Source organism: Cheilinus undulatus, linkage group 13 (assembly GCF_018320785.1).
Source record: "Cheilinus undulatus linkage group 13, ASM1832078v1, whole genome shotgun sequence".
NCBI lineage: Eukaryota > Metazoa > Chordata > Actinopteri > Labriformes > Labridae > Cheilinus > Cheilinus undulatus.
The window spans coordinates 18,994,425-19,244,783 of NC_054877.1; the positions used below are offsets into that span (position 1 = coordinate 18,994,425).

A 250,359-nucleotide genomic window follows, 5' to 3' on the forward strand; every position below is an offset into this window, starting at 1 on the left:
TATGTGAGCTTAACCCTCGACAGCCCACATACCACTTTATTTCCTTTAATTACTTTGGAAAACTGTCGTACTATGGTCTTCCTACGAGATGCTAAAAGCTTAGCCACCGCCGGCCTTCTTGTTGTTTATAGGGGTGAGTAAAAATATCAATTAATCGATGCATCGCAATATTTCCCCCCTCAATTCAATATCGATTCAGCAAATCCTCTGAATCGATTCACCTCCTGGCCAGTAGGGGTCACTTTGCGTGTGATTTAAGTTGTATGGACGGAGGCCGCACTCGACCAAACAACAACCAACCATAACCATGTTACATGAGGTTTATCACAATTTCCAAGAGGAAAGACATATTATTAAAGTTTACATGCACTTTACTTTTTCAGTGTTTATAGAGAACTGACATGTTTTTTACTTTTGTACTCCTTATGCACAAATAAGTTATTATTGTGCAAATTTTTATTTTCAGATGTTTTATTGCTAAAAATGTAAGTTGACTTACCACATATGTTCACATGGGCATGAAAATAATTATTAAAAATTGTCAATAGGTCATTTGTGTATTTCTACTTCTTACTGAATCAACATCAAACCATTTAAATCAATATTGAATCGATATCGAATTGAATCGCAACCTAAAGAACCTTAATCAAATTGAATCATGAGGTTCTTAACAATACCCAGCCCTAATTGTTTATATCCGGTGAAGGGTCAGAGAGAAAGGCTGCAGCCATTAACTGAAGCTACAGCGGTCTCTAGTGGCGGGAGGTTCATTACAGTTTAAAAGAGCATTATAGACAGGGATTTCAAGACCGTGTTCATAAAAAATGACAGATAATTAGTTTAACTGACTGTTAAAGTAGTAGTTTAACCTACTTGAGTTATGCTATTTAGGGTAAGAATTGTTGTTTATAACTTATACTTGTTGTTGTTGTTGTTTTATGGATAACATTTATATTTATTTTTTAGTAGTAGGTCAAATGAATTTGTTTTGAATACATTTAAATTCAATTCATCTTTGTATTTTTTTTTTTTTTTTGGCTTTTTAATAAGAGGTGCTGGGTAGTTTACTTCAGCCTCATGTAACCTCACACATTATCCCAACAACAATATTAATTGTTAAAAATAAATATATAATATATATATATATATATATATATCAGAATCAGTATCTGTATTAGCACATATTTATCGGAATCGGATCGGAACCAAAATAACGTTGATAGGTGCATCCCTAGTAATTATACTTCTACTTCAGCTGATTTTAATCATGGTAACTGTTCTTTTACTTGAGTACAAGGTTCTTGTTCTCTTTAAGCCTTGTATGTCTACAACTGTATTGCAGGATGAAACAGTCTATCAAGTAACTACAGACTGATTAGAGGTGCAAAATAAGAGTGCTTTGGGGAGGCTGTTTATAGAACCAAAACAAAATAAAGCTGCTTGGAAATTCTCTGCTTTTACACTGCTGAAGTATTAATAGCAAATTATGCTTGCACAGATAATAAAACTTCACAAATCAGGAATTTAAAAGATTGTGTCTATAAAGCATTGTTTTGTTTCCATTTAGACATGCGTCATGCTTGAGTCTCAGACACGTCTTACTCCAGTGTTTCCAGTTCAGATATGCAAACTAGTCTATTAAGTAACCTTCAGCATGAGTAATGTGAACTAAGAGGACAATTCCAGCTCCAGAGGAAACCCTCTAAATATGACCTAGTTCTTGTGCCAGTTTTGCAATCAGCAGCGAGGTACTGTAATTGCAGCTCTTCAACAGCACTGATTATATCACAGACTGTAAGACGTTTCCCATAAAGCCCCTGCTACACTGATGTCTATGAAGCTCAGACAGCCCTGACACTGTGACAAATGATTCATCCATCAAAATCCCGGTGAGAGAGTGGCTTAAAGTTGTTCAAGCTGATTTCAAACAATTTTCTGCAATTTCCTAACATCAGGACTGAGCATCAGTTTAGTTCTCTGCACCAGTGGGACTGTGTAACACTGAAGAGACGCAAACAGATCAGAAGGTAGGCATCTGTGTTTTGTTCTTCAGCAGGAAGAAGATGTGAACAGTCAGCTGGGAGACAGGGAGGAGACTCCTCAACACACATCTGCTTCACTGGGGACCAGGGAGGAAACTCAATGGGAGTCTACACTGCCATTCGGTCATGGAAACGCCACAGTGCATACGGTATTTTAGGAGTCAACCAGGGATGAGTGTATTCCTTTAGGACAGACAAGCAGGGAGTTGGAAATAGAGGTGGCAGCTGTGGTGAAGGTTTGACATAAACACGGCTAACTGGCTGAAACACTGACTAACACATATTTAAGGAATAATGATAAAGTCAACCATATATTGTCAATAAAATAAGATTGTTAAAGATACTTTATAAAATTAGCCTTCAAAAGTAAAAATCTACTGTAAGTCTGATATTGAAGCAGAGTGAGCAGTCTGTTTAAATGTACCATAACCAAAACAAGCACTGGTCACTGGTGTATATTATTGCAACTCAAACTGATTAAATAATGTAAAAAAACAGGAGAGATATAGGCAATACTGCAGATTCATATTTGTGAATCTGTGTGGAAATTAATAAGCCTGCAATTTGTGTGGATGACAGCTCAAACATCAAAGAGATGTTTTGGGAGTGGAGATATGTTGCATTGAGGCTGGTCTTCAAAGAGCTCTGCATTCATTAGGTGAATACCTTTTTTCCAGTAGGATATTCACAGTAATCCTCTGAAGTGACCATTTGCTCTCATCTATAGATAGATCTGGGAACTGAACCACAGAGATGTGCAGTTTCAAAGTGACACACCAGCTGTGTTTGAGGCCCAGATGCTCCCAAAAACAAAGAAAAGTCTGTGCCATTCAAGCAGAGAGGATCATTTCTGGGCTAATTTGCTTAATTGAGCTGAGTGGCCATCTATCAACATGGAACTGTCTTTTATAGACATGTCAACTATGTCGAAAGAGTGTTGCATCACCAAGAAAACAAAATCGAGAAACCAAGCATGGGAAATAAATTAGTAATGATGTGAAGTTTTAAGACTTCAACTCAAACTGAATTTCTAGATGGTAATAATAATAATATAAGACCATTACCACTGTCAGTGCAAAGTTAATGGTTTGATATTTATCTTGCATGAAGGATTTCTTACTATAATTGTAGTTTTTATCCTGAAACCATAAAGGTTTTACAGGGACACTGCATGGGTTGTATCCATTAGCCTGTTCAAGTTATTTGCGCCACTTGTTAAACAACTAGTGTCATTCTGTCATTTTCTTTCACTCCCTTCCTTTCAAACTAACTGGAGCACATGTCATGGCTCCCTCTGCTCCTCACTTAAATTAAAGAGAGAGCTGTTTCAGTGGGATAGACAGAGCAAGTGGGAAATGTGCGTAAAGCCAAATGTCAAAACTTACTGACCAAAACAGCACAAGCAAAGATTATAAATGATATTGAAACTTGATAAATTGCACAGCTCTTCAAGATTGCAATTTGCAACGCCTGTGTAATATAAGGCTACTACTGTTAAGTAAAGGGCAACTATGTATAATAAACAGTATATTATTTGAGATTGCATAGTTCTGTGTTATCTGCCTGTTTAAGAATTAAACTTAAACTTATTTCATGATATGTAGTTTCATGTAAAATGTAGCTTGTATTTTAAAGATCCAGAAAATAAAAGTAGCCAAAATACATAAATATCCGTTATTGTGCATGCTAACTTTACTTTGCTTTATATGTTAGCCTACTTCACATCACTTTTTATCTTTTGATCGATGCTTGTAAGGAATTTTTTTGTAACAAATGCCATTAACCTCAAAAGGCGACCAACTTCCTCCTCATTTCATACTGACTTAACGGTTCAACTCACCTGTCTGTGAATCTTCAGGCGTCTTTTTCTTCAAATAGTGTCTGGCTCCGTCTGAGTCCTGCCTGCTCAGAACCTCGGACAGCGACTGGCGGGAACTCTGCCGTCCGGTCTGGCTCGCCACGTTGAACCGCGCGCCCTTCTTCTTGACTCGGTCCGATTCCGGGGCGGACTGGCTCCTCTCCGGGTCATGGTTCTCCGGCTCTGAACCCACTTTCACCAACGCATTTCTAGTCCTTGTTAGGGCAGAAGTCACAGAGCCCATCACCAAACAGGATAAAGGCGTCAGTCGGAATCAGGCACTCCGAGTTTCATTTTTCATTCAAAACCTGTTGAAACTTGACTTCATTTTTTTCCGGTCGTCAAATTTAACTAACAAGGCGCTTGGAAGGGAAAAAAAAAACTACTTTCAACCTGCCAACTGCTATCTGTTAGCTTGGAAGTTCATTTTGAGTGAAAAAACCGAACGTAAGGTACCAAAATTATTAAAGACCCGACAAACTGAATTTAAACGGATCATTTCGGCATCTCCCTCGACTAGTTTCCTCCGCCACTAACGTCACATGGAGAAAGTTGCTCCGTCGACAAACACACTGATCTCCCGGGGCAGCCCGGCGAAAACAAGCGACATTAATTAACCAGCAAGTGTCCCGGAATATTAAAATTACCAGAAATCCACTAACACTGACTTTTCCAGCTCTATAACTGTTATAAATAATCAAAAATACCCGGAGCTTCCCTCTATTAAACCCGTTTTCTTAACGTTTCTGAGATACGTTATCGCGAGATTTGACTAACGCCGAATAAACGGCTAAATTTAATGTGATTTATTAGAGGTTCTACCGACCCCTCTCCAGACGTAGCCTGCTGTTGCTGGGATTGACCGAGTGACCTGCCGCTGGAGATACTGCAGTTAAAATTATGCACCGACAGATGGCGGTCGAATATAACTGGTGTTCAGTGAGTTTAGAGCATGTTCAAGAAAGTACTCGTGTAGCAGAATGGCGCTTATGAAAATTGATAAAAAAGTATATATTGTGCAGTAAAATGTCCCATTAGATTTTATACTTTTTTATAGCTTTATACATTATTATTATTTTACATTATTGTTGATTTTGAATAAGTGGAAGCAAACTTGCTAATCTGAAATTTGGCAAACCTATCAAAACACATTATTTATGAATCAGTCATTTGGCTAAATCCCAAGGAAAAGTCTCTGAAGCTAAGCTTAATAAGAAGCTTAACTTGCCATGAAATGCAGTATAGTAAAAGTACAAAGTAAAAAAATATAGGAAGTTTTCCTTTTTTTAAAAAGAAATGAGAAGAAACCAGATGAGTAGCTTAACACCAATTGCTATAAATCTGTCTGTTCATTTACTTGGTATATTAATAGTAACACGCTGCGAATGCACTACTATTCTTTCTGTCCTTTATAAATGGAGTGAAGGCTGTTATAAGATGATAATGATGCTGGTGAATCAGGATGAAGTTATTATCAATAAGTGTTTCTAATATCTGTATCTGTAAATTAGGGATGAAGGATATACAGTGCGTTCAGAAAGTATTCAGACCCCAACTTCACTTTTCAGTTTTTTTATGTTGCAGCCTGATGCTACAGTTGAAAAAAAAAATCAAATCCTTTTTATTCTCATGAATCTACACTTAGCACCTCATCGTATCAATTAAAAATTTAAATACTAAAACATTTTGCAAGTTCATTAAACATGAAAAACTGAAATATCAGATTTAAATAAGTAACCAGACCCTTTGCAAAAAACACTTGAAATTCAGCTCAGGTACTTCCCATTTCTCTGGATCTTTGGTGAGAAGTTTTTTACACCTTGATTGGAGTCTACCTGTGGTAAATTACATTGGATTGGACATGATTTGGAAAGGCACAACCTCTCTATAGAATGCCTCACAGCTGACAATGCATATCAGAGCAAAAACCAAGTTATGAGGTCAAAAAAACTGACTGCGTCAGCTCAGAGACAGGATTGTTACAAGGCACAGATCTGGGGAAGGCTACGCAAAAAATTCTGTTTTCGCTTTGGGGTACTGAGTGTAGGTTAATGAGAACCAAACTGTAAGCCTAAATCAGACTACACCTCCATTGTAATCAGCATGATATCAGTACTGGCATGTATTAGCTAATTTGTGGTATATCAGCAGATGCGAACATTTCTGCTTATTATTTGCAACAACTATATTAGCTGTAAATATCTGCCATTTGTTCGGTTAATTTGAGGAGTTTTAAGCAGGACCAACAGACCTGCGTCAGCTGAAGTCTGTTGCTTCGTTCATCCTCATTCCTTTAACTTGTGTGTTTTTTAGGGACATATGTTTTAGGTCTGAGCTACATTTGTATATCGATGTCAGTTAAAATGAATTGGTGAACATCTGCACATGGAATATAGGCGAAATTATAACATCATACATTTCCAGCTGACCCTCATAATACGTTTGCCTGATGTAAGAAACAGCAATACAAAGGCTAACTGTCTTCCAACCACAAACCCCCTTTCATATTTTCTGGATTATGTGACCCTGCATCACTTTATTGATAAAATATGAGCTGTAGAACACCTAGCACACAGTGTTGAGTTACAGTCTTAATGGTTTATTGCTGCATACAGGCAATTGTGACATCTTTAGCATACAGAATTCCTGGAGAGTGCATGCTGTATTGATCAAAAATACTACTTTGGTTACAAAGAAAGGTATTTGTAGACCTCAAGGATTTCTACATTGTGCTGATTTCATTACTGTGTCTAAACAAGTGACAAAAGAGGATACTTTCAGCATAGTAGAGAAAGCAAAATACAGTCTGTGTGTCAGCTAACAGGCTTACTGGATCATCACATACAAAGGCACTTTTAGAAGCTGTTTTTGTGTTTGTGAGTTGTTGGTTTGCTCGCTTGCTTGAAGCCACAGTGAATTGTGTTTCTTCTTATTGCTTTAGTTGATTGTTTGGCGAAGATAGAGAATTTTTTTACTCCATGTCGTCGTGGTTGTGGGTCGACTCATTGATCACCTGAATTAGGAAGTAGAGGACAGAGAAAAGTTGTTGAGCAAGTGTTGTTAAGAGGGAAGCATCACTAACTTGGAACTGATTGGAAATAATTCTAAGTGATTCTACCTGGCCATCCCGGGTCTCAATGGTCTTGATGAGAACCTTCTTGGTTGTTGTTGTTTCGACATGAGGTTTGGAATCAATCATTGTTTCTAAGAAAGTAAAGCAGTGTTAGGCTCTGTTTGGTGGCGATACAATAATCCAAACTAACCTTAATGCTTCAAAATAAACATTATTGTCTGACAGTACCTCTCAAGTTTAGAGATGAGAAGTTTGGCAGAGGGGTAGAGATTCTGAAAAGAACATTAAACAAATTACTATCTTCCGTTCTGTTTCATCCATTGGCAAATGCTCTGATGGAACACACCTCTATTAACAAGACAAATGCATTTTTCACAACTGTGACTTTTTTGAGCCATACTTTTTTTTTCTTCATTTACCTGCTCTCTTCTCCTTCCAGCAGCTTTCTGTAGGTGGCAATCTCAATGTCCAGGGCCATCTTCACATTGAGCAGGTCCTGGTACTCTCTCAGGTGGCGGGCCATCTCGTCCTTCATGTTGTGAATGTCGTCCTCCAGACGCCCGATGGTGTCCTGGTAACCACCTGTCTCCAGGGAGAAGTTCTCCTCCATCTCTCTCATCTGCCGCTCCAAGGACTCATTCTGGGAGAGCAGCCAAAAGACAACAAAATGACACTTGAGAGAGGGAAATAACTTGTTTCATAAAAAGGTGTTCAGCAGACAGTCAGAATAAACTCCAGAATATTTCTTTTCCTTCTGTTTTACCGTGAACTTTTTATCTTTTTTTACTCCAGCATATGCATGAAAAGTTTTGATTTTTTTTTTATAGTCATGTTTTATACAACACTTTAAAGCTCATGTTGCATACTTACAGTTCCCTTAAGGGCATCCACCTCACAAGTAAGTGCCTGAACTTGGCGTCTGTAGTCATTGGCCTCTTGTTTGGCCACTCTCAAAGCTTCACTGTTCCTGGCTGCAGCATCAGTGAGGTCAGCAAACTGGCAACCACCAGGGACGAACAAAGAGAGGGGGAAGGAAGATTTAAAAAATCAACTGTTCAATAAATGATGAGTCAGAGGCGAGCGACAGGAGATAGAGCAGATAGAGTGAATTATGAAAGATGTAGCCACAAAACAGAATTGCAGATGTTACACAGCAGTTTGGTGTTAGAAACAGTTTTCAGAAAAAATGTTCATTACAATTAAGTCTTCAAGGCCAATCTTATTTTCTTAAACTGTTTTTCAGCAGCTGGATGGATGGTATAATACATTTTCAACAGAAAGCCCTTGTCTTCAGTTGTAATCTGCATTATGTTTTTTTTTTGTTTTTGTTTTTTTTGTTTTTTTTGTTTTTTTGCAACTGCATCGCAGATCTTTGGTCCGGACTGTGCTTAAAAGGCCAATAGAAAACAGGGTTTTTTTTACATAAGTTGAGGAAGACATGCACCAAACATGTGCCGAGACTGGCAACTGATCCTTAACCAGTGCACTGAGGACTATAGCCTCTATTTATAGGTGGCTATTCTACCCATCGAGCCCCACTGGCGCCCACTGGGATGGAATTTTGGGCAAATTTGGGTAGCTTTTTATGCATGTTAAGGCCAAAAAATAAGCGATTCACCTGCTGGCAAAATATTAACACTTCCTTTAGTTTTAATAGGGCCCTCGCACCGAGATCAGTGCTATCTAGTTTACTTGGAGCAACATTGTTGTTCCTTCATTGAATTTTTCTTGAATGTCAGTGCAATTTTTACTCTGCTTTTACATTACATCATTCAGGAAACGCTGTTTCCCTCAGCTGCTTTATGATACCAAGTTTGCAGAAGTTATATACTAACTCTGTAAGATATTTGGAGCTGGATGAATAGTTTATTTATATCTATATTTTCTAATTCAAGCAGCTGAGAGACACTAAAATCCACCAAAAAGGTCAGGGATAGTGACCAGTCTGCGGCTATGTTACCATGTGTTTATTTATATAAGTAATTTTTTTCTCATATAAGAAGCCGTGTGATCATGGACCCAAAATACTGTTTTTAAGCCATATACTATGGAGATCTGGTATGTGCATAATTCTATTCAAGATGTCATATGTTTCTTGATTTTAAGCCACCAGTTAATTAAGTCCTACTTTGCTGAAAATCATTACCTTGGATTTGTACCATTCCTCAGACTCCTGGATGTTTTTGGAGGCCAGGTTTTCATACTGCAGACGGACGTCTCTCAGTGCAGCCGTCAGGTCAGGTTTAGCCATCTCCATGTCCACCTGCACATGCTGCTGCTGCATCTGGTTCTGCAGTTCCAGCATTTCCTGCAACAGAATTCATAAAACTGACATGAACAAACACTTTATTTTTTCTTAATCGAACGGTATAAATATATACTCTATTTGATTAGATGTCCTTAAGTATTCTGTTCATTTCCTTAGAAGGAAATCTCGTTATTCCCCCAATACACTGCACTCATTTTGCACTCAACAGATCAGCAAATGCCTGAAATTATTTTGGGCCCTTTAGCCTATTAGGCAGCTCAAGCTCAGTGTTTCCACAGCAGACTGGGGCAGCTGTAGCCACAACAAGAAGGAAGCTTACCTCATCATGCAGCTTCTTGAGGAAGTTGATTTCATCCTGCAGTGACTCCACCTTCCTTTCCAAGTCCAGCCGGGCGAGAGCAGCATTGTCCACATCCTGTGAAGTGACACTGACTCTTAATGAGGTGACTTGTGAAGGTGACATGAATAATACATTACGTGTGTGTTGACATAGGAAGAAAAGACCTCTGGCACACAAGACACACAAATACAGAATGGCTCATTGTGTAGCTCAGCAAGGTTACACATACAGAAGCATCCAGTAGAGTCAACTGTAGTCATGTGACAAGTGTCATTGTAGATGACGGTTTCTGTGTGACATACATGCACTATTCCCCTTACTGCATCCATGGTGAACTGGCAGTGGTATAAGCACATATTTGTATTTACTAAAAACATGAATTTGAGCCAATTTTATGAGGTGACTTAACCTAACTAGAATTAATTTCTTGTATACTTAACTCAAATACAATAACATCCTGTGTTAACGAACAATCTATCCTTGGATGATGGATGATGTTTAGCCATCAGCTATTTCAGGATACTTTGATTTGTTGCTGATATGTTGACTTATGTTCACTATCCTGATCCAATAGATTAGGGGTTCCCCAACTTTTTAGCCCACTACCCCTAAAATAACAATGCCAGGGATTTGGGACCCCCACTGGACCTTAAGGTGGTTGAAGCATAGGTGAACACAGCCATGCACAATCAAGAATAGTTGTGTGCAAACTTACATCTTAAGGGTTTTTTTTTTTTAAACATTAGTTTGAATTCAGAATAAATCTCACCAAATTGCCATGGTTTATTTATCATTTAACAAATTATGTATATATTTATTTTAAAAAATGGGTAAACATACAATCTGAAATCATTTTAAAATATTCGGTTTATGAGAAGGCATATGGTGGCCCCCTCCCAGTGCCTCAACACCCCGGGGGGGTCCCGTCCCCTACTTTGGGAGCCACTGCAATGGATTAATATAAAAATACATGAACCAATACCATTTTTTCTTGTATTATGTACTCTATTTTACAGTATTTCTTTGATATTTTTAGTCTGTGGTTGCAAGTGTTCTGTTTTATGCTACAGTCTGCTGGGGAGGCAGTGTAAAACACAAGGATGCAAGGCGTCTGAACAAACTCGTGAAAAAAGCTGGCTCTGTGGATGAGGTGGAGAGATGCACAGTGAGGAAGGTGGAGGCCATTCTGAGGAACATGGATCATCCACTTCATATCTCCCTAAATGACCAAAGAAACAACGGTGGTGGACGGCTCCTATCCCTGCGCTGCAGGACAGAAAGATTTAGAAAATCTTTCATTCTATCAGCAATTAGACTTTATAATTCTACCGTAAACAGATGAGAGAGACTCCAGACAATTGAATTTCCCTGTGGGCATAAATAAAGTTATTGTATAATCAAATTGACTCTTTGAGATTTTACTCTAGAAAAATGTGTTTAGCTGACATAAAATTAGCAGTTCTCTGATAATAAACCACCCAGTAATGCATGAAAACTCTGGACTAAAAAATATTTGAAAAATTGAACCATCTCCTCAATCTCTTAATCAAATATTGTTATTAGCAATACATTTAGGTTTAATGTAATGAGCAATATGACACACTGTGAGTACATTTGTTGTAATTTAAATGTTAAATTATTTGAGCAGAGCTTAAGGCCTTTTTTATAGAATAAAACTTTAAATTTTGACTCTATTGTTACATGCTCCCTGTCCTGACCTCTGAGAAAGTCTGACAAAAATCCAGTGAGATTGTTGGCATCCCAAAAACAAAAAAGGAATGTGAGTTAACAAAGGGAGCCACTGCCAGAACAGCCAGAACCACAAAGCGTTATTCAGGAGGTCGTTAATCCCATTTGTTATTTCTTAACTGCATGTTTATCCTGAAAATCTCCACTGTTTCTTTTGGAAGAAATGTAGTCATTCCAATAGAAGCTCTGTTACTGTGTAGACAAAGAACTCTGTGCATCTCACCATTTTCCTAATAAATGTTGCAAGGTTTTGATTCATTTTGATGAATCCCTAATATTTTTATTTCTAATGTCCTGGCTTCTTGTTAGAGTACACTCGGTATGGGACCACATCGCTGAGCTTTGTCAGGGCGTTGGCAGGCTGTTTAGTGAGGTATCAGCAAATGAAGCAGCTTTGCCCCTGCTCTAATGCCACAAACAAAGTGAGCTATTCAGCAGGGTTTCCCAAACCGGCCCGCGGCTAGAAGAGTGACTGTCTGCCTGACTGAGCGAGAACCGGCTGTAGGCCTGGCATTGTTGTCTGAGTGCCACCATGGCATGCCACAGGGACTTCCTTCCTGCCATTCATATGTACAGGGTCATGCTTGTGAAATGTATTGATGACTTGAAGAATTCATTAAAAAGCACAAAATCACCAGAGAATTAGTTGTACATTTAAATACACATCCATAGTTTGCTTGTAGCTCAATAAATATCCCCTAATTTCTAATTTATGCCCATTTTTGTCTTGTGACACCCATTTGGAACCATCTGCCCTGCTCATCATCACTTCATTATCCAACATGAAACCCAGTGATAGGGAACAATCTCTCTGACAGTCCCTCTCTGAGACTGCGATGTGCTAATGCCCTCCTGGAACGAGACAGTCGGATCACATGGTGGCTTGTCTTCTCGCTCTGATAACCACATTGGGTCGGCACCGTTGTTGTGTTTGTGCCCGTCTCATTCAGCGTGACCGGTCAGACTAAAAAAGATCTCCTCTCTCTGCAGGCCTCATTTAACTCTACAGCCACAACTTGGCCTTTTGTACCAGGCCAGGGTCAGTTCTGCTCTGCGGCTGTTTGAGCTGATGTCTAGGATCTGCTGTTGAGCCATCAGTAGAGAGCATTCCTGTCTCTGCAGCTCTCATGAGCAATAATTACATTGAGATGGAGGAGAATGGGACAGTTACAACACTAACCTGATAGAAGTGAGACTCATTGAGACAAACAGGTTTATCTAATCTTTTTGTAACCTGACATCTATTTACAGTGTCAAAGCCTCATGAACAGCAGTGAGGGTGGGGCAGTGGATGGCTTAAGGGCCATCTTAGGGTCACTGATCTATGCAGAAAACATCATTAATGCAGAAAATCTGCCCAATGCAAAAAGATGACCTGAGTCATACTGTACCTGTCTGAAGCTCTGCATGTTGTTCTCTGCATCCTCCCGCTGGGACATCTCATCCTGCAACCTACAAGTAAAGTCAAAGCAGGCGAGCATTTTATCTTAAGATCCTTGACAAAATTCCACCCCAAACCCATTTCTTTCGGTTTAAATTCTTGGTCATGCACGCAAACCTTCAATAGATTTAATTAATTCACAAAAGGTGCTGCAGCAAGTTTCATGCTCAGATTTTGCGCAGTGCCTGGCACACATCCGTGATAGAAATCGTGGTTAGCTAAGGCTGATTTGAAGTCAAATCATTGGAACTAGACTGTCGTCAATGTATAACTACAAACAGTGATAATGCACCGTTTAGTTGAAAGTAATGGAATAAAATGAGCATGAGTTTTAAAAGAGGACAGATAACTGCCAAGCCTCCTACTTTTCTCTCAGCCGATCAATGTCGTCCGCCAGGTTATCCCGGTGAACCTCTACCCGGGCCTTCTCATTGGTAAGCTGGTCCACCTGGCGCCGCAGCTCCCGCATCTCATCCTCGTACAGATCTCCGACCCTGGACGTGCCTTTGCCCCGCAGCTGCTCCAGCTCTGCCAACAAGATCTTGTTCTGCTGCTCCAAGAAGCGGACCTTCTCGATGTAGCTAGCGAAGCGGTCATTGAGAGACTGCATCTGCGCCTTCTCGTTGGTGCGGTTGGTGATGAACTCGCTGTTGATAGCGTCGGACAGGGAGAAGTCCAGGTTCTCAGAGGCCAGTCGGGGCATGGCTACGCTGCTCCGGAGCCTCTGGGTCTTCGTGGCGTAGATGCCGGGAGTGGAAGAGACACCGAAGGACAGCCGGGAGGAGCGTACCGGGATGGAGTACTGGCGGCTGGAGTAGGTGGTCCTGGAGGTGACTCTGTCCCCTCCAAACATCTTCTTGTAAGAAGAATGTGGTCCTGATTTGTAAGCCATCCTGCTTGTTTCTTTTCAGTCGATAATTTAGTATTGGTCCTGTCCTGGCTGCATCAGAGAAGCGAGCCTAGAGAGGCGTTTCCTCTAACATTACTTATTTATAGCCTCCTCCTTATGCAAATCCTTTTACAGTGACGTGAGTGACAGCACGCTCATCCAGTCAGAAAGCGGATAAATGCAGCATTGGGGAGCAGTTGAGTCTAAAGATTTTCACCTTTACAATATTTATGTTCTGTAAAAGTAAGTCATAGGAGACATTTAGTTGTATTCCTGTCTTAGTATTTCCCAAAAGTATTTACAATGAGTGATAAGTTTGACTGGTAAAAGGTAGTGTTAATTTTGTCACTACATCTATGACTAAACATGTCAGTTAGCAGCTTTTTTCCATGAGAACGAATACTAGCTAAAAGTGGATGGTGATAAAACTCTGACCAAAAGTGAGTTTAGTTGTCATCACAAAGACTAAATCTAGACTAAATTATTGGTGTTGGACTGTTGGAAACTAAAAATCAGTGATATTTGGGGGTATTTCATTTTTTTAGTATATTTTAGTTGTATATTTTATTAACAGTTTTTGTTACTTGTTTTGAGTTTTTGTCTACTACAACTGTAAATATTAAAAAATAAATAAAATATGATTAAAACATAAAAACATTTAATTAAAAAAAAAAAACACTAAACTTTTTATAAAGGCTTCCAAAATTTCCAGAAAATTTTAGGCAAGCTACCTTACTAATCTCCCTTAATTGCTTGGTCAGAATCAGAATCGGATTTTATCGCCAGGTACATTTTCACATACAAGGAATTTGACCTGGTGTTTGGTGCAAAACAGGAAACGTAGAGGAGGAGTAAAAATAAAATAAAAATATTGAATATTAAGGGGTTAGACTTGAATAGACTGTAATAGAAAAAAATGTAAACTTAAATTATAAAATACAATATAAACATCACAAAGAGTATGTACAAAGACCTTTTGCACCTGTGCAAAAAGGAGACACTGTACAGATGTGCAGGTTTACTTGTAAACAGGTTATAGTGCACTTTTTTCTTAATGAGTGTAGCACACACAGTGTGTAGTTATAAACAGTAGGCAGTGGCTCAAAAAGTGTGTATGTACTATAGAGGGGTCACCAAAGCGATGGGGGGAAATTATTACGAGTCGGCATTTTCTGTATTTAACAGCTGATTGTGTATGTGTAAATGATACCATCAATAACAGAGGCACATCACTGATTAGGCAACCCTCCCCTCCTCTCGCAACAGGCAACAGGTTGGTCTAATATTAGGTGGAAGTGTAGGAACAGCCACTTGATACTATGTGATTAATTTCTAAATATTATTTATGTTAAAAAAAATTGCATTAGCAAGATGTGTAATTTGTTCAAAGCTATTAAATAATGCTTGTTTGACCAGCGGAGAAGAACACAGGCAAGGGGTGAAGGAGACAGACATGAGGTCGGTGATGGCATCTGCTATAGAGGAGACCAGTGATGACATCAGGTAGGAATAATTAAACTAGTGAGGCCACAAAAACCTAGATGCCCAGTATGGTTTAAATTTCTGCTGACCAACCTATTCACTGTGTCCTTTCGGGAAAATTAGTGCAGGCAGACATGGCAAGTCAATCACCACAGAGGAGAATGTGGAACAGAGAGGTGCAGATGAGGGAGAGGAACAGAGAGGTGCAGAGCACTGGGTGCCGCTGCTGTTACATGTTATTACATTATTATACATTATTTTTTGTTCTGATTGAGCTGATCATCTGCTGTAATATGTAACTTAAAATAAAAGCCTGTAATAAAGTCTTATATTTTATAAGTCCATGAATAAATAAGATTTATACACGTAAACATTAAAAAAAAAGAAAAAAATCAGGCTGGGGGAGCTGTAATGTGTCTGCATACCCCTCAGAAAGTAGGTAGTTGCACCCCTGACAGTAGGGATCAAGTCCACTGAGTGTTACACATAAGTCTGTATAAAGTCTGTATAAACGTGAATTATTCTTTCTGCTGGTTCTGGGGTTCAGTGAGACTCTGTAAGGGGAGGGCTGGTGTACTGCTCAATAGACTGGCAGCAGAGGGGAAGAAACTATTCCTGTGGCTGGAGGTTTTGGTCCTGATGGACCTCAGCCTCCTGCCAGAGGAAAGGGCCACAAAAAGTCCATGTCTGGGGTGAGAGGGGCTGGCTGCAAATTTACCTTCATGCCTCAGAGCCCTTTCAGCAAAGTGGATGAAGCGCAGCAGCAAGTTCCTGTTCTTTGCCATGGCAGCAGCGTACCAGACGCTGTCCGTTACCTTCTGTACACCACAGCAGGAGACTTTTCCCGTCAGACAGGAGGGCCAACGCTCTGAGGAGACAGGTACATCTTAAAAAATTAGAATATCATGAAAAAGTTCAATACTTTTTGTCTCCAAAATAACTTTTTATTGAGCAATCAGTATCAAATAGTTATTTTACATATTTATGTCTCATTTTGTTTTCTTATAGAAATTATAAGTACACCTACATTATATGTACAATAATGTAGTATATAAAGCCAGGGATTCCAAAACAATAACATATAGGACAGCAGAGAAGAAAAGAAATCAAATAGTTATCAAGAGAGCTGCCCGCCCATCCCACTCAATACTTTTTGTCACTCATTTTAGAAAGTGAAACCCATATATTGTATAGACTCATTACACATAGACTGAAATATTTCAAGCCTTTGTTTCTTGAAATGTTGATGATCATGGCTTACAGACAATGAAAATCCCAAATTCAGTGTCTCAAAAAATTAGATTACACAAGATCGATAAAAAAAAAAGGATATTTTAAACAGAAATGTAAGGCTTCTGAAAAGTATGTTCATTTCTATGCACTCAGTACTTGGTTCTGCCTCCTTTTGCATGGATTACTGCATCAATGTGGCGTGGCATGGAAGTGATCAGCCTGTGGCACTGCCCAGGTGTAATGGAAGCCCAGGTTGCTTTGATAGTGGCCTTCAGGTCATCTGCATTGTTAGGTCTGGTGTCTCTTATCTTCCTCTTGACAATACCCCATAGATTCTCTATGGGGTTCAGGTGAGGCCAGTTTGCTGGCCAATCAAGCACAGTAACACCATGGTCATTGAACCAGCTTTTGGTACCTTTGGCAGTGTGGGCAGGTGCCAAGTCCTGCTGGAAAATGAAATCAGCATCTCCATAAAGCTTGTCAGCAGAAGGAAGCATGAAGGTCTCTAAAATGTCCTGGTAGATGGCTGCGTTGACTGTGAACTTTAGAAAACACGGTGGACCAACACCAGCAGATGCCAGACAGCCCAAATCATCACTGACTGTGGAAACTTCACACTGGACTTCAAGCAGCGTGGATTCTGTGCCTCTCCACTCTTCCTCCAGACTCTGGGACCTTGATTTCCAAATGACATGCCAAATTTACTTTGATCTGAAAAGAGGACTTTGGACCACTGAGCAACAGTCCACTTCTTTTTTTCAACAGCCCAGGTAAGACGCTTCTGACGTTGTCTCTGGTTCAGGAGTGGCTTGACACAAGGAATGCCACATTTGTAGCTCATATCTAGGATTGGTCTGTGCGTAGTGGCTCTTGATGCGCTGATGCAGCCTCAGTCCACTCCTTGTGAAGCTCCCCCAAATTATTGAATGGATTTTGCTTGACAATCCTCTCAAGGCTGCGGTTATCCCTTCTGCTGGTGCACCTTCTGGACATCTGTCAAGTCTGCAGTCTTCCCCATGATTGTGTACCCTTCTGACCCAGACTGAGAGACCATTTAAAGGCTCAGGAAACATTTGCAGGTATTTTGAGTTAATTAGCTGATTAAAGTGTGACACCATGGCTTTCCAATATTGAACTTTTTCACAATATTCTAATTTTCTTTCTAATTAACACTGAATTTTGGGTTTTCATTATCTGTTAGCCATGATCATCAACATTTCAAGAAATAAAGGTTTGAATTATTTCACTCTATCTGTAATGAGTCTATATAATATCTGGGTTTCACTTTTTGAAATGAGTGACAAAAAATATTGAACTTTTTCATGACATTCTAATTTTTTGAGATGTACCTGTACATAATGCAAAAATAATGTTACACAATACACAAGTGATAGATGAAGCAACAGTAATTGATGATATCACGTTTTGTGTTTGTATCAACAGAAAACACCATGACAGTGTATAACTATAACACTCAACAGTAAAAGGTTATTAAAATATGAGTTGTGTCAATCCAAACTAACTATTTCAGCAGGATTTTTCTGAGTTGATAGCACTCAGTTTTAGTTTTAAGTCTACAGCACTAGATCACTCTAATTACTGCTTGGCCCCTACAGCATGCTTGTGTGCGTGCTCATATTGAAGTGTGGGACCGGGACCCACAGAGTGCACTGACAGGGCAGAGGCACTTCCACTGTCACTTGTACGCAACACAACAACAAAACCACAAAGTCACTTCTGCAACCTCTAGTCATATGATCCAAAACTTACTTTCAGCCATGTGCAGTTCCCTTTGAGAATATATAGTATCTAGTAAAGATTATCAGTGTCTTTTTGTATTTTCCATTACACATTATTAATCTCCTACTTGATAATCATTTACTGTGTTTTAGAACAGCTACAGCACATTCATCAACTAAAATGTAACTCCAATCTGGTAATTCATCATAAATAGAATACTTGAGTATGTAATTATTCATTTGGTTTGATGTTTCAGTCCTAGTTGGTTATGATTTTAATCAGCTCTCGCTGTCTTGATATTCTAACTGTGTTTTTATATCTTTTATTTCCTGCAGTTGCTGCTTTCTGGATGATATGCTAACATGTCATAATGCAGCCATTTTCAGTAGTTTTTGTCATTGTACTTAAATTATTTGACAATCATCCTTTTTTTTCTGAAGACTTTTCCAGACTGTCTTCAGGCATTAGACATTTCTGCACCATGAGTGAAGTTACCCTCTCAGTTAGAGAAATTCTGCCTGTCAGGGCCAACTTCAAGCAAGCAGAGCAAGGATGTGTACAGAGAACTTTCTAAGTCAAAGTGCACCTTTCAGTCTTTATTACTTGCAGTCAATCTAATTATCTTACTGTGGGTGGCATGACGGTTCAAAATTAAAATATGTGAGTAGCATAAGGGAAAATTACAGTTGATAAGAAGCTTGTAAATTATATATTTTAATTTGAGTGATACTCCAAAAACGTATTTACACTACTTAAAACTTTTTGGTAATCAATTATGATAAATATTTGAGTGTTTTAACTTGGTTTTGTTTTTTTTTTTGTTTGTTTGTTTGTTTTGGTGTATGGTTGAGCACCAGCCTTCCTACATGTTCTGTAGGAAATTTTAATAATATAATTTTATATATCTGCTAGGAAAAGAGTCCTGGTAATGCACCCTGAAATTAATTTTTCAGGAGTCTGTGCAAATGTAAACAGCATTATATATGTGCAAAGGACAAGTTCAGCAACACGATAAGAGGGACTACTTTGCCATCAGGGGGAATTAAAATCAACACGAACTGAGAGTTCCTTGCATGAGCCTGCATGGGCCTTTTCTTAACACATGAAAATAACTCAATATGAAGCAGCTGACCAGTTTGCTCTATCAGTTAAAAAAATATTAACTACCTCCCTTTATTTGGGACTAAAGGAAACTGGGTCTTCAAATGGTATGGTCTTTAGTTTTTAGTTTCATAGTTCATGGAAGGAATTTGCTTATATTCATTTCAATTCAATTCAAAACTTGATAACAGACTCTAGGTCCAGAGCATATAAAAAAAGGACAGAACAATAGATATGTTTCCATCAAGGCATAATAAAAGTTAATAAATTAAATTCAGTATGAAAAAGCATAAAACAAGATTACACTTATATATCACCCATGCAAAATAATAAAAAATAATTCATGAATAATCTTGAGGGGGGAAAGCCTACTACTACTACTGTATGAAGTAATCTAGTTTGCTGCAATCGCCCTACTTACAGGCAGTTAGTTTGAGGAAGTAAGTAACTATCAGACATACTGTACATTAATATCATAGTGGACTTTTCTCTCATTTTGACATATATAGTGGGAAATTTATATAGTTTATGTAAATAACTGTGAACAGGGTCATATTTTCTGTGCAAAAAATCTACTACATTTCTTGTTTGCTACTCTTTTTCCCGGTATGTTTGATTAAATTTCTCTCACCTTCTCATTCTCAATTAGGAATGTTAGATACTACCAGCATAAGTATTTAGACTCTTTGCATTAACAGTTGAAATTTTACCCAAGTGCCCCCAGTTTCTCTTGATCTTTGCTGAGTTTTTTTTACACCTTGATTGGAGCTCACCTGTAGTAAATCAGATTGATTGGTCATGATGTGTAGCTGAATATGGAAAAGCACAGATATACTTAATGAAAAATTTCACCATGCTCAGGACCTCAGACAGGGCCGAAGGCTCACCTTCCAGCATAACAATGACCCTAAGCACACAGCCAAGACAACACAGGAGTTGCTCAGGGACAACTCTGAATGTCCTAGAGTGGCCAGCCAGAGGCCTGACTTGAACCCCATTGAACATCTCTGGAGAGACCTGAAAATGTCTGTCCACAGACGGTCCCCATCAAAGTTGAATGAGCTCGAGAGGATTGCAAAGAATAATGGCAGAAAAATCACTGTGCAAAGCTTGTTGTGTCATATTCAAAAAGACTCAAGGCTTTAATTTCTACCAAGGTGTTAAAACTGAGCAGTGAGTAAAGGGTCTGAATACGTAAATGTGATATTTCAATTTTTACTTTTCATAAATTCTGTTTTCACATTGTCATTAAGAGGTAATGAGGGTAGATTAATGAGACAAAATTGAATTCAAGGATTGTAGCATCAGGCTGCAACATAATATTGGAAAAATGAATGGGGACTGAATACTTTGGAAATTCTCATTGTATATCGACTGTCAGTATCATTCTACAATAGCTGTAAATATCAGCTATGATGGCTTAAATGAGTCTGTAAATATGGGTGCATCAGGTATCTGCAAAAATGCAAAATGATTCACCCTATTCTCAATTCAATAATTCAATTATTGAATTGCAACAAAGAAGCTATAACTGCTTTTCAGCATAGTTTTAGTTAACTCAACTGGATTTTGCCCATTTTTATTCATTCCAGTATTAAGCTGTCTCTGCTCTGCTTTCAAAGTAGTAGAAAAGAGTCACTCCCTTATGCTGGTAATTGTAATTGCATAAAAGGCGACGACATGTGAAGGTCAGGAGACAAAGATGGCCCTTTTAAAGGTTGTTTTATTTTTCTAATTTCTTAAAAAAATGCTGAAAGGATTACAATTTCCAACAACTTAAAGTTCGCTTAAGATTACAATGCTGACGTTTAGACTGTGAAAGTGTTTGCAGATGAACTCAAGAGTCACTTTGGGCGAGAGATTTCCCCGTGGCCCCACCCTTGTCAGACCGATTTTATCCTCACTGTCTGGGTTTGTCACATTGCAGTGCTAAAATTCCTTCATGAGAACTGATTTATTCACTTAATCAGTTATTTTCTCTTATTTTCTTTCACACTGGATCTTTCAAACTTATTTTATTTGTTATTGTGTCACAAGACCGTAAGCTATGACTCACTCATACTAATAGTCCTTTTTGTTATGGTGTTTGTAAGCGAGTATTGTTGCACATTATGCATGCAATTTATAAAGTTATGTATAATAGAATGCTGGAATGAGAAGGAAGTTTGGAGAAAGAATACGCAAGCACTTCCAGGATGAACACTAATCTATAACACACAGTTTGAGGTGGGGAACAAATCCGTCATGCAGGTTTATACAGCTTTATGTCTTTAACCTCTGAACACTGAGGTTGTCCTGCAGTAGATATCAGATATATTAAAGGAGCTTTGTCTCTCCCTGTCTGTCTTCCTCCCTCTTTCTCTGCATACGTTGCTGTGGATGCTGCAGTGCTGCTGATGAGTGGAGATTCAGTGAATCTGAAGGGAGAAGCAGGGCAGCAGAGCTGAGCCAGTGACACCCTACACCCTCCAACCAAGCCACACTGGTGTACACCCTGTGCCTTTTAAAACATAAAAGGAGTCAGTGAGGGAGATCTGATTTGCTCTAGTGACGTTTTTTCGGCAAGATAAAGGCTTCAGAGCACAAACATTTCTTTCACAGAGAATTTCATTTTTACCTTCAAGGGTTTGGGTGGTGATTTAAAGCTGGCATGCTGCCCTTGAAATGTGACTGCAGGGAAAAACCAAGCAGGAAAGAGCTAAAGAAGCAACATCTTGAGTGAAGATTGGCTTTGTCTGAGTAAACTGACTAGTTTCTTTAGTATTTGCAAGATCAGCAATTATTTTAGTGTCTTCTTCTTGTCTGCAGAGATGCAGGAAGAGTTAAAATCAATTCACAAGAGAAAAAGTGACAATTCCACACAAAATGCTCAGATGACTGGTAAATAATTGAATTATAATAACTCGCAACATACAAGAAAAACGTCTAAGAAATCTGTAACATAATTTGGCATCATTAATGTTTATATATTTACATTACCAAATTATGGATTGTAGGGTAGTTTAAACATTAACAATGCTTAACTCATCCACAAACTAAAAGTCTTCCATGAAACATGACAAAAAAACGGGTCACATAAGTTGAAAAAAGTGCTTTCACTGTTATACACTTAATGTTGAAGAAGAAAATTGTATAGGATAAAAATACTCCAAAAAGCAAGAAACTTAACTGCACTTCAACAAGGTTGAGTAAATTTACTTGTACAGTAACATTTGGGAAAGTTCCAGCAAATAAGAGCAGTACTAAGGCTTTCTTGTTCTCTACTCAATCACATTAAGAAATCCAATCAAGTCAAGGTGTCAGGAGCGAGTAAAGGCAGCATCACTTAGACATTTCTTTCAACTTGTTAAAGATACATGCCTGATGTGAAAAGTTTTAGTTTTAAGTAGGGATCCATGGTGCTCGATTTTTGCAAATGTCCAATATACTGATAATTTTAGCCAAAGCTAATATATTCACTCATTTTATAATTGTAAAGAACATCAAATGTCTCCCGTATAAAGAGAGGCTGAGTCAAGAAGAGTTGAGAGAGAAGTGGGGAAACAGACAGTCTGGTAGTTGTTCTGTTCTGGACTTCATTCAAAATGTTCAGGGCTCTCTAGAGAACCACCTATACCTGATGGTACAATTGTACATTTTGCTGATATTTAAAGTCGATGTACGATATACTGCCGATATGTTCAGCCTGTATATCAACTGTAAATCCGTCCATTTTCTTCCCCTTATCTGGCGCCAGGTTGCAGTTGTAGCAGTTGAGACATCCCTCTCCCCAGTGACACTTTCCAGCTCCTTCTGAGGCATTCCCAGGCCAGACAGGATTTATAAACCCTCTAGCAAATTCTGGGCCTTCCGAGGCCTCCTCTCAGTTAGACGTGCCTGGAAGACCTCCAAAGGGAGGCGACCAGGAGGCACCCTGATCAATCCAGGAGGCTTAGTAAGAGAGGTGACTGAGCGCCAGTGTTCCTGTGTGGAGGTAGGACAAAATTCCAGGACAACCATCACTGCAGCCCTCCACTAATCTGAACTTTATGGCAGACTGGCTGAATGAAAGCCTCTCCTCAGAGCAAAACACACGAAAGCGCACTTAAAGTTAGCACAAAAGCCCCTGAAGGACTCTGAGACTGTGAGAAACAAGATTCTCTGGTCTGCTGAAACCATGATTGAACTGTTTGGCCTCAACTCTAAATGCTTTGTCTAGAGGACACCAGGCACTGCTCATCACCAGTCCAGTACCATCCTGACAGTGAAGCATGGTGGCGGCAGCATCATGCTGTGGGGTTGTTTTTCAGCAGCAGGGACTGGGAGACTGGTCAGGGTTGTGAGAAAGCAGAAAGACTTGAGGCTGTAATTGCTGCCAAAGGTCCTTCAACCAAGTATCAAGTAAAAGGTCGGAATTCTTGTGTCGATGTGATATTTCGGCTTTTTTCTTTTTATGAATTTGCAAAAAAATCTTAAATCCTGTTTTCACTTTGTCATTATGGGTACTGACTGTAGATTCATGAGAGAAAAAAATAATTTAAAGATTGGAACATCAGACTGAGGGGTTTGAATACTTTACGAATGAAGCGTAAATATAGCACGTTATTCAGGACTGCTGTTGGATGAAGTCTTCACGTGAGGTGCTGTAGTAATCTTGCCCTAAAACAAATCATTTGCAAATAAAACTCCACTATTAAAAAAGATGAATCTTAGTGTTTGTATAAGAAATGCATGTACTGAAACTTTAAGACTGAAGGTAAGATTGTTCCTGTGAGTGTTTAAGTACCATGATCTGGATTAATAAATAGTGTTTAATTTGCATGTGAAAAGCATTACATTTCTTAAGCTTCATTAGTGAGTCCTTCTGTCATTTCATCGTTCAACAAAAGCTAAAAAAGGTTCTACAACTGTAGCAACGGCATGCATGCTGCATGGCACAGGGGGCCAAAAAATGTAAACAGTGGAACCCTGTCACCAAGTCTGTCAAAGGAAAATTCACATGATCAACCCTGGCTCAGAGATGGGGGGGCTGTGAAAATTCCTGCTCCCAGGCCCATTATGATCCAGCTCTACCAGTGTTGGCCACATAGACAGACAGAGGAGGCCGGGATTGTCACAGACAGAGCAGGGATTGTGTATTGCTGATCTGTCACCTAACCACAGCAGCAGCATGCCGACAGTAGGCCGTATAATTATTGTTTGTTGTCCGGTGTTTGCCAGTGCCACAGTTTGGGCCAAATTGTTCCCGTTCCTGGCAATGTTTGGAATTTATTATTCAAGTCCTATTTTTGTTGCTGAGGCTCCTGTTTTATTCTATGAAGCCACTGCACTACAGGGGAGCTGCACAAAAAAGCGGCACAAAAGGCCAAGAAGAAGAATCAAATAAGAATAAACATCAGTCAGAGTTAGTCGGCCTCTAATGGGACAAGGCATCAGATAATTTAAATCTTGTTTCAGGGTGTCTTAGCTTCAAAACCGCAGGCATTTGGCAGCAAAGAGGCATCCTTTGTTTCATCTCCCATGATGGTGAATCACCCACCCGCAAGCCTTGTCACCATAGAGAAGTCTAAAACGGTTTTGCATTCAATACTACCCGAACAGAGACTAATTCAGGGTCTTCTCAATTATTAGTCATTTACTCTTTTAGAAAACCATTAAGTTCATTTGCAAAACTGCAGAAATAAGTGTTTTCCCAGTGTTTCTCTGTCTTACAGTCAGTTTGTTTCTGTTTAGCTCTTTCATTTTCTCCGGGAAGTCTGAATTATTTGCTGTCTTTGTGGGTCATTACTTGGCAGATTTAGTGGAGGGAGTGCAGCAGCACAATGGGGTTTTTGCGCCTCATTGGATGCACGGAGATCAGACTGAAGTAAATCGAAATGAGAGAAAAAGAAAGGCTGTGAATCCATGCCAGGGGCCCCCAGTGAGCTTTTGTTGAGTCTGTGTGTGATGGGGACGTTATTAGCACTGCTGGAATGTCACAAGTACAGTATAAGAGAAAGGTTTGAGAAACCCGTGCTTTTCCATTTTCTAAAACTCTACACCACTCCCAAAATGTACAAGGAAAATACATGTTCTTAACCTTATTATATGACATGAAGAACTTCATCTTTTATATGTAAGGAACAAAACCTATGATTGACAGAGAAAGAACAAAACAGCATGTGCATCACAGAAGCCATTACTTTTACTTAGTTTCCTGAGATAGTACGGACATTTTCGCTGTGTTCTAAAGATCTCTAAAAAATAACACAACGTCATGGAAAAGCCAGCTTTGTTATCCTTTTGAAAATATGTCAAGAAAACTAAATGTTCTTGTTATCAAAGAAAAGCTGAATAAAAGAAACCAAAAGGATGTATGTCTGTGTATGGCTGCCGCTCAACATAGACTTCCTCTCACAATTTCTGTTTTTCAGGCTCTGGAAATCACTCTGCAACCCACCTTTGGGTCCTGACCCACCAGTTGAGACTGGCTGCTATAGACATTAGAATTTTTCAATTAACTAGTCTCATCAACATTTTTACCTAGTTACAAACAACAGATGTCTGCTAGAAATGCACAATTACCTGACTATGAGCCTCTCAGATGGTTTTATGTAAACAACTGTCAAAGGTATGGTCGTCAACATATCAGAATTTCTTTAACTCAAAAATGATACTAGTAAAATCAAATCATGTTGATACAAGTTTCCATATTACTACAACTACAATAGAAGTCCTAGCCAATTAATATTGAGTCTTTGTTTTTGATTACTAAAACTGCAGTAGAACTCACACACACTGGCTGAATTGCAAAAAAAAAATTTCATTGCATTTGTGCAATTCAAAAAGTTCCCTCTTTCTCTTCCAGCAGCTTTTGGTCAAAATTCTGACTGAAGTCAGAAGTTTATTCTTTCTAACTTTCAGTACCATGATTTTAATTTAAAGATAACTGATAAACTTAACAAATCAAAGAGTGGTAATTTGGTTCCACTGCAAAGCATGTCTTTCCCTCTGGCTTTATTTCTCATGCAGATAGAGCTAGGGCTAAATCATTATTTGTCTTCGTTTTTGATTGTTACTTTCCCGCATAAGGAGCATTTTGTATGTCATAATAAATGCATATTGGTTCTAATTATTGGTTACTGATCTGATGAACTAATAATAATTGGTATTGACCCTGAAAAACGAATATCAGTTGACCGCTAATATCAAACAAAGAACTGCTGTTATTATGGTTAACTACAACTAAGTAACTAAAACTAACACGTAAAAATAATTTTAGTTAACTGAAACAAGATAAAAAAAAAAAAAGCTTTACAAACTTGTTTTAGCACACATTTTCTGAAAGGTAGAAAAAGAGATAGGGGGAAGGAGTGGATTTTCCTGATTCTTGGGGGAATTGTGGACAGACCAAGGGCACATATTTTTGTTAGAAAAGCCTGAAAAGGTCTATTTTGCATATGTGACCTTTAAAATTAATACTCCACCCTATCTGTGATCATTTGAAAAATACAGATTTTATCATTTTGCAAGAGGATGCATGAAAGGCATTTAATTTTGAAGATTGGTTAACTTTATTCTGTGGCAAAATTCTAAAATGTTGGACTGTAGAGGAAAGAAAGTCTGTGTGTCATACTGTTTTTTTCTACCACATTAATCATGTTACAATCACTTTGATTTATCTTGTGACCCCCTTAAGGGTGATTTTCTGTGAACTCTGGTTTTCATTTTAAGTAGGACAACTACTTCACTCTTTATATTTTCAGTACACTTATGGTCCTTTTAACAGTTTTGAAAAGACAGTATCCATAAAGGAAGAATTTTGTATTTTAGTATGTTTTCTGAATGAGTAACGGATCTTCATACTACATCCACTGCAGTTTTCATGAGAAAGTCTGTCTTCTTCATACCTTGAAGGATTTTTTTTTTTGCTGTGCCTTACTGGAACTTAAGCCTCAGCTTTGCAGAAAAATGAGCAGAGTAAAGAAAGAAGTTCATTTCTGAGAACAGAGCTTCTACTGGATACCTTTCGACCATTGTAACAACAGACAAATTAAACTGCAGGGGCTTTTTTCCAAATCTCCATAGTGACTGACAAAACCCTTGGAAAGTATCCAGAATGGTCACTTTGTAAAGACCTCGCTTTCACTCCAGCTCTCTTTGTCTCCTTCTGTGTCTATGGTTGTGTGAGAGAGGGAGAAAGATTAATCAGAGAGCCAGGGACTGGGTCAAAGACAGGGAGGGGAAAAAACTCCTCAGAATTTCCATCTTTTATTAGCATGAAATAATACACCATCATTAGTCAAACAAACAGAATTAACCTCAAAATGATCTGCTGTCATTTGGTTATATTTATCTCTGAACATACGCCATGGTCACACATTATTTGAGCCTGTCGCTGACCATCACATCACAAGTGTCACTCCCATATGGTTGACTGCATTAGAAGTCATCATCCAGACTGACTGACAGCTGCAGATGACACTTTCTCTCTCTCTGCTCACTGCTGATCTGCCAGCAGACAAATGGATAGGCGTGAGACAACCCCTTCAAGCCTGAAAAGAAGGAATAAAAATGTATTCTTTAATATCCAAACAACATCATTACCACACAACTTTAAAGCAAGCAAGCCTTATTAAGGAAATTAGCCTCTGACATTGTAATATGTTGGCATTAAACTTTGCTAGTGGGCTGGACTGGAGTCAGTTGTTCCAAAATAAGAATATTTTCTGCCTAAGGCTCCTTCAAGTGCTTCTAGTTTATTAGGCTACTTTGAAAGTCAAATGCCATTAGAGTTCAAAGACACTTCCAGGCCATATCTATGAATTGGATCTATTTTCTTCAGTCTGTATTTGACCCTTGTAATTTAATTTCTGTGTCATTGCAAATATCTGCAGGAGCTGTAAAGTTATGACTAAGCTGTCATTGTATGCTTACAGTTCAAGGATATAGTTTTGTCTCAGGCAAGATTTTAAGATTCAAATGTCACGAACAGAGCACTGGACATTTCAGCAGATATAACATAAAAAGTGATAACTTGTAATTTACATCTTTACATTAAGCTAGATATCTGATTTTATGAAACGAAGCAGTACTTAATAGATTTAACACCGATATATATTTCAAAACAACCGCCATCAGTGCTAGTGACTTGAATAAGGAAGATAAGAAGGATAAGAAACATGTTTTTGCTTTTATCGTTTCTGTACCGTCTGTTTCGTCCACATTCGTAACTACAGCAGACCCTGAGTGGACACACAGGCGTGGCCAATTAAAGTCTTTAATTAAAGAATTCAAGTTTGATGCCAAATAGGGACATTTGGATACAGAGCATTCTAAGCAGCCCCATGTATTACGCTGCGGTCCATTTGTCATCGTATCTCGTATTCCGACTTGCTTTTCGACGCCCATTTAAATTGCATTTAACCGACTAGTCTATAAAGTAGAAAATACTGAGAAAACAGTCAAATTCCTCACATGGTCATTGTGTTAGTGGGTATGATGTGAGCCAGATATACTCTTGGAGCATGGCTAACATTAGCAGCTAGCTCTGCCAGCCTTCATTTGTCTTTGAAGATTAATTTTGTGCTTTGAACATGCTGTAACTTTTTTAATGGCAATGCTCCTCTACTTTGCTGGTTGGCGATGTTGCAAAAAAACACGTCCCATTTCTATGGCTCTGAATCTGCGGTCCTGAAACTCTTGTTGGCAAGCCTGCGGATAGGGACTTTTAAAGGCGGCAGCCATTTACAGAAGCTACAGCGACCTCTAGTGGCGGAGGGTTTACAGTTTAAAAGATTATTAGACCAGGATTTCAAGCTCGTGTTCATAAACAATGTTAATCAATTTGTTCAACCAAATTGTAAACATTGCACCAAATAATATTAATAATAATAAAAAAGAAATATAACCATTTCACCGGTCACATCCCTAATTTTTAGGGATGCCCCAATCCTCTTTTTTTCAGTTCCTATCCGATTCCGATAAATATGTACCAATACTGATTCCGATATATATATATACACTTTCTTTACTTTTTCAGATTTTTATAATTTAACAAGGATATTTTAAATCATCAAGGTGCATGTTTATACTGGAGGAGATCTGCAGACCTTGTACCAGTGGGTCAGGTATCATAGAAAGATCTTATGATCTTGGGGGCTGGATAACTGTAATACGGGCCTTGAGTTTGACACCCCTGCCATAGAGTATACCCACTTTAAAATGACGAATACATCCACTTCTAAAAAGAATATAAATTAAGAATATACCCACTTCTACTGCCCCTAATATCTACTTAACTGTAATCTGTAACATCTTCTGCATTAATGCACAAATCATATGATTAATGTCAGTAATACGTGCAATTGTTTATTTAAACTGCATTTATCACACATTCATGGTCCCACATGAGTGCTTTTTATTCAGAAAATCTTAAGTTCCCTCTTATACTTGTATATGCTTGTGAGGCGGTCTTGCCTCTGGCAATATGGCGGACACGTTGACGTACCGCGGCAGCAGGCAAACACAGCTAATTAGGCATCTACGTATACTATGTCTATGGTAAAAAGAAAGCTAACGTTGTCTATGGTAAGTGAAAAATATCAAATCACCTGACATAATTTTATGTAAGTGAAATATTATTTAACTTAGCGAAGCAATGCTTTGTCTACCTGCTACCGAGGGAGTCTAGCCTACAGCTCAGTTTTCTCAAAAAAAGAAAAGAATAAATGAACAGCTGCCTGCTGAGGAAAATTACATTTAGATGATATACTTTGGTGTAACACGTTGTTTGACAAAACAAACCAGAGATTTATATATGATACAGTATCGACAAGTAAGACTTTTTGTGTTTGTTTAGCTAGTTTATGGTGCATGGTAGGCAGTATGTGAATGGGATATTATTAAGGCTGGACAATTAATTGAGTAATTGATCGCCTTATGGCCTTGTGGAATTTTCACATCACAGGTGTTATAATTCTTTAAACCTAAATGTTTATAAAACATTGATCTTCAACTTTTATTTGCCTGTGGCATACCTGAGATCAAGCAAAAAATCTGAAGGCCAACCATATACGTGAAAAATAGCCTTTTACAGTAACTTAAGTTGTTGTGTGGTGATACTAATATTGTATGGTTGTACTAACTTCTAGACTTGCCCCAAGGCACATCATCACAATCTGATTACTTTCCCAAATCATTCAGCCTAGATATTATAAAGCAACACCAAATCTATCTATTTTGACTTAATGAAAACTTTAAAGGCCAAGATCCTTTCACTTTAAAAGCAAGGTAACAGCAAACACAGTTAAAAGTGAAACATGTTTTATTCAACAATAGAAATTCTGACAGTCAAAATAACATTTATTCTGAAGCTTATTTTAGTTCCCCTATAGTAATCTTGAAGAGAAACTGCAAAACAATCATTTCTCTAATGTACTGCATTTTATTTAATGAAAAAATTAGGACTTCTGTCACTAGTCATACATGATACAGATATGTACAACCAGGAGAATAAAAATATACAGTAAAATATACATTTATACATATCTACAGTAAAACATAAATGAGAGGCACAACTCTTATCAATTGCTGTTCTTGTCTGACAGTTTGGTCAAATAGCAAGAAATGCTCATGACTATTTGACCCAGCACAAAGCAAATATATCTGCAAAATAGTCACCTCACGTGGCCCTTATGTAAAGGAATTTTTCAGTGAGGCAGAATGTCCTGCTTCTACAGTATGGGGCAATACCGGCCACATCTTAAATGCATTGTTTCAATGGAGTCTTGTGCCTGCAAAGCCCTTCCTCTTCCACCAGATGTCCTTCTTGCCATTGTCACAGATGAGGCCTCTCCTTCAGGATGCACTCTTCTGTCTGGTATGTTAAACTCAACTGATGCAAACGAAGACAGACTGCCATTTTTATTTGCCCAAGTGTGGGAGGTATTGACAGCGGGTCCAACGCGGATGCTTCTCCCTTTGACAATGTTAGCACCTTTTCCACTTTTGTAACTGGAATCATCCAAAAAGGGGTCGGAGTCGCTTCCATGAGGCATGTTATAGTAGGTGCACTTGGGGGTTTTGGGCTTCGCCAACTCCTCAAGTTCTGAAGAGGATAATGCTGCAAGAAGGTTTTGCTGGGTTTTATAATCAGGTGGGGAATCTGCACTTGATCTGGAGTGACTTGATTCTGAGGATGAGCTGTCCAAATTGTTGTACATTCCCATAGAGACAGGAGGAGAAGCTCGAATGAGGTGATTCTCCTTGAGCAGCCATCTACCTTGGTCGATCAAAACCCCATCCTTTGAGTCTTTTTCCGAGGGGACTGACATGCCCCGTTTGGCCTCTGTGGCAGCTTCTAAGTCGGCCTTTTGTGAGCTTCCAGCACTGAAATAAGACAAATCCTCCTTTGAGGCTTTAGTACCTGAGTCAAAAGAGGAGAAACTCCCTCCCGTTTTAATTTTGGAATTTTGCAGTTCTCTTGAATTATTTTTGACTGACAATTTGCATTTAGAAATATTACTCTGACGTTTGCAGATTGGAAACTGTCTCTGTGAACCCTCTTCTCCACTCTCGGAAATAATATCTACAGACTCTTGAGTTTGGTATCCACCACTCTCTGATGTTTCCGGCCTGTAATCAGACAACTCTGAGCAGCTTGGGCTCGGAAGACACTTCCCACCATATGAGCTATCCTTTTTACGCCTTGAATTCAAACTCCTATTTGTTTTCACCACTCGGGAATTATCTGGCTCTATTCTGATTTTTCCATGGGCATCATATGTGAATACAAGTGAAGCATTCTGCAGGGCAGAGTTTACAAAGTCAAGTAATTCCTGAGATATTTCAACGGGATGTGGTAAACTGTCACTTTGCTCCTCTCCATCAGTTTCAAATTCATTGACTGTGTCAGTCCCATCACCCTTATCGTCTGCACACTGAACCTCAGAGGAATGAACACTTAGTGATTCAGAGTTGCGTACTGCTATCTTTGTTTCTACATTTGCATCCTCCTCAAAGCTGCTCTGCTGCTCCACATATGAAGCCTCCGTTGGTGCACTTTTATCCCCAGCATCATCACTTGCATTTTCCTCTTCTACGTCAAACTCTGAGTCCTGCTTTTCTTCTTCTGTCTCAGTGCCCTTTACAACTTCTTCTAAAACAGATTCTTCCTCAAAGCTATCTTCTGTTTTCTGCAGATTTTTTGAGCTCTCTTCACATTCATCGTACTTATCTTCCTCTTGTATGTTTCTAAAAGTTTCTCCTCCCTCTTCTACCTCCTCTTCATCTTCCCTCTCACTGATTTCCTCACTTACCACCTCTATTACATCCTCTACCTCCTCCTTTTCTTCCATAACATCCTCAACAATGTCTTCTTCTGCCTCTTCCAAATCCACCTCCTTGATAGTGTCCTTTGTTGCCTCTTCCTCCTCATTAAAACTATCCTCCTCTTCTTTCTCCCCTTCTTTAACACTTTCTACTTCCACTTGCTCACCCATCTCTTCAGCTTCTTCCTCCTGATTTTCTCCATTCTGTGTTTCCCTTAACACCTCCAAACTCTCTTTATCTTCCTCCTCTGTCTCCTCATTGACCTCATCCTCCTTTTTTACCTCCTCCTCTTTTGCCCCATCATCTTCCCCCACATTTTCTTCCTCCTCTGTCTCCCTTAACACTTCCATCCTCTCTTCATCTTCCTCATCTGACTCCTCATTCACCTCATCCTCCCTTTTTACCTCCTCCACGGTTTCTTCCACCTCTGTTTCCTCATCAACCTCTTCCTCCTCATTTTCCACCTCTTCTTTCTCCTCATCAACTTCTTCCTGCTCGTTATCGTTATCGTCCTCTTCTGACTCCAGATCAGCTCCAACCTCCCCCTTTGCTTCTTCTTCTGTCTCCTCAGCCTCATTGTCTTCTTTTTCTTCCTCTTCCTCAACTTCTTCTTCATTTTCCTCCCTCTCCGTCTCCCCATCCACCTCTATGCTCTCTATTTCCTCCTTTTCAGTCTCGTCTCCTTCACTCTTCACTGTTTCATCATCCTCCGTCTCCTCATCACCCTCTCTGTCATCTGTCTCCTCAACATCTGATTCTTGGTCATCTACTGATCCTTCATCTGTAGCCTCAATCACTTCTGTCTCTATTCCTACTAAACCCCCCTCTTCCTCCTCATCCTCTGTCATGTCATTCTCTGACTCTTCCTCTGACTTTATAATTGATTCCTCCTCTTCCTCACTGCCCTCCTCTGCTTCCCCATCATCCTTCCTCTTCCCATCCGGTTTTTCCTCTACCTCTTCTTCACTTTCACTTTTTCCAGCTTCACTGTCTTCACCCCTCTCTTTCGTACCTTCATCTTCTCTGTCATTAACCTTCTCTCTGTCATTTTCCTCATCCACTTGCTCCTCATCACTTTCTTTCACACAGTCATCTCTTTCTGTTTGTGAAACACCTGGATCTTTTACATTATTGCCTGGTTTCTTCCCTTCAAGAAGTTCTTTCTCTGGCTCATTCATCATGATGGCACCTTCAGGCTCTGGTGATTGTTCTGTTTCATCATTTCCTTCCTCGACAAATTTTTCTACCTCTTCCTCCGAGTCAGACTGGTGTTTTTCAGTTTCTACAAAAGTGCTCTCCTCTACAGGGTAAAAAAATCTAGACTGTTGTATTGTTGAAGAAATCTCAGCCCTTAAGTCTGCCGGCATATTCATTTGCTCCATCAGCTCATCAATGCCTAAATGATCATCAAATACGTCACCGCCTTCGGAGACAACATCCAGAGCAAATTCTGTTTCTGAAACTCTGGGAGACAGCGGCTCACTTTCAAGCCTTTCTCTCAGAATCTGAAAATCCTTCCATCGTGCTCTGAGCTGAGAGGATGCTCTGCTCTGCAGATCCGTCAAACTTGCCCTCTGCTCTTCTGCATCCTCGATGGCAGATATTTTCTGAAGTGACTGCATCATTAGCATGGCCTCTGAGTCACTTCTTGACTGGTCAGGGACCCCCTGATCAGATCCTCTTGTGTTATCTCGCAAAGTCATCACTGATAAGAATGACAGGAATGCTTTACATGAGGAGCCAAACACAGAAGCCACTTGTGTTGGGAAATCTGGAAGGCTGGCGGTTTTCTCAAGATTGGATGTTGTGTTGGTCTCAGATGCTCCTCTGATGTTCTGAATGGATGAATAAATCTGCCTCAGGACAGGTTTTATCTTTGCCTGGGGGCTTAAAAAGTTCGACGATGATTCAGTATCTGCTGCTGGACTTATAGCCTCTACAGATTTGTGCGGCCTTATTACGTTTTCCTTTTGTGTAGGATCAACTCTGACACTCGGCATTGAAACACATAAACCTTTCACATACTGTTCGTTGTACAGGAGAGTTGGATCTGCATGATACTGAGGTACAGTTAGACAAGAGGCTGATTTTTTGACATCACCTGGAGCTGGACAACTCATCTCATCTTGAGTAGTCTGACCTTCAGTCTTTTCATCTGATTCAGAATCTGCACCTATCTGAAACACAACCTTAGTCTTTGATTCATCAGTGGTGGACTCTTCAGTGTATGGCACTGGGTCCGGACTGACTTTCTCCAACCAGTTCTCCACATATTGATGAATTTCAGAGAGTGAAGGTTTGAAAGAAGGTGTTGACAAACTCTCACTCAGCTCTAAAGGCTTATTAGGTGTTGATAATTTGTGGTCACTCATGGATTTAGGTCTGGCCATTGCCTTTCTGGCAGGCAAAAGGGATTTTTTGGGTTGTAAAATGTCTGATATGTTCTTCTTCAATTGTGGCCTTGCAGTTGGAGTATTCACATTATGACCATTATCTTTGGCAGCTGTTTTATCCAAGTTTTGTCTTAGAGATTGGCTCCTTCTCACATTTATAGAATTGACTAATAAGGCTTTCTCCTTCCTAGGAATGTGTGCATCTGTAATTGCCTTTTTAATTTGAGGTTTCACTGCTCCATTTCTCTTTTGAACACTTTTAGCACTTTCTGATGAGCTTAAACTCTTTTTTGTTAAACTTGCACTGCTGCTAAGCTTTTCCGTAGATGATCGGCCTCCATTTTTTGAGTGGCTTAATCTGCTATCCTTTTGTTTTTTCTCTAAACTGCTTGATGATGTTAAACTCTGCGGATTCCCAGCAGATTTTATAGTCGTTTTCTTCTTCTCTCTTGTAGGGGTTTTGACTTTTGCTTTGGTTCGGGCTTCACGCTTGGTCACAGCTAATGTATGATTTGTCAACTCTTGTGTTTGGCTAATTGGCTCTGATGACAATGATAACATCTCTTCCTTTTGTCTTTGTTGTGAGTCTGTAGTTGGTTGCTGACCGCTAAAATCTATATCACAGTCATTGCTGGATGAAGGAGGCGCAGAGTCAAGGGATGCTTTGCTTTCCATGGCAGGTGTGGAAGAATATGAAGGTCCACCATCTGCACTGTATTCCTCATTTGCCAAATAGTTGTCATAGCTGCCTTGACTCTCATAAATATGCATCACAGTCTCAGTAACTTCCATCCCATCATTTTGTATTTGAAGAACCTCAGCTACTCCTGACGACCTTATGGATGAATGTGATCCTTTATTCATCGCCCCTGCTGATGGTGTTTTCCGAGGCTTAGGGATCGGCCTGTTGCTGCTGCTGCTGTGTCTGACAACACGGTATCCTTCAGTAGTCTCACCACCAGCTGTCCTATTCATGTAAGAATAATGTCCCAGGGTGCTCTCTTTCACCCCTGACTCTGTCACCATTTTTATACTCTCAACTGATGCCCTCTTAACCTGTTGAGCACCTGGTGTAGGACTGCGTTTAAAACCTGATCTAGATCTACCAATCACTGGTTCATCGTTAAACTTGACACCTTTTCCATCCACTGTAGGATGGTTCCCCTCTTTTAGTTCATCTCCACTGGCGCTGGAGGAGTGTTTGGCAATGGCATTGTTTGAGTCAGTTGAGCTTTTTCCCGAATCAGAAATCGAGGCACAAACTGTCCTCTTGCTAAGGCAGGTGCGGCTGAGTGTGGTAGTCCAATGAAGCATCTCCTCCTCTTTGATGGTCAGACGGACCTTCATCTCCACCGTCATGCTGCCATCTTGGTTTATACGGAAAGACTTTTCAATATCATCATCCTGAGGTATGATAGAAGCGTGCTCATTGTTCAACCTCCCAGTTTCACTTGTCTCAAAGGATGTGCGGCGATGATTGGCTTCTGTTTCGAATGATCTGTTGCTTCGATGAAAGTGGCCATTAGTGCTCCCATAGCGAGACTTGTTTATTTGGTTGACAATGTATCTCTCAGATGATAAGGAGAAGTTCCTTGAGCCCCTTCCACTCGAAAAAGATTTGTTGTTCACTGTTTGATGAAGGGAATGAAAATGAAAGAGAGAGAAAAAAAGAAAATTAATGACTCTACAAATTTGTTTGGTCTACACTGGTTTGGTTGGAATAGCAAAAGAAATAGTGATAAAAGCTGAGAGTTTGATGTTGTGATTTAAACCATTTTCACATTGTATTGTTTAAAACAAGCTACATTAACAGCTGATCAGCTGAACTTTGAATATAGGCTAGAAAAGTAACCTAATGCTTCAACCAGATAGGTTGTTTCACTTATGCATTTGCATGAATAAAACAAAGATGCATAATTTGTTGCAGGAGAATGCTATAATTTGTATTTTTGTACGATTTGTTCAGGCTAGGACAGGCTGATTTTTTTGTCTTTAGAAGGCTTCACAGCTGAAAATGCATACCAGAGCAAAAACCAAGTCATGAGATCAAAGGAACACCTACAGAGCTCATAGACAGGATTGGTACAAGGCACAGATCTGGGAAAGGCTACAAAAAATATCTGCTGCACTGACTGTTCCCCAAAGCACAGTGGCCTCCATAATTTTCAAACAGAGGAAGTTGCAGAACCAGGACTCATCCAAGAGCTGGTTGCTAGGTGGGTGAGAAAGGCCTTAGTCAGAAAGGTGATCAAGACCCCGATGGTCACACTGACTGAGCTCCAGAGATCCAGTGTAGAGATGGGACAAAGTTCCAGAAGGAAAACCACCACTGTAGCCCTCCAAAGATCTTGGTTTAAGGCAGAGTTGCAAGATGGAAGCATCTCCTCAGTACAAAACACATGAAAGCCCATCTGCAAAACAGGATCTAAGGCCTTTTTCCCCGAATTGTTCAGTTTGGCCAGGCAACCGGTTCTTGGAAGGCTCCTGGTACTGCAACTTCCTCTGAGAAATATGAAGGCCACTGTGGGTAACCGTTAGTGCAGAAGAATATTTTTGTAGCCTTCCCCAGATCTGTACCTTGCAACAGTGCTGTCTTTGAGCTCTGCAGGCAGTTCCTTTGACCTCATGGCTTGGCTTACACTTTATTCCCAGGCAGGCTGGCGCATACCTACTGTATCATATGTTTAGTTGCTATAGTTTATCTGTAATAAATGTGACAGACACAACATTTGTTCAGTCGCCCCAAGGTTTTTTCCTGCCCCCCAAAAGATTCTGCCCTTCCCAAATACCATGTATGGGATATTGCCAAGATGGATATGAAATATATTCCATGCCATTGAAATGTGATACTGTCAGTCTACCATGTCAGGTTAACTGTAATGTGAATGTGTTAAGTTTTCTCAGAGGGAACTTCATATTGCTTGTTTACTTAACAGCGAAAATGGTGTGGTATCAAAAGTTTGCATTCTTGAACCCATTTTCAAAATGTTCCATTTTCGGACACCCAAAATGCTGTTGTGCTGTTCACCAACAGCCAAAATACAACAAAAGGTGACCATTTACAGGATGATATCATTGTCATGCAAACATTGCCTAAGTTAAAAGCTTATGTCTACATTTTTTCTGCAACTTGGGTGAACTGTCACAGCAACCACAAAAATCAACAATGAAAAATAAGGCAAGTAAATTTCCTTGAAGGATTATACGTATTTGATTTCATGTATGAAGACTTAGATTAAATCTACATTGGCACTTCAGAGTAGCCCACAACCAGTCTACACAGAATGAACACTTACATGCTCTGGGCTGCTGCAGCATGGATGGTTCCACTGCGTCCACGTACATCGCTTGGCCTGCCTGGCTTACTTTGTGAAAATTGTAGTTTGCTAATCTGAATGGCTCATTCCCTGCTGCCACAACAACTCCAGAGCAAAGGATTAATGCTGCAAGACCATCAACCTGAAAAAAAAGCAAAAACACCTTTCAGTACTTAATCCACTTTTCGTATTTAACAGCTAGATAAATGTAAACTCAAAAGGGAAATTCAGTTCTCAGAATTGAGAGTAAACTTGATACCTGTTGGTAGGGAAGCACAGTATTATCAGCATGATATTGTTATCGGTAGATAATAGCTTCAGTTTGAATGTTTTTTATGTATTGGCAGATATGAAAATTTCTGCTGATATTTACAACCAATATTTTGGTTGCCTTTGACAGCAGTAAATATTGGACATTCTGACAATTGAGTTAGGGGAGTTTTAGGCTGGATCAACAGACCTACATCAGCTTAAGTATTTTTCTTATTCATTCTCATTCCTTGCATTTCAAATTGTGTTTTAAGGACTGAAATTTGCTAATTTGTTCATCCTCAAACTTGAAATTGTTTGTTTTAAGCACTGCAGTTGATGGTGCTTAGAATACTTAAAGTAACAGTGTAAAAGCTTTGATTTCTAGTAATTGTTTAACAAGTAACAGTGAAAATGAGCAAGTTTGGCTCCATACCCCAAACTTCCACATTCAACGGCAGTGAAAACTCATTAAAGCACATGTCAGATGAGATTAATTTTCCTTCTCTAGGATATTCAAACTCAACTTTTAGGCCAACATAAACAAACCTCAAGGGCTCAGATTGGGATTATATATGGATACACAACATTCTATTGCATCTTTGATTCAGTACAAAGCTCAGGAATTGGTGATCCATTTGTTTGTGTCCTGTGCTGTTTTCAAGATCAAGTATAAACTGCCAAACTCAAATATTAAGCCAATGATTGGCCAGCAGGTATCCTCAGCATGAGAGGACTATCCTCTTTGCGTGACCTTGGGTGACCCAGACATATCTTCGCTTAAGTATCCCTGGATAGAAAGTTAATTCAGGGACGACTGCAGAGGCGCGTGAATTCTCACGGCATGGTGCCCAGTGAAAGGTCAGAAAAACAACTCTTAGTAGGGAACGCTTAAAGCTACAGTGAAATCAAAACAGCATTTCAACATTTTTGATTTTTCTATCCAGTTTGATTATTTTTTTCCATAAACATTTGTTTAGTTTTTCAATATTCTTTGGGTTTTGCTGACTCTCTGTTCCCATTCGAACGGCACTATGAGGATTCCCACACATCCTGGAAAACTGGACCAATTTTCCAGGCGTGGAAAATAATTGAAAAAGTGAAAAAATTCATGAAAAAAACATTCTCCTAATTCCATATCAGAGCTCCTCAAAATAGATGACACTGACATGTGAAAGGACAAATATTAAACTGTTTGTCAAAGTGTTTGAGCTGAAAAGGCTCAAAAAGTAAGAACAGTTAAATATAATGTAGAATACAGAAACCAAGGCATTAAAGAAACCTTTTATTTCAGACTGGCATCTGCAGATACCAGTGTTTAACTTTTTAAGCCAATATCTCCAATACTGATATCATGCCAATGATATTGTGCATCCCTAAATTATTTTTTTCTGCAGGTGTATTTGAATTACTTCATGATCAATTTATCAGCATTTATAAGCATGTAAGAATTCATGGTTATAGCCATAGACTTCCAGAGGAAGGAGTATAATGTATTGGCTAGATGCATTCCTGTCATACCAGCAAATTGCCACAAAAATGTCCTGGGGAATTATTTATAGAAAAGGGTGGGAATCCTGCATAGCAGTCCTGCAAGTATTGAGCCTTTGTAGTCCAGATATCAAAACCTCCATTTCCAACAGTGCTGAACGATTTGGGGAAATAATCGCATTGCAATTTTATCCTCATCATTGTGATTGCAATTAAATATGCAATTATTTTTTTAATTCCTCATCTCATGTATTTTTCACAAACACAAGCAATAAATCATTCTTTAATAATCAACAGAACATCAGATGGATTAAACTAGGGCTAAAAATTTGGGAAAAAAAATATTTAATTGTGATTATTTTGCCTCATCCTGCAAATTTAGTATGAATCTTTGTATTGAAGGGAGATATTTTTATGTAATTGTCATTAAGATTACTTAAAGCATACATTAACAGGAAAAGCAGGATTTCTGTAAACTTTTCGAAAAAAATAAAAAAAGACACTTGAATGATTGCATGATGTGCAGGCGTTGCATCTCTGCAAAAAACATTTTAAACTAGTATTTTGAGGAACATTTCAAGTTAAAGAAATATTGCACTTTCTGAGATTTGAAAATTGCAACAGGCCATGTTGCAATTTAATGGAAGTTTCGATTACTTGTGCAACCCTAATTTCCAAAGAGTGTCGTTCAGAATGCATTTATCCATTTCCTCCAGGTACAATCTGGGTATGGTAATTCAGGTGAATGTAAATGCTTCTCATCAAACCACTGCCACTATGAGTGATTGAATTAGATGCTAAGGATTTGATTCACTTATTGTGTTTTACTCAGATCAAGTGTAGGACACTGTGACATCTGTTTCACTGTAACTTCTAGGACATTAATCTTTTACAAATGTCAATTTGTGCTGATTGAGACAAAAAATTGAAGCAACTATCCATTCAGTATAGTGCTGGAACCGGCAGCTACCTAGCCTAGCTTTGTATAAAGCTTTAAAAAACAAGGACAAATAGCTAAAAGAAGACAGCACAGAACATGTCTTATATTTAGCACTGTCAAAAGATTGTTTTTTTTTAATTGTAATTTATCTTGCGATTTCTGTTTTAAATTGTAGCCAGTCGCACCCTTTTCATTGCATTTAAAATGACCATTTTTTGGATTTAAAACTGTTTTGCTGTCTTAAACAAAGGAGTTCAATTTTGGATAGAGACCTGCTTATATATGCAGATAACAACATTAACTTTACCATGGAAAAAGGAACTTGTTAGGGATTGAAATGGAAAAAAGGGAAATTTTAAAGGCAAATGTTTGATACCACAAGATGCAGATGACTTGTCCACTGAGCTGTCTGTGATTTTTTAAAAAGTGAAATAAGATATTTAGGAGCAGTGGTGGACTTATCTACATCACTGTGGCTGCATGGAGATTCTGACGTGACTCATATACTTCAGGAAATGAGGATATTAAAGGTATAAACCAGTTTAATGTAGATTAGGGTATTCTTAGTGATTGAGTGTGCTCACGAGGCTAGTTAGTGGTTGACAAGGCAAAGGATTTTGGGAAGGCCAGTCAGATTTCAGGCGGCCCAGGTTGACCCTGGCTACCACTAGCTATGCACCTGGAACACTATTGGAGCTGCTATTTAGTGGAGTAAGGCATTATAAATCAATATAACATTGTTACTCTGGTTGCCAATATGGTTTACCATTTACAGTGTTGTCTTACTGTAGTCACAAATGACTACAGTAAAAAAACATCAATAAATTCGTCTTGTCAAAATGTTTGTTTACAGAATCAGCATGGTAGCACTGCTTTGAGCTGAAACGAAGTACAATACAGTCAAGCAAAAGCTTCATGTTCTAATATGGGCAATATTTCATCTTATATTTAAAATTTGCTGCAGGCCAATCAAAAGTGGACCACGGGGCACATTTGCCCCTTGGGCCATAGTTTGGACACTCCTGCACTATGCAGACATTTTCCCTCATGTTTGACCAGGAAAACGGATTAGAATTTGTCCAAGAGATGATTTCTGATCTGTAAGAAAAAATATCCCATTAAATTCAGTAGATAATTGTACCAGATATCAGCACTGGGTTGATTGGCAACAAAAGATAAAAACTCCACTGATGCTCTATTATGTATTATTTGCTGACATTTGTCGACAAGGCTGATATAAGCCAATACTGATGTTAACCTTTGTATCAGTGCATAGTTTTTGAGTTTGAATAAAATGTACAACAAATAAAAAATTTGTCAGTTTACAGATGTCGTTACCCATGAGTATAGTTTACATTCTTTACATTTTTAATGATGATCATAGCTAATTAGCTTCTTGTTTTTTTGCTAAGCCATCATCTCAACTTTCTCAGTAAGAAAGCTCATTTTGATATTTTTTACCATTTAAATATTTGGCATATATTGACCAATAAAACATTAATTCCAAACAGACTAAGCAAAACCAAGAAGCTGCGTGAATTGTTTTTCAAAGTTACCGTTCATAAGAATAAATGCACAGTCATTTTTTATTTTGATTTTACCAGAAACTCACCCTTCTGCCATCTATAGAGAAGAGTTTCAGCACAGGAAACTGCAGGATCTGGGACAGGTAATCCAGTAAAGCATCAAATGTTGGTGCTGTTCTCCTCTGCAGGACTATGATGCGTTTAACATTAGGGTCCCTATTTTTAATGACCTCAAGCCTCTTCGGAGTCCGTATTGCCACCCTCTCAGTGGCCTTCGATGACCTGTTGGTGACTTCATTCCTTCTACCAAACTGGAGTCTTTGAAGCTTTCGCCTCCCTGCGCTGAAGGATCTCGTGGTGTTCCAAGGTACCTGCCGCCGGTTCACTTCTTCTAAGTTCAATGGCTTCACTCGTCTCTGATCAGAACAAACATAAGATCCACCATCATGTAAGTCATCTAAAGCTTTAACAAGGTGAGTGCCACGAGGGGTGGTGATGGTCCTAACTCCAAATGGCAGAGGCACTTTCTTGGACAAAGCATCCAATAGAGCATCAAATGTCTTAAAGGTGCGGGCATTGATGACCATGCGATGCCCACTGAATGTGTAGTCGCCACTTTTGTAGAAACATACTCTTTTAGAGGCGGATGGATCTGAGATTGGCTGGAAGGGTCGGGAGGGTAACGTCTGCCCACTGCCAGATGACAGTGCCTGAGCAGACGGCTCCTGGACCGGTGTGTTGCTCATGTTGACTTGAAATATCTGTAAAAGAGAAGGCATAGGGGAAAAGCTTATTAGAATGATTAGTTGTCTTGCAATCTCAAATCTTCTACATGGTCCAGATACTTGACTTTTTTATAATATGGCTGGAAACATGACTTCCATGTGATTCTACCTCTCTGTTTTAAGCTTTATTTCTATGTGGGTGGTTGTCACAAAGTCTTACTTTTGATGTTAATTTCCTCTTTATGATTTAAATCAGAAAACAATCCATATCCCACATTAATCAGGGCTGTACTGCTCTTTAGAGTTTGATAATAAGCTACTTCTCACAAGTCAGGCTTGTTTGGCTCATTAATTTAGCATCCCTTGGTAAGATTGCATCCATCCATCCATATTCTTCCGCTTATCTAGGGCCGGGTTGCAGCAGCAGCCGGCTAAGGAAGCCAGCCCAAACATCCCTGCCCCTAGTGGCATTTTCCAATTCTGGTGCATTTCTAGGCCAGATGAGATATATAAGCCTTCCAGCAAGTCCTGGGATTACCCCAGACTGTCCTCCCTATTTGATGCACCCGGAAGACCTCCACAGGGAGGTGACTGGGAGGCATCCTTATCAGATGCCTGAACCACCTCAGCTGGCTCCTTCTGAAGGAGCAGGGACTCTACTTCAAGCTCCCTCCAGATGTCCAAGTGCCTCACCCTCTCTCTAAGGCTGAGCCTAGCCACCCTCCTCAGGAATCTCATTCTGGCCGCTTGAACCTCATTCTTCCGGTCATTACTCAAAGCTCTTGACTGTAAGTGAGGTTGGAATGAAGATCGGCCTTTGGACTCAGATCTTTCTTCACTACAACTGTCCAGTCTGCAATACTGCTGATGTCACACCAATCTGCTTGTCAATCTCACAATCCATTCTACCTTCACTTGTGAACAAGACCCTGAGATACTTGAACTCCTTCACTTGGGGCAAAGACTCCCAGGGAGTAATCCACTGTTTTCTGACAGAGAACCATGGCCTCAGACTTGGAGGTGCTGACCCTCTTCCTAAGATATTGCAACCACGACGATAATGTAAAGCTGTCTACTTTTCCTCAAGAGCCATGTACACATTGGAAAACAAAAACAAAAAAGGTTGCCTTTTCTACCTCTCCAGCTGAATGCTTAAAACGGCAACAATAAAGCTACCTCATGCCTTCACTGACAAGTATAAGGAGCCGTGACTCTTAACTTTGGTCGGCTTCTTCTTTTAGAAACACCCTACACAAGACCCAATTTAAATTTGGTAGGTTTTTGTTTGCTTTTTAGGTGATTCAGCCATTATCCAGAAAATAGCTTCAAAACACATCATCCCCATTCTCCACAGCAGTTGTTTTACACTTGTTCTGCTTTAAAATCCCTATCAGTGCACATATAAACATCTGAGATCCTGCATGCTTTCTTATAAGGTGTTAAATTAATCACTTTGAGGAGCCAAAAAGGGATTTTCTTTTCTATAGTATCCTTATGGTTTTGTGCCTTTTATGATTCAGTGGGATTTTTTTTGCTCCCAGATGCAAAACAGCATCGAAAGAGGTAGACAAACACTGTAAACACTGGCCCACTACTATTAGGTTTTTACTGGACACAGGCTCTTATACTATGTGTTGTCAGTGTATATTACATATTCCAGCTGTACAGTTTGGTAAATAAATTATTAAATGCAATTCATTTGCTTTTATGCAAACAAAGTTGTGATGCAATATGTTAAATACATGTATTTAAATGCCCTGTGATACACTGGTGACCAGTCAAGGGTGTACCCTGTTTCTCGCCCAGTGACAGCTGGGATAGGCTCCAGCCTCCCGCGACCCAAATGGGATAAGCAGTAGAGTAGAAGTATAGAAGTATAGAAAATGGATGGATGTATTTAAATGTACAACTGCGGTAATACATACTAAATGTGGGATTACTGTAACATCATTTAAGAAGGCCAAAATACAGTACATTGGAAAAGCACATAGGCTATGTTGTTTAGCACGCTATGGAGGGATTTGGCTGTATATGACTCACAATACATAAAACACACTATACAGTGCAAAGTTGAGCTAATTGTACTTCATTTTTGTTTAAATAGTATCCCACCTATATACTGTGAACAACACAACAGATCTAACTACACGTACACTTACAGAGATGCAGGCTAAGGCCCTGTGCAGCTTAAGCATATCAACTATTAAGACAAATTGCAGCCTGTAGGTTCTAAACAAACAACTATCTGTTAAACTAACACATCAACAGAAAGATAATGAACAAAACTTACTGTATTCCTCACATTTCCTCTTTTTTATAAAGGCAAAAACAACAAAAGAATGCATCCGTTATTCTCTCGAGCGATGTTCAAAGCCTCTCAGGAGCACTCCTGGGCTATTTTGGGACAGGCAACATCCTGGCTAATTTGCTTAATCTTTGCTCACACTTAATCAGCATATCAAGGTAGGATAACAAGTGAAGGTAACAGGAAAGGTACAACAGCAGTCTGGTCATGTGTACCTCTATTAAAGTGATATTCAATCACAGAAACCATCAACCATGTTTCTGAGACTGTGACCTACATTTTATCAAATCAATTTTTTTTTCAATTATTTCTGAGCTCAAGCTTTAAAAAGGTGGAATGAAATACAAAAACAAGTGCTAATCAAGTAATCTCTGCTTATGCAGCTGTAAAATTTCTAACTTGTTACTTCAACTAAAAGACAAAGTGAAAAAGGAACTAACTGAATGAATTAGTGATTGGGTAAAGAATTAAAAAGCGTAGTGGGAACCATAATAACTCAGTTACCCAGGAAGGGGCTAGAAAAGCTCATGAAGAGGTGTGGACTCTCCTGATCAGATGATATTACTAAATCTTAACTGCTTTGTACATATATCACAGGTGGCTAGCACTGTTGCCCATTTGCAAGCAGCCTACATAAGCTGATTGGAGAAGTCCTGGCCTAATAAGGATTAAGTGAAAGATTTTGCGCACTTGCGCTTACAGCATGAGGTAGAAAAAGGTCTTAAGAGCCCACTTTTACCTCACAGCAGGTATTGGATATATGCTGTTGCATTTCAGAACACAGTGCATCACTATTTGCACCTTTAAATAACCTTGTCAAACTCATCACTGATAAATGTGACAGTAATTTTACAAATACTGCTCTTTTGTTTCCAATTACATCCAAGGGTTTGAACCATGCACAGTCTTTAGTGATTAATCACTTAATTGCATCAGGGGGTGAAAGCTGTGTCACTTCACTGCTGCCATCAGACAGAGTTCCAATTATTAATTGCCTCTTACTGTGTAAAAGCAGCTAATACTTCTCACACACGTGCAGTGTCATAGAGGGTACAGGTAGAAGGTGACTGGCTAGTAGGGGATTCAAGGAGGGGCCTGTGGGGGTCAAACAGAGTCCAACACGAAGAGCTATTCCAGTGCTCCTCGCGCCTTAATATGGACATATAAATGTGGCTGCTTATTAATATTCTGGCAAGTGTTTTAACATGTTAACACATTGTTGTAAACAAAAAACTTTGCATCTCTTTTGTTTGATTTGATATAACAACTATAATAATACAAGAAGTGATATAAGGCAGATGTTTCCTTTATTTCTTCCTTTTCTTTTTTTACATTTCTGTTAAATAATTCAAATCATTTGCGGTGATTAACCTCGCTTCAGTCTCTGAGGGGAAATGTCACCAGCTGATCTGTTTGGATTAGTAAGATCCAACTAAGCAAGTCAATCAGTGCCACATAAGTGCAGTGTAAGGTCGACAGTGTGCCATCACTAAGATTCCTACATCATGATACTCAAGGGTCAAAGGTCTGATCTGTGCAATGGCATTCTTCTCATAGCTGAGTTTTCCATTTTGGCTTTGTTCTGGTAAAATGAAGCATTGTCTACTTTTGATCCACCATTAGCAGTTGTAATTGTCATATTGGGTTGTCAATCGAATGTTTTCTTCCTTTTTATTAGTATAGCTTTTTTTGTGATCACAAAATGAAAGCTCAGGTTACTAAGCTGTTTGATCTAAATATTTTATAGTAATGCCTGGAAAAGTTATGCTCTTTTAGCTTCAGAAATCATCTGGATTCAAAAATACTTGCTGTATTTTGTTTTTAATTGTTTGGTCCTTCAGACGAGCTGCAGATAATATATGAAACATAAACTTCTTTATTCCTCCTGTTTTCTTTTTAAAGTGGCTGTGTATAGATAGGCCTATTCAGAACACAATGATAAACTACATGGACAAAAGCATTTAGCCACACCTGTTAATTACTGAATTCAGGTGTTTCAATCAAACCTGTTGCTACAGGTGAATAAAATCAAGCACCTAGCCATGCAGTTTCATTTTGAAAAAAAAAAAAATCTATGGAAAATAAATCATTTTGAACAGTGATGGATGCCACCGTTGCAATAAGATGGTTTCTGAAATTTCATCCCTGCTGGATATTCCACAGTCACCTGTCAGTGATACTATTAGAATGTGGAAATGTTTAGGAACAACAGACTCTCAGCCACAAGGCAGGAGACCACATAAAAACACAGAGCAGTCTACCGCTAAGATGCATGGCATGTTAAAGTTGCCAGTGCTCTACTGACTTCCATAACTGAAGAGTTCTGAACTTCCAGTGGCATTAATGTAAGCAAAAAAAAACTGTACAGCAGGACATTAATGGAATAATTTTTTATGGTCTAGCAGCAACATGTAAGCCTTGCATCACCACATCCAATGCCAAGCATAAGATGGAGTAGTGTAAAGCACACCAACCCTGGACAGTGGAGCAGAGCAAACGTATTCTGTAGAGTGAAGAACCCCACTTCTCTGTTTGGCAGTCAGATGGGTAAGTTTGGGTTTGGCAGATGCTGAGAGAATGTTACCTGCCTGACTGCACTGTGCCAACTGTGAAGTTTGTTAGAGGAGGGATAATGGTATGGAGCTGCTTTTTAGGGTTCAGTCTCAGTCCTGTATCTCCAGTGAAAGGCAATCTTAATGTTTCAGCATTCCAAGACATTTTTGATAATGCCGTGCTTCCAACTTTGTGGCAGTAGTTTGAGGAAGGCACTTTTCTATTCCATCAATGCCCCAATGCACAAAGTAGAGACATGGTTTGATGAGTTTGCTGTGTAAGAACTTGACTGGCCCACACAGAGCCCTGACCTCAGCCCCATTACCTCTGGGATGAACTGGAATGGAAATTGCCAGGCAGGTCTTCTCATCCAGCACCAGTACCTGTGCTCATAAATGCTCTGCAGAATGAATGGACACAATTTTCCATAAAAACACTCCAAAATCTTGTGGAAGCTTTCCATGAAGAGTGTGCTGTCTTATGAGTTCAATCTCCATGTATTTGAATACTATGTCATTACAGTCCCAGTTGCTGAAATGGTCAGGCGACCACATATTGTTGCCCGTATAGTGTATGTTACATTGCAATATCTGAGCACCCAAGTTAACGTTCTGCATTTCTATTTGGTAACTCGTTTAATGGGAATACAACGATGTCAGGGTTGTAAAGATCCATCAAATGTATAGTCTTCACGAAATTTTTCATAGTCTAATATATTTTTATCATTTCACTTTACATCTGGGGACAACCCCACTGAAATCGTCTGGTATTTTTTTCATGAGTAAATACAGAGTTATCCATTTCAGCAGACTACATTTCTAACACTGGAAGAGTTCAAGCTGCACATTGGCTCCACCTAACGGCAAATGTACACACACGTCAAATGCTCTCAAAAAAGCTTTCTCTGAAAGCACACGCTAGTCCAGAACAATTTACAATTGTGAGATATCTGTATGAAAGCGAAGTACATGCCCTTTTGATGCACAGTGATCATATGCTACTGTCTGCTTTGACAGCTTAGCGGGGATACATGAACCACTATCTATTAACTATACCTGATCTCATCGTGCATCGACTAGTCAGGTCTGCTACACAGCGGAGGATCCGTGTGCGGTCCCGGTCCGTCAAGTAGACGCCACCGCTCTCACGTTAGTGGCGTGGTCTTTGTTACGATTTTTCCCCCTTTTTGGTCCCAATTACTTAATTTCTTCGGATCAGTCAACATGGGGAAAAAAGAAGAGGAGGATATTATCAGAATTGCCAAGAAGATGGATAAAATGGCGCAGAAGAAAAACGGGGTGAGATGTGGTTGAAGAATGAATGCCTACCTGGCTGCCGCTTAGCCGACAGAGCTGATGTTGATGTTCAGCTAACGTTGGCGCTAATGGGATGTAAATGGGGTTAGCTGCTGTTTCCCCATCAGTCTAAGCTTACATTCATTTCAGTGATTGACCGAGCAGTGTTGCATCGATGTGAAATCTTACTAGAATATTTTTCAGTTAATTTCATCGTTATCGTTGTTTTTAGCCCAGTGGTTATTTTACTTATTGCGGCTAACTGGCTAGCTTCAGTAACTAGCTTACAGGTCTGTGTTTGTAAACGGCAGTCCTTTGGAATGATAGCGGTTAGCCACCTAGCAACCCACTAGATTTTTGCAAGTCTGTTGCCTCGTAACACAGTATCTCGTTTAGTCCCGTCATTCTATGTTTGCGAGACAGAAGAAAAATCAGATATAGGATCATATCACAACCACTGGTGGGATTTTGCAAACGGCTTGGTAGTTAGCATTAGTACAGTGGCTAGCGATCAACCGTTAGCCGCCTAGCAACTGTAACAGTACCAGAGAGAATAAAAGGTAGATACCTCAATGGTTCAACGTTGAATAATATTATTCATTCATATTATTCAGATTAATGGGAAAAAAGCGCCAACTTAATTATTTCTTTTGTATATTGCGGGAAAACTGGGACAAATGCCAATCATGATCTCCCAGTCTTCGTAGTAATTTTCAAATGTCTCAGTATTATGACAACAGCTCTAAACCGAGGGAAACTAAAACGAATGTTTTCGAGACGCCACTAACATTGGTTAATTGTGATTTTTACTTGAGAATTCACTCTAAGGGTTTACAATCATGTATTATCAAATCAGTTGCAGTTTCGTTTTCTATTCAGTGTAATAAGTGAAGTAATTTCATTTTTAACATGTATAACCTGCATGCAAACTATTTTTCTTGCATGTAAAGATAAGTACTTCAGTGCAAATGCTTTACTTTCAGATGCATTAACATTACTTGGAACAAGTTTACACGCTCACTAAGTACAGGTAGTACAAGTACAAGAGCCACTGCCATTTATTTTGTTGTAATCAGGCATTTTAAAAGTCACTTAAATGTTGACCTACATTGTTGCCCAGCAAACTCTGTTCTTGTAGCATTAAAGTCTCTGCAGACTCTAATAGTATTTGTTGAGCAAATGCGTAGAATGATTAACAAAGTGTCACCAGTTAATCTAACACCAATTAAACTGTGACACCCCTTGTATAATCAGATGAAATCAATGATAAAAAGGTGACTTTCGTTAAAACTACTGGCTGGGTTATGTTACTTCTGAGACTTAAAAAACAATGTACTCACGCATTTTATGATATATAAAATGTGTTTTTGATATTTTTTTATTTATTATTGTTGTTATTATTATTTTTTAAGTTACTGGCATTGACCTCTTATGGCCCACCTACAGTACCTTGGCCTGGTCCACACTTCGGGAAGCATTGCTGTAATGTGCAGCAATCTTTTCTTGTTTCATACTTGTCCCTATACAAATAAACATTCAGTAAATAAATAAACACTAATATGTAACAGTGCCAATAGCTATGCATCTGGTGTCTACAAACGATAAAGCTCTTGAATAATTACATACCTAAAGATATCCAAATGTAATAGACTGAAATTTATCTAAACTTCTCTCCTCTGCAGGCTGGAGCCTTGGACCTATTGAAGGAGCTGCGCAGTATCCCCATGACTCTTGAGCTGCTCCAGGTATCATTTCTTGTCCCTTTTTATGTTTCACTGTTGAAGTTCACAGTGTCCAAATCCTTGATGCACTCTGATACAACATCTCTCCATAGTCGACCAGAATCGGGATGTCCGTTAACGCAATCCGCAAGCAGAGCACAGACGATGAGGTGACATCCTTAGCCAAGTCCTTGATCAAATCATGGAAGAAGCTTTTGGGTAAATATAACATTTTAACTCTTCCTGTGTGTGGACAGTTGTTTCATAATGAGTTCATTTAATTTCTTCTTCTGATGTCTTAAGCTGTTGCAATAATTGTCCGTCTGTATTGGAGTTGTTCTGGTAATAATGATTGTGATGCTTTGCTTATGGTAACACATTTACTGAGCTGTCAAAAATGTCCACCTGGAACTTCTTAAATCAAATCTTGTAAACACAGCGTGATGGGTTAGTGAGACACTCAGCAGTATTAACACAAACAGCAGCTGGCAGTGTTGGTGAAGGTTTCAGTGCACACATCCACACTGATAAACAGCATCAGCCAGAGAAAAATAAAACCTAAGAAATTGACTGTTTGTTCAAAACTTTAAGTTTAAACAAGTTGGAAGTTACTTCCAGTATAAACAGGAAACTAAGCGAATTAAGAGTAGAATTTTTGGGAGATAAGTGGTGTAAATGCAGCCCTTGTTATTATTGTGTCCTTTGTTCCAGTATTTCTAAGCAGTACTTCTGCTTTTATTTCCCCTCTGTCTCCCCACGTTTCCGGTGCTACAGTTATTTGTGCTTAATACTTGAAACACACAGACACATTTTAAAACAATAATATACAAAGAAAAGGAAAGCTGAGGGTTTATTTTTCAGCTGTCGAAGCTTATGAGAATGCAGTCTGTGGAAATGTTCTTGTCTTTTTCTTGACTGCTTGTTGTGTTTCTTGCACTCTAGATGAGCCTGGTGGAGGAGAGAAAGCATCAGAGGAAAAAAGGAAAGAGCAAACACCACCAGTTGTTTCTCCTTCCCAGGGAAGCCCTGAAGCAAAAGAGGAAAGGTAACAAGGATAATGGAGATTATTTTATAATGCTTTATGGTCAACACAGTCTTTTTTTGTCAGTTTAATGTAGAAATGGGATACATTTATTTGCATCACACGTTTGTTCAAGTTCTTTTTTTCTTACAGCAGCTCCAGCAGTAACTCCAGCAGCAAGAGTGAGCCCACTGATGTTACACCCAACACGTTAATTAACAGCTTTCCTCGTGCACCTAGCACCTCTGACTCTATCAGGCTCAAGTGCAGAGAGATGCTGTCGAATGCTCTACAGACTGGAGGTAAGGTTATCAGTGAGATACTTAACGATTTTCAACAAGCTTTGTCTACCTTTCTGATGGTTACTTTAGGCTGTGTTTAAAGATCTGACTTTGCATTATTATTATTATTATTTTTTTTTTATTTTTTTTGGCAGATGATCATATTGCTATTGGTGCTGATTGTGACGAACTTGGAGCTCAGATCGAGGAAAATATCCTTTATACTGGGTTTACTTTTGTTCCCTCCAGATATTATGATATTAAGATGGGTCTTACTGTGCTAATGCTCATAATTAGTTTTATATGCCAGTGTTAGAAATGAGTACATCAGAGCTCTGTCCCAGATTACAGTTTATGAATTACAAAAGAATGTGAAATAGAACGCTAAAAGCCCTCAAGAGGCTTTGAATTTGGGTTCAGTTTTTATGTTTTTATTAATAACATATGACCCCAAAAAATACCTAAGGATGTGTTAAAATGGCCCCGAACCTAACTCATTAAAGGCTTTGTTATCTGTGCATAGTAAGAAAAAAAAACAGAAATTGAATGCCTTGACCTGTTTATACGCATCTTCCAGGAGTTTAAAAATACAGACATGAAATATAAGAACCGTGTGCGGAGCCGAATCTCAAACCTGAAAGATGTAAAGAACCCCAATTTAAGGAGGACGGTGCTGTGTGGGAGTGTATCTCCTGAGCGGATGGCTAAGATGACTGCAGAGGTGTGTTGGCTATTTGTTTGATGTTTGGCACACTCAGCAATTGTTGCTGCAACAATTTTGAGTATCTGCAGCTGTAAAGTGTTTGTAAATTTTTACCTCCATGTTGGTAACTGTATCATAAAGTGATGTTTTTCTGTTTGTAGGAAATGGCCAGCGATGAGCTGAAAGAAATGAGAAAGAATTTGACCAAAGAGGCTGTCAGGGACCATCAAATGGCGACCACAGCAGGCACTCAGACTGATTTATTCACCTGTGGCAAGTGCAAGGGCAAAACCTGCACCTACACACAGGTATGCATGTCATTGACTCTATACTTCTTATTAACCAAAGAATTAAAAGCAAAAAGGCTTTGGCTGATGGTTAAAGTAAGGGTGAATGGTAAAGGCTGTCATTTCAAAGTAGCATCATATTGTCGTGATTAATTTGTGTATGTTTTTGTCATTCCTAGGTTCAAACTCGCAGCGCTGATGAACCTATGACCACGTTTGTCTTCTGCAATCAGTGTGGAAATAGATGGAAGGTATGTTGGTTAGTGGGTGGCATTTATTTTCTCAGTCCTGCTTTGGCTTGCACAGTAACAGTCATTTTTATTGGCAGTCAAGTTCAGTTTGTTTTGGTTTGGAAAGGTACCGAAGGAATGGATCTGTAACATCCTGCTTGGTTTGCACCACTCTGTCAGAGTAAAAGTGTACTTAACAAAGTGAAGAGTGGAGCTAGACTAAATGCAACCTCCTGATTGGTCCAAAGAATCTTAACTTCCTGTTACAATGGCAATAATGAGCAAACACTGAAGGTGCCATGTTTTGGACTGAGCTGAACAGCTTCTTCCCTCATTCTGTCATAAATATGCTTTTAAAGCAAACAGTCATATACCTTTTTAGCAAAAAAAAAAAAAAAGAAAAGAAAAAACATCAAGGATCCAGGATAGATTGAAATGACAACTCAATCCAGGACACCAAGTTGGAACCCATTATGATGTGTTGGGAACAAGCTGGCTCAAAGAGCTGGCTCTTTTATGTGAATGACAGCTGCTAGCTCCTGTCTAAGAGCCAGTTTCCTTTTAACAATATTAATATTGATAATAATAATAACAGCCTTTATTTAGACTTAAATTATAGCTGACAAGCCTGCATTTAAAATGAGCAATTAAAAGAATAAAATGCATGATGAACATGAAATCTAACAATTTTTCAAACATGTTTGAAAATATAAAAGCAATGTAATACGTTAAAAAAGACATAAAATCAAACGGAAATAGAACAACAAAGTCATTTAAAACAGGTTTAGTCAGAAGATAAGAGTTGCTTTCCCGTTTCGTTGTTTAATAGCCAGAAAAGTCTAACTCAGGACTAATGACATGAGCCAAATAATCAGAATCTCTTTAAAGAACCACATTTCTAATCACAATGAGCAAGGCTGGACACACATTGGCAGTGGAAATGCAAGTAAGGTCAGGGTTCACTGTACAAAACTGGACAGCTTAGTAGAAACACATTTAAAGTCTATGGAGAGCAGAGTAGCCCTGCAGACCCCATCAACACCTTTGTTATCTAGAGCTGTTTTTTCACCAAATGTTTGTGAAAATATCAATGCAAGTGTTAATATTCAGTCAGTTAGGTGGTTTTCTACTGTCTTTAAAATTTTTCTCCTGCATACATTTATTGAACCCAACCTTTGCTTAATCTACCATTGCTGTTCTACACTTAGCATAGACCTATATACTTCTGATGCCATGTGATTGTTGTCTACAGATTTAAGATGAATTGAATTGCCAGTTGGTGGATTAAAAAATGCAAAATGCATTTGCAAAACAACAAGTAATTATAAACCTTTAGGAGTCAATGGTCAAACAAATTCAAAGCTTTCTGTAGTCCTAGTGAATAAAATGTATAGTAGTTTAAAAAAGCTTCATGTTTTTAATAATGGATAATGTCAAAATGAGACCAATCATAACATGACACTTTAATTTTTGAAAAATGTTGAAAGGGCGTGCTTTTCACTTTTTCACTTTTTAATCATATATTTAATTAAACTGATATAATTTGAGAAGATGCCTTCTGAGATAAAATTTTACATTTTGTGTTACCTTAATGCTATGGATTTAAATGGTGATTCATTTATAACTCTTACTACTTTGCAAAAAGAAGTGCCCTTCAAGCTGTTTGAGGTTGGTAAAAAAAAAAATCATTGGAATATTAAAGTGATTAACAAAATTGTAAAGACTGATTTTTGCTGTTTTTAATAAATTCAACAAAAAAAGTCAGAGCTTGCCAACTCAAAAACTTGTCTAACTACTTGTTTATAACTTAATCATCAGTGCGTAATGTGACTATTTCAATGTAAGAACCCTAATTCGAGGTTTTCTGTGTTCCAGTTCTGCTGAATCGGCGGGTGTTTCCACGGCACTCCGACAAGTAGCAAAATTCCTGGACCAGGTTTTGTCTCTCTGCAACAGATTGGAGCTTTGCATTGTTTGGTACATGGTGCACAACATGCCCTACAAAGACGCCACTGCGGTTACCGTTTGAATAAAAGCCCCGTTCATAGATTGAGCTCGTTGTCAGATCCCCTAACACCCTCCCCAAAAAAATCTTTTACTATTGTTATTAGTTGTTTCTCACTGTCAGATATATGCGATCAGTCTTGTCTCATTCTTTTATCTGCATTTTTTTATATGTAGTTTTAACACTTTGGACAATGTTGTTTTGCTTTCCCCCTCACAACATTGCATTGTTTTATTTAATTTCCCAATAAAAGTGTAATCCATTTGATTAAAAGAAGTGCTTTTCATTCGTCTGCAGCCTCTTGCTTCTGTGAACAGTATACTGATGCCATTAAGGATCTTTGTGTGAGTGTACATTTGTTGGTGGAATATTTAACACATCAAAGTGAGTACTGATGAATGCATATTAATCTGTGCAGGGACAGCATAATGTCATTGGCTGAACCGGGAAGACACACACTTGTGTCCCTTTGCTTGAGGTTTTATTAATTGCCAGGTGCAACCACTTTGTGTTGACTAGCTGTTGTGCTGCTTCACCAAAGAAACTGAACCCAGAGAAGTCACATGGGTCTGTTTAATCAGTGAACTTACAGGAGGCATTGCAGCAAAATATATTTATTTTTTACCCTCATTGCACTCTCTTATTTGTGTATAACCTAGTACAGGTCATCTCTTCATACATTATTGGTTCTTACCTCTAAAGGAAACTTTAAACTTATTTCCCTTGTAAAAACAATTGTAAAACATTTTTTTTTATTTATCTGGGACTGCATTTGATAAAAGTAAAGTGTAAACATCTTAAGCTGCACTGTTTCTCAACTTCGATATTGGGAACCTCCCAAAACTTATCAAAATATGAAAAATGTTTCACAGAGAAATCTTTATGATATGAAAGTGTGCTAAAAAATGAATATGTAAAAGTGTATTCTTATACCCCATAAGGAAGTATTCATTAGTGATGTATGAATACATATATTCTTAATGTTTGCCAAAAAAGTAGAAGTTTACAGAAGGTCATGAGTTGCAAGGTTGAACATGGCCTTACATACAGTGCCTATACAAAGTTTTCACCCCCTTTGATGTTTCATGATTTTATAAATCCATCATGGTCAACATAATTAGCCTCTTTTAAATTGAAAACGAACTCTTTAATGTTGAAGTATAAAGAGTTCTACAAAGAAACGTCAAATGAAAATATGTTATGAAAAATAGGTGACTGCATAGGTACTCACCCCCTTCTAGTCAGTGTTTTGTAGATGCACCTTTGGCTACAATCCCAGTGCTGAGTCTGTGTGGATAGGTCTAAGTCAGGTTTGCACATCTGGACAGGAATTTTACTCTATTCTTTGCAAAAATGCTCAACCTCTATCAGATTGCACAGGGATTGAGAGAGAACAGTCCTTTTCAAGTCCAGCCACAAATTCTCTATTGTGCTAAGGTCTGGGCTTTGACTTGGCCACTCCAGAACATTCACCTTGTTGTATTTAAACCATTTCTGTGTAGCTTTCGTTGTATGCTTTGGGTCATTGTCTTGCTGGAAAATAAATATTTTCCCAAGCGATAGTTCTGTTGCAGGCTGAATGAGATTGTCTGATACTTTGCTGCTTTCATTTCACCCTCTACCTTTATAAGCCTTCCAGAGCCAGCTGCTGAGAAGTATCCCACAGCATGATGCTACCACCACCATGCTTAACAGTGGGGATGGTGTGTTTGTGGTGATGTGGAGAGTTTGGTGTCTGCCAAACATAGCTTCTTGTCTGATGGCCAAAAAGCATCATTCTGGTCTCATCAGTTAAAAGAACTGTCTCCCTTTAGATCATGGAGTTTCCCACGTGCCTTTTGGTAAACTCAGTTGAGATTTAATGAGTTTTCTTCAACAGTGGCTTTCTCTTTGCCACTCTCCCATACAGCTTTGACTGTTGAAGAATTCAGGCAGCAGTTTCAGAGTCTCTCCCATCTCAGCTGTTGAAGCTTGTAACTCCTTCAGAGTAGTCATGAGTTTCTTGGTGGCCTCTCTCACTAGTCTCCTTCTTGCACAGTCACCCAGTTTGTGAGGATGTTTTTTTTTTATCCATCCCCTGACTTTATACCTTTCAATTACCGTTTCTCTGAGTTGCTTGGAGTGTTCTTTTGTCTTCATGGTGTGACTTCTCTGGGAAATGGTCCCCATTTCACTAATTAATAGACTACTAGCACCAATTGGCTGGACCTCTTGAATTAAAAGGGGATGAAAATTTATGCAATCACTATTTCACCTTACATATATTTTTATTTTATCAACATTGCTTTGTAAAAATCTGTTTTTACCTTGATATCAAAAATATTTTTTGTCAAAAAAGCCAAATTGTATTGACCCTGATTGATTTATAAAATCAATAAAAGGGTAAAACACCCAAGGAAGTGAAAACTTTTCATAGGCACTAACTACATTTTTGTGTTCTTATGTGGAAAACATGTTTTCAAGACCAGAGTATGTGTTAATTGAAAATGGAGAAGTAAACCTCCATTTTCAAAAATACCAACCTGTGGACTAGGCCTCATTAAGTAATCTGGTTGTTTTCTTGAGATTGCATCTTATTTATCTCATTATCTTGCAATAACAATGACTTCTGTTTGTGATAACAATTTGTGGGTTTTTTTCTCTAGAGATAGTTTGTTTTATTGTAATAGCATGATCTTTTTCTGGTTCTTGTAAGATAGGCTGGTCTCTGAAATATGTCAGACCATGACATCACATCGCCCATACAAACAAGGCGAGTTGAGCCTATCTCTTTTCTTTTCCCTTTTTTGTGCTGTCGTAACCCTGGAAATGTAAGATAAATATTTGAGATCTTAAGAAAACAATGATAACCAGTTGTTAGCACTGGAAAACAGAAAATATGTGTCCTCTTCAGGCTTCTGTAGTTCTGTAATGAAATCATTCAGTAGTCAGTAAAATTATTGTGCTTTATTTTATCTCAATCAAAATGCCCACAAGTCATTATTTTCTCTGAGTAGCAGAAAAAACTAAACCATATACTGTAAACATTCACATTATTTGTTTTTTTAAAAATGTATTCTTCAGTAAACTCAGCGCAAAATAACACATTTCATATAGTAAACAGAAGAAAAATCAACATTTATAGGCATCACTCCAAACCATTGGCTTAGATTGTGTTTTGAGGTTGATCTGCGCGGTGTATCCAACAGCTCAAATTGCACATAGTAAGATAAAGTTAACTCTAAGACGAAGAAGTGCCAACATGAAGCACAGGTTGGCAAGAAGTTCAGATCAACCAGCCCTATCCATTGATCTCTGTTTGCCCTCAGCAAATAAAACATGTGTAGTCATCACAGTCCGTTATTTTGATAGGCAGCTCTCCCAAAACTGGACTGATTTACTCACGACTAAGGTATCAAGACGAAACACATGCGATAAATTGGCCAAAAGAGGGGCAATATCTGGTAAACTGGCCCGGTGCTCCAGTAACCTCCACCATCATGGCAAGAGTCTGAAAACTGTTGCCCATGAGAAAGATGTCATAAAATTGAATGTCAAGGCACTTCCCCATGAGAGGATCTTGTCTTTGAGTGACACATTTGTGAGGCAACAAAGTAATTCAACTAAAACTAGATCAGAACACATAAAAGTTTTTATAACTTGGCAACTCCAATTTTTGTCAACAGAAACACTCTCCATAAGCATACAAACACAGTTTACACGTTAGCTTTGGTGTTGCCGCTAACCTGGCCTGAACAGACACCACACAAAAGACGGTGATTTTGTATGAAACCATCTTATTAAACAAGAAAGGCTGTAGTCTGCAATTTCCTCTTAATTTCCTGAAAAATTAGAGTGTATTTAAGTACTTAAAACTGAAGGAACAATATAAGTTTAACAACTCTTAGAGGTTATGAGTCTAAAATGACAATAAATCTAATTTAGCCTAGAGAAAGCAAAAAAAGCTGTAAGTGAACAGTTGGATCAGTGTTTTGACAGTGGAAGAATATACTTTTTTTCTAACAATATAGTTTTTAAAGAATAAAAAAACAACCTGTGATGGACCAAAAAACAATCTATTTCATATCTGTATGATAAATAGGAGCTATAGAAAACAGTTTCTTAACTTAGCTTACAGCTGCAAACCAAGTGAAAGTGCTAGCTTGTCTCTGTCACAAACAAATTCTCAAATTAGCACAGCTAAAGCTAGCTAACACGTTACATCTAATTTGATTTGAAATGAAAGAACAGTTCTTTCTAGGAGCAGTGTATTTTCTGCACTTTCTTCTGGCCTTAACTGATCAGTAGGTAGACTTCAGAACAATCTAGCTAGCTGTTCCAGTTTTTGGCTTTGCTAAGCCAACTAAAGTCTACCTGTAATGGACATGAAAGAGGTTAAACTCAATGTGCTGTAGGAAATAACAGAAAAAGACTAAGTGATGTGAGCTGTTGGTTGAAGAAGGAGGCTTTTGAAGCTAATCTACAGCGACTGCAATGTTTAAAATCCTATCAAAAACAAACTTAACAGAGCTAAAAGGGCCTAGTGGTTAGGTTGTGCCCATTTACGCGGGCAGCCCGGCTTCAAGTTTAGACTGTGGCTCTTGCATGGCATCCCCAATCTCTCATCCCTGTTTCTGGCTCTATTACTGTCCTATCTTTTTCTAAGGGTACGGTCCCACTGAATCTGTCATAGCAATGATCTGATGGAGCTTTCTATCTTTTTTAAACGTAGGTGTCTTTTCTTTAAAAACTGAGCTCTGTATGGTGTTGTTATTATACAGTAAACCAATGTTTCACTTTCACAGATGACTTTCAAATACTGAAAGAGAAATGCAGTGGTTTTTTTTTGTTCTGGCTTGTGCTTCGGGCGGATGCAAGCTACAAGCAAAGCATTTTGGGAGCCTGGATCTGTGTGAGGCCGGAAGGCGTTGGCACTTTTAAACACATTTTTTTGGTTCAATAAGTGAAATTTATCCACAAAAATGAAATGTTGGTTTCCTCTATAGTACTTACACCTTATGGGCTTCAGTTTTAAGAAAAAGATACAACAGCAAGTAAGCTACAGAGGTTGAATTGACACTTAGATGGATTCAGTGGGGCTGTATCACAATAAAGGCAAAAAGCCTCAACATAAATCTTAAAAAAAAAAGACATAACTTAACTAAGAAACAGACAGTAAGAGAGGCAAAAAGGTGGGGCTGAGGTGGGCTTTAAGCATCCTGACAAACAGCTACACCTTGCTGGCTTGAAGTCATATCAGCCATTACCATTATAATGCATAACATACTATCCTTATTCAAACACAAGTTTTACAAGTGTCCATAAAGAAATGAACTATTCTGATCAAAACTGCTTTTTTAACTAGGCAGTAAACATTGTCATTTTTACTGTAAAATCGTAATTTTTAACATGGGGCATATAAGTGACCTTGGTAGCCAGCATCAAGTGGGCACTTGAGGAACAGCAACTTTTTTACCCACCTACTTCGGCTTCATGTTTCAACCATGGAGGTTAGTGCTTGTAAAATCTGTAAATCTAAGAGGAAGTAAATCTTACTTATGCTCAATGTGTTCACGTTTCTTTTTAATCAGTGTAAGAGTGGGTGCTGGTCCTGATTCTGGCTTTCTTTAGTACCCATCCTTCCCCCACTCTCTCCTCATATTTCTTGTTTGTCCTCTGTGTCCTATTAAAAAAGCCCCCAAATAAGCCTGGAAATAAGTACCAAACTTCTCAGCCTGTTTGATAACAAATTAATAGGAAATTGCAGACGAATGGAATGAAATGTCACCCAAGATCTGTACATTTCTCCACACAGTACCCCTGCAGAACAGTTTGTTACATAAATAAATACCATTTATATTTGTATGTTTCTCTCTATTGGCAATAGATTAACACATAATAAATACTTTTTTTGTTAAATACAATTACTTCAGTTCTTATATCTCACTGGTAAAAATACACTTCTAAGGTGTGCAGTCATTAACATTTGAATTTTAAATATCTGTTTAATATTGGAAATTCTTTGTGGTCAAAAAATAAAGTTTGAATACGCCTCCATCATTGACCTAAGCTCGTTTAAGAAACAATTGCACACCATTACAAGAGCTATCTTGACATTCTGTTATTTCTCCGATAACCACACCTACAGATGATTCAATCTCACACATTTTCCACATGAACTGGAGTTGCCAAGTCACTGTCACAGGTATCAACGTGTGAGGTTAGGTAACAAAACAAGGGGAAAACCAAGATAAAATCATACAGTACCCCACAAAGCTGCCTGCAAGTAGAGCTAACATGTAGCCTTTGACTTGAGCTTTGATTTTCATACGCAGTAAATAGAACCAGGCGTCTCTACATAAAATACCCACAATTCCATTTTTACTATTTACAAACTCATAAATATATATAGTCTACAGTAGGAATCATTTTCCCCCAAAACAATCATACAAAAAATCAACGGACCATAAAAAACTCTGAACACAACTAAAATAGATTATTTCTAGTAAAGAAAAAGGAAACAAAAAATGTAATCATATTCCTTTGGAGTGTTTTGCTATGTTGATCTGTAGCAGTACTTGTGATGTCGAGCCCTCGGGAGGTTTTGAGACCTGAGTGTCTTCGGTCAGGTGCAGATCACAATAGCGCTGATATCCCTGGGAGGGGCCAGACCCGAGGCCCGGATCATGTAATCCTACACTGAACATACAAAGAAAATGTTTAAAAAATGGGTAAGGAAGGAGGGGGTTTGGAGCTGATGGGGATAAAGAGTTAAAAGATCACAGGTCATCACCACCCTAAGATTCAGGGGACTGCTCTGACAGAGTGTTGAGCAGGTTTTTGTAGGCTGGGGAGTTCATGTAGCGAGGGTATGAGTCTCTTTGCATTAATGTGTAAATCTGGAGCTGGGCATCGTCAAACGTGTGCAAGGTGGGCTCCTGCATGTTCCTGTTGATCGTCTCTCGCACACGGGAGTCAAGGCTCACCTGGCAGAAGAGAAGAGAGGAAAATAAGCAACAAATAGTGGGCTTTCTGCTAATAAAAGGTTTATTTTCTTAAGAAGTACTTTAAACTTTTAAAGGGGACATATTTTCCACCTTTAACACAGTCCTCTGTAGTCTTAATCAGGATCAGATAGTGTACTTTCACTGCTAAAGGGCCACATTGTTATAAATTGTAGGACACTCTCAATAAAAATATTCTAAATAATTAAGCAAGTATGCAGCTTTGATCAGGATTTGCTACACTACTATTCATATTTAAAGCACAAGTAGAAATAAAAATGCTTGCTTTAGTGAGCTCTACATAGACTTAATGCACAATAAACAATGCTGGATTTTTGCTGATATACCAATATTTACAATGCCGGTATTTACAGTTTCCAATACAGATATCAATACCATACCCAATATTGTGCATCCCTAAATTTACACTACTTTTCCAAAGCAACAAACTTAATTTTGACTGGCTTACTGGTTTATAGTATTTACTGGTTATGTAATGAAAAATAATCATTTTTCAATTACATTTAATTAATTCTTTATAAAGGATTTACGTAAACATTTACAGCCAACAACATTCATTATTTTTCTAAGGAACAACACAAATTATATTGAAATAAAATACAAATACAATATTGCTACATCACATTTTGATAGTGTTATATTGACTTCTCAGGCTGAATTACTTTATGGCAGTTTTTTTTGCCATGTTTTCCTCATCAGCTCCACATCCCTGGTCCAAATGAAACACCTGTTCCATGCTTTGATCAAAATATGATATTAATCAAGTACAAGAGGAGGTTTTGACCCTGTAAAAACCAGCTATCTTGGAACACTCAGTTTTGATGCAATGTCTCTTTAAATGCTAATGAGCTCCTTCTCACTTTTCTTCAGTGGTGTGTGCCAGTGAGAACAGCTGTGAGCTTCCATGACTGTAGGTGAAGATGCCAAATTATTGTAAAGACTTCACGGTGTGCACAGACTCTGAACTGACCATCAGATTTCATGTTTTCAAACATGGTGGACCATGAATAAAGAACTGGGCTGGGTTAATTTACATTTTGAGGGTCAGTAAATAGTCTGGATAACCAATTCTATCCACAAAAAAGGCTTTTCATGATGTTTCCCAACATGGTGATGTTGTAGAAGACACAATCAGATTTGAGGGGTTAAGAATTATTTCTTGTCCGGGCAAATTTAATTCCAGTGGGGTTAGAGGGTTGCTTAAAACAAATCCTCACATTCAAACGATATACCATGCTGTAACAGCCTGTTCAATGGAAAATTGTTGGTTTTACACTAGGGTCGTTAGGCACTATAAGCAAACCAGATGCAACTTGTCAGCAAGGAATAATAAAAGGGGCTTAGTGGATTATTATTTTTTTTTAACCATAAAATAGATCAATGGTCACAATTTTTCCCACTTTTAGTCTTTTTGCTATACTTGCAAGCTGTAAATCAGGGATCACCAACCAACAGACTGCAATCTACTGGTAGATCAAGATATTTCAAGTAGACCCACAACACTACATGGTCTTACGTCTGACTTCACTGATTTTCCTCCACCCTTTTAGTTTTGAGTATAAAATTAAAATCCTGTGGTTATCCTTCATTCCCTCCCCTTTATCACTTTGATAGATTGATGGCAGTACCTACGAGCTGACCAGATGGATTTGTTCCACACATCCATCTGGGAAAGCTTCAATAGGAAGGCTTTGAAAAAAACTCAGAGTATGACTGGGTGATTGTTCTGTCTGTCACATCTCTACGGGTCAATCGGAGCAACAAAGCACATGATGTAGCCGCTATCAAGCTGTGTGTGCACAGCTACCGAGGAATAACACGAACCATGGCAACTACAGACATGTAAGTACTCGACTTTTGTCGTTTTTGAAAAGAAAACAACTCACTGATGTTCTTTGTTCTTCTTTTAACAAAGAAATGTTGTCAAGTTCTGATAAAACTGGTGCTTTAGCAGCATCCACGCTAAGCTCTTCCGCTGTAATTGCACCGGGCTCTTCCTGCTGCTTGTTTACGTCACGACTCTGCCGCGCCTGAAAGTACTGCCCCTCATCACTGAATGGTCCTGTTACTTTCTAACCAGGCCCAAACGGTTCAGATGGGAGCTTTGCAAGATGGATTTGCCAGTGAAAAACAAGGAAACGGGCATATCCATCTGCTTTGCAAGGTTACCTACAAGCCTGAACAACAGCAAAATTAAATCATTTCATTGAAATTTAAGTATTTGTTTTGTTTTTTCAGTAAATTTGGATAGGAACCTCTAGCTTCCTATGTTGACATCACAGGAGAAAATGAAAATGAAAATGTGACTACTCCTGAAGATTTACACATGAGGACAAAATTATTATTCACCCTATGAAAATTTCAGTTTTTCTCAAGTATATTTCCTAAGTCCTGTTAAACAGAGTGGAGAGTTTTTAACATAGTTTTACCAAACATCCTAGTTTTATTTTGGATGCTTACATTATTTTACTTTGTACACAGAAACAAAATTATTTCACTAAAACCAAAACTACCAGTGTCAAAATTTTAGCCCCCTTTAGAACGGACCTTTAGTCGAGCAATAGCAAAAACCACTGTTGGTCAATGATGTGCCTTAACTTTGCATGCTTAAAGCTTGTAAAATCAAGTAAAAACCAAGAGTTATTTTCCAGTTTACACACAGTATAAAAGTCTCAGAATGGGTTTGAGCTGTCACTTGAGAAGGCACCATGCAAAAAACCCCCAAAATAAATCAGTTTAGACTTGAGAAAAAGAATTGTTGATGCTCACAAAGAGGAGAAAGATCTATAAAGTTATCACAGCGTTTCCAAGTGTCAAGAACTGAAGTGAGAAGTATCATCAAGAAATTCAATGAGAGTCACAGTCCAGAACAAGCCTGGCAGAGGTAGGAAGAGAAAGATTTCAAAGACCCTGGAAAGAAAACTAGTGAGAGATGTGTCTAAAGACCCCAGAACAACTGCCAAAACACTGGTGAGTGACTTAGCCAAGTCAGGAATTGTAGCCTCAAAGAAGACCATCACTAGAGCCCTGCACAGGGATGGACTGCCAGGTTACAGACCAAGAAAAGCTCTCCTTCTGAAGAAGAGACACCTTCAAGCCAGACTGAAGTCTGCTGAGGACAACCTGGAGAAGGATTATGAATACTGGAAGCGCGTCCTTTGGTCAGATGAAACTAAACTAGAGCTCTTTGGCCGTGCTTAGGTTTGGAGAAAGAAGGGAGAGGCGTATCACCCAAAGAACACTGCCCCCACAGTGAAACATGGTAGTGGGAGGATTAAGATGTGGGGATGCTTCAGTGCATCTGGGTTAGGTAATTCTTTCCTCATGTGTATACCATCACAACAAGATCCTGTTATTAATCCTCCCTTCCTTTTCTCAGTAAGAGAATGGGCCTTACCCAAACATCAAACTTTTTCTTTAATTAAGGGAGTATAAGATAAATATTACCAGCTATTCTAAAGGTTCATTACATATAATGTATTTCAGTAACAGTAAAATAAAAAAGCAATCAGACCTCTTTAGGCGAGAGAATGGAGATGTAGTCCTCATAGATGACCCGAGCCTTCTCCTCTACCACACTCTTATTGACTTCTTTGCTGAACTCCTCACAGGCTAGCCAGAAGAGCATGTTCTCCTCGCTGAACTCAGTCCGAAGAAACTGTCGGAAGGAGTTCCTCCCCGCCGGGCAGCACATAAGCTTGTCAAACGACTGCCCCCACGAGCGAACCTCATCCAGCGTGGGCTTAGGACTTCAAGGAGAGGGAACAATGAGTGCAAGGGATTTCACCATTAAATCGTCACAAATATGATGGGTGCTTATGTGAACAAAATCTACATACCAGTCTTCACAGTCTGTGGTCCCTTCTTTAACGTCATAAGAAGCCTTTCGGTTTCTATCATCCCGGTCTTCATTCCTGAGGAGGATATAAAAATAAAGCATCTAGACACAACAAAACAGATGATAATTTGTACTGCATATAATCTTTAATGCTCCCTCTCATGGTTTAAGCAAATGCTCTTATTCTAAATCTTAAATAATACAGCACCAAACAGTGCAAGGTTGTTAAAAATGAGTTGTGTTAACTTAAAAATCCAAAATAGCTATTTCAGCTCTATCTTTCTGTGTTGATATAACACATTTTAAGTTTAAAGTGAACAGTGCTTCATCACTTTAAGTATTTTTATGTCAATGTCCTCAGATTATTTGACAATCATCCCTTAATCAGTGTAGTTTTCCCAGAATGCCCTTGGACATTAGACACTTTGCACCATAAGTGAAGTTACCCACTCAGTTAAGTCCTACTTAAGGGAATCAACTTCAACAAAGTAAGGATGATGTACTAAACACTCCGCAGTGAATGAAAAACATGTAAATTCTTGTTTCAACTTAAATCACAGAAAAATATTATTTTCACTTATTAAACGTTGACGTCACAAGTTACAATAGATATTTCAATATTTTCAACGTGTTCAGTTTTACAGTACACTGCAACATGTATACATTATACAGAAAATCTCTATTGTTTTACACAAGTCTGATAAGATCCTGGTCCTGATCTGATACATATCATTGTAATCAATCCTAATAGCTGTCATATAAATGAGCATCTTGTAATTTGTAGCTACACACTGTTACCTGTACAGCTGAAATGAGGAGTTAATTGATTAGTGAATAGCCTGGTGGAAAATAAGTTTCTGCTTTATGTCTTGGTTTGGCTAGGACAATGCATAGTGTAGGAAATCAGGGGAGGGAGTGGAAAATGCAGGAACTGCAGGTCAGACTCAAACATGGATTAAAGTTTGGAGGACTAGAGCCTCCATACCTTGTTTAGGACCTAAATGCTAGACCACCTGTGCCCTGTTACAGTCATTGCTCTGCACTCATTCTGAAATATATATTTAATATACATATAATTCTCTACCTTCCTCTAAATATTTAGGGTTTAAGTCTTTAAGTGAAGAAAAGGCTAGCTAATTAAGGGTGCCACCTTGGCTCAGAGGAATAATGATGAACATTGGACAATTTTATGACATTTCATGACAGAATGATAAGTAAATTATTCAGTATTCCCATTTTGAATACTTAGTTTGTACATTAATAAAAAAAACTAAGGACAGGTTTGTCTTTGCATCACCAAAATAAAAGGTCCTGTTTATCCTATGGTACATGTTTTTACTGCAAAAAGATGCTTTTTAAAATATTTATTTGGGGGCTTTTTATGCTTTTATTTCTAGAAAAGGACACTGGGCAGAATTGGAAACATAGATGAGAGAGTGGGGAGAGAAATGCAGGAAAGGAGCCGCAGGCCAGACTTGAGCCCAGGGCACACCCTAACTACTGGGCCATCACTTCACCCTACCCTTTCATCCCAACAGAATCAGGACATGGGGCATATGATGGTTAAGGCATGTCCCATGTACGGCCTGTATTGAAGTCCTTTCCTGCATGCCCCATCCTGACTCTCTCATCCCTGTTTTTGACTCTATCTACTGTCCTCTATAAATAAAGGCATAAAAAGCCCGAAAATATATTTTTGAAAAAAAAAAAAAAAAAAAAAGGTAAATGGTAGGGATAACGAGTGTGTTTGAACTGAACCTAGGTGAAAATATGAAAGCATGTTCCTTCAGCTTTTCTTAGTTGAATGTATAATCTGTAGTCCAGTTCTTGCTGTGTTTGATCACATTTGAATTGAATATATTTTTCTGTTTCTGTATTGTGTTGTAAACCATAAAATAATTTAAAATTAGAGTCAATTTACTGGTCCAGTTTTTCTTTTTTTACCTACAATGACACACCGTGCAACAGATATTTCAAAAGCTTACATTTCTCATTATTATGTCTCAATAAGGCTGCTTCAGGTCTGCACACTACATGCAAAAATCATAGAGAACACAGTAGCTGAAGCCTGCAGCTTAGACACAGCAGCTCAGGCTGTGCTGTCCTGTGTGCAGAAATGTCGGCCATGCTGGGCCACAATGAGCCACCTCTCTGATAGAGGGGGGAGAGACCTACCAGGAACAGCTACAGCAGCAGCACCAGCAGAAGCAACAAGCGTTGGAGCCCCGTGGATTGGCCTGGCCCGTCTGGCCCTGCTGGGTCGGTGCAGTTCCCCCCGCTGCCGACTCCTGCTGCACCGACATCTGCCTCTTTCGCATCTCCATCCGCTCTGATCCCATGGGCTGCAGACAGAGGAGAAGGGGAGAGGAACTGAGGTGAGTGTTGAGATGTCAGGGAGAGAAGGTATTTTAGGTTTTGTCTCAGATTTTTTGATAGCCTGAAAAAGTCCAGTGTGACATCTTGACAGAGCATCCTTTACCATTGTAGCTATTTATTGGGTGTTTTTAATTTGCCACTCAGCAGTTGCAGTATGTTTTTGTAATGTGTGCTGGAGCTCTGTGGTCAGAGCTTGTGCTGGCATGCCGAGAAGTCACGCTGTAAAGGAATGCTGTTCAATGCACTCAGGGCAAAAGTGTTAAAAATAATTTGATTATTTTTTTCTGCGTCTAAATATGAGCCATCCAAGCACTTCAAATTTAGAGCTTGCTGCATGTTCTTTCATGCACTGTAACTGCATGTGTGAAAAGGACAGATGGTTAGCCATGAGCACAATGTCCAATAATTTGAAATATCCCATTTGTGAAAGTCTGAGTGTGATTGCAGAGCATTTAAGGATATGCATTGCTACTGATCTCCTAAAGAAATTATGCAAATTAAAATAATATGACTATTGCCTTTAGAGGACTTTTAATCATAAAGTGCAACTTTGTCAAGCACTTTTTTGCCACATTTGTGTTCTAAAAGCTCTCAAGCATCCTCATCTGAAGTCCCATTAAGCTTTGAAGGCCTGTATGGATTACAGACAGGCTCTACTCAGAATGACTTCTTGTCTGATTTCAACAAATGTGTCATCACCGGGTTAGACACTGACACATCCTGTCAGATCATTTATGTAACAAAGCTGTCGCTCCAAACACACGGCATCACCCGGCTACTATACCTGACACTAGATAGATTTGGTACATGGGAGGGGGGCCCAAAGGCGCAGCTTGCAAATCTATGACCGCAGCATCGCTCTATCACAGCCTTTCAGTGAATACAATACCATTTTGGTCATTTCTAAAATGGATCCGCGCGCGTTTTTTTTCTCTCTCTCGCTTGAATCAAGAGCTGCAGATCCCGTGCGTCTTGCCAAATGGCATATTTTACGCGTTAGGTGTCGGGTGCTTCGAAGCTGACACAATTGCAGTACGCTATGGCTTGACTCAACAGCTATAGACGATGAAATGGGGGGTGGGGGTGGTCGTATCCATTCAAAGGAGAAACCATGATAACACCAAATAAAACCATTCTTTTCAATCTCACTGTTGCAGAAAATGTGATCGACACTTGAGGTTTAATGGCTCCCGAACGACTGGACGGCAGAAAGCGTTGCATTAGCTGCTCACACATCACATCAATGGAAAGTGCCACCGTGAAGAACCGTAAGAGCTTCATCGCCCTGGACAACCACCGAAAAGACACTGCCTAGCTCTGTTAAAAGCCCACTATACAACACAGATAGTGACATGCCATTAAAAAAACGCCTGGACACGGCGTCAAACGCTCCGATCACCAAATATCCGTGCAATGATACATCTGTTTGCTACCAGTACTTACAATTTCACCATGTATGCACAGCGAGAAGAGGTAATTCTTTGCCTTGATTACATCCGATGGCACATAAGGCTTTTTTTCCCCCCGACCGGCTGCTCCAAGTCAGTACGCATGCGTCTTCTCTCTCAACTCGTAGTAGTCAAGTGATGAGCGTAAAGCCCGGCAGGCTGTATGTCACAGGTTGACAGTGGAGGTCCTTTACCCTGCTTTAGTATGTCACAGACGCCTAATACTCGATATTCAAGCAATACAATCTATGATGTCATGTTACAATTAGGGAAATACAGTTTAAACATCAAAAGATGAGGCGAAATAAGTAAAAAAAAAACTTCATTTTAGCTGTAATGATGTCAGATTTCAGAGGAATATTAGCCAAAAATAATGATTTCATCAGCACTCTGCACAGTCGCTGTCTATGGTGCTGAAACAGCCACATGCTGATGTAGCAGTAGTTGAGCTTAAACCAGAAAGGCTTTCACTGGCAATGTTATGTCATTAGTGAAGTTTAGTCTTAGATTTCTACTCCTGTTTCGTGAGCTCTGGGTGAGCTTTAATCTGCTTGTCACATACATGTACGCCCACGTCCTGTCTTTGGATTCTATCAGGGAGAGGCATTCATATAAAAATCTGCACCCTTAAGTCAGTGCAAACACAGACATCTACAATTTTGCACTTTTTTATTACTCTTTTGTGTTTTGCAGACATGTCAGTACTACACATGTAAAACGTTGGTAGTACTTTATTTAGGGTGGGCCCAAGTTACCTACTTATGTTATTGTAATAAGTGTAATAACATTGTAGTTTCTTTAGAGTAAGGTGGTTATTACCTTGTATTACAGTCTGTTAATGAAGCATTTACCTGGTAATAATGTATTCATCATCAAGTGATTCCCTGTTATATTGTGCAATTCTCTGGTAATTAGGTGGTATTTTACCCTAACCCCCCAACCCTTACCCTAAAAAGTACTTGAAAATGACTCTTCAATTCAGTTCAAAATAAAGAAATTACCAGGGAATTATCAAGCAACTCATATAAAAAATTATTATCTTATTTCTAAGCAAATACTTGGTAATACACCACCTTATTACCAGAGAACTGCCACAATATTACTAGAAATTACTTGATGAGGAATGCATTACAACAGGGTAAATACTTTCTTCATGTTACATAGTTACTTGGTAGAATGCCAACTTATTACTAAACTTATCACAAAAAAGAAGGAAATTTGTGTTTGGTAGATTATTTATTTGTTGTAACAATGCTTCTTGGCAATAGATCTGATACTGCTGTTAAGCCTGTTTACTTCCCTTTTAAATGGTGCCACATGCGTAAGGAATACGCAGAGCTGAGTATGTGGGTTTATGTTGGTTGCACCCATGAAAAATTTGCTAAATCTTTCTCTGCCAATGCCAAACAGCTTATTTTGCTATTGCTACTGACTCTTGTTTTGAGCTGCTGGTATCCCCAGGTGCTGACAGTTATCAAGCTCAGTGCAAAGACATATTGAGATGAAATTCTGCAACCAGTGGCAATCCCATATGTCCACAGTCAGGGGCAGAACTCTGTCCTCCAAGATGACAATGCTTGCCCCCACAGAGCGGGGTTTATCAGAGACTACCTCCAGAATTTGGGAGTGGAGGGGACAGAATGGTTCCAGCAGTCCTGACCTCAACCCCTTTGAACACTTGTGGGATCAGCTTGGGTGTCCTGTTTATACCAGAGTGACCAACACAATCACGATGGCTGACCTTTGACAAATACTGGTTGAAGAATGGGATGCCATCCCACAGCAGTGTGTGACCAGGCTGGTGACCGACATGAGGAGGAGGTGCCAGGCTGTTGCGTCTGTGTATGGTTATTCCACATGTTACTGAGGCTCCTGTTTGTTCAATATGTAATTGTTAAATTTCCAATATGTTGTGTTTCCTCAGACTTTAATTATCCAATCCACCAAACAAGATTTAAATGGCAGAATAAGCAGACTGGCAGAGAAGATTTGACAAATTTTTCATGGGGACAACCCACATACTCAGCTCTGCTGCTCATCCCGCAAATGCTTGTTCCTTACAAATGTGGAACTATTCAAAAGGAAAATAAACAGGCTTTCCAAGGGTATAAGAACTATTGCCAAGAAGCATTGTTACAACAAAAAAAATCTAACAAACACAAATTCCTTTTTTTTTTGTTTGCTAGGTTTAGATAATTACCTCTTATCACTATAAAATGACTAGGTGTTTAAGGTCCACTAAAATAAAGTGCTATCAAAACTTCTCATGTTTATTTTTACAAGAAAAAAAAGATGAAGTGACACAGAGACAGATGACATAGATGGCATAGATGACCATAAGTGATGAACAAACAGCCTTGGTGTCAAAGAAAGGGATATAGATACAGATCTGGTATCTTCAAGTTTACGCTGGTCCCTAAGTTTTTCATACTGTGCTTCATAAATCTTTCACTTATCACATCCAGCTGATAAACTTTACTAAAGACTGCCCAGAAAAAAACATTCATTTGAGCTTCCATGTTAGATTTGATCTTATCTTTTTTTATCTTAAATGTCAATATTTATACATTGATTTTGGCTGATACTGATACCAATATATAGATAAAGTTAAAACCTAAAACTTCAGTAATTTTATCACACTTTCAGACTTAAGAAATGAGACCAGCTGATGTACAGCCATGTGTGTAAGTTTTAGGCATGTAGGGCGTTTAGATTTCATCACTGATGTGCCACAACCATGGGGCTGGGGGGAGGGTCATAGTGAAGCTCGTCACATGTCAACACACGACAGCCAAGTTCAAAGTCAATGGCATCTCTTTTGTCCGGCCCTTTCATCCCTGGTAATATGATTGGAATTTGCTGGTGATTTCTGGGCCCTTTGGATTTCCACAACATGACCAGAGAATACCTCCCCAGACTGTACCCGTGCTAACTCACCCCTATACTCCACCCTTAATGATTATTTTCCCATGCTCCTGGTAATATGCAAAGATATCCAGAGCATCACTAGGGTTGTGTCAATCCTCTTTCCCCATCTGATGGTATCTTTAAGTGGGCTTACTTGCCACATCTATGTCTTGCTTCAGCTTCAGTTTTAGTCAAACATGCCCAAAAGCTCTGCACTTTTGCATACTCCAGGTCTGCTGGCCCTGCCTAAAATGCCACAAACTTATCTGTACCTCCTGTACCTTTACCTCTAATCATGCTAATAATATCATGCTTCTTACTTTTTCTGATGTATTTTTTGATGTCAGAATCTTAATTTGTACCTTCCTGCTGAAACAGGATATGCACATTAAAGCTTTGACCCAAAATTACTCTAAATATGGATTCATTTGCAGATTTTTACTGCACAAAGAATTTGTTAGTTGATCAAATTAAACAAATAAATTAAAATATGCATCATTTCCCTTAACTCAAAGCAACTTCCTTAAATTGCATCTTTTGTCTGGCCAGTTATCAAAAACTAAACAACCCTTCATTACTGCCATGGAGTAAAGCACAACTTGAAGGCCTGTATAGAATAATCAAAACAAACAGTAGTTTATATATATTTTATGAAATTATTCTAACTCCTATAATGGATCAGTGCAGCTCTAAAATCAAGAAATCAAACCGTAAGCTTTCATACCCCTATGTACCATTTTATTGAGTGTAAAGCCATCTGACCACAAAGATATGGATGACAACACTGCCACCTAAAGGTAGCTACAACTACATGCTACCATGATGCTCCACATGCACAGGCGAGTTACACCTACAGAACCTGAGTGTTTATATGGATTAAGTAAAGGCATGTGTTTGCCATGTATCATCTCCATAGTATGATCCTTAATATTTGCCATGCTTGGATGATTGTTACACTGTGGCACTGACATTATTATTCATTACAGAATCTGTCCAGAAATGGTGGGGTGCATATTTTCATGCATGTATTAAAATGCAAACTACCATGAACCTTTCCATAATATTCTACTTGCATTTGCACAGCATGTGTTGCTAAATGCAAACACCAGATGGCGCTCTGCCTATTCTGCAAAAGTCTAGTGCAATATTCTGTATTTTTTCAAATAATCTACCTAATTGGAACATATGTGCATGTCTATGTTGCATTTCTACTCAAGATATTTTCTGACATCAATAAATGAATGCTTCTAGTTACTCTCTGGTAAAAGATGTAGAACTGCAAATATGAGAACAGGGTGCCACACAAAACTGAGGGGGGAGCAGCTCCTACAGAGTTGGCAGAGAATTACTGCTGTTGAACCTCCTGAGAGCTGAGCTTTTAAACTTTATCATAAAGTCTAAACATTCCAATACCCCCCCCCCCCCCCCCCCCAGTTCCATATAATTCCTAAAAATTGTCAAGCAAATTTCCCCTTCTAATTTGGTTTTATCATACTCCCCAACGATTTCTGAATACATTCCTCAAAAATACATTAAAAATTGACCCCCATCCCCTGAAAAAGGCCCACATTAAATCACCAAACACTAGCATATGCATGTCCCATATTCCTGTAAAATACATACAATTTTCAAAGCACAGTCCCCCCAAAAAACCCAAATTCCCAAAAATTACAAATGTATTCCCCATAATTTCCATGAAAATGACCCCCCCCCCCAAAAAAGGCCCACCTAAAAACACCAAACAACAACAACTTCCACACACACGCACACACATACAAAAATCAATTTCCACTCAAATTCCCAAACATTAACAACTGATGCAATTCCCAAATTTCCATGAAAATGGCTGAAAATGGCAAGGCAAATTCTCCCAAAAATCTAAACAAATACCCTGAATTATCCACCAACTAAAGATATTCATCCACCTGAGTTCCATGAAAATACCCTGGAAATTTCCAAGCAAATTCTAACAAGAAAATGAAAATCAAATTCCGAAGGATAACAAATGTATTTCCTTAATATCAGGCATGAAAATGCCAGAAAATTTCCTAGCAAATTCTCCCAAACATCCAAATAAATACCCTGAAATTGTTAAGCAAATTCTCCATAACATACAAATTCTGTGAAAACACACACACACACAAAAGATAGCTGATGAAAATACCTAAAATTTCTCGACAAATTGTCCCAACATTTCAAGCAAATTACTTGAACTTCCATGGACATTGTGGATAATTGTTTCAAAACTCCTAAGAGTAGAAATGATTTCTGTTGTAGGAAGCTAAAATATAATGCCCTCATATGTCCATGCAGGGTCTTAGGAGAGTTCATGATACTGCTTGTTGTGCATTTAGGGATGGGGCATTTATCTGTTCTGTGACATTATCAGAAAAGAGAGAAAAAGGATTTCTGACTGTCCAGTTGAATTACTTCTGACTGTGCTGAATGGGGGTTTTACCCTGAGCAGTCACACATCTTTATCCCCCTCCAGAGATGTGATCATGTGACCTTTCTCCACAACACTTCATTTAACACCTTCCCCAGTGTTCATGTTACGCAACACACAACCCACAAATAGCCATGCATGATTGATACACACACGCAAGCAGGGAACACAACAAATGATACTCTTTACTGTTGTGATTCGAAGAACAGACACCCTGATGTTTCCGCTCTGAGGACACAAAGCCAAGTGGAAGAAGGGGTCAGAGTACACAAGGTCACTCTGAGGAGGAGGCAATGGAGCCAGGATGAATGAAGTATTTTCAATGTGTGATTAAGGGGACTGAAAGCATTGTGAAGCTCTGGGGAAGATTGAATTAACTGTAGATTCAATCACTGGAGCTCAACGTGCTGATGGGTGCAGGAGAGGCAGTGTGTTACCTACTTAACACCAACACAGATCACGCACAGCCTCTGTGAGCTTTTTAAAGGGGGTTCACATTAAAGTTCATCTAATTAATCTATGTTTCCCTCAGGTGAGTTAATCAGGTCGCTCTTTGTACTGTAAATGTCAGGATCTCTTTAACTGAATGTAATCAGCATAGTAACTCTGGTAACCAAGTTACAGTCTTTATTTTTTCAAACTTTAACCTCACATTCTCAACATAACAGAGAGTTACTATGCAAACATTTAACATTTGGATGTTGTGCCTTTTTATTGATTTTATAAATCAGTCATGGCCAATACAATTTTACTTTTTTGACAAAAAATTGTACAAAAAAGCTGTTCAATGTCAAAGAGACTACAGATTTCTACAAGGTTATGTCAAAGAAAATTGTTTAAGGTAAAATAAGTGACTGCATAAATTTTCACCCCTTTAAAGTGACTGACCTAATTCAACAGAGGTTCAGTCAATTGGTGCTAGTAGCATCACAGTTAGTGAAATGGGGATCACCTGAGACAGTAAATGTGTCTCAAGTGACTGCAGTATAAAGTCTCTTTGTCTGGCAGGTCCAGTCACTGGTTAATCATTATTCCTGGCTACCATAGCACCATGAAGACAAAAGAACACTCTAAGCAACTCAGAGGAAAGGTTATTGAAAAGTATAAGTCAGGAGATGGAGACAAAAAAAAATCCAAGGCACTGAACATCCCCCAGAGTTCAGTTAAATCCAGCATCAGGAAATGGAAGGAATATGGAACATGTGTAAATCTGCCTAGATCAGGCCGTCCTAATGAACAGAGTGATTGAGCAAGAAGGAGACTAGTGAGAAGTGTTGCCTGTGTTCTTCATTAGTCCAAGCTGTATGGGAGAGTGGCAAAGAGAAAGCCCCTGTTGAAGAAAACTCATATTAAATCTCTACTAGAGTTCCTACATTACTTTGTGGGAACCTGCTTTCACTATGACATTAAAGAGTTTTTGTTATATATATTTTTTTGTCAAAAAGCCAAATTTTGCTGGCAAATGATTTATAAAATCTACAAAAGGGAAAAACATTAAAGGGGGTGAATACATTTTATAGGCACTGTATCTATTATTTTATTTCTACTCCCCATGATGGGCGTGACCACCGGTGCCTTCTGTCCAACCAGCGTTTTCCATCGTACCAAGATGCCAATATTAATGAATGTCATCCGTTACGCCTCAAAAGGTATGATGCGATTTTTTTTACTTGCCCTCTATCACTGATGGTTGGGAGGCATTATGAAAAAAAACGGTCATGAATAGCATACACATGTATACTTAGCTAACTTCATTAGCTTTGTATCAATATTTACACAATAAAAGATGACTGTGTTTTGTTGAAGGAGGGGAGACATTATCTTTTGAACTTTAAAGCAGACTCTTTAAAGTTCTAGAAAGAATCACATCCCTGAATCATTCACACAGTGAACAGCACTTTTAATATGTCACAGCTGTGACATATTAAATAAAACTCTCTGGGTTTTATTAGTACAACTACACAGACGGCAACAGGTACCAGAAGTCAGACATTTCAGAAATATAACTCACAGCTTATGATATATGCTTGATCTGATCAAGATTATCAGTATTTGCTAAATTGGAGGTGAATTCCTATCAAAACAATTGCTGTAGCTACTGGGAGAAACGTGTCTTTCGGAACACTATATCACTGCAAGTTCCAGCCATAACCATATCTACAGTGGAGCCCCCAGGAATAAGGATAGTTTGTAGATACTGCCACCAGGGGCTTTCAATCAAAACATTAAAAAAAAATATGATGGGTAGAAATCAGTACTGCTCAGCTACTTTGCTAACTTCCTGTTTTGGATGAGAACTTTGGTCAACAAAAACAAGAATCCATGTGATGTATTTACAAGACAGAAAACAACTTTTAGTTTCATTGATGATTTTCGCATATTGAAGGAGAAAAGCTGTTAAAAGTAGCCTTCCTGGTGCACACTAGAAGGCAAAGCATGCAGGTAAGGATTCACAATATTATTAGTATGATATCGGTATCGGCAGATTTAAAAATAAATTATTGCACCGCTGGTTTTGAAAATTTCTGCCAATTTCTACAACTGACATTTTGACTATAAAGATCTGCCTATAGCAGTTGTAAATATTGGCCGTGTGATCAAATAAGTTAGTGGAGTTTAAGGCTGGACCAGCAGAGCTACTTCAGCTTAATTCTTTTTCTTTATTTCTCATTATTCCTTAGTCTTTAAAAGTACAGTGTGTAAAAATGGGACTATCAACATCTAACAGTCAATTCTGGAGTGTGATGCTCATTTCTCTGGTGATAACTGTGGGAACCAGTGAAGTTTAAAAATCAATACATGGTTAACTGTTATTTAGTTCCTTCTATGGTGCCATAGAAACGGGCAAAATGCAAAAATCCAAGATGGCAGCGTCCTAGGAGGGGACCCTCCCTATGTATGAATAAAAGGCTTATTCTGAGTTAATTTAAAACATAAATTTAAAAAATGTTTAATCAGATGTCAACACTAATTTAGATCAATCTACTTATAAATGTTATGTTTCATTTTAACCAAGCTTGTTTTGCTAAATGCTAATAGGCTAAATATTACACACTGCACCTTTAAAGATTGTTTTAAGGACTGAAATCCGATAATTTTATCATTTTAAACACACCTTTAATTGTGCATTTACAGGACTGAAATAACAGGTCTGAAGTCATTTAAATAGGCTGTTCATCGATCTGGGCTAAATTAAATCTGTAAATATCAGCATATCAGACATCAGCAAAAATCCAATATCATGCATCCCTACAATGTGGGAATGCTCACAACGCAAACCAGGAAGGGCCTTTTTAACATCTTTTCTCCCTCATTACAAGGAATTCACCAATTAAACAAAAACATGAGTTTATTTTTTAGTAAGTACATATATGTTTTTAATAATGAAAAAAGCCCTTAATTAATAACAGGAAGTAAGGCATCGAGGTGGGCATGCTCAGCAGCAAGCCTGGTCTCCACTCAACCTGGAAATACCTGGTGTGGATGCAACGTTATGGGAGGGCCGGTTCGTGGTTATAAAGGTGAGCTTAGACAACTCAACACAGAATAAAAGCACAAAACATGAATAAGACAGAGCAACAAAAAAGCAGCTTCCTGGAACATTTCGTAGGAGTCTTTCATGTAACATCCTACAATAAACAAGTCATTTCTGTCATAGTGGCTCCATCATGACAGCCACCATAACAGCACACTTCTCATCCCATCTATAAAGATCAAGAGCTTTGATGACTTCAGAAGACTGTTGGAAATATTCGAGGTAATACAGAACTGCAGAACTTTTGGATATGTTTTGGCCAAAAATTGAGGCTGAAGTAAACCCGCCTGAGGACACCCTTGGGCGGAAAGGATTGAAACAACCCAGGCTATGCTCTGGATGTCCTTGCGTACTACCAGGGGTATGATAAAATAATCTGTAGAAATAATAACAGTCCACACCTTTTGGGTACAGTAGGGGGTGGATGTGGGTAGTAAGCAACCCCTGGGGTACTGTCAGGGCAGGTCGTTAGGCTGCCATGAGCCCCTGGTCATGCTGTGGATGTTCCAAGGCCCTGAAAACCACTGGTGGTCTCTGGGTCCATCACCAGGGGTGCAACCTTGAATGCATCAATGCAAACAATTCATAAAGACGCTATGGAAGACAAGGCTGAGAATATACAAAGAACAGCCTTTTCTGTGTCTTTGTTTTGCTTATATGCATCTCTACACTCCCTAATAGCTTCTTTTCAAGTTACCTCTCACTGTGCAATTCCTGTATGCCTGCATTGTAAAACATCTCTTCTAACATACAGCTTTTCTTTTTATTTTATGTATGTTTGCTATTGTGAAGGTCTAAATGCTTTAAGGCGAATGTGCTGTTATTTCACTGAACATACACATTTTATTGTAAATGATGTTGAAGACTTTCTGTTCCACTGTATAGAAACTTAGTGAAGCTCTCATACTGCTTCAGGGTCACTGAAGATGGCTTTCAGTCTGCGCGTAATCCCCTCGATTCATATCTTTGTGCCTCCTTTTAATTACGTGGGCAACCTCAAAAAGCAGTACTCTTTTAAAAATGTGCTCCAGAGACTATTGATTGTAATCAGGTGGAAGATGACCTTATGTCTCTCTGCTCTGCTGTCAATAGCTTTGAAATTAAGGTTAAGAGGCATGCTCTTTATCAGAGCATGGCAGCTATCATTTCTGCAATTATGTCTCATTCTAAAAGATGATCAAATTACACCGGGTAATTGTAAGACATTGGCAGAGCCACTCTTCTTCCTTTTGCAACATCCTACCTGTGTGAGATAGGGTTTTCTTTTCATGCTTGTGTGTTTATGTGTGGGACTTAAAAATATTTTTATCTGCCAAAGGGGACATGGCAGAAAAAGTTTGGGAACCACTGATACAAGTTATCAAAAACAAGTTATATTCACTGCGAAACAAAGATCAGGGAAGGTCAGACCATCCTGGCTGCCTTGATGCCTGTGATGCAGACAGTTTGTCTTCATTCTCCTCTTTTATTCCATGTCAGTGAAAAGTCCTACTGCGTTGATCCTGGATAGTTTAAATTCTTGAAGTCATATAAGCCCATGCAGGCTGGGCAGATGATTGAATGTATGACACAATAATACAACTAAAACCATTTAAAACTGCTTTGTTATAAATAATAACATTAAAAGGAAGTGTCCCTGTAGGTTCAGACAGGGTGCCAGCATTCATAACACCCAAAGAAAAAGAGACAGTCTTACTGGTTGTGGCATTGCTTCTGATGTTCTCCTTTCCTCTTTCTGTCAACTACATTGTTTACTATCTTATAAGGGCTATAAAAATATTTGTCATACTGTAAATCTTGTCTCCCTGGATTAGCTGACTATAAACTGCCAATTGATAAAGCATTTGCTGTAAAAACAAACTGAAATGTCTTTGGTGGAAAATGCCAATACTAGGGCTGTCAAATGATCAAAATGTTCAAACATTGTTAACCTCAGATTTTCCGTTACTCTGTTTAATCTTGTCATGTTTTTTTTTTTTTGTTTACTATTTTAAAATTTTCAATTCCAATAGTGGCATGTAAAACAACTTTTGTTGGCATTTTTGGAGTGAAAATCACAAATGCAAAAACTATTTAAAGATGATAAAGAAAAACATGGTGCATAAAAGATCAATAATAATAATAATAACTAAAACATTGAAATAAATCCCTTGCTCCTCTGAAGGCTCTTATTATTTTGTGTTGCTCTCCTGATGTATGCTGTTTAACCTTGGTAATTTCTCCATGAGAAATCGAGAAAATCTTGTGTCATATGAAGCAGTTTGCTTTGTAAGCATTCTTGCTCTGATTTCCTAGCCATTTGACGTCTTTTTCCCAATCATTATGATACTTTTGCAGCCTTCTCTTCTTGGTTACCATGCAGTGGTCTCCCTGTCAGCCATGTTTTTTTTTTTTTAAAAGTTAGGTTTCTGGAGTATCTTAGCAACCATGGGACAACAACACAAAAACTGTTTTTCATTGGTCAGTGAGAACAGGATTAATGGAAACTTGATGCTTCTCATTGGTAAATGAGACCAGTCCAGGGTGTACCCTGCCTTTCGCCCAGTTACAACTGGGGTAGGCTCCAGCTCCCCTGCAATGGGATAAGTGGTTTAGAAATGGATGACGTTTAGCACCAGGTTTTGAAAAATGGGGTGAAGTTAAAGAGACATACTACTGCATGCATCTTGGTCTTTTGAAAGATTTACTTTCTTTACACTTCTATTTTAATAGGACAGTGGACAGAGTCAGATACCGGGTAGAGAGAGCACTGAAAATGACAAGCAGGAAAGGAGCCACAAGCCAGATTCATTAGTCATTTTGCTTCTTTTAAGTCTTAGTTTCAGTTGAGTAGATTATCTGCTATCAAATAAGCTCTTGTCCAGATCTAGACCGCCTGACAGAGAAACAACATTTGTGTACTGAATACGGTAATGACCCTGTTTGACTCCCCTGTCCTCAAACTCATTTCTGTGTCCTCACGGCTCTCTTACGATCACTTCCTCTGCTCTAAATTGGCTCATAGTTCTGCTTACTACACATCCATTTGCAGAGTGATTCTCCGGCAAACTTCCAAGCAAAATCCTTCACTATTTTTAGAAACAACTCAGCGTATTCACATCTTATTTAAACTAATTTCCATTCATCAGTTTTTCATTTCAGAGTTTATCACCATAATTGTTTTTGTGGTTGACTGCAAAACTGTATCTATATTTTCATTTGCCATCAGTGAGCTATTTAAAGACAAATCAACTTCTTTTAATCTTCTTAAGCTTCGTTCAGACAGGAAGCACTTCCTTAAATAGAAGTTTGACTTGGAGGAAAAAGAGCTGCCACTTGGAGAGTGGCAACACAACCACAAATAGCAGTATGAAGAATGACTCATTTATGTATATTACTGATAGTTTAAAAAATAAATATGTTTGAAGGAGATGTGTGGACATAAATTTCACTAGTATGCATCTCAAAAGATACATTAGGCACTATTATTTTATGTCACTTCTTTACAAGTGGCTGCTTATAGTGCGAACACAAAGACCCCATTGTTGCTGGCTTCAAGGTTTTTGAAAATCCTGGTTACTATAAAGTTTTAAGCACTTTAATTTTAAGGGTTGGCAACCTTTTTTGCATCTGCTGCATTTTAAAGTTATTGTTTAAGGTCAATTTATATAAAAGTGGGAGTGTCACAGAAGTGCTCATGGGAAAAATAGTAGTAACATGGCCATACCTCAAGGCACACCATTTCCTGCTCCTCCTGGACCGAGTCATTGTAGTTCACCCTGTACCGTCGACAGGCCCGAGCCAGACCCCGTACCCGCTGCCACATCAGGGCCCTGGTGCGTCTGACCCCCAGCAGAGCAGACGTGGGCCTGGCCTCCCACTGCCTCAGTGCTCTAGCACATGGCATGCTCTGGCCACGAGCCCTCACCCGCCATGTGAGGTTCAAGTCTCATAAAGGAGGCATAAGAAAACCACGCTCCTTGCTCCTTATGTGTCCCCGGCGTCTCTTCCGAAACACATCCTTGCCAAGGAGAAGGAAAAAAAAGGAATCAGTGACCCTTACAAAGAGAAGAGTGTTTACAAAGGAGAGGGCAGAAGAGGATTAGGACAATGTTCCCACTGGTTGAAATCCTGATTCCTCTTTGCTTTGCTGCGTCTCATCAGCTTAGGCCAGATTAAGCTGGGAGGTCTTAGTGTCTGAGTGAGATGGATGCAGAGGAAGACTAGTGTCAGGCGTGGATTCATTTGTGATTATTGTGACTCCTTGATGAATTTCTGTGTAATACAACAGATTAAAACACATTAGCAAATGGACTTGTGAGAGGAAGCATATGGTAACAATGAGAATGCAGCACTATTAATAAAGATATGCTGGAGCTTCTTACATGTTGTAGTACCAGGATAAACCCTGATCAAAGCTTTATAGCATGAACAATCAACCAACTTTAGCTCTCTGTCATCCTCATAACACCCTACTGATACAAAACACACAGCTACTAGATACAATAGTAGTGTACTGATTGATGTCATTTGATGTTTACATTCTGTGAGGAAGCTGAAAGGATAGTTTTCTACTTAATTTGGTGGCATTAATTTTCCCTTCACATCCCTTTTGATTTTTCAGTTTTTACGCACATACTTGTACAAACTTTTGCAGCAGAGAAAAAAAATCATCCTCTCATGTATCTATTTTATATTATACTGCATTACCTTCAAAGTTAAAACTCTGCATGTACAGAAACTAAAGCATCTCAAGCAAAATGCATTACCATTAACTTTTAAATGAACTTAGATTTGAACTCCAACCTTAATGCAAATTCATTTCATACTGTCCTATGTTATCTTAAGTTTAACCACTCTCTTAATCAGGGCATATAACCTTATTGGTGCCGAAGATATATATGCCTTTTTTCCCCTGCAGATTGCATGAATATGTCATAACTAGGACACTAGATTAGATGGCCTCAAACAAAACATGGGGTATTGTCACTATGTTTACATACACAGTGCATTCCGAAAGTCTTCAGACCCCTCTCACTTTTTTCAATCTTCTTATATTGTAGTCTGATGCTACAATAGCTCAAATTCATATTTTTTTCTTATTAATCTATACTCAGTACTTCATAATGACAAAATGAATTTTAGAAATATTTGCAAATTCATTGACATTAAAAACTGAAATATCACATTGGCATGATTATTCAGACAGTTTCCTCAGTGTTTAGATGAAGCACCTTTAGCAGCAGTTAAGGCTTCGAGTCTTTGAGTACGATGCAACAGGTTTTACACACCTGGATTGGGGGATTTTCTGCCATTCTTCTGCAAATCCTGTCGAGCTCAGTCAGGCTGGATGGACAGACATTTTCAGGTCTCTGGAGAGATATTCAATAGTGTTCAAGTCAGGGCTCTGGCTGGGCTACTTTAGGACATTCACACAGTTGTCCCTAAGTTGTCTTAGGGAGAGGGTTGTGCTTAGGGTCATTGTCATGTTGGGAGGTGAGCCTTCAGTCTTGTCTAAGGTCCTTAGTGCTTGGGAACAGGTCTTCATTGAAGGTATATTTACTTTGCCTCATTCAGCTTTCCCTTGACCCTGAGCAGTCTCCAAGTCCCTGCTGCTGAAAAACAACCCCACAGCATGATGCTGCCACCACCAAGCTTCCCTGTCGGAGTGGTACTGGGCAGGTGATGAGCAGTGCTTAGTTTCCTCCAGACATCACGTTTAGAATTGAGACCAAAAATTTCAATCTTTGTTTCATCAGACCAAGTGCTTTTTTGCAAAACTTCAAGTGGGGGTTTATGTGTTTTGCACTGTGGAGAGGCTTTTGTCTAGCCATCTTGACATAAAACCTACATCAATGGAAAGCTGCTGTGTAGGTTGTCCTTCTGAAACTTCATCCCACCTCCACACAGGATCTCTGGAGCTCAGCAGGAGGGACCATCGAGTTCTTGGTCACCTCACTTGCTATGGTCCTTCTTCCCCGATTGCCGAGTTTGGCCGGGCAAACAGTTCTTGGCAGAGCCCTGGTTGTGCCAGACTTATTCCATTTGAGAATTATGGGGCCCATCGTGTTCTTGGGAACCTTCAGTGTAGCAGGGTTTTTGCAGCCTTCCCCAGATCTGTGCCTGTCAACAATCCGGTGTCTGAGCTCTGCAAGCAGTTCCTCTGACCTCCATTCCTTTGGACTCATGGCTTGTTTTTTGCTCTGATGTGCATTGTCAGCTGTTAGGAGATGTGTGTGCCTTTCCAAATCATATCCATTTAATTTAATGTACCACAGGTGTAGAAACATCTCAGCAACAATCAAGAGAAATGGGAGGAACCTGAGCTAAATTTCAAATGCTGTTGCAAGGGACACAATACTTATGCAAATGTGGTATTTCAGTTACTTTTTAATAAACTTGCAAAAATGTCTAAAATTCAGAATGCTTTGTGTTAAATGATAATGCCAAGGAATGTTTAGGCACTGTCAGTGGTCAGTTGTTTATCTTTTGCCACCAAATGATTATTATAGTGTTTTATTACTAGTTATTGTTCTTCCATTACCATTAACTGATGATTGTGACCCTGAGCTACAGTCAAATTCCCTAAAAATACAATTAAGTAGCCATTTGAGTAGTATTCCTTAAGATTTTAATTATAATGTTATCAAAGTAAATCTCTATTCAATGAACCAAACTACTCATTATTAATAAAAATGCTTTATTTCTATTAAATATAAAGTAGTTCGTTCATTTTTTGTATGCATCCCTGATTATTTGTCGAAGTTATCAAAATTTCAGTTGTTTACAGGCGTTATGTTTGTAGACAATGGTTCCTAGGGTTCGTGATGAATCTATATTTATTCTGAACTCATTTCAAAGGTTAAAAGCGAAACTTTACCATCGTCTCTGCCTTGTGCAGCAGCCTTGTGTTCATGTGACTGTCACATGATAGAGCGTGACGCTGTGTTGTAGTCAGTCAGCTGTTTGCACAGGATACTAACTGACTGGGTAAGTGATTCAAATAAGCCTTTTCCTCTGCGATTTTATGAACTACATTTACATTCCCCCCAAAATACATTTTGTTTAACTGTGTGACTTTAAATATCATTACTCGTGTAGCTGTTATCGTTTTGACTCGGTGACAGAAAGGATTTGAAGCCATGTTAGCACAGCTAGCCTGGGCTAGCCTCCACTGCTTATTGCTAACGTTGGTAGCTAATGCTAACAAACAGTATGTCGCAAACGTTATATGATGGCGTTGTAAAACATTGTAAAACATGTGGGCATAACATTAAAATTATTTGTACATTAGGACATGAATCGTGCTGCTTTATTTTGTGTCGCCAAATGACTCACCATAAGATGTCGTGACATTGGGTTAAGCTAGTTATCTAGCTAGGACCTCATGCTAGCTTCAGGTGGGCTGCTGGGTAGCTCGCCCCTTGCCATCAGAATGACTCTTTAAATTTGGTTTATGTTAGTTTCCCACACATGTCGAAAGACTTGTAGTAATGTTGAAAACGTCTATCATCGTAAAAAGAACAATTACTACGTGGCTGTGGTCGTTGTGTTTTCCTGCTATGTGCTAGCTAACCGACTTTGTTTTCTAACCATTTAAATTATAACCGGTGTTATAAAGCACAGTGGCTGTTTTAATCGGCGACGTCCAGACCAATGCCCTTGAAGTTGTTCCGATAGTTGTTAAAACACAAAGGGTTCCTGCGACATAAAAAGTCACTGCGGTTGGTTTGTGGTCGGTAGCTTATTACAGTAAAATGAATAAACGCATCATAAATGTGTACAATGAAGATTTAAAGTTAAAATGAATACACAACAACGAAAGCAGTCGGCCATTCGCCAGTTAAAACAGTCACTCATTTAACCGAAACACTAGCCGTCGTAATTTTGGCCATAATTTGTAAATCTTTTAAATTCCCATCTTGCATTGTGTCGTCATTTTCTTCTGTCCTTAACCTTCATAAATCACCAAATCAGTGCTTCAACCAAGTAATTCAATATCCAACACAGACCGGGCCAGGAAACACACAAACAGGATCTGTGGTTATGCACTGTCATGTTAGCCTGAGGGACTTTTTTTTTATTAGAGCTACCGGGTTCAGTGTCTTGTTCAAGAGCACTTTAGCGATTCTCAGGAAGTGTACTGGCACTTCTTCAGCTACCAGAACAATTTCCACACCATCTGGACTTGGATCATTGACTCCCCACCCTAAGTCTCAACAGAGTTACTGCCTCAAGGTCCAAACTGGCAACCACTGAGTCTCTGTGCTGGTGTCAAGTCTATTGTGTTTTTTTTGTCCTCAGGTGGAGTTGAAAAACATCTGTACATAAACTGCAATAGATATTTAACAAGATGGATATCCGCGGGGCTGTGGATGCTGCAGTCCCCACCAACATCATAGCTGCAAAGGCAGCTGAGGTGCGGGCCAATCTAGTCAACTGGCAGTCCTACCTGCAGTAAGTATTGCTGTCTTTGGCCAAAGACACAATTTTGATATACAGTCTACATTACTATTTGAAACATGTATGCAATGACCTCTGTTTATTATTGTATTGCTGCTTTCTGTTATTGCTTTTTTGTCCTAAAACCGGCACCTGGGTACCTGATTTTGTTCCTTGACTAAAAACTTTGTAGTGTTGTTCTTTATATACTGAATGCCATGGGGAAATATTTGCAAGCCTTACTCCTGCAAACCAATCTAAATGTGGCTCTACTGAAGTTCCTGTCTTGTGATTCAATGTCTGGAGTAATACTTCCTCGTGTATCTTTTTAAAACAGCTATCTAACTGATGACACATAATGTAACTTCCATAATTATCAACTAAGCTTTCCTGGTGTGTTTTGTTGTAACTGCAACCTGTGGCATTTTAAGGTTATTTGCCGTTATTGTGCTGACTGCCCTTGTAATTAGAAGCAGCCTGTTAGTGACATGGAAAGCCTAAACCTCATGTGAGGGAGTGTAGCAGCATATATTGACTCCTTTCCATGGTTCAGGATATGTTTTGAATAGCTTGCAAATGATGATTACAAGTCCTAATTTAGCTGACCATTTAATCTAAGCTCCTCTGAGCTTTTATCTGTGTCTACTCAGGTGCTGCACTTGGAAAGAAAATTATGGAATCACTTTTGGATTTGCATCTGTCTGTAATTTAGATAACTGACAATGTCCTAAGCAGAGGAAGAAGTAAACATATGATTAATTCTCTTGTAGGAGTCAAATGATCTCTGCAGAGGACTGTGAATTCATCAAGAAGTTTGAGGTGGCCAACTCTGAGGAGAAACAGGTCATCCTGACCAATGAAGGACATCAGGTATCACATCTTTTGTGATATACATGCATTTATGCTTTTTATTGAAATTCTCGAGCATATTATATAACCTCATTTCTCCTTAAAATCATTAGAGATGCTTTCAAATGTGGTTCACAGGCTTCCATATCAAGTAAACAATTTGCATGTAAAAGTAAATAAAGGCACTGCAGCCAAAAACACATTACCCTTTAGGTATGAGATGATTAAGGGTTAATGCCTGATGAGGTGTCCAATTATCTGGGATTAATGGACGATGTGGAGGCCTGATGCCTCTGCATGATCAGAGTACTCAAAAAAGCTGTAAAAAGTAAGTCTGCACACAGGCCTGCCCATAAAATTGTCTGAGCCCCTGATGAACCCAGAGAATGGGCCCTCCCCAGCTGTGTTTATTGATGATATCAGTGCATGTGTGTTTTATAAAGTAGCATTGGTGCTAGTGTCCTGAATAACATTTTATTTATTCTTGCCACTTTTTAAACATTTTTCCACCCAACTTTGCCTCTGTTATTTACCAGTTTTCATCAGTTGAACACAATTTGAACTGACTTTTGCCTCTTTTTACCCACTACAGCCACTTTACACCAATTTAGCCAAATTTAATCCCTTTTCACCACTTTTTCCCACCAATTTTTGCCAATTATAACACATTTTTGCCACTTCAAACACATTTTGTCAATTTTAAACCCATTCTACCACCCTTTTCTGCCCGTTTCTGCCACTTCTAAACCATTTCTTGCCACTTTTGGCCTATTGTTGCCTTAGTTGACCCATTATTGTGACTATAACCCCCCTTTTTAAACCAGTTTTTACACCAATTTTGGCCCATTCTAACCACATTTCGCTATTTTGAGCCATTTTTTAAATTTTATTTATTCATTTATTTATTTTTTTTACCAGTTTAACCCATTTTTGCCACTTTGCCTATATTTCCACCCCAGTAAACCCATTTTTGGCAGTTAAACCTATTTCTGCTACTCTGCCTAGTTTTATGCCTTAGTTAACCAATTTTTGCCACTTCTTTTTATATGTGACCCTTCTTATCAATTTTTACTACCCTTAAAGTCCCATTTCACCACCTTTTCCACTCTTTTTTGCCATTTTTTACCCATTTAAGCAATTTAACCTTTTTTTTCAGAAAAGGTATACATTTTTAAGAAGGCTATACACTACAGCACAAATGAAAAAAAGATATTTGTTGCTTTGATAAGAGCGGTTATTATTTAGGTTAAATATAAAATATGGATATCACAGCTCAACTTCACAGTGGACCATGATTTTGCCGACTCGGGCCCCTGTTTGACTGTTCCCAATTGAGCTCTCCCCTTAATCCTCCCTCATGGGCAGCCTTGTCTGCACATGACTATTCGTGAATATGCATGGCTGTGTTCAACCACCTTCAGGTTCAGTGGGGGTATTCGGTCTCTGGCACCTTTATATTGGGAGTCGTGGGCTGAAAAGGTTGAGAACCCCTGCCCTAGGCAACCACCTAAACTTGATGGTACGGTTGTACATTTTGCTGGTATTTAAGCCAATATATGATTCATTCTGTCAATATTTACTGTACATCCAATATAATGGCTGCAAATATTCGCAGAAATTTTCATATCTGCTGGTACTGATATTTAGCTGTTAAGCTTGATCTACCAATATGGATATCTAGCGCTCATGTTGTAATGAATGTCATTGCCTGTCTAGCCACGACTCAAAATGTACATTTTATTCACAATTTAGATTAAAATGCATCTCCGTGCAGATTAAGCTGACATGCATCTATTGTCCAATACATGCAGGATAAACACAGACACTCTGAGATAAAAGAGAGGAAACTTGAAGCAGTGATTGGATCAAAGTAACAAATATCAACACTATAAATTATCTCTGTGTGAAATAAAAGTCTGTGTCTTACACACGCTAATTAAATTCTGTATTCTTCACTGACAGTTTTTAGTGAGATCAGTGGAAGTAGGATACATTTATTTACACCATGATGATAGGTTTTCTGTCAATCAGTGGATCTCATGCCGTCAGTCTTGTGCATAGGCGATTGAGGTTGATCTAAATGGATCATAGATTTGCTGTGCTTCTCCTCTAGCTGCCATACAAATATGACCATGGCCATGGCATCTTCCACGTTGATGTCCAGTTTAACATTAATTTACCTCAGCAAGAAATCTTGTGAGGTTTCAGTTTGTGAGAGTTTATGGCACAAGATCTTGTTACACTCCTGTTATCTTCTGATGTGAGTAATTTGCAAATCCACCACTAGGAGAGTTTACATTGGTGCATCCTGCTGATGAAAAATTAAGACTGTAAGCACTCGTGAGGTCATGTCTAGCTCTTCTGTTAGCGTTGCAGACATTTATAATTTCACCTAAAGTAACTTTAAACCACACGGTCCATTTCCAGTACTAACAGGCCAGAACTTTTTCTCCTATTCACATGGTTTAGCTGCAGTGTTGCTTAGAGTACCCCATGAGTTTGATATTCATTCCTGAATACCTCTGACACATATCTTCTACTCTGAGTTAGTCTGCACACTATTTTCAGCTTTGCCAGTCACAGAATAAAAAGCAAATACAGTTTTTCCAAATAGTCAATAAGTACTGTGGTTTTCTGAGTTTGTTTATGCCTGTTTGTTTTTTTTACTCAGTGTGCAAAGACCTTTCTAAACCTGATGGCACACATCTCTAAGGAGCAGACGGTTCAGTACATCCTGACTCTGATTGATGATACTCTGCAGGTACGTAGGCAGACCCACTGACTGTGAACAAACAGAACATGCATGCACATAGATAGAGGCAATTGGAGAAGGAAGAAATATCAAGTCAATATTTACTTTTCAAGGCCTTGGATAATGGTCTCTGTTTTGTTCAACCTGTGTCCCTAAAGACTAATTCCGATAAAAACATGCGTCAGTTTACTCCAACAGTGCAGGAGTTCTGAGTTAAATTTTAGTGCAGCCAAACTCTTCGGAGGTGTCATGATTTCAAATGGGGAAATAGGACAGACCTGTGAATTAGAAATTTTAAGATATAAGTTCTTCATTTTGGTTGGACATAAGACACAGCTGAGGACAGGTTTGATAATTATAGCTCTTAAAAAATGAATTCTACAGTCAATTGAAAGTTCTGAATTTGGATCCTAAACTGAGCCTAGATTCCTTTTCACTAGTTTTTAAAGTTTATATGCACATCCTCAAATACAAAAAGGTGAAATTAATAAGAAATACATTGACTATCAAGAAACTCATTTATACCAAATTGATGTTGCTAACAAATTATTCAACCATTCACAGTTTTAAAAAGTAAAAAAACTTCTTTGGGAAATATGCAGTAATGCTGCCTTTTTCCTAAAGGAAAAATTATTTTGATGATCAGGCTATATTAATCTGTTATACATTCCACGGGACTCTGCATTTGTATGAAGGTTTCTTTTTTAGTCTGGAACAAAACATTGATTTTTGCTTCGGTATGAAAAACCTGTTCATACTTCAGGGCTTAGTTCCATGTCTGGCTAATGGTGAAGTAACTAGCTATGAATAAATAACAGGCACATTTTTGTGACTCATAATGGTTATCATAAAAAGCCACAAGGATAATTTATTTATTGATTGTACTTTCAAAGAAGCTTATGCCAGACTTTTTCTATGCAATCTTATTACATGTATAATTTATTCAGGGATTATTTTCATAGTATCATACAACATTTTTTTATTGAGATGTATATAATAGATTGTTGCCAGTAATATTATCAATCAATTACTGTGCAGCAAATGAGTCTGTATCCAGGTTTTACTATCCAAGAGCTTGTTTAATGTTTTTGTCAATCGTGCTGCAGGAGAACCATCAGAGGGTGAACATCTTCTTTGATTTTGCCAAAAAGACAAAGAACACCGCCTGGTCCTACTTCCTCCCAATGCTGAATCGTCAGGATCTTTTTACCGTCCACATGGTGAGTTGAAGTTTAGTGTAATTCACAGGGCCATTCAAAGCTATGAAATGCCCCTGAGGTGTTTTGCCTTCAATTTGAAAGGAGGGAAAAGGGCTCCCCCCTGTGTGCTGTCATGTTAGGAAGTAACAGAGGAATAAAGTTAATAAAGTTTTTACTTTTTGTTTTAAATAAAGGTTTAGTTTAGTTTAGTTAGTTTAGTTTTGATTAGCTTTTACTGCTAATTTGTTAGTTTGGTTTGGTTTTTATTTTGCAAAAATGTTTAGTTTTAGTTCAGTTTTATTAGTTTAGTGTTTGTTTTAGTTTTTTTGGTGATACTGGGTAATTGGCAGGGGCAAGACCAAAAAGGATCAGAAAAAGTAGACTTAGAATGATTTTTTTAATTGTGTCTACTTTTCCTTACTTTTCATTTTATTTATTTAAATTTGATATATGAATACAATTCAAGGCCTAAAATTAACCATAGTGTTAAGTTGTCTTCATTTAAATCAGGCTGTTTTACCCTCCGCTGGCTTGGGTAGATGTGTCAGTCAGTCTTGTGCTGTCAAGAACTAAAGCAAAGGATATTTTGTCCATAATTTTTTTTTTTTTTTTTTAGTTAGCTTTGTAAACACAAAATTCGGTTTCAGTTTTTTTGTAAGGCTTAGTTTGTATTTAGTTTCAGTTAACTAAAATGATTTTAACATTTTAGTTGTGGTCTTTAAGTTAGTTTTAATTAACTATAATAACCTCGGTGGAGTGGAGCTGTTGGATAATGTGGAACCCCTGCTGTGCCGTGCTCTCTTGTACTCCCACATTGATGAAACGTGAATGGGGACAGATTAGAACATGTAGTACTACACCAATGTGGTATCAATATAAAAGTCTTAAAGAGAAAAACAGGCAGCAGCATTTTCAACTGACATGGAACAGTAAGCATACAAACACTAGCAACACAGATTATCCAACTTTTGAGTCACAGAGGAGAAAGCCTTCAGTCAAAATATCTACAACCTGATGTGTCTTCCTCCAACAACTTTAATCTACTTTAAAAACAATTTAATGAGACCAGCTCACCCAGACATACATTTTTCTGCAGTAGATTCCAGGCTACAGGGGCAGCATTTCCAAAACTCCTTTAACCCATTTCAAGATGGACTTGGGGCACAGATGGCAAAAGTAAATCTTGTGACTGATTCACAAAGGGAAGACTGTTGCTTCCAGAACTTTTATATGAATAAAATCACACAAGTATGATAGAACTACGTTAAGTATAGCCTTATGAATAAGGATATGCCAATGATTTTATCTGCGAGTGGTCAAAGAAGGCCATCCAGTTTGATCATACAGAGTACAATGATGAGTTAAGGACTTCTGATTGGCTATAAATCTCAGTGCCCCGTGGTACACTGTATCTAAAGATATTAGGCAATGGGAAGATGCATGGATATATAAAACATCACACAATCAAAGGCATAAAAGTGGCAGCAACAAGTCTGCTCTTTGCATCAAAAGAAAAACAAGACTTATTTCTGATGTAAAAGCCTGCACACAGCTTTAATCTTTTACAAGTAAAGGGCACTGTTGCAGAAATGCACTGTGAAAACACCTGTTGATACTTACGCAGGTATCTTTTTTGGTGTGAAAAAAGTTAATGAAAGAATTATAACAAACCAACTCAATAATATGAGAGCAGCTACCATGTTTAATCAGAGGGAAGCCACAGCATGAGCAGGGTTTGATCATTTTAGAGACCAGGAGCAGTCTTACTGGGCTCCAGTGGATGCATATTAGCTAAGCAAGGGTTGCTGACCTGAGCAGATGAAGCACAAGCCCAGTGTAATAAATAGGGTATTTAAACACTTATATTCTAAGGTAATGTGGTGGACTCCTTAAATTTTTCATAGCAATTGCATTTCAAAAGGCTTTACTCTAATCATAGCAGGGCATCAATAATTCCTCACAAAGTAACCTTCCACATTTTCTTCAAAAACAGCCAATTACCACCATCGAATTAAAGATGACCACCCCAGGACAAACTGAGTACTATGACAGGGCCCAGCAGCTTAATTAAAAATACCAGCCAGATGGCATCCAGCAGGTGGGCAAAATGTGACCTCCAGTCTTTGACAGTGCACTTTCACTCAGTCCAACTGTCACGCTGCTCTCGATTTTAAATTAGATTCTTGACATTTCTACATATCCTCTCCTGGCATAAGAAAATTAGAGAGCAGAATTTGTTCCTGTCTTATCTCAGGTCAACAGAGGCACTTTTCAGGCAAAAGTGAGAGTTGATTTATACACAGTTATTTTCATTTTTATTTGTTATGCTTTAATGAGGATATAAATCAGATTTTGTGTTAAGTCAATTTATCACTGGGGTTTCAGTAAAGGTATTCATCATCCTACAAGTTTACCTAAGGATACTATTATTTATCAAAGAATATTTTATCAAATAGCTGGTGCAACAAATGGAGAAACATGTAAATTATTTAGCGGCTACTTCAAGCAAGAAAAGATGTTAAAACGTACATTCAATTTTTGTACATTTTACACATCATAATGGGAAAAAGATGCATTTAAACTCCCAGTATGTTAATTTAAATGCCAACAGACTATCGGTCAGAAAATGACAAGAGAAGACAGAGTGCTCAGCTGTGCCCAGTGGCTTTTTTCACTTCTACTTTGCTGTATGAGTAAGAAAAGCTGCTTAAAGTGGCCTTCCTGCTTCACTCTGTGCTCAGTCTCAGAATGCTTTGTGAGTAGCTGTCAGTATGTAAGCAGACCCTTTAAAAATAAGCATCACAAAACATGAATGAGATACAGCAACAGAAAGATACCTTTCAATAGCAGTTCCCACTTCTGATGTCTGGGACAGCAACAGCAAACATGCCATGTCTTTCACAGTGCCTCTTTCTTTGATATAACCAAGACATATCAAAGAATGTTACTGCTGTAAAAATGAAGGATTTCCCTGGCTTTGTTGGAAATGTTTGATATATTGTTTTTAATATTTATTACATTTATAAAACTAGAAAAGCACTCAGAGAGCGCAGACCTCCGCCATTAGCCCTATCTCCCAATAGTGAAGAATCCTTTTAAAAATTCCTGGATCCAGACGGTGTTCCGGATCACTCCCAAAATCTAATTAGTTCTTCCTTATGCCATTTGTGACATTTCCTGAAAATTTCATCAAAATCCGTCCATAACTTTTTGAGTTATGTTGCTAACAAACAAACCCTGCGGATCACATAACCTCCTTGGCAGAGGTAAACATAAATAACATAGGAGTAAACTTTTCTTTAATAATCTTGACATTCCAGTGAAAAGACTCCACATATTGTACCTATAAAGCTGCATGGTTGCAACTGATGCCAGTATTGTGAAAAGCGCCAGATTCTATACTAGGACATTACATCATAACTTATTAAAAACATGCTTTAAATTTGGACTTTCCAATCATGCTTCATGACAGGAGTATAAAATTACCTGCTTTCCCTCTTTAGGCAGCGAGGATCATCGCTAAGCTGGCTGCCTGGGGCCGTGATCTGATGGAAGGAAGTGATTTGAACTACTACTTCAATTGGATTAAAAGTCAGCTTAGTTCACAGGTACAGTATGTCTATTGAATTTTTGAATTGAAGTATTTGGTGATATTGAGAGGTCTACTGATGGAAATATCTGATTGACAAAGGTCGTTTCATTGTCTTGTACCAACACTTTGAGGAATAAAAATGATTCCTAAATTTATTATTTCACTCTTCAATGTTTCCATATGGCCTGTGAAATATTTGGTCATTTACATTTCCTTTCCCTTCAAGTTGTATGTTTCTCTGTTTTAGATATCATTTTCTGCAAAATGCAGTTCTGTAAGATGAAGTGGGAAATGTTTTCCCCTGGTTTCAAATTAATAAAGGTGATAGGGGTCAATAAAATCAACAGGTTTATTCTTACTGAGGTCCTAAACTTTGTTCATCTTAGGGTGTACTCACACTAGGCCATCTGTACCGTGCTGTATTCTAATCGTGCTGAAGCCCATTTGACCCCCTCCCCTGTCGCCCCTTTGGTCCGCACTCACACTGCTCAATGCATCCAGGCCTTGGCACGGATACGTCACGCGCCGACGTCATTACACGAAGCATCCACCGCTGATGACTCAGTATGCATGTGTTGTTTTTAGGCTGTAAAATAGTTACAGATTTATACGATATCTGATCTGACAACAGTATTATTTCCCCTGACCTGGAATTTAGCTACATTAACTATACAGAGCCCTGTGAGGAGAGAGAGAGAAAAAGCGGTTCATAGAGGAGAGTTATCGCTCACAGCATATAATCTGGAGCCTGATCAGAGTTCCAAGCACTTCTGCTTTTTAACTCGTATGAGCCCCTACAGCCATTCCTCTGTGTGTCCTTATACTATCTGAATCCCCTTGGCATTCCTTTCTGTGCCACAAACTGTGCCTTTTCTAAGTGTAATGTGGATGCCTGATGCACCAAACAAGCTCTCATGTGTCCAGAACAGAATTAAATGTTAAGTTAAAAGCTTTTTTTTTACCATGATGAGAGCAATTTTAACAATCTGATGAGAGCTGGAGGTGAAAACGCCTCAGGATTAATAAACGATGCTCCATTCAAACGTCAGCGATCAAGATCCCTCTTTCACTTCTTGGTGACATGAAATAGAATTAGAGGTAAGTTATTTCAGTGGATGATACTTTAGCATTATAACTTTTTTAATAAGAGAGGTTAAATCAGCCGTGTGATTAACCCCGGCACACACCTGTCCACGTATTTGGCACTCTCCTTTACGCACGGAGGGTGAAAGGTGTTTGTAATCCTGTGAGCTGCTGTCTGTGACTAAACAGGGGAAGAAGCTTTATTTTACAAACCAAAAATCTTCTTACAGTCAATAAAGCCTGACTTTGCCAGAAACTGGTCAGAAATGTGGACTGGACTGGGATCCTGCTGTCCCTAGCATGCAGCTGCTGCCTGGTGGGCTCTCTGAGGCAGGTCCTCTTGTTGTTACTTCACGCTATGTCACATTCCCGCGCTTGTGCTCCTTAATTTGCATCTGTGCCGTGCCTAGGCCCACCCTGATCCATCCGTGCATGGAATGATTGCACTCACACTGGCCAAACGTACCAGACTTTAGGCTGAAACGGGCCCAGGCATGGTACGGATGGCCTAGTGTGAGTGCGCCCTGAGTCATCTAGAAAGCAGTTCATCTTGCCGGTTTATCCTTTAGGGGACCACTGTTTATAGCACATTTATTAGCATTATTAACATTTGTCAATGAAATGAATGAGTAATAGATGACTCAACTTAAACAACAAGGAATCATTTAAATTAAGCAAGGGCCGGGGGCTCTTCCCTCCAGTGGCTAATGGGATATGGGGGTCCTTGACATCACAAAGCTTGGGAACCCCTGCAATAAAGCATAAGCAACAAGTGTTTCGATTAATAAATTTGAAGTGACATTTTTTTCATCCCTTTGACTTAAATCATCTTGAAATTCCTTGAATTTTGAAACCAGAAAGTTTCTCGCTCTTGGAAGGATATTTTATCTCTCAACATTTGTTACTTTAGTTAAAATTTCTTTGGCATTAGACTGTGTGCTTCCTCTCCGTCATATTGAGATCATGACTCATGTCTGTGTTAAATTGCATGTAATTATGTCCTTTTATGGCCCAGGGCAAGGTGTTTTCTGAATGCAATGTACCTGTGCCTATTCATTTGGAGTTTGAGCAGGATTAACAGACCTTGAGATGTTCTGATGAAAGCTGTAATGTTGGTGCTGACTGTGCCTTGGCAGATGCATTCAGTGAAGAGTGGGTTGAAGATAAAACAGCTGAATATTGATTCACAGGTGCTTTCGTGCTTCTGTATTGTTCACCAAAATATTTTAAAATATTCAAAGGTCAGTGCAGGTCTAGCTAGCTCCTCCAAAAGCCTGATTTTGTCAGTCTTTCTTAAGCTGCCTTTCCACCAAGGGGTCTGGTTCAGTTTGGTTCTGTGCGACACACAATTATGTGTTATTATTTTTTTCTTAACGGTTGCCACGGATCCTTGATAAGGTCTTAGATTTGACTTTTGAGTTCTTATATTTTAGAGGGCACATTGCCTAAGATGTGTCTTAATCTAGTCTTCATTTCTAGCTAAATATTTTAATTTTTTAATCGTTCTTTTTTGTGCAAGTTTGTCCATGTGACAGTTAACAGCATTTACAACAGTACTATCTGTGCATAGACCTTCTGTGTAAGCCCTGCCCCTCAGTGTGAGCAGTGTCGGAGAGAAGCCTTCTGTGTCAGGGAGACATTAGCGAAATAATTTAAGAAAAGAAGAAACATCGTCAGCCACACATACAAGACTGATAGTTACCAAAAGCTACCCAAAAAAATGGCAGAAAAACAGCAGCAGCAATGGGACGGCTGTACAGTAAGCATTAAAAGCTCTCTGTCCATATGTTCATACTTGTTTCTTCATGTCTCTGTCCCTCTCTCTGTCAACCAGTGCATCTTGATATCCAATAAATCAATGTCTAGCACCATGGCTGGTCATTTTAGAGAAAATAGTGGTTTCACATTAACAAATCAGCATTTTAGTATTATAGCAAAGTCACTGGGCAAATTATAGACCAATTTATAAACCCAGTATATCGATAATTGAGTTAATGATGCAGGAAGAGAGAGACAGGTAAAGCTAGCATGCTACAGTCAGAGGTTCTAAAGTTTTCAGGTTTTGACAGTGTCCATCCATCCACTTTCTGCACGCTTGTCCCATTTGAGGTACAGTACTTTGACAGTCTATCAGTAAAAAAAAAAAAAAACATGTATTAAAAGTCTTCTTTTGCAATATTAATAATCCCCTAATTTTGGTGAATACTGTTTAGCATTTTACTTTATGTAAGATTAGCTTTAGATAGCCTTGTTTTATTTTATGTGTTGAGGCAGTAAACAGGCTTCTCTAATGTGATTTGTTTCTGTAAACAAAACTACTTATTTTTAAATGAAAATGTGGAACTGCAGTCTGTGGATTGGTTGAAAGAATCTTTGCTTCAGTGGTAATAATGGAGAAGCAAAATGCGCAATGTTTTGCACTGAGATGGCCAGCTTTTCTCCCTCATTTTGGCATAAACATGCTTTTAGAGTTAATTTCAGTCAACAAGTTACAAGCCATAAAGAAATGTCATTCAGAAATTAGCGAATTCTAAGAGCTGATGCTTTTTTGTGAATGACAGGAGCCGGCTCTTTTTTGAGAGCTGGTTTCCTTTTCTTCCCACTTGTTTAAAGGACATGTAAATGTAAGAGGTGTTTAGGAGCTGAAGGACCATCACCTTTAGGGCTCAAGAGTATGTTTCTGGAACACAAATCCCATTTTTTTTTCCATAGCAGATTTGATTATTAGCCATGTTATCAGAAGTATCAGAGTTAGACTTACCATGAGCCACCTGGAAAAATGAAATGAGTGAAATGTTGGTATATGCTCCTGCAGAAGACAGAAGTTTGCAAGATATCAACCTCACTTTAAGAAAAACATATTTTATTTGTGATCTCTGCCAAAAAATACAACAATACCCATAACCGTTTGGTGTCACAGTGATGTCTCTGGTTGGTGGGGTCTCCAGTTCCCATGGAAATGTCCACATGTCCACAATGAAGGCTGTCGACTGTTGATGACGACAATACATGCCGCCACAGTATGGGGCGATAAATGCTTAGACTATGTTATAATATTATAATTTCAAATGTAATCACTACGATAAAGAGAAGTGTCAAAAAAGGGTTATTATGTCATTTTAAAGCTTGAAAAGCTATCATTAACAACATTTAAAATAAATCACAATGGATTGTGGGATAGGTAGTTCCTTCCTCCTTGTAGAGAAAAATGTACACAGTCTTGTACCTTTGCCTTTTGCTCCATTTTAAAATGCAGTTTTTGCACCAAATCAAATGTTTTATAGTCATTACTACTCAGGTTGCTGTTCAGGTTGGTTCATGGATTAAAAGCGTTGTAAAGCGAGTGAAATGTCTATGGGGGATTTGAGAGGTGCTTTGAGAACTGAAAAATTTGGCGGGTACTGTTGAGCTCTATTATTGATCTGATCCAAACAGATCCAGATCTCTAAAAAGTCAAAATTCCTATTACTTAAAGTGAGGCTGAACAGACATTGGCTGTGGAATTGCAAGCATGATCAGGGTTCTGTCCTGAACCAAACTAGACCACTAGGTGGAAAAGCAACAGTTGTTTTAAAATTTAGTTTCAAGATAAATGTCTTTGGACAATCACTGCTTATAAAATTGTGTTTCTCTCCTCAACAGCAAGCACCACTGAGATGTGGTCAAGCTAAGTGGGCATACGATTGAGTCCAGAGCTGCTGTATACATAAAGCTGCAAGTGTTGGTTTGTGAACATTTGTGCACCTGTTTCTTTTGTTTATCTCTTATTAGAACCTACATGGTACAGGTCCAGAATCAGTCACAGGAGCAGGAACTATTTCCCCCAGTGAAGTGAGTATGAGTGAGGTGCATCTTCAGTCTTCTGGCACTTCAAGAAAAACAGAGGTGGCACTTGTCAACTGTCACTGGACTTTCACATCTTTTTCCCCCCCTCTTTATATTTCCCATCCTGTTCTTGCACTCATTAATATTTTGCTGAGTTTCTGAGACCTGAGTCTGTTAGAGCAAGTTTAGAGTTATTCTCCATCCAGTCAGCATGGTGTTTGCTGCCACTGCTTGGATTCAATTGTACAAGTGGAAATTGCATGCAGTGAACCACTTCTTCTAAATGCTGAAAGCGCATGACAAACACAGCTTTTCTGTGCGTTATAATAACAAGGGAAAATTGAAATATTATTTGCACAGCAGCAGCAGCATCCTACCATTTTAGATCCCATACTTTTCTCCAGCATAGCGTAATTATTCTGAGAACTATGCTCAGAATACTGTTTACACAAGCGCTATCTAATAACTGAACATCGTCTTTCCCTCTGCATTTTCAACCAGGTAACCTCCACTCTTCTGCTCTTCTGTCGTCACTGCTGCCTGCTCTTTATGCTGGACTTCTCTGCTTCTCTTCAACTCTCTTTTTTAATTAACAGATTAATGATCTATTTTGTCCTCTCAGCTTTTTTCCACTCTAATCTCAATTTACATTATTCTGCTTAGGTGTGGTGGGACAGTTTTCCCTACTATTTGCACTATATTGTGCCACTGGGTCTGTGATCTAGCATGTTTTGGTGTACGGTTTAATTCTATAGACTGCATGTGCAATGCCGCAGGTTTTAATCAGTGACGGTTATGCAAGTTTTGGACTGGCCTTCTTCTATGTGCTGTATTTGCTTGTAAACTTCTTGTTGTTTCAGAACTGCACTGATTGTACTTGACCTTCTAACGCTATGTTTGTTTTCCTGAGGCAAGGCACACACTGTTCTTTGAGTAAATGTTTCCCTCCATCCCTTACAGAGCTCGCAGTATGTCCAGTGTGTTGCTGGGTGCCTTCAGCTGATGTTAAGGGTCAATGAGTATAGGTTTGCCTGGGTGGAGGCTGATGGGGTCAACTGGTGAGTAATGTTTCCTTTCAGACATTGTTACTTATGCTTTTTATGATATTTCAGTCCTGTATTTTCTTAAAGGAGTTAAAACATGTAAGCTTTTTGAGAAGGCCAATAACTTCAATGCCACTACATTCATCAATTTCATTATTACAGCACTGTATTTCATGTGGAAATTATTCACTTAGACATCAGACATTAGAAGAATACATTAACAACACATGGGTTTAGCTCAGATGGTAGAGCAGGCGCACATATGTCAAGGCTACAGTCCTTAACGCACTGGTTGCAGGATCAAATCCCAATCTCTCCCCATATTTCCTGTATTTCTTCAATCTCCTTGTTAATTGAAGGTAAAAATCCAAGAAAATAATCTTTAAAGAAATACATTGACAGTACATGTTGTAAATATTAAGTATTCAAGGCAGCAGTATAATGAGCTTTTTTGCACAGGCTTAGTATTACCTGTGGACCTCTGATAATTTGTGATAACTGCATAGAGTGCTTGTGTTTTTAATTCTTTGCAAATTGACCATGCCTGTTATTTTTGAAGTAAACATTCCATGGCAAATTACTGACCATAATTCAGCACTCATGGAGGTAGTCTGATAATATTCATCCATTATGAATAAGCATCTCAGTAATTTGACGTGGTAGTTGCTGTTTTGAAGGTTGGTGCAGTTTTTCGTGCACCTTTTTCCAATTAAATAATATCAGAAGCTGCTTTGGATGTTGTAACCAAAGGTTTTGATACACACACTCACACACACACACACCCACCCATGCACACACACATATATACACTATATTGCCTAAAGTATACGCTCACTTGCCTTGACTCGTATATAAATTTACGCAACATCCCATTCTTAATCCATAGGGTTTAATATGAAGCTGATCCACCCTTTGCAGCTACAACAGCTTCAGCTCTTCTGGGAAGGCTTTCCAAAAGGTTTAGGAGTGTGTTTATGATAATTTTTGACCATTCTTCCAGAAGCACATTTGTGAGGTCACACACTGATGTTGGACGAGAAGACCTGGCTCTCAGTCTCCACTCTAATTCATCCTAAAGGTGCTCTGTCGGGTTGAGGTCAGGACTCTGTGCAGGCCAGTCAAGTTCATACACACCAAACTCTCTCATCCATGTCTTTATGGACCTTGCTTTGTGCACTGGTGCACAGTCATGTTGGAACAGGAAGGGTCCATCCCCAAACTGTCCCCACAAAGTTGGGAGCATGGAATTGTCCAAAATCTCTTAGTTTGCTGAAACATTCAGAGTTCATTTCACTGGAACTAAGGGGCCAAGCCCAGCTCCTGAAAAACAACCCCACACTATAATCCCCCCTCCACCAAAGTTTACACTTGGTACAGTGCAGTCAGACAAATACTGTTCTCCTGGCAACTGCCTAACCCAGACTCAGACTTGTCCATCAGATTGCCAGATGGAAAAGCGCGATTCGTCACTCCAGAGAATGCGTCTCCACTGGTTCTAATAGTTTTGGATTTTTCAATAGTTTTTGTATTTATTTCATTTTCACTTTCTTTTTTAAATTTCAGTTTAGTTTTAATAAGTTTTTACTGCTGGTTTGTTAGTTTAGTTTAATTTTTATTTTGCAAAAATGTTTTGCAACAATCGGTTTCGTTTTTATTAGTTTTAGTGTTAGTTTTAGTTTTTTTTTGATACATGTCGGTGCTGAGGGAAGTCATTTTTTTAAAAAACATATTCAGACAAGCTTCTCTTTGCTTTTCATTATATTTGTTTAAAGATGGTGTTTAAATCCAACTCCAGACATAAAACTACCACTATGTGAGGTCTTAACCAATCAATTCAGGCAATTTTACTCTCCCCAGATTCATTATTTTAGTTAGTTTTGTAAGCGCGATATACAGTTTTAGTTAGTTTTCAATTTTTTCAGTTAAGCTTAGTTTTGATTTAGTTTCAGTTAATTAAAATGATTTTTGAACTTTAATTTTAGTTATTTAGTTAGTTTTAGTTAACTATAATAACCTTGGTCTCCACTGTTCTAGAGTCCAGTGGTGGCGTGCTTTACACCACTGTATCCAACGCTTTGCATTGCACTTGGTGATGTATGGCTTGGATGCAGCTGCTCAGCCATGGAAACCCATTCCATGAAGCTCTCTACGCACTGTTACTGCTAGTACTTTGTGGCTGAGTTGCTGTCGTTCCCAGTCACTTCCACTTTGTTACCGTGTAGCATCCTATCACAGTACCACACTGGAATTCACTGAGCTCCTGAGAGCGACCCATTCTTTCACAAATGTTTGTAGAAACAGTCTGCATGCCAAGGTGCTTGATTTTATACACCTGTGGCCATGGAAGTGATTGGAACACCTGATTTCAGTTATTTGGATGGATGAGTAAATACTTTTGGCAATATAGTGTATATATAGGCTACATATAAGCTATTTATTTTGCCTTTTATTCAACTTATATTAGTGTTTGTTCACAAACTATATTTGTACACACAGCATTTATCCTGCCCCACCTCCTACCAATCAACTTCGCTTGTGTTTGATCTCTGAAGTTGTCCATTGTATTAAGTCCTCCTTATAATGCAACCCATGTTTTGAAATGTGTCACTTAATATTTAGTTATTTAACATGTGGGGATGAGGATTATTGTTGAAACATATTACAAAACCCCTAATAGAGCTCAGAATAACAGCTGTTGAAAACTTTTTAAATGACTCCTTAAGAATGTTCATTATCAACATGAAGCCTCACAGCTCTCTCAATACGTTGAAAAATGTGGTTAATTTTCCCCTGATACTATATGTTTATGGGGGACCAAATAAATGTTACAATCTCTGCATTTGCGTTGTTAGGAAAACACTACTTAAACATTTAACATGTCTTTATTTGCAGGGAATATGATAAATATGCTGTTTACTGATAATTAACAGGTATAAAAGATGATAGGAGCTCTGAAACTTTGAATATGGTTTATGAGGCAGTGAGAAACAGAGACAGATGGATATGAGTCTTTCAAAGATAAATTAATAGCTTAAGAGTGCAGGACATGTCAGCTGAATAAAGTAAAAGTTCAGCTTAATTTTACACATATAGACCCTTATAAACCTGTCTGAGTGAGAATTAGGAATATTTCTGAAACCTGCTGCAGTTTTTATATTCTTTTAGAATAAACAGTTCATTAACAGTTAGTGTTTTATTGTTAGTATAAACTTAATACCCATTAAAGAAATAGATCTGACAAATAAAAACTTTTAATCTCCAGTGTCTCAGTATCAGTCTCTAACAGGGAAGTATGACACATGTCTCTGTAGTGTTTCATATGTACACAGAGATGAGCTTTATTAAGAGGAGAGCTTTTATTGATTATGCTATACCAGAGGTACATGTTAGAGTGGGTATGGAAAGTTTTTAGGGAATACTTTGCGTACCCACTGTATATTAGTGGAAACGCTGAGTGGCTAGTAACCTCTAGTTGTGGTCAGCTGTCCACAGGCAGTACACCAATGGCGAGCCCACCTGTGCTGACGGTGATAATACAGTACAGGCCTTTAATTAGATAGAACAATGAATTGGTCTAAGTAGACTGGATGCCAGGAGCAAATCATAGAAATGCTCATTACGACCATAGGAGACTTGGGACTCAACTTTGACTCATGACTAAAGACTTGAGACTTGACTTGGACTTGAGCTCAGTGACTTGAGACTTGACTTGAACTTTCAAAACTGTCATACCGCACTGTTCCTACTACACAAACTACTAAGCTTCTCATATTTACGTCTGGTGAAGTGCTGGAAAGCTCACACAGGAAGGCAGCAGCCGTTTATTGAAGCCGCATCGGCTTCTAGTGGCAGGAGGTTCATTACAGTTTAAAAGAGCATTATAGACCAGGATCCTAGCCCATGTTTATAAGAAACTGATAATTAGTCTAACTGACTCTTAAATCTCATGCTGGCTAATTTGATGGACAAATTTAACCATTTAACATTGCACATCCCTGAATGTGAATAGATAATAAAGTAGGGTGTGCTGTAGTGTGTGGCTTTCTGTGATTGACAATAGCAGCTTCATAAGAACTTGCATCTGTTTTTAAAAACAAGAGTTTTCTCAGTGCTTTGTTGAACAAGATAATCACAACACTTAAGAGGCAAAAAAATAATCTAAACAAATAGAACCAGCTAGACAATATGAACTACTGTCAATGTAAGTTTAGATTAAGAGGACAAAAGCTGTGAAATGCTGCAGAGGGAATGAGAATGGGGTAAAACCAATATAAATCAGTCAGAAAATATAAAAGATGGGCGGAAATGAAAGAGAGGTTAGACATAAAAGCAAAAAATGACTTAAAAGCAAGAAGCAATAAAAGGCACAGAAGACATTAAAGCTTCTACCATGGCAACCTATTAACCAGGATAAAGAAGCCTTTTGAGGGCAGTCTCTTATTAAAATATGATCACTTCTGGTAAATCATTATAGGGAAAGTAAAGATGCCAAACTTGAGGCTCAAAAGCCTGAACAGAAAACCTGTGGGCGACTCTGTGGTGGCCTCCCATGTGTCTAATGACAAATGAGATATTATCCCTTCTGGAGAGACAGTGTAATGACAAAAAATGATAAACAAAGATGCAACCAGAGTCCTCTGCTTATGGTAGGAATCTTAACCTGTAATTTCTGGGACCTTGCATGAATTAAGTTAACTTTTAAGGTTGAACTGGAAACTATTCAGACCACCAGATGCCAAATTAAGTCTCATAGATTAACTTCCTCTTCTTCATCATACCCCATCTTTTAAAAATCATTGACGGAAAACAAGAGAGAATAAGAAAAAAGGCATAAAGCTGGCACTATCCTGTCATATCCACAGCTCAGAGCATGCTAAATCACATTCTTTAAAAAGCCAATTACTGGAAGTGTAGAAGACCTCATGTATCTGTTAATGTCACCTTTAGAGCGGTCAGTGTTAAAAGCACATTAACCTTACTTTGTAAGGGGTGCTGAGAGTCCAGTTAGAGGACCTGAACTGGCTTCATGGCTCTGAAATGACACATTTTATCTTTTAGCTTTGTGCCTATAAGCGTCAATTTACTTTTGTTAAAAGTAGAATCTTTTATGCATCCAGCCTGCCAATTAACTTTAAAAGAAAATCACTGCAAATTCAACAGTAACCCAGGTACATGTTATGTTAATGAAAATCTTTATATTAGTTTTTAACAATGGGAGTGTGTGTGTCGAGTTTTTAAAATACTAAAAGAGCCTGAAGTAATGTCATATGTCAGTTGTTAGGGTGATGTTGAATTCTCATGTGTTCCTGTACTGATGAATTGCATTTGGCAGCCACTTTTCTGAGAGGAAGAGGTTGGGGTGGGGATTGAAATGCTGCACTGTGATGGACTCCATTCTGCATTTGCAAAAACTGAAAAGCAGTAATGGTTAAGCTTAGGAATACTGCTATCAAGTCTCAAGGGTCCTGTAACATGGTGTTATATCTCAAGTCAAGACATCTTTAAATCAAACCACTGGTGCACAAAAATACAATCAATAATGTAATTTAGTTTTTGAAAGGAATTGAATTGCCAGACAATTTCTGTTGGTCAGTTGTATGCAAGTTTGGCTGATTGTGCAAATTTTTGCTGTTTGGCTGAGTTTTCAAAGTGAAAGTTGAGGAAGAAAAAGTTAAATGCAGTTTATTTACAAGATAATTCCTTGCTATGCAAGGCTTGCATGTAGCTGCTCAGCCAGGGAGACCCATTCTGCAGTTTTTGTGCTTGCCAGTGGAAATATGGATCTCTTCGGCTAAGGAATAAGCAGAGCGTTGGTGACTTTTACTTCCACTTTCTATTAATATCACTTACAGATGACAGTGGAATATCCAGCAGGGTTGGAATTTGAAAAATAACTATGATACTAAAGTATCAAAAAATTTTACAGATTTGCGTAAAGACTCAAGGAGCTTTTATACTGGTGTCAACATCTACGGTACGACGGTGCATTCTAAAGAAACATGTAAACAAATCACAGAATGCTGTAAATGTCCTAGATTATCCATCAAAATATTGTATGTTACAAGTGCATAGTGATTCACACCATCCTTTACTCTGTCGCATCCTTTTTCATAAGACAGCATTATAAACTTCCTGTTTAATTTAGCTTGATAATTACAGCACATCTACAGGCTCCACATCCTAGCACTTACCAGTTATTTCTGTAAATGTAAGAAACAGTGTCTCGTTGTTTTTATTAGTCTGTGCTTTCATTCATTGAAAGACTGTCTGATGACGGCTGTGAATGAAATGAGAGATAATGGACCAAGCAGCATGTAGCCACAGTGTTGAAAGCTACTCTGTTATTAAAAAAAGGTGGTAGACAGAGATGTGGGTCTTCATTCAAGCAATTTTCATGTTTTTTTTTTTTCCTTTCCATTTTAGATTATATAATTTATTCTCTCTTTTTTTCAGTATCACGGCTGTGCTCAGCAACAAGTGTGGCTTCCAGCTCCAGTACCAGATGATCTTCTGTGTTTGGCTCCTGGCCTTCAGTCCTCAGCTCTGTGAGCAGCTGAGACGCTACAATGTAGTGCCTGCTCTGTCCGACATCCTGCAGGAGTCTGTCAAAGAGAAGGTCACTCGTATTATTCTGGCTGCCTTCAGGGTACGTGGAGAAATTCTCAATCATGTTGAAGGTCTCCAAAAGGCCAAAAATATTTGAACCATACTGACTAAATTGATATCCAGTAACCTTGTGCTGTCTTTAAAACAGTAGTTCCTCAACATGTCTTGATAGGGACATGCCAAGTGGGCTGTAAAATGTATTTCCTTTTTTACTTTTACTATGACTTTATGAACAGTCAGGTTTGGGGTTAAGTTAGTTTTGCTCCACCTTATAAAGCCATTTCCAAAGTATTAGTCAAAAGAAAGGACCCTCCGAAAGAAAACCAACTCAATAACCCCTTATTTCTATCTTTAATATTCATTCAGTCAGAAGTGGCATCAGAGCTTTTCCAGGTACTCTTTGCTCGCAAAAGGAATTTATATCTGTGACTTGAAAAGTATTCATCATGAAGGGTCGCTGTGTTTGACAAAGCTTAGTAGCCTGTGACCATGACATCTTTATATATTTTTCAAAACTTTGAGCTGTGAAATATTTTTGTTTGCTATTAAAAGTTTGCAAGTTATAACATGTCAGGCTAAATCTTGCACAGCACTCAGTCTTGCACTCAATTCGGCTGTATAGTTTGTCACAACAACATTAAACTGAAATAGGAACTCTGAAAGAGCAGATGGAGATGTCTATAAAATATCCTAACCATAACCAATAAAAGGTACATGAATAGGATTTATGATTAAGCTGCCCTTTCTGTTCGATGCTATGAATGTTTAATGTGGTTTTAAGAGCTGCACTCTGGATTTGCTCTGTTGACTTGAGTTTATGCCAGATAATGAATTCTCCACTCTATGTCCAGACATAATTAAATTAATGACTCAAGGGCCATGTTTATCTCCCTCATGCTATGATGTTTATTTAACTGGAGAAACTAAGTGAGTTGACAAGACTTCAACATGAAAAATGTTGAAAATCTGTGTGCAAAGTTGGAGGTCCTCAGTGGGCTGATTAAGTTAAGAGTAGAGATGCCATTGCTTGGTTACAGATACAGGAAACATCTTTTTTTAACTGAAGTTTTTGCTGCAACCTCTTGTACATTACCAATGTACCAGTATGACTGGAGATATACTTGCTGTCAACAACGCATGCATTATGCCACACATCCTAAGCAGGCAGGTAGATGCAGAGATGTGACAGTCAAGAAAGTAGCAGTATCTGCGGCTGAAAGTTTCAAAGCAAACTGATAAACCAACTCCACAACTCTCCACATCTTTATGATGTTACTGTACTGAGACAAACATGTCAGGGACAGATTATCCTGTTTTAGAAATCAGTGTCTAAAACTGTTAAAATAATGAAGATAAGATTGGTGTTGCAGTTCAGAAAGTGGTCTTGAAAAGCGGTGACTTTCAGTCAAGTGTGTCCATGGCTGTTTGTTTTTTCATTAAATAAATATCCGACAGTGATATTTTCGACATAATAGAAAATACACAAACAAAAGGCTTATTTGTGAGGACTTCTGCCTTTTATAGAAACTACATCTATGAATGCAGCCAGCTGAAATTCACTGCTTAATAGGGCTGGATCTTTTCCACAGTGTCATGATACGATATACGTTACAGAGGCCATGATGTGATACCTATCACAATACTCTCTGTTTGGGATAATAAACATGACATAGTAAACATGTCCCACATTGGAGTCACTACAGCTGCTGTTCTGTATTGTAGAGTAACAGAAGAGGTATAGATTAAAGGTTCTTTAAAGGTCTTTAAAATTTTAAGGTGTAAAGGTTTTCTTGCATTGTTCTACCTTGTTTTTGCACAGCTTGCATGTCTCATATCCAAGTCCTGCCCTCAGGTCTTTGAAGAGACCAGAAATAATCCGGTAGCTTTGCTTTTAGTCTTGCTGTCAGTAGATAAAAACTATGATCCATGTTATCTGGTGTGAGAACCATCTTTAACTTGTTATAGTTGAGCGAGCAGTGTGCTGCATCATGTAGTTTTACAACTGCTGCCATCTGCTGGCTTTGTTGTGAACTGGACCATGGGGACGTAAATGTTAAAACTGCTGTCACAGCATTTACGGCCATATCAATTGTGTAAAATCTGTGTTGATACACGTACCAGTGCGATTTCTAATCCAGATTAGGCTGATCGTGTAAAAGGCGAGATTGCTATGATTTTTGTCATTTAGGCATGTTATACAGATGGAGGGAAAAATAATACCTTCTTAGTTAAAATGTGTTATACTGATATTTTGCAACAGTCATTGATTTGCAAGTTACGAAAAATTAGTAACATTTTACAAGCACTAGTTGCTGTCTGCTTTATAGAGGTAACTGCTTTCTTGGGTAAATAACTTGAACATTAATTGTTCTTGTTTCAGTAGTCATACAAATGTGCAAATGTTGCTGTGACAGTATGAAATGAAACAACTTTCACATTCATAGAATATTGTACACATTTTAAGTACTTTGCCATTCGGTTCTCAGAAGGTGACAAAATCAGGAGATGATACTTCAACCATGTTTGCAACAACATACCTAGCTTTCAGTCTGTTTAATCCAGGCTTACACACCGTGCTTGTCAAAATTTAAAACCAAGCCTCATCTGTTTGGATGGAGTGAATCCTTCTTAGTCTGTTGAGCTTATATCAGCTGCACCTGGTTCATAGTGCTGGGCTCTCTTGATTCTCTGTAGTAGAAATGGGTTGTTTTGCTATACACTTTCTTTAGACTCTTTTTTCCTTTAAACAAACTACAACTCACCACTCTATTCTTGTCATTTACACCAGGGAAGGGAAAGTATTTTTAGTATATCCAAGACAGAATGTTCTTGTCTTTATCATGAATAACCTGTGTTTGGGATTTGAGCAAAAGTTATTCTTTCTTCAGGGATTCAAGTATGCTTTTGTAGCTTCACCTTTATGTTTTATGTTTTTTTCACCAAAAAACATCAATCACCTGATTTATGTTTTTTTTTCATTTAACCACAATTCTCTGGAGTTTTATCATAAAGTAACTTATCATAAAGGGCTTTTAAGTTGCTGTAAATGCAACGGCACTATTTAACTTGAAAATTAATACACCATTAGTTGCCACAAATAATAGTGGAGTTACAGCAGTGTGTTACTCCCATTGCTGGTGATAGTCCTTTGCTGTTACAGCACATGGTAATTTTCTGCATAAATCATATCAGATTCACTCCAAATTGTAATGCCAAGTTAATGAATTTTGGCTCAGAAGAAGTATGAATTATAGATGAAAAGTTTCCTGTAACCTCTGGTTCCGTTCAGCATGGCCCCAGCACAGTAGCAGACCTTGCTTTGGGCACATTGGTGAATGGCATTGATTACATAGTTCAAACATGAGAAAGGGAAAAATACCTGGCCTGATTCAAGATTTCTTGCACTTTTCTGTCATCCAGTCTCCATGGGTTTTACTAAATAATCCTAAAGCTCAATCAAAAGGCATCTCACATCTTTTGTTGAATCCCATAAACAAAAGACTAATGAGTTTGAAACCAGATTTTTAAGTTCATTCTGCTAGGTTATGTTTGTGTTCCCAAAAGCTCATTAATCACAGGTCTAGTGCCAGCAAAGCTGTCACATCAAGTGTTGGTGAATGCACCCATAAAAACGTGTGCTCAGTTTTTAATTGGTCTGACAAGTTTGTGGCTCTGTTTTACTTCCACATCTCAGCTAATTAAAGGTAATCACGGGCAGTGAACGGAGACCCTGAAACGTCTTGACACAGTGGGTTTTCCCCAGAGTCATTAAAGTTACCTTGCAGTGTTTTTTGTAATACAGTGTAGAGAAGTAGAAGAGCAGTGTCCCACTTTGAAAACAAGAACAATTTTGTTGTAAGCTGACATCTTAATGAAACAGGGATGGCCACATATATCAGATACTCCAGCTGGAAGGCTACTTTTGATAGTCAGTCCCTGAGCCTTACTTGAGAGTGTTGTTTAATAATAAAAATATGTAGAAAACTGTGAAGCATAACAGTGCAGTTAATTAACATGAGGAGATAAAAATAAGTAGGAGCAGATGATACAGAAACACTATGGCTACAGTCATTTACAGAAATATTCCACATTGTTTTGCATGATGCTATTTTCCCAAATGTCCTCATTATGCAAATGATGCTGCTCACCACATGGGACATGAGTAGTAGCTTACATTATCCCAACCATCTGGAAGTCCTTGAACACATCCTTTAAGGCAGCACTGCTGTGTTTATGATGAGCTTCCCTTAACCAAAGATGAGTGAAAGTAGTTTCTTTTTGAAAAACATATTCACTTTGAACATTTTCTGTGACCTGGCCAATAGCAAACATTTTGGGTATATGCTCGAAAAAAAACTGTGCCATTTTTTGTAGCAACCAGTTGCTCTGACCTCAGTGAGACTTAAGTGTCCAATCAGCAATTGTAGTGGGCTCCTGTTATTTGAGTCCTGATGCTTTGTCCTACTTCTTTTGTGTGCTACAAAATGTCCCCAAAAGTTCGTTGAAGTTTATCCAAAGGGTTTGCCTGCAGAAATAGATTCTAAAGCAATAGATCCTATTTTATAGGTGTAAAATATTTTATTTAGATTCTCAATGCATGCTTTACTAGTGTAACCTGACATTCCAGATAGACTGTTTACTAGGGGTGTCAACGACTAAGGTTTTTCATTGTCGAATCTGATTCGTCAGATTTTGCTTTTAGTCGACTAATAGTCAAAAAGCGTTTCTGCTAGACTTTTTTGTCCCTGGTCAAAATGACCGGCAGTCCTCAAGAATTCCGGCCATTTAGAACAACTACCGGACAATCGCTTTAACATCATTTTGCTGCATTAACAGCAGCAAACGCATAAATCTCTCTGAAATTTTTTTTGTAAGTGGTTTAAAGTATCAAAATGAAAACTGCACGCTTTTTCTTACACACGCAGTCAGATACACAGTATACACCCACGTTAAACTCATCAACAACAACAGTTAGCTTCACATCAGCACCGTTAGCCTGTTAGCACATTGGCCACTATCATAACTTTGCAGCTTACAACAGCCAAATACCATCCTCCACTAACAACAACAAAGCATCTAAACACATAACACAAGGGCTCTGTTAACTGGACACTGTGTTAGAACTCTACATTTCAAACCAAAAATGAATCTTACCGTCAGCTGCTAATATCAGTCCTCATGATGATATAACTAACTTCTCTGAAGAGAGACAAAGCCTTTGTTATAAGCTCCAAGCGGTCCATGCCGTTCTGCACGATGTGATTCTGTGTAAACTACGATCCAACTTTATCTGAGGATTGGTCATAGGTAGTTTATCGAAGTCCAATACAGCTCTGCTCAGCGTAGGCCTCCTCTCTCTGCTGCTGCATCGGTGTTCACGGCGCTCAGCTATACAATTCTTTTTGTTTCAGTCTCTTCATTACTCGCAGCAACGACATAAAATCCCTCCATACCGCTTATGATAATAAGCCTTTGGTTAACCAGGAAAACCTCACTTAGATTAAAATTCTGCTTTACAAGAAAGCTCTGGTCCCACTTTCCCTGCATAGTCCCCAGCAATACTCAGCTCGCAGAGAGATAGATTTGCTTTGATGTCATCGTGCATAAATAATTAGCCATGTGCTTGCCGTCTGAGGAGATAAACAACCCCAGCACCACAGGACAGTAGATGTAGTAAGATTAGGCAACTTTCAGTTTATATTAATGCATTCTCGCAACATATCTTCTACGTTACACAAAATATACTATGCAGGTATTCAGTATTTACTTATCTGGTCATTTGCATGTTTTCTGGCGGACATTTTGACCGGTTATATTTTTATCTGCTGGACTTCCCCCCTTTTTACCGGCCAATGACTGGCAAATGTCGGCTGACGGAAACTCAGGCTTAGCAGCCCCATGTAGTCAGAATGGTACGATCTTGGTTACAGAACAACATTCGACTATGAGGTTCATAGTCGTCATAGGTTCATCGAATCGAGTCGCCGACTATTACAGGTCACCCCCTCTGTTTACTTATCCGTGGCATAGAATACTGTACGTTACATTCAGCAATTATTGGCAACACCCCATAGTCTGTACTTTGGAGGGACAAAACCTTTCAACAAGAAAAATTCAGAGGTTGAGTTTAAGAGTGTTCTATCACATTCATTATGGGTCTATCAGAGCAACAAAACGTATGAAGTTGTAGAGGTGCCCAGACCCGGGGTTTAACTATATAGCATAGGCTCAAGAGGCAGTGGTGCCTGCTGGTAAATTTGGGTCTTTTTGTACCTAAAACTCCAGACCAAGTTTTATGTTTTTGTTGCAGTGTATATCTTTGGTTTGGTTGGTTTTTGTTTCACTCTGTAATTTCTGCAAAGGGACTAACAGACTTTATAGCATGGTAAGGTGGTCTCCACTTCTCCCCATGTCCTTTTGCAGCCCTTTTTTTGTTGGATTTCATTTTTCTGGTTTTCATGCTGTAATTTCCTGTCAATGATGCAAGTCCTGAACCTTTAGAATAATGCTTTCACACTGGGCATGAATCAGGGCGTGGCTCAGTTCGGTCCGAATGGAGACCACCTCATTTGGTCTGATTCAGGTCTGGTTGTTTGGTCCAGACCATGTTTCAAGGGGTGCTTTTATACCTGTCATTTAGGTTTGGATCAAAAATCTGAATGTCTGGACCAAAAGCACTATGAGGTCATTTCCTTTATTTTTGCTGTAGACTGAAAACATTTGTGTTTTACATCAAAAGACAAGAGATCAACATTTCAGCTTTTATTTCCAGGTATTTAAATCTGGATCTGATAAACAACTTTATAGATAACGCTTTATGTTTTTTGTGTTTTTACACAAATCAATATCAGTATCGTTATTAGTATCGTCATTGGTAATAAAATCAAATATCATGCATCCCGTATTTCAAGTTTTCCAGGCTTTCCTTAAACAACATGTGCTCCATACAGACCCCCATGGGGAGCTGTGGACTAGAGTATTTATTTAGCTCTGGCATCCAGTAAGTAACGTCATGTCCAGACATACATTGTGGTGTAATTAAAAAGGTCTATATTATCACACATTCACATCATTGTTCACATACTGATGGCAGAGACTGCTATGTAAAGCACCCATCAGTTTAAACATATCCTATTCATACATATTCACATACCACTGGTGTGGCAGTGGGAGCAATTAAGGGTCCAATGTCTTGCCCAAGGACACTTCAGTGTCTAGGGGACCAAGCCTTCCAGTTGATAGACCACAGACTCCCCCACTAAGACACAATTAAACCTTCACATACATTATATAAAACTTAAATAAAATCCTCCCTTTGTTCAGCCTTCCTTTGTCCTTTATTTAATCAAAGTTATACAACAAGACGCTCATTTAGATTCTGCCTGCTCAGTCATTCTATCCTAGGAGGCTTTCTGTTCTTTTTGTATTCATCCCCTTCGCACCTTTCTTGTAACTCCTGAAACGGAATCCTGATTAAAGAAGTGTTTTGTGAAATGCTGTGTCTACCGTCAAAGAAATTAATTACTTATAATGATGGTTTCTGATGTTAAGAGTGGGACATTTGAATAGAACCATCCATCACAGCATGGTATATTTGAATAACTATCATTATAAAGAACTTTTCCATTAACATTTTGTAGCTATAGGTTATTTGCAGATGACATCACGTCACAGCAAAGAACTCCAGACTGGGTAGGGGTGTGCATAGAAAAGCACTATGAAAATAGCAAAATTATGTGCTGTTTATATCCATGCAAGCAGTTCAAATTGCCAAAAAAAAACGCTCCAGAGAGATCCAGACAATTAAATTACTGTCACAGCCGCCTTGTTTAATTTCCCATACACAAATGTTCACTTAAACAGGTAGTAGTTTATACGCCACACCTGTTCCTCACCCTGCTTTATGTCTTTGATAGAATCTCCTGGAGAAGTCGGCTGAGAGAGAGACTCGTCAGGAATATGCTCTGGCCATGATTCAGTGCAAGGTGCTGAAACAACTTGAGAACTTGGAGCAGCAGAAGTATGACGATGAGGACATTACAGAGGACATTAAGTTCCTGCTGGAGAGGCTGGGAGAGAGTGTGCAAGATCTCAGGTACTCAATGGGCTTTCTTTTCATGACTAACATTCAGCTCCTTTTACATTACCAAGCATATCCTTTACGGGTATGAGTATTTCTGCTACAGAGAGGAAATGGGGAAAAAGATGTCTTTATCTTAAAATACAAATGCTTGGAGTATGTTTCAGTGTTATACATGAACCTAGTTGTTATCGAGGGCCTTTGTACTCTGAGGATTTCCTTTTCTATATTGAATGCTTCATTGGTTGCAAGTGCATATGACCTTAAAGATGTTCCTATGTATGTAAGATGTTATATAAGAAAGAAAGAACGAAAGAAAGAAACTTGTCCAGCTTAGAAACAAGACACAATAGCTACTTTCACACTGCCTCTCTTTTCCGTGTCTGTTACGCCTTCGTTCCGCAACGCCGTTCTGTATGAAAGCAACCGTTCCGAAGTGGGGGGTCAATCTCACCCCACCTCTGATCCGGATCGAGAGGTAGTATCAGAGCCGTAACAGGCTTTTCCGCAAGGAGTGTGAAAGGACGTCACGGCATTCTGCAACGGCGAGTGTGCGCTGCTGTCTCCATAAACGGGAGATTTAAAAACCAGCGTGGTTTAATCGAGCGGCATTTCATCAGGGAAAACAACAGGCGGATAAAACAAAGAATAATGTGGATTAACTGGAGAGACTGTGAGGTTAGAGAGCTGATCACACTCTGCACAGGAGAGGAGAGAGCAGAAACATCTCTGCTCACAGCAGCATCTGAAAAGTTCCATGATGTGTTCAAGTGAGCTCGGTACTCTGAAGTTTCCGACCTCCGACGTAAATATGTGTGCTGTGACACTGCTTAAAGTCAGACCTCCTACTGAGAAACATGGAGGAAAAAAGTCTATTGGATCCAATCAATCAAAATGAATGTTGATGTTATTTTCCCCTTATTTCATTTAGAAAATACAAAGTTTTGAACTGAGAAATCCAGAGTTTTGAGTTTCATTGAAAGCAGCAGCTCAGGCAGTGGCTACCATCTGATTACGGGACGCCGGGGTGTGTGTCTAAGCTCGGACGTGGACGGCTCTGTTGCACTTTTGTGTGACTTGCTTGTTGCAGAACATAGACGGGCATTCCTTTTCACCTTTGTTGCAGAATCTCTGTGAAAAACAGCTAATGATGATCCTTGGTGACTGTCACAGAGGTGGCTGTTGTCTTTACAAGCTGAAAAGAAGTCTTCAGTGTTTTTGTTCTCTCAACAGCTCATTCGACGAGTACAGCTCCGAACTCAAGTCTGGTCGTCTGGAATGGAGCCCTGTGCACAAATCAGAGAAGTTTTGGCGTGAGAACGCTGTCCGTCTGAACGAGAAGAACTACGAGCTCCTCAAGTAAGATGATGCTTTAAACTGTTACTAAACAGCTGTATTTCTTTGGCTGTATCATCAGCGGATTCTGTTTTTAAAGTGCAAAATGTTCAGGTACACATGGGCAAAAGACAGGCTTCTTAAAAGAGAAAATTAAGGGATTTTAAAATTCTATTTTATTCAAATGTAAGCTTTTTTGACTCAGGAGAGAAATTCAGGAACTTTCAGATTTTGTGTTGGTATTCTGAATTTAAGTTTGAGAATTGAAACTAAAGTCTTAATTAAATTTCCATGCCACCTGAAGGCACATAGTTAATAAATCTTTGGAATGGATAATTTAGTTTCCACACTGTCTCAAAAATTACCCCCAAAAATAATTTCACTGACCATATCAGACCTCTTAAGTTCACAGAAGATGAATTTTACAGACTTTAGAAAACCTCTATCCTTTTATTTTATGCACATGCAGTTTGAAACTTAAAATTTCTCCATTACTTATACTAGTGACCAAATGTCTGCTTACAATATGTAACAACATTTTCACCAAGGTCTTAACTTTTTGGTTTTTCATACTTTATTTGGAATTATTTAGAATCTCTAGTGGTTACAGAGTCATTATTGATAGCACAACTTCTAGAGTAATCCATCTTTTCAGTTTTTTTGTTATAAAATGAAACCAAAAAGGAGTATTCTCAAGTCTTAGTGTGAAGGTTATTGGTTCCATTTTATCAGACTTGTCTTCAGTAGGAGAGGTTGCTGGCCTAATCTACTTTTTCATGCCTTTCTGGCTACAAAATCCAGTTTAAAGAAAGATAGTTTTATAATTTGTAAATGTATGTATATTTTTTTTTATTATTATCCAAGCCACAACCTCCTTGGCAAAAAAAATAAATAAATAAAGCTAAAGCTGTGGAAGTTCAGAAAGCCACAGTTCCTCAAGTGTCCACTTGAGGCCTGTTGCAAATGTCAATGAATTCCCATAAGGATCAATATTAACATGTCATATTTACAGGGGAAGACCTTTATAGAATACTTTTACAGCCTGGTTTACATTTTTTAATGTTATGAAGGATAAAGTTTTATTCATACTTCTGAGTGTGGATGGTCTTACTGAATGGCAGCTGTTTGTCAGGTGGCGTAAGGCCTGCCTCAGTAGGCTGACTAAAAGTTAATCATTCAGAATTTCCAATGCAGAAGTGCACTTCAGAAATAAATGGGACCATCGTCCATAGGATTTGCTTACTCTGTTATTGATGTTAAACTATTTTGTATAATAAAATCAAATGTGTTAAAACTAGTGCTGTCAATTGATTAAAAAAAAATAATCAAGTAAATCACATCACTATGCTGTGATTAATCATGATTAATCACAGAATTTCTTTAGTTTTAGTAATTTTTAGATTTTTAAACATTCTTATTATCAAGTGTTTATTACCTCCGCTAAGGAGGTTATGTGATCAGCATGGTTTGTTAGTTGGTTTCTTAGCTTGTTAGTTTTTAGCAACATAACTCAAAAAGTTGTGGATGGATTTTGATGATTTTTTAGGAAATGTCACAAATGGCATAAGGAATAACTGATTAGATTTTGGGAGTGATCTGGATCACCGTCTGGATCCAGGAATTGTTTTAAGGATTTTGTACTATTGGGAGATAGGGCTAATGGCGGAGGTCTGCGCTCTCCGAGTGCTTTTCTAGTTTTCATTATTTTAACTTTATGTACAACACTTTGAAAGTGCTTTTTACTAAAAAATGTATTTTTTTATTATTATTATTCTTATTACTATTATAACTATCAATAAATTAACATTTAAAATACTAACATTTACTTGCATTTTTTGTTTGAGATAAATTAGTACAAGTATGGTGTTTAAATGAAGAAATATTAAACAAACCAGAGTTTTTAAACCTAATTGTGGTTTGTAAATCAGAGTGTTTTAATTCACTGAGCAATAATATTTATAAACTGCAAATGAGCCCGGAAGACAAACACATCAGATACAAAATAACTTCTGCTGTAAAGTGAATGATCAGGTGTGCTGTTACCCTGAGGTAGCTGAAGTTGCTGACTGATGTCCAGTGGTCTCTTGTCAGTGTAATAAATGTAGCTCAGGCCAGCTGCTCCTTTTTAGTTGCCTTTTTAGCAGTCATACAGTTCATGGATTCTTGTGACAGTAGTTCTCGCTGGTGTTCTGTGGTACAGGTCATCCGAGTCGACTCGGATGATGTCTTGAAGCCCCTTGTTGTCAACGATGTTGATGGACTGTAGTCTCTGGCGACCCATTAGCGATCGCATCAGTTAGCTTGCATGTTGTAGTTTTGGGGACAAATCTGAGTCTGCTGGACTGCGCCGATGTAGCTAGTCCCGTGTTGTTGTTAGTGTCCTTGCTAACATTAGCAACATTAGCTATCATAGCTTATCTGTGTTGTTGTTAGCGTCTTCGCTAACATTAGCAAAGGTGTGTTTTGCCCGGAGGTGGTACTTCAGACTCAGTGTGCTTCCGTGTAAAGACAGTTTATTACCGCAGTATGTACACATAACTTTTGTTTCATCCAGACTTCCATTAGGCAGCTTTTTAAATTGAAATTTGCTGTGAAGCAGACCTGGGTCTGTCTCCTCACTCGTCACTGCTGGCTGTGTTTGATCCACCTTTAACCTTTTCACTCCAGGGACATAAACATCCACGCAGCAGGACTACGGGAGGAAGTTGTGGTCAAACTTAGTCATATGGTTAAACTTCATTATTTTTTTAATGTGTTAAGCTTTGCAGATTAATCACGGCGTTAACTCGTTTATATTAACAGGTCTAGTGAAAACTTAAACTTAAAATTAGGCCAACAGTTTGATTTTTTTAAGGTAATATTTTGGATTCTGTTTTGAGCTAAGACGAGCACGTGTCTGGCTGCGTCACGTGTTCCCCTAAGTGTATTTGCCTGTTTGTGATGCATGTTACTGGAGGAAACCTCAAGAGGGTACATGAGAAAGCTCAGGCCCTATACAGCTGTCTGATATAGGCATGTTAACTTAAAACACAAAGATCAGAAATCATTATATTATCAATAATCAATAATAACATCAGGTCAGCTCAGACTAATGACTGGTGGTCAAAACACTATTGGTATCAGCCGACCCCTTTCTAAGATGTTGACTTCACAGAAGCCTAGGGCCAGGCAATTAAATAAGTTTCAGTTTCAACCATGATTTTTTTTCCCGCAATTATAAAGACAAGATAATTGTGATTGTACAATTACTGTGCTGCATGCTGTGTTCTGTTCTTTTTGTCCATAGGTTTTGTCATATATTAAATGTTTCAGTTTTTGTTCTTATACTTTGGCCACATTTTTTCTGTTTCTCCATTGTTATTATTTAGCATTATCCTTATATATTTATGGTTGTTCCACTTACGTATTTTTCTTTTTTGATTATTTTTCAATGTGTTAAGAGTGTCTAGCTTTGATAAATGCAAGTGATGCAGATGTTGTAAAATCAACAAGTAAGCATGTTTCATATTAATTTCATTTATTTTGTCCAGTGATGCACAATGACCATCTTTTTTGGACCCAGCCGAAAACTGATAATTTCCTACTCCTGATGGCTCAAAAGCAATAAGATAACCTTTTTTTTTTTTAAGTTGTTCATTTTTAAAAAGTTAGTTTTATGTGTATATGCACATCTGGGATACAAGGAGTTAATATGTAGTGAAAAAAGGTATTTAAAATTGATTCTAACTGACATTACTTGTGATCAGAAAACGGCTCTGGCTATTATTTTTCTACTTCAATTAGAGAATTTCTGTGCCAAAGAACATCAAAACTGAAAAACCCACATACTGTGGCTTTAAAAAGTTTGCTCTACCTTTAACTTAAATTGAATTTAAATGTGTTGACAAACTGTCGGATCTGACATTTCAATCAACTAAACAAGAATTGTGCTGAAATATGATTAAAAAAAAGGTAATTTTCAAAAAATAATGCATTCTTTTACACATAATTACTCACTACATAAATGTGAAGGTTTGATAGACAGCTGTGTTATTTTTTTACTGCATAACTTAGAACTGAAAGGGAGTTTGTGTTTGTAATAAGAATTCAAATAATACACTGACATAAGTCAGTGTTTCCCACAAAATGACACGATACCTGGGCTACTGGAAGGGGGAGATTGGGTAATCGCATTTCACCTCATTTTGTTGTTGTGTTTTTGTTTTTTGCTTTTTTGTGAGTATTCATCAGCAGTACACGGTATAATTACTCTCAAATAAATGTTGAAATGTTTCTCTTTGTATTCTACACTCATAGCAGATGAGCCTTGCATGCAAAGTCTTTTATTGATGAAGTAGCTTATTGCAACTATCATCCTAGAATGCAGAGTACAGGATGATTATTGCAGCAAAAAGCAGCAGAAAAATGCTTGAATGATAGGGCAAGAAGCTTTAGATTTAGTATGCGACATTGTTCCTCAAACAGTGCTTTTGCTGGAAGAATGTAACACTGGACACCCTTTCAGGCATGGTAATTATCTACAGATTGAAAAAGAAAGACAGGAAGGAAAAATGGTCAGAAAATGTACTTGGGTGGATAATACATTTGGGATGCTCACTTTAATATCATCAATGAGTGAGAAAAACTGTAAGTAATAGCAAAGGTGGGTAAAAAATGTAAAGTGCACCCTAAATACATAACAAAGTTGTTGTCCATGGTTAAACTTCTGTCACTGATGTCCATCAGACTGTGAACGTGTGGAAACCATATCAAACATAGCAGGCAGGGACATGTCTAAGAAATAGCAGCTGATTAGGAGACTGTGAGATTGATTTTGTCATTAATAGAGTTGACCTTTGGCTGTCCTGGCTAACTTTTTACAGTTTTCAAAGCCTGTTGAATCAGCATTCTGGTTGCATTAACCCTGGCCTTGGTGCTAATGCTAGCAGCTATTGCTGCATTCCTGGTTTTGTCAAAGTAAAAAAATCAGACATGTATTTAATGAACATGTACACTAATACAAACAGCTGCAAAACACATTCAGCTAAAAGTCACCAGTTTGCATGGTCACTGGTTGAACTGAAACACTGATTTTATTCTTTTTTTTTAACAGGTTCAAACATCATCTTTTAAAACAGAATGTATTTGTCTTAGCTGATTTAAAAGAAATGTTTGTGTCTCTGCAGTGGCAGTAACACATTGCACATGTAGAGATTTTAGGATTCATTTATTTCAGTTTGTCTTAAAAATTTTCAGCCTATACATCTAAAGGTTTTATCTACTTGTTTTATGTTGCTGTTCGATCACTGCAAGTGATAGTTGTAGGCAATCAAAACATGAATTCCTCAGTGTGTGCTATGCTGAACTAGAAAAATAAATTCTATTGATTAAGAAGCAGTGGTTACTTGTTGGCACACCACCTCCATAAATCATTTACCCTTGTTTGTTTAAATGTGATTTTTGATCTCTGTAGTGTTTGATCTCTTGACTATAAAAATGCAAAGACTACATGTCCAAGCTCAGACAATTTTAGTATTTCTGTTTTAAAATCTATGTTCCTTTACATATCAGATGAATGAGCTGGCAGTGAGAAGAACAAGAGATTTTTTTTCTTTTATGAGCTAAGACGCAGAACATCTGCAGCTACCACAGGTGTTTTTCACACTTTCCTATCTTGGATCGCCAGTGATGAAGTTGAAAGAAATATCCCTTGAACAGCTACTTGATGGCTCACTCTCCACATCATCTTGTTTCATGATTGCACATCCTCTCAGCACTGTTTTTCATTTTATTTGTGTGTATGCAATCCAAGGAATCAGATCACAAGAGACAAAACATCAATTTGTGCTTGTGTTCTTTTATATTCCAGTCACACACACTCTGTTGGGCCAATTACCATTCAGGAAAAATCCTGATCCACGCATCTCATTGTTTCATCACTCTCCTCTCTCTTTGAACAACTCTGGCATCATCTAGGCTTATATTGCCCTCTTTTTTTCGCTTTCCCTGACGCTCGCCCATGAATTGTCTGAGTTGAACCCCAGGGTGACACATTTTCACTGACAACTTTGGCTCTTGTCCTTGGAATTTGATTTTAAAGTTTTACCTCAGCTTTAGAGTGACATTTACAGAGGCTTTCAGAGAGATCGATGCATTTCAACTCCTGGATAATCTTGGTAAAACAATCTAAGCTGCTCGATTGATTTGTCACTCAGCTTTTGTCCCTTTTTCAACAGGATTTTGACAAGGCTGTTGGAGGTGTCTGATGATCCTCAAGTCATTGCAGTGGCAGCTCATGACATCGGGGAGTATGTTCGTCATTACCCACGTGGCAAACGGTAAGGCAATTTCTGTCAAAGCTTTAAGCTATAGTGTGAAGAGCCTCTGACATTGGCACTCCAGTGAGGTATCAAAAGACATTCATGTACAGAGCAAAACATGCTGCTACTACGTTACAAAAACCTGATAGCAGCTTATTTTTAGCTAAGAGAGCACCAGGATGTGAGCTGAGTGATGTCACAAACTAAGTTAACATCAACAGATTCAAGTTTGCTCCAGCTATAATTCTGTAGCTTACTTTAGCTCTATGTAGGAGTGTGCCTGAAGCAAAACTCCAAGCCAGACTTAGGACTTTGATCAGACATTACATATGTATTATACTCAGTGACTGCTGTGAGTGTCTGTGCCTTTTATATGTTATAAATGTATAAAATTTTGTGCAACGTACATTGTTCCATGAATATAAGTTGTGCTCAGTAGTGGTATAGCTGGTAGATTGGTATTCTGTACTTAGCTCAAACCCAGCTGGTGCTTTTTGACCACAGAAATTTTCCCAGGTAACAGAACCTATTGAGAGGCTTTGTGCTTTTAAACCCCAGGAACCGGGGTGTAAATATAGTTCTGGACTGAAGAAACCTATCCCTTGAAAAGTCCCTGCTCTGAGACTTTGCAAAATAGTTTCCAAAGTCCCAGGAACTCTAAGAGATGGGACTGCAGTGTTTAACATTTCTGATTGGTAACTAGGCCAGTGACTCTTTAACCCACCATATAATAGTACCGTGTCCCTGGGTGTTAAAACATTAACCACAGTATTGTGTTAATTACCATCATGAAAACGGTGCTGGGTAATGAGTGCACAGTTATGATAAATGCCTTGAGAGTATTTGTCCATTCCCAGCCACAGCACCACTACCTGCATGTGAAGATGCTCTAAAAATGATGACAGAACTTCTACCAATAATGTTGGGCCAATTTGACAGACAGCAAACACACATACATACAATCACAAAGGAACTAGTGTGCCATGGCCTGGCACAGCGCTGGCACAGGGCTGCATGTCATCGCGGTATGGACTTCTCTAGTCAAACTGTTAAATGCGATAATAGTTGATGATTATTTGTTGTATTACCTCTGGGAGGAACAGAAGGAAGAGAAAGGAAAAGGGTGCACATATGTGCCATAGACGTAGAGGAAAGAGAGGAACTTTGTTTGCACACGTCCTGATGTAACTGTTTACTTGAAGCATTTTTTCAAAGAATTAAAGGAGTTGCACGCTCTGCTAGCTGTGCTTTTACAAACACGCCAGCAAGCACCTGTATAATCTGTTTTTGAACAACTGGTGGTAATACTGTATACCTCGGTAAAATTTCCCGTCACTCGAAAGGAAAGGCACAAAATGCATTTTGTGTAGAAGTTTTCTTTACTTAAATGTCCTATTGACATTTTATTTCTTAGTTATTTATGAAATTGAGATGGCTTTAATTCAGCCGCTGACTTTAAAACACTTGTTTCCCTTTAAAGTTTCAGTACAGGCACTGTTTAGGCACTGGAATGTTTTAGGAAGGTATGATTTAGTCATCGGTATAAAAAAAAAAAAAACCTAAACAATACCCATCCCTAGTTGCACTGTTTAAATCAAGCCATGGATAGACTGGATGAGAACCTACAGACATTTGATATTATAATTACATATAATAAATTACAGAGACAGTGTCTGTCCCTCAGCTCAATCCCCTCATCAAAGTACGCTGTAAACCCGGATTTTGTTTCTTATTAAACTTTTTAGCAATCATTAATTATTCTTTCATGTTTTGTAAAAAACGTTGACATTACTAAATCAAATTAGTCATCTGTATTATTCAGCTGAAAGATGCAATGCAATGATCATGTTAAGCTGAGATAACTTAGTATGTTTACTTCTTTAAGAGGGGGGAGGGGCTATTTCAAAATTTCAAAAAACTATGGGTGAGACTGTCAGTGCATCTGTTGACACTGGCAGGCAATGCTTCCACCATGACAGTCTACACGTAGCGAAGCCAGTGTTCTGCCTGGGAGTGATCCAGATCACCTTCTGGATCCAGGAATATTTTTAAAGGATTCTTCACTATTGGGAGATAGGGCTAATGGCGGACGTCTGCGCTCTGAGTGCTTTTCAAGTTTCATATATTTTTTATGTAAGTTAAACTTAGCATTATTTCATACAACTTAGACTTCATTTATGTGAAGTAATGATTTTTAGTAAAGACTACTAATGTACACTTAATATGCATTCTGCATAAATTTAAGGTTCTATGTTAATACAACTTAACCTCTTTAGTATCAGCTTGTGTAAAAACTAAAGTGGTATAAGGCAATCGGTTTACTCGTGCTTATTAGTAATGTCAACTAATTCGGGTTTAGTGTGTACACCCAATCTAAGAGCGGTATAAATTACAAAAAAATATAGCTATAGTATAGTATAGTTAGTTTCTGCTTAGAAAATTTTGAAATTTGCATTTGGTCTGTTAAATATTGGTTTTTTGGCATCTAAATCTAAAAGCTTTGGTAGTGGATATGGATATCAGATGACTATATATTCCTGAAACCTGTTAGGATGCCTGATTTGCTTCAGCTTTAGATCCTGATTAAATCACAGAGAACATTAAGCCATAGGAACCATTTCCTTCTGGTGAAAAAGCACTCTACAGCCTATCTAGGTTTGTTGCTTACTATGTGCATCCCTTCATTGCCACATTCTACCAGTCCTCTTATGGCTACTTGTTGCAGTATAGCATGGCTTGTCACAAAGCCCGTACCTTTTGGTACAGTGCAATAGTAGAGTTACTGCATTAGAAAAACAAAACAAAAACTGTGACAAACAAAAGGATACTGTCATAGTATGTGTAAGTTGAAACTTTGATTCAAATGTCTTTCTTCTGCGACAGGAAGAGTCAAAGAAGTTTAACAGTAAGCGTCTGATGTGGTTTGCCTACATTTAAGATGAATTTTTTTTAAACAGAACATAGATGATGAATTTGGTCAGCTTTTCTACAAATAAGAGTTAAAAGTCCAATCATTTAAAGATTGAGAACAGAAAGTGAAGTTTAAATATCATCTGTTGCATCTACGTTGTGTACTTGTTTCCTTTATTCAAGGCTCTGGTTAATAAAAGGGTTAATGATTGCTGCAAATCAGTCATCATATCTTTTGAGTTTTAAAAGAACCATGCAAAGCAGCCCATGTCTCCTGCAGAAAATGCTTCTACTTTAATATTGCCACTAAAGTGACACTTCTGAGCCATATTTTTAAAATTCTGTGTAACCCTGCTTGGTTTGTACCTCAGCAGCACCAAACAACAGGATAATAAGTGAGATTGCTGGAGTTCATGGTGTCTGCACCTTCTATTTTCATTGATCCTTTGAGGATGCTAGTTCTGGCCCTGATATCTCTCCATCCTTCCCATCAATTGTTTAGATAAAGCCTTGACACTTAAAGGAAAGACACTGTGTGACTGAGACAGTTAATCGATCTCTTTTCCCCTCAAGTCAAGTCTCAGTGCTGAAATTACCCCATATCTGGCCTTAAGTAGGTAATTGGGGTGATGCCAACCATTGTTTTTTTTTGCTACCCTTTTTAAGCCTTGATTGAGGCATTTTAGACATCACAGCCTTTAAATTTTATGAGCTAGAAGAGATCATATGTAGGCAGTGGGTGGATAACAAAGAGACTGAGTCCAATGAGGAATAGCTTGACAGCTAGCAGATCCCATTACACATTTAGGGTGGCCAGGGCCTTAATATTGTATAAATGTGATCCTATTTACCTTTAAAAGAGGGATGGTAAGTTTTTTTATTGAGTGATAACTATACAGGAAGTGCTCCGAAAGTACGGCACAGAGAAAAAAACAAACATCTATAACACTGAAAGCATCAAAAGGCATCATATCGAGCTAAAATAATACATGTAGATAAAAAAGGTGAAAATATAACATCAGAAAAAAGAAATGTGTTCAATAAAAAAGATAAGTTCATTAGATGTCAAACATTTTATTTCCTCTAATTATTATTTTTACAGAACTGCAAATAAGTGAACATGTGGACAGAATTGTTGGTACCCCTCTGTTAAAGAAAGAAAACTCCCACTGATTACTATGGTGTTCAAAATTTCGAAGTCCGGGAAAAACCGAATTGGTGTGCGGATCATCACAAAAGTCTAATCGATTCTTCCCTGTCACTATCCCAACATTCCCTGAAAGTGTGGTGAAGATCCGACTTTCTGTTCACAAGTTATCTTGTACACATACAAACAAACAAACAAAGAAACGAACAAAGATACGGAACCCTTTACATAACCCCCTGCCGATTTCATCGGCATGGGTAATAGAAATGTACTAAAAATTAACAAATGAAAATCAGACACTACTTCTGAATTGTGGTTCAACCAAATCATTTGAAAAAAAAAATGAATGAAACTGACCAGGACAAAATTGATGGTATCCCTAGAAAGAATGGAAAACAATTTGACCATAGGGGCATGTGAAACTAAGGTGTGTCTTGTAATTAGCATCACAGGTGTCATCAAATTTGTAATCAGTCAGTCTGCCTATTTAAAGGGTGAAAAGTAATCACTGTGCCATTTGGTATCATGATAAATGCTATAAGACCATCTCCAAGCAGCTTGACGTTCCTGTGACAAAGGTTGCACCCATTAATCAGAAGTTAAATTCCACAGGTGTGTAACAAACAAAGGAAAATTGATAACAAATTGGACTATTCTGAAGTGGCCTTCTATGAGCCTTGATCTAAATCCTATTGAAAATCTGTGAAAGGAGCTGAAACATGCAGTCTGGAGAAGGCACCCTTCAAACCTGAGTCAGCTGGAGCAGTTTGCTCATGAGGAGTTGGCCAAAACACCTGTGGACAGGTGCAGAAGTCTCACTGAGATTTACAGAGATCACGCGATTGCAGTGATTGCCTCAAAAGGTTGTGCAACAAAATATTAAGTTAAGGGAACCATCAGTTTTGTCCTGGTCAGTTTCATTCATTGTGTTGTGTTTTTTTTTTTTTTGTTTTTTGTTTTTTTTTTTGTTTTTTTTTGTAATGATACAGTTGAACCACAAATCAAAAGCAATGTCGGATTTTCATTACTTAATATTCAGTACATCCATATTTATTATTACTTTTGTCAATTTCAAGTTATTTCAGTGAGCACTGAGGGTTTTTCTTTCTTTGATGGAAGGGTAGCAACAATTTTGTCCATGTGCGTATATATCTGCCTCAAAGTTAAGATTTTCGGTAGGTCTCTATGGGGATTGTGTTTCTTTGGGAACCAGCCTCTAGTGGCCACTTGAGGGACTGCATGCTTTGGCTTCATTCTTCATTCGTTGTGTCATAACTTGGTTTATATAACAGTTAATACATAACAGAGCAGAGTGCCTGCATTTTCATCCACTTTCCTTTGCTCTGGTAACACCATGTTCTGTGTTTTCATCTACATTATGCAGGTCTGTTTTCCCCCCTGTGAAGCTCTACCCCCTCTCACATGGCCTGTGATCTTTTATGAGAAATTTAGGAAATTTCATTCAGGCTGAATGCAGCTACCTGCTGAACCACTGATTGTCCTTAATATGAAAATGGTACCTGTTTGCTGTTTGGATAAAGGCTTTCTCCCATTATTCCTTGTTCTTCACATTTCAGGGTGATCGAGCAGCTGGGTGGAAAACAGCTTGTGATGAATCATATGCACCACGAAGACCAGCTTGTTCGCTACAACGCCCTGCTGGCTGTGCAGAAGTTAATGGTCCACAACTGGTATGAACACATTTGTAGATGCATTCATGTTTTGTATTCTGATCCATATAAAAGCAACTTGTGACAAAGATCCTGTCTTGAGGAAAATTAGACATTAAAGTTAAATGAGAACAAAGCAAATCCTTCACATTTGCATACAAATGATGAAAAGAGCCTGCACCTCCTTCACAGATGTTTTCATTTACTTTGTATGATTAAAAGTTTTGCTTAGGTTGAAGTTGGGAGGAGTTGTGCTGTCAAGTCACTGAATTCTGGGTACTGATAAGGAGATAAGAGAAAACATTGCTCCAAAAGAAAATTTACCAAGCTGTCACTCAAACTATGAACAACCCTTTACCAAGAAGTAACAAAACCACTCCAGTCAAAGGGTACTGGCATTTTAACATCTTTTTCCTCTATATTTCACAATAGATTAATATTTTGTATTTTTTCTTCAAGATGATTCCAACAGGTATCCGTCATTTTATCACAAAGTTTCATTGGCCCTCTAACACTGAGCTCAAACACATCTTCCATTGTTTGTTGAACTTCTACACAATGTAATAAGATAAGACGCTCCATTGTCCCACAGAGGAAGACATTTGTCTTGGCCACTTCACCCATGCTGCAGACATAGACAACAATCAGCAACATATAGATTACACATGAAAAACACCCACTTGATAATTAACCTTGGAGTGAATGAATGAACTAAGATTTGACCTGCCTCACTTAAGCGCTGACTCTTCCTCTGCACTTTTATTCTTAGCCTTACAGCAGCGCAGTATTTGTGTTCTAGTGGGTGGTTTTAAGTATTAATGCAGCATTGCGTTTAACCTGTTATGCTTCTCTTATGAGATCTGATGCAGACTCAGCGGCAGAACAACTTTGTATTTACCTTGTAAAATGCTTTCTCTCCTGTTAAACATCAACTTCTGCCATTGTTTAGTTTGTGAATCTATGATAAAACCGGATAACATTCATACACTGATTCTGACTGTGAATTAATAAACATCAAACTTCCTCACGCAGATCAGCTGTTTTAAAATCAGCCCCTGGTTGAAAACAAATAATGATGTTAATTTAAAGGTGATTTTGTAAAAGAAAGGCTACTGATGATATCACTAGAGCAGATACACAGTGACCGAGAGAAAGAAGCCAAACTGATCAGCTACTGTGTCCATTCACTATTGAACTCTTGGTTCTCTACAATTCCTTTTTTTTTTTGTTGTTGTTTTTTTTTGTTTTTAAGTAGAAGAGATATTTTGTTAGGCTTAATGGGTGGTGATTGCACAAGTGCTAACATTGAGATGCCAAAGTGCAGAGAAGCACATGTGTGTTCATTTTTATATTGGCTGCTTAGGAACTGAAAAAAATCAACAAGAAAAGCAAATATGTTTGTTTTATTTTTCTATAGTTTAAAACCCCCTCCTTCAGCAGAGTGGATGGATGTAATATATTTGATATCCTCCTCTGTGGCTGTTTTAATATCTGTGTGACCATAATGTAAAGTGTACAGTGTGTGAGCTCAAGTGAAGGCAGGAGTTAATATATTCACTTTGGCACATGAAGGTTTTCATTCTGGCTTCAGTGACTGAGAAGAAAAGAAAAGCAGGGACGATAGTTAACAGGTTCAAACATCTGCCAAGGATGCTCTCATCCCCAGCAGCTTTACTCATACTCTCTAACAGCAAGACTCCTCTCACATCAATGTGGTTGCCTGTGATGTTATGGATCACTTACCACATATCTTTGTTCTTGTTGGTATTTAGGCCTCTCTCCAGTGGCTTTTGATGTTTCTTCTTTCACTCTTACATGGCAGCTTATAGTCTCTGACAGATTTGTTCGCTTCCTCATCACCTTACTCAAATCCTGCTCTGGTGGCTCTGCGTGCTTTTAATTTGTATCGAGATAGGGGAATGATTTTTTACTCTGTGATAACTAAGTCCTCATCATTTGCTGATGAATGATTTTGATGTGCTTTCCTCAATGTCAGTACAGTTCCCTTGGGTGGGAGCTTATCTGGACATTCATCTATCAGCACTTTAATTTTTTTGGTAGTTGGACGTGAGTTCTTTATTTTCTGTATTTAATAAATATAAGTAAATGGAAGTCCAGATATTATTGTTCATCCTCTGCCTTTTCAATATCAACATCAATTCAGATACCTGACCTGAACTCCAGAGTATCCCTCTGATAGCAGCAGGAAAAAAAAAACATATTCACATAGAAAAGTATTGATTGATGGCGTTTGGCATTAACCTTATAAATCACAACATCATAAGGTCTGTGTGAGGATGAAACATGTGATGTGTGATATCATTGTTTCGTAGCTGTGTAGGGGTAGTTATCACATTGCATCAGAATCAGATTTATGAAGTTTCCAGATTCCTGTTCCATTCAAAACATCAAAAATATTTTTTCATCATATACTTTGTCAGTTTGAAGAAATTGTCACTCACAGCCATTATGAGCACAGCTAACAGACTGCTGGCATTTTCCTCCATGCAGAGAGTATCCGTCCTGGCCTTATCTGAGCGCTAGGCTCATCAGTGTCACTCCTCCCTCCCTGACCAATCAAATTCAAGAAGGGATGGGACTTCTGATAATTTTGTGAACAGCAATGGCAGAGGAAATGCCAGTCTGACTCATTGTTTCGAGTGTTATTTCTAGATCTTCAGCCCCAGCTTGGATTTTTGCATCTTATATGTTTCTACAGTACCACAGAAGAGACCAAATAACAGATTTGTGTAATTTTAAAATGTTGCTGATATTCCCATTTTTACAACTGCACCTATAAATAAAGAAAACAACTACACATCTATTTATATGTGACAGGGTGCTGCAAAGAGAATCACAAGTCAGCTTTTGTAACCTTGTACCAGTAGACACTCCTGGAAGTCCTCTGATACAGTGGTTATGGGTGCTGTCAGTGCAAAAAATGGCAGATGTAGATACAGGGCATCTCTCACCAATGTGAAATCTTTTTTTTTATTGTGATAAATTCAGACTTTTTTTTCAGTATGTTTATTGCAGTGTTTATGGCGTAGTAACAATGAAAGTGCACTTAAATGCTCACCTCAAACTAGCACTATATTGCTGTTGTTTTTAATTTCAGATGTGGATTTGCCTTAAGCCTTTAGACATTGTGGGGGCTCTTTAAATATGGTATTAGACTGGTGCAATAACTGACATCCTGGTTTATACACTGTATAGTATAGTCTGTTGAGGCCAACAACAATTTAGAGAACCAGAGTTACTCCCAGCCTTACTGCACATCATCCCTCCCTCTCCATTCCTCTGTGTCTTAGCTTTTTAAGCTCTCAAGTGGGTACATACAGGCCCAAACTGTTGTCTGGGCAATAAAAGAAAAATAATAACTTTAAACAAAACAGGATTAAAACTTCTTTGAAACACAGTACAAGTTGAAGACCTTTAGATTCATACTAAACCCATGTACTTTCTACAAAGTTGTTTTAATTACAGATGGAAGTTGACATTTCATCTCTCATGGCTTGTTTCTTAGCAGCACTTCATATACAGCCTTGTAAATCTGAAAACATTCCTCTTTCTTACATATAATTTCCTTCACACTTCTTGTCCTTGCTGTCCACCCACTACCTACCTATCATGATGAAAGTTATGTATTATATGTATGTAGGTTTGTATTTTGTTGCAAACGAGCCTGCCATTCTGGTGCAAAAAAAAAAAAAAAAAAAAAAAAGACTTTCCAATACGTCAAATCCAGTCCAATCCAGTCTTTAGCTTTTATTTGCCTCCATCTTGGCATGTGATGAGCCCAGCCTTCAGTTTAAGATGATGTGCTGTACTTAAACAGGGTCAATGGAGCATTGATTTGTGTTTGTACCAAGCTAAGCCTCAAGGTTAATGGGGGACAGTGATTCTTTTTGTCAGCATCTCTGAAATGTGCCAGCTGCTGCTGCGACAATTTATTTTCACAGAGATCTTATACATGAAGTGGGTCATTTGTTCTCAAGGTTCTTGCATCATATTGAATTTTTTTTTTTTGTCTTCATGGAATAGGATGAAGTTGGTGTCATAACCTGTTGATTGATTCTGAACCTGTAGTCTCATTCAGTTCTTTTTGAAGATGATGTTGGAAGAATTTTTAAAGCAACAATCGTCCCCTTGAGTTGCTTCTCTCATCATTTGTTGGCTCCATGTGAAGGACCTCTCACCCCCTTACTGAAGGCCTCCGCTGTCATGACAACAGCAGGAAGGAATGCATGAAACTGTTACACACATGAGGACATAGTAATTAGGCCCCTATTAAAATTTCATTGATTTAAATTTATTTCTCAATTGCTGTTAAATAAAGCAAAGAATTTTTCAGACAGATTCTTCAAACATCCTAGTTTTATTTTGGATGCTGAAATTATTTTACTTTGCACTCAAAAATGAAAATGTTCCACGAAAAAACACCAAAAACTAACAGGGTCTAAATGATAAGTCCCCCTGGCGCTAATAGTCATGCCTTCTGGCATGGACCTTCATCTTTAACTCAACCCACAGATTTTCAATGGGATTTAAGTCGGGGCTTTGTGTAACACTCACTTTGGTCTTCAAGAGGTAGTTCTTCACCAGAAGTGATGTATGTTTTTGGGTCGTTGCCATGTTGGAAGACAAATTGACGACCCAGATCCAGTCTTGTTGCTGACTGCTTCAGGTCTTCTTTCAAAATCTCCACATTTCCTTCTTTCTTTATGATTCCTTTGACCTTGACAAGGTTTCCAGTTCCAGACGCACTGAAGCATCCCTACAACATAATACTCCCACCACCGTGTTTCACTGTGGGGGCAGTGTTCTTTGGGTGATACGCCTCTCCCTTTCTTTCTCCAAACATAAGCATGGCCCAAGAGCTCTAGTTTAGTTTCATCTGACTAAAGGACATGCTTCCAGTATTCATAATCCTTCTCCAGGTTGTCCTTAGCATACTTCAGTCTGGCTTGAAGGTGTCTCTTCTGCAGAAGGGGAGTTTTTCTTGGTCTGTAACCTGGCAGTCCATCCCTGTGCAGGGCTCTAGTGATGGTCTTCTTTGAGGCTACAATTCTTGACTTGGCTAAGTCTTTCACCAGTGTCTTGGCAGTTGTTCTGAGGGCTTTAGACACATCTCTAACTAGTTTTCTTCCCTGAGTCTTTGAAATCTTTCTCTTCCTGCCTCTGCCAGGCTTGTTCTGTACTGTGACTCTCTGTGAATTTCTTGATAATACTTCTCACTTCAGTTCTTGACACTTGGAAACGCTGTGATAACTTTGTAGATCTTTCTCCTGCTTTGTGAGCATCAACAATTCTTTTTCTCAAGTCTAAACTGATTTATTTTGTTTATGGCATGGTGCCTTCTCAAGTAACAGCTCAAACTCATTCTGAGGCTTTTATATTGTGTGTAAACTGGAAAATAACTCTTGATTTTAACTTGATTTTACAAGCTTTGAGCATTGCAAAGTTAAGGCACATCATTGACCAACAGTGGTTTTTGCTATGGCTCGACTAAAAGGTCTGTTCTAAAGGGGGCTAAAATTTTGACCCTGGTAGTTTTTAGTTTTAGTGAAATAATTTTGTTTCTGTGTACAAAGTAAAATAATGTAAGCAGCCAAAATAAAACTAGGGTCTTTGGAAAAGCTGTGTTTGAAACTCTTCACTTTGTTTAACAGAACTTGGGGAATACTTGATAAAAACTGAAATTTTCATATGGAGCCTAATTATTTTGTCCTCATCAGTATATCCTTATGACCGTCAATCTGCTTTTAAAAGCCATTTTCTTTAATGTGTTTTTAACTTGAACAGCTTTTGAAAGAATGCTTTCTGTGCCTCTCCACTATCCATCCATATCGATGGCCATATCCTCAGCTGCTAAGTGTCCCTCTGTCCTTGTGCTATTGGGGCCCCAGAGACAGAGTCCTTTCTACACAAGTCACTGGTTTCATGATATATCATTAGACCGCAGTTCAAACACAAGGCTGCCTATTAAGCCCTGCAGAATACCCAAATGTCGGTTCAAGATCAGTGTGTGCTGCTTTGAAAAGCCAGAGGGAAGGAGTGGAAAAGTCCAAGGGTAGAAAATCGACTTTGCTGAGAATATCAAGGAGGAACCGCTATTTAACTCCCTTTCCTGTCATACAGTTTTCATTTTATTTTCTGCAAATTTCACTGAATATATCTGTTGGTTATTCCCAGTCCTATCTATCCAACTGATAGATGTCTGGCACATTTGGTCTGTTTGTATCCCAGAATGCATTCTTTACAGGCTGTAACAACCAGTAGCAGACTGTTCTGTCATCCCATCATGCTGTGCCAAATAACTTATGTGCATAGAATTAGAAACGGGAGAATAGAGATTGAATGACTTAAAATAGGGAGAAAGAGACACAGAGAGGCTATTTTATGGCCCTCAGAGTCACTGCAGACAGGAGCTGCTTTGAATACTGACTCTAATTCCCAAAAGCACAAAGAACTTTTTAGTTAAAATGTGAATATTTCAAGACTTTTTGTCATATAATGATTTTAATTTGGTCCAAAAGGGAGGGAGATCAAATTTGTGCAAAAAAATATAGTTATTAATATTTACTATGTACAATACATAAAAATCGTTTTTAATCATTTTTATTCCCTTTTAGTCTTTTGTCTTTCAAGTCCCATAACTTTTTATAAAATTCAAGTGACATTACTGCATCACACATTTTCTTAAAGCCCAGGTTGTCCTGATAAAAGGATGTTTAGAACTTCACTGTGCACCACAGGGTTTATATTTTACAAGCTTTTTAACACAAAAAGTCCAGGTGTGACACAGTGGTTAAGAAAATAGCATAGGGCTCAGAGTATTAATGATGTCTGTCTAATTTGTCAAACAAAGAGCCTGTTAAAGGACAGGTTAAATGTGTCAACTTCTCGGGGTCAATCAGTGATGGAAAACTAGCTGAAGCTTAAAGATAATAGTCATAAATGCTGCAGCAGGAACATCAGGCACAATCTAAACTATTAAAAGTTTTTAAATATGTCTAAACTTTTGTTAACTCCCTTTAATGGGATGCGTAGATAGACTTTAACAGTAGTTATTTATTATTATGGGTGCCGAAGTTCTCTGTAATGTTTTTATAATCTTCCCGTACAGATCCTGTCTAGATCCTGTCTGATAGTAGTTTTGTATTATTAGTTTTCATGAAAATGAAAAAAAAAAAAAAAAAATGAAACCTATGTAGAGGCATGCGCTTTGCTAACTGTACTTGTGCATGCATGCTGGCAAGTGCTTGGTCCATGCTGCCTCTTGAAGAATGTGGTTTTTAAACACCAGGTGGTTATAACATATACAACATGGACATTTTGAGAAGGTTTAGTGGTATTAAAATGGTATTTTTATGGCTGTAAATCCCAACTTATTTTGACCTGTAGATGTTTCTAACATTCTCCACATCCTTATGAAGCTCCTAGAGTTTCTACATCCAGATTGCCATAAATTAAAGCCACACACACATTTTGTGTCACACAACCAAACCAAATATTAGATAGACTGAATGAGGTCAACTTGCATGTGTAGAAATATGAGAATCAAAACTCTTGATTTTCATGTAATGATAATTAGGAAAAAAAACCTATAGTGAAAAAGTAAGACCCTTAATGGGCAGACTCTTCTTTCTATAAACAAGAACATGTTCATAGAAAAATGATGCATCTTTTGTGATGTGAATCTAATCTGCGTTGTCTTCTGTCTTCTTTTATTTCTTCTGGCTTGAACTGGAGGTCTCAGTTCTGTTGTTATTCTTTCAGCAGCTGTTTGAAGATGTGCACATCACATAGCACTATTTCTCTGCAGAACATTAATTTCATATCTCTGGCTCATTCCTCCCAATTATTGCCATCTGCCTTCAGTCACAATCTGGTACTCTGAATAAACACATAGCTGCATTTTAAGACCTAGCCACATGTTTCAACTGACAACTGAAAGGAAGATTTTCCTTATGTCGAAAGGACAGTTAAGTCTGTAGTAACACCTCAGCATCTCCATGATGCTATGAGTAAGGCTAGGCGATAGTTATCTAAACATCAGTTGTGTCTGAAAGTATAATTCATGAAAAGGTTGGTGTGAGGAGTTGTCCTCCTTGGAGAGTGTGCAGGTTTTCTGTTGCCGACAGAAACAAAAGTCTTTAATTAACTGAATTGTAATGAGTGAGATCCCCAGGAGTCAAAGGACGCTTATTGCCCTCATATCAATGCTGTCAAGCTTTCTCTGTCTCAAAAAATAATTCACTGTTCATTAAGTCAGGGTTAGAAGTGATCAGTGAGATACAGCGTGGAGGCTTTGCACTAAGATGAGCAGTGCTTGGAATTTGAGGAAGAAGTACCTCGGACAGAAATCCCTCTGAATCAGAAAGGGCTGTTTAGCTGCCTCCACTGACCTCTGCTTTAACTGGCTACAGAGAGTAGTATTTAAACTTTAGTAAATAAAGATTTAAAAAGCTTTTTTAAAACACTTCCTAACTGCTCTGTTGCTCTGAAAGGATCTTTAGATACATTTTGCTTATATTAACACCCACGGCTCTCCAGTTTTACTTTCTAAATATGATTTCCTCTGTCACTGTGAGCTGCTTGGGTTTGAGAGAGGCATTTGATATTTCCAGTGGCAGTAAGATGAGTGTCATGGTTACATATCTGTAAATGTTACTGTCAAAAAGACACCTGAAGGTGTCTGTGACCTTTCAAAATAATGACTTCATGTTTCTACTCTTGGACTAACATCATGTCTGGGTCAAGATAACAGGGAGAGGAACATTAAGCCACCCAAAGAGGAAATTTGATAAAATGACAACTTACTTTGCACATTTAAAGATAATAAAGACCATCACACATACTGATTACATTTTGGAAACCTTTCCTCCTCCGTTTTAAAATATAATCCTGTCCACACATGCTTTGTACTCAAAAACATCTTCGTCCACATGAAAACACAAAAACACCCTTTTTTCAAAGATTATTTTGTAGGGGGTGTTTGCCTTTATTTGATAGGACATCCAAAGAGAGACAGCAAATATGGGACGAGAGAATGGGGGAAGACATGCACCAAGTATGAATCAATACAATGACCATGAGGTAGAGGTCTAAAATCTGAGCGTCCTGCTGAACCAAGCTGATAAGGCGCCCCCAAAAATGCACTTTTAAATGACATGCTAACAGCAGTGGTATTTTATGACTATTTGTTTGATTTTGTAAGCAAGTCAAGCTCACTCAGAGACAGAAATGCTGTCCTTGATGTGTACTTTACCCCACTGTTTCTCTGCAATGACCATTTCATTTTCAATGTTACCCCCCCAACTGAAGTGGTCTAATCCAGGAGCATCCATTTGGGTTTGTCTTCAGAGGGTTTTATGAAGCAGCATTAACCTCTGTAGTCTGTTTAGTCGTATCTTTTCATCGACACAGTGGGAGAGCAACTGTGTGTTTATGTGTAAGCATGTCAAACATCCAGTTAACAATATTAGCATCAGCACAAATTTAGCATCTGTCACAGCCGTGGAAATGAAAGTGATAATGCTGCACACCAGTGATATCAAATGGAGGAAGCTGGAGCACATGATACAAGCCCAAATCTCTGTTTTTCTCATCTACACAAAAACACTTTAAAGTTCGTAAGGATCTTCACCCTGGAAGGGTTTATCAAAAAGATACATTTCCAGTAACCTAAAATGCCATTTGTGTGTGTATGGAAGGTTAAAACACACTGAGAAAACCTTCCTTTTCAGGAACACTCACCTACATGTGGACAAGGCCTCAGTCACAGTCCTACTATGTGAAAAAAAATGCAAAAATCAAAAGTTTTGGGGCTTTGGAAGTGCAAATACTCCCTCAGAAAGAGTCACGCTTGGTTTTTCACTATTATCACAAACTAATTGGCTCAAAAGCCCTGTTTGTATTATGCATTAACAATGCATTTTGGGCATTCAAGGGACTGCACTCTGGTAAGCATCCATACAATGGAATAACAATACAACTACAACAACTACAAGTGATATAACTCACTCGTTTCACCTGTTATGTAAGCAACAGCCCAACATCAGCGTTGCTTGGTGTCGCTGCTTGTCGTGTGCTGTGAAGCCGCTGGGGAGAAGAATTAGGGTGAATTAGCCAAGAAGCCAAGAGTCTAGTATTGCCTCCTTAACAGCTTTTCTCCCTTATTTGAGCAATGCGGGGTAGATATAAATATAGCTATGCCTTCTGTTTACTAGCAGAACACCATGGTTTATGTCAGTTGACAGGGTGGTCTTAAATGCGTCCCAGTACGTGCTGTGTCTTCACAACCAATCCAGTTTGTATGAAGGTATCCCAGACAGCCATCATGTGCAGTCTGAGCTATCTGATATCAAACATGCACACTGAGCTGTTTCCACTCAAAGCATTAGGGGCTACCTGAAGGATATCTGAATGCCCAGAACAGCTGTTAATTTATTGTCTAAACAGGGGGACCTTATCAGGAACATTCAGATGTGACTGAATGTGACTAAGTCCTCGTCAATCTTTTTGCAAGAAGGCTGATAATCAATATTTATTGAAAGGACTTTAAAGACTATTAGGTGGGTAGGAATAAAGAACATCTTACTCGATATAAAGTGTTTGTGTTGAGGTGTAATTGTTTGTTCTTTTGTTCACAGGGAGTACCTGGGGAGGCAGCTCCAGTCCACCGATCAGCAGCAGGCTCCGGCTGTGGCAGCTCGGAGCTGAACTGTTACCATGTTTGTGTGTCACTGTGTGGATGAGTGTGTACCGTCTGTATATTGGTCTTCACCATTTTAATAATCAGATATTCATTTTGTGTAATGACTTGAAGCTGGAACAGTGTAGTTTACCTCTTCTCCACGATGATCCTAAATGTGTTTTGATTTGACCGTGGTGCTTCGTGTCGTGCCCTCTGCTCAGTGATGTGTGGTGATTGAAGTCGCACTTTATGTCTGTGATAATGTACAAAATATTGCAAGTTATTTAAGTCTGAACTGTATGTACCTAATAAATATGCTTCTCTGCTGGGCTCCTGTGTGGTGTCAGGTGTTACTGTGGTTGCAACTACAGAAAAACAAGCTTACAAAGATGTTTTTGATTCTATCATTTAGCTTATCTATCTGATCATACCCAAATAGCTCAAAAATAGCAGCCAGATGGATTTCAAGGCTCAACCACAACATGATTTTGAAGTGTTTTATATTCCTGTTTTTTCAGATCTGCTCAGCTTGAATGTACCTTCACTTTAATTGGTTTTTATATTATACCTGTGTCTGTGCCAGTGTAGGAAGTCAAAAATAGCTTTTGAATGACATTCAAGGACTGATTTACATGTTTCAATGCTATTTCTCAAACCAGAGGTTAAGAGGTTTTGGATGGCTTGCTAATAAATTTGAAATATGCAATCAGAAATACAAATCAAAAAATGTGTACCAGACTACTTCCATCTCCAATTTTGCAGAACACCTACAGGGAAATCAACATGCTTCTGACTCATCATTTTACTTTCACAGTTATCAGATATACATTGCCTATAAAAAGTATTCATCCTCTTGGGTTTTTTAAAAATTGTTTTGTTGATTTTTTTAATCGATTAATGTTAACATAATTTGGCTTATTTACAAAAAGAAGTACAAAAAAGACGTCAAAGTGAAAGCAGATTACCACAAAGTAATGTCAGTTAAATAAAGATATCTAATTTAGAATAGGTGACTGAACAAATACTCACCCCCAAAGTCAGTATTTAATAGATGCACATTTGGCTGCAATCACAGCACTGAGTCTGTGTGGATAGGTCTCAATTAGTCTTGCACATCTGGACCCTGCAGTTTTACTCCATTCTTCTTTGCAAAACTGCTCAAGTTCTGTCAGCTTGCACAGGTATCGGGCATGAACAGCCTTTTTTAAATCCAGCCACAGATTCTCTTTTAGTTTGAGGTCTGGGCTTTGGTCGGCCACTCCAAAATATTAACCTCGTTGTCTTTAAACCATTTCTGTGTAGCTTTTGCTGTATTCCAGGCCTAGCGGCTGAGAAGCATCTCCACACCATGATGCTGCCACCACCATGCTTCACAGTGGGGATGGTGTGCTTGTGATGATGTGCCGTGTTTGGTGTCTTCCAAACATAGGGTATTGTCTGACAACCAAAAACTTTCATAGGTGTCTTGGTGGCCTCTCTCACTAGTCCCCTTCTTGCATAATCACTCAGTTTGTGAGGATGGTCTGATCTAGGCAGATTTACATGTGCCATATTCCTTCCATTTCATGATGGATTTAACTGAACTCGGGGGGATGTTCAGTGCCTTGGAATTTTTGGTAGGTTTTTTTTTGTGTACTTTTAAATAAGCTTTTCTGTGAGTTCCTTGGAGTGTTCTTTTGTCTTCATGGCGTAATGGTAGCCAGGAATACTAATTAACCAGTAGCTTGACTGTCAGAAACAGGTGTTTTTTTTTAATACAATCACCTGAGACACATTCGCTGCACTCAGGTGATCCCCATCTCTAATGATGAGCACCAACTGGTTGGACCTCAGTTAAATTAGGTCAGTCACTTTAAAGAGGGTGAATACTTGTGCAGTCACTTATATAATCTGATATATTTTTATTCAATATGCATTACTTCGTAGAAATCTGTTTGCACTTTGACATTAAAGAGTTCTCTGTCTAAAAAGCAAATTTATATTGACCATGATAGATTTATAAAATCAATAAAAGGGTAAAACATCTAAGGGGGTAAATACCTTTATAGGCGTTGTATCATTGTGAGGCAATTAAATAAATTATATATATATATATATATGTGTGTGTGTGTGTAATCATATCACTTTTGAATCAAGTCAAAATTGACCCTAGTTCAACATAAAGGTTAATGCAAATAGCCAATTACAGCGTTATAATATCTTAAATGTATCAGTTTTTACAGTTGCAAGAAAAAGTATGCGAACCCTTTGGGATTTCTTGGATTTCTACATAAATTGGTCAAAAAATATGTTCTGATCTTCATCTAAGTAACAACAATAGACAAACACAGTCCGCTTAAACTAACCGCATAAAAAATGATCTGTTTTCATGTTTTTATTGAACAAAACATGTAAACATTCACAGTGCAGGGTGGAAAAAGTATGTCAACCCCTAGGCTAATGACTTCTCCAAGAGCTAATTGGAGCCAGGAGTCAGCCAACCAGGAGTCCAGTCAATGTGATGAGATTGGATGTGTTGGTTAAAGCTGCTCTGCCCTATAAAAAACACACACCAGTTTTGAGTTTGCTGTTCTCAAGAAGCATTGCCTGATGTGAACCATGCCTGGAACAAAAGAGCTCTCAGAAGACTTACGATCAAGAATTGTTGACTTGCATGAAGCTGGAAAGGGTTAAAAAAGTATCTCTAAAAGCCTTGATATTCATGTGTCCACGGTAAGACAGACTGTCTACAAATGGAGAAAGTTCAGCACTGTTGCTACTCTCCCTAGGTGTGGTCGTCCTGTAAAGATGACTGCAAGAGCACAGCGCAGAATGCTCAATGAGGTGAAGAAGAATCCTAGAGTGTCAGAAAGAAATCTCTGGCACATGCTAACATTTGTGTTGAAAAATCTACAATAAGTAAAACATTAAACAAGAATGGAGTTCATGGGAGGACACCACGGAGGAAGCCACTGCTGTCCAAAAAAAAAAAACATTGCTGCACATTTGAAGTTTGCAAAAGAGCACCTGGATGTTCCACAGCACTACTGGCAAAATAGTCTGTGGACAGATGAAACCTAAATTGGCTGTTTGGAAGGAACACACAACGCTATGTGTGGAGAAAAAAGGCACAGCACACCAACATGAAAACCTCATCCCAGCTGTGAAATATAGTGGAGGGGCCATCATGGTTTGGGGCTGCTTTGCTGCCTCAGGGCCTGGACGGATTGCTGTCATTGACGAAAAAATTAATTCCCAAATTTATCAAGACATTTTGCAGGAAAACTTAAGACCATCTGTCCGCCAACTGAAGCTCAACAGAGGATGGGTGATGCAACAGGACAACGACCCAAAGCATAGAAGTAAATCAACAACAGAATGGCTTCAACAGAAGAAAATACACCTTCTGGAGTGGCCCAGTCAGAGTCCTGACCTCAACCCAATTGAGATGCTGTGGCATGACCTCAAGAGAGCGATTCACACCAGACATCCCAAGAATATTGCTGAACTGAAACAGTTTTGTAAAGAGGAATGGTCCAAAATTCCTCCTGACTGTTGTGCAGGTCTGATCTGTAACTACAGGAAACGTTTGGTTGATGTTACTGCTGCCAAAGGAGGGTCAACCAGTCATTAGCCTAGGGGTTCACATACTTTTTCCACCCTGCACTGTGAGTGTTTACATGTTTTGTTCAATAAAAATATCTATTTTTTTGTGCGGTATTAGTTTAAGCAGACAATGTTTGTCTATTGTTGTGACTTAGATGAAGATCAGAACACATTTTATGACCAATTTCTGCCGAAATCCAAGAAGTCCCAGAGGGTTCACATACTTTTTCTTGCAACTGTATATTATTGAGGTAATGGTAATATCTGGTATGCTGGGCTCCATATCTTCAGTCGTGATGTTAAACCCCTTTTTATTTACTGTATATAGCACCTTTTTCTGCAGAGGTACAAGGTGTCTTACAGATACAGAAAAAGAAAGCAGCACATAAAGCACAGATAAGAAATCACCAAATGGAAAGAAGAAAATCGTAAAACACTGGGAGATAAAGAAAGCCAGGGAATAAATTTAAGTCAGCCTAGATCAAAATCTTCTTTGAGAGAGAGCTGGACAACAGACAGCACACTAATAAAAAGTTAACTGAACAATAAAAGAGTCAGGTCCAGAGCAGAACAGACAAACTTGGAAAATAAAACCCCAAAACATATAGAACAGTAAAATAACTAGGTAGTCTGATTAGAAAAGGAAACGTGCTCCTGTGTTATGAGGGCTCAACTAGTGAGTCACCTTTAAAATGTGATCCAGTTAAAACACCTTTCATCGTGACCTCTACACTTTAACATATATGTAGTTACTCATACTTCACAGCAAATTTACTTTTATGATCAGAAACAAGATTATAACCATTTTAATCAACATTAATCAGAGGAGGTTAATGATTTAATACCAGTGCTTTAACTAGAATTCTGCAAAGTAAGAGTAGTTCTAAGATTTTATTCCCTTTGCACTTCTGTGCTTTGCAGTCCTGTTATGCTCCTTTGCCAGGACAGGAGGTTTTATGTACTGTCGTCCATCCATCTGTTCCTCTGCAATAAGAAACTCTACATGTATCTTTGTGTAGAAGACTGACAACAAACTTCACATCAGTGCCTGAGTTCATGTGTTGCACAAATCAGTGCAGCTCTTTCCTATTTTAAAAAGGTATTCTGTAAAAAAACAGAAGCATGTTTGTAAATCAAGACTAAAGTTGTTGTTTTTTTTGTTTTTTTTTTAGTTTAAATACTGACCAGTAACCAGATTCAGCTGCTCCTTTGTGTTTACCCCTGGAAGTGGCCATCTTTATCTATGTATCTCTTTATTTATTTAGGAAACCGAAAAGTCTTCTGAGCCTTTGTTTTAAAGATTCTGCAGAGATTTTAACAAAACAGCAGAGAGAGGAGCTCAGGAAAAGTTGAAATATGCTACAGAAATGTTGCTGAATATACAGATCTGTGAAAAAGCGTTTGCCCCTTCTCTGATTCCTGACTTTTTTGCATATTTGTCTCATAGAAATGTTTTGGATCATCAAACCAATTTTTATATTTCACAAAGAAAACCAAAGTAAATACAAATGCAGTGTCTGAATTATTATTTAATTATTTAAGGGTGTGTGTGTGTGTGTGTGTGTGGGTGGGGTGGGGGGGTGGGGTGTGTTGAACCACAGTTATTGGAAGGCTGAGTTCAATTTCACTGGCCATACCCAGGCCTGATTACCGCCAGATTTGTTGAATCAAGAAATCACTTAAATAGAAACTGTCAAAGTGAAGTAGGCTACAAGATCTCAGAAAGAAAAAAACATGCCACGATCCCCACACCAACCCACCCCACACCATAACACTGGTTATAGACTAATAAGGTTTGACTTTATTCTCCTCATTTTGACTTTATTGTCAAAGTGCCCAGTATTATTTTTCCTTATCCTCCTCTGTACTCCACTCTCTCCCTACACATCCACTCTGTTTTTGCCACGTTGACTGCCATCCAAAAGCTCTGAGTGCAGACTAGTGAGAGTTGGTAGTTCAACCACCCAACAGCGAGTCTGCACCAATGTTGATCTACTAAACAGGTGTGACACCTTTAATTGTTCATCATGAGAGATGCACCATAGGAGTTCCACCTTATCACCCAAATAAACTTTAATGCATTGCAAATACAGATTTTAAGTTTTTTACGTTCACTGGGATTGAGTAAACAAATTTTAACTTATTTAAACCCTCCAGCTCAACCGAGGGAGCTTCTGATGGAGTACCATTAGTTTGGGAAAGGCCCTTAGTTTCCCATGTAGGCTTCCCTTTTATCGCAATGCATTCTGGGTAGTGATGTTATCTGATTGGATTTTTCTTCTTTGCACATGTTTGGAATGATCTCACCTCTATATATATGAAAGTTGCTTATCCCTTATTTTCCCCTTCATTAAAACTGCACTCAGGTTTGGAGTCTAAAAGGTTTTAGAAGTACCTCTGACCTCTTCGCTGGATTGGCAAAGAGGTCAGAGGTACCTCTTTGTCCACAGGGGGCATCAAAATTGTCCCAAGCCAGAAATCCAATTCAATTGATTGTTTATGATAATTCTCTCTCTCTCTCTCTCTCTCTCTCTCTGTCATCTGTGCAGCAGCTTTTCCAAACTGTCACCCTGTCTTTTCAAAAATCAAGCCGCTTCAATCTCCTGCAAATCTTTTCATTGCTGTTCAATCACCGATGACGCTCAGTCCAATCTCTTTCGATTGCAGAAAAGAAAATAACTGCCAAAAAAAGAGCTTTTGACAAAATACAGTCATCACAGGATTTTTAACTGACAAAATGTTGAGAAGACATAGGATGCTTTTGAGAGAGACTACTTTATAGTATTTATTTTTGTCTGATAATACTTAAGTTTACAGTTTGACTCAAACCTTTCTGTCACCCTTTATTCACAGACAGAAGGCCATGGCCTTCAGACCTTTGCACATCTATTACATTTATCTGCAATCTCCTCTAAAAAAATACAAAACCAATTTGTTGTGGATGAATGGCTCTTTAAAGAAAACTATTTTAGACTATCTTATACAGCAGGATACTAGTGCAGCTTGTGTGTTGATGTGTGCTTCATCTGAATTTAAATGAAATCGAAGGTCTTTGACCTCCATTCGTTTCACCTTGAATGTGCTAATGCAATCCAGCTCTTTCTTTAGTATTTCAGCTTGTTCAGCACTCACAGACAAGGAAACAATCAGACATACAAGGGCAGTGGACTCTCACAGAGGAAAGAACTTGTACGGGTGTATTTTGAGTTCCAGGATGTTTTTTTTCTGTTAAGATCTAGAGGGAAAAGAAGTTTTTGGTATTGTGGGCTATATGCAATGAACAAAACAACACATATTTAAATGAATGCACAGTATTCAAAAACCCAATCTACTATATAAAAAAAAGACAGGGATTTCATGGCTCTACATATTTGTTTTTTTTCCTGAAGTTGATCACATGACATTCTGTGAGACTGTAACTACAGGCAGCTGCGTGTGTTCAAAATTTAAAAATTGATGCTTCCCTTTGGTTCACAATGTTAGACAAAAACAGCTGGGATCACAAATACAGTACTTGCATTTGTCCTCAGAAGTTTTCAGTAGTCAAAAGAGATATGAATCTGTCTTCCTGTAGTCCACATGACACTGGTGCACTGGTGCACTCAGAGGAGCCCACCCCCTCTGATGGTAATGTTTGAGAATAGAGAAATGCCCCTATGGTAGTTAAACATGGTAGTGCTCTTTAGTGTTCCCTATATGTAGACAAAAGTGCTCTCTATGGTGACTATAGGGTGGACAACATTTGACATGGTGCCCTTGTGCTTACCCTCAAAATTTCTCAATATCTCTAGTTCGCCCTCTACATAGACAAAATTTGACTGAGGACCCTTCTTAGTGCCCTCTAAGTGGAGAAAATCTGACAAATGCCCTCACCCATTTCTCACGATCTCTAGTTTGCCCTCTATGTAGACATGTAGACTGGTGCTCTCTAAGTAGACAAAATTTGACCCTCCTTTTTCAGTCAGAGTGGACAAAAATTGACAAAGTGCCTTCCTAAGTAGGCAGATCTCAGGTGCCCTGGTTTGCCCTGTAAATTGACAAAATTGTGTCCTCCTTAGTGCCCAATAACTTAACAAAATCTGACCAAGCGCCCTCTTTACTGCTTCTTACATCAAAAAAATATGACAAAGTGTCCTCTAGCTTAGTGGTTCCCAACCCTACTTAAATCTAAGAAAACCTGAGCCCCCCCAAGATCCACATGAATTAAAACGTGATCAATTACTGTCAGAAATCAGCATAAATTATTTTAATTGTATCATAGACAAAACCCAGAGAAAATTTGTTTATGTAAGTTAATTATACCAAAAGCCATTTGTATAAACTATTTAACTAAAGGTTTGCCATGATCTTAGTTAATATATGCCAATCTAATCTTGGAGAGGTTTTTTGTTTGTTTTTCATAAACTTCATGAATCCCATTTCCAAAGAGCACCTCAAACAAACTTTTTATTTAGTCCAATAAGCACTCCTCTCTATTGTTTTTTGAACACAATCAAAAAATGTGTAATGTTCTCCAGGATTTCTTTCTGTTTAAATTCAAATGTATGACATTTTTTGTGTGCTGGTGCCCCACCACACACGGCAGGTGCCCTTTTATTATTTTCAGACCCAGCCCACTAAAATGTTGAGTCCCTCACTGCAGCATGATTACAGTAAAATGTCTGAGATGATTCAATTTTGAGAATTAAATATAAAAACAAAAAATATCCAGTTTCTAACAAGAGCTTCATGATACAGTGTAGTAATTAGAGGATAATGGACTGTGTTTATGTTGAGCAGCACAGACATCCAGAAGGCCGTGTTTACAGCAGCATACCTCCGAGGAAACTGCTTCCAGATGCCTCCAGGGTCTTTGCTGCTATGCTGAACTCCACCAGGGCAGAAAACATGTTTCCAACTCTGAATACTCTGTATTAATCCTGCTACCATTCTCTCTTAGACTTTCGATGTCCACACACAACTGAAGAGACAACTTTCAGAAGTTTTCCTCTCCTTTTACTTTATTCGCTAGAAAATTAATCTTCAGCCTTGGTAGATAAAGACAGACATTCAGCATTCACACCTACAGTCTCTTGGTCATGTAACTAGCCTTCAGATTTCTTAGCAAGCATTTAAATCATGGTTTCAGTCTTTGAAAGTGTGCTGCATTCAGCCCCAGAGCTTTTGATGTTTAAAAGGTCTTGAGCGCTGGGATGTACACAGAGTCAATATTTATGTAGAGGCTCACTGCCGCTGGCCGCAGCTGCTGGGCTTGGCTTTGCTCTGTGAGCAGTATTTACAGTGGCTGGCACTCTGTGCTCACTGTGCATGCTTACCTGCAAAAACAGAGTGAACTCTGGACCCTGAAACAGATGGTTTTTCTTCCCCTGCTGCCTTTTTTTTATTATGCTACCCACAATTGTTGTTCAGGCTCAAGGGAGAGGGTGAACTGGCTCTTTGTGTGCATGGGCAGCTTTACAAATAAAATCCCCCCTGATGTTATAGCTGCCCTGTGTCTCGTCTCAACTTTTCACTCTCTCCTCTCATTCAAACTGTTATATTCAGGATTTTCATGATGTAAATGAGCCCGTACAGAGGCAAGTTTCTGGCTACCTCTAACATCTGCTGAACATCTTCATCTGTCATGTCTGCTGGACCGTTAAATAAGATTTCACTGAGAGGAGTATTGTCGCCCTGCTTCATCGATCAGATCCTATTGCTCTTTTAACAACGGGTCAGAGCTGGCCCGTTACCATAGTGATGATCAAAACAAGCATCGGCCTTTAGTAACACAGCAGGGTTCCTTATTCAGCTGCATTTGAAGAGAAACACGAAACAAAGAGTGTTTACAGCTCATCCTCGACTTATGTAACATACCTTAGAAACATTACACAGTATGATCCTTGACTATACAGAGGCCAGAATGAGCTGATGACTTGATGTTTCAGACTCAATGCAGGTGCACAGTAATTGTTTTTGTGCGGGGCTATCAGACTTGAAGACTGCATTGATCCTCACTGATGCCTCACTGTGACCAAAGAGTCTGAAACTGTATAAATCCAACCTGGTAGTGAAGGAAATCCTGCATATGAAAACATAGCCTTATTAGATTAGCAATAGTGTCTACGGTGTGCATAGATAGATTTCTACATTTTTGAGAAAATCAACATAGATTCACATGCAGGCTGTCATTTTGTGAAGGCAATCAGACTAGCTGTGATCATTGCCATAATTTCTTTCCTGTCAGTGGTGTCGCCAGACTTTTTGATTGAGGTGGCCAGAAACTTTTCCATGAGTGGCCTAGAGTATCAGTGTTCACATACCAGAATGAATAACATTTATTTACCCGGTCTGATTTCATTTAACAAACTATTGAACAACTATACAGTTGTTTCTGGCTACCAATAGGAGGGGAATAAGTGGAAAACTTTGTGGGGCTCCATCTCACTGGGGGCTCATGGTCTATCCTATGTAAAAACAAGGATTAAGGAATAAAACTTTTGGCTGAAATACAAAAAAAAAAAGCTCATTTTATTTATGTTTGCTTCGGTAAAATGTTGAACCTTGCAAAACAGATGAATTGTTCAGATTCCATGTCTGTCATCAGGCAGCTCCACCTCACAAAGCTCCATGTTTGTGCCCAGCCTGAAAACCACCAGATCAATCAGCATCATTTGATGCGGTAGTTTCAGGTGTGGTCCATGTATACTGCAAGCCAGGAAACAATGGCTGCTACTAGTAAAGCCCCCCTCTGGGGAATTTCTTTGCCCATTTTTGGAGGAACATAAACTGTGGGTGTTTGTGCATTTGTCTCTTTATAATGGAACTTTTAAAAGCCTAAAACCTTCCCCAGTTCTTCAGATAAACTTAAAAACATATCATCACACAGCATTTTATTTCTAATTCTTCATGTAAAGTATCTTTTTGAAGATCATTTATCATCTCTGGATCCTGAACCAAGCGCCTTTTCCTCCATCTATTCTCTTTTTACCTTCTCATGAGACTTCCAACAAAGCGCTGTGATGAATATCAATCTAGCTGTAATGAGACATTATTATGAGCTGGTTGCATGGATCTTGATTGGGGCAATGAGCAGTTAAAGAATGAAAAAATTATACATACATCTTAACAAAAGGGACAGATTACCAAAGCTCTGCATAAAAGAGCCCATTGGTTTAGATGCACAAAAAAACCAGGACTTTCGTAAGTCTTACTGATCTTTAAAATGCATTCAAACCCGTGGGCACACTTCCTCCCTCTCACCACTGCGGTTATCCACAATCACTGCCAGTGCACTTGCTCATATGGAGGGGTGTTCAGAGGGTAAGGTTGGGTGCAGGTGTAATACATGAAGCAGCATGTCATATGGATCCTTTTTTTAGGAGGAAAAACTCTGCTATACCCTATTGAAAAGAAGAAAATACAAAAATGTTTGGAATCAGCTCAAAGTTTAACATCATACAGTAATTGTGGGCCAAGTCTGTGGAAGTGTTGTGTATAGAGGGGATAAAATGTGCAATCAGATGAGACTTAAAGTAGAAATATATAACATTTCTGCTTCAAAATACCTCCGACTAACTATACCGAACTTCCCAAAGTGATTTAGACAATGTTCAGCCCAGAGAAACCCCTCACCATAGTAAAGAAGGGCCTTTTAGCTTAGTTTATATTGCATGCAAAAGACAGAGGCAAAGCCCCTCCAGCATCGGCGCTTTATTAGACCCCAACCTCCTGCTCTTTGTTGCATGATGTACCCACTCTCTCGTCCTAACATTTTCTGTACTTCATTACTGTCCAGTTAAATTAAGCCAAAATCCCAAAACATATTTAGATAAAAAACATCACATGCAGCCCTGAGAAGAATAATAGGCAATGCAAGGTTACTAATAGAGGACTATTTGTACACAAAGTAATTCAAACCATTTATGTAATAAAAACAAAGCATTTACAACACTATTCAAGGGTATAAAAATGAGCAGAAATAAGAAATTACAAATAAAACAAGCAGCATATAAAAATATAGGATCCAGAGGAAGTAAAGAAAACTAGCTTTAGGCAAGAAAACATAACATCAAGCATGTACATGCATATCATATGACCTCAATTCCAAAATAGTTTGGCGCTTTGTAAAATGTAAATATAACAGAATGCAATGATTTGCAAATGAAATAAACCCACATCTAACATGAACAACAATTCAGATGTTGAATCTAAGACATTTTACCATTACATGAGAAATATTCATTTATTTTGAATTTGATGGCAGCAACACATTCAAAAAAGTAGGGACAGGAAGACAGAAAGCTGGAAAAGGATGTTGTACTAATGAAAAACAGCTGGAGAAGCATTTGCAACTAATAAGGTCAATAGGCAACAAGTCTGTAGCATGACTCGGTATAAAAGGAGCATTTTAGAGAGGCAGAGTCTCTGAGAAGTAAAGATGGGATAAAGGTTTCAAAAAATTTAGAAAAATGTTAAAGGCTGTGAATATCCCACCAGCTACAGTACGTAATATCATCAACAGATAATAATGAGAATCAGGTTTTTTGACCTAGTATGCTTACACAACAAGGAATTTGACTCTGGTTGGCTTTGCCCTTAATGTACAGAAATTAAACACTGAATACAAAAAGAAATAAACAGAAAAAAGTATAAAAAGAACTAGAAAAGTACTCAGAGAGTAAAGACGTCCGCCATTAGCCCTATCTCCCAATAGTGAAGAATCCTTTAAAAACATTCCCGTATCCGGATGGTGATCTGGATCACTCCCAAAATCTAATTCGCAGATTACTCCCTCACTGTTGGGGCGGAGACACAGTGAGGCAAAGCATTGCTTCGCTACGTGTGAAAGTCATGGCAGAGGGTGAATATTCCTCTATTCCTCCTAGCATTGTGAGTATTCTCGCTACCATATCCTGTCTTTCTCTCTGTTACGCTCCAGCTCATTTCCCCGACCGGGCATGCATCTTTCAAACTCTATAAACTCCAAAACTTTGGATAAGTTACTCATGTCTGCCATTTCCTGGTGTAAAATGGTAACAGCGCAGCCCTATCTCCCAATAGTACAGAATCCTTTAAAAAATTCCTGGATCCAGATGGTGATCCAGATCAGTCCCAAAATCAAATCAGTTCTTCCTTTTGACATTTCCTGAAAATTTCATGAAAATCCACCCACAACTTTTTGAGTTATGTTGCTCACAAACAAACAAACAAACAAACAAACAAACCCACCCGATCACATAACCTCCTTGGCGGAGGTAATAAGATTTGAATATATAAATGGTTTTCTAGGTATTATTTGTAGTGTGAACAAGTTCTTGTACATTCATAGTAAGGCTGAAAGATGTGCAAAGGGTGCTAGAATGCTGACAAGACATGATCAGAGTATGAAATATGCAAGAATGTAGGCAGATTTATATGAGGTATAAAATTATTTAAGACAATTGATTAATGCGATGTGAATATGAGATGAGGCATTTCACCACAGTGAGCTTTCTTACAGCAACTGAGTTACTGTGAATGGATCAGTGACTTGTACCATTTGATTATGGTAAATAGATTTAATTAGTAATTAGTACATTTAGTAGATAAATTAGTGCAAATATGCATATAAGGTGAAGCACTTTACCACAGAGAGATTCTTAGAGTTATGGAGTAACAGTGAATAAATTAATTACTTGCAGCATTTGAGCACATTAAAAATATTTTAGCAATTAAATTAGTAATTGGTAGGATAAGTACATTAATTAGTACAAATATGCATAAGAAGTGAGGCCAGATTCAGAGAATCTGGAGAAATCTCTGTACAAGGGACAAGGCACCCCATAGGGGGTGCTGCATTACAAATAGGTACTTGAAAACCCTGCATGGGCTTAGGAACACTTCCAGAATCACTGTCTGTCAACACAGATGGACGTGCCATCAACAAATGTAAGTTAAAGCTGTATCGTGCAAAGAAGAAACAATATTTGAACAGGATCCAGAAACACTGCTGTCTTCTCTGGCCCAAAGCTCATTTAAAATGGACTGAGACAAATGGAAAACTGTTCTGTAGTCAGATGAATCAAAATTTGAAATTCTTTTTAAAACTACAGATGCCATGTCCTGCAGACTAAAGAGGAGAAGGCTATCCAGCTTGTCATTAGTGCACAATTCGAAAGCCAACATCTCTGATGGTATGGTGTTGCAGTAGAGCCTATGTCGTGGGCAGCTTACACATCTGGAAAGGCACCATAAATGCTCAGAAGTACATGGAGGTTTAAGAGCAACATGCTCCCATCAAGACAATGCCTCTTTCAGGGAAGGTCTTGCATATTTCAGCAAAACAATGCTAAACCACATACCACAACCATCACAACAGCATGGCTTCACAATAGACAATCTAGCCTGTCTGCAGCCCAGACCTTTATCCAATGGAAAACATTTCAGGCATCATAAAACAAGAACACCTAGGACTGTTGAGCAGCTAGACTCCTACACAAGAAAAGAATGGGACAACATTCCTCTCCCATGGTATGTTATAGAACTTGTCAGTGGCACAGAGGGGCATAACTGAGATAAGGGGGAGTGCTTATCCTTTAATTAGGGCACAAGTGTTTTCTTTTCAGTTCAGACTGACCAAACAAAATCTAGAGTCCCTCCAGACTTGTGGTCCTCAGGATTTCTAGGAATTGAATCATGCACCCTGCAACACCCCAAATGAAGGCAAGTCTTGATCCTTAAGTTTTGATTTCAGTCTAATTGAATCTTGCAGTCATTAAAAAACCATTCATATACCAGACATGCACGTATATGCCTTCTTGACAATGCTGTCGGAGTTTATATAATAAAGCTGTGTTTGTACCTACACTGTGGGATAAATGACCTTGTGAAATGTGAAAGTGGTTTACTCTGGAGATAAACGCACAGAGAATTATCAAGTGACTCTGCTGGTCCACTTAGCTGTTCGAGCCTTTTAGCCTTTTCCAGCTCTTTTTTGTTTTGCTTTGGGACCTCCAAACTTCACAGTTTGGTTTTCAGATCACTGAGAAATAGCTAAATTTAAGTCCAGCATCTCTTTTTGTGAATTCTTCAGGAAATATGTTGACCTTTATGCTTTAACAACACTTAGATTATGCACACATCTTCTCAGCGGGCTCCTTATATACAGTAAATGGTCCTGGGGGTGGGTTTCAAAGATAATCAGTAGTGTTGTATTGAAGATGAGCTGCATGTCTTTTGCCACCCTGGGAGAGAGCTTAGAAGCTGCTGGAAAATAAAGGCACCACATTCTCATGTTGATGCAATATGGCCGTGAGGCTTCAGCACTTTTCTAATCCAGGGTTGATAAATGAAAAACACCCAAAAATGAGAAAGTAATCAGTCAGTGGAGCGCTTTGGTTTGCTGTCAAATCACCTGGGGATTTTTTTTTTTACTGTTCCTGCAGATGAGAAAGCTTTAATATGATGATCTCTTTCCTCATCACGAAACCTTTAATTGAAGTCTTTCACCGGATAGACTCCACCTAAGGTCATTATGCAAAGGGCAATAAAATGCAGAGGGCTTTGTTCTCGACCTCATCAAGTGAAGGTTGCATGAAAAACTTTTCCTCTCCTCTTCTTAAACTCAAAGAAAATGCATGAGGAAGAATGAAGCCAACTGTGCATACACATGCTGTTTACTTATCAAAATAGAATAGTCATCTGCAACCCCTTATAACCTACACTATATTGCCAAAAGTATTCACTCACCCATCCAAATAATTGAAATCAGGTGTTCCAATCACTTCTATGGCCACAGGTGCATAAAATCAAGCACCTAGGCATACAGTCCAGACCTGCCTCCTACTGAAAATGTACAGATAGCAAAATACAACAATGTAAACTTGGCACTGTTGAGCAACCTAAGATATGCATCAAGAATTTTACTTTCAATACTTGAACAAATAGAGTCACCAGTTGTCCAGACACTTATTCTTTGGCTTTGTGCTTTGAAAAGGATTTGCGAATCACTGTCTTGTCTTTTTATCCACATTTAACCCTGTGTCCTGACTTTTTTTGCGGTTGGGGTTTGTTAACACTGCATCCATTTATGTCCTCCACAGCATCCCTTTTATGAGAAGCACTGTGAATTTCTCCCAGCCGAGCTCTCTGTGGAGTTTGCATCAAATAATTGTCGCAAACTCCGCCATCTAACGGAGTCAAGCTGCCCTTAACAATAGCAACACACCTACAAAAAGGCTCTGTCACTCAAGCAACACCTGGCCATGATGAGTCTCCAAGCAACCAGAGTTGGTGCACCAAAGGAGAGAGAGGAAACAGCGGCAGCTTAATTACTCGCTGGCTCAAATCTGTAGAGGGGAGGAAAAAAGAGAAAATGGTTAGGGAGGGATATCCTGTCATTTCTGTCAGTGGGGAAGTCATTTTCTCATATTTAATGCTAGTTCCTCTCTTCTTGAGCTCTAATTGTAGCTACAATTACAGTTTTTTGGAGGAATGATTGATGTTTTTTTTTTTTTTTTAAAGCAGTGGGGACATTCTGGATGGCTAAAATGCAGAAAATAACCAATCCTGCACAGTTGAAGGAAAACAGTCAGGATAATCAAATTTTGATAGGTGTCAAAATCCTGAAAACCGGCTGTTGTTACAGACTGCTTTAATATGAAGGCCTCATGATTAGTGTTTATTTCTGCTGTCTTTTTACACATTGCTTGTTATCTGGTGCTGCTGGCATGCAATCATTTGAGGGTTGTTGTTAAGTGTCCTCCTGACTTCATGCCTCTTCAACATCAGAGAGTGAGAGAGAGAGGGAATGGACTCTGTATGTTTGCATTTCAGGGGCAGATCTCAAAGGAATTGCTAGGGAACATTTAATGGAGGCACTGATAAAAATTTAAACACTGTCAGGGGGATTGTGCTTATTATAATTACTCAAATCTCTAGCCTGGGAATTATTAAACTTATGGAATTGAAAATGCTGTTTAAAAGCTAAAAGTGAAAATGGTGCATTTGATCATACAGAAGAGATATTTTATATATGAGCTTAATATATTTTCAGAGGACTGAGATGCATATAGGGTCAATATAGCCGCTCTCCCGGCTGGATCCTGTCACATCTGTTGCCTCAGCCTCTGATGTCACTGAATGAGCAGTGCGGGCTGCCAGTGCGCACCATCGGGGACGCAGCGGTGGCACAGACAGTGAATCTTCAACTTGAAACCTTCTATTTCTCCCATAGAGATTTCTATCTGTGGCCACGCTTCCTCAAAGCAGCTCCTCTGTACTGTTGCTTTGTTTAGATGAACTTTTTGGAAGCAGAGAAAGCAGGTAAGGTGTTACGCTGGGGTGGTGATGTCCTTGAACGCGGTTTGGATGCGCTCTTTTTTGGTTTCCTGGAGCCATAATGTGTGCTAAAGGAGAAATGTGCCATTTTATTTTTGCAGATTCCGTTTGATATCAGCTGTGTTCTTCGAAATCAGTCTAAGTTGAACTGTCAGTCTCCGTCTGGCAGCGGCAGCAGCAGCTCGGTCAGTGCAGGCGGCAGCAGCAGCAGCAGCGGTTCAGCACCATGGACAGCTCCGTGGTTCACATCTACAAAGAGGACAGGTGTCCATCAGGTCAGCCGGAGGAGTGCATGCCCAACTTCACCTGGCAACCCGGACTATCGGACGTCTTCAACTACACTCCAAACGGCACTTGGGAGAACGAACCCGAGCCCATGTCGCCCCTAATTCCCATCATTGTGGCGGTGTACTCCGTGGTGTTTGTGGTGGGTTTGGCGGGCAACTGTTTGGTGATGTACGTCATCATTAGGTGAGTTAAAATGTCAGAAAGCTAAACGTGCTATCAAGTGTAAAAAAGCATACGTGCTTATAGCTGAGAGAGCAACGGGAAATGCATTGCGTTTTAATCTGCGACATCTGAAGTTAATAGCAGTGGAATTGCTCCATGTGAGTGTTTGCTCAGCTGCTGAGTGCAGGGTCACTTAGGCTTTGTACGGGTCCCTGCAGGGCCATAAATTAAAAAAAATAGCCTGCGATGCTGGATCCTGAAAACTAAATACACTTAGTTCTGGTTGATTTTATACCCTTATGCGCTTTTTTACGATGCATGTGCACGTTTCAAGCAGCTTTTATTGGTAATCTGAATCCTGAATGCAACATCCCTGAGTTAATTCATGAAGTTACATATTTTAGTCAGGTTTGAAGTGACTGCATTGTCATGTATCCCTCTAAAACGCTTGTTCTGCTATACATAAGATTCTCGTTAAAGCCCGTAAAGGTCTTTTCCTTTCATGTGAATGCAAGGCCGTCCTTAGGGGAGGGATAAAGGGGGGAGCTTTCTGGGCCCCAGCCAAACTGGAGGCCCATGGAGATTAGCAAAATCACTTTCCTGAATAATAACCACTCTTATCCGAGCAACAAATAATTATTCAGTTGTTAATGCCATAGTATATCACTTTCTCAAAAAGCCCCCTTTCTCAAAATCATAATTAAAATGGATGAAGATGTGGCAAAAGGGGTTAACAGATACAAAAAAGGAGGAAAGTTACAAATATGTGCATAAGAAATGGATAGTTGCTTTTAAAATTGGCAAAAGGGGCTTATAAGAGGTAAAAATAGTTTGCAGGTGAGAAAAATGCAAATGAAACAATGAAAAAAGAGCTTTAATTTCAACGGGAATAACCTGGCTAAATAAAGGTTAAATAAAAAATAAATAAATAAATATAAAGCGGCTAAAATGGGCAGAAAAGATGAAGAAATAGGATTAAAAAGTGCCAAAATTTAGTGTAAAGTGCCAAAATGAGTTAAAAGTAGCTTAAATTGATCAAAAGAGGCAAAAAACAAGGCTAAATTGAAATTGATGAAGAATAGGTTAGATGTGGCATCAGGGCTATATAAAGTGGTGAGAGATGTTAGCAGTGACAAAAATTGAAATAAAGTGGCAGAAAATGGCAGAAAATGTGATGAAATATTAAAGAGAGTCAAAAATTGGGTCAAAAGTGCAAAAGTGTGTTTAAAGCTACTAAGATGGATCAAAAGTGACAAAAAAGGCAGAAAAAGACTGCAAAATTGTTGAAAAATTGGACAAATGTGGCCAATAGGCAGAAAAAAATGATGACAAGGTGTTAGTAGTGGCAAAAGTAGATATAGAGTGGCAAAAAGTGGCAGAAAAGAAGATGAAATAGGATTAAAAAGTGGCAAAATTTAGGTTAAAAGTGCCAAATTATGTTTGAAGTTGCTAAAATAGATCAAAAGTGGCAAAACAGGCAGGGAGAGGGTGCAAAATTGAAGTGACACCAAGACAAACAATGCTACAGATCCAACACAAACATTGACACAATCGATAAATCACAAGTGGTGAAGGCCAGGTGAAATCTGTGAGCAGGCCTTTATGAACGTGCAACACCAATATGAACAGATTTAATCAGGCAAGGCAAAGGCAAAGTTTTTCTATAACACATTTCAAAGAGCATTTCATGATAGCATCAATTTAAAAGCTTTAAATTAGGCTAGCAGAAAAAGTTGCAGTTGTATTTCTCCCTTTGGTTGCCATTGTGTGATCTTGAAGTGTTTTGTTTGCTTAAGTTAATGTTTATTCAGTTGAAGAGCTGATCTCCTTTGCAAACAATCCTTATCTCAAAAAGTGGTTTAATTAACCTTGTTTTTCTCCCTGAGGATTAAACAACAAAAACCTAAAAGTGACAAACAAATGACAATCAGATGATTCAAACTTCTTCATGTTTGCCTCTACAACAGGTACACAAAGATGAAAACAGCCACCAACATCTACATCTTCAATCTGGCCGTGGCTGACGCTCTTGTCACTACCACCATGCCCTTCCAGAGCACCGACTACCTGCTCAGCTCCTGGCCCTTTGGCGAGGTGGCGTGCAAAGTCTTCATCTCCATCGATTACTATAACATGTTCACCAGCATCTTCACGCTGACCATGATGAGCGTGGACAGATATGTGGCCGTGTGCCACCCCATCAAGGCCCTGGATTTCCGCACACCCGTCAAGGCCAAGATCATCAACGTGATCATCTGGGTGCTGTCGTCTGCTGCGGGAGTTCCTGCAATGATACTGGGTAGCACCAAAACCAACAACGGTACATACAGCTGCAATAAATTCACACAACTGTGCTTTGTGATTCCACTTTTTAACATAAGTTACAACATCTCTTTTGACTCCATCCATGCACCTGGTGTTGAGACAAAAGATCGCCTACCAACCACAAAGAGACTCAAATACATTATTTCAGACTTGACAGGAATTACCTTCACAGTCTTGGAAGAGAATGTTTTGTAGTTTGATGAGACCCAATGTTACGGCTACTTGACAAGATTAAGCTATCGAAGGAATAATGTGTCTATATAGATTGAGAACAGATATAGAAACATTCTTTTTTTTTCAGGGACAGTCAAATGGATTGTGTATGTTCACAATAGGCTTCCATTCAATACGCAAAGTGCACTTCAGATATTATAATAGACTGATGAATTGAGCTCAGGGCTTTACCTCTCCTTTCCTTTATACTTTATTGGCCATTCCAGTCTCAGTTCATGAGTTAGTGTGCTTGATTCTTATTTGGTTCAGGAATATATATATTAGAAAATATTAAATGCACATTGGCTTAATTATAATGGGCACTCATGGCTCCTGCAGGATTTATGCTACTAATTTTGGTGATTCCCTATAACATCTGGTACCACCATGAGGTTGACTGTGATCGTTTGGGTGTCAAATTTCTTAATGGATGGATTTTAATCGAATAAGATGAACTGTTATAACTTTTTTTGCCAGGGTACTTAAAGCACAGTAGTGCAAAAAAGTTAAGCAATTAACAGGAATCAGCTCCCCCTAAAGTAGTGGTTCCTAACTGATCTAGTGCCAGGACCCGCCAGCTCCTCCTTAACAACAAACTGTAACCACAAATTTATTAAATTATTCAATACTGTGTATCCATATGTTTGAAGGAAAATTAGAGCAGTTTGAACTTGAGATGGAACATAAGATGTGATGGGACAAAGAGATGAAAACATTAGGGATACACAATATGGGATTTTTGACGATATGCTGATATTTCAAAACTCAATTGTCAAGTAGACAATTGGGGATGGGGAATGGGGAAGTAGACAATCTGGTAGTTGTTTTATGTTTGGGGCTTCATTCAAAATGCTGTGGGCTCACAATGGGCCTCCTTGTGTTTGTGTCACCCTAAGCAACCACCTATGCCTGATGGTACAGGTGTACCAACATTTATGGTGGAAATTGATACATACTGTGGATATGTGCGGTTGTTAAATCTGTTATAAACAGGGGCAGAAATGTTCATATTTGTCAATACAGATATTAACTTTTTCAGCAAATTCTCCACTAATACTGATCATGCCAATAATATTGTGCATCTCTCGGTGACATGTCCTTAAAAATAAAAGCACATCAGAGACTTTTTGCCACATTGTTTTCTTCAAGGCAAATGCAGTTCCTATAAAAAATATTCATCCCCTTGGATGTTTTACTCTTTTACTGATTTTATAAATTAATAATGGTCAATAGCCAGGATTTCCCTTTCATGGCCGCATTCATTTTACCCTCTACTTTTACAAGCCTTCCAGGGCCAGCTGCCGAGAAGCATCCCCACAGCATGATGCTGTCACCACAATGGGGGGATGGTGTGTTTGTGGTGATATGCAGTGTTTGGTGTCCACCAAACATAACATCTTATCTGATGGCCAAAAAGCATAATTTTGGTCTCGGACCAAAGAACTAACTTCCACTTGACCATGTAGTCTCCCACGTGTGTCTTGGAAAACTCTAGTCAAGATTTAATATGAGTTTTCTTTAACAGTGGCTTTCTCTTTGCCACTCTCCCATAAAGCTTTGACTCATGAAGAACCTGTGCAACAGTTGCTGTATGGAGAGTCTCTCCCATCTCAGCAAATGAGGCCTGTAACTCCTTCAGAGCAGTCAGATGCCAGTCATGTGTCTAGATGGCCTCTCTCACTCGTCTCCTTCTTACACTGTCGCTCAGTTTAAGCGGATGGCCTGATCGAGGCAGACCTACTTATGTGCCATATTCCTTCCATTTCTTGATGATGGATTTACTGAACTCTGGAGGATGTTCAGGGCCTTACTGTTTCTTTTGCATTAATCCCCTGACTTATACTTTTCAATTACATTTTCTTTGAGTTACTTGGAGAGTTCTTTTGTCATCATGGTGTAACGGTAGCCAGGAATACTGATAAACCAGTGACTGGACTTTTAAGACACAGGTGTCTTAATACTACAATCACTTGAGACACATTCACTGCTCTGAGGTGACTCCCATCACTAATTGTGAGACTAGCACCAACTGACTGTACCTCTGTTGAGTAAGGCCAGTCACTTTAAAGGGAGGGAATATTTATGCAATCACTTATTTTAACATTATATATTTTTATTTAATTGACATTACTTTATAGTGCTATCACATTGACATTGAAGAGATTTTTTGTCATTATTTTGTTAAAAAAACAAAATTATATTGACCGTTATTTATTTATAAAATCAGTGAAAGGGAAAAACATCCATGGGGGTGAATACTTTTTGTCATTATAATGTATTCAAACTTTGTTAAAAGGCTTTAGACCTTTAAAAACGAAGCTTTTGTCTTAGCAAATAATAACATGCTTACCACCTAAACAGCACAGCGAACATATTGACAGTATAGCTATAAAGGTTAGCATATATTAGTATGCTATTTTAATGGCCATAAAAAATGAAGGGAAGCACTTTGCATTCAGTTTAAAAAGGTTATTTATTCATTTTGGAGTAAATTGTCTAAATAATAAGACCATGTAGGTCAAGGTTTTCATTTAAAGGTATGCATCATGTTTATGTGTGTAAGTTGGTGACAGTATGGTGTTAAGCACATATGCAGAAAGCCTGCTTTGTTACTGTATGTTGAGAGTCACTGTAATAGGTTACAGCATTTCAGTGTGAAAGCCAGCATGGCTTGGTGGCATGGGAGTAGACTTAGATTTGTTGGTTTTTCATATCCAGTATAACTGTATGAAATCTTTCTTGCTAACTGTGTTTAAACAGGAACTACAGAGTGTGCCCTACAGTTCCCTGAACCCTACATCTACTGGGACACCTTGATGAAGATCTGTGTCTTCATCTTTGCCTTCGTAGCACCTGTCATCATCATCACTGTCTGCTACACACTGATGGTCATGCGGCTGAAGAGCGTCCGTCTGCTGTCTGGCTCACGTGAAAAGGACCGCAACCTGCGTCGGATCACACGCCTCGTGCTGGTGGTGGTCGCAGTCTTTGTAATTTGCTGGACGCCCATCCATATCTTTATCCTGGTCAAGGCCCTGTCTGCTAATGTGCCTGAGACCACTGCTGTCATGGCTGCCTACTTCTTCTGCGTAGCGCTGGGCTACACCAACAGCAGCCTAAATCCCATCCTCTACGCCTTCCTGGATGAGAACTTCAAGAGATGCTTTAGGGACTTCTGCTGCCCTGGCACACAGGGACACAGGGACTGTCAGGGGGTTAGTCGGGTGAGAAGCACCCTTCGGGACCACTCGTGTCCTACAGAAGGCCGAGGTGATACTATGAGGCAGGCCAGGCCCGTATGACTAGCCATGGACTTGTCCTCTATGCCGTACCAGGGCTGGGAGGACTCAAACGATTTGGGATTGACTCAAATCACCACCGCAATCTGAGGGAGGGGCCACTGAGGGGACTACAATTTTAAAATTATTCAGCATGTTTGTCAGAGGATCCAAAAAAATCCCTTCACTCAGATGTAATTCAGTTCTATTAACCATATTATTCGAAGTAATTCCATTACAAGACCAAAACCATCTAAGAATGTGCCCTACACCAGTGTTGCCTGTGTAGCATGAACCTTATTAGATTATTTTGATGTTATTAGGAAATAAACTAAAAATCTATAGGTTGTAAAATTGCAATAAGGGATAACGATACAAAATTAAAGATTAATACAAACATGGACAATTTAAAGAGTGACTAATCTAAAGAATTATGGACAATTTAAGGAGGATTAGACACACCTACCTAAAGTTTAATTGATAAGTTTAGTTGAGCCATAACTTGAGAGACAGTAATGACTCATCAGAAATGCCATTTGAAGTAGAGGACTTCACTCCTCCTGAGCCTCCTGTAGGCAGTCATGGATCTACTGGGCCATATCATTCTGAAACGTTAGCACAGGCTTTGAGTGCTCTAGCAGCTGATACGAAGGGCCAGTCAGGGGATGTAGGTATCTTTAGAGTGTGGTGACAAAGACTGGCACCACATTTGTCTCCTGCCTTCAGGTTAGCCTCTAAAAATCCAGTTAGCGGGGTTTGAACCTGTAGAGGGCGGACCAGCACAGTCAAAGAGAATCAATACTTTGTTGAGATTTGGACTCTAAAGCCAGTCTCAGACGTTCTAAACTACTACTTAATACACATATAAATAGGTTTTTGGCTGAAATGGGATTGTAAAATGTTATGCTTTAAAGGGATGTAATAGTAATTCCTCTGCCCTCTATCAAGGATGACAAAATGAAGAAATGGCCCCAGATAATGTACAGTGGCTGATTAAATGTCATTTAATGAGCTACTAGCAGTCTACACAAAAACAAACAAACATGTTTTTATGGATATCCATGACTTATGTGGATCGACTCCTCAGGCTGGTAAATCTTAAATTCCAAGTTAAAGGGATACTTCAACATTTTGGCAAATTCGCCCATTACCATAATCCCTATAGTCTTAGTAATAGGTTCATTACCTGCAGTTGTCGGTGCAAGTTGTTTTTAGATCGGCCGCTGCCGAGGTCAGACCTGCTGTGCCAACTCAATGTAAGCAGACAGTATTCCGGCTTTCCCTCATCAAACTCATCAAATACACAATCCAACAACTCCAAAACGCTCTCGTGGACAAGTTGTGACCTGCACATTCACCACGCTTAATTTCAGAAGAATATTATCCCTTGTCCTTGCCCCAAGTAATTGAGGTCCAGTATCTTTGGGGTCTTGTTCATGAGTGAGGGTAAAACAGAGCATGAAATTGACAGGGAGATTGGCCCAGCATCAGCAGAACTGCATGCGTTCTACCGGATCGTTGTGGTGAAGAGAGAGCTGATTTTTTTTGTCCGCGGTTTGAGTGGACCCATTTTTTATGTCTTGTGTATGTGTATTTAATATCCACGGCAGAATAAACTACTTTATTTAGCCTCAAATACAACTTAAGGCGGCCTTACAACTAACGACTTCTTCTCCAATTTCAAAGTCGCAGACAAAATTCCAAAGTCGGAGTAAAATCATGGGAGTCTTGCTAAATTCGCAGCTTGCTTCCATTGTCTCAGTCATCAGGTGTAAAGCCTGATTTATGCTCCTGCGTCGCATCGATGGCGTAGCTACGTGTAGTCCTCTGCGTTGACATGGACCCCTACGCCGTAGCCGGCCCCCCCCTTCAAAAAATCCTAACTACGCATCACGGCGACACGGTCGGCAAGGGCTGTGATTGGTCCGCTCAAAACGTCACTTCTTCATTCATGTTCCACAGTGGGCGAACCAGTGTGGTAAATTCACCAGTTCTCAGCCTCACCTCGTTTAGTGGTTGTACAGACCACCTCCGCAAATATCTTCCCTGTCGCCTGCGCTTCAACATTTGCAACAAAAGAATTTGTTCATCGATATCGATGAGCTCCAACTCCAAACACACCTGCTCCAGCTCGATGGCCATGACCGGAAGATAATCAAGGATTTGGGTGTGACACCACACACCCACACACACACACATACAGCCACGCCCCCTAGCGACATGGCGGTGAATTACAGAGCGATGTGTTCCCTCGACGCAGAACTGCGAATGGTCAACGACGGCGTCCATCGACATAACACAGAAGCATAAATCAGGCTTAAGATGGTCATAAGACTCGATTTTAGCCGTTTTGAGGTGGTTTTTCTTGAGCCTTGGCGTTATGATAACTTCAAACGTGTTTGATATTGTCTGAAGTCTTATGTCTGGTCATATGCAAATAATATTTTTAAGTAGTGCGACTATTGTCCATGACCAACGGGAGCCAGTTTTGTTACTTCATTCTTCAAAATATGGACGTGAGCGTAGATCATTCTAGAGCTGCTGAATGTCTGCTCAAAACTTAAGAGACTGAAAACTTCTCTGCTCAGAGCTGCCATCAGATCTCTGCACCTGTTTGTTTGTGTGCCTTGTCTGTCAATTCATTCCAGGTTGACATGACAGGTACAGTAAACCACCACTGGGATTTTCAAAGTTAAAGCCTGATCAGTTTGTTTCTGTGTTGAGACGACTCACGTTTTATACGGTACTTTTATTCTGAAGTGTTTCCAGGATAGTCCCTCGGTTGTTGCAGTAACATACAAAGTTGTTTCGGTGTTTAACTTTCCTTTAGTTTCTAATCAAGTAAATGATTTAAAAACACCGGATTATAAGAGATATTAACTCAAATGCGATCTCCATCTCCTTCCACATCTTGTTCTCTGCTCAAAAGTTGTTGTGAATTTCCAGCAGATGCATGATGGGAAATAATCTCAAAAGGAATTGTATTCTAGCCTTGGAGTTCGTGATCAACAATCTTTGCAAAATCTTGGTTTGAGACTAAAAACTTGATGGTTTGCCAACAAATTGTCTAGACGTGAGAGGGTCTCAGGTGTCAGTCTTTTTAGAGTCTTTTAAGAGTTTTAGCAAAGTCCTCTGATATAAGGCTGGCAAAAATCAACCAGCAGAGAAGCGGGAAAAGATCCACTGTGCCACACTAGCACAGACATACAGAGGCAGCAAACCTACATGCACATAAGCGATATATGTAGTGTGACTGAGGTTTTAATGGCTTATGTTGAATTTCAGCGTTGGGCTTGGTTTTGGGCTAGTTTTTATCGACCATTGGGATAGATTTGTCACCCAGACCTGGCAACCCTGCCCAAGACAGTCTACTACTACTACTTCAAAATGAAATTAGATTAAACTCCCAGTTGTGGTTAGGGTAAGGGTTAAGGTAACGGTTGAGATACCAAAAGTTAAAAGTCAAAAGCCAACCCTGCAGTATCTAATTACAAAACATTTAATAAAGCCCAGTAAACAGTCTTCTTGTCCTCCAAAAAAACTAATGCAGCTAACATAGCAAAGGCAGCTAATAAAGCTATGTTTGATTTGTAAACTACATAGGTAACATACTTAGTTGCTAAAGCTTAGTCTAACAGAGCTACATTTGCTTATGCTGTAAAAGCTAGACCTGCAGTGGGAACCAAATTGCAAACCTCTCTACTAAATACTAAACATTTTGAGTGCTGCAGCGCACTCTGCATTCACACTTCAAATGCAGAGCACTTCTACCACACTCAAAAACATCCAGGAATTGAGCGTGGAACGATAGACACTTACCTCAATGAATACCATATTGTTGACATAGCCAATAAGATAGCACGCTAGCTAACATTAGCTTCCGCTAGCTAGCTAACATGTTATCAGCAACAATAGCACATTTCAACCAGGAAAATGGCATTAAAAGGCAAAATAAGTCTTTTTGCCAGCCAACTATGTTAACAAAAAATACAGGTTAGGTTGATTATAATTGTCTAACAGCTGATCATGACTTGTTAAAGGTAGAAGAAGTAAACAGTGGCAGTGAAACTGTCGTGACTCACGGTTAGTGCAAAACAGCAGTGCGAAGTTTAGGACAATACTTACCCACTGTGATTAAGTTCTCTGTACTGCATTAAAGTGTACTGTATTACAGTTGGCTATAATAACAGAAGACACACTGCTTTATAGAGGTAGTTATGCAAATGTTGGCTCATGTTAGCTTAAGCTACATTAGCATATGTAGAACATTAACTGCATAACTAGCATCGCTATGTTAGCTTTTCTAAAGCTAGCTAAAGCGAGCCACTGCTAACATAACTGCTTCAGAAGAGGGTCTTTACTTCAATCCTGGATTAGAACCCAGACCTCTTTTCTGTTTTATGAAATGTTGTTTGGTCTGAAATGTTTGCAGTGTAGTTATTTCATGAATGTAACTGCCAGAAATTGTTTATGAATAAACTTTTAAAATAATCCAAAACGGGAAATACGCTGTACCGGCAAATTCCGTCACTTTTGTTCTGACAGAGTTGGCATCTCACAGTAGTGGTCTGAGATCTGTGGTGTGCAGACCCCTCCTCACATTATAGGCTCGTTAGTTCATAATAGCTGAAGTCTGCAAATGCCTCCACTGGAATATTTTATGATATAGAAAATTTATTAATATAATTTAGAAGCTAAATGTAAATAAAATATGTGTTTTTCTACTATGATAGTATCAATAGGACAATTATTGAAAAATTGTCTTATAAAACATTCTATTTTGTTGATCAATCTCATGTTGGTCATTTAAAGTGTAAATTATCCTTAAATTCTTCAGGTATACGTAGTAAAATAAGTGTTGGGCAATTTTTGTTAACATAATGTACAGTAATGTAACCCTGATTATTTGGGGAATGAGCTGCTTTAACACTGTTTTAAAGAGATAATGTTAAAATTAAATGTGGTTTGATGCTTTGCTGTATTGCAACTTTGCGATGGTATTTGTCTTTGAAGAGGCTCTTTAAGGTACCAAACTCGTGTAAGACATTTAATACTCTCTCAGGGATCATTATCCTCTTTATTTCAACAAAAGGATCGAAGTGTTTTCTTCTTGACTAGATGTTCGACTTTGATGGGGCCATCAAAGGTTTAGCTCTACTTTGAGCTTTAAGATCCCATTATTACATCTGACACTGCCTCATATTTCTACACTTTTTCAGCTGTGATGTTTGTGTCTTTTCTGGCAGATCTAGACAGAGATATATGAAGTGCTGTCATACTGTCATGTTCTCACCTTGTCAAAAACTCGTACCTTGGGAAAAAAAAAAAAACAGAGGGCTCCATGGCAACAGCACAGAAGTAAATGATGTATTTATCTGCACAAAAGAGCTTTAGGTGTTAGTTTGAGTGGCTCGGTATGTCATCTTTACTGCTTTATATCCATGCATTGTAACTTCATTCTTGTGTGAATTTACCCACTAGTTACACAAAAAATACATTTATACTTAGGGATTAGATAGCTTTTATAAGAGTCAACAAATTAACCAGATGTACAAAAAAATAAAGGCTATTGGAGATTTTTTTTCTGGATATCAGAGCACAACATTAACATATTTACCTAATGAAGTAGTAGTAATAGAAAATGTGTTTTTGTGCCTTGTTTGTGTGCCTTATCTCTAGCCTTTCAGATTTTATTTCCCCCCAAAAAATGACTGTGGCCATTTCTGTTACCTTTAAGAGTATGGAAGTAAATCTGGTCAGCTTACTGCTTGAACTGTAGCATTATCTTAAAGTAAATGTATGTAAAATTGATTTACAACTAATGTGATTGTACCCATAAACAAATGATTTCAGTGTAAAATTGAGCAAAATGTTTGTATAAAGTGGTCCCACACTTTAAATGTATTTAATTTGTTGAATATTTTGCTGTATCTAAGAGCTTTGAATGTAAAGATGTACTTCAGTGACTAAGTCACAATAAATCTATAAACTGTGACACTGATGTGAAGGCTGAATTCTTGTCCTGATGGTATCAAGTGGGTTCAGTGAAGAAAAATATGGATTAATGTCATGAAACTAAAATGGATATTATATCCTGCATCTACAATGAGTCATTTTTTAAATACTGTATCCGTTCTTTTAGCTCAGACACAAAATCAGTGTTTCCATGGTGAATGCATGGACTGAAAGCAGAAGTCCAAGGATCGCTATATTGTGACGTTTTGTGTTGGTGGCCCTGCAGAGGAATCTGCAAGCGACTGCTTAAGAAGCATTCAAACTGAATTTTGCCGCTTTGACTCTCTAGTTTTATTCTGAAACATCTGTTTTCAGGTAACAAATCCAAAGAACTGAAGGGCATTCTTAAATCTAAATCATGAATGTCCATATACAAATCAGTACTCCTCTTATAGGATTCTACATTTATAATTAGGGAGGCATCATAATCCAAATTTACCTTATTTAGACATTTAAGCACGTCTTTAGTCCAGGTATACTTAGAAATTAAAAAAATATCTTGACTGTCAGTGCAGTATCTGCTCTTTTCCTACAAATCTTTTTATTTCATCGACAGACAACACATACCTGCTTATTTCTGTCTGAACCATGTTAAACAAGTTGGATCTTCATGTTCAAATTGCATTTGCGAATGAGTGAAGCATCTATTAGAAGGTGGGCAGACTGCAGCTCCTGCTGTCACAGAGCAATTGCTGGCTTAATGTTCATGGGAACACAACACCAGTCCCACTTCTGACCACTTTACTCCCCTCTAGTTTGTGCCCGAAGTCCCCGAACTCTAGATCTACCAAATGATTCCCTCAAACTATTACAGAGCTGAGAATTAAATGCCATGGACAAAAAAATGGGTGTGGGTCTTGCTATCAGAGGTCTAACATGGTAGACACAATATTTTATTCAAGTAGAAATACATAAAAATATCTTGAAAGTAAACACTTATTATAAAAAAAGGATTGAGATAAAATCATGTTGGCCCAAAAGTGCTGATGCCCTATGGAAAAATAGTCCCTTCCAGTCCAGCCCAGCTCACAACCTGTCATCGAAGACAATTGGGGAAAGGAGCTATGGAGAATTAAACCGTAGTATCATTTTTTTCTTCTGTCTTAATTGCAAAGGACAAAAGCCTTTTCTCTAGCTGACAGAGGATGACAAATACGTATCCCTCTGTCCAACGGCTGACATGCCAAATGGTACGCAGAAAAGCAAATTAAATCAATCAGTCCTCTTGTGCAGTGAGGAAGCTGTCAGCAATAATGGTCACAATGCTTCACCCTCTGTCCCTGTCTCTCTGTTAGTGCATTAGCAAACCATTACATGTAACAGGTTCAGTAAGAGGCTCTTCTGTCAAATAGGACTTTTATAGCCTTCATGGTAAAAAGGAAAAACTGTCACTCGTCATGAGGTGCTTAAGAACAGGCTGCAGGTTATGTGATGGGAACGGACCGTGAAGAGGTTTTAATATTGAGTGCATCTCACTGTAAATTTTGACGCAGTACAAATTTGCTGCCATTTTTATTGTGTCCTTTTCACAAATGGTAGTAACCAGAATATGAATATTTTAATGCTGATCAAACAGAAATCAAAGTTATTCCCATAGGGTTGTTGGAATAAAGCATGAAAAGTTCTCAGTTGCTTATAAAGATTTAATTGATTACTCTCACTAACAACAATGAGATCAATTCATACAAAGTTACTGAAGCCCTCGACTCATTCATAAGTTAACTTTATGTGTTGTAAAAGTGTTCAAAGAGAACAAATTGCCCCTGTGGGGAATTTCAACTGGTTATGAAACAGGCTGAAATAAAAAATGGTGTCTCTTTACAAGCTACAAATGCAAATGAGACCATCAGGGACAAGATTAATTATTTCTGTGAAGTCATTTATGGTGCCTGAATAAGAATACGGTAGGGGTCAGACAAATTTAACTAACTACATATAAAGTAGCATTCATTTCAAAGGCAAAGATTTGCTTTAAGCATGGGTAGAAAGGGTATAAGAATATTGTACACATGAAATTGCGTCACTTTGATTAAAACTTGTTAGAATAAAGGTAAAAGAACCAGAAACATATGTTATTTTAAATGTACTTATCACGCTTTACTATGACCCATGAACTCACTAGGATTAGTGATAAAACCACTCCAGGTTTGTACAAATTGTGTGTGGGTTGTAAAAAGATTCATAGGAGGCTAAGTTTACAAATTTACATCCTAAAAGCTGTGACATACAGTGCTCGACAAATTTATTAGACCACCACCCAAAGTAAGGTTTATGCCACATTTGTGCCACATTTTTTATGTTTCTACATTGGTTAATACACCAATATGTAGAAGCTCTTTAACCCAGATGATATTTTTCATGCTAAATATCATAATTATTGTTATCCATGAATTTTCAAGTTTACTGATTTACAAAAAACTGAAAAAATAGTAAAGCACATTATCATTTCTTGATTAATATGTCAAATTATAGTTATTTACTTGTACAGTTATTTACTGAACAGAAAAATTAGTTTTAGTAGTTGAATGTTATGCTTGATTAATTTCTGACTTCTCAGAGAAGCCCAGTGAGCCGGCTCAAATTTAGGTATAAAAAGGTGAATTCAGTTTGAAATTCCTCATTCCTGTTCAAAATAGTAAAACGTAGAGAGCTCAGTGAAAATGAAAGAGTCCGCATTAAAGCACTTCATGATGCAGCTGTGGCAAAAACCTTACTTTGGGTGGTGGTCTGATAAATTTGTTAAGCACTGTGTATGAATATACACATCTCTGCTCAACATTCAGCAGTCTTTTTTGTATTTGTCTTTATTTACAAAACTTACAAAACCTACAAACCAGCTACTCTCTGATCAGTCATGCCCAAAATTATCTATTTGAAAGCTTTTGAAAAAAGTTACAGCGTGTCATTCAATCAACTTTTGTTTTTTTGTTTTTTTTTTCTTAATGTGACACATCTTAGGCAATAAACAAACATTTTGTCACTGACAGAAGAGGTTGTCATGGCCAAAACTAACTTGCTTTTATAGGTGAAGAGGCAAACTTTAACTCTGGGCTGAAAAGATGTAACAGATTCACTTTGAACCAGGGACACTATGCAGTCTGTACCACTTCTGATGGAATCACTAACTTTGAAACAATCAGTGGAAACTAATCCCCTCAAATACATCAGAGCTGTCTGTTTGGCCAGCAGGTGAAAGAATTTATTTTGTTTTTTTTTTAACATCACGGATATTGAATTAAACAGATATAGCATTCTGCCAACATTTCTCTTTTTAAATTATCTGTTACATTTTGCATTTCAGTACTATTTTGTAGCTAGTGCATTTTAGGAAAATATTTATACAACTCACTAAAGGGTTAAAAAGTAAGAACAAAGACGGAAAGTCAGAATAAAAGTTTACAATTTCTTTTGTTTTCAAGCTGTTTTTGAGTGTTTTTCTCCACAGATGCATTGACAATATTATCCGCTATTCTACATCTACAGTGCTTATAAAAAGTATTTACCCCTTGGATGTTTTACATTTATTGATTTCATAAACAGTAATGATAAGTATAATTTGGTTTTGTTGACAAAAACATTTACAAAAAACACCCTCTCTAATGCCAAATCAACAAACAGATTTCTACAAAGTAATGTCAATTAAACAAAAATATCCAAGGTGAAATAAGTGTCTGCATAAATAGCACCTTTAAGTGACTGACTAATTCACCAGAGGTCCAGCCATCTGGAGCAAGTAGTCTCACCATTAGTGAAATAGAGATCACCTGAGTGCAGTCAACTCAGAGAAAAGGTTATTTGATAGGTATGAGTCAGGGGATGGACACAAAAAGAGTTCCAAAGCACTGAACATCCCCAGGAGTTCAGGTAAATAGTGTTTGGGTTTAGTTTGTAGGCTGGGTAAGCCCTTGTTTTAAAGTGCTATACAAATAAAGTTATTATTATTTGGGCCCAAGCACCGAACCTTGGTGCGAGGACCTATTTGTAATCTGAAGGATTCTCGTTTGTTATTATTATTATATTCTGCATTTAATTGGAGATTTAAGTATCTAAACATGTGTAAAAAGTCCTGAATTTTGGCATGTGCATCAGACCCAGTGAAAAATTTGATATTTTAGGAGATCAAAAATAATTTTGGGAATTGCTTCGATAGCACCCCCTAACAGTTTTCAAAGTTAAAGCCCCCTCCTTTGACTTTGTCATAGATCTTTAAAAATTTGTGTGCTGATGCAACTTGGGGAGATCTACAAAACAGCCTCTTGGGTCCCTCCCTTATCTCCAACATTAAATCCACCATTTTGAAGGAATGATCTAAAATGTTTTTTTTTTTTTTTGGCTATTGCAAGGGGTCCTCTGAAGATTATCTTCTCCAACAGTGTTCATCCAACCAAGCTAAATTTGTAATACTGCTGGAGGAGATCAAAATTTATTAAGAACTTTCTCATTAGTCTTATGGCGAGCCCTCAAATTTACACATTTTTCGACAGAAAATAGAAACAGGAAGTTGTTTATAACTCAGCAGTGCATTGTCTAATTGGGCTCAAACTGCCTGTGTTTATGGAGTGTTAATGTCTGCACACTGTCACATTTCCACACCAAGAAAACACAAATTTATATAATGGTTGCTAATGGGGAAACAAAAAAGATCTGCATGAGCCACAAAGTGGAGTTTGGTAACATAAATGGGTCTAGGATTTCTGAAAGGTGACAGGGGATTATGTCTCCACACTGCCACCCACAAAGTCTATCAAAACGATAGATTAAAAAAAATGTCCCAAAATAAGGATAGGTGGGAGTCATTTCAAATAAGTGAAATAAAGATATTTCTGATTTTCTCCCTCACACACACACAAAAAGACACTGAAACAAAATTCTCTTTTCCTTTAAATTCAAACACAAAGCACTGCACTTTTGCTGGAGTTAGCCTACAACAGTTGCATACTTTTTCACCTCTGGAAAGGAGTTATCATTCCAACCACACAATTAAAAATATCCACCATTGGTCCAGATGCTTTGTTTTTAGCAATATCTCTCTGCTAAAACGCATTACAACATGAAAAAAATCTCTCCATAAAGTCCTGAAAATAATGTATTTCCTTCAAAGCAGAGAGCCCTTATACTGGTTTGAGCATGTAAAACCATTAAAATATGAGCTGCAAATTATGGAGATGTATTCTACATATTTAGAAAAACAATGTTAAATCAGTCAACATTAACCTGCACATAGAGGGTCATAATATGGATTAAAAGCTCCATTTAATGTCACTGTGATCACATTGTGGTGTCGTGACAAAGACTATCCTTGGGACAAAAGCCCTTTGCCATACCTGCCTTCCCGCTGTTCGCCACACGAGGGCATGCGTGTTCCACAACTCTGATTGGTTAGCACCGTTTACTCCAGCCAATGGAAACCCCTTGCGTCTGAGCCGTTGCTTCCGGGTGTCTTCACAGTGGATATCCCTTTGCAATTCATGTTTCTAGTATTTTCTAAGGAAAGCTAACAGATACGTACCCTTAAAACGTTAAAAAATGAACAGAATATTCGGACGTGGGAAGCCGAAAGCGCCTCCTCCGAATCTATCGGACTGTATCGGCAATGTGAGTACTGAGAGGCTGTATTGTTGTTTGTTTCTTTATTATGGGACATAACGGTGCCTTCAGTAAGCTAGCATGGCCACAAAAGGTTAGTCTCACTATTAAACTGTGCTTGTTAGCTAGCGTACTACATTTTTAAAGCTCTTTCCACTACCAGTATTACATATTACACGCTCTCATTTCCCTTTCCATCGGAAGTTGGTGGTGTTAAAACGATGTATTTGTGTCCCATAGCCGCCCTAAGCCTCCCAGCCACCTCACCCTGTTTTCCTCCGTCTCACAACAGCACACAGACTGTGTTTGATCTGCAGTGATTCATGAAACTACAATACCCGGATTCATCTTTTACCTCTTTCTCACTCAGGTGGATGCAAGGGCAGAGTCCATAGATAAGAAGATTGCCAGACTAGATTCTGAACTTGTGAAGTACAAGGATCAGATGAAGAAGATGAGGGATGGGCCTTCGAAGGTAATAACAAAAGATGGTAGACTTGAGTCTGGAAAAGTTTACAAGATAACTTAGCAAATGTCAGTTTAATTTGACTACATCTTAATTACAGAATATGGTGAAGCAGAAGGCAATGAGAGTCCTGAAGCAGAAGAGAATGTAAGTCCTGTATTGTACACTTGGACACTTTGATATATGATAGAATATTGTATGCTGCTGTTAATGAAACTATTGACCATATATAGCACATGACATATCACACCTTTGTTTATTTATTTCTGGTTCCTTTTAAATACAATTATGCATCAGTGTTAATCTGCTTATACATTTTGGTGTAATGCAGGGTTTTTTCAACCTTTATTTTACCAGGAAAACCTCATTGAGATTAAAACTCTCTTTTCAAGAGTGTCCTGTTCAAAAGATAGGCTTCAGCACAGTCAAAGTTTCAGACATTCAGCAGCCATACATAAAAGCATGATAACAAACAAGATTGTGAGAAATAATTAAATAAGTGAAGTATTTGTCCAAATTGAACAATAATTGTTAAAACCTTACAGATCAGGTAGAACATTTACAGACAGATGTGTCTGTCTCCACGTCATCCAGCATCCTCTTGAAAGCATCCAGTAAAACCAAGTCATTAAGTTTGAGATCCTGTTGTAATTCATTCCACCCAAAGGAGCAGCAAATTTAAAAGCCTTTTTTCCAAGTTCAGTTCTGACTCTTGGCACAGACAGTAAGAAAACATCCTGAAAACAAAGAAGATGATAGGTTCCAGAGCTCCTCTGGCTGATGTAGGGCAACAAGCTATGAAGGAAGAAGGCTGGGGATTGCCTTGTAGATAAGATTACACTAGTATTTGAATCTATGTCTAGACAAAGAAGACCATCCCACACATTAATGCAACAAACAGTGATGTGTGAGGGCTTTAAAGTTAGCGGGTAAACTCTGAGATGAGGCATACACGGACAAAGCATCACCTTAGTCCAGCACGGACATAAAGGTTGCAGCAACCATTCTCTTTTTAGATTCAAAAGAGGGGCAGGATTTAATCCTGAAATAGAAACCCAATTTCAGTTTAAGCCTTTTTATCAGTGACAGATTTTTGTTTTTTGGATGTCAAAGGCCTGACCCACCTTTCTCTGCATCTAACTGGCTTATTTGATCATCATCATTCCCTACACACATTTGTTTGGTAAGAATATCAGGGTCAGCCAATCATCAGCAAAGTAGGACAGGTCATAATTAGCGGTTATTTGGATTATCCAGCAACAAAAACGGAGCTGGTGGCTCTAGTTTCTATCATCTTGCTACGGTCATCATGATTTATTGATGATCCTGGCTAGCTGAGGTCAAGTAGCAGAAGTTGGGTCTGTTTTTAGAGGCAGTCTATAACACATGGTGCTGATTCTTTGCTGATTTGGATGCTTAAATATGTTGGATATAAATAAAGAGTATACCTACTTCTGCAGGTACCATTACACCACTGCTTATATCCTTAACTATGTTTTTCCACAATTTATTGGCAGAAGTTTGTTTTATTTCCATTTATTTCATTTAAGCGCAAATGTGTGAAAAGCTAAGTAAACCAAAATAAAGAGAAACAGGAAACAGGAAAAACAACAGCACGTATCCATATATAACAGTAATGCCTGTATTTTATTGATATAGGGGACTAGAAAGTTGGCAGGCTTAGATTTCCATAACTTATTGATTGATGTCTTTATTTTGAACATGTAGAGAGACAACATAATTACACTGAAGGAATAAATTAGAAGTATAAACCTATAAGTAGTAGGAAGATGTATAAACTTTGCCTCATCAAGTAAGGAAAGTATTTTTTGCCTGTATTAAAATAAAAGTTCATATTTGTGCTTTTAAACATTTAAAAAACTCAAAAATGTAATATAGCATATCTACTTTAGCAATTTAGTTTTTGTCTGGATCTAGATATGAGGATCTCAATTTGATACCATTTTTGAGATTCCTCATCGATTTAAGCATTTTGGTTACATTTGATGTGACAGAGATCAAATTTTCTCTTATCTTTTTTTAAAGGGATGTACAGTGTTGAATTTTTGCTGATATCCACTATGCCAGTTGTTACAAGATAATTTTTACCAATACTGATACCAACATTTAAATGTAGTTCGAAAACACACATTAAAGTATAAGGAATGATGAAGAATAAAGGAAAAGACTTAAGCTGATGTACGTCTGTTGGTCCAGCCAAAAACTCCACTAACTCCACTGGCCATAACTTGTTCATATGGCCAATATTTCCAGCTTACACTGGCAGATTCTTTTAGCCAAAATTTTGGTTGTAAATATCGGTAGAAAATGCCATATCTGCCAATATGATGATTCACATTTTTAAGTTTAAAAACCTCTGATACCAATTTCATACAGATAATATCATTCCTATCATTTACTTGAGTAAAATGTTGCCAAACTTCAGACTTCTTTCAGCCACCCTTGCAGCAAGCTCTTTGTGTAATTTCATACCTGTTGGCTGGTATGTCCGTTTTATTCAAAAGCATGATTCAATACTTGATTGTATGTTGGTGCACCAGTGATTTTATTTAAATGACATGACTCAACTCAAGATACAGCATAGCATTACAGAATCTATAAGACTCAATAGCAGTATCAATAAGCTTGAGTATTATTGATTTTCAGTTTTTAAAACTGCAGGACAAAGAACTAAAGCTGAGCAATTAATCAAAAAATAACCAAAACTGACATTTGGAGCATCTAACTGACGTAAGCCTGCCTGCCACGTCAATTATTTCATTTTTTTCCTTGTAATTCTCTCTCTACTAATGCACAACCCCTTTTAAAAACATGCTACTGGCTGTGTAGTCATGTGATAGGCAGCCAGGTGTCACAAGGCATGTAGCCTGCAAGAAACCCATAGGAGAAGTAGTAGTCACATGACACTGTCCCATCCAGTCCGCTAAACTCAACTAGGAGCTGGGGCACGTGGTTTAAGGTGCACTCCACGTACGTGGACGGCACGGGTTTGAATGTGGCCTGAGGCCCTTCACCACATGCCTTCCACCTGCTCCCATCCCTGTTTCCACTTTCCTCCTCTATCAAATAAAGACACAAAAATGACCCAAAAAAAAAAAAAGAGAGAAACACAGAGCCAACTGTGCAACATGGGCAGCAAAGTTATTTTTTAATTTTTATACAAAATAGTTTTTTTAATTAGTAAGAAATACAAGTTGTTTATTTTCTACTTTACTAGGAAAATGTGACTTTAATATATATATATGTATATATATGTATATATGTAGTTTTAAAATAATACAAATATTTACAGCACCACTAGGTTTCCCTAAAAGCTGAGCTTTAGCTAAATATATATAGTATATATATTTCTAGATTTTCTATTAACTTAATGTAAGTGTTGTAAAACCAGCTTGTTTTTGTTTTTAACAGGTATGAAGGTCAAAGAGAGCAGCTGGCTCAGCAGTCTTTTAACATGGAGCAGGCAAACTACACAATCCAGACACTAAAGGACACTAAAACAACAGTAAGAACAGATTTGTGACACATTATTTTTACTTTCAGTATTTGATTCACTTGACTCAGTAACAACCTGCTGTAATGTATCATCTGTCCCCAGGTGGAGGCCATGAAGATTGGTGCAAAGGAAATGAAAAGGGCGTACAAGGATGTCAAACTTGATCAGATTGATGTAAGTTTTTTCAGTATGTAACCTTTCAATATTTTTTTTGAAGGTTTAGGCTGCTGAACTAATCCATTTTCTTAAGTTCTGTTGTTGTTAAGAAGTGAAAATCTATTATAATTTGTCTGACTGGGAACCATTTAATTGTATTTGACCTTTCAGGATTTACAAGATCAGCTGGAGGACATGATGGAGGACGCTAACGAGGTACAAGAGGCCCTGAGCCGCAACTACGGCACTCCAGAGATAGATGAGGATGATCTTGAAGCAGGTACATGTGAATGTTTGTGATAGATTTGTTTCACATTTAGTTCCTTGGCAGAAACTTCTATCTGCAGAACATCATACAGGAAACAATGACCAACTTTAAAATAATACATATGAGTCTAAATGTTTTTCTACACTTCCAGTATAAGCATGTGCTAAATTTTTTTAGATACATTCATAGTCAGATAATTTTACTTTTACTTTAAATTAGTTTAGTGTCACATATTATGCATTTATTAAATACAGGCAAACGTGTTTCTGTTCTTGTAGTCATTTTTTGCCAGCAAAGTCCCAAATCTCAAAAAATGTTATCAGAATGATATCAGAATGATAATTAACAAAACAATAACAGCTATTGTTAAATTCGACAAAAACATTCCTTTGAGAAATTAGCCTTTGCAAATCAGTATTCATATAGTATAGTATCATAAGTATTGTCTAATCTCATCTTATATTAACTTAATATGCATCATAAAATCTGCATGGATGACATATAAGCAGAAGACTTACTGGCCCTGATAGTGATTTTATTCCTCAGTAACTGATAAATAGGACACATTATGTCTTGATGGATAAATATGGGCTATTTATATAGTATTGCCTTTAAATGAACACTAGTGAAGAAACAAAGGTAAAAGTGTGGCCATGCTTTCTTTTGTAATCTTAATGAGTCCAAATCTAAACTACCTAGCATTCTTCAGTGACAGTGACATCTGTGGTTTCAGAGCTGGATGCACTGGGTGATGAGCTGCTGCTGGATGATGACAGTTCCTACCTGGATGAGGCCTCATCTGCCCCGTCTATCCCTGAGGGAATGCCAAGTGACAGCAAAACAAACAAGGTAACAGTCTACAGAGCTCTCTGGAAAACAAAGATCAATGTTACTGGCATTGTGAACAGAATAAAAACCTGTTGGAATAATAAATGGTTCATTTTTCATTATCCATTGGTTAATCAGATTAGATTAATACAAAAAGCTCTGTAGAATTTAAGATAGTGGAAGTGTCTGTCATAGTTTCTTAAAGTTAAAGACTTTACACACTGAGTCCATTATTTTGGTCTGAAATTTTTGCATGTAAAAAAAAAAAAAAACACAATCTCATTGTGTCAGTCATGTTTACACACTGACTTCCAAACTTTTGTTCGTCACTTTCTATTTAGGAACAGGTTCAGTGTGTGTGCTTTTTTTGCATCTGTCCAAGTCATTTAGAGGGTGATTGATCATTCAAAACTGTGTGCTGCTCCCTTCTGTCTTACCACCCATGTATGAATTGGATACCATCTATAAAACATAATAGATAAAGGCTATGGCCAAAGCTTGTACTCACAGCTACTTGACAGCTCTAGGTTAGCTCTCTGTTAGGATGGATGGGCCCAGTGAGTTTTTTCAAGTAAGAAACAGAATCAACTTTGCTGCTTTTCTTTTGGAAGTATGAAACCATTTGCCATATTCTATGTATTTTTGCAAAATTTGGTGGTGGCCACCACTGCCTAATTTTGTAACACCACCAGACCCCATCATTCTCACGAAGAATGTCATCTTCCAAGGGAAGCATTCGGTGAATTTCCCATCACCAACTCAATATGGTAAGGGTGTAGAAGTTGTAGAGCAGTTCACCTACCTTGGCAGCATAACCTATCGCTCCGCTGACTGCAACGCTGAAATCAACTGCAGACTTGGACTTGCGCATGGGGCACATGTTCGTTTCATTAACTGGCTCCACTGATGGTGAACAACAATAACGGCTGCCTGTCAAGCACACATTATGTAGTTTTCTCCCTGGGGCTTCACATGCCCGCTACGTCATATGTTTTGTCACTCTGATTGGCTCATAATGAATGTAACAGAACGGTTTTCAAATTATCCTCTTAAGATGTTTTTTAAGGTTCTGCCTTTCTCAAACTCAGACTATGAGCTGATGCTCTGATGGATGTGGAATGTATCCCATACAGTGGATATATGAAACAGTTTATTGTGCAGGTCAAGCTATACAACACATGCATGTGTTTACAGTAAAAAAAAAAAAAAAAAAGGTACCACCAGCGCCTCAAAAACCCTGCAATAGATGACAATGAGATGTAACCATTTAATTCAGTTCAACACTATTAACTCCATAAAGCAGGAAATCCATATTTTCCGCTTTTTTTGTTGCATTAAGAAGTATTTCAAACCGGATTGAGCTGATGGTTTATTTTTGCTGATCCACTAGAAATACTTGGAATTGAAATAAAAGATGAGGATGATTGTCTTTCCTAATGCTTTTGTGTTATACATTTGTATTTTAAAACCATTTTTTTTACCTCTTTGCTACCTTTCAGGCAGAGACATGCTAATTCTCAGAACTTTTTTCTGCAAGTAAAGATGTCATTTGAATTGGTATAAATATTGTGCAAATACAAAATTCATGACTTTATATACAAAAAAGAGACAATTTCATTCACTGTAGCATCTCTTATAAGCATGACTGACTGACTATGTTACCCATATGTATTATAGCCTTGCCACTGTCAGAAACACTGGTTTTAGATGTTAGAGTATTTTTTCCCATGGTAAATTAAGTAAAATAGGATTAACTGTTTTCTTCTTCTAAGCTAAAAAAAGCAGCTCTTAGTGAATCCTGTCTGTCTGATATGAACCAGATAAAACGATGAAAGTATGAGGTGTAGGAGTTTACCAACATAAATGTTCTTCTCTTGTTTTTTTTTTTTTTTTCAGGACGGCGTTTTGGTCGACGAGTTTGGTCTGCCACAGATTCCTGCCACATAAACAGGAGACTGATTAGAGCTACTGCACTACAACTGAAAACACTTTTTTAAGTAGAGTAACATTTATACATACAAAACTGTTTGACACTGGTTCTGATGCTGTATTTGGTTGTGTATTGTTACCACTACCTTGCTAGCATGTGGCCTTGTAACATACCGAACCTTTTTAAAAGTATTATTTACTTTTTATTTTCATTTCATCCTCCTGAATAACACTCTTCAGTCTCATGATACAGCAGTGTTACCCTGTAATATTTATTTTTATTGATTTTATTCTAGTTTCATGTGTTGTTTAGTCATAAAGATTTAGTTTGAGTTATTTTAAGTGGAGATGGTTTCCACTGAAGCTGATTGATGTCTGCAGTTTAAAATTTGCAAAATAAACATGTCATCTAACCTTTTATTATTGGCAGATCTTTCATTCTTCTCTTTCTTAAGGCTTTGAATTAATTTCTGTCTTGTCAGTTTGACAAATTCTTAATTCCCTGGACTTTTTTTGACTCATCGCCAGAATTCTGAGGTCCAATATTTTGAAGGGCACAAAGCACCAACTCCACACACAGTTTCTGTCCTTTTTTATTGTGATCCATAAGAACCTGTTAATTTCATTAATCCAGTCATATTAAGACTCGAGCCAGATTACAAACTGCTAATCAGTCCTTAAAGCATGATAGGGATTGTAAGAGGTCAATCATACAACAATAACACTTGATTATGCAAATCATAAAAAATGTATCAAATTTTACACATTGTAATTTGGCATACTGAATAAATCACCAAAAAATGTACATGTTGTAAATATGTGCTTCATACTATATAAAAGTCATACTGGCAGTCTAATAGCTAAAAACACTGTCCTTCATTAAACAGCAGCACAGCTCATACGAGCACTGATTCTCCAAAAATGTATATATAATAAAATTATTTTTTTATTGGTATATCATTCTGTGGAAAAGTAAATTTACAAAAGCTCTATTCTGATCTGTTAACTGAATTTGCAGTCATTTTGCTCATTCTCCCAGGAGCTCATTAGAACCACAGTTACAAACAGTGTTGTGTTTTTTAATGGCATAGAAAGAGCCCCAACTCACGAACAGCATAACTCTGATATAGATACTTTCATAAATGTTTCCAACGAGAATGCAGTCAAGAAATAAAATGATAATAAATTCAAAATGAAACATGTTTTTGTGAAATAATATTTACAGATACAACTGTACAACGGCGACTGCACCAAAATGACTTAGTATAGCCTAAATAAATGCCTACATTCTTCTGTTTTATTTAGTAGCAATACTAAATCAATACGTAGCGGGCTGAGTCTGTCCTCAGTGCTCTGTCTCTTGCACCACGCTGTGCTGTGAAGTGCCTTCAAGACAAAGATCAGTCCACGCTCAGTGATGCTTTATCAGAGTCCTTCAGTCACTTAGAGCTCTTTGTGTCCTTCATCATCCTGCAGCATGTCTACTCCAACTTCAGCCTTTTTCACTCGTCTCCCAGAGACAGCTCACTCTGCCTTCAGTGGATGCTATAAAACTGGAGGTGTCACTGTGAAGAGAAGAAAACATTTGATATTTAATGATGATACTCTATGATAGCCATTAAACTGATGTTTAAGTTATTCTGTAAATACAAATGAGAATGCCATTCATTAATGGTTTTTAATTAAATGAGAAAACTTCATTGTTGTTAGATTATTGCAACTAAAATGATTACTCTATACATAAGATATTTTATTTAAAGGAGGGCCGGGCATAAACAGCCCTTTTCAAGTCCAGCATTGGATTGAGGTCTGGGCTTTGACTTGGCCACTCTAGACATTGACATTGTTGTCTTTAAACCATTTCTGTTCTCTGTATGCTTTGCTCTCCAAAGCTGTAGTTCTGTTGCAGACTGAATAAGATAGTCCTCCAGGATTTTCCTATGTTTTGCTGCATTTATTTTACCCTCTACCTTTACTAGCCTTCCAGAGCTGGCTGCCGAGAAGCACCTCCACAGCATAATGCTGCCACCACTGTGAAGCACAGTGGGGATGGTGTGTTTGTGGTGATGTAATGTCTTGTCTGATGGCCAAAAAGCACTCATCAGCCCAAAGAACTTTCTTCTATTTGACCATGGAGTCACCCAAGCGTCTTTTGCCAAACTCTAGTTGAGATTTAATATGAGTTTTCTTCAACAGTGGCTTTCTCTTTGCCACTCCCCCTTAACACTTTGACTGGTAAAGAACCCAGGCAACATTTGTTGTATGTGAAGTATCTCCCATATCAGCTGCTGAAGCTTGTAACTCCTCCTAAGTAGTCATAGATGTCTTGGTGGCCTCTCTCACTAGTCTCCTTGTTGCACGGTCACTCAGTTTGAGGATAACCTGATCTAGGCAGATCAACACATGTGCCATATTCCTTTCATTGCTTGATGATGGATTTACTGAATTTGGGGGGATGAACATTGCCTTGGAAATTCGTGTACTTTTTTGGTCAAAAAAAGCCAAATTACATTGACCATGCTTGATTTATAAAAGCAATGAAAGAGTAAAACATCCAGGGGGATGAACAGTTTTCATAGGCACTGAGTCCCCTGTTTCATTCAAAGTATTCTAACTTAATCTCTGACGTTAAGTGAGTTTGCCATAAGATTGTAGTGCATTTACTTATTTAACCAAATTTGCAACTCTTTCAGAAATATTGTCTGGATATTTTAGTTCACACTTAGTCTCTGAGTAAATTATGTCTGCAAATTGTGTTTGAAATTCTTATCAACACCCTGTCAGTTTTACATATGGGAAATAAAACAGTGCTAGCGTTAACCTTAAATGGAACCAAAATTTGCAAGGAAAAAGGTTTGATATAAAGACAATACTGACAGACAGAGGCACGTTCACAGATGAAACCAATGCGGTCTGTGCAGTAGAAATCATTCCAGTTGGCATTATGGACCAGGCCAGCACAGTCCTCGCCATCTTCATGACCATGGGTCCAATTATCAGGCTGACCAGGCTTCCACTTCCTGATATCAACAACATGACAAATATGAGTCAGAGTTCAAGCATCATACAAGACCAATGTCACAGAAACTTGTTGTTTTGAACAAAGGGAATCAGGTCAGGAATCTCTCAGTAGTTAAAGTAACATTTGCTTTGTGATGCGTTAAAATTAAGACCGTAAAAAGACAATTCTAAAGCTTTGCTCACTTGAAAACAGGTATGGTACCATCCACCCATTTCCACACATTTTCCTCCTCCCTGTCAGTCAGACCCAGCCAGAAGTAGCCCTTTCCTGCAATAGCATTTCTCACAAATGTCTAAGGATGGAAAAACAAACAAAAATCAGACAGGATAATTAGCTCTAAAAAGAATGTCTCAGATGTGATGGGAAACTAGAAATCTTTCTTTCTATCATATTTACCTGTTCCTCATTGTCATTAATGATGAGCATATGAGATGAAATATTAGAGCAAAACTGGAAGGACTCATCAAAGTTGAGTCTTTGAGGGCCAGAGGAGAAGTAGTAACAGCTGTCTCCAAACCTTTTGAACAGAGGTGGACAACCTGGAATGGTTTATAACAGAACAGTAAAATGAGCAAGTAAAATCACAACATACAGCAGATCAAAAGAGACAGAGCACGATCGACGGTCATCTGAGGATAATTCAGCGCTAAATGTATACATGCCAGCAAGTATATCTGCACTTAGACTCTAGCTGTGTCTTAATTCAGGGACTGCATCCTTCCAAGGGCACATTTGAAGGGGCTATTATGGCACAGTGACCTTCTTTCTCTGGCCAATAAGAGATCCATCCTGTGCACCCATCAGGGCTCAACATATTCCAGGACTTATTGTCTGCAAAATAAAACAAGTCAGCGGACTCTAAAGTGGCCGAACAATGCAATTTTCATTGCGAGTCATTGCTTTCACTGAAATGAATAGTTTTAAAAACAGAAAAATGGCCCTGAAATATCAAACTATCTCTAAATTAAACTGTCTCATTTCAGATTGACAAGAGAGGTCCATAAAGGTTACGGAATCTGGGTCTGTTAAAGGGATGCCCTAACCTGTTATGCCAGATGGATTTGTTTCACACATCCGTCTGGGAAAGCTTCAATAGGAAATGTTTGAGAAAACGCAGAGGCTTTGAAAAAAACTCGGAGGGTGATTGGATAAACGTTCTGTCTATCACATCTCTACGGGCCAATAAGAGCAACAAAACATGTGACGTAGCCGCTATCAAGCTGCGCGTGCGCAGCTACAGAGGAATAACGTGAAACATGGCGACTATAGACATGTAGTTACTCCACTTTCGTTGTTTTTGAAAAGAAAACAACTCACTGCTGTTCTGTGTTCTTCTTTTAACAAAAAATGTCAAGTTCTGATAAAACCGGCGCTTTAGCAGCATCCATGCTAATCTCTTCCTACATAACTGCACCAGCTCTTGCTGCTGCTTGTTAACGTCACGACTCTGCTGCACCTGAAAGTACTTGTAGCTGATTGGTCCTGTCACTTTCTAACTGGGCCCAAACCTTTCAGATGGGAGCTTTGCAAGATGGATTCGCCAGTGAAAAACAAGGAAACGGGTGTATCCATCCGTTTTGCAAGGTTAGGGATGCACCTAAACTGGGCCAAAGTTCCTGTCTGTTAACTCTAACTCAGTTCTCTTTCTTTAAGTTGCTGGAATGACTAAAAACAATGAGCAACACAAGTTAAACGAAGTCCTGGCTGAAAGGTCTTAATTGCCAACTTCAAGCCACACCAGAAGTCTTTAGAAGTTGACTCATCAGATGATAGCTACTTGGTTCTCAGACTGACCCTTACCTAATCTTTGAACTCACCCGGTACTGGAGTTGGGGCAACAGGGGGCTGGACCTGTGGGGACGTGGACTCTTGTGGATTATCTGCTGGTTTAGGAGGCTGAGGTGGTTTGGGTTCCACAGGGACCTTTGGGGGCTGAGTGGGCAGAGGACGCAGAGGAGCCTTTGAAGGTGGAGGAGGTACAGGCGCAGGTAACCCGGGTAACCCAGGAGGACCGGCCGGGCCGATAGGTCCAACAGGCCCACGAGGTCCCTCTACCCCTGCAGGACCTGGCACCCCTCTGGGCCCTTGGGGTCCTTCTGGACCTGGCATTCCTGGAAGTCCATCAAGACCAGAAAGTCCAGGAGCCCCAGGGTCTCCTTTTTCACCTGGGGTTCCAGGTCGACCTCCAGACCCTCTTGATCCTTTGGCCCCTGGAAGACCCCGAACCCCAGCTCCACCCTTTGGACCCGGTGCACCTGGTGGTCCAATGGCGCCTTTGTCCCCTTTAGGTCCCACTGGCCCAAGTGCTCCTTTGTCTCCTTTATCACCTTTTTGGCCTGACTGGCCGACAGGGCCCTGGGGACCCTTGTCACCTTTGGCCCCTCTTGGACCTGGAGGACCTGTAGCATTGTAACAGTGAACGAAACATCAATATGTGTCAATGTACTGCTACTGTTGAGATCTGAACATGTTTTCTATCACAGAGAAAACATACAGTTTTTTCATTTTAAAGGAAAATCTTCTGGAGCATATGCTCAATTCAGTTCACTTTTTCATTTTATTTATTCAGGTATCTGATGCTAAAAACAGTGAATGTAAAATGTAAATTTAAATGTAAAAGCTTGACTGACAGCTCTGTTGACAGGGTTCATGGCTCCTACAGTGTTTTATTTAAATTAGCAGTGGAAGTTAATGTAGGGTGAGGTTAGCAGATGGAACAAAGAGAATATAGCTGTTCCATCAGCCAGTTTCCTTCTGTGAATGTCTTGGCTCTTTATTACATCACTGGGGCAATTTGTAAACACCTGGCATAGGTATATTTTGGCTTCAATGAGAGGAGATAAAGATGTGCTGTCCATATTAATATACAGCCAAAGTTTTGGGAAGGGTCTGGCTGTAGACCACGCATCTCTTTCAGAACAGAAATACACGCTAAAACCTTTTAAATAAAATCAGATTCAACCTCTGTTCAGGGTTGGAGTTAGGTTAAGGGTCAAAGTAGTGGTTAGGACACCAAAACCTGACCAGCAAAACCTGATTACAAAACGTTTAATGAAACCGAGTGAAAGGTCCTCTCACAGGAAAAAAGCTTGTCCTCCATGAAAACATTCTAATGTAGTGAAAATAGCTTACGTTAGCTGCATAAGCTACTTTGATAACATAGCTACATAGCTAATATGGCTATGTAGCTTACATGGCTAAAGCTAAGCTCACAAAGCAGCTACGAAAACTATGTTATCTACATAGCTACATTAGCTTCAGCTAGGTTTACTAAATCTCACATTGCTAAAGCTAACTTAGCTACAGCGGCTTATGTAGTAACATATATTACGTAGTAGCTATGTTAGCTTTAGCTAAAGATATTGAAGCTAAAGCAAGCCAACATTTGTGTAACTACTTCTTAAATGGGTCTCTCCATAATTTAATCCCAAATTAGAGCTCTTATTTTCCTCTGTTTTATCTATAAAATGTTGTTTAGTCTATAGGTTTGCAATGTGGTTATCTAATGAATGCAACTGCCAGACTTATGAATAAAGTTGAATTAAAAATTGGTCTGCAGCCAGGCTGTCTTGAATATTTTAGGCTTTATGAAAATTTTTAAGACAATTTGCCAATCCTATAAATATGTACTAAGGAGAATCCGACTCGTTACTTCAGTTAAAAAAATGTATCATTCACATGTATAAGATACTGGAGGAAAGTTGTTTTAATGCTCACCATACCAACAACTCCTCTTATGATCTTGATCATTTTCACAGAGATTATTTACAGTTCTCACCTTGCAGGATGGTAAAGTTGGTGATGAGCTGGGAGTGTTTGCTGTCCACCACCTTCATCTCCTCCATCACCATGGACAGGTTTCTGACCTCCTTGTCCAGTCTGGCTGTCAGCTCGTCCTGCTGGGCTCTCAGATCCTGGCTCTCTGCTCTGGCCTCGGTCACACTGTTGTTCAGTCCCAGTAACAGGTCCGAATGCCTCAGCACGGTCTCGGCACAAGACCTCAGACCGTTCAAATCCGTGCTGATGGACCCTAACAGCTGAGAGGCAAAGCTAACATTTCCAGTCACACGGTCCATGTCGTTCTCCTGTCTGTCTAGCCGTGCCTCCATCTCATCAAACTTTGATGAGGTGGTGTTATCGTGGTCTCTTTGGTGGTCCATCATCTCTCTCAGGGACTGGTCATGTCCCTCAGTGAGAGCTGATGTGTTTTGGATCTGGCTGGCTAGTGTGCTGAGCTGAGCCCCAAGGTCATCTAAAGCTTCACTGTTAGTTCGAGCCAGAGCGGAGTTGTTGGCTGCCAAAACCTGAAGGTTCAGGACCTTCTCTTTTAGCCACTCTGTGTCAACTCTGGCCTGCCTGGCTGTCTGCTGCAGACCCTGGTAGTCATTCTTCAGTTTCTGCACTGCCTGGCTTGCGTCCTCCACCGTTTTCTGTAGTGTGCTGAGAAGATTGCGCTGCTGGGCTTGGGTGATGTTTAGTGCACTGACAGTGACCTGGGTCTGGCTCTGCTCTTTGACTTGGGTCTGTATCTCTGACTGGAGCCATGCAGTGTCTGTCTGGAGGTTGTCAATCATGCTGCCATAGGTGGCCAACGTCTGGTTGACCCCACGCAGAGAGGCAGCGCTTCCTTGCAGGAAACTCTGCAGGGAGACATGGCCATTTTGCATATCATCTCCTGTAATCCGCAGCTCATCAAGCATGTCTCTGTTTTTGGTCGCTCTGGTGGCGATATCATTTAACTGGTGCTGCAAAGCCTCCAGGTCTGACTTAAAAGTCTTTATTGCACTTGTGGCATTTACTGACTTCTCTCCCGTCTGATAACCTGAAAAGGGAAATAATCATTGTTAATAGAAAATCTTAAAAACTCTTCTGTAAGAGGAATCAAACTTTTGTTCAGAGCTTTTATATGTTAAAACTAGTGGTCAAGCAATTATTAGTTTGGCTGATAATCAAGGCTGATAGGCAGTTGGCTGATCATCTGGATCGGCATTTTATTCGACTGATCCCTGATCAAATATTCAATGAAATATTGCACTACTTTGGCATTCTCACCTGATTTCCCACCCACAACACTATCTGACTGGATAGATGCCACACAAATACAAGCCAATCACCACTGAGGCCTGGGTGTCTCTGGGGCATCTGGCATCATGCACTGACAGAACTACTACTAAAATGTTCATTTAGCTTGATTTTCTAATGATGTAATTTTAGTTTTGTCACATTAAAGGAATAATATGTAGGAATTTGGTTTGGTGTGCTTTGGTGCCCACTGTACAAAAACACACATATTGATTGCCTCTTAGCTTTATCCATCACTGTCCTATTCTGTCACTTAGCCTCAGCCAAACAGACTTGAGATGGGCTAACTTGCTTTATTTTAGCAGAAGGCTGGTGTGTGAATAAGTGCTGTATAGCCATATGCACTCCCTTGAGAGAGCCACAACCCTGTGCCAAAGCTGCTAGTGCACAGGCTAATTATTCAGCAGGAGACAGAGTGCTCTGTGAAAATGGAGTGCTATTCTCACTGTTCTAAGTTATTTCGCAATTCAATTGAGTGTAAAACTGCCAGCTTAAGATGGAAAAATACCTATTGCTGCTTAAAGTATACACTGTAAGACTGGAAAGTACAAGGCTGAGCTATTTCAGCTCTATTTTTCAGAAGTGACAGAACACATTTTCAGTTTTGGGTAAACATTACTTAATCACGTTGTGCACTTTTCCCAGAATGCCTTTGAAAATTAGACACTTTTGCACCATGAGTGATGTTTCCCACTCAGTTAGAGAAGTCCCACCTTTGAGATCCAACTTCCACACAGCAAGGATGATAAACTGCACTCTGTGGGTCAAAGTGCACCTTTCAGTCTTTGTTACTTGTAGTTAATCAAGTTTTGAGCCTATTTACATTTTGTTAATAATACAAGGTAAACTGGATGTAATTTCAATGAGTATTCCCACAACAATTAAATGTAGTGTGTAAACTTAGAAAAAAAAATTAAATGCAGGAAATACATTTTAGAGAGAAAAATAAAACAACTTAGTTGACTGAAATTCTATATTTTAACTTGAGTCTTACTCAAAAAATATATTTCTACAAGTTAAAACTTACGTGATCAGCTACAACAAATATTGAGTATTTGATGTATTACTCAAGTATTTGTCAAGTATTTTCAACTTGTTCTGTTTTAAAGCTTATTTGTCATAATAAATCATTTTCAAATGTCAGTTATCGGTCTTATGAACAACTAGTTCTCAGTATCTGTATCAGCCCTGAAATGACCAATATCAGAGGACCCAAGTTTAAAATATCTCTTTTTTATATCTAATGAGACTTACCCAGCTTCTTTAGGTCTGTCTCAACAGCATCGATCTTGCCTCCATAATTCTGCATGCCCTCTGTGACATTATCCATCCTCTCGACCACTGACAAAAGAGAGAGAGGAAGGTTGACTGTAATTTATACACAAAGCATTTTAATATACAATAAAATCTAGTTGTATGCAATCAGACTATTTCCTTATAACAATGTCGTATTTTGTTGACTACACAGAAATATTACACCTACATAGGTTAACACTGACATCTCATATTGTAATAGTTAAAACATTTACTGCCCATCATTGTTGGTGGGCTCTGATCTCATCCCTCCTCACAGTTTGATCTTAACTGAAGATTGTGAGAAGTGATGAGATGGCATCTTAAACCCCAGGTAAATGCTGGGTTGTGATGGTGTTGAAATCCAGAGCAGAGAATTGATTTCAGGAAGAGCAGACAAGGGCAAAGCAGAAGGAATGAATGGGAAAAAACATCTTGCACATTGCAGGTGAGTGTAATCACATGACCAGATTAAAGGAAGAAAACCCATTGTGGTGACTGAAATAACTTTAAACTGGCTAAAGTAATGATAAATAAAAATGTACTGAAAATTAATTTATGAAAATCGGCTTTTAAATTGTGGCTCCACTGAATCATTTTAATAAACAAACTGATAAAACTGTCCTGGACAAAATTAATGGTAGAAAATAATTTGACCATAGGGAAATGTTAAACTAAGGTGTGTTCTGTAATTAGCATCACAGGTGTCTTCAAACTTGTTGTCAGTCAGTCGGCCTATTTAAAGGGTGAAAAGTAATCACTGTGCTGTTTGGTATCATGGTGTGTACCACACTGAACATGGACCACAGAAAGCTAAGGAGGGAGTTGTCCCAGGACATTAGAAAGGCAATTATAGACAAGCATCTTAAAGGTAAAGCCTATAAGACCATCTCCAAGCAGCTTGATGTTCCTGTGACTACAGTTGACTATATTATTCAGAAGTTTAAGAACCATTGGACTGTAGCCAACCTCCCTAGACATGGATGACACAAGAGGAAAACTGATGACAAATTGAAGAGACGAGTGGTAACCAAAGAGCCCAGAACAACTTCCAAAGAGATTGGTGGTGGACTCTAAGGTCAAGATACATCAGAGTTAGAACACACCATCCATCGCTGTTTGAGCCAAAGTGGACTTAATAAAAGATGACCTAGGAAGACTCTACTGTTGAGCTCTATGTTCACAGATGCAAAAACGAAGCATACAAAGAAAAAGATCACTGTACCTACAGTGAAACATGGAGAAGGCTCTGTTATGTTCTGGGGCTGCTTTGCTGCATCTGGCACAGGGTGTCTTGAATCTGTGCAGGGTACAATGAAATCTCAAGACTATCAAGGCACTGTGGAGCAAAACGTGCTGCCAGTGTTGGAAAGCTTGTCTCAGTCGCAGGTCCTCCAACAGGATAATGACCCAAAATAGAGCTAACTAGAATGGCCGTCTCAGGCGGAAGACCCACGTCTAAGCAGCGCCACCGAGGAACTCACGCTTCCATTGATCACTACTACTTTACATAACCCCCTGCTGATTTCATTGGCGTGGGTAAAAATACCCAAGATTGGCCAAGAACAAATTATGGACTATGAAGTGGCCTTCTGTGAGCCCTGATCTACTGTAAATCCTATTGAACATCTGTGGAAGGAGCTGAAACATGCTGTACTGAACTCCCACAAGGGGGCAGTATTGGCAAGGTGAGATAGGAGAATGAACAGGCATTAGAACGGACGTTGAACATGAACATTGTTTGCGTCCATGAGAAGATGTAAGTTTGTTATTCAGTTCATTATACATATTTTGGTTACCAAGATATTTGTTAGATACGTTGTGTGACGTTTTCAGCCATAGGCAGTGTATTTGTTCACATGCAGAATATGTTATATGATGTTTTATCCTGTTGTTAATAAGCTAATGCTAGTCATGTAGCCTGCTAATGCTGATTCATCTAAATGCCACAGCATGTATAGTACATGTCACAGTTTCTACTATATTGACTGATAAATGCTTGTTATCATGATTATTGCAGATACCATACTTAAACTATTCCTCTGCAAGTGAGCTGTTCCATCTCATACTAAACTTCAGTAAAGTTCATGTGGAATTCAGACCTCTGCTTCTGTGCTTATCTCTCTGACCGGAGACCCACTGTAGATGGAGAGCTAATAACCAGCTTTTAAGGAAAACTCATTGTTCTGGTGCATCTAAACGTAACACATGCAGTCTGAAGAATGCACTCTTCAAACCTGAGACAACTGAGCATTTTGCTCTCAAGAAGAGGGCTGAAACACCTGTGGACAGGTGCAGGAGTCTCACTGAGAGTAACAGAAATTGGTTGATTGCAGTGATCGCCTCAAAAGGTTGTGCAACAAATTTTTAAGTTAAGGGCACCATCATTTTTGTCCAGGCCAGTTTAATTAGTTTGTTTTTTAAAATGATTCTGTTGAACCACTATTCAAAAGCAAAGTCTGATTTTCATTTGTTAATTTTCTGTCAATTTTAATTTATAAATACTTATGGCACACATCATCTAAGTCCATAAAACATGCCATTATAAATCATATCCATGGCTCTTTAGTGGCTAAAAATACCAATATACCAGAGGGGAAACTCCTTGGAGTTTTCTCTGCACTATTGGTGCAATAAATAACTTGGACTTTTGGAGCACTGTCATGTGCGAGACATTTTTCCTGTTCATCAGTGTTTCTTCATCAGTGAATCATAAAGAAGAATTCTGTTTACAAAGGTACTGTTATGATGTCTCCCACAGAAATAGATTAATTGATTAAACGATAAGTAAATAAATGAATTGTAAGAAAGCAGCTGGATTAGGGAAGACCGTACCCTTAGGTTAATATGAGAAATTTCTGCCAAAATAATCTGGAACATTCAGTCTCATTAGTATCTGACATAAAACATTATATAATGTTTTAAATGTAAAAACTTCAATTCTTTAGAGTTTCTAATAGAGGATCAAACATGCATGTCTGACAGTGACCACCAGATGGTGCTGCTGTTTTTATTTCTCCTCAGCTGACGACTGGAAACTCCAACTGACCTCTGGATTCACTGGTTGAAAAGTTTCCAGAGTTTTTTCAGCCCTAAACTGTGTATCTCTTGGTCATTACAAATCTCCATTTTCAGAACACATTCATAACTCCCACTTCATTCATACAAACAATGTCAAACATATAATGACACCACAGTTCCGGTTCCACTTTCTCCTCTGCAACATCTGCAACAAGAGTTCATCTCCTGTCCTCCAAGGTTTGTTATTCTGTTGGTATGTGGGAGACTGAAATATTCACTGGAAAACATCCTCAGCCTCCACTGTTATCATTCCAGAAGTGACAAAAACACTGAACAATAACACACACTTGGTATCAACAAAAAAAGCCAAAGAAGAAAACAACAAAAGCCAAGATTCAATGAACCGTTTGAGGCTGTAGTTTAAATACCTTCCACCACTAAATGTTAAAGTCTCCATCTTAACTCCCTAATTTTAGAGCTCTCCTTAAATGTACACAAAAATCCAATGAAGCAGAAATGTCTGAGAAAATAAACTCCCTCCTTGATGTCCTGCATACCTTCTTATTCCCTGTCTGTAAATCTTTTCCGTCCCCCCAATTGCACTGGAAAAGCATTAGGAGTTACATAAGGCTGCTAATTTGAGTGTGGCTTATTATGACCCAAATTCTGAGCCTTGCTTAGGCAGTTGCTCAACATGAGGCCCGGCACATAAATGCTACAGAATGGAGCAGAAGGTAACACAAATGATGCTTCAACTTTTAAGAAATTAGTTATGAGCAAGACAAAACAAACAATGACAACAGAAGACTGATTTTGTATGCTCTAGGTAACTAAAGCAGTGGTTCACAACTGGTAGGTTGGGACCCAAAAGTGGGTCACAGGGCTGTTTTCTGTGGGTCTGAAATGTGTGCCTGGTAAAAAAAACTTGTGTCAAAAAGTCTATGCTGTGCAAAGGCTCTAAGCAGACGTGCATCCCATATCTATTTCACTCTGTTTTGCTGTGATAAGCAGGCTTCCCCAGAGATTTGGCCGGGCCCCTGCAAACCCAGAGAATGGGCCCTCTCCAGCTATGATTTATAGGTGATATAAATGCATGTGTGTTGGAACAGTAGCACTGGTGCCAGCATCTGGCTAACAGTTACCTCATTTTGGAGCTGAAAAGCACATCAAACTGTCACTGGGTCTGATACTTGAGTTAATTATTAGTACCATTGTTTTTTTTTAGATTGATTTTGGGCTTTTCACGCCTTTATTGACAGAGGAGGACAGTGGACAGAATCAGAAACAGGAACAAGAGAGCTGGGGAGAGACATGCAGGAAAGTGCAACAGGCCAGATTCGAACCTGGGCCGACCGCGTATGGGCACTTTGTTTTTTACCACTTCAAGCCCATTTTTGCCGCCTCTATTGCCACTACAAACCAGTTTTTGCCACTTTTTTGCCCATTTTTGCTGCTTATTTACTATATCTGCCACTTGAAACCAATTTTTACCACTTTTTCCCATTTTCTGCCACTTTAAAAAAAAAAATTACTACTTTTTGCTATTTACTGCCATTTTTTTGCAGGTGAGGTTTTTAAAAGACTTTATTCTTCTACAACATTAATAAATAGGTAAAATTCATTTTTGTTGCCCTGATAAGAGTGGCTTTCAATTTACCTATCAATCTTCATTCCAACTTTCAATCAAAAGAATAACATCACAAGTACAAGCAGTCCAGATGAGATCCCTCAGAAGTTTAGGTGGGCTTAGCCTTAGAGATAGAGTAGGAGCTCTGACATCCACAGGAAGTAAAGCCACTTCTCCTTTGCATGAAAAGGATTCAGTCAACATGGCTTATGCATCTCATGGGGATGCCTCCGGGCTGCCTCCTTGTGGAGGCACATTCAACTGGGGAGAGACATGGGAGCAGACCCAGAGCTTTCCAGAGTAATCCCCCAGGAGGAGCTGGAAAACATCCCTGGGAGGAGGGAATGGCTGGATTGACTTGATTGGGCCAGCCACAGATAAGAGGAAGAAAAAGGATGGATGGATGAATGGATGGATGGATGGATGGATGGATGGATTGATGGATGGATGGATGGATGGATGGATGGATGCCAATTGTGGTGCCAGCAGGCTAAGCAAGTCAGTAAAAACATCCCTCTCCCCAGTGACATTCTCCAGCTCCTCCTAGGGATCACGAGGCGTTCCCAGGCCAGATGATATACATAATCCGTCCAGCAAGTTCTGGGTCAACCCAGGGGTCTCCACCCAGTTGGATTCGACCAGAAGACCCCTACACGGAGGTGACCAGGAGTCACCCTGATCAGATGCCCTAACCACCTCTACTGACTCATTTAGAGATGAAGGAACAGCGGCTCTACCTAAAGCTCTATCCCAATGTCTGACCTCCTCACCCATCCTTAAGACTAAAGGCCAACCATCCTCCTGAGGAACCTTGTTTCAACTGCTAGAAACAACAATCGCCTTCCTACGGTCATTACCCAGAGTTCATGACCATAGGTGAGGGTTGTTGATCGACCAGGAAACTGAGAGCTTTGCCTTCAGCTCAGCTCTCTCTTCACCACAACTGTCTGGTACAATGTCTGCAGTACTGCAGAGTCTGATGCTGCGCCAATCTACCCGTCAATCTCACAGTCCACTCTATGGACTATACATTATCAATACATCTATGGCAACACTGTTCATTGAATATATCTACTGGTTAAAAGTTTCAGACATTTTGGTCATTATTTGTCACCAAGGAGGTGTGGGGGGTCCTGTGAATAGACCACTTAAGAAACACAAATTAAAGTGTTTGCTGTTTAATGAAGTAGAAGAGGAAAATCATGCCAAACAATCCAAACAGCCTCCTGCTTTCTAACTATTTTGGACACTTTCAGGCTTTTGTGAGTCAACCTGTGGTTCATGAGACAACAAATTGCTACCAAGCCATAAAATCTCCTCTGGGTTGTTAAGCTGGGGTAGTGGGTTCATGGTCATCTGGTAGACATTAGAGCCAAACCAACAAAATCACAAAGGCTACAAGCTGACAAAGATCCGAATCTGGAAACAAGAAACACTTCTGACAAAACTTAACACACCTGAATCAAAGTTAGATTTTAAACATACGAACATATTTTAAATAGAGTCACTCCCTGCCATACAAATCAAGCTTTTCTGATATTCTGGCCACCTGTAGAGCAGGTGGAACTTCACTATTTTACTCCAGGATATTTTGACAGCTTTTTATGATTGATTAGGGCGACAATGTGTAACATTGGACAAAACACAAAGAGCATTCCTTATAGATGGTGTCTGTGATAACTGGAATTCTTTTCTTTTTCCATTCAACATCACTGCCATGGTTCAAACAGGGAGAAACAGCATTAAAGGGGTTGCAGTAGGGACAACAAATGTGTTTATAATCTTAAATCATGGCTTATATCCGAAGGATATCAATTCAGCAGAGACTAAACAATGGATACTGTCAAGAGGGTCTTTTTAAGTGGCAGTTCTCTCTGAATTTGGATTTAATTTCACACTCTATGGCCAGAAATACAACTGTCATAAACGACAGGATTTTCAAATTCATGTTTTGATGGATAATTGTTCTTTATGAGAAAAAGAGGGAATCATCCTCAGGGGACCTTGAATTTAATCTATCTCAATCAACACCAATTTGTCCACATACCTCATAAACAACAGCGGCCTGTTCACCAGCTCTGTGAAAGTTCTGACTCAAACGCATATTTTGGTATGTTTGAAGCTTGGATGTATAAGGCAGCATTTCTTAAACTTTTTCTGCCAAAGTCCCCTTGCTAAAAAAAAATCTCAATACTTTCCTGATTAGTCTTGTAACATTAAAACACTCCTGCCAAACAAAAATAAGAAAAACAACAAAAAAGCATGATTCTTGTGTAATTTTTACTCATATATTTTCATTCACTGACAGTTAACACTAGTTTTCAATGCATCAGCCCAGCTGTTTGAATCTGCAGGCTTCAATAAAGACAATAAGAGCAAAATAAGCTAAAACAAAACTAAAAATAGTAATTTTGACATCACAGGCAATGATGTGCTGTTTACTGTTGATATGAGGGGATAATTTTATGACCTGGAATACACGGAGGAATAACTTACTACAGATGGAGACTCAGCAGGAAGAAAGAGAGAGCAGAGAAACTTGAAGACTGGTTAGTAGGAGAGATCCCGAGTTACCTGTTGGTGTAGGTGTGCAAACTGTGAGCCCGATAAACAGGGAGGGCAACTGTTGTCACAAGTAGGACTTATACAACTCTTCTTTAGGACATTTCTGATCGAACATAGCGGCTTACAGATGCCTGCAGCCTGCATCACTCCCCATCCAGAGTTCCCTGCCTTTCTGAGCGCTGGTGTTTTACAGACCTCAACTTTTCAGAGATAAATTGGTGAAACTGACCTCGACCAGAGGAGCTAAATTGAAATTGTCATCCAAGTAAGTTTATGACTGTTGCTGATTGTTCTAATGGCTCAAAACTAGATAAGCTACAGTCCACACGATGTTCATGTTATGAAAACAATGTATCACGTGTTGTGGAAAACAGAGCTGAAATAACTAGTTTTTTGCTGCTTCCTGCAATGAAGTGGCAGACTCCTACAGCTGATCAGATATGCTGAATCGGAGGAGCAGGCAGCTGGTAGTCAAAGCATTGCATTGCAAAAGTTTTAAATATAGCTAACAATTTAGCCCATTTCCCCCTTACAGTCACTAAATCACACAGAGCAACTTTACCCACCTATAGAGAATATTGCCTAGTTCTTGTGAGCATACGTCAAAATTACCATGTGCACCTGAAACATTTGTTTTCCAATCCATGTCCCCTTGGGGCTCCATAATCACACAATACTCCATATAATTTGCATTTTCAACACTGTAATACAGAGGGTAAGATTTGCAGCAGAGACATGAAAAGCTATGGAAGTCTTTAAGGATCATTGTTTGGCTTTAGTTTTGACTCACCTTTGTATCCGAGCACAGCCACTGCTATGGTGAGCAGGGCACAGAGCACGTACAGCAGAGCAATAGCCGCCCTCAGGGCCCAGTCATTTTTACACTTGGTGCACTCTGTCCCCTCCTGGATTCCTGAAACATACAACAAACATTTGATCATGTGCCAGTGAAGCCTAGTAGTGTGTGTAATAAGCCTGCTTTATCCTAGAAACAGTATACAAGGTTAGAAGCAGTAGTTAGGTATCATATGTTTTGCAACTGGAGCAATGAGTTAATAAAAACAGCCCCAAGGTTTTCATTCAAAGATGAAATCACACGGGTTGTTTTTGTCTCTTCATAACTAAGTTTAGTATTGCATGTCTAAAAATGGGACACACTGTGCCTGTCGTCTGCCAAGTATCAATTGAAAACATTCCCCCTCATGAAGACTCACTATGAAACTTAAAAACATGTGTTCGCCACATGACAAGCACAGCTATAAACAAAGCACTTTCATTTCTCACATTCTTTGTTGCCATCTGAGCTCAAACCAGGGTGATTTGAATGTTTTGGTCATTTATGTCACAGATGTTGTTCAGTTCGTCCTGAAAACCACCAGCACCACTTGATACAACGCTAAACATTAAACTACAGACAGGATGTTTACATGACTTCATTAAAAGAGACAGAGCAGCCTCCGGCATGCAAAGAGAGAGAGAGAGGGGGCAGCTGGTGTGTATTCACAGCAGGCAATAAAGATCTTTCTGGAAATAGAAGAAACTGTGCAACAGGATTCTGCAGGAAAAGAGAATTGCTGGAAAACTTCAGCAGTTTATTGGACAAGATTGATTGAAAACAGATCATATATGCTTTTTTGTGGTCTTAAACTGGCCTTAAAATTGAAGTTCAACAGAATGACACTCGTTGGAGATTTTTGGTGAAATGCATCTTGATCATAAATTTTCTTTGGGATTCAGAACTATGAAACTTCCACAACCTCAAAATGGAAACTATTACTAATTAGAGCTACCATCTGGCTGTTAAATGTCCCCACAGTGTTTACAGTTACCTGATAGTGAAAGTACATGTGGTAGGTGAAGACAAAGAGCTGGAAAGGTTTCTGTGGTGGTGTGGTTCATAGAAACCTTTTAAGCAAGGGATGAACATGAGGTCCAACAACCCTGACCTTTGACCTTCATAATCTAATCAGATCATCCTGGACTCAGAAATATAGTCTGCATTGTTTTAACCTTCAGGCCTAATCTGAACATAGGTGGCAAAAGCAAAGGTTTTTCTGTGCATTTTGACCTTCTGTACACACAGAAACAGCACTTTAGTTCATTCAAAACACACCTTTATGAAACTCCTTCCACAGTGTCTATGTTTGATGCCACTGGTGTGCAACACTATTACTTTCAGTGGTGGACTTGCTACCATATGCTTACGTACACAAGCACAGTTGAATGGACTATGGAGCTCAACGCCAATGTCACATTTGGATCACCAGATTCAGGTTGATGGGAAAACTTTGAAAATAAGATGGGAATTACAAAAAATGGCAAGAGGATTTTCCCTTGTCATTATAGGACATTATTTATGTCTGAGTAAACTGCTTCACCCACACAGTAAAGGACAAACTTGTTGGCATTATGTGCTCTTACAGCAGATGTTTTTTAAATGCTGCATTAGCAGACGGGATTATTTTTCAATATGGATGATAGTTTCAAAAATACCCACCTATGTGGGGAAGGGGCTTAAGTTATACTTTTGAGGATAAGTATGAATGCATTGGCTTATCTCACTAAAAAAAGGAGAATAGTGGACGAACTTAGATAACTACTTCAAGTGTAAAAACACAATTGAATTAAAGACCCTGTAAAGTTAAATCCAAAATTTGTGTCTTAACACACTAGATATGTTGGAGTAAGGTTGCTGTAAACGTGAAAACACTGAGATCTATGTGTGACTGAATTTTGGATTTAGATAGTTAGAAAGTCCTTCACCTCTTTACTGGCTTGGTTTAGTTATGAGGAGCAAATATGTGGGCTGGCCAGGTCATCTGCTCCTCTAATGCTACAATGATATAAAATCATCAAACAGTTCATCTCAGCACAGTCTGTTGTTAGCTGATGTTACTGCCTTCATTGAAAGTTAACACCCAGTAAAAGGCTGGGGTTTTTTTGTTCATTGTGAGGTAAATTTCCCAAATCTAACAGCCACAGTAGCCTACGGATCATTTAAAGCATCATAACAGAGAATTGAGCCAGATTTGAGCCAGCTGTGCTGGTAAGGTTAACAGAAGGGCAGGCTAAAGGAGTGCTTGCCTATCTTTTACCCGCAGAAGATGTGTTTTAATCCACATTTACCTCGGTTTTCGTCCTGGATGATTAAAAGAAGCAGATTGGGGCTGTCTCTCTACAAATCGAAAAAAAAAAAAGTTTAATCCCTCCTGTCTGTTAGCATTGCGATGCTAAAGTGAGGTAAAGTATCTGATAGACACGATGTATTTCTTCCAAGTCTGTCACAATAAATCCTCTAATGCACATCATCACTGAATCATGACAGACTATGAGGCATGACAACAGCTATATCAGTCAGCACCCCTCCCATTGGTTTAACCTGATAAAATCTGTTATTCAAATAATCAAATGTTTCCATAAGTTTTCCTCTTTCATAATTCAACATTGCTGTATTGTAGCATAACAGGTGCCAATATCCCTGCAGCATTCTGTTTTGAGTTAAAAAAACTACAAAAAAATGATATTGATTGTGCTACCTGTAAGTCTATGATCCACAAGAGAGGTGGATTGCGCTATGTCTTTATCTGAAGCAGTGGTTCTGAGTCGGTGAGTTGGGACCCAAAAGTGAGTTGCAGAGCAGTGTTCAGTGGGTCACAAATGCATACTTAGGCAAAAAATTGTGGCCAAGCATCTATGATGTAAATCTAAGTGGACATACACAGCCCCTAGTACTGGTAGGCTGCTCTGCATGCACATTTAGACCTCTGTAGATTATCCAGAGCAGCGTGTTTGGTCTTCAGCCAACCCAGGACAGCACATGTCACTCCACCATCCATCGCTCTACGCTTGCAGCTCATATCAAATTCAAAACTCTGCTCATTCCTTACAAAGTGGCGACTAAAACAGCTGCTGTGTACCTTGGATCCCCCATCCAGGTCTACACTGTCTCTCATCTTCTACTGCCAATGAAAGGTGCCTGGAAAAGGGAGTAAAGTAAAATGCATGCATGCCCTCCCAGGGATTATGTAATGATTAACATGCTTTTTTTTTTTTTTTTTTTTAGAAAACTGGGTAGTGATTTCTCATTAAGGAGACTAGTGGTGGGTCTCTTTCTTTTTGGAAGGTCTTTTGTCTCTAATCCAAAATTCTCCTACAGCTGGACAGGTAACTTCATGCTATTTAGAGTATCACAATCTTTAAGTCATGTCACCCGCTATGGGCCTCAATGTGCAGCCACATGAGGCTCCATCCTTCCCAGTCAGGGGTGAGCAAAGACCACCAGAGGGACACTGGGGTGACTGGCCCTCTCAGTCTCGGGCCGACACATCTGTACAAACATCGCATCTGACCACCTCAAAGGGGCCCAGCCGAGGATCCAGACACGGAAACACAGGTCTCTGTTGTCCTTGTGTGTGAGAAGGGCCTCATGTTGGGAACCAGTACGGAGGGCTCCACCCCCCCCCACTGGTCCTGACCACAACATCCCACCATGTAAACAAGCAACCGAGTGTCTGCACGTTCTGGGTCAGGAGCGAAGTAGGGCTGCTGATTTTATGTTCATTAGAGTTTGAACCAGGCCGGTGAGAGTTTCATATGTGTGTTTTTCATACAGTCAGGGTCACTGGAGATTACATACTTTCTCAAAGGCAGAACTCAGGCTATTACAACTTTAGATGTTTTAATGATTAACCTTTTGAATAACTCCCTCTAACCACATAAAGATACAGATTTGTAAAACTCCATCATAAACCTTTGTTTTAAAGACTGTATGTCACATTTAGTTACAGAAATAAGAGCATGAGTCTTTAACCATGATGATATTGACATTAAGGATGTCGTTGATTATGGTAATATTCATGATGATGTTGTATTAGCTGTTGAGCCCCTGTACTCTGCCTGTCAGTGATGAGTGTCTGATCAGACTTGTTTGTTAGTAATTACTGACATTTCCTCCTGTCCAGATTCTTGCTTGTGTAGTAGTTACTGTCAGATGTACGTCATGTTGGACAAAAGCGTCTGCTAAATGAAATTGTGACACTGTAACTGTAAACGCAACTCTTATAAATAACATTTCTGTCATCTTCCTGCACAAACAGCCTGTGCTGATGACTGGAATCAGAGTCAGGCTGAACATGTTTGTTAATTAAATCCACTATGGCCTTTCAGCATGTTGTCATAATTGTTGTAATCACACGGGTCTCTGTGTTTAACAGAGCTCAAACCACATTTCAGCACTCTTCAAAATATACACAGTTATAATTAGGGCACTTAAGTGTATAAAGGCAATTAACTCCTGAAAAAAGTCAGCAGAAGTGTAATTTAATCATGACACCATGAAGTGGCATAAACTGTAGATAATAAGAAGCCATAAGTCAGTCATACTGAAACAAGTCTGATGGGGAATATCTATCTCAAAAATCTGAGGCTGTTTACATGCCTTAGAGAGAACTAAGGGGCACATGCCAAAGTCTTTTTCCTCCTTCTCTACCAAGCAAGTTCCAAGGCTGGTGCCAGGCTAGAGCTGGAGATCGGGCTGGCCATTATGCCCTAATAATAAAATCTCTAATTTTACTTTAACACTACCAAAATGCACGATTTCAACTTATTTTCTTCACTTCGAATACACAGGAAAAAAGCAATTCAAACAAGTTTTGATTGTATTAACGCTAAGATTTAACAGAAGCACAAAGAACTTCCTTTTTATGGTTACAATGTCAGCTGTAAACTTGGTACGTTATTTTGTAGTTTGAATATATTAACACTTAGGGTCTGTCAGCTGTTTTCTATGTTATCTAAAAGCATGAATATTGATTGTTTATGTATTTGTATTTAATTGCTTGTAATTTCTTCCACTGGATCAGCACGGTTGGAGAGTAACTTATTACATGTACTCAAGTAAGTGAGTAGTTTTACTTTTACATACAGTAACTAAGCCTGAAGGGGAGCACTGTACATCACTTTATTTCTAACGGCATCAGTTACTGAGTTAAAAAAAAAAACTATGTGAATGTGTTTGTTCCAGGTGTCATCTGGCATAGCGAGAAAAAAGCTCAAATCCAATTCAGCCCCTGCCCCTAGTCCTACCATGTAGACCTACCATCTAGTCCTACCATGTAGTCTGACCATGTAGTCCTCCCCTGTTAGGATTACATGGTCAGACTACATGGTAGGATTACATGGTAGAAGACACGGTAGGACTACACGGAAGAAAAAGAGAGGTGTCAGCACTCAAGATGTCCTTTTAGGTAGTTTTATTCAAGGCAAACAAGGCACAATGGATGCATTTTGACTAGCATTGTGGTCAAAACGCGTCCGTTGTGCCTTGTTTGCCTCGAATAAAACTACCTAAGAGGACATTTTGAGTGCTGACACCTCTCTTTTTCTAGTAAGTCTTTTTTGTCTGGCACCTTGAGTAGTTTTTTTTTAGCTTGGAGGGTGATCCTTTTTTGCTGTCTTTGAGGACTACATGGTAGGACTACATGGGAGGCCTCCATGTAGTCCTTTCATGTAGCCTACCATGTAGTCCTACCATGTAGCCCTTTTCCTATGTTTTTGCAGGTTCACGTCTATTGGTAAAGTGGATCCCTGCTTTAATAGAGGGGTAGAATAAAGTCATAATGCTACATGGCCCTTCAAATGGAGATTTTCCAGACAGACACTCCAAACTGAGTTCTATGAAATATCTCGCAGAATGCCTTGCAAGTCACCAGCAAGATTTTTATGACAGCAAACTTAATGATAATTCAGTGTTGTTTCAATTTATTTAAGTCCTTCTGACTTTGAGCAGACTTTTAAAAAATGTTATGTTTTTGCATTACATTTAAAATTTAATTTATTTAAACTATGTAGCTTTAATCAAACAATCTGGATGAAGACTCATACTCTCTTGCTTTTTTGCATAAAGCACAAATATATATTGCTTTTAACCCTCCTTAATTATAGATAATTAGTAATTTAAGTAAACTTAAAATGATTTACTTTTACATTAATTAACAGAAGTTTACTTCTACTTAAGCCAGTTTTAATCACAGTAACTGTACGTTTTCATGATTACAATACAAGGTCATTATAGTTAATCAAAACTATCTAAATAACCAAAATGTAAAAATCATTGTAGTCAACTGAAACTAAATACAAACTATGCTTTAAAAAAACTAACTTAAAATGTAAAATGTGCTTAGAAAAACTAACTAAATTAAAATAAAATTAGGATCAAAATATGCTTAGTTTTCAACTTTGACAGCAGCAGACTGATTGACATGTATACCCAAGCCTGGAGAGAGAAAAATGTACTTATCTGGACAAGTATCCTGCAGTATCCTGTAAAAACTAAATCTAACACTAAAACCAAGAAAAAGTGAACTAAAACGAAGCATTGTTGCAAAATAAAGACTAAACTTAACTAACAAACCAGCAAGAAAAACTTAGTGAAACTAAACTGGAATTTTGAGAAGGTAAAAAGTAAATAAAAATAAAAACTAATGAAAACTCCCAAACTATTATAACCTTGGTACAATATGCTTGTACTCTTTTCAACCTTTTGGATCAGTGTCAGAATTCTTTTTTTTTTTTTGTTTTTTGTTTTTTACAGAATTGATATCAGCTTGTTCTGTCCTTGAAAAGGTCTCGACGTATAAAGCAGTCCACTGAGAAAGGATCACAATGAGCACCACGACCACGACTGAAATGATGTTCAGAATAGTCTATGTTCAAATTGTGAAACTTTCAATAAGCTCAGTCCTCAGTGATATAGTTGCAGTGGCTTGAAAAGACCTAAAAAAAATAGACATTTATAAACTATTCAAAGTGAGGGGGACAGAAATGGAAAATGCTGAATCATATTTGGATTATGACTTTGAACACACGTTTGAACTGTTTGCCCAGTCCTGGAAAAGTGTGTTTATGTTTGTAAAACCAAAAACTGTAAACCTTCACATTCAAATATAAGTGCACATTGTCTCTTTTCCTTTTTTTTTCATACTTCTCTGTTAAGCCTCGTTGGAAAAGGTTAGAGAAAGTGATGTTCTCAGAGGAAGAATCCTTCCACTGAACTAACATGGAAATTCATTCTGGGCACAAAAGCAAGCAACTCCTCTCAGGGTCAGAGCATTTTTTCCTCTGCTTGTCACCGGAGTATTTTCTGCTCCTTTTTGAGGGATTTTGCCTAAACAACAGTTCTGTCTGCATCTGCTGCAGGTCTGTTACACAGAGAGGTAGCAAAACTAAGCTGTGTTTCTGTGTTCGGTGTTAGTAGGATAAGGCATCTCTGAGGAAGAGAGATGTCCTGTTTTGTCAAAATAGCCTGCGCAGTGGATGCTATGGCTTTGTAAATTATTAGCCAGACTTAAACCAAACTGTTCATCATCATGGGGATTATCATAAAAAAACAATTCAGCCCTTGGCAGTCCAAAAAAAGTCACACAAACAGCCCTTTTAAACAAAAACAAAGGGTCCTATTCTCTTTGTCGTTGATTTTTTACATCCGTCAGTAAGAGTGGCTTGTTACCCTGTGACTTCTCCCTGTCGACACATATACTAACACAATGTGAACATACTGACACATACATGTCCTGGGTCGACTGAAAACACATTGCCAAACTAAATGGCTCTATGAACAACACTGACTCTGAGCCTGTAGAGAGTTGAGAAGGTGGACCACAGTCAGGACGTCCCAATCAACAAGCTGGAGCCTGGCCAGATTATTCCTCAGAGGAACATAATGCCAGAAAAGCCTAGAAAGAGCAGAGATGAAACATGTGGAATACTGTGTCTTACATATTATTGCTGTCAAGTCAGAATCATGAGTCTCCAGTTTGGGCCTGTTTTATTTATTTACGTGGTCATTTTTAGGCTGTGCTCATGGACCCCCTAAAAAGAACTATTTTTCATAAAAACAAAGAAGATTCCAATAGCTCCATTTTGAAAGTACAATCTAGTCATGCTATTGTAGACTAGGGTTGGCATACAGATGTATCTATAGTAACAACTTCCAGAGCTGAAAAATGAAGCCAGTGAGGTAACAAGAAATCTAGTTCCTCAAGTGTCAACTTGAGGGTGGTTGCACAAGCCCCTGAAGTCACACGTCAAGTCAAATGCTAATTTTTTCTGCAAAAATAAATTTGAACAGGTCAAACATAAACAGGAACACACTGTATGTCTGACTTTTCTTAAAATACACTCAATCACTCAAATGGAAGAAGTTTGGCACAAGTAGGACACTTCAAAGAGCTGGTCAAACCAAGCAATCGGGGAGAAAGGCCTTAGTAAGAGAAAGACCAAGAACACTATGACTAGGCCCCAAAGATCCTGAAGGACAACCATCACTGCAGCCCTCCACTGATCTGGGCTTTATGGCAGAGTGGCTGGATAAAAGCCTCTCCTCAGTTTAAAACACATGAAAGCACACACTAAGTCATCTGATTTTTTTACCCTGACTTGGCTTGGACTTTTTATCGCCAGTTCATAAGCACAATTTCTGCATGAAGTTTTGCATGGAGTTTCAATGCCAGTAGTTCTCAACTGATCCAACCTCAAGACCCACCAACAATTCCTTGTGAGAAACTGCGTCCCAAATCTTTCACCCGATCAGATTTATTCAATGAAACTATCCTGTCTGGGCATCAGACAGTACTTTGTTAGGTCACTCTTATCAAAGTAATAAATCATGCTCTTTGCAAACATAGCCTTTTCCAAAATGTAACAGAATTACCTTTTTATTGGTAAATTTAGTGATGTGCATGGGCACACTGAACTAAACCAACTGGAAAGTAATGTTAGACTTCAAAGCTAGGCAATGATGTGCACAAATGTCAGAATGCCAGACAATAAAACAGAAAAAACTGAGACGCCTTTAATGGAAAATAATAACATAATTGTGAAAAGTGGCAAAAAAGAAGCAAAAACTGGCAAAAGTGGGTATAAATTGGCAAAAAGAAGTGGCAAACATGAGTGAAAAGCAACTACAGAAGGTAAAAAAATGGCAAAAATGGCATATAAATGCAAAAAAGTGGCAAAAATGGACATAAAGTGGCAAAACAATGGAAAAATTGGGTCAGAATGGCAAAAGAGTAGCATTAATGGGTGAAAAACATCAAAACTGGCAAAAAAAGTGGCAAAAACAGCAAACAGGCTAGAAATGGCAAAAAAGAAGTCAAGTGTTGGGAAGGAGTTAAAAGAAGCACAAATAAATAGTTTTGACATTAGACCCAATAATAGTTTTAAACATTATTCAGGAACCAAATGAGGTAGCAGTTAGCCAAGACGCTAGCACCAATGCTACACATCCAACACATATTGATATTGTCAGTAAATCACAACTGGAAGGGCCCATTCTCTGGGTTTTTCAGGGGCTGAAACCAATTCTGTGGGCAGCCCTGACCCTGCGACCCACTTTTGGGTCCCGACCCACCAGTTGAGAACCACTAATCTATGCCATTTTTCCCATTTGGGGGTCAGAGGGTGGCTGAAGCCAGTCCCAGCTGTCACAAGGCACCCTGGACTGATCAGTTAATCACAGGGACACACTCACACCTACGGGCAACTAAGAGACAACGATCATCCTAACAAGCATATTTTTGGACTGTGTGAGGAGGCGTGAGTACATGAAGAGAACTCATGCATGCACAGTCAGAAATGCAAACTTGAAACAGAGAGACAAGAATTTGAGGCAAGCTAGAGAGGGTGATAATGTGTTTATCATGTGACCAGTCAGCAACTCTGCAACTGTTTTGATGGTACAAAAGCAGTGCGACTAATGAAGGTAAAAGTCTGTCATTATAGCATTGGATGCATCTTTGCTTCACAGCCATCCTGGACATCTTATTAAGAGTAAGGATGAAAAGATAGAGGAAGTGGTAATGGGGGAAAGAAGAACACGCTTTTACCAACTGTGGCTCAGCGTTAGTTAGCTCACAGTTACGCAACTGAAATACAAAAGCAGAGAAACAGGTCGAACTTATAAAAGGATGTAGAGGGGGGAAAAAAAGTCCAATGAGGTCCAGCTGTATTTCATTTGGCCTTCGAGTCAGTCAAAGAGAAAAAAAATCTCAACACTTATTCCCTTATTCCATGTACCTGCTATTAGACTAGCTGCATGCACCGTCTCACTCCTAGCTGGCAGTGGAAACTTCCATGGCACCACAAAGAAACTCTGTACAGACTAAACTTCACTTTGTGTGAAGACTCTTTGTGCAGAGTGTTAATATGTGTTATATACAGTAACAGGGAGGTGACCACAGGAATTCTTTCACTTCACAGCCTTCCTTTTACTGTAAAAATAAAAGACAAATATGGTCAAAAAACAGTAGTCCCAATCCCCCTGGATGGAGTGTGACAGATTATAATGCTGCCAAATGTACACATCTGTCTGATATTTCCAGAGAGAACAGTGATTGTTTCTTTTAAGTGGTTACACTACTGTTAGCTGTTCATTTTCAAACGTACCAGCTGTCAAAACTGCAGCTAAATCCTGCTGCGGTTCTAATTACTACATTTTCTTTTATCAGCATGAAGCAAATAGGTTTATGAATGATTTCCCAACAGCCTACCATCAACCACACAAAAATTCATTCATCATACATAAATTGGATTGCTGAGGATGAAAAAAAACTGTTGAATGGTGAATGTTCTTTCCTTTTTGTCCTAATTCTAATGGCTATTTTGCCTTATTACTGCTACTTACTTGCATGAAAATACCAAATAACATGTAGTTTAGAGCATTAGACTTGATGCCACTATTTAAAAGTAGGATTTAAAATCGAAGAACCCATAAAAATCTAATTACACATGATGTACATTTATGATGGCTCTTTATGCATGTTGCATTTTTGTATAATTTCACATGCTTTTAACCTGTTTTTCACTACCTTTTTTCCTCATGACCCCTAAAGATGATGGACTGACTTGACTTGACTTTAGTGGTGACACAACCTCTAAGCAGGTCAACCAAAGAGATTTTTCCTTTATGGGTTCATAGCCTGCTATTTAGAGGTTGTTCAGAGGCCTGCAGAAGTGACAGTGACCAGTGCCTCAATTGAAAAAAGTAAAAACTAGAAAAAAAGGTGAACAAGTCTACAGCCTATGGCAACTGCTAATAAACTTAGCACAAAAGGTAAGCACATTTGTGTTTGGTAGATTATTTTTTTGTTATTACAATGTTTTTTGGTTGGAAAGTCTGTTTATTACCCTTTTAAATGGTGCCTCTTTTGTAAGGAACATGCATTTGTAAGATGAGCAGCAGAGCGGAGTATGTGGGTTGGGCCCATGAAAATGTGCCAAATCTTCTCTGGCAATGCTAAACAGCTTATTTTACTGTTTCTACAGACTCTTGTGAGCTTCTGGTACCCCATGGTGCTGACAATAAGGTGCCTGATTGGCACATGTTATGTTTAGCGATGAGTCCAGATTCTGCCTACAGCAGTTGGATCATGGAGTCAAAGTGTAGAGGAGATGTGAAGAACACTATGTTGATAGCTGCACCCATAGAGTAACATCTTTGGGTGGAGGCAGTGTGATGGTGTGGGATGGTATCTCCCTCACTGGAAAAACATTGGTTTGTCATCAAATCTCAATGCAGAGAGATATCCAGATGAAATTCTGCAATCTGTGGCAATCCCATTTCTCCACAGTCTGGGACCAGACTCTACTTCCAAGATGACAACTCTTGTCCCCACAGAGGGGGGTTTATCAGAGACTACCTCTAGAATTTGGGAGTGGAGAGGATGGAATGTCCTGCCAGCAGTCCTGACCTCAACCCCACTGAACACTTGTGGGATCAGCTTGGGCGTGATGAATACAACCACACTGGCTGACTTGTGACAAAGGCAGATTGAAGAATGGGATGGTGACCAGCATGAGAAGGAGGTGCCAGGATGTTGTGGCTGTGTATGGTTCTTCCACAAGCTACCAAGGCTCCTGTTTGTTAAACGAATAAATTGTTAAATTTCCAGTACGTCTTGTTTCTCCAGACTTTAATCATCCAATCCACTAAACAACACCAAACAATGGCAGAATGAGCTCTTGAGAAGATTTGGCAAATTGACCCACATACTCAGCTCTACTGCTCTTCCTACAAATGCATGTTCATTACAAATGTGACACCATTTAAAAGGGAAATTAACAGGCTTTCCAATGGTATAAGATGTATTACCAAAAAGTATTGTTACAACAAAGAAATAATCTACAAAACACTTATTTCTTTGCTTTTTGTGTTAGGTTATAATCAAGCTAAAATCCTCATATCTACAGGCCTTGCATGCAGATGTTTAGCAACTCTTTCAGTCAAAGTTTCCACCTTATATTTCAGTGTTGACCTGCTGGAGAATATAATGTTAGTATTAAAAAAAAATTTAAAGTACAGCTGAGGCCAGTGCAGAAGTCAGTGGAACCGAGAACAACCACCTGGTGGTTAAATGGCCACTCCAAGTACAAAACTGATTGACAAAGAGAAAGTACATGTTGGTCAGGGATGAGAACCTTGGTGTTTTTTTTTTTGACTAGTGTAATTCAATAAAATCTTATAAGCAAAGGATGAACACCAGGCCCAAAGACCCTGACCTTTAGCCTCACATATCTAATCAGTACAGACATGAGTCAGAGTGGATATTTGTGCAAAGTTTGATAAACATCTCTCAAAGTGTGCTAGAGGTATTGCATTTACAAACAAGTGATACACATGAGGTCTAATGGCCTTAGACCCCCAGGGAACTCTATATAGATAAGAACAGCTGGCAGGTAAAATGTAGCCATTATTTGAATGTATTGATTTTTATAAACATTGCTGATCAAGAGAAGCAACCTAACCACCGAGAAAAACAGCTCATTAACAACAGAAAGAGAACTATATCACTGTTGGATGATGATCTGTCATACTCAAAATCATCCTAGGACTCATCACTCTTTCCTGACACTCCCCCAACATCATATAAATACATAATTACATAATATATGTATTTTATCATATACCATATAGATACATAAATTCTTCTTCACTCAAAGCATTGAGCAAATCTATTAAAATTTCACACTTTGTCTTTTTTTGCCAGTTGTTTCCGAGGTGAAGGTTGATCTATGACCTATGATAGGCAGTGCAACGATAGACGGACATCTTTTTCATAGCAATATCTATTGTGTATCTTCTGGTATGAAATAAAACAGAGGGAAAATGAATGTTTTTTTGAGGTAAATCATACCCCAAAGGCTGTTCTTGGTGTAAATGGACATTTACAAAATTTGGACTCATGCAAAAAAAGAAGCATGACACCAGGTGCCAAGTTTTAGGAAAAGTCAGGAGACTTCAAAATTATATTAATACAAACAAAGATACAATTAAAGAACAGCTTCAGGTCAGGTTTCCCAGATGGTGGTTATAGTGTTAGACCTATGACGTCTAAAGTCAAATCAGAACATCCTTGAGTCAGAGTGAACATTTGCGCAAAGTCTGACGAAAATCCTTAAAAGTCTTTAAAAGCAAGGAACAAACATTAGACCCAATGGCCTCTGAAGTAGGACTTCATCGATTATTCATTAAATCCTTGGTTTAGTGTAGAAAAGTGCGCAAAGTTTAAAGAAAATCTGTCAAAGTGGTATTGAGATATTGCATTTACAAGCAAAGGCCTTAACAAAACCAGCGGTTCTCAAATAGTGTGGCAAGGCACACTGGTGTCCCTAGAGGCAAGTCTAGATGTGCCTTGAAAATTTAAGTTTGGTAAAAACAAAAAATCCTCAAAGCCTCTTTGAGATATTGGACTCACAGGCAAGGAATTAACATGAGGCCGAATGGCCTTTGACCCATTAAGTGATTTAAATCACTGAGTCAGAGTTGCCATTGTGCAAAATATGAAGAAAATCCCTCAAGGCCTTCTTGAGATATTTAATTCTCAAGCTCAAGGATAAATATGAGGCCTGTGACCTTAACATTAAACTTTTGGTCTTTAAAATCAAACCGGTTGGTTCTTTTCTTATGAAAATCACAGATTTGATAGATTGTATCTGTAATGTCTCTTTTGTACAGCTTCAAGAAAACTAAAACGTAGCTGTATGACTTCATGCTTTACACCACATAAGAAGTTAAACTCAGCTAACGATGTACATACGTATACTGTGGTCATGGTGCCCCCCACTGGCCTTAAAGCTACCCCTTTATTAATGGTCACTGACAGGAACGTTAACAAGTAAACACTCCAACAGGGGAAGTTACCACTGAGACAAATTACTGAGACATTAGGCTCCTTGAATTGCTGAGCTAGCCTAGCATGCCTAAGCCATGTTTTCTCACATGCAGGTTTATGGCACTTTAAATTGGGCCCCGGTCCTCTAAAACATCTGGATCTTATTAAAGCGGAGCCCAATCAAAGGACACATGCAAACATGTGATATATCATCCCTTCATGCCAAGCAACAGAAGAAGAAAAAGGGGCACAGGTTTTACATTTTGTTACCGTGGGGCTACTTTGGGGTGTTTTTAAAAAGCCTTGTCAGCATTCCTTTAAATGATGAGTTGGCGGTGGCTTACAGGCAGGGATCTGCATATTCAGTTGTTTAAAGAAGAATAACATGAGGATCCCTGCATGTCTGAACAGGATGGCAAGCCCGCACTATGCACAGAGACATATGCACTGATAAAGCTGACCATGCTGAACATAGTCCTATGAAGACTAGAACATAAACAGCATACTGAGATTAACAGCACAATGTGGACATCTTCCTCAGCATGCTACCATATAGATGTGCAAGAACTTAAGAGTTTGTGCAAATACCACCAGAGAAGAAAGGTTGTGTTTTTCTTTCTTTACCATTTACCTTTCTCTAAGGAAATGTAAATGGTTTTTGAGGAGGCTGAAACTGTTTCTTAACCCTTAAAACAATCAAGTAAACAACAACAATAGCTTTCATCCATAATTGCTGTACTTTCCCTTCTGCTTTCGGGCTGTCCAGTAACTCTGGAAGTTCTTGCAGTTTACAAAATGACATGCTAGTATGCCTTTAACTTGCACTGGTTGCAAAATTCCGGACCCATCCCAATGTTATTTTTTCCCAGTATTTCTTTCAATAACACTCCTTTAATGCTAACATTTTCTCTCATCTTTGACCACAGAAACAGGTCATATCATCTACACTGAATCAGTAGTTGGGTGCTAAGTGCCATCTGCTACTGACATTAATTTATGCTCACTTAATTTGCTGCATGTTTGCTAATATTAGCCAATACCAATGTTAGGGGGGGAAATCATCAAGAAATGTCAATTCAGAGGGCACCAAATAGGACAAACTGTCAAATTTTTTAAAATTAGAAGGAACCAAAGAGGGCAATTTTGTCCATTAAGTGGGCACTGAAGAGTGCAAATCATTGTATTTGTACATGAAGATAGACACTAAAGACACTAAAGATAGCAAATTGTCTAATTATATCCATTTATAGAGCACTAAAGAAGGCAATTGTCAAATTTTGTACAATTAGAGGGAAAAAAAGAGGGAAAATCATCAAATTTTGTCGATGTAAAGGACACCAAAGAGGGTAACTGTCAAATTTGGTCCATTTAGAGGGCACCAATTAAAGCATGTTAATAATTCTGAACATTTGGAGGGCAGCAAAAAGGCATCCAAAGGGGCACATTTGTTACATTTTTTTAAGCATTACTACATCAGGAAAAGCAATTCCCGCCCCCTCCTCTCTGTGAGTCCACCAGTGGTTCCTTGAGTGTTCACTGAAAGAAGACATGTCATGAAAAACCCAGTTTCAGTATTTATGCACATGCATTTGGGTATCCGGAGTATAAAAACACCCACAAAATATGAATTGAGCCAACCCAATCAGTGATCCTCATATGTCTAAAACACGAAATATGACGATTCTTTCAGAATCTGCTCTTCTTGTGACATCACAATTAGTCACTGTAATAATACGCACCCCTAACCTGGTATCTCATCTGTACTCTTGATGGCACAGCCAATTTGACAGAGGGGTGGTTTGAGAAGGAGCTTGTTTGCAGAGAAACTGTTTAGAGTTGGTGTAAAAAACCTCCACTGGTGCTTGATCTATTTCATGTTATGACTAGTGCACAACAGAGGGGACTGTGTGAAAAGATGGGAAAGCAGTATGATATGCCATCTTTAAGATAAACAGGAAGAGCCCATGAAGCCCTGTTTACATCCATGTTAGTGCCTGTTTGGATAGCAGAAATAAGCGTGTTGAGAACATGGTACAAAAAATGGTATCAATAGTTGGTTTTGTATTTGTTAACATATTATGACTAATTGGCTAGTTATGCATAAATGCAGCTAATAAAGGATGGGCTGGGTTAATTACATTGTTGACCACAATGTAGGATTTTATAAGACAGTTAAAGCCCACCTCAGCTTTTTGCCTGTGTTTTAGTTGGAATAGCATTTAGTGACCACCATAGCTGGGCCTCAGAGTTCTGCTTCAGACAACAAGGGAGGCATCACTGAGACTACAATGATGTTTGAAACAGTCTATGGTTGATGTGCCATTCAGAGTAGATGTTTATGCTGTTTAACATTAAAAGATGAGGTTTTCTCTTCAAAGTGTAGACAATGAATTTCCTTCAAGTAGGTTTCAGGGAGATTGTGCAATCTCAGAGAAACAATAGCAATGAAGAAGAGGTGCACTTTTTGATGAAAACATAGTGAAAGACAAACCTATAATCCTTCAAAAGGGACAGGCCTTAGTGATCAGGTAAAACATTATGTTCTTGTTTAGTGTGCACACTTCAGATTTTATTTTTCAACATTATAAAGGCACAAACAGAGCCTAATTGGGAGAGAAAACAGTTAGACGTCCTATTAAAGAGATTGAAACCCAATGAAGCGGTGGACATGGAGCTGATTAGATCTGGTTTTGTCAGCACATCTGTGCTTGGTTTAAAAAAGACAGACTATGACAAATGGCTCATATATCTTAATCTCCAGAGACTGACTTTTAAGCACGCAAGTGTGCCTCATAAACAAAGCTGGGCCACCGTAATAAGAAGACTTTGTGGGGTAGGATTGGAAAAGAAGAGATTTTCTGTACCAGTCAGCGTTTTCAATTAAAGACTAAAATCCAGCCTCACAGCGTGTGTCGGACTGTGAAGGATGAGAGTGGGAGATAAATAGTTGAGTTGAAGTCAAGAAACGAACATTACTGACTGTGATGGAATTTGAATTGTATTTTAGGTCCAACATGAACTGGCAAGCAGAGCTGGTGTTGGATTTTTTTTGTTTGTTTTTTATGTAATAGGGAATTAATATTCCCAGAGAAAGCTTTAAAATGCAACACAAGACAGGACCTACATCTGCTCTATGAAAGTCCAGCATATGCAGGAACAGTATGTACACTCATCCATACACACAAAGAACAAAACACTCTTTACTAACTTATAATGCATCTTTTCTCCACTTTTTCACCTCTATGCCCACTCGTCATTTCTAATAAAGACTAAGCATGTTTTTTTGCGACAATAAGCTTAGGTGAGGTTGCAATTTTTAATACTCTGATACTTTTAGGGACTGACTGTTGTAAATGTAATAGCCTTGTGTTATTTTAACGATCAAATCAAATACGCAAGATTAGGAAAACATCTATATATTTCATGAGACAGGTGTGTAAGAGGGGAATCCATTGAAAATGCAAGTAAAATGCAAACTCTGCACAAATTGCAAAATACTGCATAGTGACAACAGTAATATCAACCATGTCAGTGTATTTGAAGCAATTTAGACTGAGTGCAGGAATTTTCTGCAATTTTTGATTATCAAAAATTTAAGGTAATCCAATATAGGGCACCCTGTTGTCATATTTTATGTATGAAATACACAATATAGACAAAATTATTTGGCCACACCAGTTAATTACTGAATTCAGGTGTTGCAATTAGACCCGTTGCCACAATCAAAGCACCTAGCCATGCAGTCTCCATATACAAACATTTGGGAAACACAATGGGTCGTTCTGAAAAGCTCAGTGACTTTAACTGTGGTACTGTGATGGATGCCACCTTTGCAATAAGACAGTTTGTGAAATTCATCCCTGCTGGATATTCCACAGTCAACTGTTAGTGGTATTATAGGAAAGTTGAAGCGTTTAGGAACAACAGCAACTCAGCCATGGAGGGAAAGACCCTGCAGGGTCAACAGGTGCTAAGGCGCATGGTGTGTAAAGGTTTCCAACGCTCTGCTGATACCGTAGATGACAATTCTGAACTTGCACAGGAATTACTGTAAACACAAAAGCTTCATGGAATGGGTTTCCTTGGCTGAGCAGCTACATGAAAGCATCACACTACTAAGTCCAATGCCCAGTGTTGCAGGGAAAGGTGTAAAGTGCACCAACACTGGACTGCAAGCAGTGGAAACATGTTCTCTTTACGTTTGGCAGATGCTGGGAGATTGTTACCTGCCTGACTGCATTGTGCTAACTGTGAAGTTTGGTGGAAGAGGGATAATGGTATACAACTGTTTTTCAGGGTTCAGGCTAGGCCCCTTATCTCCAGTGAAGGACAGCCTTAATGCTTCAGCATACCAAGACATTTGGACAATCATATGCTTCCAACTTTGTGGCAATAGTTTGAGGAAGGCCCTTTTCTATTCCAACATGACTATGCCCCAGTGCACAAGAACTATAAAGACATGGAGTGATGAGTTTGGTGTGCAAGAACTTGACTGACTATCACAGATCTCTGATATCAACCCAAAAGAGCACCTTCAGGGTGAACTGGGATGGAGATTGCGAGCAAGGCCTTCTCATCCAGCATCACTGTCTAACCTCAGAATGAATGGGCACAAATCCCCACAAAAACACTCCAAAATCTTGTGGAAAGCCTTCCCAGAAGAGTGGAGGATGTTATAGCTGCAAAATGGATGCCAACTCCATGTTAAAGTACATGTATGTATTTTAGTACAATGTCATTGGTGTTGGTGCAACGGTTAGGCGGCCCAATACGTTGTTCCATATAGTGTATATAACATAGGAGTAGTCCTTTTTTTAATTCATGAGGACACTAAAAGCAAAGCAAGGATGTTTTAGAGAAATATGTTTTCAGTTTAGTGCTGTGAGAAACCACGTTTATTCAGTATGTTGTATGCTTTGGTTATAATAATGATGAATGTAAAGTGAAGTTTTATTTTGTTGTCAAACCTTAAGTCTCTTAATCAAAAGCTAAGACAAAAAAAATGCAAGACTATAAATTTAAAGCAGTGCTAACAGTTATGCTCCTTCTACAAACCCATAGGGTGAACATAACTTTGCATTGACCAGCTGTCATCTGTTTTTATATGAAATATAATATTTACATCTAATATAAGGACAGTAATAAAAAAAAGGCTTTTTCTAACTTGACATTTTATTTACCATCATTCTCATCCATGAATTCAGAAAAACATGGGAGCCATAAACTAACTTTATTGGCCTGTAGGAGGGCTACAGACCCCCTTGCTCATGTTCCAGTGATGGCATGTTGGAATTAGGTCATTTCACGTAAACCAGGAACATGTGAACCTCAGAGAGAGAGAGAGAGAGAGAGAGAGAGAGAGAGAGAGAGAGAGAGGAAGGGGTCAGTCACTGATCCTCACTTTCATCATGCCAGACACATCGTGTGAGCATCCGTTATCTGGTCTTTGACTAATGACTTGTAAGAACTTGCAGTACTTGCTCTTCTGCTGTCACTAAACATGGACAGTTATTGCAACTCAATGGGTTTAAAAAAAAAACTCCAACAAATGTTGGAAATAACAAAAGCTTTTTTAGGATAGTTGTGAAACAGTGAAAAACAGCAAAGGATATAAGCTCTGACCACCAGAAAGAAACAATTAATTGTTTGACCAGGAAAATGTCAAGTGTCTTAGGAATTTCAACAAAAATAGGCTGCAGTTAGTATCAACTGGAGTAAAAGTCTAACATAAAATCAACAGTCAGCTTAACAATACTACAAAGTGACCTTGAACATTCTGTTAGCATCACTTTAGCCTCAGACAGATTTAGTGTGCCTCAAATCACTTGCGTCAGTTAGTATACTGTAATACAGTAACTTAAATGCAGTACAGGGCAGTGGGTTGTCTCAAATTTTGCACTCCTGTTTTGTTCTAACAGGAACGGTTTAACTGCCTCTGTTTTCTCCTTTTACTTCTTTTCAACAGGTCATAAAAAGACATAAATGTAACCAGATTTCTGAAGTGAAAACCACCAAATATTGTCATGATGATACCAAATGGGGACACTTAAAGTTTCATGTATTTTGACAAAAGTTTTGCAGGAAGCATCAAAAACTCCCTTGCTGCCTTATTTTGAGACTGTATTGTGTCAGACTATTCCAACTAAAAACCAAACATTGGACTACTTACAGCAGTGGCTCCCAACCCCCCTACTCACATCTAAAAGACCTACTATCTCCAGGGAACCACAAGAAAAAAAAAGTGAGAAATTATTGTCAAAAATACACATATCCTTAAACACAGAACAATTTATCCCAAAATGTGCTCTTACCAAAGTACTTTTGTATGAACTACTCACAAGTGTTTATCATGATTTTAGATGGTAGGAGTCAACTTAATTTTACCAGCCTAAGAGCAGACTGATCCTTGTGATATTTTGCCTTAAATGCCCTTTTATTGATTGAAATCTGCTGCTGTTGCTAATAACACGTTTACTAGCATGCTAATAGTACATGCTATGTCACCAATATGACATTCATTAAAGGTAGAACATGTACATTGGTCCACACTCAGTCCTTCAACCTTTCTGAACACACTTTACACACTTATGCATTTATAATATGCAGTATTTAGTGGGCTACAGAGGTATGTTAGAGACACATTTGAGTATTGACAAGCTAGACTGAACACAGAAGAAACTAAGATAATAACTTTATTTTAAAAAATCTCTAAATAAATTCAAGAGAGAGAATTTGGGTTAAAAAAAACACTTAATTATGCCACTGTTTTTTGGTCAAAGATCTCACAAGTCCCCGTAGCTTAAACTGCAACTGTTAAGCACCATAATATGTGCTCCTGTAGCAAAAGATAATAAGGCTATGCTCATAGCCATGCTCATACTAACTCCAGCACAGGGTATCTTAAGAGAGAGGTGCTTTAAACTTTGTGTTCTAAAGGCGTAGAAGTCTGCCAACATATAAGACATGGATACTATAAAAGAGCCCACACTGGACAAGCACCAGCCACTTTAATGACAAAAGACACATAAGATGCAACAGTCTCTCTTAAGTCATTTCCAGGGTAAGGCAAAGTGCGCACTCCAATAAAGAGAAAATTTATTACATATTTCTGGACCGAAAAATTAAGCATAGACATGGGCTGCTTCTGTGATGTAATTACTTCTTAAGAGCACATTTTGATCCAGCATTTCTTTTAACAGGAAAAACATGTGGCAACATGTATATGAGATTTGGAGTATACAAATGTGATCAATATCAAACAAAATCTATAATTGTAACCACATATGTAACTGTGGAGAAAAGTCACTTATTTTTGATGGCTCCCAAAGTGAAGCTTCACAGAGAACAATCTGTGCCTTGGCAGACACTTAAAAATGGTCAGAGTGAAATAAATCCAAAAAGCCTACTCTTTTCAGTCTTTACCTCACCACAACAACATGAACACAAACAAACCCAGGCGTATTTTGTCATGCGCGTTAAGAATATTTCATTACACACTCATTTGAGCCTCAAACCGCTGCTGGGGTGCCAAGATGAACTAGAGTTAACTTCAAGGACCATCTGTGCTGTGGGGTTTTTGTGTGGTCACACCGGCTGGGTGGCCTGCCGCGGACGCACTAAAGATACTGAATCAGCACCAGTCATCACCCCGCCTGATCCCCAGCATGAGTCTACGCTTCACTCCATCCAATCACCGGACAACACTTTCAAGCTTTATCGCCAAACTGAGCCAATAAAACCGCAAAGCGTGGACCCAGCCGGCTGACCGGCCAAGTCTGGCTTTACGTCTGGGGAGAGACACCGACCACAGGGAAGGTGGGCTCTGATTCTTAGCTAAGGCAAGTGAAGCTGCTCTGTGGTTCATGTTTTAACTACTGGAGTTATATAATGTGAATTTATTTCACATTCCAGTTATCAAAAGTACAAGTAACATATTTCCTAAGCGATCCTTGGCACAGTCCAGTAATCAGGACAGTTTAAATTTAATCTGTCAAGGTTGTAAAGGTTTAAGGTTTTGAGATACAACCTCCACGGACAAGACAAATTACTACCTAGGCATTAAATGAATAGTCTGTTTGAAGATTCCGAATTGCTGCCTACATTCATGTTCTGTAAAATGGCTCTGTTAATGTGGTCACTATCTACTCCTAAGGTCTCTTCCAGCTGTACACCAAACTTGAGCTTGATCAGGTTTATCCCATGGGAGAAGTTCACCCTAAGAGCCCTGGACATGTGCAGAAATGCCCCTAAAATTCAACTTCAAACAAAAATAGTGGGCTTCCTGTTGATTTAGAGTTTAAGCACGCTGTGTGGGGGATTTTTTTTTTTGTTCTAGACATGTTACTTGGGTGTCAAGATTATATTCTTTTTATTCTTTGTTATTTTATGGAGCTCAAAGTCCACAGTCCCTCATCAGGTAACATTCAAACAAGTAACTGTGGGTTTTTTCATCTAAAGAAGAAATAACAGTTACATAAAAGGCTAATAAGGAATTTGCTCTGAGCTTCTAGAATCAAATGTACCCCTTTGGATTGCAGTTGTGTCAGAAATCCAAGCATCTGGCCAAACAACACCAATCTGCATCTAACTTCTCACAAAATACTTGAAGAGGCAATTTAAAACATCTGTCTCTGAGTGGTTGAACAGATCCTGAACTATTGTCCTAAACTGCTTCACGCTGTGGAGTCAATTCTTCTAATAAATAAAATTTGCCTTCGGTATGTTTAGGCAGGCCGAGGGCTTCAGACACTTTTCTTTGCAGCAGCTGTACAGATGTGAGAACACAAACACATACCACACTCGAGCGCTGAGTCATTGGAAAACAACTACATGGCTACCTACTTTCCACAACACGCAGACATTTTCCCAGCATCTTCAAAAAAATATAACGGATACACAAGAAAAACAAAGTTGTGTGCCGGTTCAGAGCCAATAAAATCGCAGCCAGAGCCACAGCACAGCCAGGTCTGAGCAGCACTGTGACTCACAGCAGAACAAAGAAAAATACCCATTTTTCATACAAGCTTTCTGAGGAAGCAGAGAGGTTGATGTTGGCTCTCTCTCCGGAGCCAAAAAAACCCCTCCATCATGTGTAACGCTGACGCTGAACCATATGCAGAACTTCTTTAGGCAGCCTTACTGAGACTGTCGACAGAAAATGGAGTCAGACACCTTCAACGCTTGGGAGTGTTATTCTTGTTACTGAGCCAAAACCTGCTGTGAAAGGAGAGCCTAACTAACAAACATCCATTATGTGAAAGAAGACACCCCACCAGATGACAGTCGGTTGCAGGCATGTCGTTACCATTGACCGAGGCGTCCTTTGGGAGCTCATAGTAAGGAGCGATGTTTGATGAGGTGGTTAAGATGACTTTGGTGAAAACAACTACAGCAATATATAAAATGACTCACTGACAGACGCTCTAAAAACCCAGGAGTGCTAACACTTTCTTTAGGACTTCCTTTGTTTTGACGTTTTTTCTTCAGGCATATTTCACCTTCTTTTGACAACCCGGTAGAGGAACAGACAGAAAAATAAAGCCATGTTGGTTTGGCCATACAACAAAGGTCTGGGTTGAAACCAAGCAGACAAAATTGTAGTTACGCCACATGCACTGTTACCATCTTCCTGGAGCCCCTTCTCTAATCCCTGCAACTCCTGCACTGTACGAGTCTAAAAAGTGCTTCCTATAAAGATAAGATGGCAGTAAAGGCAGCTGGAACACATTTTGATCTCCATACTTGATAATAAACGGAGCCTTGCAGTAAATCAGGGTGAAGTTGCATTATAATCACAAGATCCATATACCTGATAATCATCTTTGAAAGTGTCCTTTGTTTGACACTGAGCAGTCCATAAAATACTGCACTATGGTAACTACATTCACCAAAACTTGGTCATTCATCCCCAGTATGTCTTTCATAGCTGATGTTCTATTTTGATTTATGAGATTTTGATCTCAGTTTGTGTTGATTTTAATTTAAGTGTTATTTGAGGCTCCAACAAGGGGAGACAGAAACAGAGTGATGGATGAGATTGGTCACAGTATAGTCACTGTGGCTGAGGTTATGTGACTGAAATTATAGTTAGGTTTGAAAATCACTGACAGCAATTGTTGGTCGTGACAACACACAAATGCTGGCCTAGTTTATGAAAGTTTTTTTTTTTTTACTTCAGTCCTGTAAACCCTCCTCATTCATTTACCCTCACAGACGATCAGTCTAAAGCAGGTGTGTCCAAATTTTAGACCATGATGCCTGTGCTTGACTGTTTTGTACTTCTCACTTCCTAGTGCTACTATGTTAATTCTGTAAACAAACATTTTGACTAGAGGAATTTATTGTTTTTTTCTGACTAATTTGAGACAGGATTATAAATTGTAAATATACTGGCAGCCCAAATAATGATGGTATCTTGGTTGATAACACCCTAATGGATTACGGGAGCAGATAGCAGTGCCAATGGCATTCCAGGGGCGGAGCAGGTAGCAGCCAGGGCTGACAGTGGCCCCCCTGAAATCTGACTGATCTTCCTGAAATCCTTTACCTGACATGTCAGGTGGATGTGTGAAATACATCCATCTGACGTTTCACACATCCATCTGGAAAACCTTCCACAGACAGTGTTTGGGAATGGGCAGAGCCTTTGAAAAAAAAAAACTCGGAGGGTGATTGGATTAACATTCTGTCTGTCACATCTTTAAGGGCCAATCAGAGCAACAAAACATATGACGTCATAGCCCCAAACTGAGGTGCTCCGCTGCCGATGAGTAAACTCCATAGAGAGCTGCATAATGTGAACTATGGCGACTGTAGACATGTCAGTACATGACTTTTGTCGTTTTTGAAAAGAAAACAACTCACTGCTGTTCTTTGTTCTTCCTTTAACAAAGAAATGTCGTCAAGTTCTGATAAAACTGGCGCTTTAGCAGCATCCACACTAATGTCTTCTGCCATGATTGCACCAGCCTCTTCTCACTGCTTGTATACGTCACAACTCTGCCACACCTGAAAGTACTGCCCCTTGGCGCTGATTGGTCCTGTTACTTTCTAACCGGGCCCAAACGGTTCAGATGGGAGCTTTGCAAGATGGCTTTGCCAGTGAGAAACAGGGAACCAGGCAAATCCATCTGCTTTGCAGGGTTATAAAATCCTTAAAGTGACTGGTTAGTTGCCTGTCAGCCATTAACTAGTCATTTCACAAATCACAAAGAAAATCTTAACCAACTTTAGATTCATTTTACTAACTTTAATATCCTTAGGGTAATGTATATAAAAGTGGCCCTATCAACCTGTCCACTCTCAAGGATGAGCTGATAAGATTTTGAAGGTCAAAGGTCACTACCTTACATAGTGTGAGTTTGCAGTGACCTTGTATCATTTTTAAGGTTCATAGACTGTATTTGGGCTTCCTTATATCATGGACTTTTTGCCACAGTTTTTCCAGGAGCACCTAGCAGGGTTGCCACTAGCCCCTGGCTGTGATATGGATGTCCCAGAGGCCTGAAAACTGCTGGTGGTGTGGGCCTTTTTACCACCAGGGGTGAAAAGGCCTGGAAAAAAATGCCATCAAGCTTGACCTTAACTGCCAAATGACTCAACATATGCTTGACTCTGCTTTTTGTTGTGGCACTTCTTTAACTGTGATATAGCCTTACATGCCTAGAACTAATGCACATGACTGTGAATATAATGGTCAATCAGACAACAAATACAGTTTTCCATCAACGGACATAAAGGCAGATTTCTTAATTAAACATGCCCCCTCCACATTCCCTGATTTAGCTGATTATCACCAGTATTTAGTTTAAAAAACTCCATCAAGCAACCCACTGTTTTTCCAAAAGTAAGATTTCCAAAGCAAGTCATATTGAACTATAGTAACTACCACCTTCTGCAATCTTGCTAAATACTCTCTGTAATCTGTTTGTGTTATATAGAACAGATTTAAATAAATGTATTTGTTCAAATGCTTGAAGAAAGTATAACATTCATACATCTTATTGTACTGTTTTTCCATATGATGAGCACATTTTGGTAATTTCCTTGAGGTCTAAACCTGTTTAACTCCTTTTATTTGGAAGAAACAGTGGATTTTTCATTTAAACAATCAAACTTTACACCTATCATGGGAAATGGAATAAAAAACAATCTATGTTTCCACATCAGTGTGGGGTTTCTATACTGAAATGCTTGCCCCATCTTTTTGTTCAGTCACATTTTGTTCTAAATAAGATACAAACTTTAATGTTCTTTGGAGAAAATATTAGTTTGTTGAAATGTAGGTCGATATTGTTCATTCAGGAGTTGGTGGTGGGTCCCGATGCCCAACGTGTTGAGAACCACTGCCCTAGGCCATACCACATCCACTTCTAACTCTACCATAAAGGTGTGGACTTGACAATTTTTTAACAGATTATTTTCCCATGCTCCAGGTAATATGCATGGATCCAGAGCATCCAGAGCACTATTGGGGTTGTGTCAATCCTCCTTTTGGCCCAGTGGAGCCCTCAGGTGAGCTTACTCACCGTTATCATCTTTTGACAGCCTCAATTTTTGCCTAAACATGCCTAAAAGTTCTGAAAAGTACTGTTTAATGCCTGTTACAATTAAAAGAGAGAGACATTTGGCTACCTTGACATTAAAATATTTGTTACTGCTTCATGATTATAAGGGTAGTTTGTCAAAATCAGCTGGTGTAGTTGCTTTTAAAAGCATTGCCTCATGCCTCTAATTGCTATTAAGATGAGCTTCTTTAAACCTCAGCTTATTCTTATCACTGTCTGTACCAAGGGGAGCTTTTAACAATGAACTGCTGTTTAGTGTATGGTTCACCTGACCTGCAGCTGACCTTTCCTCCCACCCCACTAATACTCTCAGCAGAAATCCTCGTGGCATGTTTTACCCCGGCCCCTGCTGGGACGCAGTGATTTGTGCTGTGTCTGGGATGCATTCCTGCCTGCCTGTCATTGGTCAATCCAGGATTGACCCACCATCCACTGACCAGTTACAGACCATTCCTGGAGACGACGTAAGCCTGGACTTAGATCAACAAGTCTGCTCTACACTGCTCTGTGTTGTTTTATCTTTTTCTCTTCTTTTGTGACCAGATTTCTATCTGCTTCTTTGTGATCCTATGATGTTCTCTCACTCTCTCTGCACTTTATTAAAAACATGAGCGAGTAATCTTTCATTAGGACGAGACAACACAGAGTGCATGCATGCAGGCCCTGGAGGGGGCTTTAAGTAACAGGCAGGCATCCTGAAACATTCTTTTCTGCTAATAAAGTCCCCATAAATTGAAACCACTTGCTCACCCTAACCCAAAAATAAGTCAGGCAAAGAATGTGAGTTCTCAGCTGAAAATGTTCCTCCAAGAACTGAAAAGAACAAAGCATGTTAATCACATCTGAAACAACCAATAAGCAACTACGGAGAAATTAGACTCAAAATCTGGAAATAAATAAACTTCTGTGAAATCATATCCACTTGAGGTTGTATTTTCTCCCCTTTTTTCCATCCCCCTCCTCCCGCTCTCTCCTCTACACACTGCTGACACAGCACAGCCCAAGCACAAACCCTGAAGGCCCATAATGCCCACTCCCTCTCCACCTCGCTATACAAGTATATAGGTTTGCCCTGAATAAACTTCCAGTATGGAGACAGGAAGTGGCTCAGCAACTTCTCAGGTTAGGAGACACGCTTAGTGAAATAATAGATGTCTTGTGGAAAGCAGATGTCAAAATGAGTCAAGGATCTCATTCCTCTCCACAGCGGGGACAAACAAGGAGAAGGACAACAAATTTCTCTGCCAATACACAAGAATGTCTGGAAACCGCAGACAGATGATAAAAAGAAGGAACATTTTTGAATATAATCTTACAAAATTTAAGCTGACAGCTCAAAAGTTCATTCACTGACTCATGCAACGATGGGTTTTAATCAGAACACAATAAAAGTGTAAAAAAAAATAATTCTGCACTGAAAGGGGTGCTGATTTTAGTCAAATGCTACTGGATGTTAGACGTCTTTGAGTTTCATTGTTGCTGTAATGGAGACATCAATATTATAACCACAATTCTAAAAAAGTTGGAGCACTGAGTTAAATGTAAATAAACAGGATACAATGACTTGCAAATCTCATAAATCCATATTTTAATCACAATAGAACATAAACAACATATCAGATGTTGAAAATGAGATATTTTACTATTTAATGAAAAACATTAGCTCAGTTTGAATCTGATGGCAGCAACATATCCCAATAAAGTAGAGACAGGGCCATGTTTACCATTGTGTAGCATCCCCTCTTCTTTTTTCAACACTCTGTAAATGTCTGGGAAGTGAGTAGACCACATGTTTGATTTTTGGGAAAGGAATGTTGTCCCATTCTGCTTAACAGTCCTGGATCTTCTTTACCGGATTTTACATTTCATGATGTGCAAAATGTTTTCTATTGTGAAAGATCTGGACTGCAGGCAGGCAGTTTCTACTGTAAAGTCAAGCTATTGTGATGCATGCAGTCTGTGATGTGGCATTGTTTTGCTGAAATATGCAAGACCTTCCCTAAAAGAGACGCTGTCTGGATGGGAGCATAATGGTGCTCTAAAACTTCTATATACAAGTTTTGGCATTGATGGTATCTTTCCAGATGTGTAAGCTGCCCAGATGCAGGCTTTTGAATTGTGCGCTGATAACAAGCTGGATGATCCCTCCCCTTTTTATTCCACAGGGCACAGCATCTGTGATTTCCAAAAAGAATTTCAAATTTTAATTCATCTGACCACAGAACAGTTTTCCATTTTGCTGCTTTCCATTTCAAATGAGCTTTACCCCAGAGAAGACGGCTGCATTCCTGGATCGTGTTTTTATATGGCTTCATCTTTGCATGACACAGCTTTAACTTGTATTTGTGGATGGTATAGTGAACTGTGTTGACAGACAATGATTTCTGGAAGTGTTCCTGAGCCATTGCTGTGATTTCCAGTACAGAATCATGTGAGTTTTAATCCAGTGCCACAGAGGGCCCTAAGATCATGAGCACCCATAATTTACTTTCAGCCATGTCTCTTTGGCACAGAGATTTCTCCAGGAAAGTTGAGGAACCTTTTCTACTGAAATGGCTCCACAATTTAAATGCAGTTTTTACAGATTACTTCAAAGAGACTCTGTCTCTCCTATATGCTCCTTTTATACCCAGTCATGTTACTGACCTGTTGCCTGTTAACCTAATTATAGTTGCAAAATATTCCTCTGGCTGTTTTTCACTAGCATCACTTACTTTTCCAGCTTTTTGTTGCCTCTGTCCCTACTATTTTGAGATGTGTTGCTGCCATCATTCTCAAAATGAGCTAATACTTTTTGTGAAATTTTAAAATATCTCTAGGGTTAGGGTAAGGGCTACTGTGAATAAAACATGGGTTTATAAGATCTGACAATCAGTGCATTTATATTTTTATTTACATTTTACACAGTGCCCCAACTTTTTTGAAATTAGGGTGGTACATCACTGCAGTTAAACAAAACCTGGGGGTGAGGAAAAAACAGTATAGGTATGCAACTGCGGTAAGCAAAGAGAAACAGCGAAGAAGGGCAGATCCCTGGTATAAGGGGAAAAAGTTTTGTTGCAGTGCCTCCATTCACCATTTTTACCCCCTGTTTTTATTTATGCTTTGAAAAACCAGACTGGGAACACTGCAAATCTGGAAGAAATCCTCAAAAATATCACTTATCCTTTGAGGAGGTAGAAAAATTTGCCATTTCTCAGTTAACAGCAAATAATAACACATGCCAACAATGCACCCCTGCTCATCACCACAAACACTTGGTTGTAAGTCGCAATAATAGTCTATCTTAAGCAATGCACACATTAAACTACCCATCTGTCATCCCATTATAATGACCAGTGGTTTTTAACTGGTAGATCGGGACCCAAAAGAGGTTAGCAGAGCTTTTTTAGTAGGTTGCAAACATCTACCTGGGGAAAAAAAACTTAGGCAAAGCGGGCATATCCATACATTTTATCTTACTTTATCAATCAATCAGTCATTGTTTATATAGCGCCAGTTCATAAGCAAAGTCATCTCAAGACACTTTACAAAGAGGACAGGTGTAGACCGTCTGTTTTACTCTGTTTTGATGTTAAAATGAGTACATTTTGGTTGTTTTCTCATAATCTCTACACTTTGGCTTCATTATCTTTGTATAAGAAAACTTGTTTTTCCACGATTGTGTATCAGTGTATCAAGATCACTGGAAAGTGACTAAAGTTAAATATTATGATTAGAACAGTGCTATTATTTAATGTATGCATGCATGTCTTCCCACGGTTATGTATTCTTTCCAAAATTTCCTCCTGTCTCTTTGTTTAAGCGTGTTTTGGTTCATCTAAGGTCCAAAATGCAAAATTTTCCTTGGGTGGAATTTGGGTCACAATTTCTCATTAAGGAGGTCATAGTGAGTCCTGAGGCTAGACTAGATGGGAACCACTGATCTAGACTGCTAATCCCATTCTGCATCATGGGGGGCCTGGAGCCAATCCCAGCTGCCTTATGGCAGAAGAGGGAGGACACCCTGAACTGCTTGCCAGTCAGTCACAGGGCTGACATACTGAGACAAACAACCAGGCACGCTCACATCTATGGGCAATTTAGAAACACCAATCAACCTAACAAGCATGTTTTTAAAAATCTGTCAAAATCTTTTTGGTGATATGCTCCTTAAACATGATCTCTGTTACAGCTCTGTAGCCATTGGTCCAGCAGCTGAGTAAATGGTATTGGATATCATGAATAAATCAAATTCACTAATTAAGCCAAAGTCACATTTGAAATTAGAGTATAAAGTTATTTGGAACCTCTAGAAAAAATCCATGCCCCACTCTGCTTAAAAAATGAAACCATCACGTTCAGGGATGATGCAGCAAGACATGCTTATGTGTAACTTGTGATAACACAGCTAACTTAAACTTTCTAAAAGCACCACACTTCTTGACATTCCTCTGCTGAGTGCTTGGAGGGCACTCATTCTCTCAAACACCTCTTAAACCAGATGGATCACTGTGGCCATTTCACCCCAAAGTGTTGAAACCTGATCTCTGTCCCGGGACAGACGCAGGAGAAAGTGAGCGATGGAAAGACACTGATACACATCACACTGAAGGCTCAGTTCTTCACAGCTATGCAATCACAGAGATGAAAATATAGAGCTGAAAGCAGCAAATTACAGAGTCTGAGAGTGTGAGGAACATACTGAATGTAAACAAATGGTCTCTGAAGATGGCTTGGTGTATAATCAAACTGTAAAGGAAGGAATCTCAGTCTGTCTGATTGATTTTGATGATTGTAGCCAGTGCCATTACAGCACAGTTTTAATTTCAGTTTGTAACTTTTGAACTCTAAGTCTAAACACAATTATTTATCTTTTATTAAGTAGGCCCAACAAAATGTAGCGATTTAAGTTAGGTTTACTGATCTTGACAGAGTTTCTAGCATTTTGAATGTTGCTTTTTTCCTTCTTGCTTCTCAAAAAGAAGTTGAGTAAAAGTCACCAGAATTTTTCTAGAAATATCAGAACCAAGCCAGAAAAAGTAACTGTTTCAGCAGCAGCAATAGTACTCCATTAGAGTAACAGCTGACTCATTTATATTGCCTTTTAAAGCCATGATATTTACACCCCTGTGATGATTCACCTTCAATATGAACACTATGGTGGGTAGTGGGGGGAGGAGGTAACAAACTCAGAGGAGACAAAGCCTCACTTATCTGATGACCATTATCAGATTATGAAAAATATGATAAACACACCTAGCTTTTTGCCCAGTCTCATTCAGTGCTTTTATACCATTTAATTGTTAAATCTGTGCATGGGTAAGGTATGTGAGTGGAAGCAGAAGAGGAGGAAGCACCAACATGGAGAGTAACAGCGAGAATGTTACATTTATGAAATTAAGACGTTGACGCTCTGTGTTTAGCTCTCTACTTAGCTAGGAGACAAAGCTGCAATGTACATTACAGACGCTGATAGCTAGCATTGCTAATGTTAACAGTGTAGCTTTAGCATCAGGGCTGACACATCCCTTGCTGCATCAGTACACCAAAAGGCTGCTGTTTTACTTGTGGAAAGAAATCCAACAACTTGGACATAAATGGGAGATTCTTCCATCATGCATTACTGAACCACCACCTCAAATCTGATTATTGCCAATACCTCCAAAACAGTCTGGCTGCAGACCGTAGATCTTAGACTGCCCTGTTAGCAGACTGTTCCTGTAAGACACCGTCTCTGTCAGAGCAAAAGAGCCCTTATTTGCCCTTACAGTTTCCAGATTTAGATCTGTTTGGTGGAAATTCACCTTTATTCATAAACAAAGTCTAACAGTTATATTCATGAAATAACCAATTTGCAAACATTACAGACTAAGCAACATTTCATAAATAAAACAGAGGAAAAAGGTCAGAGTCCTAACCTGGGGGTAAATTATGTATAGACACATTCTAGAGGTAGACACGCAAACAGTGGCTTACTAAATTAGCTTTAGCTTTAGCTAACATAGCTACAATACATAGTTAATTTTACTACGTAAGCCAATGTAGCTAATAAAACTTTAGCAAAATAACCTTTGTCAAACGAAGCTAAAGGTTATTGTAGCTGCATAAATTATGTAGATAACGTAGCTACATAGCTTATGCAGATAACGTTAGCTTCATAGCTTTGTTAGTATATCCATGAGCCTCATGATTTTTAGCTATGTTAGCTACATAGCTAAGTTATCTACATAGCTTGTGCAGCTAACAGGAATATGGAATATGTTTTCTGCATTAGAATGTTTTCTTGGAGGAAAAGCTTTTTCCTGCAAGCAGATTGTGTACTCTGCTTAATCCAACATTTTGTGAAAGTTAGGGATCTAAAATTTAAATCACCGAAAATGATCAGTGTCTCCTTTGGTCCAAATATTGGAAATTACTCCCATCATAACTTACTAATAAGTATTATTGCCATATAAGTGGTATTGCCAATATTGATCAATCACTACTTGAAATATTAAACACAAGTGCATCTCAGGGCGAGGTTTATGGCATGTTTCATTAAAAGACACCACCAAAAAGAAGTGCTGAGGAATACAGAGATTAATGTATCAATATGCCAAAGCCAGAGGTACCTTCAGTCAGTCATACTTCACGCAGTTACCCTAATGGTGGATATAAGTCTTTCAAGTCCCAGTTTTCAAGCAGCAGAAAGACTTCGCTTTAGAGTTTTGCATATTTTGCTAAAATCTTGGAGGAAATGACTGTGGCTCATGTCAGAAGATCTGCAAAAGGAATGTGTTAATGTAACATTTCTGAATGTGCTGCATACACACAGCTAGAGATCTACCAACATCTGGTCAAAGGGCATAATTTTGAAGGGCTGATGAGTGGGTGAGATTAAGAAGCTGTCTGGAAAAGTTGGATCTGAGACCCAGACACAGGAGGAAATCAGCAGGCTCATTTCCAGGCTGATTTCTTTGGTTTCGGACCAAAGTTATCATGTGCTGTTTTTGCTGAGTTGAAGAGGGAAGGTACACTAAGAGGCTGATAAGGTTGCAAAGTTATTCGACTGGGCCGGAACACCCAGGATGCTGTGAGTTTTCTTTTCCCCTGTACCTCACGACTGTTATAACAGAGAAATAAAAATAAAAGCTGCAGCCAAAAATAAGTTCCTGGGAAAACGAGGTGTGGTCACCTTTTAACATCAGAGATTATTGTGGGAGGACTACAGCCAAGCTAAGCATTATTTAAAGCAAATGTTCTTTATGCAATAATTGAGGCGTTGACATCATTTATGTGTCATAAAGGACAGAAGATGGTCCTTAAAGTTCACAGCCTGAAATCAAGAAAACATTTGTTACTTACCAAACCTCTTATAGCCAAAGGACTGCACCTCCTCCTCATCAGCAAAGTCGTCTGAAAGGAGAACACAAAAATAAAGAAATTACTGGTCAAATAAAGATGTAATGAGCCATGAAAACAGGCATAATGTGGCCAACAAATAGACAAATAGACTCAGGCACTACTCTAATGGTTGCATAGTCATCTGGATAAATACTGCCCCCCAAAAAATAAGGCAAGTTCCCTTTTAAAACTGTTTTCCATGTCTCTCAAGATCTCATGAATAAACAGAGCTTGCTCTGCAGTCAATGGCTACTGCAGACTCTGACATGCCATTTAAAGGTACATTATGTACAGTTTCTCCAGCTGAGAAGTCAACATAAATGGATTTAGCAAAAAGGGCTTGCGTGTGTATAGCACTTTTCTAGTTAGTCTACTCAAAGCAGTTTTTATGACACGGGTCATACTTAACCATTCACACCCACTCATTCCCAGTCATATGCATGAACATTCACATGCCACTGATGAAGCACTGGGGACAAGAGTCGTGCCCACCAATATGTGACTGCAGGAGCTGTGGATCAAACGTAGCGCTTATGGTTGAGAGACAACTGACTTGTCCTGATCAACAGTCTTCCCATTGAAAAAGCACTACTCCTATGTTATACAGAATATGCTTTTAGTCAAAATCTAATTATCTGTAATATTTCCAACAGTTTGCTTTAGAAACAAGGATGTTAGCCACAACTGCACAGGCAGAAACTGCCACTAGAAGCTGCCGTTCTGTTGCTGTATCTCATGCATGTTTTGTGCTGCTTACTGGTGATGGACCTTGAATATTCCTCCCCTCATCCCTGATCTCCTGACCACAGTAATAGTGTGGCTACACTACACATTTCCAAGTAAGGTAGAAACAGGCTGCCCAGTTCAGCCCACTCTGATATTCTTATTATTTTGAATTGAGGCATCTAATCAACAAAAACAGTCTGGCTGCAGATGTAGATATCAGATGTCCCCTCTCACAGACCACTACTGTGAGACATCAACTCTGTCAGAACGGAGGTGCTGTAATTTCACAGTCCAGTTTTAGATTTAATTTAAAATAAACTTTTATTCATAAACAAAAACTAGCAGTTACATATTTGAAATAACCACAATTTTAACATTACAGACTAAGCAATATTTCATAAATGAAACAGAAAAAGGTCAGAGGTCTAACCCTGGGGTAAATTATGTATAGACCTGTTTTAGAATTAGATACGCAAGCAGTGGCCTGCTTTAGTTTCGTAAGCTTTAGCTAAAGCTAACAAAGCTACACTAGCTTTGTTAGCCAATGTAGCTAAATTAACTTTAATGAGCTCTAGCAAATGTAGCTAAAGGTAATGTTTCTATGTAAGCTATGTAGTTTTTGTAGCAGTGTAAGATGTGTTTGCTATGTTTGCTACATGAGCTATTTTAGCTACATAGCTACATTAACTACATAGCTTACACAGCTAAGCAAGCCACAGGAGCTGAGTTTGCTTCATTAGAATGTTTTCTTGGAAGATATTTGAAATCAGGGTTTTCAGCACAGGTTTTTTACTTTGACTTTTGGTGTCCTAACCCTTACCCTAACCCTTAATTCAATTATTTAGAAAGTTTTAGTGTGTATTTTCATTCTGACAGTGTGAAGCCAGAGCCCTCACATAAACTGCACTCCATAAGGTATACTGATTAAACAAGAAACTATATTTTTTTTTTGTTTATTTCAGATGAATTTCCTGTGATGAGGGTGAAAATCTGTTAAAATGGCCTTGGTCAACACTCCAAGCGACCCCAGAATGCTTTAAATCACAAGGTGGACATTGAACACTGGCTGTGGACCTTCCACACATTCAGCTGTTCTAGAGACCCACCCTGCTAAACTAAGAGTAGTTCAAGGTGACAAAAAGGATCTAAAGAAGTATGCAACATTGCAGGTTTGTCTGAGCCAGTTCAAGGTTTCTAAGGAGCTGGTGGGCAAGTAAGTGCAGGTCCTTGATGGAGGACCACCACTGCCACAGAAGAGGGGCGCTGCAGACCTATCATGATCAGAAGAGCCTCTGCTTCGAGGTCCCTGTCGGAGTGGACACCGATGAGCAGGAACCATGGAACACTGGGAAGAGCCGACAATGAGTTATTTTTATCAATGAAAAAATCATTACCATCAGAGATCTGCTTACAGCTTGAACGAGGTAGGACACTTTTGACAGCTTTTCTCCATCATTATGTGAACTTTAACCAATTAAAACATTGGTTTACTGTTTAGTAAAGGCACCTTATGCAGTGTACATTGAAAAGAATCCTTCATTCAAAACGAGATGTAAGTAACAGAAGTGGGCCACACTGTCCAGCACATCTCTACTTGTCATGGTTTGTTATTTTTTTGATTGAGAGCCCCTTGATGGCGGAATTTGCATACTTAAAGCTTTAGTGAAAAGCAGATAAATGGATGCGGAGCTTGTTTGTTTTCTCGTTATTGCTTTGTAAGTGTGCACAACCACAATAATCCAGAGCTTGTTTCAACCTCAGTTTCACAGTTCACTGCAGCTACTGTGTGCAGAGCTTCTTATCAAATACAAACATACTCTAGCCGAGCTCTTAGAAGTAAACCATCTTCTCCTTACACTTTACCAGATAGCTCCCACCTTGTCTTACCTGTCAAGCCTAGGGTGCAATCTCCTCTCCATCAGTTCTTCTTCCTTTTGCCAAGTATTTTTTTATTTCTCATGACCCCTGATTTCCCCAGGTGAAAACAGAGAACAGAGAGAACTGCACACACAAAATCCCTTCAGGAAAATAAATCTACCAATAAATAAAGGCCAAAATCAATAAGGTATGATTACATGAAAGAAATGCATCAAAGAAAAATATCTCCTTAAAGGGAAAACAGGAACATTAAGAGGACCTTCCGTGATGAATTGTCTGTTTCTTGCAGGGCTTAACTGGTTGTCTGGTCATGTTCAAAAAGACAGTTCCCGGGGCTAAAGTGAAGGAATTCACAGACTTTTAGCAGACCTCTCTCGACTAGGGAGCAAAATGAGATTAAATGTGACAAGAACAGTCTAAACTGTTGTAAAACATATGAAACCACATCTTACTTAAGGAATTCATCTTTCCCAATACCCCCAATACTCAGTTTCCTGTTTGTGTAACTGAGCAACATGCTTGTGTTCCATCACAATGGAAAGGTTACGGTAAGTGTGTTTGGCTTTTCAAGAGCAATTTCGGGAAAGTGGAGTTCATCACACTTTCCCCTGAAAGGTTAAAAAGTAAGAAGATTCCGATGTAGAAAAGTGGGTCAAGCTTGGTGCTCTGGGGACACAGGGGTGCATTTTGTTGCATATGGGGTCTTGGTACTCAAGAGGGATTGGTCAGATCAAGAGAAAAGATTATAGCAAGCTGCTTGTTTTTGTATTTTGGTAAACAATATCCCAACATATTGTGCTACATTGGCAAAGACTTGAATGGAAATCACTTTTTATCACTTTTAAGATATGGTATTCAAATATTCCCACTGTTCATCTACCCTGGCATTCAAAAAATGACTGTATAGAAATCATATATTACAGGTCATGTGAAGACATGTTTTAATTCCAGTCTTAAACAGTTAAATATGTTTATTCTGTACAAAATTCCAGAGAATGTATATGCATATGAATATTAACAGTATCTAGAACACTGACAGTGTTTGAATTGTGTTGACATTTGTGCAAAATTTACCTCAAAATGCCACAGACTTGAATAAACCTTTTAACAATTTCACACAAAAGTCTTTTAACACACATCTTTTGACACACTGAAATAGCTTTCATGAGCAAATACCTTGTACTGATGTAGGCTTTAAAGTTCCAGGAAAAACAAGGGAGCTTTTGACTCAGAAATGAAGTTTTTCCATTGTTCTTGTGGTTTATCTATCCTCGCCAATCAGGCAAACGGAAAACAAAGACATCTTGGTCCCTGCTGCCTCTGTGTTTCTACTTAAAAAATTATGACAGATTATACAGGTGCATGCTGGTCCTATAGAAGCTTTGGTAACTTAAATGCCAGTGTTGTATAAGGTGGACATTTATACATGCAGTGTATTCAGAAAGTATTCAGACACCATTCATTTTTTTCAGTTTTATGTTGCAGTCTGATGCTACAGTCGAAAATAGGTTTTTATTCTCATTCATCTTCATTCAGTACCCCATCATGTCAGAGTGAAAACAGCCAGGAGGTCAAAGGAACCACATGCAGAGCTCAGAGACAGATTTGTTGTAAGCACAGATATGGGGAAGGCTACAAAAAAGTTTTGCTGTACTGAATGTTCCTGAGAGCACAGTGGCTCTCATAATTCTCAATGGAAGAAGTCTGGCACAACCTGTCTGGCACAAGGTGGTTGCTGGGCAAAGCTGAGCGATCGTGGGAGAAGGGCCTCAGTAAGAGAGGCAACCGAGAACTCTGACTGAGCTCCGGAGATACTGTGTGAAGATGGGACAAAGTTCCACATGGAAAACCATCACCGCAGCACTCCTCCTATCTGGGAAAGCAGGCTTTCATGTGCTCTGTACTAAGGAGATGCTTCCGTCCAACAACTCTGCCATAAAGCCCACACAGGATCTCTGAAGCTCAGTCAGACTGACTATCGGGTTCTTGGTCACCTCTAAGGCCATTCTCCTCGATTACTCACTTTGGCCGGGCAACCAGCTCTTGGAAAAGTTTAGGTCATGCCAAATTTCTTCCATTTGGGAATCACAGAGGCCACTGTGCTTCTGGGGCCTTGCTCTGCAGGCAGTTTCTTTGTCCTCGTGGCTTGGTTTTTGCTCTGATATTCATTGTTAGCTGTGAGGTGTGTGCCATCCAAATCATCCAGTGCAGTCACCTTAAATTACCTTAGGCGGACTTCAATCAAGGTGTAGAAACATCTCAGTGACAATCAAATGGGAGGATTCTGAGCTAAATTTTGAGTTTTTTTGAAAGGGTCTGAATACTAATGTCAAAGTGATATTTTATTTTTTTTATCTTTTATCTACTCTGCTTTTCTTTAAATTCTGTTTTCACTTTACCGTGATGGGTACTGAATGTAGATCGATGAGAATAAATGTTTTTTTTTTTTTTTAAGATTTATTTTTTGGCATTTTTGTACCTTTATTTTATAGATGAGGACAGTGGATAGAGTGAGAAACAGGGACAAAGGCGGGGAGAGACATGCGGTAAAGGGCCTTGGGCCGGATTCAAGCCCAGGCCGTCCGCGTACATGGGACATGCCTTTAACCACTGGGCCACCTGCGCCCCATAAAAATGGTTTTTACCTTTTTTTTTGACTGTAGCATCAGGTTGCAACATATCAAAACTGAAGAAAAGAACAGGGTCTGAATATGTTTTGAATCCACTGCATATTTTATTATGTTGTTTTTCCCTTGATTTTCTTGGTTTTATTTTTTTCCTCTTTTTTTTCTTTACATCTTGACCTCTAGCTGTCATCATCTCAATAAACAATGCTGGGTTTGTCATGATATTAATCTAATTTAAAGATCTCAAGTCACTATTGAAAAAACGTTTATTCTGAGATAGAAAAGTTTCAGATCTTTCTCTTTATCACAGGAAAACGGAGTAAAATTAAAGGCATGCCCTCTTAAGGCTTCCGTAGTAATGAAAAACAAACACTGAGACGCTCTAATTTTTTTCACCCACTCCAGCCCCCTGGGAACAAAACATCATGGTGTAATGTTAAGTCTAACTCCCTCAAAGTGCAGTCAAGCTTTGAAGTAATAACCGGAAGTGGTTAACTTACTAGTCACATCATCGGCTTATTTACTGTGAGCAGTTTACATCTATGCCCACAATGGAGAGCATTGTGTTATTGTTCTACAATGTACCACAAGGTGGCAGGAGTCTGGTAGTTATTATATAATATTATTAAGACTTCCTGTTCTGATTCATGAAGTGTCTGAGTGACGTGCCCTATTCAAATTTATTTAGCACGGTCCTACACACAAGAGGTTAAAGCTTTATGTAAATCAAGACCTAATATCCACTGACCACAATGACTCATTTTTTCTTGGTCTATTTTAGTCCATGTAAAGTGTGAGCGCGCGCCTCAGTGAGGGTGCGCGTGCGGAGTTTAACCACAATAAAGCGAGTTTAGTCTGACTCCGTGATTCCCTGAGGGATTTTGATTTATTAAGTGCGTGGCAAAATGTTGAACCGACTCTAGTGGCAAGAAAAAAACCCTGTAAAACTTTATATTTAAGTGATTACAAAAGCCTTCCTGGTGAAGTTATCACAGTGTTTGTGTGACACTGATGTCAATAGTTGTGTAAGTGGAGCCTGTGTTTGATGTGCAGCAGCAGCCAGATGCAAAAAATCCAAAACAGAGTCCTTTAATTGAATCCAGATGTCAGACGTAGTGAGTTGTAGCCCACGCATTCCTCACGTCTCACACAGAAAGAGGAACAAAAGTGACAAAGAAAGTGCAGGAGGAGTGTTGTAGCAGAAAAACTTCAATCAAAAAATTCTCACTGGCATTGCAATGTGCATTTTAGCTCATTTTTAACTTATTAATGACTGAATGAGCCTACCTTTCATTGTGGTGTTCAGGACTCTACCGCTGTTGTTTGAAGTCACATCCACAGCATCGCTTTGGTATCAGCCCAACACTTTGGCTTTGCAGGTTCCCCCAAAATCCACTTCTTCAATGAAGCTGCAAAAAACTCAAATCTCCATCCGCGAGTCTGTAAACTGAGGACGAACTCCTACAGTGCAGGTAACTTGAGTGAAACACCTCAGCTGCTGCAGCAAAACAGGAATAAAGTTTGCTGCATGAGTTGAATGCAAGTGGGTGTTTAAAGAGCAGGAGAAAAAAAACTTTCTTCTTCTTTATCTGGCAGTGAGGAGAGATGCAGAGGTGGGGGTTTATCCTAGTCCAGCTCAGCACTCCCGTTGTACCCGCAGCCGCAACCAGAGAAACTCCAAAAGTGAAGGAATCCAAACGTGAGAGGAAGTGGTGCGCCCGCGGGGCTGCAAGGAGAAACCACGTGTTCCCACATCTGTGCGCACCGTCTGCACTCCTGGCTGCTCACTGTGTGTGTATGTGGGCTATGTATGGACTTGTATAGAGTGGCTCTGTATGGCAGTGTGAGAGTTTCAGCAACTTGTGGAGCTTGTGTGGATGTGCATTTCAAAAAGTAGGTTTGAACAGTCACGCTACATGCCATTTTCCCTTAGATCAAATCCAGCATCTTTATAAATATGATTTATGATCTCTCTGTATTTACTAAAGCTTTGGTTTTTTATACTCTGATTTGCTTTGATGCTTCAAAAAATTGATAACTAAAAACAAATAAAATGCGATGTTTTCAAATGTTTCTGTTAATCAAAAACTAGTAATCTAAAACTATACTGTGATGATATATAAGTTACATTTGCAGGCAATTCCCTAAAGTGAAAAAAAAAAAACCTTTAAGCATGCACACAATTCCTGCATGTATTTCAATCTTTGAGGAAGCAACAAAATTTTAAGTTAAATGAACAAACTTGAAGGCAAACAGTTGCCTGCTTATGTAACCACGAGGGATGAGATGTTAGAATTACATAAATGAAGTTCTACCTATAGCAGGAGTATAAAAGTCCAAATATACTTTTAGACAGTGAAGTAGTGCAGGGTAGTGCGTTCAGAAAGTATTCAAACCCCCATCATTTTTTTCATTTTCTATTGCAGCCGAATGCTACAGTAAAAAAAATAATTTGTCTCTCATTAATATACACTCAGCACCCTATTATGAGCTCTGCAGGCATTGAGGCCTTCTATAGAGGTGTGTGCCTTTCCAAATCATGGCCAATCGATTAATTTAACCACAGGTGTAAAAATATCCTCATCGTTGAGAAAGAAGGGAAGCACCTGAACACTTCATTGTGATATTTCTGGTTTATATTTTTGACAAATTTGAAAAAAAAGTCTAAAATTCTGTTTAGTCATCATGAAGTACTTAGTGTAGATTAATGATAAAAATGTTTCTATGTAGCATCAGGCTGCAACATGAGAAAAATGAAAAAAAGGAAGGAGGGCTGAATGCTCTCTGAATGCACTGCATGTTGCTAACTTATATTGTTGCAGTTTAAGGAGAACCTATAAAAATGTCTATACAAAAAGAAGAGCAGAGAACCACACTGGAAGCTTTTCTTGATGTTGAAGACATTTTTACTCTCCTCCTGACCAGCTTTGATTGAGTTTGATTCAGCAACTGGCTCCTCTAAAAGTTAACAACAATAACCGCTGCTTGTTGAGCTTGCACTTTGTGGTTCACTCCCTTAAGCGACGCATGCATACTATGTTGTCTGTTTTGCTGCTCTGATTGGTCAGTAATGAATGTGACAGATTGTAAGTTTGGCCAGTCCCATTGTTTTTTTAAGGTTCTGCCCCTCCCATACTCAAATTATTATTACTGACACTTTTTAGTGTCTATATGGTGTGTTGATTTGACTCTGGAGAGTTTGTACCATAACAATATTTAAGTGTCATTAACCACTCTTTTTGAGTTAAAGATTTACTTTTCTTAATACAATGTGACTTTAGCTCAACACTTCTTTATAGTGTTAGAGATTTACTCGTTCAGTGTATTATTTTCATCTACTAAAGAGTTATGTTACATGAGCAATGCAAGTGTAAATACTTGTGTAATGAATTTCTAAAAATAGGAAATATTCCTAAAGTGAAGATTTTAGACAATGTGCTAGTTCCTTTCACTTTGAGTGTAAACTTCAAGTTATTACAATTAAAATTGGTGACACGATGTAATGTACTTTTCATAATTATTTAAGAGTAACACTTTGTATTGGACACCTGGAGCAGAGTCAAGTGTTTGTTTGTTTTTTTTGTTTTTTTTTTTTTGTTTGTTTGTTTTGTATGGAGCTAGAAGACAACTGCCAAATTGGAAAACATTCTTTCATGAGAATCAGTTCACCAACCTTTCTTGTAGAACTCCTTGCCACAGGCAGCAAGTAGGAAACTCAGTGGAAAGCTTCACCCATGGTGCAGAAGTGTCTAACATCAAAAACAACAATAATCCACCAGAAACAAGAGCAGAGGAATCCCAGTGGTACTCGCTGCACAACAGGCAGTAGGGTTAAAGTCAAATGCAGATGTTAAATTGCCAGATCCAACACTGAACTGATGGCAAATCATGACATGATCTGACTTTAGATCCTGACATTCTGCTGACGTCACACAGGGATGTTAAAATGAGAGATCACAGATTATCTGCTGAATGTTTACAGAGCTCACCAGCTTGCTTTTCACAGTGTACTTGTGCTGTTTCAGCACAACAGGTAGTGTAGCACAGGGATAATCAGAGTGTTTTCTCAGAAAACAGCTGTTTTCCAAGGAGTGACGAAAGAGTAGTGGAACTGAACCAACAACAGAGAGGAGAGGATTTTGCTTGTGAAACTAAAACAACAAGCTGAGAGATGCCAAAATGCTCTTGAGAGGAGCAGTAGACTGATGCTTCTCTGAGAGAGAGCTAATGAAAGCATTCATTTTACTCTATTTTTTAACCCTGTTCTTATTTGAAAAAAATCAGGTGTAAAAAGAGGAATCCTTGAATGTTGCTAAAGACAGTCCTAAGTCTAAGTCTAACATGTGCAGTTCTTTAAACATTATGTCAAATAAAGTTTGCTTTCACAAGTCTTGCATGCTCATTTTTCTATTTAAGACTGTGGAAAAATGTGCTACACATTCCCCTTGAGCTTTCTTCAGGCATTAATCTATATAAAAAAAACAACAACAACTAAATTTTCACCAATTATGTGCCTTTTAAGAGCTTCCAGACATTCATGTTCCCACTCTTTCACTGATTCATCCATTACTCTAGGTCTCTTTAAGGCAGGGTTTCCCTGCACCTGTTTATCTCTTCAGTTCAGGACTCCATGCTTTGATCAGCACCACAAACTTTAACACAAGCCCACACCATGAGTCTATGGACCTGCTGTTACACCTTGAAGGTTATAAATCCATAAAGTGCACTGATGCTGATCAAAATGGATTATCCTGGAACTATTCCTGAAGTTAGCGATGTGATTTCAATGTCTTCATGTATGAGTGATGGTGTGGCTGAAACCTCAGACCTTTTTACTGACAACTGCTTTATGTTGAGGTCAGCCCAGGGAGAACATGGGAAGAGCGTCTCTTCCCGCGGTGTTATAGAAACCAGGTGTCGAAGGTGTCAGCAAGGCTTCAGAGGGAGCTGGTTTTCATTATTATCCAGTGAGGACCCTTTTTTCTGGGTCACAGCATGCAAAGAGGGCACATTTTTTAGGTAGATGGGGCACTGGTGAAGAGACAGGGACAGAGGAACCCTTTCAACCCGAGACCCTCGCATTCCACCAGGAGAAGAGATGCTAAACAGCTTCACACTGAGAGGAATGCTTCCTTTTATTAAAACTACAACAGATCTAAGTCTGGGTGGAGATCTACGGATAGCTGGTGAGACTTCAGCAGCATGTCTCTTCAAAATAAGAGTCTGTGTTCATAGTCATTTTTACAATTTTCTGGAAAATTTTAGCAAGGCTGACCCCTAAAATCGTCCTGAGTCAGATCACTTCAGAGCAGGAGACTTTTTATCAAGAGGCAGAGCATGATGTAAGAAAATTGTAACTGAAATGTAAAATAAAGCACTTTTACTACATGCAAGGGGACTGACTAGCCTCCAGATATAAATTACATCAACTCCATCACTCACTCAGTCATTTTCGTGACTTTTACCTGCTGCTTCTCAACCAACATCATGAGACAACTGACTGGGTGTGGTAAGAAAAATGCCAGATAAAGCTGGGGTGAAAAATGTTTCTGTTTGTGCACACACATGCAGCTTATCCCGTTCATTTTGGTTAATTTTCAAAACTTCTTTGTTATTGTGGCATCAAAATAAGTCTATCTGGTTTGTGGTATCCTTGCAGATCAAGACAGAGCTTGAAATACAACTTTTTCTGATCATGCAGTCTTTTTTTAAGTTCTTCTTATTGGATAATTGCAACAAAGTCAACCACAATCCCACACTGACAAGTTGTCCCATCAGTCAAATGCCAGAAACAATGTGGTACAAAGTAGTGGAATGATGCCACTTCACTTCCGTGCATGTCATGGTGGAGCCTTGTGTAAGTTTGTGTTGCATTAAGGATTACCACTAAGGGATAATTTTAACACTGAAGTTGGCGCCAAAAGGACCTGACCTACAACAGCTGAAAGGCATTTTAATTGACTACTCTTCCTGTTATGTTGGTTTTCATAAGCGTTTAGCTTTTTTTTTTTCAAAGTTTAAAGCTCCTGTGTGGAGATTTAATGTGGTAATGAATCTCACAGAACTAAAACTGATGCCTCTTTATGAGCTCAAAAAGCTAACCAGATAATCAACAACGAGACAGACTGGTCCTATATCTCTTATATATGTTCAATGTCATGTTAATGTTTTACTTCTTTCAACAGCAGAGATTCACATTGTGATAATGTTTGACTCTTAAAATGCACAAAGATGACAGGGGTCTATTGCTTGACAGGGAATTTCTGCTACCTATCGAAATGTGCTACTTAACATTTCTGCGCATGGGTAAATGATTAGGGTTAGGGCTAGACCCTACTATTATTTTGTGCTGCAGTTTCATTTTTGGACAAAGCAGCAGAAATTGTCAGTACAATGTTTTTAAAGTTTTTTTTTTAATCAACTGTATTCATACATAAAGTGTGGCAGTTACATTCATGAAATAACTACACTGGACACATTAAAGACTAAGCATTTCAAAAATAAATCAGTCAGAGGTCTAATTCAGGCTTAAATTACTGTATATAGACCATTTTAGAGGTAGTTACATGTATGGTGGCTCACTTGAGCTTATTTAGCTTTAGCTAAAGCTAACATAGCTTTGCTGGCTACATAGTTAACTGTAAGCCATTGTAGCTACAGTAGCTTCAGCTAGAGCAAACAAACCTAAAGCGAGCCACTGTTTGGGTAACTCCTTCTGAACAAGTATAGCTTTAGCAAATGTAGAATAATCTAACACAGCTAATGTAGCTTCATTTGTTTTAAATCAGCCCGCCCCCCCCCAAATCAACCTGAAAGTTCTTAACAGGAATCTTAACTCAATATTTGCACCATCTCCATTTCCTAAAAAATTTAAACTTGGGAGCGCAGATGGTCAAGTGGTTTAAGGTGCTACCATGTACGCGGGCGGCCCAGGTTCGAATCCGGCTGTGGCCCTTTACCGCATGTCTCTCCCCACTATCTTCCCTGTTTCTGGATCTATCCACTGTCCTTCCTCTATCAAATAAAGACATGAAAAAGCCCCAAAATAAATCTTTTAAAAAAATAAATAAACTTGTTTAATCTATATGTTAAGTGTTTCATTTCCATATATTCTTATAAAAGTAATGCAAGAAATAATATGAAAGATTAGGAGTGGGATGAAGCATTGACATGGCAACGTTTCTAAGACCTGACTTATTGGATACAGTTACCACATCTCCACTTCATGACAGATGAAGATGAAGAAGACAGTGAGCAATGTTGAAGTAGCAAAATGTAGCTAAAGCAGAGGTTCCCAACCTTTTTTTTTTCCATGCATTTTTTTGTACACTTGATGTACAAAGAAATACCTATTTCACACAGGTAGGATGTGTGTAAAGCATGGTGTGGTTCTCTTTAATACTGACTGCTGTACAGATGAAACTGAGGTCAAAATATGAGTCATTGTATTTTCTTGTCTTTGATTTCTACTGAAGATTCATTGTTAGTCCTTTATTTACCTGGAAGCTGTTTCTTGGACACCACTGAGCTAAAGGATGAAGCATGGTAAGAGATGAAACTGGAATGATTGTCTTACAAAATTCCATTTACCCTTGAATCGCTGTATTGAGATATTATCATGATAAGATCATGTACTGTATCATTGGTTACCCTGTGATTTACTCCCCTCTGAAAGACTCCAACTCATCTCTTTCTGCAAAAACAGATATTACCCTTGTACAAATATAAAATTGACCTGTAGTCTTGTGAGAAACATGCTGTAACCAGTGTAACCTCCCTTGCTTCTGCCCTGTAAACAGTAGCCATGTCTAAAATGACTAAGCAACCTCTTATGCAAAACAGGCTTCTTCGTCAGCGTGTTGAATGCTGGATTAAAGGGATCAACATCAAGTAAAGACTGTAATAGGATCAAGTTGGAGTGCAAAGAGCGAGAATAGACCCAATCAGTTCAAAGAGACTGTGCGACTTCTACACAAAGAACATTTTGTTTATTCCCACCAGCGAGGAACGCCTCAATGCTGTACTGGTAAGTTTCTGCTAAACCATGGTCACTTTGGGCCTCTCTTTGGTCATTTCTTATCTACCATATCATGCATGTTGTATTTGCCTTGAATTACCTTTTGTATGTTTGAACTTTTATTGTGTTGTTGCAAAAGAAGTCATTGAAGTGAATTTTGATTAGCTAAATTTATGTTTTCATACATACTTTTTTATGTTTAGTTGCCACTTCAAAGTCTTTTTCTGCCTTGATCAACACTGCAGCATCTCTTTCATGAATTTGCAACTCTTCAAATGCACTTAAAATGATACTAGTTAAATACATTCCTCTTGTCTTGATGGACACAACAGCTAGAAATGTGAGAAAAATATAACAGAGCTGATTTACCAGCATCTTAACCCAGTAATGAATTAAGTCAAGCGAGAACATCCTCTTTCACTGTAAATCCCTGCTGGATGCTGGATCTTGTGTAATGCCTTGAGCGGCTGAACTGGGGCAAAGTCTGCAGTTAAGTGATGCAGAAGGTGAGTTTAGCTGGTTTACGCATGAAACAAATTAACCTGTAAACACATGTTGTGTTATGAAAAGCCTCTCTGGGTTTTTCGAGTGCCTTTGATGGAGAATGACCTCCTGACACAGCAGATGGTGCAGACACAAACACAGACGGGCAAATTTACAAGCTGTAGTGAGGTATCCTTTATCTGTTGCTGCTGATAGCCCTTATAGTGGCACTACAAGCTCTGATCATCAGTTCATAGATTCATGTAAACAGAGGAAAAAGAGAGATAATTTCTAATAAAAATACCTGCCCACTTTTTACTGTGCTTCTCTGACAATCAGAATGTGAGTATCCCTCGGTTTGTTGTGCATTTACAAGTTTTTGCTATCAAAAAAGAAAAAAAAGTTTCACTGAGTAATGGGCGTGAAAAACAGTAATTAGGACTGTTGGCACCTCACCTTCTGTAGCAGTTAACACAAATAATAACTGTATTTATACATGACCTCTAAAAAGAAACGTTTTTAAAACGACATACAAGTAGAAGCAAACAGAACAAAAAACATAGAAGAACCCAACAAACACAGAACAAAGGGCAACAACAACCAACAAAATTACAACCATCCAATGAAATTAAATAAACACATCTACAACCAATCAATCTTTGCTTTTCTAGGTCATATTAAGACATAAATATTGTTTTAGTCTGTTTCATAACCAGTTTAAAACTCCTCACAAAAGCTTTAAGGAGTTATGATCAGATGTTCAGCACCACCAAGTGGTAGACCTTATTACTGCCATGCAAAGTGTGTTATTTTTTTTTAATCACACTCAAATCCTATTAGCTACATTAGACCAGATTACACCTCTTAATTTAGTTTTCCTGTTTAGTGTTCATGCAGACTTGTATCAATCAGTCTTTACATTTGTAGCTCCATTTCAGAACAAATGCTATCACAAGACACTTTACCAAGAAGGCAGGTCTAGACTGGACTTTTGGATGTTAGTCTGGTGTGTGTGTGTGGTCACAATCCATCGTAAATTTAAGCTGTGATAACCAAATTTCATTTTTAACCTGAATAATAATGAATCTTATCAAGTAGTTTTCTTGCTGTAGTACCATATAGATTTTTAAAAAATGTAAACCCTTTTCTCAAAAAAAGAATTACCTTTTTATCGGTAATGTTAACAGTGTGGATGGGCATGGTCATGTTGAACTGAATCACTTGGAATGTCACAAAATAAAGGAGAATAAAGGGAGACAAGTTTAGTGGGAAAATGATAAAATAACTGCAAAACAATGCAAAAAGTGTGAAACATGGGAGAAACGTGTCTAAAAAGTGACAAAACTGGTGTAAAAGTGAAAATTATGTGTTTAAAGTGACAAAATAATTGTAAAACTAGCTTTAGAGTGGGAAAATAGCAAAAATGGTTTACAAATAGCAATAAGTGGTGTAAAATGGTTTAAAGTGGACTAAAAAAGGGTTAAAAAGTCGCAACAAAAAATGGTGAAAACAGGTCTAAAGGGCAAAAATTAGTAAAAAATGGCACAAATTTTTTAAAATTGAAATAAGTGGCAAAAATAAGTTAAAGTAGCAAAACAAATAGGTGCCAAAATGTGTTAGAAATGTCAAAAAGTTGCAAAATGGATTGAATTTGGCATTGAGGGGCAAATATGGGTTTAAACTGCACAAAAAGTGGCAAATGGCTTGTAGAGTGGGATACTGGGTTACAAGTGTCATTAAAAGGCTGAAAATGGGTAAAAGAGGCTAAAAGTGTCAAAAACTGGGTTAAAAGTGGCAATAAGTGATGTAAATAGGTAATACACCAAAAAACAGGTTGGCAAAAAGTGGCAAAAATGTAGCTGGAAAGGGGTTAAAGATTGAGCTAGTTGGCAAAAATTGATTTAACTAGCTAAAAAGTGTCAAAATTGGTTAAAAGTGGCATTAGGTGGCAAAAGTGGGTAAAACTAGCTTTTAAAAACTGGCAAAACAGAGTAAAAAAGTGAAAACATGGGTTACAAGTGGGAAAAAAGTGCTTAAATGGGGTTCAACGTGTTCTGTTGAGATACTTTCAACATTAATTCTCAATAATAGCTTGACACACTTTTCAGCTTCAAAATGAGGAACTGTTAGCAAAGATGCTAGCAGTGCTACTGGTTCCAACACACATGCAGTGACATCACCAATTAATGAAAACTGGTGAGGGGCCTTACACTGGGGTTTTTCAGGGGCCCGGCTAACTGTGTGGGCAGGCCTGACTACGATCACAGCACTAAGCTACATTTAGAAAATTCAAGGTAGCAAGAAGAAATCCCTTTAACAGGCAGAAACCTAAACAGAGCCAGACTCAAGTTGAACAGCTGTCTCAAAAAGTTGTGCTGCTTAACTGCCA

At 38.7% G+C, this 250,359-nt stretch overlaps 8 protein-coding genes across 12 annotated transcripts; 4 read left to right on the forward strand and 4 right to left on the reverse strand.

Moving 5' to 3' along the window:
* Positions 1-6,396: 6,396 nt before the first annotated feature.
* Positions 6,397-13,720, reverse strand: LOC121520050 (vimentin A2-like). The gene is made up of 9 exons (XM_041803280.1): positions 13,138-13,720; positions 12,723-12,783; positions 9,562-9,657; positions 9,120-9,281; positions 7,844-7,969; positions 7,393-7,613; positions 7,202-7,245; positions 7,019-7,104; positions 6,397-6,913 (listed from the first exon to the last, which is right to left on the reverse strand). Exons 1-9 carry the CDS (start codon positions 13,662-13,664, stop codon positions 6,872-6,874), a joined length of 1,365 nt encoding a protein of 454 aa, XP_041659214.1. The 5' UTR covers positions 13,665-13,720; the 3' UTR covers positions 6,397-6,871.
* Positions 13,721-30,910: 17,190 nt separating this feature from the next.
* LOC121519566 (oxygen-regulated protein 1) lies at positions 30,911-43,169 on the reverse strand. Its single transcript, XM_041802313.1, has 4 exons — positions 42,510-43,169; positions 38,197-38,359; positions 32,660-36,528; positions 30,911-32,578 (listed from the first exon to the last, which is right to left on the reverse strand). Exons 1-4 carry the CDS (start codon positions 43,167-43,169, stop codon positions 30,911-30,913), a joined length of 6,360 nt encoding a protein of 2,119 aa, XP_041658247.1.
* A 5,928-nt stretch (positions 43,170-49,097) lies between these two features.
* tcea1 (transcription elongation factor A (SII), 1) lies at positions 49,098-55,835 on the forward strand. Of its 2 annotated transcripts, none has more exons than XM_041802449.1 (10): positions 49,098-49,304; positions 50,984-51,046; positions 51,136-51,241; positions 51,965-52,067; positions 52,200-52,345; positions 52,480-52,536; positions 52,891-53,045; positions 53,189-53,335; positions 53,494-53,565; positions 55,420-55,835. In XM_041802449.1, the coding sequence occupies exons 1-10, from the start codon at positions 49,230-49,232 to the stop codon at positions 55,426-55,428; spliced, it is 933 nt and encodes a 310-aa protein (XP_041658383.1). In that variant the 5' UTR covers positions 49,098-49,229; the 3' UTR covers positions 55,429-55,835. The 2 variants fall into 2 exon arrangements, with proteins under 2 accessions (XP_041658383.1, XP_041658382.1); XM_041802448.1 differs by having other exon boundaries at positions 49,100-49,304; positions 52,197-52,345.
* Positions 55,836-58,524: 2,689 nt separating this feature from the next.
* On the reverse strand, positions 58,525-82,989 carry rgs20 (regulator of G protein signaling 20). 2 transcript variants are annotated; one of them, XM_041803766.1, is made up of 5 exons: positions 82,810-82,989; positions 68,567-68,733; positions 66,393-66,467; positions 66,068-66,302; positions 58,525-62,514 (listed from the first exon to the last, which is right to left on the reverse strand). In XM_041803766.1, exons 1-5 carry the CDS (start codon positions 82,987-82,989, stop codon positions 62,326-62,328), a joined length of 846 nt encoding a protein of 281 aa, XP_041659700.1. In that variant the 3' UTR covers positions 58,525-62,325. The 2 variants fall into 2 exon arrangements, with proteins under 2 accessions (XP_041659700.1, XP_041659701.1); XM_041803767.1 differs by lacking the exon at positions 82,810-82,989 and adding an exon at positions 70,211-70,307.
* A 2,982-nt stretch (positions 82,990-85,971) lies between these two features.
* atp6v1h (ATPase H+ transporting V1 subunit H) lies at positions 85,972-140,946 on the forward strand. Of its 2 annotated transcripts, XM_041803244.1 has the most exons (14): positions 85,972-86,072; positions 87,387-87,539; positions 88,295-88,394; positions 91,045-91,134; positions 92,232-92,345; positions 95,828-95,932; positions 100,771-100,830; positions 101,785-101,882; positions 108,321-108,513; positions 116,390-116,568; positions 117,787-117,912; positions 124,104-124,205; positions 129,822-129,935; positions 140,573-140,946. In XM_041803244.1, the coding sequence occupies exons 2-14, from the start codon at positions 87,436-87,438 to the stop codon at positions 140,640-140,642; spliced, it is 1,455 nt and encodes a 484-aa protein (XP_041659178.1). In that variant the 5' UTR covers positions 85,972-86,072; positions 87,387-87,435; the 3' UTR covers positions 140,643-140,946. The 2 variants fall into 2 exon arrangements, with proteins under 2 accessions (XP_041659178.1, XP_041659179.1); XM_041803245.1 differs by lacking the exon at positions 100,771-100,830.
* A 16,771-nt stretch (positions 140,947-157,717) lies between these two features.
* Positions 157,718-163,790, forward strand: oprk1 (opioid receptor, kappa 1). The gene is made up of 3 exons (XM_041803791.1): positions 157,718-157,971; positions 159,918-160,270; positions 163,249-163,790. The coding sequence occupies exons 1-3, from the start codon at positions 157,727-157,729 to the stop codon at positions 163,788-163,790; spliced, it is 1,140 nt and encodes a 379-aa protein (XP_041659725.1). The 5' UTR covers positions 157,718-157,726.
* A 9,792-nt stretch (positions 163,791-173,582) lies between these two features.
* Positions 173,583-182,949, forward strand: chmp5a (charged multivesicular body protein 5a). 2 transcript variants are annotated; one of them, XM_041802837.1, is made up of 8 exons: positions 173,583-173,645; positions 175,738-175,842; positions 175,934-175,980; positions 179,266-179,359; positions 179,453-179,524; positions 179,678-179,786; positions 180,508-180,623; positions 182,499-182,949. In XM_041802837.1, exons 2-8 carry the CDS (start codon positions 175,813-175,815, stop codon positions 182,547-182,549), a joined length of 519 nt encoding a protein of 172 aa, XP_041658771.1. In that variant the 5' UTR covers positions 173,583-173,645; positions 175,738-175,812; the 3' UTR covers positions 182,550-182,949. The 2 variants fall into 2 exon arrangements, with proteins under 2 accessions (XP_041658771.1, XP_041658770.1); XM_041802836.1 differs by lacking the exon at positions 173,583-173,645 and adding an exon at positions 175,196-175,376.
* A 157-nt stretch (positions 182,950-183,106) lies between these two features.
* On the reverse strand, positions 183,107-241,504 carry colec12 (collectin sub-family member 12). The gene is made up of 10 exons (XM_041802835.1): positions 240,758-241,504; positions 234,201-234,251; positions 199,932-200,054; positions 191,890-191,976; positions 189,332-190,375; positions 187,371-187,952; positions 185,950-186,092; positions 185,736-185,845; positions 185,409-185,551; positions 183,107-184,096 (listed from the first exon to the last, which is right to left on the reverse strand). Exons 1-10 carry the CDS (start codon positions 240,762-240,764, stop codon positions 184,077-184,079), a joined length of 2,310 nt encoding a protein of 769 aa, XP_041658769.1. The 5' UTR covers positions 240,765-241,504; the 3' UTR covers positions 183,107-184,076.
* Positions 241,505-250,359: the final 8,855 nt, after the last annotated feature.

Excerpts from the sequence above, each read along its gene's own strand:
- LOC121520050 (XM_041803280.1), bottom strand. The coding sequence starts at position 13,664 with ATGGCTTACAAATCAGGACCACATTCTTCTTACAAGAAGATGTTTGGA. Across the intron at positions 12,784-13,137 it reads ATTGATCGGCTGAGAGAAAA|GTTGCAGGATGAGATGTCCC; the intron begins GTAGGAGGCTTG and ends CTTTACTTGTAG. Across the intron at positions 6,914-7,018 it reads TTGAGACCCGGGATGGCCAG|GTGATCAATGAGTCGACCCA; the intron begins GTAGAATCACTT and ends TTCCTAATTCAG.
- LOC121519566 (XM_041802313.1), bottom strand. The coding sequence starts at position 43,169 with ATGAGCAACACACCGGTCCAGGAGCCGTCTGCTCAGGCACTGTCATCT. Across the intron at positions 38,360-42,509 it reads TCTCTATAGATGGCAGAAGG|GTTGATGGTCTTGCAGCATT; the intron begins GTGAGTTTCTGG and ends CTTTTTTTTCAG. Across the intron at positions 32,579-32,659 it reads AGATGGGTGAGCAAGTGGAA|GAGGTGGATTTGGAAGAGGC; the intron begins GTAGAAAGTGTT and ends GACACTATCAAG.
- tcea1 (XM_041802448.1), top strand. The coding sequence starts at position 49,230 with ATGGGGAAAAAAGAAGAGGAGGATATTATCAGAATTGCCAAGAAGATG. Across the intron at positions 52,537-52,890 it reads TGGAGCTCAGATCGAGGAAA|GCATCTTCCAGGAGTTTAAA; the intron begins ATATCCTTTATA and ends ACCTGTTTATAC. Across the intron at positions 53,046-53,188 it reads TGGCTAAGATGACTGCAGAG|GAAATGGCCAGCGATGAGCT; the intron begins GTGTGTTGGCTA and ends TTCTGTTTGTAG.
- rgs20 (XM_041803766.1), bottom strand. The coding sequence starts at position 82,989 with ATGCCATGTGCTAGAGCACTGAGGCAGTGGGAGGCCAGGCCCACGTCT. Across the intron at positions 68,734-82,809 it reads AGGAAATGGTGTGCCTTGAG|CCCATGGGATCAGAGCGGAT; the intron begins GTATGGCCATGT and ends CTCTGTCTGCAG. Across the intron at positions 62,515-66,067 it reads CCATTCTCTCGCCTAAAGAG|GTGAGCCTTGACTCCCGTGT; the intron begins GTCTGATTGCTT and ends CTCTTCTGCCAG.
- atp6v1h (XM_041803244.1), top strand. The coding sequence starts at position 87,436 with ATGGATATCCGCGGGGCTGTGGATGCTGCAGTCCCCACCAACATCATA. Across the intron at positions 95,933-100,770 it reads AAAGTCAGCTTAGTTCACAG|AACCTACATGGTACAGGTCC; the intron begins GTACAGTATGTC and ends ATCTCTTATTAG. Across the intron at positions 101,883-108,320 it reads GAGGCTGATGGGGTCAACTG|TATCACGGCTGTGCTCAGCA; the intron begins GTGAGTAATGTT and ends TCTTTTTTTCAG.
- oprk1 (XM_041803791.1), top strand. The coding sequence starts at position 157,727 with ATGGACAGCTCCGTGGTTCACATCTACAAAGAGGACAGGTGTCCATCA. Across the intron at positions 157,972-159,917 it reads GTGATGTACGTCATCATTAG|GTACACAAAGATGAAAACAG; the intron begins GTGAGTTAAAAT and ends CCTCTACAACAG. Across the intron at positions 160,271-163,248 it reads TAGCACCAAAACCAACAACG|GAACTACAGAGTGTGCCCTA; the intron begins GTACATACAGCT and ends GTGTTTAAACAG.
- chmp5a (XM_041802836.1), top strand. The coding sequence starts at position 175,308 with ATGAACAGAATATTCGGACGTGGGAAGCCGAAAGCGCCTCCTCCGAAT. Across the intron at positions 179,360-179,452 it reads TAAAGGACACTAAAACAACA|GTGGAGGCCATGAAGATTGG; the intron begins GTAAGAACAGAT and ends ATCTGTCCCCAG. Across the intron at positions 179,787-180,507 it reads TGAGGATGATCTTGAAGCAG|AGCTGGATGCACTGGGTGAT; the intron begins GTACATGTGAAT and ends CTGTGGTTTCAG.
- colec12 (XM_041802835.1), bottom strand. Across the intron at positions 190,376-191,889 it reads GACAGACCTAAAGAAGCTGG|GTTATCAGACGGGAGAGAAG; the intron begins GTAAGTCTCATT and ends TTCCCTTTTCAG. Across the intron at positions 187,953-189,331 it reads CAACTTTACCATCCTGCAAG|GTCCTCCAGGTCCAAGAGGG; the intron begins GTGAGAACTGTA and ends ACAATGCTACAG.